At 37.7% G+C, this 288358-nt stretch overlaps 6 protein-coding genes and 1 long non-coding RNA gene across 10 annotated transcripts; 2 read left to right on the plus strand and 5 right to left on the minus strand.

Annotated features, from left to right (window-relative positions):
• Positions 1-3651: 3651 nt before the first annotated feature.
• LOC139126288 (beta-galactosidase-1-like protein 2) lies at positions 3652-36666 on the minus strand. Of its 2 annotated transcripts, none has more exons than XM_070692330.1 (17): positions 36305-36666; positions 32689-32757; positions 31330-31425; positions 30854-30962; positions 30059-30151; positions 28314-28398; positions 26016-26080; positions 23655-23742; positions 22328-22471; positions 21020-21112; positions 20599-20708; positions 16628-16855; positions 15876-15960; positions 13595-13682; positions 12685-12802; positions 10261-10377; positions 3652-7411 (listed from the first exon to the last, which is right to left on the minus strand). In XM_070692330.1, the coding sequence occupies exons 1-17, from the start codon at positions 36631-36633 to the stop codon at positions 7289-7291; spliced, it is 2040 nt and encodes a 679-aa protein (XP_070548431.1). In that variant the 5' UTR covers positions 36634-36666; the 3' UTR covers positions 3652-7288. The 2 variants fall into 2 exon arrangements, with proteins under 2 accessions (XP_070548431.1, XP_070548429.1); XM_070692328.1 differs by lacking the exon at positions 28314-28398 and adding an exon at positions 27546-27633 and having other exon boundaries at positions 36305-36657.
• A 14124-nt stretch (positions 36667-50790) lies between these two features.
• On the minus strand, positions 50791-73027 carry LOC139126320 (uncharacterized). Its single transcript, XM_070692394.1, has 5 exons — positions 72838-73027; positions 53116-53439; positions 52246-52278; positions 51675-51799; positions 50791-51077 (listed from the first exon to the last, which is right to left on the minus strand). The coding sequence occupies exons 1-5, from the start codon at positions 72878-72880 to the stop codon at positions 50952-50954; spliced, it is 651 nt and encodes a 216-aa protein (XP_070548495.1). The 5' UTR covers positions 72881-73027; the 3' UTR covers positions 50791-50951.
• Positions 73028-77336: 4309 nt separating this feature from the next.
• Positions 77337-84872, minus strand: LOC139126376 (uncharacterized). 2 transcript variants are annotated; one of them, XM_070692443.1, is made up of 6 exons: positions 84814-84872; positions 83665-83820; positions 81697-82032; positions 80802-80834; positions 80259-80377; positions 77337-79030 (listed from the first exon to the last, which is right to left on the minus strand). In XM_070692443.1, the coding sequence occupies exons 2-6, from the start codon at positions 83720-83722 to the stop codon at positions 78896-78898; spliced, it is 681 nt and encodes a 226-aa protein (XP_070548544.1). In that variant the 5' UTR covers positions 83723-83820; positions 84814-84872; the 3' UTR covers positions 77337-78895. The 2 variants fall into 2 exon arrangements, with proteins under 2 accessions (XP_070548544.1, XP_070548543.1); XM_070692442.1 differs by lacking the exon at positions 84814-84872 and having other exon boundaries at positions 83665-83893.
• LOC139126375 (uncharacterized) lies at positions 84242-107670 on the plus strand. Its single transcript, XM_070692441.1, has 13 exons — positions 84242-84276; positions 87270-87376; positions 87688-87834; positions 88230-88409; positions 88657-88992; positions 89459-89598; positions 90059-90124; positions 90892-90936; positions 94158-94226; positions 94656-94721; positions 101673-101732; positions 102310-102388; positions 104476-107670. The coding sequence occupies exons 2-13, from the start codon at positions 87295-87297 to the stop codon at positions 104700-104702; spliced, it is 1497 nt and encodes a 498-aa protein (XP_070548542.1). The 5' UTR covers positions 84242-84276; positions 87270-87294; the 3' UTR covers positions 104703-107670.
• Positions 107671-110566: 2896 nt separating this feature from the next.
• LOC139126466 (uncharacterized) lies at positions 110567-115406 on the minus strand. Its single transcript, XM_070692525.1, has 4 exons — positions 115218-115406; positions 114138-114473; positions 112621-112742; positions 110567-111929 (listed from the first exon to the last, which is right to left on the minus strand). Exons 1-4 carry the CDS (start codon positions 115261-115263, stop codon positions 111807-111809), a joined length of 627 nt encoding a protein of 208 aa, XP_070548626.1. The 5' UTR covers positions 115264-115406; the 3' UTR covers positions 110567-111806.
• Positions 115407-236519: 121113 nt separating this feature from the next.
• Positions 236520-242051, plus strand: LOC139126403 (golgin subfamily A member 6-like protein 24). Its single transcript, XM_070692466.1, has 2 exons — positions 236520-237797; positions 239566-242051. Exon 2 carries the CDS (start codon positions 239982-239984, stop codon positions 242049-242051), a length of 2070 nt encoding a protein of 689 aa, XP_070548567.1. The 5' UTR covers positions 236520-237797; positions 239566-239981.
• Positions 242052-265945: 23894 nt separating this feature from the next.
• LOC139126420 (uncharacterized) lies at positions 265946-274222 on the minus strand. 2 transcript variants are annotated; one of them, XR_011550565.1, is made up of 3 exons: positions 273963-274222; positions 270006-270120; positions 265946-267464 (listed from the first exon to the last, which is right to left on the minus strand). It is a non-coding gene; the product is annotated as an uncharacterized lncRNA (long non-coding RNA). The 2 variants fall into 2 exon arrangements; XR_011550564.1 differs by having other exon boundaries at positions 270006-270114; positions 273963-274217.
• Between the last annotated feature and the right edge of the window lie 14136 nt (positions 274223-288358).

Below are 288358 nucleotides of genomic sequence, written 5' to 3' on the forward strand. Positions count from 1 at the left end.
ATATTTTTTCTCAGTTTGTTGCTTGTCAGATTACTCAGCAACTAAGCCATACATTCCCTAATGATTGTTTTGCCATGATTTTAATGATTAATATATTTGTTATAAGTGACTTTTAATCGTTATGACCATATTGTGCAATTCAATGATTTGCGAAGATAACAAAAATTAATTTGACGTGAGAATTCAACACAAATACAACAAAATTTCTCTTGATCACTCCAATGTTGTAAACATATGAAAGTCACATGAGGAAAGTTCATTAATCCTGAGAGATTTCACATCCTACATAGAGTAGAGAAAGAGAAAATTAGAAATAGCATGTTTCTCTCGTCTTCTCTATAATATTACTGGTTTCATATCATTTTAATCCAAAATTGGCTTGCCTGTGATATCTGGAAAATATACACACATCTATCATATTGATTGAAAGTAATCCTTTTTTGAAAATGAAGTGAATAACAAAAATCGTGATCACTTGGAATGATATTCAAATTCTGTCTTGGAAATTTATGTAAAGGTTTTATGATTATAATATATATAGTGCATGTTTTATGTGTTATTTTGATTTATTATATCAGTGTATTGTATGCTATGTATAATCTATGAAAGAAGCTCCATTATTGTCAGTATTGCTGTGTATATTGTTGCACTTGTTGAATCTCAGAGCATTACTATAAATTTTTAGGGATACTTAATGGAAGAGCTCGCAACTTTCCTATTGATATTAAATCTTGCAAGTAACATACAATTTGTTGTCAATTGTTGAAGTCTAGATGGTGCTGATTCTGTACAGGTTATCTGCCCCAGAGACATGTGTCAGCTACATGTAAGTAACAAAAATGGTTATATGTGTAGTAGCTTGTCTGGAAATAACAGTGGTATATACATGAAATGTGGAAGTCTGTTAAGTCACGATTTTAATTTTTTACTAGGATAAGGCTCTTACACTTTAAAAATAGACGTTTTCTACAGGGCTCTTTTTCTCAATGTTTGTCCTTCATGTCTTAATGTCATCAGTATCTCGCTGGAGTGGCTTCCCTCATATTGTGAACAAAATTTAATTTACGGTAGAATGCGCCTTGAAATTTAAAGATTCAAACCTTTGCTAAAACATTTCAAAAAACTAAACTTTAAATCATTCTGTTTGAACTCAAGAATAAAGGCTGTTGACACCATTCAAAATTTGGTACCAAACAAATAACCCAATTTGATATTCAAAATGGCCGACATCCCACTGTAGGAAAAAAATAAAGTTTTAATTTTCACAAAACTATGCTGATGGAAACTTTAGTTGAACTGTCTGTAAGCTTCAAAACGAGCCAACAAAAGTGTTAGACAAAAAAAGTTTAAAAGATTACGAGTCTCCAAGTTACATTCTACCGTAATGCAATCTTGTTCTGGCTGTACTTATGAGTGATCAGCTATTTGATATGCGGTAATAAATATAACTCAAAACAACATCAAAATGTGGTTTGTGTTGCTAAGATACACTCTGACTCAGTCATTACATAAACTCTCTCAATTCTATCACAGACTTATCTCACCAAATTCATTTGATGTGCTGCTTCCAACCCATACCTTTCCATCGCTAGACCACAATGGAAACATATTTTCCAGTTTTCATGATTCGTAGGGCAGACAGGTTAGGCATTGTATATCAATGACAGAGTAAAATAAAATGTTTTTAGAACTAAACTGGCCATGCCAGTTTTGTGAGCTGGGCTTCTAGACTCTACTTTTAATAGTCCACAAAGGCAACAGAAGGATAAGGCAGATTTTTACACAGCGAATGAGAGGGACTGTCTACATACCCACAATGCAATTTCTTGCAGTATTCTCGACTCACTCCCTGTAAACATGTTGCTGTTAACCATTGCATTGCTATTTACTTTGCCAGCCACCAAGTAGAAAACATTGGCAAAGATTTCCAGCAAACAAACTGTGCTTCTCTGCTAAATGAGCGAACCAGCTAAGATGTACCACTGTGGAATTTACAAGCCATTACCTGTAATCACGCATATATAAATGTACTGGTTATGGCCAAGAAAATCTGCACTTGTGCTTGTATTAGATCTCTTTTACCCATAAAATCTTGTCCACTTCCACACTACTTGTATTGCTACTATACTCTGTATATCTTCTTTTCTTGCACAGCTGATGTGAGATTATACTGATTGCAATAAAATCACATTTTAATCTGAGAGTATTTCCTGTGTGTATTCATCTTTCTGGAACCAACTTTAAACAGGGCCAGTAGCTTTAACTTTGATGATTTTTTCACTATTTTTGCATTCAATGTCAACCACTGTATCTTGTTCTGTTCCAAAAGGCATGTTGAGATGGATAGTATTCAGATTGTCAACTCGGCCTGTACCATTGACAAGTCATTTCTTGTCTGGACTAGAAATCATATGTAAACAATAAGAGTGCATTTTACATTTATAGATGCTGTGTTGATAGAGCTAGATATTTAGTGTTGGGACATGTGTATGGGAGTGGAACAAGAACTTGAAATTGCTGTACAAAACAAAAACATTGGGTAAAAAACCTTAAAAGTTCCAGCAACTGGATCTCTAACAAAACGTTGTTAAAATCAAGTGACAGCAGTGGATTTGTGAAAAGTAAAGTGTTCCAATGAAGCTGCTTGACATCTTTGTGACATACATATACTGCTTGCAAAGCAATCAGCATATACTGTCAGAGTGGATCATTTTGTCTGATATTTGAAAGACGGCTATAAATTAATCCAAGGGTCTTACAAGCTATTGCAGTGCATTATGGGTTAATTTTCTGTTACTGTTTCTGTTAATATACTATTTTTATGTCCAGTAGCTGGAACTTTTGATGGTTTTTTCCCAATTTGTTTTTTTTATAGCAGTTGCAAGTTCTTGTTCCACTCCCATACACATGTCCAAACACCAAATATCTAATTAACACATGCACTTGTTTGGCAAACCTCATTACCTTTGACCTCATCCTGATCTCTCCAAAACAACACTTAGGAAGTGCAAGAAATCCAATGATGAAACTCTTTTGAACTGTTGCCAAACAAGATTAAATGCTAGATCCGTTTTTGAATGACAACCATTCCAAAACAAAATCCAAGCAGTAACAGAGTACATGATTTCCATAGCGTAACCATTGCGTACAGTATGAATTTGCAGACAATAATCAAAATAGTGGTTATACACCCCTCTTGTCTAAATCCGTCAAGTTTGGTTTGTGACTGGGTGCCGTACATTGTGAGTTTGAATCCGATGAAAGCACTGTGTTGTCAAATTCACATCTTTGTTGTCCACTGCACCGTACGGTGATGACTATCAGAGAAGTAACCTCATCAGTACGACCTTGAAATATCAGTACAAATTTTAAAGGAATTCTCTGTCATAATGAATCCTTACTTTTCAACCTCTCTGCTGAAAGAATGCCTTCAACCAGGCAATAAATGTTTTCAAGCTGATTAATATCCATGTTCAGGAGGACTACCATTTGTCATCTTGAATTCAAGTTGGCTTGAGATGGCATGGTTCATTTACCTCGGTGTGCTCAAACCCTCTGTTGTCACGTTGACTAGAGAAATTTCTCTCAGACTAAAGACATTACAAATCACACTGTGTGCAATTTCTTGCAAAAACAAGACATTGCCAAAACTTTGTCAGTGAATAAAACTGATATTTTATTCCAAAATTTTGATTTAATGGTACATTGGAACAATGTGTACATCGATGCGATAATTTAATGTTCAACATTACTTTCAAAGAGAAAGATATCAGATGAGACAAGGTAACAAAATGATAATGTTTCTTGAAAATGAAACTCAGCAGTGTAAGATCAAAAACTGACTTCAAGAAAAATGCTACAAACTCTTGAGATACTGCCTCATCTTTGCATTTTTTGGAAAGACAACTTAACCAGATTTGCTCAATGGCATTAAAATTTTTGCAAATTAATTAAATTACACAACATCAAGTGGGTTGACCACATCAGAGTCTTCTGTTACTCTAGCAGACCAAATACTAGCATTTTCCATTGTATCAAGATTTAAAGTATTAAAACATGCAGTCTACCATAGATCTTTTGTGTTATTGGTGAGATGAAGTAATAAAAAAACCTAGCCAATATGTGATATTGACACTTTTTGTTCCAATAACAATCACTGGAGGAAAGAAGCAAACAATAAACTACATGACAGGTAGAATTGAAAAATGCCCAATTCTACAAGCTTAGGGGGTCTTATTTGTCTGCATTCATGACATTGTGCTGCAACATTCAAATAATGACAAAGCAAAATGTGTTTTAATTCCAAAAGCTACATTTAAATTATTAATGTTTATTTTAAAAAAAATGAAAAATTGGAAATTATTTGTCACCTTAGAGTTGTTTACAGCATGTTTATGATAACATTTGTGAACAAAAAAAGCAATTAATAAAACTTCAAAAATTGTGATCACATCTGAGTTGTTGTGGCATAGTAAGGACTGCATTCACAGACATCTGTTGTAGTCAAGTCAGTCAGAAGACAGAAAATTTAGTGACCTCAGGTCAAGGTCAACAATATTTTTTGTTGCTGAAACCCAATGAGTCTGCCATTGCACTGGTAAATTGATACATGTGATCTTCTGTGATAAATACAATACTACAAACTGCACTGCAGAACATAGCTGGAATGGTAAACTGGCCCAACCCATGACTAGTATAAGTAATACAATGAACAATGGATGGTAAATCAGGTGAAATGAATCGAGGAAAGCCCCTAACACAGAAGTTCTTTAACACTGGATTGTCACTGCTCAACTGTCAGTACAGTGTGATGATGAAAACGTCACAGAAATGTAATAATTTCCCTGACATAAATAAAAACAGCGAGACGTAGAAAGTTTCACATTGCATTCCATTGCAGACATACTGGATTAAATTTTACCTCTTTGCGAATTAAATTTATTTCTGAAAAGTACGATAATGTAGTCTATCCAGCAAGCATTGTTGATATCTTTCTGAACCACTGCTTAATTTAAACAATATTCTATTGATTTTGGTACAAAATGTTCGGTTGAGATTTTTCTGTAAGAACATACTTTAATGCATGCTACACTATTACAGATTGTTTATTCTATGGTAAATTTAGGTTCATTGTATAAGCTGTCTAATTTCTTGGATAATGCACAAAGTAAAATATGTGTTACCACCTTAGCGTAACGGCATCTCTCAAATCTGAGAAAATCTAGACAATGATTGAAAATGTCAGCTAAAATTACATGCAGACTGTGTTTCCATTCTAATTAATAATATTCCTCAAGAATTTTGCTTTTCTATGCAGTTACCATGATCCATAGCTTTCATTAGTATTAAAACATGCTAGTTAAAGCATACCTCTACAAAACAGAAGTATTTAAAATAATTTAATAATCACACCAGGCAGATTCTCTCTGACACTCCATCATAATGAACCAAAAAAGCGCAGAATGTCTGCGACAGCCAGAAAGAAAATAATTGAATGATGAACACATCTTGCGATTACATTTCAAAAATGAACCATTCTTGAGTTTTACAATTTTCACCTTGTGTGATAAATAAATAATGAATTCTGATAATTTAGCAAAAGATGCATAGGTCATGGCAGCAGTATTCTACTTGATCGTCACCACTGTGACAATTTGATATGAGTCACTTCTTTCCAATTTTCATGGCTCTCCAAAACAAAAAACAAACTTGACGGTAACACCCATGCAGGGGTCTTGGAGAAAATTCTTTTGACCTCAAGACTTCCCTTTGTGAAGTGTGGAACACATTACAACTTCCGCCATTGGAAACGACTACTTCATACCAATATTTAGTAAAAGCATCCACTACAAAAGACACTACTTCTGGAAGAGAGTTGAGCAAAATGAAATTATTTAATCTACTGGAAAGGGATTAACTTAATCTTGTTATTCAGCTTATTACAGAGTTGATTTATTATTTTATCTCCTAAATAGAGAAAATCTTGATGAGATTTTATTTTACATACCTTTTTGTTTATAAAAACACAAATTCGACAACATAGTATGAAACAGACCTCTTCCACCCCCACATCTTTACAGTGGTTCCTCCCACACTGTCGAACATAATAGGCTTAAAACAAACACAAGGAAGTCAATGGGTTCATAAACTTCGTTGTCCCTGACTGAGCAAGCGCACACATTAACCCTCTCACAATAATGGTTTGGCCCTAACCTATTGTTATCAATGGCGAGTGTGGACTTGTTAACACAGAATTGGGGGTAAATAGATGCATTTACTGTACACAACAGTGCTTCTTTTAAAACTGTTTTGTTATTTTGAATTCAAAAGCCCCTTTGAGAGTGGTATTAAAGTTTTAAACACTGGCAACTGAACTAAAAAACAGCGCCCTCACATGGCATTTTGAATACCAAAAATGCTTCTTCGACCATATATGGGCATATTTAGATAACAGGTGACTGTATACCTTTAAACACTGGCAACTGAACTAGTATAAACTTCACTTGATAAGTAGATAGTACTGTGCGGAGTGTCAGTTTAACAAAATGCCATTACACTGTGATACTCAAGCAAAATTGCATCATAAAACACCGAAGTTTTTCTATGTATGTCCACAAATAAATCTATGCAATAACCAAATTATAAAATCTATTTCAAATCCATCAATAAAATTTTGTGAGGGAGGAAGCAACGTAAAGCACAAGTAACTGATGATCAAATTCTTTGTAACCCTTTAGTCTGCGGAATTTGGTGAAGTCCTTTTGCTTTCAACAGAATGGAAGGATCCATATGTAGGGAAGCGGGGTGAACAGATTAGGGTACTACACACCTTGAAACTCAAAGACGGTAGTTTTTGCTACAGCATTCCTCCAGGAAACTTCAAACCATTCTCTTTCAAAACTGAGAATAAACATCATGGGAGACCAAGCAAAGTTCGGTACTGGAGAGCAAAGTTACCAAACATTCACTGACACTTTGAATTCAAAATGGACGCCATCCCTGTTTTAAACCTAATCTGGATTTTCATGAAATGGTGAAAACTCTATTAATTCAATGAGCTCCAAAATGAGCCAAACACGACTGGTACACCTTGAAATAATGTAAAAGATTTGTGAGCCCAAATATCTGTCCCCAAGGTGCAGTCTACCTTTAAGCTTTGTGACTTGACTTGGCTCTGAAGGAACTTTTCCAACAGTCGATTCATACTTTTATATTTGTTGAAATATCTGAGCAATTAACAACAGCAGCATGATTATTTACAAATTTGTTCCTTTAATTTTTTCTGATTTTACTCTTTCTTATCGTCATCTTCCTCTTCTTCATCATTCCTGACATGGACTGGTATTCCTAGATTAGCTTTGTCAGTCAGTGTCACTGTCGATGAACCTCTGTGTTGTTCAAAAATGACAATCTGTAGAGAAAGAGACACACAGACAATACAGAGAGACCATAAATATGCAACATTAGGCCGCGTTCAAAAAAAGTGGTGAGGGGGGGGGGCTGGAGGAATTCAGGGGGGGATTCGAAATTTTTGGGGTAGTCGAGGGGGGGGGGACTTGAAAGTTTTGCTCTGCCTATAGGCGGGGGGACCTGAAAATATTTTGACTCCCAACATTTTGATGTCGTCCAATGGTTCTAATGTTAGTAATAATTAAACAAAATCTAGAACCGTTTTGTCATATTTTATGTCTTTAATCTCGAAAAAGTCTAAAAATGTATGAATGCCATTAAATTTTCGCGCAGAACAAGTTGGCCTTGTAATGGGGTAGGAGCTACAACTGTTTATAATTTTTCAATATTTCTATGCAATGTATCAAACACAGTTTCTTGGTGTCTCTCTACGGCATGCTGCTGAAAAAACAATATTCAGTTTGTCAACAAAGCCCGTTTGTCTAAATATTGGTGATAATTGAATGATGCAAATGCACGGTACACGTAGGCCGTGTTGGCTAGCTGAATACTGGATAGCTCAACATTATGTAGGGAGTAGAAGAACACAATTGTATAAACTGAACAAAAATATTGTCAAAATAAAAAGTTAATACAACTACTGCCCTGCTACTACATACTGGCAGTGACAGTGATACATGTAGCTCTGACTCTGATGTAGTTTAAGAAGAGTTTCGGTCATAGGACACTCAATTGACAGTGAAACATACATCTACTTGTACACAAGATCCAGCCAGACAGCAACACATAGAAGACTAGGGGACTAACAGTTACCATGGATTTTTGAATTCTGGCATATGAGAAGAATCAAATATTAGAGAAAAAAGATGGGGGTCACCATACTTGATCTATACAAATAGTACGATGAAAAGTCAGTTTTTCTAAAATCACTTAAAATCAATATATAAAACCATTCATTTCAGATTCAAGTTCATGCAGTGAATGAAATTTTCACATCTCATTGTACCAATAACACAAAAGTAAAACTTTGAACAGTAAAGACTCTAATTTAAATGGAAAAATGTGTGACTAAATGGAATCTTTTATTTTTTATCAAATTTGCCATTATTACACCCAAAATTTCTGAGATTAAAACATTAATTTCATGGAATATTTTAACCTTCCAGTATTGTCAATTTTGTAAAACATTTTATAAGTGGCATCTAAGTTGTACATATGTCTTGTACTTTTGAAAAAAAAATTCTCGGTAGGTCACTGTGCTCATTTTTTCACAATTTGGTTAAACGTAGCTAGGAATACACAATTTTCATACTCTCTCATGATTGTCATTTTGTGTGCTTTTCAGCTGGTGCCATTGAACTGGCCACAGTTGGATAAACTCAAGTCGGCTTAGACTGAGAAATCCAAAAAGTTCACTGATGCATTTAAAAATGAATCAATTTAAGAACTTGCCCTAGGTATATGGCTCTACAACCTGCTGATAAGAGGTAGTGTTGAACATTTGTGTGCAGAACGACACATTACATGTTTTTTTTACTCTGCGTGCATTCCTAATTAATATGCGGCTATATGGTAATTTGGGGGGGACTTGAAAATTTTTGAGGGTATCGAGGGGGGGGGACTTGAAAATTTTTGAGGGTATTGAGGGGGGGGATCTGAAAAAAAATAAGATTTCAATCGCGATTCCTCCAGCCCCCCCCCCCCCCCTCACCATTTTTTTTGAACGCGGCCAATATCTTGGCATGAAGGTTCATTTGTGTACGTGTAATTTGAAACTGTCTCCATACTGAAGTACAGCATGTGCTTGACCTCTGTATTTTGTCACTCATTGTTACAATAACCTTTGTCCATATAAAGATTTGAGATTAAGGTCATGACCTTTGAGATAGATGGCATAGTTGACAGACTTTGGAAACTTGCAACAGCATCTGACGACACCAGTAATACTAGAATTGAGTCAAAAGGTCATTGCATTTTGGACAATTTACAGATTCTGGATGGATCCTTGATAACTTTGACAGCGACATTGAGAAATCAATGTTTATCTGTATAAAAAACTGGGCATTTTCTAATGATACTTTAAGCTGCTCTGAATTACACAAGGTTTTTATCGTAAAGTTTATGCGCAGTGTCTGACAGACATGAACTGTGCCTCAGAATGCGAACAAATGTAAATTCAGTTTGTGATGCTAGTGTTGCATTTTATTTCAGCTTAAACCATGTATCAAATCATCCTAAAATACAACGTTATCAATTATCATTATTTTGTACTTGAAAATGAAGAACATACTATTCTCTCACCATTATGAATTACTGTTACAGAGAGCTTTGTATTTCATTCAGCTGTTCTTTGCACAAGGCACTTTAAATATTCAACAGCCTTTTGCTGAAGTATCATTGTTCACACATTGTGTGATGTTACTAAATGTTAAATGCTACTCAATGTTACTAAATGAGATGTTCTTGAAAAATCAGAAGGCAAAAAGAGTCGTTTCTGTCGAAGTAAGTTGTCACCATGGCAACAGCATTACACATGACCAGCAATGGAACTAACATGACTGTTGTTACTACAGCAACACACACTGCATCACTATTGCCAAAGCAATCAACAAACTATCATCTTTGCCGAGAAACAGTAACATTACCGTTACCATAGCAACCAAGAAAACATCACATACCATAAGAAACCACCATCACATCAATTTTATTTTAAAAACCACAAAACAAACACAACATCATTATCCCGCTATCAAATCAGTGTGTCTATACAACACCATTCCCAAAGCACCCGTTTCCATGGTTGATACACCTTTCCATGGATTTCTGATTCATTGCACACCAGACACTCACCTCAACCTCTTGGTCTTTAAATAATGGTCCTGGTGCATACAATGTCTTTTGTGGACCTATATCCCAGTATCTTCCAAGATTAAAACTATTAACAAAAACAATGCCTTTTGTCCAGCCCTGGAGAAAAGATGTCAACAAAAAGACGGCATTATGCACATTGTTGGCGGCAGATACAATATTTGTGAGGCTTTTCCAGATACAGCTATATGATATAAGGCTATGCATTGGTTCACAGCAGATCCTGTTGCAATTGAATAATATTTTCTGCCTTTCTTAACACTCACCCTCAATTGTATGAAAACATGAGGGATGAGTGATGACATGTTTTTTTCAGCAACCACAGGTATGTATTTGTTACACTTTCAGAATTATCACACAAGTTTGAAATGTTGGAAGGTCCACTGCTTGAGGGCGCTCTTCTCGTTGTCCTCTCTTTACATCATAAGATGAAGGCATTGAATTGAGTGACAGATCTTCCAGTCTAGTGAGCCTTAATATGTTTTAACTTTCCAGAATTTTACAAGTTTGGCGGTGTGAGGCCACATACAATGTGAGAAAAATGACAGATTGTGGCAATGGATAATTTGTGAAGTACATGACTTTTTCTATGCAAGCCTCATTCTCCAGGGATACTTTTCATATTTCTTTTCAATGAGATATTCATTGTACAGTGTTCTCCCTAGGATCAAGCCAAAGCATAGCGGCTAATTTGCATAGTAATTTGCATATTCATTAATTTGCATTTGCATATGTATATAAGCATGCACATGCACCCACACATACTTGTACACTCAGAACAAAATGCAATGGTAAAACACAAGTATGCAGTTTGAACATCATGGAATCTCTTTATTACACTTGAATAAATCACCACAGTATTGTAATTACAATTACAATTAATAAAACAGAAGATTCAAACAGTAACAGCAAGTTCAGATTGGAAGCAAGAAATGGTTCGTCTGTTTCGAGTTTCATTAATACATATATTGGAAATAAAATTGTCAAAAATTGCCAACAAAGAGGAAAATTCACAAGTTTAAGCTTTACACCATTCAAATGTAATTAATTTTATATCGGTTTTGAACGACAAACACCACGAATAATTTTTCATCACGGGGATCGATTTCAACCAGCGCCCCCCCCCCCCCCCCCCCCTCTCTCTCTCTCTCTCTCTCTGCGTAACTACCACTGCCACTGAACATCGTCGTTCGATTATTGATTTTATAAATCTCACCAAGATGATTACAAGAAATGAACTAAGTATGACTAGAATCACTCGAAAATCAGGTATAAATCTTTCAGAGAACGTGTCAGAGTGGAACCGCACGTGACGCCACGATCAATGTCAACAGGTTATAAACATTGCGGCCAACATGGCCGCCGCCATATTGGAATGCAATGTGAATGCGATCGTGATTGTACTCGGTCCAAAGAACGATCATCGTTGTAAAATCACAATCAACCTCACCAGTCAACTGCTTCTCTTGTTTCTTTTGCGGCCCATTTCGTTGATCAAAGCATTGGAGTGTGATCAAAGGCCCTACTAGTGCTAACTCTGTGAATACTTGTCGCCGATGTATGTACCGACCCACCGACTGTAAAGGTCTTTGTTGGTCGTAATAGGCTACCAGTAGTTGTAGAATGAAAACTTGTGAACAACCCAGCCGATTCTTCTATTGTTTTAACGTTCCTCTCAACACTTCCGGACAACTTATCTGATGCATACCATACTTCACACCTTCCACTCTTTCACCACGTTGAAAGTTGCAGTGAGCGCTAATGTGTAGACAATGCATGCAACAGCTGGTAGCTACGCAGAGCGTGTGTACCACCGTCCGGACGGCCGACGGTGTGTGAACTAAAGGATGGCGGGAATATTTTAAAGCGTAGCGGGGAGAATCAAAGCGTAGCGGGGAGAGGCTAAAGCGTAGCGGGACCGCTACGCTAAAATGGCCTGGGGAGAACACTGTTGTACATAGCAAAATCTACTATATTTTCAATAAGTACCGTAAAGTATCGTTGTTGGTATTCAATTCAATGCAGCAGTATCTATGGTTTTCTTATGGATATTTTTTTTACACACAGCCTGATAGAAAGTTATCTTAGTGTCATTACCAAACTAAGCGTTGATATGTGTTGTACTAAACAATTTGACAAAGTAATGTAACATCATGGCCATGGATTACATGTCAAGCTTTTGGCTGACTTTATATGTGTATATCAATTTTTATATATGTCTAATTTGTTAGGATATTTACCACATTCATTTTCAATAAAATTCATTTTACCTTGCAAAATCAACACAACTTTCAGTTGTTATTATGCCAAGTAAAATGTCATTGTTGTATTCAGTGACATCAAAATCACATTAATGGTTTTTACTACAGTTGGTAGTCTATTAGAAAGCTTTCTTAGTGCCGTTACCTGCATATCAATGAATGCATCATCAGTGGAGGATGGTGTGTAGGTTCCTTTGTAGAGTACAGGGCCTTCGTAGTTGTTAATATTTGCAATATTCTGCCAATTCACTGATGCCCTCAGTCTGGGAATGTAATCAATACAGTACACACAGTGTGAGTATTGGAACAGTTATTTAGTGTGACAAAATCCATCAACTCTGGTCAGGTCCCATATAACATATACTGATATTATATATTATTGCCTGAATACATGAGTTTAGGTGCCCAAGAGCAGGTGACAATTTGCCCAACACCAGGAGGGCAAATTGTCTCCTGCTTCAAGGGCACATAAACCCATGTATTCAGGCAATAATATTTTTATTACATGCCTCTTCACAGTTAATGCTATATGACATTAGTTACACGCAGGGTATTTTCAAACAATTTTACTATTATCGACCAGCACCAAACATATTTTAAAGAAAGTCAAAATAGCAATGGGCATATGGATATTTTCATCTAGCGTAAAGCGTCTACTTTGACGTCGAAAATGTCAAAGGGCTTCACTGGACTGGGTAACCATGGAAACCGGTCAGTACATCGTTCACCGGCCCGCTAACTCCCCGGATGTTCCTATTCAAATCAATGCACGGATTTGCACTCACATCGAGGCATGTAATAAATGCATATGAAATACAGTACTCAATGCAAAATCAAAATACATTCATTGGTTTTACTAAACTATATCAACCTCTACAACTACTGGTACTTAAAGAAAGAATGAAAAACATTTGGTGTGAGAAGTGGTGAAATATTTTAATCTACTGTATATACATGTATACTAAATTCTAATTTAGCTGACTAATACAAAAAATCCCAAAATTGGATGCACTCTTTATTCTGTTTCATTTCAAGACTGCAATTTTATCACTTACTTTGCCATGTAGTCAGACTTGAACTCCAATGGAAATATCTGCCAGCTTTTTATTTTCTCACTATCAAGCAAAACTTGGCCATATAACCCTGTGAGTTGAAAAGAAGAAATAACAATACATTCTGATATTATGAACTTATGGTTGAAAATCAGCAAGTTAAAAGGTGGTATCACTAAAATGCAATCCTTTTCATTCAATTATAGCATAATCTGGTATTTTTGTTTTGAAAAAATCAAAGAATTCATAATTTACTAATATTTGATGTGTTGATGCACTTCTAGTTTGTAAATATTTCATACTGGCAAATCCTATTTTTCATTGTAAATTTCTAAATGGATGTATACTGTGAAAAAATGAATAAATTTCTACTTTGCAATTCTATACAACAGAATTCGAGGGATCTGTCATTTTCTTGAAAGGCACCTTGGATAGAGACAATTCCCTGAAACTGTTTGTTTGAAAGAGCATACAGAGCGCCTTCTGTGTTTAAGTTAGTTAAAGGGCTGGTGAAGAGTAAAAATAAATCGCTGAAAAGGTTGTTTTCACTCGTTAAATAATGCTTGGAAAGGCAAAAGCAAAAATTACCAGGAGGAAAATGGTTAAGAGCGTATTTACTGGAAAAAAGTGCATTTTCCGAAGCTAAGTCACATTTTGCCGCGAAAAATCAAACCCGGATGTGTGACGTCAATAGGGGGGGACAGCCTATCTGCATGATCTGTGGTTGCGTGTAATACAATGGCGACTAGAGTAGTCGATTACCACGACCAAAACAGTGTCTATTCGTCCTCTGAGGATGAACAAATGTTAGCTAGATTTTGGACTGTACGCGGTAGCTGTAAGTCTCTAGCAAATTGTGTCAGTCGTACTGACAATACGCTCGCTCGTAGTCGTACTGTCCGTATTACGCTCTATGGTACTGTTTATGGTAGTCCTTCACTGGCTTCAGAGAGAACGCTCGCTCGCACTGCCCGTATTATCGTACTGTCGTCTCATGTCAGTCCTGACAAGACGATATAGACTATAGGCTACGCTGATAAAGGTTGAAACGGCTAGACTGTCAGGGCCAAAGAAATCGGGGTTGAAAAAAATTCCGGCCGAAACCTAATACGTACCGAAACATCGAGAAACCCGTGGAAAATGTGTATGATCTGTTGCTAGTGTTCTAGTGTAGTGTTTTCCGAATCCAATCATGTATACAGCCGAAAACTTTAAATCATTGACATAGCTTTGGCATGAGATTCAAAACCCTCAAATTTATGCCCGTATTAAACATGGAAAATTGTTCTCCATAATCCTGTCTCAGTATTTCACTGTACATTTATATTCCCAGCAATCTGTAAATGTAGATTGACCGACTGTACTGTGTCCAAGGTCACGCCCTGCCACGCACAGTCAAACATTCTACCGCTCACGTTTTTAAATATGAATTTCTGATATTTTTCACAGATGAATTTCTTCGATAATTTGAGCTTAGGTGTGTAGTTGTAACTTGTACACTGAATTCGTCGTCGAGTGTGAATGGCATGATCCCGGGCGTATGAGATCGTTTGCTGTGCAGTAAATATATGATGTTGCGCAACACATGGTTTGGCCACATAGAAATGCTTGGAAAGCAAGCACAGTAGTCGTTGTCTTTGTTTACCAAGAACTCGTGAGGTAGAACTACACCACCAAAATAACCTACGCCAATCACTAGTTTTCTTAATAATCTTATAAATTAGGGCTTGCCTTCTGGAAAATCCGTGATCGTATTCCGTGCGATTGGCTAAACCATGTAAACAATCGGCAAGTGTTTGTAATAAAGTACGCTCGAGGCTACAGGGGTAAAATTAATCCGCTTTGCTTCCACAAACTTGGTCCATTTTCTGGCCAGATTTTCATCCTCGGCCATTGACACAATTTTGATTCTGAACGAGAACGATGCATAGAGACACAACGCTTAGCAGTTCTCTGTCCCTAGCCCTGCCTTACAACTTTTCACAATGGATTTGGAGAATGCGTGCAAAAGCACTGGCGTGAATAGCTAGCGTCGGCGATCGATGTCCTCGGATGACGTCATATCCGACATTTGCCGAAGATTACCGAAGATTTGTATCTTCGTATCCAAGGGCGTCGCTAGGGCCTTTATTCGGAATTGGGAGGGCAGTTTTGAAAAATTCCAATGCTGATGTTTTTTTGACCATTTAAGTCGTCAAAATGAACAAGCAATAAAATTTTCAGTTTTACTCTTCACCAGCCCTTTAAAGCCCTACACAAACTGAAACCAAGTTTCCCACCGTACCTTTCCTTTCCTGAGATATTTCTGTCCCATAATTCACTCTGCCTTGGTTTTCTACCAATATGTCTAATATATTTTCTTTAGAAGTCTGGAAGATAAGTGATTAAATATTAAACATTTGTCTTTTCAGTTAATTCGTATGTTGCACTTCAACTAAACATTATCAGTTAAATATTCTCTTCACAGAAACATATAAAGAAACTGTTGGTAATACATCGTTTAAATAATATCTATAATTGATAACATATTTGTCTGGTCAATAATGAATATGTTCAGTATAAAAAGGTACTGTTAACAGTTTCAGATTCATCATGAATACCAGGTTTTCATTTAAACACATTCAGTAATGACAATTACCACTGTTGGCATGTTGTGAGATTTTAACTTCACAGGGAAAAATATTCCATAATTATAAAGATACATTAGATATTGTTGAAGTGTTTTGATTCCATGATTTTATCTGATACATGTTCTCTCCAAGAGCAATGCTCTGTTCTGGCATTTATTTCATGACTGACATTTTGGTTTCTAGAAACCCAGCATGTAGCCTGTCACATGTATTGAGTTAGTATCCTCCTTACTTGTACCGAATGGCAAAGTGAAAGAATTATGATAATAATTAAATAGTAATAACACAGTGATGTGTAAATAAGAACTGTAATGTCATTAAGAATCTTGAAGATTTTCAAAAATAAGTTCATTTTCAGAGATTACATCAAAACACTATTCATTATTCACATGCTGGTAATACTCACCTCTTTTAAATTTTTCAATGGTATAGCAGCGTACTGCCATGCTGAGACCACGCTGATTTCAACACCATTGACAAAGATCTGAGCTCTGTCTCTGATGGCCCTGGTGAAACTGATCTGTTTGGATTTGCCGTCAATGACAGTGCGATACAGAATGTACCCGTAACCTTGACCTCCATTGTTGTTGATTGGCATCAGCTCCATTGGTTTGACATTGTCTGACTCTATTGGCTGTTGAAGAGACAACACACACAGGTAGTAATGAGAGTGGGTTATGGTACCAGCATTCATTCATTTATCAATAAGAGGTCATAGGTCATCTCATGCATTACACTCGTGTGAAAGTTTCACTTAAAGGGAAACCTAAGTCAAGCGACATTGACAGTTTATCCCTTCCAAAATCACCCTTGAATAAAATGCAGCTCAAATTTGCAACATAATTGCACGCGCCGACAACTATGGAGCAACGAAAAGAGACATTGAAGTAGACGACATTTATGGAAATGAGCTCGGAATCCCATGGGAGCGAAAGGGCTCATGGGAGGAGCGTGCGTGACGTCATCGGCGATACATGAACGTGTGTGACAGCCCACCAAAGCATTGGAGTCTATGACTGCAGCAGTGCAGTTCTGCACGTTACGACTCTTTAATGCTCAGCAGCATAACAAATAGTTAAGTGTTGTTCAGTTGAGTGCAAAAATCACTCAGGGAAGAACAAACGGAGTCAGCTTTTACCGTCTTCCCACAGAACAGCTTTTTCGAAGACAGTGGCTAAAGAAAGTCGGGCGAGTTTAAAAATCTGTAAAAGATACAACGTTGGGAGTTTGGGCTGGTCTTGTATGAAACACATTCCTTACAACAAGCTTTAAGACGATACTATATTTGTAAATAGCGGGCAAATATTCATTATATCGGCGATTTCATCACTTTGTAGACCTGAGTAAGTCCGACTTCCTAAGTTCGACACCAGCTTCGAAAAAACAGACGACACTATAATAGATTTGTCAAATCGCTAATAAATATTTTCTGATACATATCGGAGATTTCGCAACCTTAAAGATCTGGCTAAGCTCGACTTACACATACAATCAGTCAATCATTCCGTATCATTCACGAACCAAAAATTAATTTTAAGCGACTGATACAGAAAACTCTGTTTTAGAAACGTAGCGGTGAAGGATCGCAGGGTCACTCAGTCTCTCCAATCCAGTTCGGGGTCTGTACAAGCACAGTGACTCCCTCCGCTGAATCATACGAAAACGCAAGCAACCAAGATATGAACGATGTTTTGAGATGCTTTCTAATTATTACATATCTTGGACAGGTTCAAATTAGTATGGTTTGATTTCAGTCAGGGAAAAGTAATAATCGATGTCAGAAATAACGCTGTCCGAACTCTCCATAGTCGTCTTACGAATTCGCTGAACTGTTCACAGTACTCCTCCAGCTGCAAGCTACAATCGTCTGTATCGCCGATGACGTCACGCACGCTTCTCCCATGAGCCCTTTCGCGCCCATGGAATTCCGGACTCATTTCCATAAATGTCGTCTACTTGAACTTCTCTTTTTGTCGCGCTGTAGTCGTCAACGCTTGCAATTATGTTGCAAATTTGAGCTGCATTTTACTCAAGGGTGATTTTGGAAGGCATAAACTGTCAAAGTCGCTGGACTTAGGTTTCCCTTTAAAACTCAGCGAAGTACAGTGTACACTTCCATTAATATCCTGCAAAGGTATTGCAGGGTTTTTGTTTCGTATCAAAGATGTGGAAAATAGCTTGCAGGGGGCAAAACAACCAGTTGTCAGCTAAAATTTGCCAGCCGTGAAAACCTCACTTTAATGAAAAATGGGGACATTTGTACAAATATAATGTGCCTACACACTACTTGTAACTACCTAGACTCTAATTTTTGCAACCTGTAACATCAAATTTTCTACATCTCTACTGTATAAAGTTGAAAGATGAAATTATGGGGGTTTATTTGAAATTCATTTGTTTGTGTCAGTGAATGGGAAAAAAATTGATTGGATTGAGCTTATCCGGTTTAAGGATGTACGATCGGAAAAATATAAGCGTACTGCGCCAATTTCCGCGCAGAAATGTATCCATAGTAACCACGCGCGCATAGTGACGTTCCGAACGTTTTTGCGTTGTACAAAATGTCGTCTGCAGGTAAAGGAAAATCGCGCCGAGAAAATGTTCAGCGTGCCCTCAAAACATGCTGGAAGGTACGAGAATTCAGCAAAGAGATAAAAAAATGCAACATGACCGTAGCCTGTACAGCGTAAGTCAGGAATGTGACGTCTGATTCGCTATTAAGAGCAGGTCGTGGTTATAATTCCAATGATAGTGTCGCTAGTAGACCCACCGGAGAATGAAAAAATGGCCGTTGCATTGTCGATTTGAGTGAACTAGCCGAAAATCTTGACACTTGTGTCAGTTGCGGGCTTGCCTTTACGATTGTCATCGTGTATTGGAGAAACGCCAAGTTCACGGCCTCGGCTCCTGGCTCCGCGTAGTGTGTGACAACTTAGCCTACTTAGCCTGCAGGGAAGTCAACATAAGCGTCACGGCAATAAATATTACGCGATTTTTTGTATGCTGTTTTAATATATAGACTCTAAAAGTAGAAGAACCTAAAAGTCTTTGCTTTGTTCTGTCATTTCCCTCTCATTAAAGTTTACAGGTAGGCTTGAATCATGACCATGCCTGGACAAGGCCACTGAAGGTAGCCACTGCAGCAGGTCAGCTGCATTTGAAGAGCGCCCTCGCGCGACGAACCCGGGAGAGCATGGTTTATCGCCAGAACCTGTAAATCCTGGTTAGATTTTGCAAAATTGTGAAAAATCGAGCTCGGTGACCTACTAAACAAAATGGTTTTGAAAAATTCACAAAAAGAGCTATTATTTGGCAAAGTTTGAGAAAATGACATTAGTAGAAATTATCAATAATTAATAAATTACCCTCTCCCATTCCTAAAATTTGGGGCATATTTGTTGCAATTTTGGTTAAAAAATAAATATGATGACTTTTTAACTCAGTTTTAATGTAAGTAAAATCTTCAAAGTAGCTTAGATTTATAATTTCTTTATTCTTTTACAGTGTAAACGTGAAAAATGCAATCATGATATTAATGTGAAAATGATGACCTGTTTTATTGATTTTTAGTGATTTTGTGAAAAACCGTGAATTTTTATGTCATTTTGTAAAAAACAAGCGCGGTGACCCCATGTTTCTTTCCCAGTTTTGGACTATTCACATATGTAGGTATTCAAAAATCCCCATTTCAAAAAATTGACATTACTTTTACTTTTTCCGATCGTACATCCTTAAGAATAAGAGTTTTTGCCATTTTATAAGCAAACCATTGAGTCTATAAGACATTTAAATTGAGTCTCATGGTCACAATGTTGAACAGTTATGATCACCCAGTGTGTTCTGGATTGTCTTTCACACTATCAGATTTCTATGGAGTATGTACATGTAGATATCTATACAGACATATCACTAACTCTCTCCCACTGAGCATGGACAGTCAAAAAAATATTTGAATCTCTCCATCTCTTTATGCAGTCTATTTGACTGTCCGTCAGTTTAAATATCTATCCCTCTATGTAACCATCTTATGACCTAAAAACATTTATATTACTGACATGAAATTCAAAGCTTACATTTAAAGAGTTTTATGCAGGTTATAAACACACAAAGAAAATAGAGTGATACTGAAAGTCCTTGTATCAAGAACAGAACCAGCACTATTTGGTAAAAGTGCTTCATGTCTGCCCATCATACATGCATTGTGCTAGATTACTTGTTTACATTTAGGGGGTAGGTTGTTTATCAGCTTTATTTGTAAACAAATTGATAAACTGGACGCAACTTTCATAGGATTACACTGACATCACATAAATAGTCAGAGATGAACCTCTAGAGTGGGAAATTGGGATGAAAGGGTTAATACATGTAAGTGCATACCTCAACGAAACTGAAAGTGTCTTTCAGTGGCATAAAGTGAGTCATTTGAACTTCGACCTTTCCACTGATTTTGCCGATGATCTTTGGTGGTCCTGGTAATACATCTGGCACTGAAATAGGGCACAACAAATTGTGAGACAATCTCTATTTGTAATCAACAAATTACAAATGTGTAGTATACACAATGTAGCTGGACTGTTAAGTTCTACCGGTACTACAATGGCATCTGCCATGAAGTGAGGACACTTAATAACTGTATGGCATCAAGCATAGAGAAACAGTCCTAAACGATTCTGAATGATCCAGACGATTGGTTGCCATGGCTTTTAAGAAAGCCACAGTACAAACACTCCTCAACACAATCGAGGCATTTTTTTGCAAAGTCCTCACAACTCTCAATGAAGTAACGCTGATTACTTACCCATTCCTGGCTGTGCATGTCTTTTCAATATTTCTCTGATTTTGAAATACTTCTCTGTCAGGTCACCAGACTCTGATAATGGCGCATCATAGTCTGTCATGTAAAGGACAAATGATAAGATTAGCTATACTTTCAAGTAGTATTTTCACATGTGTACTCACCCATCTGACAATTCCCTTTTATCCTGCCGAATCTTTCAAACACTATAAGTTTAAAAGCGGTATAGAGCCAAAAGCTGGAGTCTTTTGACCTACAATGTAGGTACTCGGCATGGCATATCAACCCTTTCCCTGCCAGACAGTATCACTTCCCCATAGCCAACTCAGTGAAATGCAGTATTGAGCAATATGTATTTTCACCCATTTGCCATGGTCTGTTCCAACAGCTTTAGTCAATCAAAATCATGTTTACCATATCTGTCATTTCAGGGGCCTTCAAATGTTCAATGTTTTGTTAGAATGCACCAAATGGGACGGACATTTTGTGCTTGACTAGTTATAATGAACTTGACCTAATGGTGAAATATGAACATGGCAGGAGAAGGGTTAAAGCTGGCTTAGTCAGCAAAAGCCATGTCTACAGTATCACGACCTTCAAATGTTCACGTCTTTGTTAAAATGCAACACATGGAACCTGTCATGCTCCACTGGTTTTTGAACAACTAGACTAGATAATGGTATACCAACTAAGCAAGATATGGCATGAAATATAGAAATAACGGGCGACGTGTTGACCATTAAAATCCATTTGTAGGCAAGGGCAAGAGGAAAACCAAAAATTAATGGGCGAGGCTTGCCGAGCCCGTTAATTTGGCTTTCCTCGAGCCCGTGCCCATAAATAAACGTTAATGGTCAGAGCGGAGTCTATTATTTCCATTATATTATGAGTGAACCCTAGAAAACCGTAAAAATTTCCGAAAATTTCAGGAGCTAATGACAACTGGGCCCTAGAAACTGAGCAATACGCGACGCACTGTCACGCGTGCTGTAAAAAATTGGCAAATCCGGAGATGTTTTCAGAAAAAAGTATCTCAACTTGACCTGCAAGTGCTCCATTTTATTTTGTGATTGAATATGATTTACGTTTGAGCTGTAAAGTTGCGATATTTTGAGTTGTTAATCTTATTATTATTTTAATTCACGGCATGAAAACAAAGCATTACTGCGTATTTGTGGTCAGTCACGTGGTTCTGCTTGACCAATCAAAATGCAACAGGCAGGGCATGGTTATATAATGGAATATAATGCTCCACTTTTCAATACAACATGAAGCGGTTTGAATACCATAATTCAACAAACTGATACTTACCATAGCTTGTGATTGTTGGTTGGTATTTACCATCATAGTCCGAATTAGCACCATTCCAAAATCCAAAGTTAGTGCCGCCATGAAACATGTAGAAATTGACAGACGCACCCATGTCTAAGATACGCACTAAAACTTTCTCCATTTCTGAGGAAAACAGAGACACATTCCATTACGACATAATTGTATCAGAGCATCACATGTAGGGATATCTACAGACTGTGACGCTAAGCATGTCATATTAATGAAAGGTAGAATGTGCCTTGGGGACAGATATTTGGATGCTGAAATTTTTGAAATACTTTTCCGGTCGACTGCTTGTGTTGGCATATTTTGAAGCTTGTGCAGTATATAATGTCTTTACAATCTTTTTGTGAGAAATTTTGAATAAAATGAAATTCTTCCGGAACAACTTAGCATTGGATTGGTGGCCTTTTGAATTTGAAGTCTCATTTCTCTGGTACCAGAATTTGCACAGTGACCCCCTGATTTTTTTTTACTTTTGATTTGGAAAAAGAATGTTTTAAAATTTACTTTTTGGAAAATTGCACAATATCTTTTAACATCGTAGCACTATTTTAATATAAATTTGTTAAAATGCATGGCTTTTTAAATGTTTGGTGAGAATGTCAACCTGTTGCTGCTTGGGAAATATTATGCAATTATTTTTGTGAGAAAATCACACAGTTCAAAATACAATAACACAACTGGCTGGCAGTGTCAGATTAATCTATGAGACATGCTTGACTTTCAGTTGCTGGTACTGTGAAGTGTACACATACATGATCAATATGCCATTTTGTGACATGAATGGGTGCATGACATGGATGAGTACATTATGATGTAATGGATCAGTGGATAGCATGTCACTGGAAGTACTACAGATACTCTTAATGTTGAAGGGACTGGAAGCATTGAATTCTATGGTAACTCTAACTTAAATAGGAGCTACTTTATTGTTTGTGAGCTGAATTCCAATACTGTAACCAGCGCGAGTACCTAAAGTACGTTGTGCAGTGTTGATCACTTGGCATTGTGTTTAGGCTAACAAAACTGCTAGGTCCTTTGTAGAAAGGTGCAGGGAAAAGTGAAAGCAGTGAGAAATGTTAGCCATGGCACTGACAGTTTGCTGATCAGACTTATACTGAATCTTATATACATGCATGACTGATAGAAAGATGCACATAGCCTCATGAATATCATCCAGTAATTCACAGTTGATGATTGTGTCAGACAGAATGTATATTCTATAATGGCTGAGATGATAGATTGCAGGACTGGACAGAGTTTGAAGAGGGCTGTTTTACAGAGGAGGAATAAAATTACTGACCTTCAACACTGAGTACATGATGATCTTCACCCCAATGATCAAACCAACCTGACCAGTATTCCATCACCATCAGTGGTTTATCATCACCCTGGTAAAGTTACATCAAATATAGAGCTTATACATGTAAATGTGACATAACTCAGATATTAAGTTGTATCTTACATCACTTATATTATGTTACAATGAAAGCTGTGATTTCAATAATAAGTATCGGTTCCACATCAGAGCTTGACAAGTTGTAACATTAGCTCAATCATACATCATGATTTGAGCACAAAACCTGAAAACATACAGTTATGACAGAGGATCATTAAAGCCATTACTTGGGTATAAAAGGCAGCTTAACTTCAGTGGGTTCATTGTTTCGAATGACTGACACATGGCAGCAATGCAAGCAACTGCTCCAGAAAACTGGCAAAAATCTTATCCATGCAGATAAATATAGCGCTGTGCCACCATAGTACCTTTTGTGAATACTTTAGACATAAGGTTGTGAGCGAAATACTGTCTGTTTTACAGTTTCAAGCGGCTTATTGATGAAAAATCTCTTTCTGTACACGGTCAGTGGCGTCGACAACATAGCCGTTGACCATTTCAAACTGCTGTCAATCACGAAGTGACGCGCAGAACGTGCTAACGATCAAACATTTGGTGTGTACACCGGATCACTTACGAAATACACAATGAAAAAAATTCCCCAAATAAATAGCATTCAATCAATAAAACCCCGAAATCGGCCGAAGACATACTGCCGCAGTTTAGCTATAAGGTTTTCATTCAATATCATAAGACTTTGCTTGTGACAATGCGCATATTTTAGGTATGTGTGTACGGCAAAAGCCAGTGTAGTATTTACGGTAGTTCTCTTTTTGGAAGATGTGGTGGCCCTCAAAAGGGCCGTTTGGTTTGTGTCAAAGACACGACTTACTGCCAACGGTGACCCATGTACGAGCGATTCGGAGGATTTGGGTACGGGGACCGTATGAGCTGCAAAACACAATCGGGCATAATTTCCCTCTTTGTGACAACAGCCCCTTCGGCCCGCATCACGGCATCACAGGGTCTATATATCTAGCTGACTTTCAACGGTTATGATTATTGCAGCGTTTTTGCCGGTACTGGTCGTTCCACTGTTTGCTTCACGCCGACGTCCCTTGTAACTTGCAGGTTTTTACAACTCTCGTTTCATTGTAAATTTCCGTGTAAATTTTGCCCCCCGCGTATATTTCGGTCGAACTGACATTTATTTATTCCGTATATTAATCCTTTTTACCTAAGTATCGTGGCTTTTTTGATGAATATTGAATGACACATCCCGCTGAACGATTTCCACCTCCCTTTGTGATCGCATTCAATAGCATATTCACGCACCGCGGTGAGATCGATCTTGACAGGACGAGTGACCGGAACCAAATGTGCTGTATTCCCTTCCACACAGTAGTTATGGCCGGCTACTGGGCCCATGGCCGTGATCGCCGGCAAACTAAGCGTTTGGGACATCACGAGAGAATTTTTTTTCCAGTCTGTGAGCGGTTGAGTGAGTCAGGTAGGCATAGATCAGAATTGAGTTGATTTCGACCGAAAGTAGTGTTTCATGCGCGGTCCAAATTGGGACCGCGGTGGCCGGCTTTGTCTGCAGGTCTGTGTGGCATGCAGTCAGTAGGACTGTGGTGATAGGCCGTATAACGCCGGGAACACTCAGCATCGTACGCAGAGCTATGTACTCGGGTTTTCTTGGTTCACTCGGTATCGTACATGAATACTGAGCGTAAGGAATATGACAGCAAAAACTAACTACCGTTTTTGTAACATCGTCTGTTATGTTCGCTTATAGTATTTGTATTCAAACAAAACTGTCTGAATTAGGAATTCCGTAGAAGTGGGTTCTTATCTAAGCCGATAATGGATTAAACACGAAGTCAACATGGGTTTGCCTTCATTATTCATTGCCACTCCCGGACCCAGGGATCGCAAGCGATGGCTTTAAAACAAGCCCATGACAAATACAACTCATCATGTTTAACCTAACCACACCTAGAAATACCCTAGAAATTTGCAAGTACAAAAATTCAACGAGAAAATTCGATATGAAAAAATAATGATTTGAATTTTTTCTATGAAGAGTTTGTGGGGAAGTTAAAGCTGCTGAAGTGTTCGAATTTACATTTCAAAAGCAAACTCATAGTTTTTATGGTGTAATCATGGCTTACAGTGTGTTTAGCGCAAACGTGCACTTGATGAAATAGCACTGAACTCAAAGCCTACTCCACATGCATTTTGTTTGTCATGGTGACACAGATGAGGCATACAAAAGTTCACGCAGTATAAAGGTTTAAATAATTTTACATGACCTTTACATACCTGTATAGACTGAACAAGACCAAAATGTTTCTCTGGTTTGACTTGGAAATTTGCCGTCATCAGCACTGTAATGAGACAACATTTCAAAATTTTTAATCTTTCAAAATATCTGAACATAAAAAGCAATGCAGTCACTTTCCATATGCATAATTTCAACTATAGTTTTGGAACTTTAATTATGATGGGTTCTCAAGGTTTCATACCAAACCTGCCTTTTTTAAACCATGGTCTACATACTGTTATTGCTGGGCTTTTTCCTCATTGCAATTTTCATTTTAAAGCACGCTAATTACAGTTGATAGTGTGGAGCATATTGGTGATTTGTAAATGGCAGATGACATGAAAGTTGAAAGAACTTTTGTGAAATTTATTTCACTCTGTGTTGTGATGTACATACAGGTGGTGATTTTGACTTATAACAATGGATTATGTTTTTGCCAGATAATTTTTCCTGATTACATGCAAAAAATTATCACAGACTAGCACAGAGAAATATCAATATTTGCCTTCATAACCCATCATACATCACTGTATATGGTAAAACATGTAATGTTGATAGTAAAAGATAGCATATTACACGGAAATATTTCATAAAAAATGTAGATGTTCCGAACAGTTTCGTTTGCAGTTTCCAAAGAATCTATACTTGCTGTTTGATGGCCATGTGGTCACTGATCTGTTGACAGGTGACTGATTGGCTGTCACTCATTTTCTCAGTTTAATTTTGTGTACTTTTATTCAAAACAATGTACACATTGACATCTGAAGTGATAAAGATTTGCTTTTCTCTTCTTTCTAAACGATGGTCCAATCAGCCATGATTTGGTACGCGTTACTGCATATCACAATGGAGAGCCAAGCAGTGACCTTTGACCTCTAACAGCAACATTGTGAACTCTCTTACAAGTGTACAGTTGACATACTTTATATGTAGGCCATCATGAGACATGAATCATCACAAGTGATACAGGAGTTGTAGATATAAAATGTAACATTTTTAGAGAAGACAGTGTTCGATGTATCGATATCTGAACTTAAGGTAGAATGTGCCCAAGGGACAGATATTCAGACTCTCAAACTTTGAAATGCTTTTTTGTCTACTATATGTACTTGTGGGGTTAATTCATGGAGAAAATTTAACTTTTCACCAGCTTATTTTAGTGAAAATTGAAAATTTAACTTTCTCTCACAGAGTCAACACAGGGATGGCGACCATTTTGAATTTCAAATGTGCATTAATGTTAAAGGATTTATTTCTCTTTTACCAAACTTTTGCATGGCAACTGCTGATATTTATTCTTGATTTAGAAATAAAATCCTTTTGGTAAAGTCTTTCAATTTTTCAAGTTTGGTGGAGTCTTTGAGACACAAACTACCTTAAAACAATGTTAGCAATAATGGTACCACAATACCAATGTTTTACAATCAGTGACTGTGTTATGACATCATGGACATGATCACTAATGTCGATTGGCTGACAATTTCACTCAATCACACCGCTTGACCAATCACAACTCTTTCTTGTCTCACCGTCAGGAATTCTTCCATTCATATATCTTTCTTCCATTGTTCCATCAGATGTCAAAACTAATTCCTTAATCCCACGTTTTTCCAAGGCCTGGTAATTTTACGGATGGAATGTAACACGATTTTTGAAAGGAATAACTGAAGTGTTATGACTGATAGATTTAAATTATGTGTACATGTACATGTAAGTAATGAGGTGGAATATCTGGAAGATGATAGAGTTTTACACAAGATCCAATACAACACCACACTACAGATATTACAGTCAAATATGTGGCCAGCAAAATTTGGAGAATCTTCAAATTTTCATGGATTAATTTTGTAATGACGTCAATGAGTCATCATTGAGACAAGACTGTCGATGAAATGTTTTGGTGACATCAACTTCATGGTATGTCAGTAGGCTGCTAGAATTCAGTAAAATCAACGACGTGAAAGACATCGTTTAATTTTTTTACAACAACATGTCTCGGAGTAAAACTCTATCATCAAAAAAATTCCAGATTTCCACATCATAGCAGCCTTTCCCAGTTTTGATGGCTACCCATGGTGATATTATACCATACAGACCAAACAGTATATGTAATGGAAAATTCCACTAAAGATTAAGGACACCGGTCAAAACAAGGAAAAGCAATTTCATCAAGGATGAAGGGTTAAGTTAGTGTTCACAGAGAGTATGATAAAATGAAAGATAAGGGAAGGGATCCTACAATGTGTTTTGCTGTTCATATATATGGATGTGTTTGTAGACTACCAGTGACACCTTACCATTGGGTATCTGTCCATTGGTGTAAGCTATGTGACTATTGTCACTGGTTAAGAACAGTTCTTTTATTCCCCGTTTTTCTAGAGCCTGCGTGGCAAGTGGAGAGATTGCAAAACAGATGGAGTAGACGGCGTTAGAATGGTGGAAAGAGCAATTCTCCACATCATATGCACTATCAGCTCAATGCGGCAGCCAGTCTAAATTTGTAAGTGATCCTTAAAGCATGCAGGGGATGTACAACCTGGGAAAGGGATTATAACTGCCCAAGATGAGGTTCACAAGGATGGTCACTTACAAATCATGTGATCTTTTTGTGTTTTGCGTGCTAAAAAAATATCATCCAATCTTCTAGGAGATTATACTTGAATTCTCATTATTGTAAGCCATATTGCCTATGAAAATGTCACTACATATCGCACCGTATTTCAATCCCTGGTGATTGATATGGTCAATAAAATTCAGGTGCTTATACTGGCATATACATATGGTGCGGCCATATGTGATTTGCAACTCAAAAATTAGTTGTTCAAAAATAAGTAGTGCAATTCATTGCTAATATTTGAAGGCATTACCATGGTCACACTTCGATAACCTACTTTAGATAAAATGCATTTGAATTAAAACAATCTTGTTGAGAAAAATGCAAATATAATAAATGAGGCTTTAATTAACATTTTACTGATTAAAAGTTTTGGTCGTGTTACGTTTGAAATTGACAGCAATTCAAGCAGTGTAAGCTTAATTCCTATCCTTAAAACAGTAAAAACCTTATTCTAGAATGCCATTCATTTTACTCTGAGATGCATTTTCTTGGTTATCAGGGGCTACAAATAGCTCATTGTTGTAACATTGTGCAAGTGTCTAACTTTTAGCAGATTTTACAAAATGGCAGTCTAAGTTTCCTGAATATCAACTACATGTATTGAGACAAGGGGCCTGTGACCATCCTCTGCCTTTAATCCATATATCCCCAGTCCCTCCATATAGTGAGGGGAGGGGGGATGTGATACATCTAAAACATGCAAATTAGTGTCTGCAAACATGCATGTGTTTTGCATTAATGAACATGTTCAGAAGGTGAAGAAATTGGAAAGGAAATGCACTCTGTAAAAAGTGTTAGAAGGTGCTGGTTGCACAGAGTGTAGCAGAGTGGCAGCAGACATGTTGTGACATGCACATCAAAACTTCCACCCCTGTAAGTTGTGTGCATAGGTCCACCTGAACATTGAATAAACAATTGGGTGGAACCAAACTGAGGTGGTGGAAGGGTACAACCTAGCAAAAAAAGAAAATATTGCACTTCAAGAAATGCAATTTAGGGTTTGTTAGTCTGGTTTTCATGCATTCATTCATTCGATAAAATTTTCTGATGACCAGCAAATCCTAGATGAAAATTTGAATTGGTGCTGCATGCGTCTCTCTGTGGTAAATTCAACAATAACTGAAAATTGTACATGTATATAAACGCACCATCAATTTTTTTTTACAAAATCTGACCGTAAAAATATAATAGCCGAGTGAAAACAGATATAATAAATGATCAGCAGTGGCAATCAATAACGCATGATGGATGTCCATGCACAGGTATTTCAAATTTGCGTTATAAATTATAAATAGTATTGCATACTTACACCATTATGCTTAGAAATTTTATGTCAACATCAAATAGACAAAGACGTTAATGACTGCCTTTGTGGCTTATTCTTATGTTACAAAGACTTGCAGTAACCATGGCGACCAGACTCACCTCTTTGATGTAGACCATGTAATTGAGGTCACTACCATATGACCCGTATTCATTTTCAACCTGCACTGCGATGATAGGCCCACCCTCTGAGTACTGAAACCAGAAACATACAATCCGTCTAATGAATGCTTACACAGCGGGGTGATTACAATCTCTGATGTGTGCACTGATGAAAAACACTGCAATATTGCGAGTGGTGTAATTATACAGTGACCCTGATACCTCCAATATGTTATCAAATGAACTCCAGGAGTAAATTTCACTCCGCTTTCACATTAAGAAGTGTGACATTGACTGAGATAACTGTATACATGCCCCCAGCAAGGTGCAGTGTAGTGTTGGACTTGTGCATGTGTAAATGGATTTGAAATGATTTAAGGCAGAATTTGCTCAACAACAGATATCTGCACTCTCACATTTTTCCAATACTGCTCTGATCTACTACTTGTGGGGGTTCATTTATACGCTCTTGAAGAAGAAAACATCACCATCTCAATTTTTGAAAATTTAAACTTTTGTTTTTCCTTACAGGGTCAACCAAGAGGTGGTGGCCATTTTGAATTTCAAATACCGGTAAATGTTAGGTAACTTGTTTGTCCGGTGTCAAACTTTTGACGGTGAACTCTGATTTGTATTCTTGATTTGGTACAGAGAATGGTTGAACGTGTCATTGAGCAAAAGTTGAGCGATAGTTTAAGACTTTCACTTTCGAGGTACATACGACCTAAAACATGCATGATCCCACAAATCCTCTTATACATTTTATGTATATTACTGAAGATAGAATTCTCCTACCTGTAATGGTTCTACCATTGGAATCAAGACATCAAAGTATGCATCCACTGCTTTCAGAAACCTTGGATCTGTGGTTCTCAGACCAATGTCAGGGTCATTGAGTAACCAACTGATTGAATACAAAAAAATGGGGAAACAACGTTAGAAGCTGGGATTTGTGAGCATTTGCAGTGGAATACTGTTATTACGGGTATATAAGCAACTGCAATGTGTCTACTTGTACAACTACTGAATACAGTGACGGCAAAGACAATATCATTAGTCTAGAGGTCATACAATACTGTAGTCTTGATATTACTCATTTTCACATGGATATAATCGGCTATTTTGATGTCTGAGACATCTTTACTTGGATATAAATACAGTGATTTCAAGTTGATTCTGTTCAACTTTTTCATTTCCGGCAATTCAGCAAATTTCTCTTTCGGTGTGAAACTAGTGAATGAAATCAAGATTGTCACAGATAACAATCTTACCTTGGCAAACCACCAAGGTCCCATTCTGAACAGATATAGGGACCCGGTCGGAATATCACATACAAACCAAGTTCTTGGGCAAGTTTTATGTAGGATCTGTAATGAAAGGAATGGAATGATCTTTTAACCCTTTCATGACAATGGTTTGGCCCAAAGCCATTGTTATCAATTGTGGTTGTTGACCGGTCTACAGGGAATTGAGGGTGAACAGGGTAAGTCTCTATGAAAGTATAATGTGAAGCAGAATGTACAACAAGTGAAGCAGTAATGCCATGAGTAACGGTACAGTGGAATAAACTGTACATTTATCATATTCAGAGCACTGTATATGAACACAATACAGAACTTGCCCTTAAATGAACTTTTCCTCCCAGACAAAACATCTGCTCACAGGAGTTCGATATTTTAAGAAAAAATTTTACTCGTTAAAATAACGCCTACAGCAATTGCAGATAAGAACAGATTGATTGTCTATTTTTAATAATTTTTAATGTTTGGAGCCTAACATTTATTTTGTTATTTTGACAATAAATTTCATCCACAGAAATAACTACCTGCACAAAATAACAGTAATTTTTCACAGATTATTTCTAACATGTGGATTTTTGTACAGAGGTGAATGTACAGCCTGTCAGTGTTAGCTCTAAGTACAGTACGGACAGACACATGCATGTAGACATACATGAACATGTATAAATGTAAATTCTGGCAGTCATCGTAGAAATAACAGGTATGAATAGAAAGAATGCATATCGGAAGAGGGTTGTTTATTTCTTGGATTACTATGGTAACAGTTACTAGTTAATTACTTGCCATGAATGATGTCATTAAAGCTACACTGCATCTTGCTGACAGTACAGTGTATATAATAATATGTGCCCCGATGAAGCAAAGATGGTAAAGACACAATTACTATCTCATGCATGGAATATCCCATATGTCTGTTGTTGTACACAGAATTTGATGACTGTTTACTGGACTCACATAAACCCGTGCTTTATTGCAACAAAATTTGACACACAGTACTATTTTGTACCAAACCTTGCGCTCCCAGCCACATTCCCACATACAGATATAACTAATGTACAAAAAATGAAATACACAGGCAGCATATGGGTTGCAAAAGACAAATAGCATTTCATGGTTTTATTGAATTTGATCACAATAGGTACAACCATAACACTGACAAATGCGTTTCTTTTGGTTTCAGAATGTCACTGATGATTTGAATAACAAAAGTTACTGACATCAGGACAATTTTAACCCTTTGTGACTGATCACTACAAGGTAATTCATATAATACATTCTACTCCAGACATGAATTAATTTTTGTGAGGACACCATGAACAGACTACTTACACAAGATCCAACATGCCTTCAAAGTTGAATTCACCTTTGACCTCTTCATGAGCATTCCACGGTACATACCTAGCAAAATATGAAAAAACAACACATACCGTTAGTATCAAGATAAAAGTATAAATAGCCTTCATATTTGTTATGAGAAAATTTCATAAGCCGACTTCAAAAGCCCAAAATTTGTCGATTGACTCAATGCTGTTTGAACTTTGATAATTCATGGGTGTTTGGCAAGCTGCAGTTATATGGTGTGGGTTTTTTTATAAGAGGTGTGATAAAACATTTGACAGTTCTATACATGCACACAGGTACATGTATACACATATATTTATGTGTACTTTGGAGAGATGCATATGTCAGTAATGTATACATTCACAGCTAGTACCAATATTGTCGAAGTACACAGCAAAACAATTCACTGATGTGACTGCACATATTGTGATGATGGATTTGTAACAACCAGAGTTCTGTCTGCACTGCTGTGAGAACATACTGCTCTACACCCCTCTGTGTACATCAAGGGTGTCACAGGATCTGAAATTTTCACATCTATTACACTTCCTTTATCTACAGGAGTGAATACACTGATCTGTTCAGTGCTTGTTACACCACCTGACCGTACCTTTATCTAAAGGATAGTGTACAGTGCCCTGTACACAGGCGTGTTTAATAGGACCTGAAGTTTCTATGTGTAATAACACCAGGATCTAAAAGATTGTATACAGTGCTCTGTACACAGTGGTGTTACAGTACCTGAAATTTTTAGAGGTTATAAACGGCAAGCGAGGGTACTTGGTTGCGGATATAAGACCTCTGGGCTGAAAATTAGCATATTTGGCGGGAAATAATCACCTCGCTTCACTCGGTGATTATTTCACCCAAATATGCTAATTTTCAGCCCAGAGGTCTTATATCTGCAACCAAATACCCGAGTGCACCGTTTATAACCTCATTATAAAATGCTTAAATTAAAAACAAGTGGACAATTGTCGTTCTTTTAGGCCGAAGTTGGAACGAGAGTTCACGAGCGCCCAGCCTCACACAAACTCTAAAAAGAACGTTTCAGAACGCGCGTGTGCACAGTTGATTCAATAAAATACGGTAAGGTAAGGCATCGATATTGCGACAACGAATTTGAAGAAATTTACTTGAACAAAATGCTCAAAAAACTTTAAAAAATTATGTTGTTGTCACATAGCCGTCGCTGCTTACAGAAATTCTTCATTTGTGTCTCATCGAGCTGCACCAGACTAAAATTCATCAAAATCAATCTCAAGCCGTAGACTTGTTCGATATTATGGCGCGTTGACGCGTTGAACTCTCAAGCTGAAATTTGCGCGAGCTCAAAAATGTTACGCGACGCGCAGGTCTTCTTGTTGAGGATATAAACCCCGGCTCCAGCCAATCAGATTGCCGGATTCCAGCTAAGCATATTATAATCACATATAACAACCAGCTGTGCATGTACATATATACATGAACAGTGCTGTGTTTTCAAGTCCTGAGATATATGCATGCTAAATACACAGCATGCACATGTATCTACTAGACACTACAGACAGTCGCACTGACCTATGACAGGGTTTGAGAATTCATTTTATTGTACACAAAATTATTCTATTCACTCACCATAAAATGAAAGAGAGCAAAGGACAAGTGCCACCTAAATAGCTTTGGTGGTAAGATACATGTAATGTGGACTGGGTTCAAATTGTCATAAGGTCTGCCATACATGCATGTACATGATCATACAAGACACATGTATTGTATGGCGATTAAAGTGAACCTTCAGTAAGCATAACATATTGTGCACAAGCTTTAATTGTTCAGAACGACCTCGTAACCCCCAACCCTTGACCTAGTCAAACATTTTCCCCTTCTGGGGTGCTTTATTTCTGAAAACAAAAGTCACTCAGCAGGCTTTGATACAACAATCACCTGGTGTGAATTTCAGACCAGCATATTTTGGTGAAGTACAATTCAAAATACATTATAACCAAGTATGTTGAGCAGTTTTAAAGCAAGTGCTTTGCAATCAAATTATTTAATGCAAATCAACTCCAATTTCATTGTTAGTGGAAGGTTGGCCTGACTGTGGTTGTTAAGCAGAATTGAACAAATATTCAAAGTACACTAATTGGCATAAATTACAAAGATACTGAATGACAAAAGCCCTGATACTACGAATACTTCACAGCATGATGGGTATATTGAAATATGATTCCCTGATTAAACACTCAATTACTTGTAACGGTTTAACTGCTCTAAAAATCTGATGTGTTTCAGATTTCAATCAAAGTATTTTAGCTGATATCCCCTACGGGTGACCTTTGACCTTTACAAGGTCACTGGGACATTCACTCATCACACACAGTCTACTCTCTGTGCTCACACACACTAATACAGGTTAATTATTGACCCTATTTGTGATTGTGCTGTTGAAAATAGTGTACAGAGACACACACACGTAATATCCATGCAATAACATACGATAACACCCTCACATAAAAGAAACGTAAAAATTCTACGATTTTGAATTACTGAAAGAATTTCTACAAATCACTATTCACTCTATGTGAATATATTAATTTTATTATGGTCAATGAAATGGAATATATTAAAATTAGGTATGACTTATTTGACAAATATTACACCAATGGAAAGTTAGTAATATTTCTGTGCAGTGTTGCAATAGGTTTATACCATTTCATAGATGTTTACATGTTGCGCGACTGTTTTAAAGATATAATCTCAGTCACAAATCTATTTGAAATAAACAAATCAAAAGTCAGTGTCTCTGTGTCTTATATGATTGTGATTGATTGATTGAATCATTCATTTATTAATTTAAATAGTATATTTGGAAGCATTTTTATAAAATTTAGTTTATGGAATATATGAAGTATTAGCTGTGTGTTTTCCATCAAGAGGGGAGATTTACTGAAAGTGAACTTGTCCATACCCATTATAACAAGACTGCATGAAGACATTGCACCATGCTGGTTTTAATGACGAGCCAAATATGAAATGGTTTGTTGACCTTCGCTTTCATCATAGCATGTTATTTATTTCGACACGTGTGAAACGCTGGTAATTTGATACACAGAACAGGGAAATTAATAATGCAACATTCCTTGTGCTTTGAATACATTCAGTTTTGCACATTAATTGTTTGCAGGCTACAATGTTGATAAAATTCGTTCGGCTTCAAATCAACACCTTAAATTTCCAAGGCCGTGGACGAGATTCTCTGCTGGAGTCGAGGAGCTGTTTGAACAGGTTGACCCCTTTCTGACCTTTCACCTCAAAATGGTTGCATGACGATAGAGTCAGACGCTAGACGTGGCAATCTGTGTTGTGTGAAGACATACAGCGTTACCTGTACCCTGCCACGCGATCTATCGAATGGGTTATCGCTACAGATATACAGAAAGACAACCTTGTTCACTATGAAAGTCAAATACATGAACAATTTTTATGCACTGCACCTTGTACCTGCACACATAAGCGCTGTATAATAACCACTCGTTCAACGTTCATGTCGCTTACAGTCGTTCGCGCCCTTGTTTATAACAGTATCAAAGATCAAATCTGGCTATAAATGAGTAACACTTACGTCTCAACCGTGTTCAGCCCGCAAGCCTTTAGCTTCAAAAGCCTGTCTTTCCAGTAGTCCTGGTGAACGCGAAAGTAGTGAATAGCTCCACTCAGGATTTGAAACTTCTTACCGTCGAGCGTGAAATATTTGTGATCTGCCTGCAATGAAATGCGTTCAGCAGCGTTACTCAGACTTGCCTGGGTTTTGCTAGGTTGCCGGGTTCTGTAGGCAAACATATACCAATAAACGATAGCACAACACGACAGAAGTATTATAAAGACTCGGACGCCGTGCACCCGGCGAAATGTTATGTTGGACATTTTCTGTAGAGGCTCCTTTGTACACATGCTCAGTGCGACCCCGAGTTACAGTGATTCTGCGTGGTAAACACCCTCTACTTACCTGCATAATTACAGTGTAATTACTGTCAGTGAACTGCGCAGTTTCCAAACCGTACACGATTACTTGTGATCGCTATGTCCAGAGGAGGGTTCGAGCTAGACAGTGTCTAATTCAAGAGGAGGGTGGGTCTCGGAGAAATAGCACTAGTAAATAATTAACACGGGAATCAGATCTGGAGGATAGCACTCAAGGGGCTATTTAATTGGACCTGAACACCGGGGGCGAAGGTCAAAGCACGGTCCGATAACCAGACTGTGGTCACAGTCATGCGGTACATGAGGCCATGGATGTGAAAAAAAAAAACGGTATTATTAACCGTTTCATCCGTAAAGCTGTGCATTATTTGAAGTTTAACGTATATATTGCTGGGATTAGGCTAAAGGCCGTCACTCAACGGAAATGATCGAGAGTAGGCCCTATGCGCCTCGAAAGTGAAAGATGCTTGCTCAAATTTTCCTCAAAGAATATTTCAATCATTCTCTTTCCAAATAAAAAATAAAATCGGGGGTCACCATGCAAACTTTTGAACTAGAGAAACAAATTACTCAAAATTTACTGAGATTTGAAATTCAAGATGGCCGCCATCCCTGTGTTAACTCTATGGAGAGAAAATAAAATTTTCGATTTTCGAAAAACTAAACCGGTATAGAGTTTTCTTACACCGAGAGCTTTAAAATTACCCCCATATGTGGTAGATTAGAAAAGAATTGAACAAGTTTGAGAGTTTGAATATCTGTCCCAGAGGTACGTTCTACTTAATAAGGGGTTGACACCTTTTATAGGGCCACTTCATATTTAACCATAGACTCTAGTTTTTCTCGAGAGTCTATGATTTAACCCACTACGTATCCACTTTACCTGCATCAATGCAACATGAAACGAACAATGAAGAAACCAAGCCAAGAGATACATGTAACTTCGAAGCGTAGGCCAGAGTGATTGGAGGCCGGGAGGCCCTCTAAATCTAGACTTGTTTGATAAAGATTACGATACTAGATTACCTACAAACGATGGCCATCATATTTTACGGTGTGTTGGAGGGGCTGTGGAGTGAGTCAAACATGCGTTCATGGTCCCTTAAGAAAAAACAAAGTTAGACCTATTAATTCCCACATTGCTATGTTGTCTGATGTTTTGTAATATATTGTTTAAATCATAAATTAGTATACGTAAATACAGTCTACAGATGACCAATAGCCTAAATCAAACTTGTCACAGTCGATGTTTCCATTTGGAATCACCTTTCCCACTTTTTTCGATTTTATAGTTTTTAAATTTTTATATGCCATATATCCAAGTATATTAAATGGTTCTCTAGCCCACTAAAATTTCCTCACGCATTTCATTATAATAAAACGCTCCTCCTTACTAAGTAGTATTGATAGGCCGAAGGCTGCGTTCACACACACAAAAACAGAGTTAGGGGTCGGGGTGTTGGAGGAATTCAGGATGGGGGCATTCGAAAAGTTTTGGGGTAGTAGAGGGGGGACTTGAAAATTCGCTGGTTCCTATTTTTACGATTCCAAGGTTTCATGTGGAATTAATGAAATTTAATAACATTTTAATATCATCCAATTGTTTTAATGTTGGTAATAATTAAACAAGATCTAGCACCAATTTGTTACACTTCGTTACTTTTTCTCGGAAAAATAAAAATGTACGGATTTTCGTAAAAAAAAACAAACAAGTAGGCCTAGTATTTGGGCAGACGCTGCAACTGTGGACAATTTTTTCAATATTTCTGTGCAGTATGTCAAATACATTTTCTTGGTGTCTCCCCGCAGCATGCTGAAACACACAATATTCTGATCAGTTTGTCGACAAAAGTTTGCATATAGGAATATTGGGTAATTATTGAATAGGAGTCAAGACTGAAAATCATTTGACAGAGATACCACGGTTAACCGTGGTGATACAAATGCGGGATACATATACACATGCTGTGGATACGTATTCACAGACAAGCTGAATACTCAGCTGGACAGTCCAACACGCTGTAGGATGTAGAACAAGAATGTACAAAACGAAGACCCTTGATATCTCCGGTATTTAAGGGCCATACTTCGTCGGTATTGGTTTAATTTGTGAAAAATTGTGGGAGGAAGTCAATTCCGTGCCAAAAACAAAATTAGGACGTAAATTTTTGGAGCAGTTTAAAAATAACCTACTAATTTTGGACGTTTTTCAAGTCCAAATGTACAAAACGAAGACCCTGTCATATCTCTCGTATAATAATAGTCCATATGTCGTCGGGATGGATTTGATTAGCATAGGAGGGAGTTATTCATCCACAACTTTATCAAAAATGGCCATATGAAACATTAAAACCTAAAATAATGGAGTTTATTTGAGAATCGGAATCCGAAACTAATGCCAGCGGCTTACCTTATCTGTCAAAGTCAAAAGTACAAAACGAAGACCCTTGATACCTCCGGTATTTAAGGGCCATATTTCGCCGTATTGGTTTAATTTGTGAAGAATAGTGAGAGAAAGTCAATTCCGTGCCAAAAACAAAATTTGGACGAATATGTTTGGAGTAGATTAAAAATAACCTACTAATCTGGGCGTTTTTCAAGTCCAAATGTACAAAACGAAGACCCTGTCATATCTCTCGAAATAATCGCCCATATTTCGTTGGGATTGATTCAACTAGTCAAGGAAGGAGTTATTCATCCACAACTTTATCAAAAATGGCCTTAGGCCTATGAAACATTAAAAATGGCCTTAGGCCTATGAAACATTAAAACTTAAAATAGTTGCGCCTATTTTGAGAATTGCAATCCGAAACCAATACCAGCGGCTTGCCGTATCTGTCAAAGTCAAAAGTACAAATCAAAGACCTGTGATATCTCCGGTATTTAAGGGCCATATTTCGCCGTATTGGCTTAATTTCACTTGAACTTCGTGTATTGTGTTTGAAATATTAGCGGCCATTGTTATATCATCAAGTCGCGCAGCCGAGTGTGCTGTTTGACTCCGATGTGATTACTAATTTGGCGTGTATTATGTCTGAAACAGCGTAATTACTGCGTACTAAATACTATAACGTCCGATCCGTCCTTGCCGGTTAGAGAGCATTGTGCCTTTAATCTAAATTATGGGGTCTTCGGTCTTCGATCTTCGATCTTCGGTCTTCGATCTCCGGTCTTCGTTTTGTATACCCCGAACTTTATCAAAGTTCTGTGACCACTGTTTTGTTTTGCCCTTTTGACCTTAGGGACTGGTCAGTTTCTTCGGCCTTGGGGGCCGATGGATTCATGGGGGGGAGTCACCCTGTTTTTGACTTTGGTGATAGGGGGGTCACCATGTTTTTGAAATGCCCAATAGGGGGTCAGTGTGTTTTTGAATTTCGACACAGGCTCATCATTGCCTAAAATGCATCGTGTCAGCCACAAATTTCATCATTCAGTTGCATTTTTCGGTGCGCCCTTCGGGTGCGTAACTTTAATAATCAGACATATTTTCGGCACGCCCAACTTTAACATCATAGGCCCAGTACTTGGGAATATATGTATCGTCATATCTATTTGTCATTCTTCTCACTTGGCTCTCCATATCAGCTTTCGCTGAATCTAATCGCTCTCGCAAGTCGTGGCGGTCTACGGCATCCAAAATGCCCTCTTCTTTACCGCTAACACCAAAAGTCTTAGACAGAAAATAGCGCTGGTCTTTTCTCTGTTTTATGCCAAGTTGTTTTAACTGTCTTTTACAGTTACTTTCAAAGTGGTTAAAGCAACGCAAGCTCTGCACATGGGGTATTTCATTTTGATATACACGATGAAGTGCCGTTTCGCCATCAGTTATAAACCCCTTGGCCTTCGACAAACCCTTGCATTTTGATGTACACGTCGCGGCCAATGCTTTGTGTGTATTCTCGGTCTTGCTGTGGTGGATCATAGTAGGACCCAAAAATATTGACGTGCGGTGGCTTCTTTTTGACTCCAAAAGCAAGTTCTTGTAAACGACTGGAGTAACCTCAAATTTACCCATATTAAACGTCCGATCGACGGAAAATGGGTGGCTTGGTAGCTCGGATGTGGTGAAAAGAACTAAATCTGAACACATGGACTTAGTTCCAAGTACCCATACATGAAACATCTTCCGGATAATCCGCATGGTGAAGTATTAAGTCATCTCTGTCTCTTCCATACTTCAATAGATCATGCACATCGTCCGCGTTGTATTTAAGGCCGATTCTTGATTTGACGCTGTAAATTTGGTGTCGGTCACGTGGCAAGTCTGAAGGAGCACTAGCACCAACAACCCCACCTACCTCTCTCTTTAGACTGGTGTAAACGTTACTGGATTGTTTTTGGCAAACTTGCTGCCTGATTGTAAACATGGTGCTTTTCTTCCCAGGATAGAATGGCTTACGAACAGTTGATTTGCAATTGCCATGTCGAGATACTTGAAATTCAATTTTTTCTTCAGTGTTATCTACAGTATACTGAAGGAGACACGCATTGTTTACGACATTACCATTCATATCCTTCAATATGCAAATTGATCTCACAAGTGAAGGTGCGCATTTATTACGACGTGAATTTGGCACTAAATGGTAGGTATTGGGACTGCTCAAGTGTTATATACATATGAACCAGAATTGTATCATATCATACACAAATTATAGTTCACTTGCCAAGTAGCTGCAATGATTTCGGGAGCTGGTCGCCTGTTGAATGCAACAAAGTCTCACTCAACTGTTAAAAAACCCTATAGACAATGATTCATTCAACTTTCGATACGAATTTGTTCTGTTTTAAAAGATGGAACTGTAGACCGTCATTTGATTAACGAGATGTTGCAGTACCCATGATGGCTGCCAAATTTTAAATTTCATTAAAGTTGACAGAATTTTCGGTAAAATCCAAGCGTTGGGTGTTTATTTCCAAAGTCCGGCTGGCAAAAGGCGTATAAACTGAGCAAAATTATTGTCAAAATATCATAGTTAACAAAGCTGCTGCCGTGCTACAGCCTACGGACAGTGTCACTGTTACTGCATACCAGCAGTGACAGTAGTTCAGACTAAAGTACTGAGCTCAGAGTTCGGGTCATGTGAACCTCATGACAGTGAAACATACTTGTACACAAGCTCAGGCCGGAGAGCAACACGTGCAAGACCAGGGGACTTGAAAGTTATCAGGGATTTTTGAATTCTGGCATATGAGAATAATCAAATATTAAAGAAAAAGATGGGTGTGACTATGCTTGATCTTCTAAATTTTCACATTCTTATTTTACAATAACACAAAAGTAAAACTTTGTACAGTAAAGACTCTAATTTAAATGAAAACATTTGTAACTAAATGGAATTATTTCAATTTTACCAAATTCACCGTTATTGCACCAAAAATTTCAGAGATTAAAACGTTTATTCGATGGAATATTTTAACTTCCATTATTGTCAATTTTGTAAGACTTATAAGTAGTAACTAATGTATGTAGCCACCAATTCACAATTTGCATCCTATCTCTTGATCGTTATTTTGTGTGCTCTTCAGCAGGTGCCATATTGTCGTGGCCAGATCGAGTCGGATTAACTCAAGTCGGCTTTGACGTATAGATCCAAAAAGTCTACAAACTGCTAATAACAAGTAGTGTTGAACATCTGAACATTCTGCTGGCATAACTGCCCAATACATGTTTACTTTTTCTTTGAGTGCATCCCTAATAAATAGGCAGCTATATGATAATTTGGTGGGGGATTTTAATCATATACTGCGGGAACTTGAACATTTTTGATCATATACACGGGGGATCTGAAAAAATAACATTTCCATCACAATTCTTCCAGGCCACTCCCCCGGGCCCCTAACCGTTATTTGTGAACGCAGCCTAAGCCTGGCTGCTGCTGTTTTGACATTATACTGTAACTTCTACCATAGGAATTCACCGTATAGATCATATTAGTCCATCATCATGTAAGGATGGAATTTTTGCCACCATCAGGGTAAGGACCTGGTCCTTTTAATATCTGCATTATTGTTGACTTACAAAGGAAATTAGTTCTAAAGAGAAGTCGAGTAATCGTGTTATTTACTGTTGTTAATGTTGCTTATATGTTGCCTATGTTGCTAATAAGATTGAAGGACACGAGTATTTTCTTTTGTTCCTTCATTTTTACCTTAAACCTTGAAATCACCGTAACAAGAAAATAGCCATAGAGTTTCCAAGGCGTTGAGGTGCTGAGAAGATAGAGTGCAGCGCCGGTGTCCATTCTTCAATGTCAACGTAGACAACAACAAAACGCAACGACATTTATCAACCAGATTTCTCTCTTTTCTGTGGCATTATATAATAACAAACACTAGGAGTGAGCACCTCAGTACCATGCTGGACAGGAAAAAATCACCTCGCGATCGTTTATCAAGTCAACAGAACAAGGGCGGGCCTGCATAAAGCGCGAAATTTCCTCTCAGACCAAGGTAGACTTTGGTTCAAGTTTGTGAACAAAAACATATTCAAAGCCTAAGCACAAAATATTCCGCCAGGTGTGAACTCATAAATATTCATGAATACAACAAAGTATAAAGTAGTGCCCAGGTGACAAGGTGTCATTCCTCACAGACACCCCAAGCCGCTACACAGCATAGTGAGCTACAGACTCAACAACCAGCTCCTGCGGTTGCTTCGTTCGTCGCCGCTCATCAGCCCATCAGAATGGAGAGCGTTGCCGGACCTTCTGCTCCACCTGCTCCACCACGTGCTTCTAAATCAGCACCTTGGTACGACTTCGGCCAGCACTAGCGAGGATGCTCAACCCTCGAGTAAAGACAACAAGCAGGTATGTGTATTTTCAGTCGGAGCCGCTTCTTTTCCATATTGAGATTATTGTATTTTCACAGTTATCCCTGTGAGGGATGAATTGTAAGGTGGCTGCATGCGACGCCCACCCTGTCTGCCCTGCGAGGGTATTGAAAATATGGTGACTGTGGTCACGTCCATGAGGAACAAATTTCTCCCTGTGAGGGATGAATTGTAAGGTGGCTGCATGCGATGCCCACCCTGTCTGCCCTGCGAGGGTATTGAAAATATGGTGACTGTGGTCACGTCCATGAGGGACAAATTTCTCCCTGTGAGGGATGAAATGTAAGGTGGTGCATGCGATGCCTACCCCGGCGAGGATATTGAAAGTGCAGCGACTGTGGTCATGAACACATGGGGCGAAGTTCTCCCCGAGAGGGATAAAATGTATAGCGAGGTGATGCATGTGATGCCTAACCAGTCCTCCCTGCAAGTGAATTGAAAATGCCGTGTCTATGGTCATGAACACCTCGGACGTATGTCGCCTTTTGGGGGATGAAATGTATAGTAAAGTCGGTACATGCGATGCCCACCGTTACAGTTTCCCGAGAGGAAACTCGTAGACTTTTAATGCGTACTATTCTGAGATTGTTTTTTTTTCTGTATGTGCTTACAGATGCAGTTACAACTCTGTGAGTTGCAGAGAAAATTTGATGAGCTGGAGAAGTCTGCAAGTACGTCATCAGTTGAAGATGCGCTTCAAAAAGTTGTGGAGCTGGCCCACACACCATCTTGGAATGCCCGTCCGCAATTATTGAATGCATTACGTGTCTTGGTCGATAGAGCCACTAAAATAGCTCATCCAAAGCTCAATCGTTCCAGAGCTGTGCTTGCCCAATTTGAAACAAATGATTTTGGCAATGATGCAGGTCATCTCATCCTCTTGCTCCTAGGTAATAAGGAAGAAGAGGAAATTGCTTCGAAAGTGTCTAAATTTTTGCAACGTTCTCAGAAATATACCAGGTTTACTCCTTACCGCAACCGTTTTCGACAGGACAAAAATACACAAAAACTTGATGAGGTGAAATGCTTTGTCTGTGGTGTTGTTGGGCACATTGGAAGAAATTGTAAGAACAAAAAGTAGAATGTTGACATAAGGTTGCAACTGTTGTGTACTTTTCGAGGAATTTAATTCTCGTTAACTCTCTTGAAGATTAGTAAAGCATAAACGCACGATAAATACAATATGTTGTGTTATGTCTTGACATTGGTTCCCTTAGACAGGGGGGGGGCGAATACTAAAAGCCCTTGCCTTACGGCTGCCTGCCAGTTGCAGGGATCCTGTCTGGGGGTGCCCTCTGTACGTTTCACTAGGGTTCTTTTCCTTTCTTTTTTCCAGTTTGATATTCCTAACTGGAAGATGCTATATCCGGTTGATCGCAGTATACAGCGACGGACAACTTTTACCTGGGTAACTCTAGAGGGCGCCCCCAGACATGGATCAGACATCTCTATCCCCAGTATAGAGGCAGCTCTGGCAGGAAGTAAAGTCTCCCCTCAAGATTTGATTTTTAGAAACCCCGATGATTTTATTGCTGGAGAAGTTCATGCCATGCCAACATGCCAACTTGGCAGTTACTGACACAAAATCTTTCATGTAAATCCCAAATTTTACGTTGGCTCTCTGAAGGGGCAAAAGTGTCTGAGTACATAACTCCGTTCAAGGGCATGTTTCGAGGGGAATGTTATGATCACCCGTCCCCGCCTCCTGTGACACTTCAGAATAACATGTCATGTAAAAATTTCGGCAAGTTTATTGCATCCACTATTTCTGACAGATTGATATCGGGAGCAATATCGGTTTGGGGTAAAGTGGATCGAGATGCTCCCCCTGCTTTAGTTATGCCTATCACTGTCGAGCCCAAGAAGCCTCGTATGTGCATCGACATGCGTTATTTAAACCTGTGGATAAAAGATGTGCGTTTCAGTTTAGATCAATTAGTGGAAGTTACGAGATATCTTGAGACAGGAGATTATCATTATAAATGTGATGATAAAAGTGGCTATGATCACGTAAAAATTTTCGATGACGACAGAAGGCTTTTGGGCTTCCAGTGGGCCGGAACATGGTATGTCTGTAATACGCTCCCATTTGGATGGAAGTTGTCAGCTTTTGTTTACCATACTTTAGGTTATTGCATCACTAGTTATGCTAGGTCTCTAGAAGTACCGTGTTTGCAGTATATCGACGATAGACATGGTGGCCCATTAGTTCAAACCCGCGATTGTCAGAACCGTCGTAACCGAAGGGAATTGGCCGATACAGCTGCATTCACACTCGCTAAATTGTGTATTGACGCGGGATATTTTTTGGCCTTGCACAAAAGTGTCCTAATACCTGTCCAATCACTTGTAATGTTGGGTTTTACCGTTGACACGGTAGCAACGGCATTTAGAATACCAGAAGAAAAACAAAAAACGTTCCTAGAGTTGCTTGTTATCGTCCTGAACAGCCGAACTGTACCTTTGGTTCTGTTGCAACGTATCATAGGCAAATGCATTTCATTCACACTAGCAATTCAATGCGCTGGAATCTTCATTCGCCATATGGCAAAGGCTACATCCTTCATTCAAGTACGGAATGATCTTCGTATTGAACTCAAAGAATGGAAAGACATCATCAGTCTATCGGGTAGTTTTAGGTGGCTTCCAGAACATCACTTGGCCATAAACATGTTCACTGACTCTAGATCATATAAATGGGGGGCTATTCTAAAGAATGCTGGCCTAAATTGTCCAGACGAAGAAGTAAGTGATATGTGGGACGAAAAGTGGCGTAACCTCCCCATCATAATCAAGGAAGCAGAAGCCCTTCACCGAGCTTTGAAGGCGTGGCAAGGGAAAATCGGAAATGCGCGGGTAGATGCCTATGTCGATGCTATGCCAGTGGTACAAGCGTGGAATAAAGGGGTACCGGGAGCAAAGTCTACTCAGCTCAATGATATTATTAGAAAGATATTTTGGCTCTGCCTTGACAATAATACTAAACTATCTATACAATATGTAGAGTCGTGTAAAAACCCCGCTGACGCACCGTCAAGAAGTGTTAGTTTGGTGCATGCATCTCTAACCGAGGAAAAGTGGAAGTACATCGACGCCATGTTTGGCCCACATAATATCGATGCGATGGCAAGCGAATCAAACGCAAAATTCCCCAGGTTTATCAGCCAATTCCAACAGCCAACCAGCGAGGGAGTGAATTTTTTCAGCCATAAATTTCAACCGACGGACAGACTGTATGTGTACCCTCCATTTAAAATGGTACACTCTGTAGTAAGATATGTAATTGAGAATAAATTTGACGCGACAGTAATCGTACCCAAGAGAGATTTTCTTGACCCAGTATGGCTTTCCATTCAGAGTTATGCCATGAGGAGGTAGTGATCGGAAGAGTAGGCGAAAAAGGAGTTATTCTTGCCCCTACAAGATATGGATACACAGACATCCCACTCTCCTGCGAGCTGTATGCGGTAAAATTCGCACCTGTTTCAATAGGAATGTAATCTCAGCATATAGATGTATGCAGGAAAATAGTTCAGTGCAATTAACAAGCATAAAATTCGTCGGTTTGTTCATGTTTAATCTCTTTTGTTTTTCCGTTTTCCGTCTTTATTTGTAGAAATTCTGCTGGATTTGTGGTAGTGAGACAACGGGTGGAAATATCACATGTCTTTTATGCGATACTACACTCGTCTCATCTGCCGACCCACCCACTGTCATGACAGGAACTGGCCAGGAGCCAAATTTTCACGCCATCGATCAACGCATGCAGGAAATATTGGGAGAAAGATCGGCATACGAAAAACAGAAAGACAGTTTGATTAAGCAACTAGAAAGTTTCCTCGCTCTTCTCCCAATTTCTAAATCAGTAGTTGAAGCAGACCCTGACGATATCGTTAGATTTTTTATCTATAAAGATAAAGATGCGAAAACGCATGTCCGCATGTAAAGACACGTGTGAGTTTTTGGGTTTTCGGGGATGTCGCAATGCGCATGCCCGAAACGTCTAAAAGCGAACACTTTAAAAAATATGGTCTCAAAATTAAAGGCGTACTACCGTATAATTGATAAGGAATATTCGATACAACGGCAAAACCCAGCAGATTCTGTAATGGTTGACAGGTATGTGAAAAAGGTATCGGAAGAGCAGGCAAAAGCTCATGTAACCACAAGACAAGCGCCACCTTTGTTCATTCAGAAGATGCAGCTAGTGTTTGACCTCATATTAAATAAAATTATGACTGCTTCTACTCCAGCCACTGTGTATATTCTAGCAAGAGACCTAGCATTCTTCAAACTGTTAATTTTTTCTGGGGATCGTGCAGGGGATTTGGGACATGTTAAGATCCAAGAGATTCTCCGTTTCCCTGATAATTCGGGGCTGGTGTTCAACCACACCTTTGGCAAAACCCTTCGAGGTGCTTCATCTAATATGTTTGCTTTAAGGAGGTGTGTAAACAAGTTCTTATGTCCCATTAATTCCTTAGAACAGTACATTATACTGTCAAAAGAATTAGGCATTGATCTCAGTAGAGGTCATCTCTTTCGCCCGACAACCCCAAGTGGGCAAGTGGAACAACGCCACCTTTCCTCACAGGTCATATATCACCGGCTAAAACTTTATTTACATGAGTTAAACATGCGCAGTGTCTTTGTCACTGGCAGGTACTAACATTAAAGATCTCATGCGTCACATAGGATGGCGCTCGGAAGAAACGGCCCATTACTACTCTAAATTATCGAATTTATTAGCAATCGGGAATGCTGCACAAAGATTGACTGACATGGTAGAGAACAGTCACAATTTAACTCAGGAATATGAAATTATTGAAAAACTGAAAGGTTTTACAACCGCCTTTCCAGCACAGTAAAATGTTGTAGATGAGGTATCGGTGTGCTGATACAATAAAATTCTTTGGAAAGCCTTTATAATGTGATGTTTGTTGCGTCCTGTGTTTTAATCCGTGTAAGGATGGGGAGAATTGGAAGTGAGTGAGGATTGGGAGAATGAGGATTGGGAAGATTGAGACTGTATGTTAGACCAGGTGTCGGTAGGCCTAAAGGAATACTTCTGAGACAGTGTGAAGCTACGATGCTCGCATCCTATCCAATCCTTCATACAATAGGCAATATCATTGAGCGAAGTGATTAGGCTTTAAATATTACTTTATTCAAAGCTCTCGGTAAAAGAAAACTTTTCACCGGCTTAGTTTTTCGAAATTCGAAAATTATTATTTTTCTCCGTAGACTTAACACAGTGATGCGGCCATTCTGAATTTCTAATATCGGTAAATCTTGGGTAATTTGTTTCTCTAGTACCAAAATTTGCACGGTGACCCCCTATTTTTATTCTTGATTTTGAAAGAGAATGATTAAAAGATTCCTTGAGGAAAGTTAGAGCAAAAGTTTAAGTCTTTCACTTTCGAGGTGCATACTACCTTAAGCAATCAAAGACTTGAACCAAGTATAAGATCGAGTCACTATCATACACACACTTAAGAAGTTTGAATGGTAAAATTTGCTCTCAAACTGAAGGTCGCGTTAGAAAGTCGGAATGGCTTGTGAGACGTACACTTTCCCAGAGCTCTATGGACACCCACAGGAGGAAGTCTTTGCTTAAATCATCCAAACGTCCATCGTTCTACCTATCAATTGTCAGTTTGTGGACTGACCATTGTTTTATTTGTTGTAGATATACTACAGATCCGTCCCATCTACATAGAGGGACGGTGGATATACAAAGTCAACGAGAACTACCCGGCTGGCAATAGTCTAATACCAAGTTGGCGAAGAAATGGGGCGCGGAAGAGAACCAGCAAACTGGGAAATTGTATTACTTTGCGGGACTATGTCGAGGTCAGAGGGGGGGTTGTAGTCAGAACATACGGCAGCGTAGATGTGGAGTAGAAAAGATTCGGATAGTTGTCGTAGGGGAAGGCAAAGTATGGCATCGTATAAGAAGAATGTTTTTTTTAATGACGCATTTTTTATTGACGGAATGTTCCGTCAATAAAAAATACGTCATTGAGAAAATCAGTCTTCTCATACGCTGCTGCTACAACATGTTCCCTTATTAGGCCTAATCGGCTATGTAGTTTTGTGAAATAAGAATGCAACCAGAGGCACTGAAAAATGTAAACCCATTAACTTTTAAGACTTACACAGCATCTACAAACGTATAACTCAAAGACAATGTGATGATATGTGGGAGGGGGCAGCCAATCCTGAATGGGCAACCAGTGTACATGTACAGAGTTCAAACGGCAAAGCATAAACTCCGGGCAGCGATTTTCCGTAATTATTTGGGTGTCAAAGTTTACATTTTTTGCCAACACTAAAAGCCACATATTCTACCGGATGATCATACGTGGCGGAAAATGAATCAGCGTTAAATTTCAATATAAGCACACTACATAATCGGTCACACGACCTGGCGACTGGTCGTGGAGAGAAATGTCGGAGCGGTCTCGAAGAAAATTGTCGGGGATCAAGCATCTTAAATAGACAACCTCGCAACCGAAAATACAAAAAAGGTTAAACCAGAAGTCACGATCTTGCGAGCTGTCGTGAGAAAATGCTAGAAAGACTTCAACTTACACTTAAAGGTCACGACCTCGCGACAGGTCTTTGAGGCAAAACACAGAAATCCTGAAAGCTACGATCTAGTGACCTTGCAACTGGAAGCGAAGATATAGCAAAACGAAAAACATTATGGCCACCAAAATAATAGATGTGTGGCGAGAAAGCAGAAAATTATAGAATATATCTAGATAGACGGAAAGAATGAAGAGAGAAAAATTTGAAAATTTTTCATCACATGTATTGAGTTTCTGAATATTTTTTTTCACACACTGATGCTAATACAGTGCTCTTCAAAAGAATGAAGGGTCCAGAAAGATAAGAGTTGGTCAGATGTAAGCAAATGTGAGAACATAAGTTATTATAAAAAATTTAAGACAAAAGTAACATTACAGCCTATATGTATCAGCTAACCTTGGCAACATTTTGATGTGGAAACAATCGATATTAGAAGTAGAAACTGTACGTTAAAGAGGAGCGGATAAACATTAAGTATTTGTCAACTATGCTGTAAAGAAATAGAGGATGAATATCACTTTTTATTTTTATATATGGGAATATTTGAGGGAAAGCTACTAAGTAATTTTTTACAGATTTTCCAAATTAAAACTCTGTATTTATTACACTTTCAAAGTTGTTGTCCCCTCTTGATTCATTTTTACATGGCTGTTAACATTCGTCTGCTGACAGTGTATTTCTGGAAGTATCGCTGTAATCGAGTTGTTCGCAGTTGACTTTATTGTTCTCTCATTAATATGCAAAAATAAACAGTTGTCCGTATTTTTACATTACACTTTTGAAAATTACGTATGCAAGAATGACGAGGAAAATGCAAAATATTTCGTTCAAAACTCCACGAAATTAATCTCTCATTGCTTCACTAAACTGTGTAACCTTTCCGACCACCTTTATTCCTAGCTTTCCGTCCACCTTTCGGTTCGTTCGTTGTGACAGACTTGTATATCTGATCACTGACAGTTTTTCCTCTGCTATTTTTCTTTAGGCGCTGGGAATGAAAACGAAATATAGAATCGATAAACGAATATACAGACATTTAAAATTATCAAAAACTAGAAACTAGGATGCGAGGCAGAAAGACATAAACACAGACGAACAATCGCGATATCGGCTATATCTTCTGTGACTCTGACAGAAAAAGCAGCGAATAGTGACAAGAACATCGCTTCCATTTATACGATTCTTATTGAACGAATGGGTTATCATTTGATCAAGTGATCTCGCAAATTAAGGTTTAACTATCGTCACTATCTAATTATACACCATATCCACCCACCCACCCGCTAACCCATCCATCAGTCCGCCCGCCCATCCATCCATCAAGCCCATCCATCCATCCATCCATCCATCCATCCACCCATCCATCCATCCATCCCCCCCCTCTCTCTCTCTCTCTCTCTCTCTCTCTCTCTCTCTCTCTCTCTCTCTCTCTCTATCTATCTATCTATCTATCTATCTATCTATCTATCTATCTTAAGCGTTATATACTGCCTAAAGGTTAAAACCAAATCATACATATTACCATACAACTTTGAACTATCCACGCTAACCAACTTCTCTGTTGACATTGTAGGTACTAACTTACCTTTCTCCTGCGGATCAAAACTACCAGTAGCACGACAATGATAATAATCAAGACACCACCAACGATTGCGGCGACGATATAGATGGTATGTCTTGACAATGAATCTCCCGTCTGCTTCTCCATTCCTTGAATCAACGAGGAAATGGAACAGGTAGTATTGTTAAAACTCCATTCCGTACAAGATAGCCGATCAAATTCTACATTTTCAAGTCGTAAACGGAACGAGGCTGAGCAATGTAGCATTTTTTGTTAGAGTGGAACACAAGCTGATCCTTATACATTAGCCGTAGAGGTAGAGTGAGGAAACAATTTCCAGGTCAGAGAAAGACACCTTTAATTTTACTTGTTGAAAACTTTTATTTAATACTCAATATTTTTTAATCATATGACTTTGTATTTTAATATTTGTGCTGTTGTAAACATATATCCTCTGTGTTCTGGTAACGCTTGTTTACAATTTCATAAAGCAAATTTAGACTGTAACAATGATTTCTCATTCATGTCGTATTATGGAAGGTATTACCGAGAAAGTTGGCTTAATCCACGGTTATAAATCGAAATCTCTACCTACCATTTGTCGTATTTCCGACTGCAGATGGTTGACCTATGTATAAAAAGATAAAAATAATTATAATCACGGATTTATTTAGGCCCTCGCTTACGACTTTGGCCGTTGAGTCTCTTATAATTTTGACAAATAAAGTATTCACCATGATAATATTTTCAGTGGCGAATTTCCTATCAGCTTTATTTTTCATAAGCGTCAACGATTAAATTGCACATGAACAGTGTCTCATATTAGTACTGTTGATCTGATTTACATCAACACTACCGACCTTTGTGTTGCAATAACTTGGCAGAGCGCTGTTACATTTTATTGCACCGTAAATGCTTCACAAAACACTAGTTCATCAAAACACCAATAAAAAACGATACGCTCTGTAGGCGTAGGTATCCCAAAATCAACATGTTCTCAAAATACAGCTATTTCATGTATTTGCTTTGATCTAAAGACATATCACTTGAGTCGAAACCGTCGGAAATACTATCTGTGCTCCACCGCTAATTAACGTGTTGTTATGCTTCAGGAAGGGAAGTGAATAACATGAGGTGATTTTGTGTCTTGGAACAGTTCAGTTTGAGAACTAAGTTTATTTCCCGTTCTACAGTAATAACAGAGGATTGTTCCGTTGTCAAATGAACTAAGCTTTATTGGAGCAGTTGCTATTGTGGGCGCTCTTAAGTGCATTTGCACAAGAAACGGAACCTTTTTTATGTGCACTATTTTCTGTGTTCGTTTCACATAAACTAGTGACACGATCCCCAAGGGTCTGTAGATAAACCTGTACTATGTTTTATATTGATACGTTACGGACTCTTTCTGATTACATGTGACAGGAAAACACGCTTTTCAAAATGATTAAAATTCAACAATACTCACTTGTGTTGACTAGTAGTTCAACTGTATATTGCAAAATTTGTTGCTTCTCGCCATCGATTTCAGCCGTGCATGTGTAATTACCCTCATCCGATGATTTGATGTTATCAATCTTCATGGTCTTCATCTCTTCATCGATGGAGTATCTGTCTCCCATGACGTAATGACCAACGCCAGATTCAAACTTTTTGGCGATAAAGATGGCATCATTCTTTTCCCACTTTACTGTCAACAATTTACCATCGATCGGCTTATTCAAGTTATTGAGACAGGGTAACTGTACTGAGCGTCCTTCGTTGACAAGAAAGCTTTCATATCCCTGGACAACTGAAGAGAGTGCATGGCTTAATTTTAGAAATCTTTTCAACATTTACAAAACAGCGATAAGACATAATAAAATAAGTGCATACAGGGAATAAAATCACGATTACTCGTAGTTCCTAGTTTCGAACTGTAATTCAGTTATCAGTCAATTTTATCCATTAGAATGTGTAATGCCACAATATTATAATATGCATTTAAATCAATACAAATTGAAACATTTGTATAGTCACACTGTCTGCGACACGAATATTTGTTACAAGAGGTGGCTTTTAGCTTACACGTGTAGGTAATCTTTACACCCTTGCAGGCAGAAGGGCGGAATGGTTACGCTGTAAACACCACAGAGAACGCTGAAAAGAACTTCACGTCTGTAGTATTTTAAATATGTAATTGGATGTATTCTGCTTTGAGTTCTTGCACGAGCCTGCGAGCATGCGCAGTACAGTTCAATAAAAAAAACCCAGTTCCTAGCCCGGGAACATTCAGTTTATCAGAGCATCGTGTCTGTCTAGTAGTTCTTGGATGAACCAATCTTTAGTAATATATCCCAATATATTACATTGGCGACGAGGATTGGCCCTTTCGGATCTCTTCAAGTATGCTGCGACGGAAGTACCCGGCGGACTATACTATTATTTTTTAGGGGTGGCCGACTGTTTTGAGGGGCTGAATACATTGGCGTGCTTATTGGGTTTCTTTGTAGGACGGACAAAACGACGATAACGCTTTCGGTCGCCGATAAACGCCACAATTCCCCACATGAATCTACATGGCAACAAGTATAAGCGTTGCATAAACGTACAACGTACGGTCTGCCTCAAGTTGCATAAACATACAAACGTTCAACCCAAATCAGCTACGTAAAGTCCTAACTTCCCAAGTTCAATCCTGGTTTTTAGTTCTATTTCCAGTTTTCAGTTCTTGTTCTACTTTTCAGTTCTTGAGCGAACATGGCGCTATAAATCGGCGAAAAAACTATACAAGCTCAGGTAATTAAGGTAGAACGCACCTCGGGGACAGAAATTCGGGCCTTCAAATTTTATCAATTTTCTTCTGACCTACCACTTGTGGGGGCTCATTTTGAAGCTCTTGGCAAAAGAAAAGTTTTCACCGTCTTAGTTTTTTGAAAATCGAAAATTTTATTTTTCCCCATAAAAGTGGGGTGTCAAAACTTGTCCCAGAATCTGTAACATGCCGACAGTTTTTGTATATATTCCCGACAAAGACATAATGTTAGTGGGTAATGTATTCAGCCCCTCACAACAGTTGGCCACCCCTAAAAAATAATGGTACAGTCCATCAGGTACTTCTGTGGCAGCATACTTGAAGAGATCCGGACTTTCTACGTGTAGTGAGTATACACGAGGAAATTCCAGGACGTTACACTAGATTTTTCGTTGGAGAAAGACTTGGTAAATTTTCCCAACGACGGCACGAGTGGGCAGCAACTGGTTACATTGCGTAGAAATGGCGGGAGCGACTGGTCTCATTGGTAAACTCGGCGAATTTTTGCCAGAGAGAGAGACGTTTAGTCCGTATGTCGAACGGATGGAAATGTTTTTTGTTGCCAATGGTATCGTGGAAAAGCCAGGTGAGGGTCACGATGACAATAATGAGACTGTTAGAGATAGAAAACGAGCAATCTTCCTAACAGAAATCGGACCGGAAGTGTATTCCACGTTAAAGAATTTACTGTCGCCGTCAAAGCCAAAAGACAAATCACTTGATGAAATTGTGCGAGCTCTTGAGACCCATTATAACCCAGCACCACTGGAGATAGCTGAGAGTTTTCATTTTGGTACACGCAACCAGAGAGAGGGTGAGTCGATAAGCGACTATATTGTTGCCTTGAAAAAACTTTCGCTGCATTGCAACTATGGCGATTTTCTGAACCGAGCACTGAGAGACAGATTCGTCTGTGGGTTAATCGATGAGAGGATTCAAAACAAGCTGTTGAACACAGTTGACCTTACGTTTACCCGTGCTTGCCAAATTGCAACGGCGATGGCATCTTCGCTTGCCAAGGTCTCCGCTCCGGGCAGCTGGATGCTTCCTGAAATCAGACCTTGGCTGATAGACCCCCTAAATCGTGTTTGTTAAAGCGCCACCACACGACTGTATGTGACCAGTAAATAGCCAATCAGATAACCGGTTACTACGAATGTAGTAGTATAGGTCTTTTCCCACTTTTTTCTCAGTGTTACATTTACAAGTATTCGTGGTCGCTGTTTACATTTCATGCTACTGAAATCTACTGCTGAAATCACCGATGTGTTCAAAACGTCAAAACAAAGGCCCAGCCGCCAGCGCGTCGTACCGCAAGATATTTCCAGCTGTCGCTCAACTTGTAAGGTGAAAACATCAACCCGCCAAACTCAAAAGATCGCGGCGCAAAATAGAAAAGTTCTACCCGCCGAAGTAAATCTGTTAAACCACTCCTCCAATTTTGACCTCAAAATTTCATGATAAAGCCATTACTTTGACGTTGTTCAGACATTGTGGTCCTGTCAACTGGCGCGGCCGGCAGCTATTCTGTTGTTCATATCTTTGGAAAATCGTAAACACTGTGAGACGATGAACAGGATTAACCAGAACAGAACATCGACACGCCGCGGGAGAAACAACTAGAAGCATGGCTCGAAAACATGGACTAGGACTTTGTGAAATATGCTAGAACTGGAAATCAAAGAACCGGATTTTGTTTGGGTGTTGTTCAAAAAAAATTGACCTATTCATCACAGCAAGCAATATACTCATCGGTGAATTTTTCATTGACTACAAGCGTCAGCAAGCAATATAAGCTTACTCATCGGTGAATTTTTCATAGACTACAAGCGTCATTTTTTTCAAAGTCATCTTCTGCACTATCGTTATATTTATTCGTCGATTTTTTTTCTTTGGGAGATATCTAACGCTTCACACGATACAAAGCGTTGCCATACATTTCGTAACCCACGATCACTGAAACGGAACTTTTCGCCACTTCTCTGCATGACGAGATAATCGCCCGTAACTTTATCCCCACTCAAATCCTGTATTAAACTCGGGCAAGATTGCCTTCCCACTCCTAAATCTCCGTTTGAGCCATTTGGGTGTCACAGGACGAAGGTAAACCAGAGAATTGGTTCAAGTCGGTGAATTTTCAAAAAATAAAATGATTTGTAAAAGTTCCTCGTGTAAAATTTGGTAGCGATCGAACGCGTTTTTATTTAGTCTGTGCAGCTATAGCAGTATAGTGAGTTAGTTTGTGCCGGGTAAAACTCCCCTGTATCGCCTTCACCCCACTCAACGCGTTCACATAATCCTACTCACACATTTCACATGAAAACAGAACACAAATCATTGCATTCCAGACGTTCACACAACTCACATGCTCACAATCACGCACTTGAACCAAGTCTAGTAAACCAGTAAGTAAATCGAGAGAAAAGCTGTGCACAAACAGTGCGGTGGTCGGCGTTTGGAAGGTAGGCGTGGTTTTCTCTTTGAGTGTAACGCGTGCTCTGATTGGTCCGCCTGATTTTCTAATTCCATCAAACTCCTTAACGCAAAATAGTGGGGGTATCCCGCACGGCGTGGTTAGTGGAAGACTCCTGTCTGGCTAACAAGCCGTGCGAGCGGACGATGCGGCGATGGAGATGGCAGAAAGGAAAACTAGGGTATTTCGTCCTGCCAGCAGTAATGTACGTGGCAACCCAGACAAAGACAGCGGTACCGTCAGCAAGCTGGAAACTTCAAGGGTCAATAACTCTAAGACTAATGAACAAATAGTGTGTTATAGATGCGGAGGCAATCATGCTCCACATACATGTAAATTTAAAACGTCCAAGTGTTATAGTCCATGAGCCAGATAGGTTATTGGTACCATTTGGGTGGGCAAATTCCCCCATACATTTTCTGAAAGCCCAAAATCTGAACTTTCTGAAAATCTTTGGTGGACAGGTCGCAGAAGTAGCTTTCTGTCTCAAAAGTCGTTGTCATGGCAACAATACTTACAATCTTAAAAGCTAAGAATTTTAGATAAAACTGATTTTCTAGGGAACGGTAAAAGATATTTACGTGATTTCAAGACAGACACTGGTACCTCACATCATGGCCTTTCAATTGACCTTGAACATTCTGGGTCAAGGTCAATAGGTCATGCTCATAAAATCTCAGAATTTCGATAAAATAGAGCATTTTTCATAAATACTTTTCTGCTACATTAACATAAAATATGATAGAAATGTAAAAACTTGTTCAGACATAGCCACAGATATGTGCTCTTTGAAAATTAGTATGTTATGTATCAGGGATGTTGTTGGTAGTGAGTAATTACCAAGGCAACCATCAGTGTGTTTTCAGTTATACATGTACTCTATGAGCCAGGCCCCAATTGTGGTCAATTGGTACTATTGGGGGCAAGCAGAGGGCAATCTAACACTTTATATATTTTTGAAAGTTGAAACTCTGAATTTTCTGAAAAGTTTTGGCAGCTTAATAATGGGTGAAAACCGTTGCCATAGAAACAAACATCTGAATTATTTAGAAAGTACAATTGTATACAAAAGTGAATATCCTGCTTTATGAAAATGTTCATACCAAAATTGATAACATAAATAGGATATGTTACACATTCTAACTTTCACTAAAGATGTGACCTTAAAGTCAAGGTCAGGCGTACACGACCAAATGAGGTCAAAGTTCAAAACATGGAAAGTTTACATTTCAGGTGCCTATGCACAGAAATAGCGTCTCTTTTGTTGTGCACTTTTTGACATTTTCAAGCAAGGTGCACTCTTGTCAGCAAAGATGCACTCTTGTCTTTGATAAACGATACATGTGGCTTCTACCGGTATTAAATTTGACCACATTGTCTGATGCTCTTTTCAAACCAAGGTCAAGGTCAATGAAAGAACAAGGTTAAACATAGAATAAAATGGTGATTTCTATGGTGTTACGTATATGTTTTTACACGGAAAGAGTATTTTATGGTACCAGTTTGTATTAAACATCATAATTATCAATGATAAGCAATATCAACAAGCTTATATTTAGCTAACAGCCTACAGCTATTAGCTATAGCTATACGTATTGGCCAATAATGTATATCTTCAGAATTTTCATACTACTGTAAACAAACATGTGTCATTTTAATGTTTTTTCGAACGTTTACGTAAATGCAAAATCAATAGTGACATGACATCTGAACTTTAACATGACAATTTGAACAACGTACTGAGCCCCAGTACTTATACCTTTATATGTGTGGCCTGCACCTGATCTAACAAAGAAATAGACCAGTCAGAAATAAGTTTTTAATGCTGCTGGACATCAGCCGTAAATATATCAACGATAGATAACAAAATGAAATGTGTCTGATAGAGCAAATAATAAAACTACTATTTTGAACTGCTTGATCAAAAGTAAATAGCACTAAATAAAACAAACATATTAATGTTCTTCGTTAACTTACAAATTACAAATGACCAACGACCAATGTTATGTTGACTTTCTATGATCCTCTACGCTTTCCCTGGCATGGGTTTTATCAAAATACAGTACCAGTAATTCTTACGTACATTATTCAACCACCATTATAATATGCTTGGCTGGAATCCGGCAATCTGATTGGCTAGAGCCGGGGTTTATATTCTCAACAAGAAGACCTGCGCGTCGCGTAACATTTTTGAGCTCGCGCAAATTTCGAACGCCAACTTGAGAGTTCAACGCGCCGTAATGTCAGATTGTTTTTGATCGTTAAATTAAGGCTAGTGCAGCTTGACGAACCAAAATATGAAGAGTTTCTGAAAGCAGCGGAGTCTGTGTAACAACACCACAATTTTTTAAAAGTTTTAAATTTATGACCGTTTTTTTTAAAAGAAAACATTCTTCAAGTTCGATGTCTAATCGCGATATCGATGCGTTGCGTAACCGTAGTTTATGAATGCAACTGTGCACGCGCGCGCGTTCTGAAACATTCTTTTTTAGAGTTTGTATAAGGCTAGGCGCTCCTCAACTGTCGTTCCAACTTCGGCCCTAAATAACGAAATTATCAACTTGTTTTTAACTTCAACATCTTATAATGAGGTTATAAACGGTGCGCTCGGGTATTTGGTTGCGGATATAAGACCTCTGGGGTGAAAATTAGCATATTTGGGTAAAATAATCACCTCGCTTCGCTCGGTGATTATTTCCCGCCAAATATGCTAATTTTCACCCCAGAGGTCTTATATCCGCAACCAAATACCCTCGCTTGCCGTTTATAACCTCTAACTAACACACTATAAAGCATTTCATAAGAAAGTAGTAATATCTAGGTAACAATCTTTTACATTGATCCTCATTATTATTTTCTTCTCCATCATCATCATCATCATCATCATCATCATCATCATCATCATCATCATAACAGCTGTTAACCTAGCTGTTCTTCAAACTCAACAATATTTCCATATGTGAGGAGATTATATATACCGGAGTATACCTTATTCCGTTTACCAGACATTGACATGGCGTAAATTTGCACTATTTTGAACATTTACATGCCTCAAACTCCAACAACTCTGGTATGCCCCTTATCGATTTTATTGACAAACAACGGTCTTCAATAACCCAAACATGCCCTTCATAAAAATTTAGTATATATAGATGAAAAGCAAGGCTTCCTTTCCAGACAGCAGTCTGATAGTTTGCACGCAAAGCATGCATGTAAAGGCAACCCTCACAAGGTGGTAGTATATGACGTACTGATTTATGTAAAAAAGGTGAAAATTGCCCAAAATCACATTTTTTCATGCCACATCACCTTAAAGAGGTCATCAGACGTCTAAACGGTATTCTGGTGCTGTTAGGTAACAGCAGCAGAATACCGTATAGGCGTCGGCGTACCCTACATCTGATTTTAATCAGATTCATCAGACAACCCGTTGCTGCCCCAGTTGCGCCAGTGGTTTTCGGATTTCCTATAATTACATGTATAGGGCTCCTCGGGTACTTAACGCGGATTACTAAAAATGGACGCTTCTCATAAAAATCGACGCCGAACAAGTAAGATAATGGAATGCTTCTGAAAATGTATCAAGAGAAAATTATCAAATTTAAGCGATCTAGATCTGCGTGTGTATGCTACTCAGCTGTAGAAAGTCTTAATTTTGAAATTGGCGAAGGTTTAGACATTTAATATCTAATTTTACGGAACCAGCAGACAATGTAACTAGGGCTGTAACCTCCACAAATGTAATAATCTCCACAAATGTAATATCAACCACAATTGTAATAAAATCAACCACAAATGTAATAAAATAGTCAACCATTAATGTAACAACCCGCAACCACAAATGTAATAAACAAATTAACCATAAATGTAATAAAACTCACCCATAAATGTAATAAACTTGAACTTGCATATGTGATCGTTTGTTTATCAATGCCCTGAGTAAATAATAACATTAATAAGACTAGTGTAATGTTATTGCATACTTTCCTGAAACTAGGTTTCCTTTCCGAAACACAGAATAGAATACTTTGAGAACGCTATCAGAAAACGGCGAGGTACTGATCAAACCATTAGATAATGGAAGTGGAACAGCAGTTCTAGACACTGATAATTACATAATAAGGAAGCGTCAAAATAACTCGTCAACCAGTGATACCACACAAAGTTTATGACAGATGACTCAGAACAAATAACAGAGAAATATAAAACCTTATAACAGAAACTTAGGCCAAAGTAATTAAATTCTTTGTTTTGCGTCCCAACCCGCTTAGGTTTTTAAGGTTTTCATAAAAAACACACACAGTGTATTTGAATAGGAAATTTTAGGACATGGCCGCTTAGCTTTTCTGAACTAAAATTTTGTTACAATTTTTCATTTGCTGCAATCAAATTACATTGTGTTAATTTTCTTGTGTGTGTTTTTCAGCCGCTTAGACGCGTACCTTTTCCCATTTAGAGTGGACGCAAAACAAAGAATTTACTTACTTTGGCCTTACGAGACAAAACATGTTGACGAGAACATATATTTCAATCTAGTAAAAAACAATACGAACACTACCTTGAACACAGTAGAACAAAATTAAACATCCTGGCATCCCTAGTTAAGGAACAAACTTCAAGTGGGACAACATAGGAATACAGACAATCTATCGATTATTCCACATAATTTATTCACTGAAGACGAATTTGAGGCAATTGATTAAGAAAGTACGGCAATTTTCGAAAAAACGGCGTTAAAGGATCGTAGTGTTATACAGTCTTCCCCACTCTGGAGTAGAGACTGCACTGACGTTCAGATTACAGCTGTGTCTAGCCATGGCCAATCAGTTCTGTACACAAAACAGGGAAATGTAAAATACTCTTTCAAATATGCAAAACACACTAAACGCAAACAATTAAGAAATGAATAATGTGTGGAGTTGCTTTCCTTATTACATAGATCAATATTTAAGGGCTAATTCCTCAATTGCAACGACAAAATAGATTTATTACATTTATGGTTGATACGTATTACATTTATGGGTGTTTTTTTTATTACATTTATGGTTACCATTTATTACATTTGTGGTTGGTGTTTTTATTACATTTATGGTTGATTTTTGTTACATTTATGGGCGATATTACATTTATGGGTGCATTTTATTACAATTGTGGTTGATATTACATTTGTGGAGATTATTACATTTGTGGAGGTTACAAGGGCAGCCTGTTGCTGACTGCATATCAACGCATTATATCATCGATATCAAGACATCAACTGTCAACCAAACGCTTGAACAAACTAACTGCGCATCGACGTAATGTTTATCAGATATTTATCAAATTTCCGGTAACGTTGTATTAGATTTGTCGCTTTGGGTCAATTTGATGGGGCAGCTAGCTGGCAGAGTACGCATACCCATTCCGGACAAGTGGTACCAAAAGTATTTCGTGGTTCAAGATTACCCCATTGCTTTTGTCATTTTTAGCTACTATAGACTATAGTCTATAGAAGCTATTGGGATGGGTATCCGTCCGGCGTCCGTCGTCAGTCTGTATGTATGTATGTATGTATGTATGTATGTATGTCCGTTTGTGAGGCGTCCGTCCACTCAAATATCTTGAGAACCGCAGTACTTACTGATTTGATATTTGTTGTGTAGATGAAAAATATGATTTTGAGAAACTATTTTTTTTAATTTTTTGATATTGTTGAAAATAGGCAAATTAATGCCAAAAAAGGTGTTTTTGGTAAAAAATCTTCTTCTTCATAACCGCTGGTCAGACAGCTTTGTTATTTGGTATACAGGTCCCTAGGGATAACCCAACTTAGATTTGTTCAAATTGTGATGAAATATGCAAATGTGTATTTTTAAGGAATTTTTTTGTCATTTTTGGTCAAAATTGACTTACATTGTATGTAATTCTTGTACTGTATAAACCCTATCAATTCACCCAGAAAAAAATAATTAATAAGATTTTAAATAATTGAATTAATTAGGAAATCATCAAAGCCAAAATAATTTTAGTGTGGAATTATCAGAAAGTTCAACTTTTTTTGACAGTTCATAGTGAAATGCTTACCATCTTGGAGGATTAAAACATGTAAAGGCAACTTTCCTGAATCCCAACTTTGATATTCTGAACCACCATTTATGTTATCTAAAAGAAATTGCTCATAATAGTTTGTCATGATAGGGTGGTCAAATAAATAGAGATAGAGAAAGTTCTAATTTCCATTTATGGTTGACTTGGTAAGGATAAAATAAGATTACTTTTTGAGGAAAAAATAGAGTGGTCAATTAAAAGAGTGGTCAAAGTGATAGGGTTTTTATGGTAAAGCTTGGCTGTAAGATTCCTCATGTGCTATTTATAGCAATTATGCAATCTGTGTAAACAGTGCAATGAAAGTGTAACATGATTCCTTATAATGCTTTTGATGACCTTGAACTTCTTAAGTTTCAAACATTTGTCTCTTCAGTGTGCTTTCTCTGAGTACGAACAGTCTCAACTTATTCAACAGAACTTACTTACAATGTTAATTTGAAAGTTAAAATGTGCTTGGTTAATAGGATGAAAATACTGATGAAGGTAACCAGCTCAAGATTCTTTATAAGCTGACAGACATGCTGTTTTTTATGACTTAATCTTGATTGAAGCAAGTCTTGTTTACTTTAATTAGAATGTAATTAACTCTGGTTTATTTGCTATTATAGACTAATATAGTCTGATGAAATATGCAAATCTGTATTTTTACGGAATTTTTTTCCATTTTTGGTCAGGCCATCCTGAAATGAGCTATCAAAGATATCCACCTTCTTCATCAATACATGTGTCACAAAAGGTTAAGACAGCAGAGCTCTGTCAACTGTTGAGTTGCTTGTTTTTTCAAAACCGCTGGTCAGACAGCTTTAATATTTGGTTTACATGTCCCTAGGATGACCTTAGTGAGATAATTTCATACAGTCAGGAAATACTTAATTTTGTATCCATGTCTATAGTAGCTTCAGGGACTTTGGCCCTATGTTTTGATGTATCCCTTGGACCTGGTAAATTTTTTAGTTACCTTGAATGATAATGATTATTGGACCTGTTTCAATGTCTGTTGTTTAATAAATTAAATAAACTTTCAGAACCACTTGCATGGCTTCATCTCCTAACGGAAGCCTGAGTGGTAAATGGACAGGCTACACAATTTTTTCTGTTACCTAAAATGTGGCCAGATGTCACGCCCTGCTGTCAAAAGTCAGTGGAAAACTCTGAACAATAATAGTTCTGTTATTCAGATTCTGGAAAAAAATCCTAGCGTTAGTAATGTGCCCAAAAATAAAGACAGCTAGGGTGTTTTTTTTACTATTGTCCTGGGACATATACTATTTTGAGATGAGAAATAATGCCTGTCCATACATTTTAAAGAACGAAAAAAGAAAACTTCCGTGTACTTTTTAAAAGAAAACTTGGCCAGATGTCACGCCCTGCTGTCAAAAGTCAGTGGAAAACTCTGAACAATAATAGTTCTGTTATTCAGATTCTGGAAAAAAATCCTAGCGTTAGTAATGTGCCCAAAAATAAAGACAGCTAGGGTGTTTTTTTTACTATTGTCCTGGGACATATACTATTTTGAGATGAGAAATTATGCCTGTCCATACATTTTAAAGAACGAAAAAAGAAAACTTCCGTGTACTTTTTAAAAGAAAACTTGGCCAGATGTCACGCCCTGCTGTCAAAAGTCAGTGGAAAACTCTGAACAATAATAGTTCTGTTATTCAGATTCTGGAAAAAAATCCTAGCGTTAGTAATGTGCCCAAAAATAAAGACAGCTAGGGTGTTTTTTTTACTATTGTCCTGGGACATATACTATTTTGAGATGAGAAATTATGCCTGTCCATACATTTTAAAGAACGAAAAAAGAAAACTTCCGTGTACTTTTTAAAAGAAAACTTGGCCAGATGTCACGCCCTGCTGTCAAAAGTCAGTGGAAAACTCTGAACAATAATAGTTCTGTTATTCAGATTCTGGAAAAAAATCCTAGCGTTAGTAATGTGCCCAAAAATAAAGACAGCTAGGGTGTTTTTTTTACTATTGTCCTGGGACATATACTATTTTGAGATGAGAAATTATGCCTGTCCATACATTTTAAAGAACGAAAAAAGAAAACTTCCGTGTACTTTTTAAAAGAAAACTTGGCAGAAACGTAAAACGACATATATAGCGAAGGAAGGAAATATTTTCTTCTTGGGCGAATCTTCGTCGGAACATGTTCGACAGGTTTGGAAATGTCGTGAATGGCTCCAGCGGAATCAGATTCACTGACAGCTGAACGATAACGACCTAACGTCGTGTGGACGGCAATGAACGACTCTGGACATTTACGACCATACAATCGAATTCCATTTTCCAAATATTATGTTGCACGGTATCGGCTCTTTCCTTGACCAATTTTCTTTCCTTGATCAATTTTCATTTATGTGGGGAAAAATTACTGAACTCTACAAGTATCTCCATCACAGCGCTGTATCTGAACTGAACTCCATCTTGTCACTTGTTTACGCCCCTGGTTGTCCTTCAGTCTTACAAGATGTGTTCATATTAACCATTATATCGAATATTTGTCGAATATTATAACAACGAAGCATAAGCTATGACCAATTTTCCAGCTGCCGTCGCCAATCACGACAAGGCAATGTTTGTAAAGGTATGCCAGCTATCAAACACAAGCTCAGACTGTGCATTCTGTAAAATCAAGGGTTTTTGTAGCAGACCCCGGCAAGCCTATGTGAGCCTGAGCTGGCCTGGGGCAAGCCTGTGGCCTGCCCGAGGCTTGCCTTTTGTTGCGTTAGTTATGTCGAGTACTGTATAGCAGATGCGGTGGCAGTGTGCTTCTGCTGCTACAATACCCCTAGACGTTATAGCCATCATCTTTTCTACAGCATTTTCCCAAAGACTTATGTTTGGCCTCAAGTCTACTGCTTGATGTAGGGGTTCTCGTGTTTATCCCCTTTATTACATATTTTGTTCTTTCACAAATTATATATCTTTTTCTGATAGACTCCAGTATTTACATTTGTAGCATCCCTTTGTGACACCCTAGACTCAGATTGCAGTTAATAATAGATTGAACTGAATTTTCGGCACATTCAAGTCTACTAAGTGTTTTCTTGTGGGAACACTTTTTCTCCGCGGTCTAGATTATACAATATGTAAAACAGTTTCAAATTTGCGAATTTTGTTTGCTTTGAACAAACTTTTCCAAATGTTGAGTTCCCCGAGCTTATTAAGAAGTGAGCCATAGCACCTTAAATGATACGTGGACGTAATATTTGCACATTTTTCGCCCGCTTGTTTTGATTAACATCCTCTGAATCCATTACGTTAGATTTAACAAACTTTTTCACAAACTCAATCGAGACAATGATATTGCGTGAAAAAAGAAATGCCACTTAATCTTTTTTACTTTATTGAAATATATATTAAATTAAAAATTATTTAGGAGGTGACTAATTGTATTTTAATCACAAAAGGTTAAGTGAATTTCCATGTCTGAAAAAATAAGTGAGTATATGACCACAAAACCAATAGGACGTACAACAAATGAATCACTCCCTTTGAGTACTAGTGAAGTTTAATTTCAAGATGTTTGATTTTATTACTTACACAACTCACTTTTTCAGTTTTATAAGAAATATCGCATGAAGCTGAATTATTTTATATGTTGATCATTTCTTTGTTACTTAATTACTCGGATATTATATGCGCATGATATGTGTATTGTGCATGCCTAGACAAAATTCAAAACTTTCAACAAAAGGCGAATAGATAGATTCAAAAAAGGCGAACTGAAGTTGCAATTCTACTTGCTGTAGCAACATGTGTAACATTGAAACAGACAGTCATTAAATCAGCGCAACTAACTGGACCAGATATTCACGACACAGCGATCATTTTTCAGGAATTAAGGTGGTTACGCAGTTTTTACCTCCGCTGTCAGTGACGTGGAGCATATCAGATAGATGGATTGTCCGTCGTCATCCGTCATCTATCAACAATTGTTTTATTCTCTGAAACTGCTGGTCTTATTGCTTTCAATACTGGTATGCAACTCATTTGGCTGAGTTCAGTTAGATTTGTTCAAATCATGGTGAAATTTACATATTTGTATTTTGGGGCATTTCTTCCTTTTTATCAACTTTGAAATGTGTTATGTGGGTTCCTAGGGACAACCTGAGTGAGGTTTATTCAAGTTGAGAAGAAAAGTTCCATACTTGAAATTTTTGGGCCTTTTTTCGTTTTTGTTTAAAAAACACAATTTTCTCACAATTATCTTTAAAGGTTCCCAGGTATTACTTCAGTTTCTTCAAATTTTGCTAATACTTGTATATTTATGGTAGAGATGAAAAACAAGAGCCCATTATTATATAATTATATAATTATTATAATAGTAATATATGCATTTGCAAGGATGTCCTTGTTCAGAGTTCCTAAAATCAACATAAGCAGATGTATCAGTATTACAAAGTTTATTTACAAACAAAACCTGACCTTTTTTATTTTTAAGCAATACATAACAGCAGAAGTCTTTCGGCTGCTAGGCCTCTTGTTAAAGCTTTTCCCATGTGACCTAAGCTCCGCCCCAATGGAAAATAACAACCAAAAGCATTTATCTGGAGATACAGGGTAGCTCAACATGAAATCCGGAAAAAGTTATAGTATATCGGTATCTCTTGAGATCAGACTACTTGTCTACTCGTTGACAAGCTTATAATCATCTCTCACTGACTACGTTGGTCCGACACAGATACTCATTTTTGATAAGTGAACATGCTACTTCAAACATGAAAACAAAAACATAAAACCTTGCCAAATTTTGTTTTTAAACAATCAAACACACTTACTTGCCTTTTAACCTCTTTTACTGTCGATATGACTTTAGTTGACATTGCTGTGTACTTAGCACACAAAAGTTATGATTTTATAACCATTAATATACATGCAAAGGTATGTCCAATGTCGCTCTATTACTGTATCTGAAAATGCATTGATGGTTTCTATGGTGATTGCCGCCCTGTCAACAAGGTATATGATAAAAAAAACACTAGTATTTTAAAGAGATCGCGTTAGCTCTTATAGCTGACTAAGTTCTCATGTTTGTACTTTTTGGTTTGGTAAAAATGTTGCAAAACTATTTGCAAAAAAATCCCACCTTAAACAATTTCTAAGTTGCTGAAGGCAATGCCTATTGACCTTGACCTACAAATCTAAAGGTCATGGGGTCAATTAAGAAGCAATGCGAACTATTGATATGCATCCTTAAATCAATCAAATATCTTTTGTCGTGTATTTGATAATCTATTTTACATAGTATGCTTATTTTAATGCTTTTGAATGCTAATTCCATGACAACAATATTTACACTGAAAGCGTATTCAGCAAACTGTCCGATGAAGATTTTCTCAAAATTCAGATTTTCAGGTTTAAAAGGCTGCTTTGTTCCAAACTCGAGTCAAATGGAAGCAAATTGACAAAATTTGGGGTCTGGCTCATAGGCTACATGTATAACTAAAAACACACATATGGTTGCCTTGGTAATTACTCACTAACGACATCATCCCTGATACAAAAAATACTAATTTCAAATAGCACACATCTGAGGCTATTGTTGAGCAAGCTTTTGAGTTCCTATTATATGTTATGTAAACGTAGCAGAAAAATATTCGTGAAAAATGCTTGATTTTACAGAAATTCTGAGATGTTATGGGCATGACCTATTGACCTTGACCCAGAATGTTCAAGGTCATGGGGTCAACTGAAAGGCCATAACGTGAGGTACCTGTATGTGTCATGAAATCATGTAAATATCTTTTGCTGTTCACTAAATAGTCAGTTTTGTGTAGTATTCTTAACTTTGAAGATTTTTAGTATCGTTGCTATGACAACAACTTTTGAGACATAAAGCTACTTCTGAGACATGTCCACCAAAGATTTTCAGAAAGTTCAGATTTCGGGCTTTCAGAAAATGTATGGGGGAATTTGCCCACCCAAATGGTACCAATCGACCAATTTTGGGGGTCTGGCTCATGGACTATTACAAATGTGAGAAAATTGGTCACACTGCATCTGTGTGTCGTAGCCGTGCAAATACAAATGGGAAATATGTAAAATCCCACATACATGAGAAAAGCAAACCAAAAGGGAAAGTACAAAATTGTATGGGTAACAGTGATGATGAGAACAATGCTGGTTTATATTCATTGTACTCTATGAACACAGGTAAACCTACAAGAGAGAAAGGTTATACTGTGGAAGTGTGTGTAAATAAGATACCATGTCTAATGCAGATAGATACAGCTGCTGATTTCTCGATCATGAGCAAAAATGTGTACAATGAGAAATTTAGACATGTGCCTCTTTCAGCCTCAAGGGTGGAACTGAAAACTTATACGGGCGAAATGCTCGACATTGTTGGTGAGATGAGCTGTAATATGGCGTACCAGGGTCAAAAGATGACATTGCCCATGATAGTAGCAAATCATGACAATAAACCTACACTTTTGGGTAGAAATTGGTTACAAAAAGTCAAGTTAAATTGGGGTAAAATTTTCAGTGTTACTGCAAGAAATACTATGACTTACACCAACCAAAATGCAAAAGAACAACTTGACGAGCTTTTGGCCAAACATAAATCATTGTTTGATGATAGTTATGAAGGCATGAAGGGGTTTGAAGCGCACATTACCATTCGTGATGATGCCAAACCAGTTTTCATCAAGCCACGTCGAGTTCCATATGCACTCAAAGATCAAGTTGAAAAAGAGTTAGACAAACTTGAGAGACATGGTGTAATTGTCAAAACAGAGAGATCTGAGTGGGCCAGTCCGATTGTGGTTGTCCCAAAAGCAGACAAGTCTGTGACAATATGTGGAGACTACAAAGTAACTATTAACCAAGCTGTCGAGGATGAGCAATATCCACTTCCAACTGCACAAGACTTGTATACTGAATTTACTGGTTCTAAAGTTTTTACAAAACTTGATATGTCTCATGCGTATGCACAGTTAAGTGTTGATAAAGAAAGTCAAGAGTATTTGACTATAAATACTCATAAAGGATTGTATAAATATACAAAATTGCCTTATGGTGTTAAGTCTGTGCCAAAATTGTTTCAGGCCAAAATGGATCAAATTTTGCAGGGTATTCCCAAGTGTGTTTGTAAACAGGATGATATACTGATTGGTGGAAGTAACTGGAAAGAAAATCTAAATATCCTTGATCAGGTTCTAGAGAGGTTACATCATCATAACATTCATCTCAAGCTTGATAAATACAAATTTCTGCAATCAGAGGTTGTATACCTTTGACTTAGGATAAATGCTGAGGGGCTCCATCCTGTCGATGAAAAGGTTGATGCCATCAAAAAGGCACCAGTTCCAAGCAATGTTCAGGAACTAAGGTCTTTCCTTGGTATGGTTCAGTATTATCATTCGTTTCTGCCAGGATTGGCTACTATATTAGCACCACTTCATGAGTTGTTAAAAAAAGGTGTTCAGTGGAAATGGACACCAGAATGCCAAAGAGCATACAATGCTTGTAAGACTGCTCTTACCAGTGATGCATTGTTAGTACATTATGATACAAAGCATGAGCTTAGACTAGCATGCGATGCTAGTAGCTATGGCATAGGAGCTGTCATTAGCCATGTCATGGATAACGGTCAAGAGAGACCGATTGCGTATGCGTCCCGTACGTTAAACAAAAGTGAGAAAAATTATGCACAAATTGAACGTGAGGCATTGTCGATTGTGTTTGGAGTGAGAAAGTTTCACCAATTCTTATATGGTCGAAAATTTACATTAATTACTGATCACAAGCTATTGTTGGCACTACTATTTCCAAAATCTACCATTCCAACATTGGCAGCAGCTCGTATGCAAAGATGGGCATTAATATTGTCTGCATATGATTATGAGATACAATATAGAAAGTCGGAAGATCATTCTAATTGTGATGCACTCTCAAGGTTACCACATGAGAATTCTGATCTAGCAAGTGAGAGCAAGATATACCATATAAATGTTGTAGATGAAAATTTCCCAATAACAGCTACTGATATAGTGAAAGCTACCAGTACAGACCCAGTTCTGAGTAGAGTGTATCAGTTTGTACAGACCGGATGGTCAGCCAGCGGTATTGAGGAAAGTCTCAAGCCATATCATACACGTAGATTTGAGTTGTCTATTAAGCAAGGCTGCATTTTATGGGGAAGCAGAGTTATAATTCCTTCGGTTTTCAGACAGAAAATGTTGAAGGAATTGCACTGGGAGCATCCAGGTGTGTGTGGTACCAAAGCTGTAGCACGTACTTGTGTATGGTGGCCCAACATGGATAAGCAAATAGAGGAAATGGTAAATGAATGCACTGTTTGTCAGAGTGTGAGAAATTCCCCATCTAGTGCTCCTTTAATACCATAGAAGTGGCCAACACGACCATTTCAGCGTGTACATATTGATTTTTGTCAGAAGGGTACAGATTTCTTTCTAATACTAGTTGATAGTCATTCAAAGTGGATTGAGGTAAAGCATATGACCTCCACTATGAGTCAACGTACAATTGATGAATTACGCCTGATTTTTGCTGACCATGGTTTGCCTGAGGAAGTCGTTTCTGACAACGGCCCACAATTTACTTCCGCTAAGTTTCAGAGGTTCATGGAGTTAAATGGTATTAAACATACTTTGGTTCCTCCTTACCATCCTCAGTCAAATGGTGCAGCTGAAAGATCAGTGAAAACGGTCAAAAATGCATTGCTCAAACAGGTTTTTCAAGGTATCAAGTGTATGTCTATAAAACACAGATGTTGAGATATCGTACAACACCACATAGTGTTACGGGTGTATCACCAGCTGAGTTAATGATGAAAAGACAATTGCAAACAAGGTTGAGTTTGGTAAAGCCAGATCTTGCCAAATTTGTCGAACATAAACAAGAGAAACAGAAATTCTATCATGATAAGTCCACAAAAGATAGGGTTTTTGAGTTGTATGATAGAGTAAGAGTACGTAACAAAAGACCAAATTCCTATTTGGAAAAGTGGATTCCTGGTACTATTGTAAAAGTATGTGGTCCAAGGAGTTACATTGTGCAAATTTGCCATTCAAAGAGATATGTTCATATTGATCATTTGATCAAAGCACATGATGATGTGTCAGATGTTGTTGAACCTGAAATTGTAATACCTGAGTTCATTGACCAAGACGTAACACAAACAAAGACAAGTGTTACTTGTTCAGGTGCTGATAAATCAAAGCAGACAGAAAGCATTATTCAGAGTTACAAACCAGATCAAGTCAGTCCAAGTGTTGTAAAGTCACCATTTTAATGTGTACCTGTTAGGAGATCTCAAAGGGTGAGAAAGCCCGTCATCAGACTTGATCTGTGAGGTTTTGTATTACAATACTGAAAAGCCAAATGTTTGAGGGGAAAGCAGTGTAGTATTTTGAATATGTAATTGGATGTATTCTGCTTTGAGTTCTTGCACGAGCCTGCGAGCATGCGCAGTACAGTTCAATAAAAAAAAACAGTTCCTAGCCCGGGAACATTCAGTTCACCAGAGCATCGTGTCTGTCTAGTAGTTCTTGGATGAACCAATCTTTAGTAATATATCCCAATATAATACAACGTCAAATCTTAAGATACTATGTTAGCTGCTGTACTTCTGAAGTGTACCACCGACTTCGAACAGAAAAAAATGGCGGCCCTTGTCACTGTTGTTGTTTCGTGTTGCAGACACCTACTAGAGATTTTTATGCAATGACTTATTATTCATGACAGCTCTGTTGAATGTCTACTTAGTCTATACCGAGGTAAGTAAACTCGATTTAAACAGGAAACTGGCACAGGTTGTTGTTGGGGATGTCAAAAACTTGAAACATGGATTTTATTGTACTTACCGATTAGTTCGACGGAAATTAGGTAAAGCGTTAACTTCAACATTATAGCAAGGTTCAAGTGTCAACTGAAGGTCTTCGACGTTACGTGTGTACTTATCAATGTTGTCGTACTAGGATACGATCATACATTGGGTTATTTTGAGTTTTACGTGCCACCAATGACCATAAAAAGCCTGGTATTTGTTTATTACCAAAAAGGTTATAGGTGAAGCTTGAGTTTAGACTATCGAAACAGCTGTATGCAAGCGAAACCTAGTGATCCCTAGAACTCACGTGACGATGGACATAGTGGATCCAAAATACACCAACTTAGTTATTTCCTTGTCATTTTAATCTAACACAGCAACATTTTATCATTATTTTAATACTTTTATTTATTTAAATGACAACATCACATCACATTTCATTTTATTTTTATTTTCCTTCCTATGACATGTCGAGTACTGTAAACGTACATATACTGATCAAACGGTCATGTTGAGAACCTAGCATACATAATTTGGTTTCCAAGGTATGCATGTATAGTAGCATACATCATATACCATTTATAATTTGTTATTGTGCAATTGGCAAGTGTTAATAAATAACAGAGCAGTGACACTCTGTATTCGTCGAAGTTTGCTTGTCAAAAACATTTTATTTGTTTTGGGGATACATAGCATGACTGGAAGGATGTTTGTTCCTGCTTTTTGAAGGCGATATCAGGTGATTTATCCAGTCAGCCGTCCAAGTTCTATGTCGACAGGCCGGTACATTTTGTAAGTAACAATTCGTAAGCATAACATCATGAAACAAACCGTTGACAGGACCCAATACGGTCAGCAGGTTGGCACCCAAAACCTAATAATTTACTACCGGGGGTGACTACGTCATGATCAGCATTTCCCATGTGGCATTTGAAGTACTGGTTCTATTTGTAGTCCGGTTGGAAATAAGAATTTTCAAATTACATGATCACCCTAACAAACACTTATATCAATATCTCTAATTGTTTTCAGTATGAGGCGAAGTTAAGAACTTGTACTCACAGCTAACTTACAACTATTTTCAGTATTAGATAGAGAAGCTGCCACAGTGAACTGCAATAAAACTGCTTACACTAATTAGTTTCAGCTGTAGCCGTGGCCACTTTTGGTGTTGAACAAGGCTACTTGATACAGACAAAAAGTCTGTTGGTAAAAAGGCAAAACGATAGAAAACTTATAATATGTGAATTGACGGAATTCCCGAGACAAGATGAAGACTTTGTCGACATCTGAAGAAGCTTCTATCCGAAAAATTCATCATGGGGACTCTTTGATTGACAACGCCCATTAAGCTTCTAGTAAGAAAAATTGGACTGGCGGAAACCCGCGACATATGATCGCCAGATTTTCTCTTTTGGGCTCAAAGGAAACTGGAAGATGCTCTCAAAGATACATAACTATTTTTGACTGCAGATCTTTGCCACAGACGGACTAAAACCTCAAAAATACCTTCGGATAGTGATGGGAAGTACGTACAAAGAAAATAAGAGCATTAATTTCATAAATGGTCAAGTCTTCATGAAAATAAGATGCCCCAAACAAAGTGCCGGACTGTAATCAGAAAGAGGCTCTTCCTGAACATTTTTGTGACTTGTTTGAATGAATCAAAATGTGTGTTCGCATTATTTTTTCGCCAGTCGAGTCCACATTTTTACTTGTATCGTATGGGTTATTATACTAAACTTTGAAAGTAAAAAAATAGTGAAATATACCTACTTTTCCACTGCCTGTAACAGCCTTTTCGACTGACATTGATCTTTTATTTTTAAAGTTTGCCTGAAACATATGTTTGACCTTGGACTCTCTTTGTTCTTATTCAAAATTTTCCTACAAAGGCTGTTGATTTTGTGAAATTGATTACATTTACCAGTTGGCGGCCCCTGCTATGTCCCAGGCTTGCCTTTTGTTTTTGTTTTTTTTTTATTGTTTTTTGTTTTGCTCTCGCTGTAAAGACCAATCTTCTTCCTTGTTTTATTGTTCTGTTTTATTTTGAAAAAGTTGATTCCGAAGTTTTAGATTATTGGAACAAGGCATACGGCTATTTTGATTAGACGTTTCTCGCAAAAATACGGCTGGAAACTGTGATATCTCCATAAATGTTTATGCTATTGCTGATAATAGAAGAAAAGGAAAAAAAGAGTAACTCCGTGATTACAAAGAATAATACTGATGTCAAATTTTTGTAAGAAACTCATTGTTTCTTCTCTCATAAAGCTTCAAATTGGGCATCCGTTTTTGTGATTTACTTTTCTTAAAACTATGAGATTACTTATAATGACTCGGAAACTATTAGTAGTCGATGATCTTTGTCTCGGCTGTTCAGTGCAGCCTATGGAATTCTAGAGGGCTCACTTTAATGGAAACGTCCAAATTTTCAAGACACTGTTTATTCCTAAGTTCTTTTTCATCTTCAATCACATAAATATTAAGGTATCTGATATCAAAACGAGTAATATCATAATCACTGTTTAATATTGAATGGCCCTGATTGGGACGGCAGAAACCCAATGATTGGTAATATCAAAGCAGGGGATTGGGTATGCATGATCGGCATTTTCGCCTTAGTGGAATATCTCGAAATATCAGGTATAAAGCACTGTGTTAATGGTTTGCTTGAATTTTCTTTTCTTTTAAATCTTTACCAAATCGTGTAATAAATTTGGTGTTTAATAATGATATGTTATGTTTTTTGAGAGAGACAAACATATGTAAGTCATTTAGCGTCATCGACAAACTATCTCTAAGACGAATATACTTTTCTAATAAGCAAAGTTTCAATCTTTTACAGTTTTCTTTTCAAAAGGCATTGTTTATGTTTAGGACATTCTAATAAACTAAAACACAGGATGAGTTTTTTGAATGTGGGCTGCAATTTAAACTACTGGCAGAGTGTTTTACAGCCAATTCCACAATTTCGAAAAGCGACCTGAAATTCCATCATCAGAGGCAAGATCACACTGCTTAAATATTGTTCAGTAAAGATCAAAAGAAAATGCTTCACACAGAGTTATTTTATAAAGTACAGAGTAAAGTGGACTTTTCAGTCTTTCTAAGTTTGTGAACATGAATAGTCCATCATTTTTAGCTCACGTGTGTAAACACGTGGGCTATTGTCATAGCGATGTCTGTCTGTCTGTCCGTGTGTGTGTGTGTGTGTGTTAGTGTGTGTGTGTGTGTGTGTGTGTCTGTCTGTCTGTTTACACGATAACTCAAAAACGCCTGAACGGATTCAAGTCAGATTTGGTACACAGGTACCATATGCTACTTGCAAGAACTGATTAAATTTTGGTTAGTGTGGCTTGCATATTAATGAAGTTATGCAATATCATTTTTTTCCGTACAATGGTTTCCCTATGGAGACGGCAATGACAGTGTAGACATATATCAAGAAATACTGCACAAAATTTCATGAAACTTTTCACAGATGACAATCTCAGAATATTATGATGATACTGTGAGTGTCATGTCAATTGCCTTCTCATTTGCATATTTAATGAACTTTTGTTATTAGTGAGATAACTCTGAAATTCCTGCACCAAACTTGATGATACTTGCAACAAATATTGATCTGATATATATCTAATTATACTTAGAAGCATTGGACAGTGTCAAGTTAATAAATAGGTCATTTGCATATTTTATGAAGTTTTGTAATTAGTCATATAACTTCGATATAACTTCACCAAATGTGATGAAATCTGCTGCAGATACTGATCCGACTGATATCTAACTGTAGTGTAAAGTATTCAGTAGTGTGAAATTAATTAAGGGTTCATTTGCATATTGAATGGACTTTGCAATTAGGTATATAACTCTGAAATTACGGCACCCAAGTCTTCGAAATTGGGTGCAAATATTGTTTTGATAAATATCTAATTGTACTGAGAAGCATTTGGCAGTGTCAAGTTAACAAATAGGTCATTTGCATATTTTATGAAGTTTTGTAATTAGTGATATAACTCCAAAATAACTGCACCAAATGTGATGAAATCTGCTGCAGATACTAATTCGACAGATATCTAATTGTGGTGTAGAGCATTTACTTGTGTGAAGTTAATTAAGGGTTTATTTGCATAATTAATGAACTTTGTAATTAGTGATACTACTCCAAAATTACGGCGTCAAATTTGATGAAACTTGCTACAGATGTTGATCCGATAAATATCCAATTGTACTGAAAAGCATTGAACAGTGTCAAGTTAATAATTAGCTCATTTGCATATTCATGAAGTTTTATAAGTAGTCATATAACTCCGAAATAACTGCATCAAATGAGATGAAAACTGCTGCGTATACTGATCTGACAGATATCTAACTGTGTTGTAAAGCATTTAGTAGTGTAAAGTTAATTAGGGGTTCATTTGCATATTTAATAAACTTTGTAATTAGGTATATACCGGTAACTCTGAAATTACGGCACCAAATTTTGTGAAACGTGCTACAGATATTGATTTGATAAATAATTAATTGTGCTATGAATCATTGAACAGTGTCAAGTTAATATAGGGATTATTTGCATATTTAATGAACTTTGTAATTAGTGACATTACTCTAAAAATACTGCATTAAATAAAACGTACTACAAATGTTGGTCTGATGGATTTCTAATTGTCCCATGAAGCATTGAGCAGTGTCAAGTTAATTAACAGCTCATTTGCATATTAAATAAAGTTTTGTAATTAGTGATTAAAATCTGAGAGTACTGTGCGATATTGAAAAAAACCTTCTTCATTAGTGATAACATATATCTTATTGTTCTGTGAAGCGTACTACTATTAATGAACCTGTTGTAAAACACGTGAGCATATTCAGTTCATATCTGGTTTCTCTATCTATTAAAGTGACAATGGAAAAGAATACAAACCCTACTTGTAGGCATTTCAGAGGAGGACTGATCACAATATTCTATACACAAATCTAATCTTATCCTCCATATGCACTTCCTGTCAGGAGGAGGATGAAACTACTCTTCATCTCTTTATTAATGTGAGTGTGTTAAATGTACATGCAACAGCTTTCCGAGATTATGAGGAGGCTCTCTTGATATACCTGCCATCCTTTCAGATGTACATATTTTATTTGGAGACACCTTTCCAATGTTGTTGAGCCATTTTATGTTTAATCATCAAAAAATCAAAGTTTGTAAAATTAAGAATACCATTGCGTAGAAAGTTGAAATGTACAAAAATAAAAAAATAACTGTAGAGATATGGCTTTCAAAAATAGCCAAACATACTGATATCAATTTTGTCAGTAATTTTGCTTTTCATATAAAATCCAATCTCTTTTTATCACACTGAATCATGTTAGCTTTCAGCTTATTTATACAATATACAGCGCTCTTTCAAACTGTGTCTCAGATTTTCTAATTCTTGCTTAGTTTTTTTGGAGCACAATTATAAAGAAATCAACAAGGGTTAAATTCACCGCTCTGGAAGTTTTCTTGGCACAAAAATTGGTTAAGAAGGTTTAGAAAATTCTGAGACATAGTTGGAAGATCCTTAGAACAGCTTGGACTCATACAAATTTGAGCCACATATATCAAAACATTGAAACAAAACATTGGGAAAACCGGTTTTTGAAAGGTTATGCAAATTGCCTGTCACATGATAGATATGTAAACAATGGTGACCTATAGTTATCAAAATGTTTCCCATTATCTAGACTTTCCAAAAATATATAATTTACGGGGGTTCTGAGCTTATTAACCTCTAGAGAATTGTAAGCGTTAAAAGGTCTATTTCTTGTCTTGGAACCTTAACAGTGTTATATTTTAATTGTCAGAGACCATTAATATTTGACAATATGATTTTTAAGAATTCCAGTTTTCCAAGAATTTACAATCTGCCACCATTTTCTAACATTGTTCATTAGACATGCATATTTTAGAAAGTATAATAAAAAAATTCCATTCCTCTTTTCATGACGTTATATTATTTCAGTTACGATTAAGCTTTCTGAAATGCCATTATAATGGAATCAATGTAGACATACATTGGAAAAATGTCTTGATGAGCGCGTTATTTTCGGCATTAAACTGTGTAGCCTTTCCGATCACTTTTATTTCTAGCTTTACGTCCACGTTTCGGTGGGGGTTGATTCGACGTGACGGGCTTGTATATCTGATCAGTTTTACGAGAACTTTGTCTTCTTACACTCTGTGCACGCTGGGAATAAAATTGAAAGTGGCGTTCCATAAATGAAAAGACAGCAAAAGTGAAATTAGATGACAGACAGGCAGGCAGACAGACAGTCAGCCACGGAAACGGGCTGTGCTTAGAACGCACTAATTGCATGCAAAACCACGATGTACAGAGAAGAGACAGCTTTGCTCTGTGTCATAATCGTAAACAAATTCGCACAAATTAGGTGTAACGGGAACGCATGGGAAACAGTTAGTCGTATAATACTCCAACATTGTCCAAATTTTGTTTTTGAAATGTTTGTTTAAAAACTTTTCGGGAGATAGACTTTAGTGAAACAACATAGTATGTCAGCAGATTACGGCAAAGGAGGAAGTTTGAGATTAGAAGCAGGGAGTTTAGTTTGCCCTGAGCAAATTTGATTATCCACGGTGGCTGAGAATAAAAAGACTTAAGGAAATGTGGCAAAATATATTTACCTTAATTTCATGCAGAGCTTATTCATCAATTGAGGACACATTTGTTAGGCGTATACGAGATGTTGTACAAGAAGATTATAATCGTCAAAACATTTTATTATTTTTCTAACTGCATAGTTCAAAAAACTGGAATGCATAATTTGCAGAAAATTCCTATTTACTCTTTTTGATTGGACGTACGCCGTAATTTTGCAGTAGCGGATGTGTATGTGTTTATTTTATATATAGAACACTGCATTATCCAACCGTGTCTTTAGCAAATGAACACGCTTAAGACATGCGCTTGATCATGAAATAAAAAAGCAATACGCCAATCCAAAATCTCTTGTGACTCATTGTGGACGGAACATTTGTCAAAGACGTTGTGGAAAAAGGATATCACTGTAATTGTAGCTCGTTATAAAAACAAAATATTTCAGTTGATACATTCTTATTCCTGAATTTTATCCTGTAGACATTCAATGACCCTGGTATGTAGATATAAAGAAAGTAATTCACACTCAAGGCTTCAACTATATATGATTTGACCAATATAACAATACTATTACTCGTCTTGATCCATGAGATCGACATATTTGCAATATCAATGTAGTCAAGTATTATGCCATTGCTGCATAGAATGATGAAAAGCGGATATAAAAGACACCCGTGAGAGTTAAGACAAAACTTGGGGCTTCTTGTTAATGCTCAGTTAAGAGTATTTCTATCTGTTCACTTTGGAAGGTACCACAATATCGGCAGTGGTTTTGTTGACGTCATGTATACACACTTACCCTTCGCCTACGGATTAGAACCACTATTAGAACGATGGAGATGATAACAAGAACTACGACGATAACCACAACAACAACGATATACCATTGGAATGAACCTCCAGTCTGCTCCTCCATTCCTAGAATAAAGAAGTATCAAATAACAAGAACTGTCTGTTAATGATACCTTAAATTTGACCCATAAAATTTCATGATTGAAGATCATCCTCAAGCAACGAAACAAAACGAAGTGGCAGAATGCTAAATGCATTATTTTTTGCAGATAATTTATACGCTTGAGTAGCAGGTGAATACAATAAGATGGACAGATTAGCGACAAACATCTGGCTGTTACCTTGTCAGGATAAATTTTGACATCATGTAGACATTGCATTAAGATATTTATAGCACGATAGTTGAATCTATATCCGTGTTGTTCCAGCAACGGCCGTTTCAAAACATTACAATAATTTCAATAGTAGCATTCACATCTTCTGGCATATCATGGTGTGTTTGCCAGGAGCAATTCGATCTACAAGGCTATTCTTCGAAATGTCTACATACCGTTTGTTGCGTTTCCCATTTCACCTTGATGACCTATATTTAAACAGAAAAAGTAAACTAACATGAAACAGTATTGGACTGATTTCGACAACGTTGAGGAGCCCATGCACTTTAAGTTTTAATTTGACTTCTAAATCCCTCATCGTTTTGAAAATTTGGTTGATCGAACAATCACGGTATACCTCACCCCTCACGACAAGCAATTTTAAGTGGCGTCGCTATTAGAATCAACAATGAAAAATTCGTAATTTTGAAAAGTTTAATAAGATCTACATTAATTAATCATTACCAACACCTTTGATGCAATATCTTGACAAAGTGTTGTCCCTTAATTCTGCCTTACAATATACGTATCGATACAAAACTTTGAGAAAACAAAGAAGGTACAACTCCTATGATATGTAGGTATCTATAACGTAAAAACAAGATGATGTTGTCCCATCACCGTTAGTCGGTCAATGTCTTTAATTAATTGCATTTCTCAAGATTGCCCTTGCCGAAATCGTTTTAAACTAATTTTTGGTAAGCATCTTCCCTTTGTACATTTTAACGATGAATTTCATGGCATACCTACTGAAACATCCCAAAAGACGAGGTAGATGATTTCATATATTACCATGTTTTTTACTCTGCGTTGATGCTCAGGTCGAGTGGGGTGGTATCAATAGAGTGTTGTTAGGCCTAATCCATAGTTATTTGAGTCGTCAATGCGTCATTTTCCGCAAAATATTTTTGTCACTTGTTCCGCAATGGCGAGGACCAGGGGTCGTTTTGGATTCAATAGCGGAACAACTACTTTTAAAAACAAGTGTTCATGAAAGATGTTCAGTAGGAGTTTCCAACTTTTTAATAAAAATAATCTGCATTGCTAGTGACCATATAGAACAATACGTACTTGTGTTCACGTTCAATGTAATTGCATGTTGCAAAATGTTGTCGTTTTTATCATTCTTCTCTCCATCTATCTCAGCAGTACACTTATACTCTCCCCGGTCCGATGGTTGGATATTATTAATCTTCAGGTACTTCATCTCGTCATCGATGGAGTATTTGCCTTCAATGACGTAATGTTCTACCTTTGATACAAATTTCTGAGCGATAAAGATACCGTCATCCTTCCCCCACCTCACTGTCACCAATTTACCATTGATCGGCTTGTTGATACAGGATAGCAATGCTGAGTTGCCTTCGTTGACAAGGATGCTTTCACAAAGACACTCCGTGATACCTCCTTATGAAAAGATATGGTACATTGTCACGTGATTTTTCTCATTAATTCCGACAGACAAACAACATATTCACTTTGGAATTGAATCGTCGAATTAAGGAATTCAAATTATGACCACTGGAAGTATTTCATTCTGTTAATATGAATCACTTTATTAGTCGATATAATCCCTTTCTATGTTTCAATGGAAGAATATTGTAAAGCCATGAACATCTTTACACAGGTATAGACAAGCTTAAGCACTGAGTGGACACGCCGTTCCCAAAAACTATACTTTATCATAAATGATGACTGATACATTTCAGTGATTCTTATATTGTTGCAAACAGAGCAGTGGTGTTCGGCTAATACTTGCAAATTCGATGGCAAGGTTGAACGTCATGTCAGCTCTTGAGACAATGATACAAACCTGACGTGCCAAAATGATCATTGGACAGAATATACTGCTTTATATTAGGGGGCGCTGCACCAAACACAGCATATTTTGCTAAAAAATCACTTTTTTACAAATATTTATTCAATTTCAATTAATTTGTTGACCCAAGATTAAAATATTGAATGGGTTCATCTTGTAGCTTGTCAAGCAGTCGAAAGTTGCGTGATAAAATAGTGTTAATTTATGCAGATGAATGTAAATCACTCGATTTCCTGGCTTCTTTTTCCTCCTAATTTCGAAATTTCCAAAGAATTTAACTCCACTCTGGCTGGGTCAAATTTTCTGAAATGTTCACATTATGTTTTTTAAATGCTAAAGAAACAAAACAGTATTTTGTTTAGCAATAAAGTTCTTACACTTTAAATAAGAGGCATTTCAATTTTGCTTATGATTTTAATCAATTATTTTGAGTGTCGGTCTTTAAAGGCGCCCTTCTCAATCCCTGGTTCTCGCATTAGCAAATGTGTCAACAGCCCATTAACAGTTTGTCATTCTTTGTTTTCCATTGAATATTTTATCAATCTGATAATTGAGTGGGGGCTTTAAACCCTTGCCATTTTAGAATGAAGACAGATAATGCAAAATAAAATAGTCGTTTTTTCCTACATATACTCTTCTTTCAAGTGAAATATTACATTTCAGAAAACAGCGTCAAGTTTTTGACTTAAATTAATTAAATTAACTACCAAAATTGAGGTTTTTTACCCCAAATATAAACCCACTTCATACTTTGAATAAACTACTGCTACCATACTACACTTTAGAGTCTCTGCTTTTTGAAAATATATAGTGTGAAGGAGTTTCCTTGTAATCTTTGATGAGAAATATTGCTTTAAAAAAATTGTCTTGGCAACATGCAGCTCCACCTTAACTATATGATAATTATGAAATATATCCATGCTTACTTTATGACAAAAGGTGTTGTGAACCACTTTTCATAATTCTATATTCAAGTGTAACAACATATGAACAGAAACAAAATGGCGGCCATTGCCATCCTAGGTTCACAGGGTTCACACCGCACACATCGGCCACTGCATAAAGTAACACCTCCCCATATTGTAAAATAGAATATTGAAGAAGTCCATTTGTAACCACAAAGGTTAGCAAAGTCACTTCAGATAGATAAGTAATAAATTGTTTTTCCTAAAACATGGCCCCTACATGAAACGTGGATAGTAGATATTTATAGTACTTACCGATTATTCCAAGAGATATCAGGCAAAGTGTTAAGTTCGACATTATTCTGAGACTCATCTGGAAATGGACAGTCTTGGACGTATAATGTATAATCTATCCAGGCATTCACCAACGGAAATATGTAATTGGTAATTCAGGTAAGGTGCTGTCATTCCCTGTACATGAACATAAAGAGTCTGTAGTTTTTTCACTGCCTTAAAATGATTCCTGAATAGGAAACTGTCACATAGGTCAAAGTATCACGCTAGCCACAATCGAAACCTCGTGATTTCTGAAACCCCTTGACAGCTGACATAATTTACCCGATATTCACAAAATTACTTTTTCACATTGTCCTTTTTCAAGTACCCCATTAGAAATTAAACATTGATCAGACAGTTTAAATCTAATTTAAGATAACAACATAATTTGTAATATCATCCTGGCATAGTTACTTTTTTCCTAAGGCACGCAAGCTAAAGCACTGACCTACACGCCATATTAGATACCGCCCAGAAAACATTCTTACGTTGCTTGGTACCTGTGTGTTGTCAGATGCTATTTATAGGTTTTAATTGTGTCAGACTCAGTGTATTGACAAATAGCAGCGAGCAGTGGTACTTGCATGTTGGGTGAGTTTCATACCGTCATTACATTTGTTTTGGAACTAGCATTTGATGACTGGAAGGATATTTCTTGCTTCGCTCGTGAACGCGACATTAACTTCCTTATCTCGTAAACTGTTCAAGTTCTCTGTCGACAAACCGTCACATCGTGTATCTCATATGCTTGCCTACCATAGCCATGGGTAATATAGGTTAGTATTGTTCACACTGGTCATTGCTACGTGAGGTTAGGAACAGGAACGCATGCCTGACTAGTTTATATGAGGTATTTTTGAGAGCTATTTTTATATTTTTCCTAATAAAAACTGCACTCTAAATTCGAACCGAAACTCAGTGCAACGTTCGCTCTAAATACTCATTTGGTAGACCTCAGACTGCAAGAGGTAGCAACGGCCAGAAAGTCTGTAACTAGAAACGTTTGTTTAAAATTATGACCTGAAAACGTACAAATATAACATGTACGGTATTGCATTGAATTCAGCTATCGTGCAAATGAAATAGCAATACCACAATATTCAGCAAATGGAAAATGTTATAACTAACCTGAAAAAAATGGCGGCCAAGAAACGTCCACTTTTTCAGAGAACTGGTGAATAACATTACAATGATTTCTTGTTTGTGGGAATTTCCCAATGCGTTGGCAGTATGAGTCATTGCTGTTTCAATTCATGAGAAGGGCGATCTAAATCGCGTTAGTGCTTGTAGAGGAAATACTCTAATTCCAATCATGGTCATATAGATGTGTTGGACAATGAATGAGTACAGACGTATAATGAATAGGGTACAGAAAATTACTAGGGTACAGGAAATTACTCACCTTTTATTTGATTTATGCAAGGTAATATGAATCCAAATATTAAACACACTATAAATATAATACTTCAGCTCATTGACAAGTATGTGGTACCCATCTATGTAATGTAGAGTCGGTGTGTTTGGACATTATACTATATTAAGTAGACAAATAACTTTGTGAGATTTGCATAAAGTGGATAATGGTGAATATTGTGCTCGTCTATTCAATATACAAATGTCAGACTAGTTTCCATCGGGTCGTTCATCGAATCTGACATGTACAAGTTTATCACCAGGCTTCCAATAAAAGTATAGCTATTCCGAAGAAACTTTGCATTTTAACACAAATCAAATCAGAACATGACGTTCTTGCGAAAATAGATTTATAATGACGTCTTTACATCTATGTCATTGTTCTTACAATCTTTGTTTCTACATTTTGGCAAAGGGGCAATGGTACTGAAACAAATTGTATTTTTACTATGAATCCACTCTCATAGAGTTTTGTTATATTACAATGGTAACATCATCAGCGATACAAACATCCATGTTTTTATAGTAAAGCTGAGAGAGAGAGAGAGAGAGAGAGAGAGAGAGAGAGAGAGAGAGAGAGAGAGAGAGAGAGAGAGGGGAGAGAGAGAATATCTGGTATTTGTATGGTAATGCACAGAGAGGCATAGACTGTCAACAGTCCTTGGTGCTTGTTCCGTCTATTTTTTATGTATTGATCATTCACAAGCGTATGCCGAAGACGCGAGCTTGGAATGCCGCAGGCATTACCGGGAGTGCGACAGTTCCTCGTGCCTCGTCTGTCTCTTACTGATGTATGGGGCATCCGCAAGCGTAGCGCCAACGGCGCGAACTGGGAATGTCGCATGCACGAGGACTGTCCTCATTTGCAGGACTTGGCTTGCTATTAATTATTAATGAGATATGATGTCGAGAACAGGGCGGAGCCAGAGGCAGCATAACCGTCAATAACTTCTCTCTGAATTTAAAAGTCTTTGCACCACAGGCATCAGTCGGCAGGGTGGTCTGCCAGATCGATCGATTTTCTGTTCGACCTATCGATCCCGTATTCGTTCTGCCCGCCACGTAACCTGAATATCTTAAAGGTGTGAAACAGAATCAATCAATATACACTGGCCGTGCGCTCACACAAAACATTCAGTACTACACTCTCATATACCTTGTTGGATCGAAACTTTAACCGTCCTCTCGAAAATCACGCCAATGAACGTGTTACATCGTCTTGAAAAATTAGAATGAAGAAATGAGGCTAAACGTAGTGAAACACGGCCTGCAGAACTATTCTGCCATGGACAAAGGTAATTTATTCATTAAGTCAGTTACATAGCGTATGATTGATTCTATTATGCAGTATCAGTGATGTATTGCAATGACCCTGGTTTTGATCAACAGAGGAGTTACCCATATTGGTTAATTAACCTTAGCAGTAGAATAAATTATGTCACGATGGTAGCATCAATCTGCAGGCCGTGTTTCACTTCGTTTGGTCTCAAAACACGGCCGATTTCTTCAAGACGATGCGAGAAACACATTCATTGGCGTGATTTTCGAGAATATGGTTAAATTTGTGATCGAATAAGGTATGTGGGTGTGTGGTTTTGAATGTTTTATGTGAGTGCACGGCCAGTTTAAAACCCGAGTCGTGTGTAGATTGATTGATTCTTTTTCATACCTTAGGGAAATTTAGGTTACATTAGCGGGCAGATGGAGTACAGGGTCGATAGGTCGAACAGAAAATCGATCGATATAGCAGACTTCCAAACCCACTGGGGTCTGTGCTTTGCATCGCGAATATCCGAGTTCCTCCAGGGCTTAAATTTGCCGTAGTCAAGCTAGCTCCATTGCCGTCGCAATGTGCGTTGGTGCACTATTTACAGCTTGCCATGCTGCTACCAGCTGACGTACGACCCGCTCCGCCCGTTGATAATTTCTTCTGCGTTAGGTACAACTTTTTTTGCCTGTTGTTGATGTTGAGGGCGCAGCGGGTGAGGAGAGTGCCTTGTGCTTTTCGAGCTCTCGTCATCAGCGCTTGCGCAAGAATCCCACATATGTGCGAGAGACTAAATCAATAATATACAGAAAAAGGCACAAGGGACCGTTGACAGTCTAAGAGAGGCATGTCATTCATTTTTGTCTTTCAAGAAAAAATTCAAACTGACTTTTTATTTTCATAGGTATTTTCTGAAACACGTTTACACAATGATACTGATAATTTTTTTGACACTCACGACATTGTTCATCCGGTCAGCTGCCCAATACTATTACTGCCCTGCAGTGAGCGGTAAGTTAATCTCTCTACAAGAATTTACTTTCGTAATATGGTTTTCAAAGCCGTCAAAACAAAATCTTATAAGTTCTTTAAATTTTTCTGTGATAAACCAATTTCTTCAGTCTTCTTAATCTATAACTTGGATGAGCACTTTCATAGCGACTTTTTAATATTCGATTCATCTTAATGGGCTACTAAGGAATGATTGTGTTTGCTTTTGTTGTACAAGAAACTTTGGATGGTGTTTCCTATGTGATATAATATTTCTGTGGCGTTTCCCATAAAATCAACGTAATATTTGCATCGTGTGGTTAACGTTACAGTGTACAACCATGAAGGGCAGTGTGTCGCAATTGGGCAACCAAATCATTACATTTATGTTTCTGAAGACAATGCTGTTCTACTAAACAGCAGTGTACCGTTCCAAGAAAGAAATCATCAATCACTTTGTATAGACAAAACTAACATAGGTAAGGTACATTTATACAGATTATTGTCTGAAAACAATGCGTGACCTGCAGACAATACCTGAAGGTTGTGGTCAATTCACCATATGCAAGGCGAAGAAAAATGTAAACTACATATTAAGTTATACAAGGTTTGATCTCTACGACTAAATTTATTCAAGCAATGTTTATTTCCCTAAAAGCAATTATTTTTCTTAGGAATTTGTTTCTTTTCGATGTGTCATTGTTACTTCCTCGGGTTTCCCTGTACATTTCGCAGAATTGTTCAGTCTTTACAATAATACACCACTCTAGTGTATCGATTGTAAACTTTAAACCTCCCTTTCTCCAAAATCTCTCTCTCTCTCTCTCTCTCTCTCTCTCTCTCTCTCTCTCTCTCTCTCTCAAACCGATCGCAGAGACCAAAGAGGTTGTAACACTGGGATGTACAGGTGACAGTAGAAGTGGCCATGAGGTGATTGCTATTCTCGGATACTACATGATGCTTGTAACAGATCACGCCTTTATGGGCGAAAAATATACGTGGTGGTTTAACGATACGGGAAAAATAGTTGCGGCGTCTCTTATTGAAAAATTACGTGAGTATGTCATTTGCTTTGTTTCATTAAGTATTCTGGAAGGTTAGATGCTGCAAAATGACTTCATTACTCGTTTGTTTGACACTTTGTTTGAAACATAGGCCTAGCTAAGCATCTTGCTTTATATGACTAATATGTTTACGTGAAGTGTCAAAAGAGACAAAATTAAGAGATTCTCTTCTGATAATGTATGTTTATACATATATTGTAAATTTTGATGGCAACTCCTCACCATTTTCTTTCTAAGCCCAAGACTCGAAATGGAAGATTTCGATCTGGCGACAAAGGCCATCAGTAGTGATACATCAGTTTGAACCACATGCCAAGGATGTGGCTATCAATTTTGAAGATTCACAAACAGATCTAGACATTGCAATCGCTTGGTTGGAGAACGGAACGGCGTTCAAATGTCACGTATCAGATCCTGCTTTCCGAAATGTGTTGTTTCTCACAGCGAATGCCAGTTATGTGTCAGTAACATTCAGCAGTGAATTCTCATTGTATGGCAATTATCGTATGCAAGTGACATATACGAATAACTTTGTCAGTAATTACTCTTTGGCTGTGGTGCAAGATGTCGAAGGTAAGTAGAAACTGACTAGTTAGGTTTGCTATAACATCGACGTAAGTGCCACTTTTACACAGCATGATATTCATCTACACTTCTCTGAACAAGTCGCACGTCTGTTCTTTTGAAAAGGCCATTGAAGATAAATTCGACCAGCTAAGAAGAGTTGTGGACTACAGTATCAAAGATTATGTAATCGTTTAGTTTACTAAAATGCCTCCAAAAGGCATGTTTGAAAGAATGCGATCACTAAAGATTTCACCCTAATGTGGCACTCAGGGCCTTTGTGTATAAGAAATTAGTGACCTCGAATTTTCGTTAGAAATTATTGTAGAATATGTTTAATTTGACTCCTTTTCAAGCTATTTGAGGTCATCTTAATGATCGCCTTTTTCCCTGCTCATAGGTATATCATTTTGGCGTTTCAATAGATCAATAATGTTTGTAATTTACTTCTTAAATCTAAATAAACCACTATCAGCTTCTTCAGATCATACAACAAATACACTGATCATCGTATTCATCGTCGTCTCAGGACTAGTACTGATACTACTACTCAGCCTTATTGCAGTGAAAATACAACGACACAAAAGATTACCAAAGCCTAACAGCAGCTCAAGTGTAAGTAAATGTTTTAATCCTTTAGTAGCTAGTGTAAAAAAATTGTCACCATATGTTTCACTGCAACTTGCTCAATATAAAATGTTATACCGCGGCGTAGTTTCTACTATCTCAAAGCGAGTGTTAGATGTGTATATTATGACTGAAGCTGCCACGCTCACCTGCAGATAAAGAATATTGATGCAATCCCTAAATAAGATGATTTTATTCATCGCCCTTGTCACGGATTATGTAACAAAGGTAATGATCAAATATAAATAATAGTAAAAACGCTGCAGTACACACAAGTATATACATTTTTAGTGAATAAACAAAATAATGGTGATATGAATAGGTGCTGGGTATGTAAACCTGTATTTGTATTGTCGTAGTACAGTTTTGTTTCAGTATAAAATGAACGACATGCGATTTCTTAACAAAGTAGAAATGAATGTAGCCAGCAGTGACTATTCTTGTGTAGGTTAACGGCGCAAAGCAAAAAGACGACCATCAACTCAATGGGCAAGAACAGATAGCAGTAGACATAGTAAGTATCCGTCTTTTCAGGCGTTACATTAATTAGGTTACATTAAAGCCCCCACTTAATTATCAGATTTATCTCATATAAATATTATTTACTTGATAAAACATTCAATGGAAAACAAGAGAAAGACAAACAGTTAATGGGCTGTTGACACATTCGCTAATGCGAGAACCTGGGATTGAGAAGGGCGCCTTTAAGAACATTTTATTCTTTCAAAATGTACGGTAATGGTAAATAGCACATTTTATAGTTAAAATTGCACACATTTTTAAGGAAAACATTGAATTCGCACGTTTGGTTGTATCAGGAGGCCTATTTTATTTTAGTTGACACACTGTTTTCTGTATTGTATTTTTGCTTGTTGTATTTTACGTTAAAATATAACTAAACATTGCTGGGACCAAAGAATATCAGAATCATGATAGTTTCGAATAAGCATATTAAAGAATATTTAGTGCACATTAAGTTTTTAGAGAACTGCAAAGATTAAGAATTCTTGTCAGATTTGGAGAGTGAAAAATGAGAATAACATTCTTTTGCGGATCTACGAAATGAATCTGCAACACTCTTGTTTGTTGCCCATTTAGTGGTACGTTTTCGGTATGAGAAACCAAATTCTGTACCTTTTTACAGTGTTTTGTCTCTTTAATGCTTGTAGATCTGTTTCCCAACATTGACTGTATATTTGTGTTGTGTAGATAGTGTTGGCGAAGGTTGGTTGGTGAAGTTTGGACAATTAATGCAAAAAGACGTTACATTATATTCCGCAGGTTGATCCTTACAGAGCAAAAGAAACGTTGGCAGCAAAAGAAAACGTAAGTACGAGTGCACTTATATGATGGAATACGTGCTTGGTGCCAAAGGCATAGTGTTATACACAAAATACAAATTACTTCAACTATAAAGTAGTGTTGCCTCTTGCAATCCACGTCTTTTCACCATTGATATGATTGGGACGTATCATTATGCTACGGTCTTATGTGGTGTTGAAATTCCGTAAATGATATTTGTTTGGTATCGACATTTCGAAACAACTCAAAGCATTTGTTTAACAAAATAGATATATTAGCATTGATTATGTGTAGATTTCCTGATAGACAAAGATTACATCGTTTGATTATGTTGTTTATGCCCTCCCCACCACTAATACCGCTTAATTTCCCCTGAGGTTTGATTAACCACAGCATCCCCTTCCCTTGATATTTTTTCACACTTCTCCATTTATCAACATGCTGTTAATATAGATGTTGTTTTAAATCAGGTATTAACTCAAAGAAAACCTAAAATATTATTGTTCTGGTCAAATGTAAGATTCATGCAAAGAAAAGTACACATTTAAATCGTTAAGCTTTTGATTTTGTCCTATATATGTATTCCCTTTGGGCCGGTGTCGAAACCATCACATTGTTATAACCATAGCATTTTGATACGTTTTGGTTTGTAACTTTAAGAAGCGACCCCCGCGTCGGATAGGTCTCGTAAAGGTTGGGTTTCATGTGTGTTCCTAGTATTTTCATTGTTTGTCTGTTTTTTTGCCAGTCAACTTGATCTTCTTAGATACACGGAAAGCTTTCCCGCCAAAAACCTTGTAACAAAGGAACCATCGACTGCAAAAAGGCTAATAGGCATTTGTTTCCAATTGTAGTTAAATATACTCGGCACTTGAAAGTTACCACCTTGTTGATTCAGTAAACTCAGGGATATTCGAAGAAATGGCATTACAGTGAGGAGACGTTTTTGCCACGGTGAAATTGATATCTTGGAATTTATCTTTGACTTTTAAAAATAAATTCAACTGCAGATTAAAATTCTTTCATTTAATATGTTTCTTTAACAATACATGGATCCTACAAATATATTTGTAATCGAGCGAATACAAAACTCCAAATCAGCGATCGTTCTCTGAAGCTAGAACATTTTTGTCTTCATATAATTTTACGTCAATGCTAACATTACTTACGTCTGGCAAACAGTCAAACTCCTCACTGTGTAAGGGCATGTCAATTGAGGCTAGCAAAGAGTCAACGTACACGCAAAATACTGAGTCTGAAACCCTTTTTCCTGAATAAGAGATTCGTAGGACAACAACTTATTATATGGAAAACAAATATTCTTTTTTAAATGAATGGAAAACCGCAGTGGAAGTGGAATGCCTTGTTGGATACATCAAAATATTCCTATAAAAAAAACTGGATGAGTCCAGTCCGAGGGTCCAGTGCATGAGTCCAGTCAACGAGTCCAGTCCAGGTTTTAGACATTGCCCGAAAGGATTTTATGTGACTAGCAAAGCGTGTCTCGAAGGCGTTATCACTGAGACCTTTGTAACAGGTGCAGCCAATGGTGTTATCTATCGAAAAAGCGATTCTGGAAGCAATCTTTTAGGGCAGGGAAAAAGTTTAAATTTGCTAGGGAAGGGGACATATTTTTAGCTGATAGACAACAGAGTTTAGTTTTGCCGGGATTGGGAAAAATAATATGGGAAGTTGAGCCTATTTATAAAATTCAATACGAGCATGCTGTTTTCGCCTGTTATAATTTTTTTATACATGGCAGGGGAAAAATCGACAGTTTTTTTATCACATGGCAGGGGAGCTTCATGTCTGCAAGGGATGGTAAAATTTTAAGGGGACATTTTTCCAGGGCAGAGCAGATCAAGAAGTTTTTTCGACAAGGCTTCAACAATTCACAATGGGGAGGGGAAACAGGCAAAAATATGTGGTCAGTGGGTAAAAATGAAGTTTGAGTGCCAGAGGGTAAGTCGAAATATTTTCAGTTGGAGGGCAAATTATGAACAGCTAATAAATTTGCTCCTGCACTTAAAATCACTTCACATTACTTGTCTTGCACAATGTATCTTATCATATTACGGACCCCTTTAAAAGTGCTTTGTTCGTTGGATGCACCTTATGTAAACCTATTGCTTGTTGACTCCTGTTGAGATTCTGGCCATGCAAATGACACCGCTAGCTTGATAGTCACCTTTTAACGGAGAATGAAGACTTGTACCGACAATTACAAACGAGCCACTTTCTCCATGCAGCTGACGCCCACTTCAATTAGTGTGTTTACGTTGAAACGCAGTTAAAGTAACACAGCCTTGGCCTGAAAATTACAATTTAGACTAACAAGGAAATAGTGTAAAGGTAATTGTAATTCAGTCGTTCGGGAATGAGAGTGACAAAATATTAAGCCAAATTTGTTTATAAAATGAAGGCCAAAAGACTTCCAAATAAAATTGCATCCTTCGCATTTTAGAAAAATGTGTCAACAAATTTGCAGTATTGTCTTTTCTCATCGCAGTTCTTTACTACCATCATCATTTGAGTAATGGAGCCTCTATCACAATATAATACATTTCTGCCATGTTTATATTTACATGGCAGAAATGTATATTTTTGTCCTCACAACATTCCAAGCAACATTCGGTTATTTGGTTTAGGATTAATACAGATGCCATCCATCTCGCGCAAGTTAAGAATTCGCCCCATGATTTATGGGCTGATTTAGACTATACCTGTAATTAGCGTCACGTGACAGCATGGCCGCGTAGTTGTGGTAACAAATCCCCCTCAACCAAGGGCAAGCATGACATCGTTGACATGTTTACCCTCTCGGTTCATCGGTCGTCAACCGAATAACGGTTTTCTTATTATATTTTTATGTCTCTCTTTCTTTTTCCTTTACTCAATGGGACACTTCAGTCTTGTCTACGGCTCTCACTCCTGTCCTTCGACCACAGCTCCGCCCCATCCAGAATATATTAGTAATAAGTTAATGGTAGACGTGTACATCTTTGTATTTTTTGCAGTTCTTCTAATCTAGCTTTATTTTATACTAAATTATTCTAAGAAACCTCTTTGTGTCGTAATTGTGCCTGTCAGAGATAAATTTAAAGAGATAAAGGAGGGTGTAAGTCAGACTCGATGCTCTTGCAATTTTCTCTTTTCTAGAATCCTGTCTCAGCTACTCGAAGCTGACGTATTTGCGGAATTAGTTTCTGTAACTCACATAGAAAATATTACTATCACATATCTAGGTTGCCGTTGAGGAACCACAAGAAGATGACAAATTAATCGACAAAAAACTATCGGCAGATGGCAGAGTGGTAAGTGACAGTGTATTTAGCTGTTGACATTGTGCAATTATTCTATCCAATGTTGGGAAGACATTTGTTTACATCGCCATCTACTTTAAAATCAGCTAAAGTTCGTTTGCTCTTTTAACTTCCCCTTGTAGGGTAACAGTGTTTAGACAGATCATATATCTTGATGGTATAGTATACCAGCTTTTTAACATAAATGACTGTGATCGATCGTTGAAAGTCAGCTGAAGGAATTTCCTGTACATAGGGAAATTGGAAACACATCATAACGATTTGCCCAGTTTTAACACAACATTCCCCAGTATTTCATCAACAATACATCCTCCTATTTGTAGCAAGAGTATCACGCAAGTCAAAAATATGTTTATAAATCCTTTAGAAAACACTTATGTGTGGACTGCTCATTATGAAATATGAACGTCTTTTTTGCAGAAAGACGTTAGGTCACGTCAACCAGTAAGTCCAAGAGAGCTGAGTCAAGCAAGGAGATCGGAATTTGTAAGTTAAAATTCAGTACACTGCAGTATCAATAAGTTAAGTATTGTTGAACAAAGTGCGTATTCAAGTTACAGAAAGAAAACAAACTTACTGCCAATTTTATTTATAAGATTTACTCATTCCTACGATATCTGGCCAAGCTAGAATTGCTCTTCTTTATCATATTCTTCCCATATATCATTTCCTTGCCTTTCGTGATCAATAAAAAAAAGGGAATGCAAGTATTTTGATTGTTTAACTCGGATATAAAGACGGGCAGAGCTTAGCCGTTATACCACGAGTAAGGAAGAAACTGCCACTTGCGAATTTCGTTTTGTTATATCAACGCAAAATTAGTTAGCTCTAATGTATAAAGTGTGAAAGAGGCTCCCCACCTAACTATCCAAAATGTTTTTGTGTCGAGTTTGTGTTTGGTTCGTTTCAAAAATGTGTTCCTACATTCTTATCCGATTGTTTGTGTTAATAAAAAATGTTTGTTTCGCCTCGGATATTTGTAGGGAAGTTTGGATTAGTGTGTACGGTAAAGTTTTGTTTGTGGGGGAAAAGCTTATTCATCATTTATAAGAGACTACTTGCCAAATTTAAACACCTACGGTAGCGTGAATATGCCACCCAGCAGTTGAGGGTCTCAATTTAAACACTAAATAAGTTTAGAGGTAGATTTCGATGTCTAAATGTAACAAGGACAAAGTGCCGTCGATTTACATATCAATGCATATCAGTACACGTCACTGGCATCGACTGTCGATCAAACGCTTCTTCAAACTCAGCCTCGTATCAACGCAATGTTTGTAAAATCTCTGGAAGCGTTTGTTCAGTAAATCAAGAATAAACACTTGTAACCACTTTGCCTTGCTTGATCTTCTAACGGTAGCCCGAAACATAAATGTTCCGAAGATCAACGCGGTTATGTAAAACCGTTGAGGTAAAAAAGTCCACCAGACGAACTTTTTCTGGGACCTGCAAAGTACCTACCTTCGATGCATTCTGAAAACAAAACGTAGTAACATTAGTATCTAGGTCGGTATAGTTCGGTATACTCTTTTTGGAGGATGTGGTGGCCCTGAAAAGGGCCGTTTTGGTTTGGATTGAACGTAGAGAGGAGTGCTCATGACCACCTATGGCCAACGTACGGTACCCCGGGCAAATTAGGATACAGTGACCGTACAAGGGAAGTTACACAGAGGGGCATAACTTCCCTCCTTGTGACGACGACATCATCTGCCTGCATAAGTTGTTGCTTTTGCAACAAATACCGCTCGTCCCGCCAAGCATTTCTCCGATCCAACATGTTCCAGAATTTTCGATAATGTCGATGTCGAATCGACACGTTGCCGTTGCAGGGCTCCTGACCATTGCCAAGCCATTCCTGTCTGTTTGTTGTCACACAGGGTTGGCCAAAACAATGGGGGCATTCGTTGGCGGCGGGATCTCGCGGAATTAGAAAACGACGTCCGCTGTTTTCACCTTCGACTCCTACCTTTTCCACTCCGCTGCTTTCTTGACGCGTGCTTGCGGTTACAGGAATCGCTCTTTTCTGTCTTTTCTGACAACGCGATTTTTTTTACTTCGGAACATACACAACTTGCCAGCCACGGTCATTGAAAATTTCTTTGATGACACGTATTAGCTGCTCTTTACGGCGATTCCGACGTCGTCACCCATGCTGAAGCCAAACTGGGAATGAAATACGAGGGCTTTTGTAGAGCAATTTGAATCCCCCCCCCCAAAAAACCCCCCAAACATTCACACGTATTCTCATTACCATGCTTGTAAAAGGCAAAGGTCGTATGGTCGAAGTTTGATACCACAACAACAACAGCAAATGTGTATTTTCATATCATTACCAACTAAAGGTGTTGTTGCTAAGGCAGAAAACAATTGACAGGAACTTGTGCCATGTCCTGTGACAAGGTGTAAATTTTACACAACAAAGCTGGGCGATAGATGAACAGGTAGCTTGTCACACTGGCAACAGGACGAAAGGAGCCGAACTTTGAAGTTGGATGTCAGACCAATCCAAGATTAAAGCATGTACATGAATGTGTTTAATAGTTGAACCTATACTTTTTAGTACTTTGATTTGTAAAATTACGCTCCAGCACTAGTTCCCACAGGTAGCCTTGAGCAGTGCCGAAACGTCTTGGGTCGCGGTGCCAAAACTACTTGGGCCTGAAATTGGGAGGCCGAAACGTCTTGGGCCGAAACGTCTAGCCGTCTATACTAAATATTGTTCAGAAAATAATATCATAATTCAAAGAGGGTATTCCCTGAGATTTGTTTTATTTAGGTGTTCTGACGTATTATACGAAGTACACGGTCACTTGTCAACTGCAATTTCTCTCTTCGCCTACGCGGCCCATAGACGTGGATATACACAAGCACAAATCCCGAGTGTAAAACAGTGTATACACACGTCCATGAGCCCGTATGCGAAGAGCTGAATATCGCAGTCAACAAGTGACTGACGAAGTAGCGGTGTCTAAAGTTCACAGCCGAACCCAATGAATAAAAAAATACAAGCTACAATCAGACAGACATTTGAATGAAACATAATGTGATAAGGTCAGAATCACTCACGCTTCGTCAATAATAAAAAATACAAGACAGCACGTGTCAACAAGACTTCTGTTCTCCTAAAGTTTGTGTTCACATTTCGTTGTTTTGAGTGAAGCGTCAACTAGACCAGGCTATTATACAATTTACACATGGTGTGACTAAATTCATGCGACGTGTCATGTGACATGCCAAATATGTAGCTTTGGGCCACAATCCCAATACTGGTGCTTTCAACGAAGGTCCTGTCTTTTCGGTTGATAAATTTGTTGTTCCGATTTGTTCGATGATGTAAATCGCGACAACAAAACCTAGCTAAACCGACATGCAGAGAATAGCTACCGATATCCACGCGAATACCCTATCCGCTTTCTACCAAGAAGTACTCCATAACATTGCTGTAGTTTATGCAAAATGTGTTTCCTTCATGAAACAATTAGGAATGGCCCCGTTGAAGTGGTCGCAATACGCACGAAACACGCTCACGCCACTGACACACTAAAAAAGACCCGTGCTGTGAGAAATCGGGCGCGTCAGTGGCATGCAATGCCGTAATTTATAGCCAACAAGTTTAGATTCTAATAACACCAACCGAGCGAGGTAGTTGCAGTTTCTATGAACTTCCATTTTCAACAAGTTGTCTCATTGAGATGGTTTGGCTGTTATAATTGTCTTTGTTCAAGTGATCAGCGCCCCCTCAAACTGATCGATCAGCATGGCCTGTCGGCGTCTATTCACCTACGACCTCGCCGCACCGCAAGCGAACCTCAAACGAGATAGAAAATAACAAATGTAACTTAGCTTGCTCAAAAATCAATGGTTACAAAGCGAGTTTTTGAAGTTCGTGGGGACAACTGGGGATTTTACATATTGATCGATCAGTTTGTGAGGTCATAACGCAGGCGCAGCGCGATAAGCTTAGCCTATGCTACACAGCATGGTCCAAATCAAACGTCTTTTCGTGCGCGCACGTCCGTTTCATTCCCGGGGTTTCACTTGAGGAAAATACATATTCAACTTCGACTGTATCAAATGTGGTAACCGTTATATCTATAATGTACATGGATAATTCAGGTGATAATCGGGTCAAGTAAATCTGTGTAGAGAGTGATATCGATACTGATATAGGCTATGTTTGACTGGGAGGAGTACCCACTAATGCGAGAACCAGGGATTGAGAACGGCGGCTTTAAGCGTGACGTCTGAATGTTTAAAAAGCTTTTTAGTCCCCGCGGACGAAGTCCGGGGGGACGTACAGATTGGGTCATGTCCGTCCGTGCGTGCGTGCGTCCGTCCGTCCGTTCACGCAGATATCTCAGACATGTCCTGGTCAATTTCTTTCAAATTTTGTACAAGGATAGTACCCTACCCCATACAGATGCACGTCGATTTGTTTCACAATGCGACCAAATTTGGCCGTGTTAGAGGACTTTTTAGTTTACATCTCCATAGACTCCCATGTATAAGGCAGTCCATAGACTCCCATGTATAAGTCAGTTCTGCACAGAATTCTATGTGTGAGGCCAAGTAAAATAAAAATTTAGTTTCTCATCGTATTCATATTGCAAAAAGGATGCAGTGACACAGTTTTTAGCCTCACGGATGAAGTCCAGGGGGCTTATAGATTTGGTCATGTCCCTGCGTTCATGCAGATATCTCAGACATTTTGACAAAATGTCACGTGACCACGGTGACCTTTGACCTTAAATATACATATTTGTCCATAACTCAGTAACCACAAGTGCTACACCCTTGATGTATAGTATGGTGGGACACCTCATAATGCCACATATTGTACCTCATTAATTATGCGCATATCTAATTTTGAGCGAGCCAATAGAGTTAGAGGTCTGATTTTTGGTGTATAGGGATAACTTAGCAATACAATTCTTTTGACAAGATGTCACGTGACCTCAAGGACCTTTGACCTGAAATATAGTATATTTGTCCATAACTCAGTAACCACAAGTGGTGCACCCTTCATATTTGGTATAATGGAAGACCTTATGACGCCACATACTGTACCTCATTAATTATGCACATATCTAATTCTGAGCAAGCCAATAGAGCTGGATTTCTGATTTTTAGTATATAGGGATAACTATAGGATATACATTTTTTGATCAAATGTCATTTGACCTCTATGACCTTTTACCTGAAATATACTTTTTTGTCAATAAACAAGTAACCACAAGTGCTATGTCCTGTATATTTAGTAGGATGGGCGACCTTATAACAACACATGCTTTACCTCATTAATTATGCACATATCTAATTCTGGGCAAGCGAACAGAGGTAAAAGTCTGATTTTTGGCATATAGGGATTAATTAGCAATAAATTTTTTTTTTCAAAATGTCACGTGACCTCGACGACCTTTGACCTTTATTATACATATATATGCATAACTCAGTAACCACAAGTTCTATACCCCCCAATTTTGATAGGATATTAGACCTTAAGATGTCACATCTTGTACCTCATTTATTATGCACATATGTATTTCTTGGCTGGCCAATACAGCTAGAGGTCTGATCTTTTTTCCCAATTTAGATCCATAACTTAGACATGCCTCATGTTTTTCAAATTGGGAACAACGACATAGACCTATGTGCCCATAGATCTCAACATATACACTCCAGTGATACTTCTTAATGAACACATTTCCCTGCCCCATCAAGACTAATACTCCCCTATTACAAGTGGGGACTATGTCATTGTCAATGACTTGTTTGATGATATTTCGATATTTGTAGAAAGTTGTTGATGATCCCGATTGGTTCTAGCGTTAGCGAGGAAGAGCATAGCGTTCCTAAAGTCAATTATGGCAATGAAGATAAAGTGAATGAAGGTGTATACAACTGACCTTGCAACCTGTTATCCGTACAGTTGACACTTTCATGTCAGGGTTTAAGCATTAACACATATCGACCCAAGGCTTACTGATGTTATCACTTTGAATAGAGTCAAAAATAAAAATGAGTCGGTTGAAGTTAGCGTATAGTGGAGGAAAATCACACTTATGAGAATAAAAAAGTCTCACTTATGCCAATAACAGTAGTAAGTATTATAATTTCGGGAACAATCGTACAAGTGAGCCGATTCGTACAGTAACCAATGATAATGTAAGTGGCGTTTGTTATATTATATAGAAATGTTCGAATCATTTGGAAGCAAAGCACTGTGTTAGCATTACTTCATATTTATAAAATCACGAAAATATTTCTGGGATAAAGTGACTTCATCAAATAAAAACAAAACAAAACAAATGAAACACCCGACAGTGAAGATCATATTTTATTCATTGTGACGATAAAGAAGTCAAGATTTACTTACAGGTAGTAGGATTTACACCGCACAGGCGATGGTTATCTTCACCATGTATACAAATTCAGAACTATGTAAATTTCGCCGAGAATTATTTAGTGCACTGGACGAAAGACCTTTTTTGTGCAATGTGCAAAATTGTAAAACGTTGACCTGTGTAAGCAAATTCATAGTGTTTTCATAACTTCAATATGGAGGTATCCTCTCTGCTTTCCAATGGGTTATATCTGGGTTGTGATTGTAGGCATTTTCCGATTTCAGATTCCACGGAGAAGATACGTAATTTCGCTGATATCTCTGTTGTTCGATCATATATTGACCGAGTGGCTTTTGAACTGAGGCTAAATTTGAGTCAAGTTGGTTTTGACCATCTTGAATATTATGGGTTTTACTGAAAAAAAAAGATAAATTATTTCTTGCCAAACAAACGAAACTAGAATTAGGATGACAATATATATGTCCTTCTTTGCTCATTTTTCCTTTTGTTACCCTATCTTTTAATGACTAAATTCTAAATTAGTGATTCGAATAACTTGATATGCGTTTTGATTTTATAAAGAAATGTAGATATTAAGCAAAGAATCCAAGACTATTTATCTCATCTTGCAGGACACGAGAGTGCGTAATATAAACCACCGCGACAACATATGCTTAGTATACATAAAAGCCTGACACTACTGACCGCAGAGTGACAATTGAAATATATGTACAGATTTTCTAAGAAGAGTGATCGAATCGATAGCATCATACAGAAAACGATATGTATTTCACTTAGGACTTACAGCTGTTGTTGAAGTACACCCATTTCAATATCGACAAAAATATTACAAACCAACGAAGCAATTGTGATCAACAGCATATGTAGCATGTGAAGCTATTGCTATGTGCTAGATAGACGTAATAAGTTTTCCCTTGTTCACATTTGTTTCGAAGAAACGTCCATTCGTTTATCGTCTATTTCTCATTCAAGCATGAATATTGTGTCTATTTCTTGACTTCGAAAATACGTTGAACACCTTTTCCAATCGAATAATTGAAATAATAGCAACGAATAATCTGTTTCGTTCTAGTTTGGAGTGACCCTGCCTGATAACAGCAAACCTACGCCAGATTTCAGGGCTGCAGATCAGGTAACGTTAACTTCTCAAAGAAAAACCAAATATTTATTTTTTAACTGTCAAACCCTTACTGGCAAGAAGAGTAAACTTTAGCTTTGAGAACAATTTTCTTGACTGAAACGTATTATTCCATATTTTTCTCCTTTATCTAGCTCATCATTCCACACTATACACGAAATTTTCCATGTCATTGACATGGTGTAAGAGGCGAAGCCGAATACAATTCGGGGTGCAAAGTTTGTTTGAGTCCATTCTGGACTGGGAGGGTTAACGTATTGCTATTATTTTATAGTTTTGGCAATGCCTCTGAATTTATAGAAGTAGAAAACATCCGGGGAAACAATGCTTGATACAGTATCGGTATTTCTAAGAGAGTGACTTCACTGGCAATTTCACTGGTATGACATGGATATAACATATTTTCAAATATAAATCAAAAGGAAGAATTAATGAAAGATCTGCTTCACACTACATCATAATCTTTGCCGAATGATGACTTTAAAATGTCCCAAAATGTATTTATATATTTGTTTATTGGTTTACTCATTTATCTGTTTATTTATCTCTTACTTCTACATGCTAAATGAAGACCGATTGTGTCAGTTCAATGGCGAAGATAAATAAATTCAATGATCTCTTGGTAGAAATATCTGATGAGATCGATGATGGTGAGTTGTAACAAAAACTAATTTCTATAAAATACGATTATTCTGTTTTACCCAAATTCACATGATTTTGAAAGTTTTTGAAAATGGCCGATAAATCAGCAACAAAACGCGGCGGGAAACCTAATTATCGCATTGAGATTTCAATAAAGGATTCTAAAATATGTTTTTATTTGTTTGGTATGGAAACATCCACTGAATAATAAAATATACCCGTATTCTTTTTCCTAATTTTAATATGAACCTATGATTTCAAAATAAGCATAATGGTTATTCTGGATAATCCGTAGCGATATTCGGCTAACCATGTTTTTACCGAATCAAAGAATGAGAATCGAAATATGGGCAAATTTCATTATTTAAACCTTTCACATGACCACTGCCATTAAAATTGGACCCAATTTCAATATCTGAATCAAGAATAACACGTTCCTAGTGGTATCCTTATCGGCCAACCATATTTTAACAGAAAAAAATGTACAAATTACAGAATGCTATTAAGGTAATGGGACATGGTTTTATTTCGACAGCATAAGAGTCCAATTACAATACAAATAGGATTCTATGAACAACAGTTCTGGTACATATGCATTTGTAGTTATTGTTCACTATTCCCCATAGATTGAGTGACATCCGTGAACTTAACACTCAAAGTAACTCGCCAGAATCAAATGACAAGCTGTACGCGAAGTGTCATAACCAGAACTATATCAAACTAATATATTGATGGCGCAAATGCTGCGATCTGATTGGTCGAGACGCAAATAGAACCGTGGTATATTCGCGATATACCACGGCCGGCATATGCTCGAGCTGTCGGCTTGAGCAAAAATCCATTTATTGACGTTCCACGCCAGAATTTCAATATGATATAAATAAATCACACCTAGCGACGGTATACCACTGGGTGTGCTTTATTGCTTAAATACATATACAGTTTTGCTGATCGTTTTCGTTTCAAACCTGTAGTTCCATTCCAACTTCAGAATCTACAGTTGTATTGATATAGACAACAGCGGCTGCAGTTATCACCAAATGGAAATCTATGGCAGCTGTATAAATACAGAGTTTAAACTGCACAGGTTGTACTAATAACCTTTCTTTTTAAACTACATTGATTCATAGTCGTGTAGAAATTTCGTTCAATTTCGTTGGTATTGTCATAGCTCTACACACAGCATATGTGAGTTATGACTCTCCCAAACTCTCTTTTTCAGTGTCTGATCACCCCGAATCGTGTTGTAAAACTAAACCGCTTTATTTTCACCGATGCGCCCATTGAAAATGAAAGGTCCCTAACTTGGAATTTAACGTGGCCTAAATGTGTAATTTCATTTTGCTGTTAACATTGTATAAGTACAGGTTTCATCATCAACATCATTCATACTCAGGAAACTAACATCAGTACAGCATTTTACCAAATTCCTCATTCCAATTTTCAATTCATTATTACACACGAGGTTGTCCGAAGAAGATACCACGATGAGCGTGTTATTCTAAATCCAGAAATACAACAGTGTAAAGGAAACTCATTCAATATGGACCCGAAATTTGGTCAATTTTAACGTAAACAGTTGTTTCAACGTATGAAATTATGAAATTTGCTTATATTTCTAATGGCGATAACGCTTATATTTCCAAATTTTGTCAGATATCTAATATTAAATACAATTCGCACATTTTTCCTAAGGCTGCACCCTTTATGTTCAGTTGCTTCCACTCAATAATTGGTCAGCGTTTTCATGGATAACTGTTCATAAACTTGAAAGTATCAAACACTCGTTTGATCAGTGGAGAGCTTTTTAGCAATGCCCAGGCCTCGAATACCAGAAGCGGTAGTTCCCCTAGTGACGAAAAGTCAGATAATATGATGTTGAAGTATATTTATGTTGAAATTGTATCATTTTACAGGGGAAATATCTAGAACTGTTACACTATATGACCCTGCAGTAGTCTTGTCAAACTTTAAGTTTATCAAGCACACATATACACGTCTAAGTCTATCACGTTTCAATATGCATAAAATATTCTTCTATCATTGATTTTTGTACCATATTATGCGGTACATTATTTTTTCTCCCCATGCACAGATGAATTCGTTCGTATGAAGCACTTTCTCAGTGTAAATATACCAAGAAGGGTTCTTGAAAAACTCAATGATCCTTTTGAAGTGTTTGATGAAATGAAAAAGCGAGACTTTTTATCAGTGAACGACACAGGCATGCTAGAAAACTTATTATACAAATGCGGCAGAGCTGACATGCAGACAAAACTCAGTACCTTTAATGTCACAACGTCGATGGCAGAGCAACAGTGATTACATCATCATCAGTGTGCCAATGAAACAAGTCGATGGTTACATCGTGAAAGGTAATAAAGTCAACAAAAGAGTACAGTCCATCTATTTACATACCAAAGAAGTGAGGGGAGAAAAACCGAGTAGTATTTCTTGTTCCAAGAATCTTTTTGCAGTGACCATTTGGGAGAAAGGCATCTGATCCTTCACGTAGACTGCCACAGGGACTGTGAACATTTTACCAAAATTGTGAAAAGTAACTTTATGATATGCTACATCATCTTCGGTTGAAATATTTCATTTTTGAGCACAACTTGTCCGAATTCTCTATTGTGATTCCGTTAAATTACCACCACGTGTTACATTACATTTTGACACTGATTCATGATAATAGCAAGTTTTAAGAGTTCGGAAAAACTGGAGGAGTTTCAAAGTTCCATTTTCGGACAGGCACATTCTGTAACAGGCAAACTAGATAGCAGCTCGTCTGCAACAAAGATCAGTGATGATAACTGAAGAATTCTTCGAGGGTCAACTTGTGAAACAGACTGTTTAGGGGCGACTCTCAGGCCATTAGGCAATACACACACATGTGCTTTTACCCTCATATTTGGTCAATATGTGTATATAATATGATATAATTCGAAAGAAAAATGTGAAGACATTTCTCCTGTCGATGACATCACGTGTAGTATCGTTTAATTTGCATCTACTGACTTTTTTGGCGAATGTGTTGTGGCAACGTTTGTCAGTAGATTGCGAAACCACTTGAATACTAGATCATTTTGAGATGAGGCTAGGGAGCAAGTGATGAAGTTTACGTTTTCGTTTAATATATTGCACATTATCCTATTAGCCAGTCACTTACTGCCATGGATTTCTTCTGTATCAATTGATTTGTTTGCTTTACATTTCGAATAGTGATGAAAGGCATTGCATTTCTTTGGTCAAACAATGGTCACATAATTTTTTTTTAAACACACTGATGGATAACCTGATAATCAAAGGAGGCGTATGTTAGTTTTATTCAGTTAGCTTTGCAGTTGTGTCGATGAGATCAAGATGCTATCAAAACTATGGAGTATCGAACATGTCAATTGGAAATGTCAAGTGCAAGCACTGCAAGCCATGAAGGTGAAAAGATTCATTGAAAGCAAAGATACTACATGGATAACGTTACCATGGTGATTTTTAGTCACTTATAGATTGGGTCATGCTGCCCGTGCGTCCGTTCACGCAGATATCTCAGACATGCCATGGTCGATTTCTTTCAAACTTTGCAAGCATAGTACCCTACCCCATACAGATACACGTCGATTTGTTTCACAATGCGATCAAATTCGGCCGTGTTAGAGGACTTTTTAGTTTACACCTCCATAGACTTCCATGTATAAGTCAGTTCTGCATAGAATCCCATGTATAAGACCAAGTAAAATAAAAATTTAGTTTCTCATCGTATTCATATTGCAAAAAGGATGCAGTGACACAGATTTTAGCCACACGGATGAAGTCCAGGGGCTTATAGATTGGGTATGTCCCTCCATTCACGCAGATATCTCAGATATTTTGACAAAATGTCACGTGACCTCGGTGACCTTTGACCTCAAATATACATATTTGTCCATAACTCAGTAACCACAAGTGCTACACCCTTCATATATGGTATGATGGCCCACCTTATGATGTAACATATTGTATCTCATTAAGTGCATATCTAATTTTGAGCGAGGTAATAGAGCTAGAGGTCTGATTTTTGGTATATAGGGATAACTTAGAAATACAATTGTTTGACAAGATGTCACGTGACCTCGGTGACCTTTGACCTCAAATATACATATTTATCCATTACTCAGTAACCACAAGTGCTACACCCTTCATATATGGTATGATGGCCAACCTTATGACGCAACATATTGTACCTCATTAAATATGCGCATATCTAATTCTGAGCAAGCCAATAGAGCTGGTTGTCTGATTTTCGGTATATAGGGATAATTATAGGATATGATTTTTTTGACCAAATGTCATGTGACCTCGATGACCTTTTACCTTAAATATACGTTTATGCAAATAAATAAGTAACCACAAGTGCTATGTCCTTAATATTTAGTAGGATGGGCGACCTTATGACAACACATACTTTACCTCATTAATTATGCACATATCTAATTCTGGGCAAGCGAATAGAGCTCGAGGTCTGATTTTTGGCACAAAGGGATTAATTAGCAATACATTTTTTTTAAATGTCACGTGACCTCGATGACCTTTGACCTTGATTATACATATATGTGCATAACTCAGTAACCACAAGTTCTATACCCTCCAATTTTGATAGGATATTAGACCTTAAGATGTCACATCTTGTACCTCATTTATTATGCGCATATGTATTTCTTGGCTGGCTAATACAGATAGAGGTCTGATCTTTTTTCCCGATTTAGAACCATAACTTAGACATGCCTCATGTGTTTCAAATTGGGAACAACGACATAGACCTATGTGCCCATAGATCTCAACATATACACTCCAGTGATACTTCTTAATGACCACATTTCCCTGCCCCATCAAGACTAATACTCCTATTACAAGTGGGGACTATGTCATTGTCAATGACTTGTTTATTTAGATAGTGATGCAAATTGGGCACAGCAGCATACTCTCTAGAAAAACATTATCATATGTAAGGAGAGTGACTGAAATATCGCAATCGAATATAATTTTTACTGAGTGAAAAGACGGTAAGGTCACAGACATATGAAGCAAATCTGTTAGGTTTTCAATTTTAATTGGGAAACAGAGCATTCACAAATGATAATGTGTCAATTGAAACAGTTTCTAAAATGAATGTAATATAAGACATAATCTTACAAAGGAGATGAACATAAAATTATAGATTGTACAAGCTTTTAAGAGAATTAATGAATTAATGTAACAGTGGATATATTGATGTGATGTGTTTATATCCAATGTAATAAAAGGATATTTCGGGAAAAAGGCCTGTGGAAATCGTATTTTAGTTGTATACGTTAGTCGAAGACGTCGAACTTAAGGTAGAATATCTGCAATAAGTTTTTGATGATTTAAATACGTACTTTCAAGAAAGTTTTTTTTTCCGAAAATATATCTTAAAGGACAGCCTCCAGAATGAGGGGAAAAACATAATAACTTTCCGACGTGACGCAACAATCATACTCTTTGTTTGAGAAGTGTTAACAGCCATGGCATTGTTTGAAACCCAAGAAAAAACCGGTAAAATATCGTTACGGATTTTAACTTGAACTTCTTTAATATGATGCCTGAATTATATAAGGCTAAATCATCAGCAAATACATCTCAGTTGCCAGCCTTGAGACAAAGGGGAAGGTCGCTGATAAAAATAAGAAACAAAAGTCGCCGAAAAAGGAACGACAGACAGTTGGTAAGACCTTCGCGTTTTCACCAAAATGACCTGTGAGATAAGAGCTAAACCATTGTAAAGATGGACTATTCACACCATAGATTGAGAGCTTTGTAACAAGAAAATCGTTGTCCCAAAGATCAAATGCTTTACAAAGATCTAAAAATAAACCACTGTACAATCCATCATCAATATTTTTCAGAAGTTGGTCTGTAAGTTTAAGAAGAGCAGTATGACATGAGTGTAATTGTCTGAAAACAGATTAAGAGCGAACAATTTGGTTGTTTGTTTGGAGGTAATTAACATGCTTCTCAATTATCTAAGATAAAACTGGTAGGAAGTAGATATGCCTGTAGTGGCAAATAACATTACAACATGACTCTAGCGCACATAAAACAGCTGGGAAAAGAACCATTAGCGATTAACAAGTTAAAAATCAGAGATGCTAGCTGCACCTATTTTGAGAAATGTTGTCGTTACCCTTTGTCTGACCGACTTTTAGTAAAGAAAGTTGTTCCATAACCAGAGCAACAGAAATCGGGGAATTCAGAAAGGCCCTGGCATTGCACCCATTTGTGATGATACTCAATCTTTAATCATAGCAAAATCAAGTTCAAAGTGAAGGCAATGACCAGTGTTCGCGGTGACTTTTTTCTCCTCGCGTACGGCATACGCATTAGTCTGCTAAAATTGCGTAATGGGTGGATTTGAGTGCGTAATTTCACTTCCGCACTCGATTGATGAAAAAACTGACAGCAAAATACAATGTGCCGTTTAATAAACCTACACTACATATTCGGATTGTACGATGTAACATTATTTTAATGAAAACAGTTTAACGAACAACTTGAACAATGTTGAAACGTAACAGCGAAGGATATACATGCAACCGTCACAACACATCGGGCAACCCAAAAGTTAGAGTTATGGCAGCTTATCCAGACGGTTTCTGGACGTTTCGGCACCAAGTCGTTTCGGCCCAAGACGTTTCGGCCTTCCAATTTCAGGCCCCAAGTCCGAGTCGTTTCGGCATCGCAACCCATGACGTTTCGACACTGCTGAAGGCTACCTGTGGGAACTAGTGCTGGAGCGTAATGTTACAAATCAAAGTACTAAAAAGTATAGTGTCAACTAACATTCACATACATGCTTAATCTTTGTGAGAACATGGGAAGACACTGTAAGAAAAAACTTCATATCATTTTCAAATCTGTGACACAAGTTTATCGATATCAATAGCCGCCGACACGGAAAAAGTTTGAAAGCGGTGAGGAAACAGCACGGCAAAATTCACACAAAATGCACATAAAGTACTGGTCAGAACGCAAAGGTCACGCTTACGAATATGACGGATCAGTCAAGTACTAAATAGTTTGAAAAAAAATCGAAACACAGATGCCGAAACGTCTTGGGTTGCGGTGCCGAAGTGACTTGGGACCGGAAATTGAGAGGCCGAAACGACTTGGGTCGAAACGACTTGGTGCCTGAACGACCAGTTGCAGTTACCATCCAGACACTTCTGCAGTGTTCAAAATTTATTGGGATTCCGATGAGCTCTACCAATGAATCATTTTTTTCACGGACTCGTAGAGCAAAGTTGACAGAAATTAAAACAGATTTGTCTGCTTCGACGCCATGCTGCATGTGTGCTTGATCAAAATTTGGGAACAGAGAGACGCGATGATCGTACACGGTTGGCATTTATATAATTTGTCGCAACATTTCTGTCAATCACTCACTTTCAGAAACTATCGCTCTCCTGAAAATTAGCAACGTAATTCATAGGCACAGCTGACATGATAACGTGCTTAACGTGATAACGTGTGGACTACGATGCCGAATTTTCAGACAACGCCCAGAGAATTCGAAACTTTCAACACAAAATGAGTGATTGACAGAAATGTGTTGCAACAAATTTCGTCTGGCTGTCGCCTAAGCTCAGTCGTGGGGAGTGCTTTCGGTGTTATCCTTTGCGTATAGAAAACGCATAACGATGAAAAAAATGCGTAGAGAGTCAATTTCAATGCGTAAATACGCACGATTTTTGCGTAAACGCGAACTCTGAATGACGGTATTTATCAATAACACAATGATGATCATCCAACTTTTGTAAATTTTGTGTGTATAGTATCGACACAAGAATGCATAATTAAATTCCAGCCATATGTTTTCATTATATATGCATGTGTGAAAGTTTAAAGTATTTACACTGGTCCGTATGTTGAAGACAGGGTGACAAACTTAAACCGATTTGTATTTCTTTTATCAATGACGTAGAGAAGTGGCTCAAAGAGCATAATTATGTTATTCAAATCCTTGAGATTATATGCCAATGACATTTCTGCATTTCCAAATAACATAAAAAAAATTAATTGATTAATTAAGAAAATAGGTAACGAATGAATGGAGGAAGGAATAATGAAGTACTGTAACAGTTACACCTCGAAAATCCAGCACAACCTTTCACGGTTTTTCACAGAGTCGGTCCTACAAGAAGCGGTAGATTTATTTCGCTAAAAAGGGACAACATAAAATATTGACAGATTCTGGAATAGACTTGCAAAACATAGATAATACAAGATAATGCATTCGAATTTTCGGATTGAATAATTCTTTGTGTTGTACTTATAACAGTAGTTGGTGTTATATTACACAAATGTAAAAGTATTAAATAATTGTGATAGTGTTACTGTCGTCGTACCTCGGGGAATATGAGTTTTTGCGCCGATCTGGGTTGTAATAACTAACGCTGATACACAAGTTGTCAGTTGCAAGCACCACTCTAGAACTTTATTACAGAATGGCAGTGTACAGTTGTGATGTTCCAAGCTCAAATCTATACTCTAGTCCCGGGTCTTTCCGAATTTATACAATTTTCTAAACTTACATAACCACAGACGTATCCTAATTACACAATAGAAACGTTTGTTCATCTCATTGAACTTGCCGTCAGTCTTTGTTTTTTCCTCAAATTCACGTACGGTCACACCATGGAAGGTTCTGTTTTCGACTGTACTCATTTGAGTTTTACTAAACGTAAATTAAACGTGTTGTACTATCTCTTTCTCGTAAGATTTTTCATTTATCTGTACACGCCTTGGCCACTTAACGAATGCTTCGAGATTTATAGTTTTCTCTCTTTTGGTACATGAATTCCTATGTCATTACATGGCATCACTATGTTATCATTGCATCGACAAACACTCAAATCATAGAGATGCTGGAGATGGCATTACACTGTCGACCTTTTGAATAACAAGCGCCCTAGCAGGTCAAAGCGAGCGATGTAGAATGAAGATAACGGAAACGTGCAATCTACTTTAAAGAAAATTGACATATAACAAGTGAAAGGCAGTGTCTTCAAAGATGCATAAAATGCAAATTTTACAAGGTAGCAGGCAGTGTCATTATCATCTTATATAAAGCAACTTAAGAGGATTTTTGAAATTGATATAATTTTACTATAAAGGTTACAGTGTCAATAATATACTAACTTCAAACAACTGAAATGCTGAAAAACTGCTACTAACTAAACGTTAATGTCATTTAACTGATGAAGCTCGGCAAACCTCGATAAGCTGTCTACATCCAACTTCTCTTAACCTTTAGGCAATAATTCAATGGCACTCTAATTTTTGGGAAGAATTACAGTCCAGGAGCACGTCATTTTCTCATCACAATATTTTGCTTGGAACTCCAATAAACTATAAAATGTCATCATTTCTGATTTAAACAGTGCGACCTTTCCATTCACCTTTATTCCGCAGTTTCCGGCCATCTTTTTGGTTGCCCGACGAGACAGGTTTGTATATCTGGTCGGACTGAGGAGACCTTTGATTGCTTCGTGACTTCTGTGTGCGTAAGGTGTGAAAGTGAACGGTGAATATTAATAGGTCACGAGACAGTGAAGGTGAAATATGGATAAAAAGGTAAAACATAGATAAATCTGTATACGTTTACGTCATCGACGAATCATGCAGAAAAATGAAAGGTGGAAAAAGCCTTTAGAATAACATATGAAAAGTATGGATTATATTTCAGCGAATAGAATACAGTGATAATATGAAATAGTATATAATTTAACTATTGAAACATTTAAATCTGAATCTAGAGGATCCAGTTTAAACCTAATTCGATAAAAACACTGCTCCCTTTCGGTGAAGAGGTATCTCATTTTTTAATTCTAAATGCCGGTTTATGAGTCTTTAACTTTTGTGATGAATTACCATTTTTACTCTTACTAATGTGTAGCAGTACACCATCTTCTACTGAAACTAAATTCCGGGGAATGACACAATGAAATAATTTTGCTGTTGCCGTAAAACGCACGAATTGTTATCCACTTAAAGCAAAGAGGTAAGAAGATGAGTCCCACCTATCTATCAATTACATATACCTTACGTGAGAATCTTTCGTTTTGCAAGATGTCAAACCTTGGTAGTAAGACCAATGACCCGGCAATAAATCAAAGTCATATCTATTTTATAGATATTGTATTCGCACCCTGTTATCCCCTACATGCTTTGTCGACGTCGTACTCACCTTTCTCCTGCGGATAGCAATTTCTGCCAGAACAACGACGACGTTGATAACCAAAACAACAACGATAACTAAGATAAAAACAGCATATCCCGGAAGTGAACCTCCCGTCTGCTTCTGCATTCCTTAACATCAACGATAAGATGACATAAAAAGCAAGGTAAACCGCAGTTCCCATACAAAAGAAGAAATGAAACTGACGTTTCAGTTCATTTGACCAAATTAGGCGTAGCATTGTCACTTACATTGCATTTGTGAAAAAAAACTGTTAAACAACATAACGAACTCTTTTGTTTTAGCTAAGTGGAAGATTTGTAGGTCAGTGGCCGAGACCTTGCACTGAATATTTTCATTTATAACCCGCCACATGCTCATTCCGTGGTGCAATTCGCCAGATAAGGTCACGTGATGGAGAAATAGATACGTCTAGTCCCTACAGAATAGACAAAAATGACCTCAGAGGGTATATCTCTCAAGGGAAATACTTTTTGTTCCAAATTTGGGAAAGTGCCTGGTCACGTGACCGTAGTGTTGTCTGCAGCTTTGAAATATTGGCGGGTGATGAGCTCCCGGAAGGAGCGACGAATCTCTCTCTAAAACAGCTGCAAGATTTTTCATTCCAACAGTGTACGAGCTTGAACAGCTCATCGACAAAAAAGTGCAACCTATGATGTTGCTACGTATACTAAGAATTTTTTTGGGGGGGAATAAAGTTGCACTACTTTTACCACTGTGGAGAAATCGCCAAGTAAACGTGTCACAATGGATTGACAGATTAAAAACCAAAACATAATACATACGAGCGTGTGGCGTGTTATAAAACACCTATAACCTGGTCTATATTCGGGCTATAGCACCCGCTTATTACCGTCCTGGGCCGAGTGTTTCTAGAAACACATCGCTATACCCCTTGGCCTACGGCCTCGGGGAATAACGATGTGTTTCTGGTAGCGCACGGCCCTTCAGGGTAATTAACGGGCGCTATAGCCCTCAGGATGAGGTAATAATGTAGACGTTGTATTTTAATATTTTGTACTGTGGTGAGCATATGCGTACTAAAAGTTTCCAGCCAGTCTTGCTTTCAGAAAAAAACGACGTTTAATGTTCTACGGGGATATTCATTAAGGCTGATTTTATGCATATGTGCTAGCTTTTGGATTGCTTATTCCAAGAAAAAGGTTTTTGTCCTTTTAATGTATTTTTCACAGTCAGGAAACTTACATTTCATGAAGGATTCTAAATAAGGTGCAAAGTTATTGATACTTTTCAATTTTTGCCTAAGTTCATTTTCTGGACATTTTCTCCACTCACAGTGAAATATTTTTGTTATGAGCATCCATATAGGCAGTTGATAATTTTTGCGTTTTCAATCCATACATATTTGCACAAGAAATGTAACAATTGTCATATGACAATGCAAGATATCTTTAATTATCAATGAATTATGGACTTATACTTTAACTTGATGGGCTGCTGGAGAGTATACATCTTTTAAATGATTGGACTTTCACAATACCTACTTGTGCTGACTAGTAATTCAATTGTATGGTGCAAAATGGTATCATCTTTTTCTGGCTTCTCCGAATCGATTTCAGCCTTACAAATGTATTTTCCCTCGTCCGATGTCTCGATATTATGAATATTCAGGTACATCATGTCATCATCGATGGAGTATTTGTCTTCCGTGACGTAATGTTCAACACCAGATTCAAATTTCTGGGCTATGAAGATACCACCATCCTTTCCCCACCTTGCAGTCACCACTTTACCCTGGAATTGCTGATTGATGCAGGTTAACCTTGCCGAGCTTCCCTCGTTCGCCAGAATGGTTTCACAAAGACATGTCGGGATACCTCCTGAGGAAAGTTATGGTATATTTGCATGGGATTTCTCATTGTGAATGACAAACAGGACAAAACATTTCAATAAAACGATTGCACTCAGGAAATCAAATAACGATCATCTAATCTTTATATCAAGTTTGTAATAAAAGAAACAGTCAATTTATGACTTCATGTGTGAATGCAAGACCAATTTAACACCAATACTCATCTATAAAATCGAAGAAACTTGCATATAGACGCACCTGTACAGATTAATATATATATATTCACAATAGATGTATGTTCAAGGAATCTCCACATACGTGACGTGCTGGAAGAACAGTAAATGTAGCTTCATTTCAAATTACTTCAAACTGACAGTGTTTAACTGTAGGACCAATTGTTCAAATAACCTTAAACCTGACTTTTCAGTCATGTAGAAAAATGTAAATTAGGTTATTACCAGAATCATTCCACTGCTATAAAATATGTGTCCATGATTGTTTTATGCCAAAAGCTGATTTATGAGTTAACACAGTTCTCTTCCGGATTTTGCCAATATTTGGAGAGAAAAAATGGCGGCTTTGCTCGTGTTGTTCACGTTGTACTCACTATCGCAGCTTATGTCACACATTATTGTTCACTACACCTCTGAGTAATTTTCATCTTGTCGTCGTCGAAGTTAAAAATCTCGGCCAGAATAAACAAGTGATAACATCGCTTTTCCTCAGGAATGTCTGTAGCTTGAAATAAGGATTGTATAATTATTGTACTTACCGACTATTCCAAGAGAGATCAGGCAAAGTGTAAAATTCGACATCATTACAAGATTAATGAGCAGTGGCAGGTTTACAACGTGATATTTGTATTAATTGATCCTCTCATTAAGCAAGGTATAATACTGTTATAGTTGAGTTAACTGAGCATGAAGAAGTGTTGTTTTGTCACAGTGTTTTGTCGGTTCCTGAAAAAATTATTCATGTGACGTCAAAGATAACTATCGAGAGACTAATACGAAACCTTTTGACCTCTGAGCTCACGTCATCATTGACACGCTTGACCCCATTAATTATGTACTCTTTCAATCTAAAAAAATAATGCGAACCATACCAAATTTTCAAATACCTTACTTTGTGAATACAAAATATTTTGAATAATCGAACTGCATACTTATTTTTTCCATGACATATTGGCTGTTGTACGCACTGACCCGAACGCCATGTTAACTAGCATCAATCATAAATATTTTGATTACTATGGTGTGTATGACATGCAATGGTTGGTTTTATGTGATTGGTTAATAAACAACTGGGAGTCAATAATTCTGAATTTCCACTTCTAAGTTTCCTGTCACTACACTCGTTGTCGGATCCTTTTCGTGAAGACAACGTCAGCCGAACGACAATTGATCAACTTCTCTCTCATCTGGCCTTTGCATTCTGCGGCACATCTAGAAAGTACACTGTAAAAATAGCGGACGCCAGACGCGTCTTTACGCGTTCAATCGGTGTTCAAATTTGAACGGCTAGTGTTCATATTGTTAACACCAGTGTTCATATTATTAACACTGATGTTCTAAACCTGAACACGGAATGTTAACACTCATCTCCTTCAAGTGTTCAAAAACTCAGCATTACAGAAATTTTACAATACTGTAAAACAATTAACAATCTTTAGTGATTTTCACTTTACTATGGCTATATTAAATTTACTACTGCCTCGCTGTCCGGCAAACGTACACGGATTTTGATGTAACGAATTTCCCAGTAAGAGAAAAATCTTTCTGGTCTAAAATTGCTGAAAGCACGTTTTTTTTTTCTAAAAAAGGAAGTATACAAAATAATTTTACACGTTTATTACGGGTTGAAATTTTGCAATTTTGAAAAGAAAATCAGATATCCACCATGAACGTTTTAATTTTAACATCGACGTGCAAGAGGCGTTCTACTCCTTAACACTTGGTGTATGTTCAAGTTTAGTGTCTTTTCTTGTCCCGTCATGCATCAAAACGGAAGTTGCAACATTTTTCTTGTAAACGCACGCTGAAGTCGTGATCGTGCTTAAGCAAGCCCAGAAAGGGTAAGTTTTCTCTCCAAAATAGTAAAAGGTGTTATATTTTGAAGCATCTTGTATTATTACAATTTGAAATTATTTGTAGAGTATTTTGGAATAGCTTAAATACGTGAAGAAATCATTTTTCTTTCAGTGGCTGGTATACCATACACTAGCTGTGAATACGCAGCGGTGTTTTGGGCCATGGCGTATCGATCGCACTCGGGTCAAGGGTCATCACCGCAGACTGTTGCGATGAACCTTGACCCGAGCGCGATCGATATGCCACATTACCGCATTACTGGTAAGCTTACTTAATTTACTTCAAAGACGCTCGCTTCGTGTGATTTTCGGTCTAAAACATAAGCGTGCGGTCAGCTCACAGTGAACGTTGGGCATGAATATATTTTTGAGAGGTGTCTTCCGAACTCGGCCCGAAAATCACACCAAAATTCATACCTTATACTTCATCTGCTTACAAAATGCTCATTTCGTGTGATTTTCGGCCGAGTTCGAGAGACACCACGCCAAAACATAAGCGTGAGCAACATTCCAGTCACCCCTCATTGGTTAGCGGTGCCAACGTCAGTAAAGTGGAGGTACCCAAGAGGTGACCGGAATGTTGCTCACGCCTATGTTTTGGCGATGTGTTCGTCGAATTCGGTCGAAAATCACATGAAACGAGGGTTTTTTTTAAGCGAATTAAGTACCAGGTATGAATTTTCAGAATGATAGGGAGCGATCAACGGTTACACGATTGACGAACTTGCTACTTTTCACAGTAAAATCGAACGTCGAAGATGACATGGTGGCATTATCCCTATAGGATATGGCCATTTGGTTTCCTGACTTTCTTTTTCTCAGGCGTATGTACACACGTCTATGGGCGCATAGTCCGAGAGCGGAATAGATTACAAGTGACTTTGGTACAGCCTTACAGGATTAGTAGCCGGCCATACGCATAAAACAACGCCGCAGTGTAAAAATCCGTAGGTCAGAACCATTGATCACAATTTTCGAGAACAAGTGATGTTTAAAGGTTTGTATTGATCACTTCATTTAGGTGTATGTGTACGACTAGCTGCAATAATTGTAGCCCTTGGTTGGTGGGGCTTGGGCTTCTGTCGTGCGGCTCGCGCCTTGCCCCATCCAGGGCTGCAAGGCAATACACAAATTTTCACGTAAAACGCCACTGATGATCTTCAGCGCACGCTCAATGGCCGCATTATCAGAGAACCTCGCCTTACCGTGTGCAAAGTTCACCATAATCCTGCTCCCGGATGATGTTAGAATCCGTGGAAGCACGTATCGATGGTCAACTGTGGTCATTGCAGCTGAAAAATGACAGTTTAATAACTCAGCCAAACTAGACAGCCATCGTTGAACTCTGTACCCAGCCGACTGGTACCATTATATTGCAGGGGTGGCCGACATGTGTGAGCGGCTGAATGAGCGCTAATGAAAACGGTGGCACTTGCAGCAACGGGCTTGTGGCAGTAGTTGTTGTTGTTATTTTAACGTTATCTTTTCGGAGGATTGGAAAATGGTCATAGGACCGTTTGTTCCTTTTCAATTACTGCAAGAATACCACTCGCTGAAAGCCAAGAGGCCAGTGACCATTGAAAAACTTGCCATATTTATTTCTGTAGATGTGAAAGAGATATTCACTACATGCTAAGTCTGCCGTCTCGTAATGTCTTTGCAATATTACAGATACTCGGACAACAAGAGGACACCGCGATATTTAAGCAGTAAAGCACACCCAGCGATGGTATACCACGAGATTTTGACCAGTTAACAATATATATGCACGAGCGATAGCTGGTGCATAGATGAAGTGAACTAGTCAAAATCGAGTGGTATACAGTCGCTCGGTGTGATTTATTGTTATTATATCATAACAGTATTTTGAAATTATGGCTCGCAGCGTATATCGTCAATATACCATGGTTCTTTTGCGCGTCTCAACCAATCAAATCACTGTATTTGCACCATCAATATACTGGTATCATATAATATAAGATATCCTTTCGATACTTACTGCTACTAGACTCTATGATATAGACGTTACTTTGTATGGTTTGGCCACAGTGGGTGTAGGGACTGCGGTTTAGCCGGATCTGTAAGGCGGTATAATCTTCGATATAGCTTATATCGGATATTTACCCGCGATTTAACAAACTCTTGTATCGTAGAGTATCGAAGTTAGAGCCACTCTAAATGTTGGCCAGAGCTATAAAGTGGTAAAATGTCTGACATTTTTCGGTAACTCTTTTTAATTTTGAAGTTTACAGTGGTACATTTCCCGACTGTTTCAACTGTACTAGTTGTTCCGATTTGTAAGAGAGGCTCTAAGAGTGATGTCGACAACTTCTCTCAGAAATGGATTGTTTAGATACTCGTTGTTCTAGTAATGGTAACTTTTACTAGCCAATTTTAAAGATAGGCATAGGTCAAAGATCATTTGTGTATCGAGCTACTAAAATTTGGAATTCAATTCCCCCATCTATCCGTCACTGTGAAGGGTTGTTGATGTTTAAATCAGAACTACATGTTTATCTTTCATGAAATATTGTAACGATGGCTATGACTTACCCTAAACTGTTTTTCGTTTGTCTTCGACATCTGCTGTTCGCCCATTCCATATGTTTTTTGCCAGACGATCTGTTTGTGTATTTTTGCCTCTTTACTACTCAGGAGGGCTGTGATAGAAATTACAGTTACTGCAGTGTGATCAGACTACCCTGTTTAAATAAAGTATATTACTACTACTACTGCAGACCAGGTGACAAAGCAATTTATTCTAGTAATCTCGAAATCGTCAATATGTCAAACTTCGTTACTAGATGGTAAATATCCGCTATTAAAAAATTATGCAAAGTCGCACCGTCATGGACAAGGTTGCCGTTTGGGCACCCCACTTCACACATCGTACAATAACCTTTTTAGTCGAACAGATTTTACTGGGAATACAATGTGTTTTTACATCACTCTTTCGGCATTTAACTATAGCGGCATCTTGACAATGTAGTTGAACCATGTAGGTAGATGGTTGAACTAAGTTGTGAAAGTTGAAGTAGTTATGTAGTTTAACTTCAGCACACGGCTCAGTACAATGTGCATGAACACAAAGTTCTAACAGCTGTAAATAACCCGTTCCCGTGTAGGATTTATTGAACCCGCACGTTGTTGAACTTATTTGAGAAAGTTGAGAAGTCAGAGCACCTCTCTTTATTCACCAAATGTTATATAGTGTCACGTAAATTACCCTCCCCTTTGTCCTACCCTCCAATCAATCCCTTAAGCTAGCCCTACGTGTATGACGAGAGTGTCCGGCTTTGGCTCCGGAGGCGGCTTGCAAGGCAGACACTCTCGCCATACTCGTAGGGCTACCCGTAAAGCATGCTCATTCAGCCACTCACGCCTGTCGGCCACCCCTAAAATGTAATGGTACTAGTCGGCAGGGTACAGAGTTCAACGATGTCGGTCTAGTTTGAATTGACTTCGTGCCCGAGTTATTAAACTGTCATTTTTCAGTTGCAAGGACCACAGTTGACCATCGATACGTGGTTTCAAGGATTCTAACATTATCAGGGAGCAGGATTATGGTGAACTTTGTACACGGTAAGACGAGATTCTCTGATAATGCGGCCATTGAGCGTGCACTGAAGATCATCAGTGGCGTTTTACGTGAAAATATTAGTATTGCATTGTAGCCCTGGATGGGGCAAGGCGCGAGCCGCACGACAGAAGCCCAAGCTCCACCAGGGTTTGAAATTAGCGGTAGTCCTACGTCCATAGACTCCAACTTTTCTCTGGGGCTACCAAACCCATGAAATGGTAGCCCAAACGGACTACCAAAGCCTTGGACTTAAAATTCAGTCAGTACTTGCATGCCATGTCCGGTATGTCACTTTAGGATAAGCTAAATGCAGACAAACCAAGCTGGACACAGAAAGGCCAGACTATGACTTTGTTATGCAAGTTACGAAGACGACGTGTGGCGGATCTTTTCTACAAAGTTTATATATCTGACTTGCCGTCCTTGAATGACAGGCACAGAAAATGATAGCCAATGAAAATGCATTTCTTTTCATTTTGATCATAGTATATCAATCACAATTAAACAGAAATTATATGCTTCCTCCCTACAGAAACCCCATGGTCTATGTTGGCCCTGCCCCTGCTACAGTATGTCTCAGTGCTGTGAAAGTCGTATCGTTGTCATGACGACTATCAAAATTTGCATACAACTCTGACAGTGAAACCAGTTGTCAATAGGTAACCGAACTTTTAAGTATCACTAACGGTCCTTATACCTGTTTCCTTGGGTATGAAAGGTGTGCAAGCATTCGCATCTGTGACTAGAAAATTCAGTTTATGGGAAGAATCTTCAAAAATAGCTTTTCTTGTCTTGTTAACGAAAAAAGATATCCCTGAACTAAAATATGCATGGCCTACCAACCATTTTCACTATGCTACAAACTTTAGATAATGGTAGCCCAAGTGGACTACCAGGGAAAAAATCAAGTTCGAGCTCTGCCCACCAATCAAGGGCTACAATTATTGCAGCTATGTGTACGACTTTCTCATCGAGCTACATGTATTATTGTCCCGGGCATTGTCCATGCAAATTTTGGGCCTGCCTTATATGGACGGTAGTTAGCAAAATGACCTTCTTTGGTCTCAAAGCCTACAAAGGGAGCAAATCTGATTATCAATATGACGCTGCCATTAAAGTCAAAGTTTACACTTTACGACACTTGCCGGCAAACTGCGTCTCTGCTATGAAGTAACAACATGATGGTTGCATTAAGGTAAAACGCACCCCGGGGACAGCAATTCAGGCCTCTAAATTTTATCAATTTCTTCTGACCTACCAGTTGTGGGGGCTTATTTTGAAGCTCTTCGCGAAAGAAAAGTTGTCACCCTCTTAGTTTTTCGAAATTCGAAAATTGTATTTTTTTGTCATTGAGTTAACACAGGGATGGCGGCCATTTAGGATTTCAGATATCGAGAAATCACAAGTTATTTGTCTCTCTAGTACCAACGTTTGCACTGTGACCCCTGATTTTTATTCTTGCTTTTGTAAGAGAATGGTTGAAAGTTTAAATGAGGAAAGTTTGAGCAAAAGTTTAAGTCTTTCACTTTCGAGGTGCATATTACCTTAATGAGGAAGAATTTTAGGTTGCCTGTTGGTAACGCGTCTTAGGATGTCATTTTCATGCACACAAAATGCCCAAACGGCAAAGAAATTCAAAAAGCCGATAATATATGGGTTATACTGCAGCACGAATGGGACAGCAAATGCCTAAAATTTAATTTAGAAAGGGTTGAACAGATTTTTTGTACTGAAAGTGTGTTTGACTTCTGCCGTCGGGAGGTCGATCAGTACGGTTATTGTTACAGTGGAGTAATATTTGTAGTTTTGAAGTACGGTTTTACTATTTTGTATGTAGACGCCGATAATTTGACACAAGATAGTAATGCACGGAAGTTGTTTGTTACATTAGGCTATATGACTGTGTGGTAGTTCCTCATTCCATGTCCCATGCTCTGTTGCCCTGCGTACAGGACTGCGTGTTCCCGGCGTTATACGGCCATCACCACAGCCCTGCAATGGTCTATGTGTATCTTGCACCGTTTTCGATGTAACAAGGTGACCCTGTTTGGGATGGCGAGATTGCTCCAAATTGCATAGTGAAGGCAGACTTTTTTATGTAATTGGCAAAGTAGCGAGGTAAAGTTGTGGACGGCGTTCAATTGCATATACGCTAAACGCGTAGATAGGCAGCCTTGTGTTGTCAATGAAAAGAATAGCTAGAGCGGTTAAGGTGCCCTGGCGTTCGACTTCACTCTGGCTATAAACGCAATCACGTCTATCAAGATTGCAGGAAAACCAAGTGAAGTCACAATAAGAATGCAACAAAAGAACTATGAAATGATGTTTCACTGAAAAATTTTAACATTTATATTTAATAAATATAATATGTGACATGTAATCTTTTATCACCTGCATCATACGCCGCATTCCCGATTATACAATGCACCATCGTGAAGATGAGAACTTTTTTTGACTTTTGTTAGTCCCCACCGACACCGTCCGGGGTGACTTATAGGTTTGGTCGCCATCTCAGAGATGCCTGAAGCGATTTCATTCAAACTTGGTACAAAGATTACTCCGTATGTCATACATATGCACGTCAATTTTTTGTGATACGATCTAAGATGGCCGCCATGCAGCCATTTTGGTGCGCTGCATCAAAATATTTGTATATGAATAGTAGGAAGTTCCCCTTAGCCAATTGCAGCTGATGAAAAGTTCATTCACATCATGTCAATGCGCACTATATAGACTCTATATGCAATCAGACCGTGTTGCGATTGGCTGTTATTTTCGAAGTGGGATGACATATGTAATACTAATAATTACAGAACCGCATGGCCTACAAGGGCACTCTGCGTCGTTCCCGATGTATTTCCCGAGAGATACGGCGTATTCTTCCGCCGGTACTTTTTCCAGCAAAGCGAGGAAAAGAACTGGCGGCAGAATACACCGTATCCCTTTTGAACGCCACGGAGTGCCCTCCAAGGCCATGCGGTTCTTTCAAATTAAAGGGAGTTCCGAGCAATTAAAGCAAGCAAAGGTTTGAATGGTTTGCCGGTTGCAGTTCAAAGAAATGTAGTTCTCTGGCTCAAGTACCGATTTGAATTGGTTGTAAGAGTGTAACATGGACTTTTCCATTACTGAAGTTCTCCATTGCTGTTGTAGTGTGTCTGGAATTCTATTATTAAAATAAGTAATAAACAGAGATTTATTACCTTTTTCTTGAGCTACCCATACATAGCCAAAGCCATAAGAAAACACAGCATTCTATAGATGTCGCCCATGTGTGCCTAACCATGCTGTAAAGGTTACATAACATTAGATATAAAAGCCTGGTTTGGGAGACGATCTGAAGGCATTTATAAAAGCTTATTCAAATAGATATAGAGATGTAGATTTTAGAGTATAGTGGAAAATGGGGAGGCGACCACATTTTCCAATTACAACTTCATTGCAAGCATGGTTCGGTAAACCGAAACATTTTCGACACCATTACCTATAAATTTTCTCTAAAATATCAAAAATATTGGGACCCCCAAATTTTAGAGCCGTAACAAAGAATTGGTAAAATCATACTGTAAAAAAGTTTAAAATGACATTCGAATGGAAAGAACTCGAGCATCGATCTGGCGATTGACAGCATATTTAGTTCTTTGTTCGCTTGTGATGCAATTGTATGTACAGCTTTAGAACACGTGTTGCTTGAAGACAGAAGCAAACCAAGATACTTATAGTAGGAAACTACGCTAACAGGTGTACGGCCAAAGCGCCAGACCTCGCTAGGAGCTCTATGTCCACCTTTCAGGAAAATCATTACTTTGGTCTTCTCTAAATAAACCTGCACGAGCCACGTTGAAAAGAATAGCTGTATGTTACAGAGAGGTGACACCGAGGTCAACTTTTGCTGAAGCTGAACTATTTGGAATACTGATATGACAATCGATAGGAAAATGATCTGAATCAATTCTTGAAACAGCATTACATTGATTTACATGCAAAAACAAATCTGAAGACACAATACAATAATCTACTTCACTATAACCTTTTGACATTACACAAGTAATATTTCCCCCGATACCTTTGGAGGGCCAACATTAATAATATGTAAATCAAAATGTTTACAAATATTCAACAAAGTTCTGCCAGTATCATTTACATGTTTATCCTTTGAATGACGTGGCAAACGGAAATTACATAGCTCATAGTTGGCACCGTCAAGTGGAAGGTAATCAGTCGAATCGTCCGAAATACCAGATATGAACTGAAAATGCTCACGTGTTCCATTATATACTGCAGTTATGTGTGAAATTGAACCTTTGCCACATGTTTGCAACTTCACTGAAAGTATTATGATTAACATAATGAACAATATTCACCGCATTAATTCTAAAAGGCCATGAAGTATACAAATATGTCATTAGCTGAAAATAAAAATATTAAATTTCTTTGACTGCTGTCATTGTATCACCACTTTGTAAAGCAAGTGCAATTACCTTGTAATTACCATTGGCCATTTCCTTAAAGCCATATATACCAAACTGTGAAAGCTCATTAGATATGCAAATTATAAACTAGCAGATATGAAAATGTGAAATGACTTTCAATATTGTTTTAACCTGGTATAATCATCAATGTATATAGCATGTTTTGCCAACTTTGATCGAGTAAATCTAAGTATATATCTGTAATTAGAAAAGATCATTAAAATGCAAATAAGGAAATGGCTGAAGAACAAATGCTTAATGACCTTCAATAATGTTGAATCATAGTATTGTTAATGTCTTTAGCAAGTTGCGTCAGCTTTGGTCCAGTCAATTCAGATAAATATCCCTAATTAGGAAACTTCATTGAATATGCAAATTAGTAATTGGCTAAAGAGAAAATACTAACTCTTAATAATAGTGTATTTTAATGTCTTCAGTGTACATTGCAAGTTTCATCAATTTTGATCAAGTCAATTCAGATATATATCCCTAATTGAAAAATTCATTTAATATGCAAATTAGGAATTGGCTGAAGTAAAAATGTCTTTTGATCTTCAATAATGTTACATCATAGTATCTTTGATGTATATGGCAAGTTTAAACAACTGCAATCAAGTTAATTCAGATATATCCCTAATTAGGAAAGTTCATTAAATATACAAATTAGGAATTGGCTGAAGCAAAAAGGCTCAATGAATTTATATATTTTGTCATAGTAGCTTCAATGTATTTTACAAGTCTCATCAACTTTGGTCCAGTAAATTCAGATATATCCCTAATTTGCAAAGTTCATTAGATATGCAAATTAGGAATTGGCTGAAGTAAAAATGCTTAATGACTTCCAATAATGTAGTATTTTCAATATACACACCAAGTTTGGTCAATTTTGATCAAGTCAAAGCAGATATATATCCCTAATGAGAAGAGTTCATTAAATATGCAAATTAGCAACTATTTTTCATCTCACCCCTTAATGGTTCCCACTGCCAATATATATCTTGGTGTTATCAACTTTTGTAGCAAGTCTCATTAAATTGTATGCATTCGATCTTTCTCAATGTATGGCCGTTTTTTCTAAAATCATTAATTATGCAAATGAGCAAAAAATAAAGAAGCCACACCCACAAAACTTATTAGTTGTTGCCAATTGCAAACTAAATCTATATACCAAATTTGATTCTGATGTGATGAGCCGTTTTTGAGATATCGAGCGCACAGAGAGACAGAGACAGACAGACAGACCTCGCTGCGACATATGCTTACGTGTGTGAACACGTGAGCAAAAAATCATCTTCTATATCAGTTCGTGCATTAAAATCTAAGATAAAATATGAGTTTCTAAATTGCCATACATGCTATGCCTGTATTGCCATTCTTTTATTGTTCACACGGTACTGATATGAACCCATATTTTAACTAGTGATAATACGAATGATATTTTCACTGTAACCGAACTACTTACAGCTTGACCTTCGCTGGTATGCATGACCTTCGTTGGTATATGTACATGTAAACAGCTGAGCGAATAGACAAATGACAATCCGAAACGTCATGATGATTATGGTCAAAATTCTGTTGTTTGCAGTCACTTCATGGGCATTGCACTTAGGCAAAAGTACAGTTGTACCAAAAACATACAAACAAACGTATTGAAAATTTGTATCATTTGCCGACACCTGTCATCGTTCACGGCCGGTCCCGTGGCGGTACGCTGCTGAAGATTACATGCAAGATATCGGTTGTAAGATGGCGGTTCTATCATCATGATAGAACCGCTTTACGAGTTACGACAAGTTTCCTGTTGATGGGCTTAAGTATCTGGGCGATGCATTACAGCCGTAAATGAGCCACAAAAATCCAACTGCACTGAAAATACTCGCGACAGACAAGATTGAAGGTGCGCATATTTCCGATTTGTACCTGTCAGTGAGATTCACAGGTCATCATCGTGTCTGGTGGCACCGGTGCGGTGCAGGATTCAGATAATATTAAGGATCTGGGGAAAGTCAAACTTTCGCTTAGGTTGTTAAAGGAAGTTTACTTCTATTTAGGCAAGCCAGGAACGAAAATACACGAGCAGACAACGGAAATACCTTTGGAATGTTGTATTCCTACAGCAACAAAATCACGAACGAGTTACGACGCTACAGCTTACAGTGTACTCACTTCATGTTTTCCCTAATCCGCTTACTAAGGTGGTAAATTCGCCATATTTGACGTCTGGGGACATGTATGTCTGGCATGGGTATTATATCCACAGTGCATTCATAGATGTTGCAGAGCTGTTTGCTCCATGCTCTCATACTCGATCAAGTTTGAAATCGAACGCTGGCGTGGCGCGAGTATTTTGACCCGATTTTAGGCGGCCTCATAACTTTCACGCAGGGATGAGATTATGTATCAAAACACGAAAACACCCCAATTTTACACACTCCAGCCTATCTTCTACATTCACCGTCAATTTAAACTCAAGATGAATATCCTTCAAATTGTGTTAACCTTTGTCAACATCGTAATATTTAAATTTTTCGCTTAAATAGTGCTCCCTAACCCTCCTTTGAGGGGGAATGGCCAAATAGCGGAATAATATCAAGAAGTGATACCGTTGTCATCATTCCTTAGCAACCAGGTTTTTATAGATACAGCCTGGATGAATCATGGTCGATTTCCAGTTGATTTCGTCGCTAATTTCAGAGCGTCCCTAGGAATACAGTCATAACCAAATCATGCATGTATGATAAAGGGGTTATTACACGAAGTTAGGGCGATACCGCGTCATATTCTCGTGATGTGTCCGTATTTTGACTCGTTGCTGCGCAACTTGTCAAAATACGGACACATCACTCGAATACGACGCGGTATCGCCCAGACTTCGTGTAATAATCCCTAAGTATCAAATGCTACCGCTGTATCCTCTGATTTGACGTAACAACATCCTAAAATTACATCTCTATCAAAATGAAACACAAATTTGGCGATATGAACAAATACACACTTTTCTGGATTACAAGAAACCTTATGGACTTTGCAGACCATCAAATCCCTGCCGCAGCAACCTGTTTACGTATAAATGAGTAATATTAAACAAATAAAATGTTATGGCATTCGAGACGTACAAATAACAATAATAATAACAAGATAGCTTGAAAGCTTTATGTTGTTCTTTAGAAGTGTAGGTGAAAACAATAAATTCGATGTATTCGTTGTTCGGGCGGATCTCTCCGAAAGACAGAAACAATGAGACTGGATGTTCGGGCCATGCATATAACATTTCATATGTCTACTTTAACACTTTATAATCATACGGGTTACAAGTGATAAATCTGTAAATTAGGTCTGAATTTTGGTGGAAAACTCTTATTATCGAATATTTGGTTAGCGTTTCAATTTCCAATGATATATGGTCAATCAATTATGACCTTTGAATATTTAAATCATTTCCATTTCATGCTTTAATGTAACTGGTTTTCTAGATAATTCACTGTCAACTTCATCGCGAAAAATGATGTTAGTATGATGGGCTTTCGATTTCACCGCCTCATATGATGCTGAATAAAACCTAACGAGACCCGCCGATCAATTACATTACCGTCAGTCACGGGTGTTTACATGTACACTTAACCCTAAAGTTGAGGATGACATATTATAATTCGCTCATTTGCATATTGAAATAAGCCTATGTTATAAGGCAATATATTAGCCTCTAACAGGACATACCTAGATGTATTTTAGTCATTTTTAAGCTTGTCCCATGTGCAATACGAGTTGATGTCTCAGTCTACAAGCTATCAATAAGTGAACTCGCAAGTTGTCATCTGTAAGCACAACTTTAGAACTCTATTACTAGATGCCAGTGACTTGATGTTTGAGGACTTGATCCTTATTCTGCCGTTTTGCCAAGACATACAGATGCACTTCAGTTAGCTTTGCAATATGATTAATATGGCTATCTTTTGGTCATTTTAATGTAACCCGAACAATTGCTGAAATATCCTATTGCCAATTTCAATAACAAGTAGTACAAGTGCGTTGTTACAGGAAGTACAGATGCATGTAAGTAATTTTATTTGACAAGATCTAATACGGTTGCTTGGCATTCATTTTGTTATCAGATTGCAGCCATTAGTAGGACTTGCTAAGACATATTTCATATAAACTTGGAACATAGACAAGGTGCTCCGACGTATGACAAACACTATACATGCCTATGATTAGTAGTTACACACTCGACGTGCTAATGTCATAATCTTCCAAATTGGCGCACAGAATAGTAATATTTCACGCTCAAAATACATTAGCGTTCTGAGACGCGAGTGATCAAGCTGACGTTTCTTTGTTTGGACTCTAACAATGCTGGCGCCACGAAATACCAGCACAGTATCGACAACATGATCGATCTCGCTCATTTAGACATTTGAAAGAATTATCCAGTAACTTATTTTTCTCATGGAGGTATTCTGCGTACTACCCCCATGTTCTACAGCAAAAGAAAGCCAGCCGTGCAGAATGCCCAGTCGTGACGCCTGTAATTGTTGCAAATTCTTATGTCTGCTAGTGGACGATCCAATAAACAAATCAACATGAAAGGCGCCGCATGATTTCACTTTTTTTTAGCAGTGACTGAGTAATACACGTGAAAGTGGTCAGGGCGATTTTTAATCAGGGGTGGTCGAGTCACTTAACTTTTAAAGGTCCTCTTTGTTGAGATGAACAGCTTTTCAGAAATGAATACATTTACTGTATGTCAGTCAGTAAATACTAATTTTATGCTAAGTTGTGCAAAGTCATCAATAAACTTCATCTAAAATTTACGAGCCTCCATGGTGACTGACAGCCCCTTCTTGCTTCATAGTATTCTACGCTTTTATACATTTTACCAAATAAAAACCCACTTGCGTAGAATCATACACAACTTTTGAAATCGTATTACGGAAACGCTGTTAATACCGTCTCTCTTCATAAACAAGCATGCAAACAAACGCTCGCCAAAGAAGGTACAAAAACCGTAAAGCTTTGAGTGAAGACATTTGCAAAGTCATCGTGGACGATTTGCAACGGCTTGGTGCAAATTCAGCCAACGGTGTTGTACCGAGGGGTTCACTGAAGCAAATAGGAGAGAAACATCGACTGTCTGACTCCGGTGTACGAAAGATATGGTGGAGGTACTGCACAACAGGTGACTACACTGCCAAACAGCGACGCGTGAATCAAAGGGCACTATTGCATCAAGACATAGCTTTCCTCGAAGTTATGGAACGTCAAAGGCCATCAGCAACCTACAGTGAAATGCGTGATGAGCTCAGTTTAGTTTCTCCAACTCAAGTAACTGTACGGACAATAAGTAATTACGTACGGAAACATTTCTCTGGCGGACATTGGACACGTAAAAGGATCACTAGAGTTGCTACAGAACGACTAGCCGAAGATAATTTAGGCCTAATGTACACTCAGGCATAAAGTTATCTGTGATCCTTCATCGTTTGTGTACAGAACTTGGAAGACTTCGTCACACAACGATGGGACGTCGGATCGCAAACATGAATAAAACTCTACATATTCGACTTGTTTACTCAGGTAGAACTGCCGAATTTTGTTACGGTATCGGACTTGAATTTGGTATGCCATCTTCGATGAGAACAGTACGGAAAGCTGGTGATTTCCCGCCGTACAATTCGTGCAGCGCGGTGGCGATGAGAAAGTTTGGATTGGCTATGCCGAAAAAATGTGGAGGGGTTGTCAGCAACTATAATAAAGTTTACACTTAATGACTGATGACTGAAGTTTACTGATAACTTTGCAAAACTTGGCTTGATAGCACTACTATTCACTGACTGAATGAAATACAGTGGTTTTATTCATTACTGAAGTTGTTCGTTTTCACGAAAAGTATCTGTAAATTTTATGTGGCCTGACCACCCCTAAGTAAAATTACTCTGGCCACTTCTCCATGTAATTACTCAGTCACTGCCAAAAACAGTGAAATCGTGCGGCGCCTTTCATGTTGATTTGTTTACTGGATCATCCACTAGCAGACATAATAACTTGCAACAATTACAGGCGTCACGACTGGGCATTCTGCACGGCTGGCTTTCTTTTGCTGTATTTTGTTTCAACCAATCGTAATATTGAGCCGTTGTCATCATTTTAATTTATTCATGGCGTGGGTTTGAAACAAAAGAATTGTAGCAAGCCACGCACGGGCATGTGATAATTTCTACTTTTGTAATCTTTTCTAATGTCGGTAAATCAAAGTATTGTCTTATTATATTCTCTATGGCGTCGGCATCCGACATAGCCAAGATACTGTATAAATAGACACACTAACTCAGAGGAAGAGCTAGAACTCAAGGACCGATAACCACGGTCACTTCCTTTGTGGAGTGACCGAAACTAGGAACTAGGATCAACCATAGACCCTCGAGAAGAACGAGGGTCTATGGATCAACACAGACTCATGTATCAGTGGCTGGGCCGGTAGGCCCAGGTATGGTTCCGTATTCAATAAATAAGTTCCAGTTATACATCTGCACTCGTCGTCAGATCCAGCTTCTTTCCTTTATGTTATGACACTAACGTGCTTTGACCTCGTTACATTTAATCAAACCAACTTAATTACAGGCTGGGTCTGTGTCTTTTACCATGACTTGCTATATGGCGGATTCCGAAGAATAATGGCTTCAAATAAATTTTGACTACTCATTCAGTTTTTCCTCAACAACGAAATTTGTTCAAAGAAAATTGACATCACTGATAACAGTCCACTACATTGTTTGCACCTGAACAGCCTTTGAATACACTCGAAACCGACAATAATGTTATTTCAGCATGTCAAATGAAAAGATTACAGTATGTAGGGTTTTGGTATTCAGTGTTGCGGAGGGCATGTCATTGAAGATGTTAAAGCGGCACTTTTCAATCCCAGTTTTTCGCATTAGTGGAGTTCTCCTCCCAGTCAAACACATGGCCAGTACGATGTTTGATTTCTATTACATTAATTACACAAACTGATTTCAATCTTTTGTCACCTTTTGCTAATCCTGCAAATAGAGCTTATATAACCGTTTGATTGACGGTCGGTTCAAATTGCCAACGGTCATTTATTTCTCAGCACCATACTCTAATTTCCTTAAAAAACGTCTTCCAGTCACGTTAGAATTTGAATATAACCACTGGGTCCGATCGGCAGCAGCTTCGTGCTGACCGCTTTGGAGTCTGTCAGCGTTTTTGCGGTCGGAAAAAACTAAAAAGTGGCATTTTCTGGAGCTTGTGCCCGCATGTTGCCTGTTTGGTGTCCACTTACACAATGAACGCCGCCATAGGTTGGCACCCTTTTAAAGGGAGGCTCCGCCTTTAAACAATTAAAAATGATAGGACAATTCACCGATGACAAATATCGGAGTTTAGGATGGCTATTTTTAGCGTAAAACTTCTGGTAAACTTGTAGTAGTCACAAATGACTCATTGGAGAACTAATGTAAAATGTTAATTCATGTAAATGCAGGTTGAACGCAATGACCAAGGTGAAGAAAATGGATTAATTGGTATAAGACCTGTATTGGAAGAAAAAGTATGTGTCAGTGTGTTTACATCAAAAGAAAGTATGAGAATGAATTCAAATCTTATCAATATCGAGATTTTGCATTTAATTTTATTTCACGTATATGTATCAATTATTGTATTTATTTGAATGTCTTTCCCTCTCTTTAGCTCTTTCAATCTTAGATTAAATATAAATATGCAAATATATGTATGCCTGTGTGTGTCAGTGTGTCCATGATCCTCGTATTTCAGTTAAGAACAGATAGTAATGATGTTCGGATTTCATTTAAGGACTGATAGTAGTGAAAATAGTTACAAGCTAAATGTATTTTTGGTGGTACCGTTTTTGAACAGAAGTAGGGAGTGGAAAAAAGGTAACTACAGAATTATGGTATGTCAGCGACAATAAATTTATTTATTTAATAAGTAGATTTTCAAAAATGTCCCCTGGCTCGTCTAAAATAACTATCGATAATTTAAACTTATCCAGATTGGAAAGGAAGATAATAGACATGTGCACGAGTTGGTTCTCTAATTAGCCTACATTTGCCATTGATCATCAAGGATGATATAGGTAAATCAACAGGAGACATCGAATCAGATGAAGGAGCAGACGTGATTGTGGTAAGTGCACTTAAATGTCAGGGACTTTATCTCATGGGGCGTGAAAAGCAGATACCCGCTTGTATCTCACTCTCCTGGCATTGCTGGTAAGGTGCAAACGAAGCCACCGGGCATCTAGTTCAACCCCTTGGATTTTGTAAATAAATGAGAGGAACAACAGTGACCTACAGAATCCGTGGAGTACGATGTAGCCAATATTTTTTCTCTAAAATGAATATAAATGTTTAGGAAGTACGCGCATGCGGGACAAGAAAGCTAGCTCATGGTAGACGTTACTGCTTTGTCGACGAAGTCCACTGATAAAGTTGACTGTTGCCGTAGGGTTCAAGTGATGTTCATACTGTCCGATCGCCCAAAAAACAAGATTGCAAACTACACCACGGCGTAGTTGCGAAAACTGATCGGAACTCAACGGCACGGTCATTATGGAGATACAAAACTCGTCCCTTAGGGTTATATTGCCACCTTTTCGCGTTTTTATTATTCTGACGACTTGTAGAATTTTAGTACATGTTCATAAATCTTTGAGTGCAGCAGGACAACGTTAACGTGTTCACAGTTACCGTGATCAATGCAATTATTGACAAGTCTGTCCAGCCAGGACAATCCGAATACACGCATAAGGGTGGGCTCTATTCACACTGTTTCATAAGAGTTCAAAAGATCATCCACCTTGGCCTTCATCATTCTACCGAAAATGGCCATGGAGGTAAAGGTGCAGAAACTGATTCGGAAGACCGATCGGCCAAGCGTCTCTCTTTGATCAAAGTCAAGCCGTCAAAGTACCAGAGAAGAAGAGTCTTTTGTCACGTGACTCTATTAATTAAGTTTCTTTCAAGACATATGACTATTGTACTTCATTTATGTTAAATCATACAAGGAGACACAAGTCCGATGCACAATGAAATTTTCGGGGACACGGAGCCAGTTCGGATAACCGAATAACTCGGATAATCAATGGTTGGATAATCAAGGTTTTTGCGGCATTTAGAGAATCAATTGCCAATTGACATCTCATACATTTTTACATCTCCAATAAGACTTTCAAGCTTCTGTAAGGTGTATTAAATCCAAACTAGCTGTATATTGTAGCATGATTTTTATGATTTTACTTTAACCTATAATACGTTTGTAAGAATTTACTAAGTTAGGTCATAGACCCTCGAGAAAAACGGGACAGGCAACTGCTGAGGTTTCTTTGTTCGATCTATCTTGGAATATATTAAAGTTTATTTGCCAAGCGGTCCCCGACAACAATACTTCGTACTTAACACTAAATCTCATTAACGATCAAACTGACGTTCTGAATATGTACACTTCGCTCTTGCATGGCACGTTTCGAGTAATGACACAGTGAATTTTGAGGGTTTTTGGACACTAGTCATGGTCAATGTTCTGGTAACGATGAAGATCACATTTTGGATTCTAGCCGAAGCCAACGGGAAAAAAACAGACGATAAAAACAGTGTACATTTAGCCATAGACGCTACAGAAAACTCTTGCTAGGTATCGACAATATAAGTTTACATTCCCAACCATAAAAATCTCCGATCACAACAAACATTTACAAGTTAGAAAGGTCTACACTTCCCCAGTCCTGCGAAACGAAAATCTGACCTTTATTTCATCTGTCACGCAACATATGACGAAAATCAGGGTACACAAAAAATGACTACTCCATCGGGGCTCAAATACACGACCTCTAACATTTTGGTACTGTTTTAGCCTAAAGAAACACCAAAGTTTGGATAAGCTACACATATCTACTTCCGCAAGGTACTAGAAAATACATTTGTAACACTGACTTTCGCTGTCAGGAGAAACTTTGCAATAAATCGGGACTCTCCAACGGTTGGTGGAGTCAGAAGCGGTAAGGTAGACATGCATTTACACAAAGCTGAACGCTGTCCTCGTAAATTTGGCCGTTCACAGTTTTCAAACAACAACATTTCAGTAGTTTGCATACATACTTTACTGACTCATGGAGCAATCCTCGCACAGAAAATATTCCGACGGTTAAAAAACTGCAAAAACGAGGGAAAATTCGGAGATACACGGACGATTGCGGAATGTAAACAACTATGTGATGTCAACTGCTGTCAAGTCTGGAACTGCAGCGATATGTGTTTCGGATTTCTATTCGAAACTTTGTCACTTTAGACCTACAGCAACATACTGATTCCATGCATACTTCTAGTTACATCGAATCTCGCTACCAATATATAAAAAGTACTTTAAAACCATTTTGACGAATTCTTCTCAAAATAGTTGTAACACTTTTCTTTATAAAAATGGACTTGCAGGTAATCCGAAATAACTTGTAATCCGAAAACATTATTTTGGTATACCTGCATGCACGTGTCTATGAACCGGACATTGTGCAGTCGATCGGGTCCAGCTTCATGCCGTCCCCGACCCATTAACACCTCTTAATTATTCCAAGTAGGATCACACGCTGCTAATCCCATAGACCCTTTGTTATCTATCGCAGTCGCCTGTCCCGTTTTTCTCGAGGGTCTATGGTTAAGTGTATGTATACACTAATTATTAATACACTCTTGGACTCTATATGCAATTTTGAACAAGATAAAGATTACACTGCGATTAAATGTTTAAAACATGAAATCGCAGCCCCATGTATAGAAAAAAAAATCCGTGAATACTGTGCATATCCGTACAGAAATGTTCACATAAACTGCACAGAGTAGTCCAATGTAATGCATATGGGTGAATGTTTTCAACTGTGACATTGTATGGTCTGTTTCCTTGTAATATTGCCAATTTCTTGAAAAAGGCGGGTAAACAAAATGACTGTTAAAATTTGAATTTACTTATCAAATGTTTCACAAAGGAATGGTTTCCTAACGCAGTAAAAGCCCATACCCCTTCACAGGGTAGAATTCAGAGAAAGCCAGGAGAGAATAGGAAGATATTAGAGGTCAACAAATTTCAAGAGTTACAGTTAAGGGGGCTATAACTATACAGGTACTGTTAATCTCCATCAAAATCTTTGTTTTTCCATAGGGAGACCGTGAGCTAGCACAAACAACAAGTCAAAGGGAGCATTATAAGAAAAGGACGGAATGGGTGAGTTACAAAAAATAAGGGAGCATTCGTTTTTTACGGGGGGGGGAGTCGATGGAACTTAAGCTACAAATGTAATGCAAAAAAAAACAAAAAAAAAAACCCAAAAACAAACAAACAATCAAACAAAAAAGCAAAACAGATTTAGCTAGGTTTGTTTCAGCTGGTTTTGTATCGGAAAGAATTATTCATAGTTTCCTCATACAGTAGTGAAGAGTACATTAATATCAATAATCAAGCGCCGATACATACACAGATTTAGCTAGTTTTGTATCGGAAAATATATACCGAGATTACAATGTATAGTAAATGAATATTTCGGTGAAATTCTGAAATCATATTTTTCGCACACATATGCACCTGTAACTACTCTAGTAGTCTGATGAAGTACATTGATATCAATAATCAGGCCTCTATAAATACATTTATTAACATGGCATAACGCTTATTTCGCTTGATCAATTTGAAAATTTTATTTTTGTGAAGAAAAGTGCTCTTTTCTGCTTGTTATCGCCGTTTCAGACAGAAAAAAGCCATATTCGTATTCAGTTTTATATATTTTTGGTCAATTATCTTGTTTTTTTACATAACTCCATATAAACATTTTTAAAAATGGCCCCCCTTTAGAACGCATTTCGTAATAGTCAACTCCCTGATTTCCACGGGCATCCTTTCCCCCTAAAAATCCGAATGTGCTCCCTAATCACACTTCAGTGGTTTGCTTGATAAAATGTCATGGGTTAAATGTTATGATAGTGGCGGGGGGGGGGGGGCATGTATTTTGAAATTTGTTATTCAGTTGCCAAGACTGTAGTTGACCTGGAATGAATTAAGAGCCCAAGAGAGCTTTAACATTTAAATGACGGCACTCTTAGTTTCCATCACTCCTGGTTCAAGAGTCTGACCTAATATCTATCAAAAGTAACGTCTTTTCAAAACTGTAAGAAACATTTTCTAAAATACGTTGCATGCTGCTTTTGAACGTCGCAAGCGGAATATACGCCATTCCCCATAGATTGAGTGACAATCCGTGAACTTGACACTCAAAGTAACTCGCCAGAATCAAATGACAAGCTGTAGGCGAAGTGTAATAACCAAAATTATATCATACTAATATATTGATGGCGCAAATACAGCGATCTGATTGGTCGAGACACAAAAAGAACCGTGGTATATATTTGCGATATACAATGGCTGGCATATGCGCGAGCTGTCGGCTGGAGCAAAAATCCGTTTATTGATGTTCCACGCCAGAATTTCAATATAATAGAAATAAATCACACCCATCGACGGTATACCACTGGGTGTGCTTTATTGCTTAAATACATGTACTAATAACTAATGTACTAATAACCTTTCTTTTCAAACTACATTGATTCATAGTTGTGTATAAATTTCGTTCAATTTTGTTGGTATTGTCATAGTTCTACACACAGCATATGTGGGTTATGACTCTCCCAAATTGTCTTTTTTAGTGTCTGATCACCCCCAATCGTGTTGTAAAACTAAACCCCTTTATTTCCACCGATACGCCCATTGAAAATGAAAGGTCCCTAACCTGGAAATTAACGCGGCTCAAATGTCCAATTTAAATTTGCTGTTAACATTGTATGACTGCAGGTTTCATCATCAACATCATTCATACTCAGGAAACTAACACCAATACAGCATTTTACCAAATTCCTCATTCCAATTTGCAATTCATTATTGCACATGAGGTTATTACACGTGAAGATACCGCGATGAACGTTTTATTCGCAAACCAGAAATACAACAGTGCCAAGGAAACTCATTCAAGATTGAAATTTTAACGTTAACAGTCATGCCAACCTATGAAATAATGAAATTTGCATATATTTCGACTGCCGGTTACGCTTGTATTTCCAAATTTTGTCAGATATCTAATATTACATACAATTTGCACATTTTCCCTAAAAGGCTGCTCGAGGGCAAACCCTTTATGTTCAGTTGCTGCCACTTCTTAATTGGTCAGTGTTTTCATGGATAAGTGTTAATAAACGTGAAAGTATCAAACACTCGTTTGATCAGCGGATAGCTTTTAAGCAATGCCCAGGCTACAAATACCAGAAGCGGTAGTTCTACAGACGAAAAGTCAGATAATATGATGTTGAAGTATTTTTATGTTGAAATTGTGTCATTTTACAGGGGAAATATCTAGAACACTATATGACCCTGAAGTAGCCCTGTCAAACTTTAAGTTTATCAAGCACACATATACACGTCTAAGTATATCACGTTTCAAATGCATAAAATGTACTTCTATCATTGACTTTTGTACCATATTATGCGGTACATTATTTTTTCTCCCAATGCACAGATGGATTCGTTCGTATGAAGCACTTACTCAGTGTAAATATACCAAGAGGGGTTCTTGAAAAACTCAACGATCCTTTTGAAGTGTTTGATGAAATGAGAAAGAGAAACTTGTCAGAAAACTTATTATTCAAATGCGGCAGATCTGACTTGCAGACGACTGTGAACATTCTACCAAAACTGCGAAAAGTAAAGACATGCTACATCATCTTCGGTTGAAATATTATGTTTTTGAACACAACTTGTCCGAGTTCTCTATTGTGATCCCGTTAAATTATTACCACGTGTTACATTCCATTTTGACTCTGATTCATGATAATAGCAAGTTAAGAGTTCGGAAAAACTGGAGAAGTTTCAAAGTTCAGTTTTCGCACAGGAACATTCTGTAACAGCAAACTAGATACCAACTCGTGTCGCCTGCAACAAAGATCAGTGATGATAACTGAAGAACTCTTCGAGGGTCAACTTGTGAAACAGACTGTTTAGGGGCGACTTTCAGGCCCTTAGGCAATACATATGTGCTGTTACCCTCATATTCGGCTAATATGTGTATGTAATATGATACAATTCGAAAGAAAAATGCAAAGACATTTCTCCTGTCGATGACATCACGTGTAGTATCGTTTAATTTGCATCTACTGACATTTTGGGTAAATGTGATGTGGCAACGTTTTCAGTAGATTGCAAAACCACTTGAATACCAGTTCATTTTGAGATTAGGCTAGGGAGCAAGTGATGACATTGAAGTTTTCCTTTAATATATCGCACATTATCCTATTAGCGAGTCACTTACTGCCAAGGATTTTTTCGGTATCAATTGATTTGTTTGCTTTACATTTCGAATAGTGATGAAAGGTCATTTCTTTGGTCAAATAATATTTTTAAGTTGACCGGCGGGGGTCCATACAATAGTTTTTTTTTTACCGGTTCCATGATGCAGTGCGCGCCAGGGTATATCAAGCGTACGTTACGCATAGAACTTTTTAGCCGTAGGGTACACGCAGGGTGCGTTACTCATAGAACTCTATGGCAGATTACACCCTGACCTATATTTTCGTCGCTGATTGGGTAGATTATACACGGGGCATTATTTGGTATTGCACATTTGTGTCATTCTTCCATAACAATCCGTTGTACAAAACAAATCAACATGTTTTCGCTGTTTTGAGCTTATATACGCTGTTTGATAACATCACTGCAATGCATTGTGGGATAACCGGGAAAAGGTCTATTTCTTTTGAAACACACTGATGGATAACCTGATAAACAAAGGAGGCATATGTTAGTTTTATTCAGTTAGCTTTGCAGTTGTGTCGATGAGATCAAGATGCTATCAAAACTATGGAGTATCGAACATGTAAATTTTAAATGTCAAGTGCAAGCACTGCAAGCCATGAAGGTGAAAAGATTTATTGAAAGCAAAGATACTACATGGATAACGTTACCATGGTGATTTTTTATTTAGATAGTGATGCAAATTGGGCAAAGCAGCATACTCTTAAGAAAAACATTATCATATGTAAGGAGAGTAACTGAAATATCGCAATCGAATATTATTTTTACAGAGTGTAAAACGGTAAGATCACAGACATACGAAGCAAATCTGTTAAGTTTTAAATTTTAATTGGGAAACGGAACATTCACAAATGATAAAGTGTCAATTGAAACAGTTTTTAAAATGAGTTCAATATAAGACATAATCTTACAAAGGAGATGAACATGAAAGTATAGATTGTACAAGCTTTTCAGAGAATTAATAAATTAATGTAACAGTGGATATATTGATGTAATGTGTTTATATCAAATGTTATAAAAGGATATTTCGGAAAAAGTTGTATACGTTAGTCTAAGACGTTGAACTCAAAGTAGAATATCTGCAATAAGCTTTTGATGATTTAAATGTGTTCTTTCAAAAAAGTGTTTTTTCGAAAATACATCTTAAAAGACAGTCTCCATAAAGGGAAACAGTAAACTACGTCCCTGCATTATATAAGAATATATATTCCTATGACAAGTTTAAAATGAAGATCATACCATTAAACGTGAATTCTCCAAATTGTGCTCACACGCTGATCCGCCACACTAACAAAACCATCAACTCAATTATGAGTTTACTTTTGCCTTTCTACTATGAAAAGTAATAATAGAGAAGCATCTACTATCGGGAAGAATTTTATGACGTTTGCAAAACGGTATCATCGGTGTGTTAATCCAACTTACCAAATGTTTTCTGACATCAAAAAAATATCAAGCGTGTGGCTCAAACATGTCATTTTACCTATACCCAAGTGTCAGAAAAAATGATATGTGCCTTTCTCTTGATTATTTTATAAGAGGTTTTATATCGTACAAATTTACTGAAATTAATCGCCTTCCTTGATATGAATAACAAAGTATTACTTAAATAAAGTGGCTTCCGTCTGGAATAATCTTACCAAGACTATGTTTATGATTGGACATCAATAACCAGAGAAGACATTAAATTAGTATTATTGTTTGTTGTTATTATTATACTTTATTTCAAGAGGGTAGTCACAATAATTATGCAAAACAAAGATAATCATCAGTAACAGATATTACTTGTAGACTACACCCATCACAGTCGACTCACGAATGCGCCCGAGGTGATTCGCAGTACGCAAGAGTGCGGGACAACGGGTTCCGTTTTTGGGACATTGTCGCAAGGGCGCGTCCTGGCGGCAACACTTCATTTCTGATTTATACAGTGCGACCTTTCCAATCACCTTTATTCCGCAGTTTCCGGCCATCTTTTTGGTTGCCCGACGAGACAGGTTTGTATATCTGGTCGGACTGAGGAGACCTTTGATTGCTTCGGGACTTCTGTGTGCGTAGAGTGTGAAAATGACCGGTGAATATTAATAGGTAACGAGACAGTGAAAGTGAAACATGGGTAGAAGAAAGGAAAAACATAGATAAACATGTATACGTTTACGTCATCGACGAATCATGCAGAAAAATGAAAGGTGGAAAAAGCATTTAGAATAAAGAAAACGCGATAGCTTTTCATATGAAGAGTATGGATTATGTTTCAGAATAGGATACATTGATGAAATCAAATAGTATATAATTTAGCTATCGAAACAATTAAATTTGAATCTAGAGGATCCAGTTTAAACCTAATTGAAAACACTGCTCCCTTTCGTTAAAGGAGTATCTCACTTTTAATTCTAAATGCAAGTTTATAAGAATCGTTAAATATTTGTGATGAATTACCACTTTACTCTTACTAATGTGTAGCGGTACACCATCTTCTACTGAAATTAAATTCCAGGGAATGACACAATGAAAGAGATTTGCTGTTGCCGTAAAACGCACGAAATGTTATCCACTTTAAGCAAAGAGGTAAGAAGATTAGTCCCACCTATCTATCAATTACATATACCTTATTACGTGAGAATCTTTCATTTTGAAAGACGCCAAACCTTGGCAGTAAGACCAATAACCCGGCAATAAATCAAAGTCATATCTATTTTCATAGATATTGTATTCGCACCCTGTTATCTCCTACATGCTTTGTCGACGTCGTACTCACCTTTCTCCTGCGGATAACAATTACTGCCAGAGCAACGACGTCGATGATAACCAATACAACAACGATAACTATAATAGAAACAGCATATCCCGGAAGTGAACCTCCCGTCTGCTTCTGCATTCCTTAACATCAACGATAAGATGACATAAAAAGTAAGGTAAACCCCAGTTTCCGTACAAAAGAAGAAATGAAACTCTGAAGTTTCATTAATTTGACCAAATTAGGCCTAGCATTGTCCCTTACATTGCATTTGTGAAAAACTGTCAAACAACATTAACGAATTTTTTTGTATTAGCTAAGTGGAAGATTTGTAGGTCAGTGGCCGAGACCTTGCACTTATCTTGTTGAAATCCTTTATGTATTGAATATTTTCATTTATAACACGCCACATGCTCATTCCGTGTTGCGATTCGCCAGAATAGGTCACGTGATGAAGAATAGATACGTTTGGTCCCTACAGAATAGACAAAAATGACGTCAGATGGTATTTTGGAAAGACTTTCCCAAGGGAAATACTTATTGCACCCAATTTGGAAAAGTGCCTGGTGACGTGACCGTAGGGTCGTCTGCAGCTTTGAAACAATGGCAGGTGATGAGCGCCCGAAAGGAGCGACAGCTGCAAGATTTTGTGTAAATACCGTCTGGAAACCCCATTGTTATGGTAATTATAATTATTATTAATTACGATTATGATTTATAAAATCATATTTTACACATTGTAATCTGCTTATGTGAACAACCCTCTGGAAACCCTTATAAAGTTTCACAATCTATGTCAAAATATACAAGTGACACCATTGCCCAGGTACAGTTTCGGCGAGAGTTACTACACAGTGTACAAGTGACACCATTGCCCAAGTTCAGTCTACCGCAAGAGTTACTACACAGTGTATATAAAGAGAAGTAGCCAGCTCCACTCGACAGTAAACTGACATACCCATGAATTACCTCCGTTTTCTTCACTTCTGCATATTGATTCTCAAAATTTCTCCTGATGTTGGCAAGTCCATAAATCAGCCATCAAATCTATCCAGTTTTTACCACTTAGACGGAAAATTTTTGAAGTTTGGGGCTGCGAGAAGGTATATATCGCCAAAAAATGATACAGTTCTCGCGAAATAGACAACATCCGTGATCTTTTAGGGCCGTTTGCGAAATTTGAATTTAGCCACCAAGCAGGGCCGAGGGCGGAGCCATGATTTAACGTTATTATAGATATGATGACATAATTGATCGTACGGCCAATGAACGATCGTGACCTTTTTCACACATGAAAATTACGCTTACACTATACGATTACTTCATGGTCTGTCCAAGGATGGAGGTGCCTCAACTTTTTTGTGTAGTAACTCTCGCCGTAGACTGAACCTGGGCAATGGTGTCACTTGTATATTTTGGCATCGATTGTGAAACCATATAAGGGTTTCCAGAGGGTTGTTCACATAAGCAGATTACAATCTGCAAAATATGATTTTATTTATCATAATCGTAATTTATTAATAATCATAATTACCACATCAATGGAGTTTCCAGACGGTATTTACACAAAGTAGACGACATTGTTTGTAAAAAAAAACTTTTAGTATTCTGTAACATTTATATTAATAATTTATTAATATTCATAATCATTTTTTATGATAATAATAGGAACAATCATAACAAATAATGCCTAATCGACCCTTGTGCCTACTGCCTCGGGGAATAACGATGTGTTTCTGGTAGCGCACGGCCCCTCGGGGTAATAAACGGGCGCTATAGCCCTTATGATATGGTAATAATGTAGACATTGTATTTTAACATTTTGTACGGTAGTGAGCATATGCGTACTAAACGTTTCCAGCCAGTCTTGCTTTCAGAAAAAAAAGACGTTTAATGTTCTAAGAGGAAGTTCATAAAGGATGAATTGCATAATGTGCTAGCTTTTGGATTGCTTATTTCGATTAAACAACAGTTTCCGTCCTTTTAATGTTTTGTTTACAGTCAGGAAACTTATATTTCATAGATGATTTTAAACAAGGTGCAAAGTTATTGATATTGTTAAGTTTTTGCGAAAGTTCATTTTCTTGATATTTTCTCCACCCACAGTAAAATATTTTTTTATGAGCATCTATATAGGCAGTTGATAATTTTTGCGTTTTCAATCCATACATATTTGCACAAAAATGTGACATTTGTCATATAAAAATGCAAAATATCTTTAATCATCAATGAATTATGGACTTTTACTTTAATTTGCTGGGGCTGCTGGAGAGTACACATCTTTTAAATGATTAGACTTTCACAATACTTACTTGTGCTGACTAGTAATTCAATTGTATGGTGCAATATGATATCGTCTTTACCAGCCGTCTCCGAATCGATTTCAGCCTTACATATTGTCTGTGTCGGCACGTGAACGTCGTGCAAGCGTGTTCTATTCGCTCCATGGTTTTTTCTCCCTACCTGCCAGTAATAACTTCTGCAGTCTACCCTTTTTTGCTGAAGGCACCGTGAAGTGTCAGAGGTACAGACCATCTCCTCTTTACGGAGATTTCATGTCAGCTCGAAGAGGTTTTTTGAACATTTTCGACAAAGTTCCAGACCCAAGCTTCATGAACGGTAACTGCATTCATTTGCATCACAATGACTGACAAGGCTGGGCATATTGCGGTGAGTGGAGATTCTGATACTTTGTCAGACGAAGATCGAGACGACGAACATCTTATGGCATCGAATCAAGACACGCATGAGACACCGTATACGAAAATCTCACTTGCAAATTTGATAAATTGCCAAGAGATAACTGGATTGCTGAAATACGTTCAGAAACAAATGATGACATTAATGAAATCCATCGATTACGTAATGAACTTTTCAAGCTAGCAAAGCAAATACCTGTCTGTCCAGATGGCGTTTTGGCGCGCAGAATCAATCGTAGAAACGCGAAAGCATCAGTTGGTGAAAAGCTGTTGGAAGACTGCTATGAACTTTGCAGGTTTCTTGACGAAGAAAATCCTTCAATTATTACACCGCTTTTGAAGCAAGGATACTTCTCTAACAGTCAGACTATGAATCTCCTATATTCTGCACGCGACGAAAATGAAGAGGATGTCGACTTCAAAATACCATCGTGAACCACACGGACATGTCTGTGAAAGACAACGTGGCATCCATAATGGCTGATATTCTTGCCATGAAACAGGAACATGAATCTGACGTGAGTAGTCTGCGCAAAGAAATAGAAATTCTTAAAAAGTCATCCTCTAAAACTATTGCAGATTTGGAGAACACGAAATCGACAGTCTCAACGTTGATGAAAACTGTAGATGCAGTTCGAAGTGAAACTGGTGGCTTTTGAAGCCAATTCGAAATCTCAGTTAAAACTCTTGAATCAGCAAGTAAAGGGGATACTGTCTGATTTGGAGAACCAATCCGACAGGAATGGTCAACTGTTGTCAAAGCTGAATATCCTCGAAAAGAAAATGAATAAACGCCCTTCTGGTCAACATGTATTCACCGCGCAAAATACCAATCATACAGCGCCATTTCCCAAGCCATCCTATCGTGACGTCGCTTTGACCTGCGAGCATGGTAAGGATTATGAGTTGCCAGATAAAAACTACGATAATGAAGATGACAGTGTGCTTGTCCAGGATGAACCAGTTTCTACTAATACGGTGCCTCGAATTAATACAAGAGAACGGGAAACGCATCAAACCTCGATATTTTCAGAAGACCCAAAGTCTATTTCAGGTATTTGTGAACAAAATACCACGTTGCCACAAAAGACTGGAGAACAGTCAAGCATGTCAAGTGTTGTAACACGACAGGTTACAACTCCATCCGAGATACCGACTTCAGCCGCTAACGTGACATCTGATTTATCTGAAAATTTGCAGCCCGCACCTGATACAGCGCAGTTGACGCGGGAGCCGATCCCAGAGAAATTGCAATCTGGTAATTATCCATCTCACTCAGCAATTGCTAACTCTCATAGTGACACTGACTTTGGTTTTGAAGGTGTTTCTCAAAGACCTCGAACACAGAGAATGTACGTTGGCGGCATCAAAGCCGGCACCTCCCGTGAGCAAATTGAGAATCATTTAAAGAAACACAATATCGAATTTACGATGGTAAGAATTATTGCTAGCAAACGTGTAGGAGCCGTGGCGGCTAAAATTAATGTACGTTTAAAGTATGTAGATGCTCTCCTTACCACAGACTTTTGGCCCCGCAATGTATTTTGCAGAAGGTGGTTGGGAGAACAAAAATTTTCAGAACATTCGAGTTTGAGACGAAATCAAAATACACAAGCAGGACAACAACCTAACATTCAAAGCACAGATGACTAGATATCTTACCTTTGCGTTTGCTATACTCTGTTTTTCATTTTTAATGCATTCTAATTCTGAATGTAATACGTTGCGGGTTGGTTGTTGGAATGTTTGTGGGGTGATGTCTACTGTTCCATACTTGACTACAATGCTTCACAACATTGATATTTTAGCTATAAGTGAGCATTGGTTGTTTCCGCATTCAATTAATTTTCTAAATTCTATTGACCTCAACTTCACTTCATTTGGTGTTGTTGATAGAGCGTTGGAAGACAACGTAAATATTGTTTCTCTTCGGGGACAAGGGGGAGTTGCCTTCCTCGTAAGAAAAACCTTACTTTCATGTGTTGATTTTTTAGATCTGGGTGATGACCGAGTTATTGGCCTCAAAATTGATTACGCGCCTACTAAATGTGCTTTTATTTTCGCGGTTTACTTACCACCTGTTAATTATGCAGTTGATGATTATGCAGATTACATTACCTTTCTAGATGACCTCTATTCAACGTACTCGCCGATGGTGACGTCATTTTCTTGGCGATTTTAATGCAAATTTATTCGGGCCTCGTCGCCCTGGGCTTCCAACTTCAACACGAGATAAAGCTCTTCAACAGTTTGTTACTTCATGCGATCTTCTGCCAACAAATTTACTGAATGTTTGCACAGGTCCGATAGAAACATTTTGGTCGTTCAGTGGACAGAATACGTCCACAATAGACTCTATACTTGTACCGTCAAATCTTGCAGAAGGGATAAAGTCATGCCGAGTTCTCGATGACTCTGCCTTAAACCTTTCAGACCACTTTCCTATTCTATGCAACTTAACTCTGCAAATTTCGCACAGTCAGCCCATTATTTCGCATAAAACACGTCTGGCATGGTCGAAACTCGACCCTGACCGTATTAAAGATTCATATACCAAGTCGCTTTCTGAAAATTTAGATCGGCTTGCCCTTGACGTCGCTAACGGAGAGATGCTTTCTTGTCCCCCCGACATTGATCGCTTCACAGATAAACTGGTCAATGTTATGCGCGATACTGCACAGCAATGTATTCCAGCTTCTCGTTTTAAACCTTATTTAAGCCCTATTGGAAGGATATCAAACAATTTCACAAACGGGCTTGGGAGCTTAGAAATAAGTGGATTCAAGCAGGGAGACCTCGTGGCCTACAACATGAATCCTTTCGCAAGTACAAGGATTCTAAACGCCAATTTAGGAGAGAATTAAGAAAACGAAAACGCCAAGCTGAAAGGGAAAAGTATGACTTTATTGAAAACTGTTTAGAACTTGATCAGTCTCTCTTTTGGCGTAGCATCAATCTTCGCAGAAAAAACAAATCTGACGCTTTCCCAGTTCTGAAAGTTAATGGCGTGAAAATCTCTGATCCCGACTGTGTTGTAAATGCTTTCGCACACCACTTCAAGCAACTTTACGAACCGTCTGAAGATGAAGTATTCTCAGCTCGTTTTAAATACCAGATCGATAACGAAATTCGTAAATTGGTGAACGACAGCCAACGTAATACTGACACCATTTTTTGTAAACCCTTGTCAGCTGATGAAATCACGCGTGCTATAGGGAAACTAAAACGTGGTAAGGCAGGTGGCCCGGATAATTTAACGTATGAGCATATTATCTTCGGAGGGCCTTCACTCGTAAATTCTTTGTTACACCTGTTAATTCAATCATCACCGTTGAATATGTTCCCTTTTCGTTCAAAACTGCTTTCCTTGTTCCAATTTTCAAGGGTGGTGACAAAAATCGTTTCGATGCTTCAAATTATAGAGGCATTTCTTTGCTTTCTTCACTGCAGAAACTTTTTGAACTTTGCATTTCACAGCGTTTACAGCCCTGGCTTGCAGAAAAACAAATTCCGCATCCTTTACAAGCCGGATATCAACCAGGTCAAAGCAATATCACGACAGCTTTCTGCATACTAGAAACAATTTACTACCATGTGGAAAGACGCAGCAAAGTTTTTCTGTGTAGTTTAGATGTTCATAAAGCATTCGATTCAGTATGGTGGAACGGACTTTTTCATAAATTGTATTCTGGTGGTCTTAACTCAAAAGTTTGGAGGATTCTGCGAACCATGTTCTATGGCCAAGAATGTCAAATTGCCTTGGAATGTATGTTTCACACAAATACCCTATTTTCCAAGGTGTGCGTCAGGGAAGTGTCTCTCCACTTCTTTATTCCTACTTTATGTAAATGATCTTTCAAAGAACTGGGAAACAGTAATGTGGGTTGTTTCATTGGCTCCTCGTTTGTAGGCTCGCCCTCCTTAGCGGATGATATTTCAATTTTAGCGCCAACTCGCGCTACGTGCCAGAAATTACTTGATATAGTTTGTGCTTATTGTTCAAATTGGAGACTGCAACTTTCCGCATCAAAGAGTAAACTTTTAGTTTTCGGAGAAACAAAGCGAGAACGCCACCACCAACGCAATCTTTTGTTACATAATTCTCCTGTCACAGAAGTTGACTCTATCACCATTGTTGGCATGCAAATTACCAATACACTGTCTTCGATAGATCGCACATTATCTGCCTGCAAAAAAGCCAGGAGATTGATAAATTCGCTTCGCAGTGTGGGTATTGGACCGCATGGTCTAAATCCAATTCTTAGCTGTGAAGTCTGGAAACGTGTGTGCCTTCCAGCTGCTTTTCATGGATGTGAGCTTTGGTCTCTCACAAAAAATGAACTAGTTATGCTTGAGAAAAGTCAGCGTTATGCTGCTAAAATCATACAGGGTTTCCCCATCAGAACTGCCACTGACTTCGCTTTAAGTGCTTTAGGTCTTATTTCAATTGAAGCCTATATTGACAAATGTAAACTGTTATTTTTTGGAAATCTTTGCAACTGTAATATTTTTTCAACAAGAAAATGTATTTTTTTACATCGTCTTTTTGAATTCAAACTGTCTTCTACAGAGAAATCTTTAGGATTTATTGCTGATACTGTTAAGATCATTTCAAAATACAATCTGACATGCTTTCTTGATGAATTTTGCGCTACTGGCTATTTCCCGCCAAAACCTATCTGGAAGACAATTGTGAATGATGCCATCCATGAGAATGAAATAATTGCTGGAGACAAAGATTGGAAAGTAGAGATGATATGCTGGTTTACTCTCGATTGCACACTAAGTTAGCTCCATTTCACTTGTACACATATTTACGCAATTTTCCTGAACGCCGAGAAATTGTTTACAGTATTATGAAACTTCTCACTTTTCCTAGAAATGAAGTCTGTTTTAAGTGTCAAAATACAGTTGATGATGTTTTGACTCATCTGTTAACTTCCTGTTGTCATACAACAATAGCAAGAGACTCTTTTTGGAACTGTCTTTTCGACAAAATGAGCATTACTGTTTCTGCAACACTTTTCAACTTAAATGACCTGGACTTCATTGGAAATATTTTAGGAGATAGTATTTACATGATTCACTACCAGGAGTCTGGTGAACAAGCAACTCTTCAAGAAATTGTGCTGGACTTTGTGCAAATGTGCCTTGAGAACTGAACTTAGTATCGTGTATTGCCTTCTGTAAGAAGCTTACTTATATAATTTAGTGGGTTTTTTTGAGTAACTTCTTTCCCTTACTACCTCTGTAATTTTAATGTGTTGATGTAACTCTTCTCATGTGTTGAGGAGGAATAAAGAAACAACAACAACAACAACAACAACAACTTGTGCTGACTAGTAATTCAATTGTATGGTGCAATATGATATCGTCTTTACCAGCCGTCTCCGAATCGATTTCAGCCTTACATATGTACTTTCCCTCGTCTGATGACTTGATATTATGAATATTCAGGTACATCATGTCATCATCGATGGAGTATTTGTCTTCCGTGACGTAATGTTCAACACCAGATTCAAATTTCTGGGCTATGAAGATACCACCATCCTTTCCCCACCTTGCAGTCACCACTTTACCCTGGAATTGCTGATTTATGCACGCTAACCTTGTTGAGCTTCCCTCGTTCGCCAGAATGGTTTCACAAAGACAATGGATACCTACTGAAAATACACAAGACGAAACATTTTAATAAACGATTGCATTCAGGGAATCAAATAACGATCACCTAATGAATGCAAGGCCATTTTGACACCAATAGTATTAAATCGAACACTCGTAGAGATTAATATACATTGGCACAAGAGATGTATGTTCAAGGAATCTCCACATACGTGAAGGCGGAACAGTGTATGTAGCTGTATTTTAAATTACTTCAAACTTCCTATGTTTAACTGTAGGGCCAATTGTTCAAATAATCTTAAACGTAACTGTTCAGTCGTGTAGAAACATGTAAATTAGGTTATTACCAGAATCATTCCACTGCAGCTATAAAACATGTGTCCATGATTACTTTATAACAAAAGCAGATTTTATTAGTTAACACAGTTGTCTTCCGGATTTTGCCAATAGTTGGAGAGACAAAAATGGCGCGCGCTGCTTTGCCAGCGTTGTTCCACGTTGCACTTACCTATCACTGCTTAATGTCAAACGTATTTTTTTTCATTACAACTTTGTCATAATCAACATTAATCAAATCGGTCAGAAAAGCAAGTGATACTATCGCGTTTCCTCAGGAATGCCTGTAGCTTGAAATATGAATGGTATATTTATTTTACTTACCGACTATTCCAAGAGAGATCAAGCAAAGTGTGAACTTCGACATCTTTACAAGATTAATTAATAGAGGCTAGTTTTCAACGTAATATTTGTATTGATTAATTCTCTTATTAAGCGAGGATAAACACTGTTAAAGTTGAGTTAACTGAGCACAAAACTGATTTGTCTCTCCTTTTCATCGGTTCCTGAAAAAATACTCATGTAAGGTCAAAGGTTACCATCAAAAGGACTCATTCGAAACCTTTTGACCTTTGAAGCTCACGTTATAATTGACAGACTTGACCCCACATTAATTATACAATCTGTCACTCGAAGGGAATAATGCCAACCATACCAATTTTCCAAACAGCTTTTACTTTAAGAATACACGATATTTTGAACTATCGAACTGTATACTTGTTTTTCTCGTGACATGTTGCCTGTCGTAAATATTGACCCGAACGTCATGTTAGCCAGCACCAACCATGGATATTTTGATTGCTATGGTGATATTCAATGGTTGTTTTTACATGATCGGATAATAAACAACGCGGGGTCAATAATTCAGAATTTTCACTTCTTGGTTTTGTGAGTTTTCCTGTCACGCTGAACGAGAACTGATTAACTTCTCTCTCGTCTGACCTTAGCATTCTGCGACACATCTAGAAAATACGTGTTGTGCAAAACAACGGTAACCTATAAAATAGCCGTATACACTGTAAAAATAGCGGACGCTAGACGCGTCTTTACGCGTTCAAAATGTAGATGTCGATGTTCAAATTTGAACGGCTAGTGTTCATAATGTTCACATTAGTGTTCGTATTAGCAACACTGATGTTGTAAACCTGAACAAGATGTGTTAACAACCATCTCCTTCAAGTGTTCAAATACTTAGCAATACAGAAATTTTACAATACTGTGAAACAATTAACAATCTTAAGTGTTTTTTACTTTACAATGGCTATATTTAATTTACTCTTACCTCGCTGTCCGGCAAACGTACACATATTTTGATGTAACGAATTCCCCACTAAGTGAAAAATATTTCCAGTCTACAATTGCTGAAAGCATGTTTTTTCTAAAAAAGGAAGTATACAAAATAATTTTAAACATTTATCGTGGGTTGAAATTTTGAAAATTTCAAATTTAAGAAAATCAGAAAACCACCAGAACGTTTTAATTTTAACATCGGTGTGCAGAAGGCATTCTATTTCTAAACACTTGGTGTTCAATTTTGGTGCCTTTTCTTATCCCATAATGCATCAAAACGGAAGTTGCCACATTTTTCTTGTAAACGCACGCTGAAGTCGTGATCGTGTGAAAGCAAGACCAGAACGGGTAAGCTTTCTCTCCAATGTGTTAAATTTTGAAGCATCTGTATTATTATTCTTTGAAATTATTTGTGCTGTACCTTGGAATAGCTAATATACGTGATAGACTTATTTCTTTCAGTTGCTGGTATACCATACACTAGCTATAATAATAACAAAAATAATAATAATAATAATAATAATAATAATAATAATAAAAAAAATAATAAATAATAATAATAATAATAATAATAATAATAATAATAATAATAATAATAATAATTTTATTGACCTCTACGACCCCTTTCGAGGTATGAGAGTACATTTACATCAAAATCTCTAACAGGAGATAAATACATCGAAAAAAGTTCTGAAAAAGACTTTTAAATGTATTTAAAAATAGCACTAAAAGTAGAACAATTACATGCACATACGGAAAATACATAAAGCAGAAAGAAAAACTACTTAAACTTGTTCATAATGAGGTTGGCGAATTTCGCTAATTTTGAGAGGTCATGCAAATTCTTACTTTTGAAGAGATTCTCGAACATGACAGTGTTAGGACGTGTATAGTAATAACTTTTTACATAATTTTTGACTACGCAGCGGTACTTTGGGCCATGGCCTATCGATCTCACTCGGGTCAAAGGTCATCGCCATATAACTGTGGCGATAACCCTCGACCAGAGTGCAATCGATACGCCATACACAGTACCACTGCGTAATCACAGATAACAAATGTCTTATAGTGGGCACAATCGCATGTAAAACATCAGTTAAACATCCCGGAGTATACTCTGTATTGTTCCAGGATATGAGAGTTGGCTTTTTCGCTTTTCATCAGTTGATGACAAGAAGAAGCCAATCTTTTGTAACAGTATTGAAAAGAGGCACTGTATATTGAAGTCTCCCTTTTTCCTCAACCTAATCAGCCCCATATCATTCATTTAAAATCTCATCTCACCATATTACCTATTGTTGCATTATTTTCCGGATGAGAAAAGTTGGATTTAACTGGAAATCGAATAGTTGGTACAGAAGCTGGTTCTACAGAGACTGAAGAAGATGAGCGTACAGGTATCTATCTGGAATCAAGCTTGAGAACCTCAGCTCATCTCTAATGCAGCCTTAAACTTTCAAGGATCAGTAACTGAATTTCGATAAGTTTCTGTATTTTTGTTCTTAATCAATCTAAGCTTTGGTAGAACGCTATGATCAACTAAATGTTGCTGGAGAATAGGCTTTCACAGACGTATAGTCTCACTTATCACATGCAACGATATTAAAATTAAAGGTGAAAGTAACAGTAAATTTGTATCTCAAAAGTTACCGGCCTGATACCTTCGATATTTGCTAAACACGTTCTTAGGGATGATCTTCATTTGATATATTCAAATTATGATGAATCTTCGATTGTGTATTTTTTGTAGCTAGTTTCCCATTTTTGGTCAGACCATCATTAAGTGAGCTGTCAAAGATTCTCTACATAACACAGTGGGCTCTTTCAACCGCTAGGTTGCTTGTTGTATTCCATATTGGTGAGGAAATGGCTAGTATTTATTTTGTTGCCATTTGTTTCAGGGGCAGTTTCCTTTCACAAGTGAATTTCAGTAAGGACTGAAATTTTCAGGTTTCACAGCAAATGCTTGATGATACAAAGAAAAAAACTAATGAAACAAAGTCAAAATTAGGTGATATAATTTTAATTTCTGAGAAGTAGATTTTTGAAATGTAACTGATTTATTTCAGGGTTTATTTAAAGATATTACAAACAAACAAACTATTTTGTTTTTGAAGTACTTTGGCAATAGGTTTTACACTGTCAAGGACCCACTTTCCCCTCTCTGTTAATGTTGTGCCTTACTGTGACACTTCGACAACTTGACATGTTGTGTCGACAACTATGTACCATGTGCATCAGAGAAGCCTTGACTAACTTTTTTTAAATTTTACAATTATCTATATAGGAGGAAATGCTTTTAAGAAACCGTCTTATAACAGTGGAGTATTAATTTCAAATATACACGTGTTTCAACACAATAAGGAAGCCAAATTTTGGGCTTTTTCAAACTAGTTTTTGTATGTTTTTAACAAGTATGAACATAAAATGTAATCTATAGTATTTAAATTAAACCTGTTTTGTCATTACTTTGTTCTTATTTTTAACGTGTGTGCAACGTGTGTAGAGTCATGGAACACCATGGTGTTCAATATAGTGTATTATATTACCATGCCCTGTCCATCGCGTTTTGATTGGTCGAGCGGAATCACGTGACTGCCCACAAATACACAGTAATGGTTGTTTTTCGTGCCCGTGAATATGAATAATATCGTAAACATAGAAACTTTACAGTTAAAACGAAAATTGCAATTTGTGCAAAATTCATAATCAACCACAAAATAAAATGGAGCATCTGTCGACCGAGTTTAGACCCTTTTTTTCCGAAAGAAATATCCGGATTTGCAGAATTTTGGCAGCGCGCACTACTCACTGTTCTGGGCCCCGTTGTCGTTCGCACGGGAAATTTTCGTAAATTTTGACAGTTTTCGGTGTTCATTGATAATATAATGGAAATAAAAGACTCCGCGTTGACCATTAACGTTTATTTATGGGCGCAGGCGAGAGGAAAGCCAAATTAACGGGCTCGGCAAGCCTCGCCCATTAATTTTTGGCTTTCTCTCGCTCTTGCCCATAAATAAAGGTTAATGGTCAGCCCGTCGTCCGTTATTTCTATATGATGAACACATAGTGTTCAAAATCTGCACACGTGTGTTCAAAAATGAACATTGATTGAACACGTATTTCTGAGTGTCTCATGTCAACTATCTGCCCATTTGCATATTTAATGAACTTTTGTTATTAGTGGTATAAATCTGAAATTCCTGCACCAAACTTGATGATACGTGCAACAAATATTGATCTGATATATATGTATTAATACCAAGAAGCATTGGGTAGTGTTAAAATAATAAATAGCTCATTTGCATATTTTATGAAGTTCTACATTTAGTCATATAACTCCGATATAACTGCATCAAATTTGATGAATTCTGCTGCAGATACTGATCTGACTGATATCTAACTGTGATGTAAAGCACTTAGTAGTGTCAAGTTAATTAAGGGTTCACTTGCATATTTAATGAACTTTGTAATTAGGAATATAACTCTGAAATTACAGCGCCCAAGTCAGTGAAATCTGGTACAGATATTGATCTAATAAATATCTAATTGTACTGACAAGCATTTGACAGTGTCAAGTTAACAAATAGCTCATTTGCATATTTTATGAAGTTTTGTAATTAGTCATATAACTCCAAAATAACTGCACCAAATGTGATGAAATCTGTTGCAGATACTGATCTGACAGATATCTTATTGTGGTGTATAGCATTTAGTTGTGTGGAGTTAATTAAGGGTTCATTTGCATATTATATGACTTTGTAATTAGTGATATAACTCCACAATCACAGCATTACATTTGATGGCACATGCTACAGATATTGATCTGATAAATATTTAATTGTACTGAGAAGCATTGGGCGTGTCAAGTTTATAATTAGCTCATCTACATATTAAATAAAGTTTTGTAGTTAGTGATTTAACTTTGAGAGTACTGCACTAAAGTTCATGAAACCTGCTACATATAATGATGTAACAGATATCTGATTGTTCTTATTACACACCTCACACGGATGTCGATTATATTGGTATGAATTAGGTTTATTGACAGGAATATTGAAAAACATAATACAATTAATCCTCGTCAGAGATAGATACTCTGGGCGGTAGACTGTACACACTTGTAGTCTTAACTATCAGTAGTATGTCTGTCACTCCGCGTCAGAGCTAAATTGTACTGCTGTACGAATATACGATGACCGTCTATGTTTTTGTGCTTTGTTTAGTGATTATCTTAATGAGGTCTGCAAATGTTTCGTAACATCTCCTTGCTCGTTGTTCTGTCGCTTTAAAATGAGACAGGTCAAAGGTATAGTTGTTTTACACAACCTCATAACAGTCAAAAAGTATGCAGTAATTCATGTCATACTGTATTATTTCATGCGTCCAGTAGTGTCTACATGTCGAGTCAAACTCAAAATCTGTACACGTCATTCCTTCCATTCAGAGGTCACATTAGCACGTCAAGTTGAGTAAATGCTAAAATTTTCTAGCCTATGTACTGGATATCCAACATTCTGTGAAGCGTACTACTATAATTAATGAACCTGTCGTAAAACACGTGAGCATATTCAGTTCATATCTGGTTATAAGATGGTTTCTTAAAGACATTTCTTTTTGTATAGACAATTGTAAATTGTTGAAAACAATTAGGCAAGGCTTCTCTGATACACATGATACATAGTTGTCAGCACTAAAGTAAACACAACATGTCGAGTTGTCAAAACGTCACAGTAAGGGACAACATGCATAAAGCGGGGGAAGTGTGTCCTTGGCAGTGTAAAACCTATTTCCTTGTCCAACAAAGTCCTTCATAAACAAAATGATTTGTTTGTTTGTAATATCTTTAAATAGACCCTGAAATAAATCGGTGACGTTTCAAAATATATTCTTAAAAATTAGAAACATATCAAATAATTTTGACTTCGTTTCATAAGTTTGGTCTGTGTATCAACAAGCATTTACTTTTCAAACTGGAACTTTCTGTCCTTACTGAATTTCACTTGTAAAAGAAAACTGCAGTCTGAAACCTATGGGAATAAACTAAATACTAGCCATTTACTCACCAATATAGGAATACAAGGAGACACCTTGTGGTCGAAAGAGTTCGCTGTTTTATATAGAGAACCTTTGACAGCTCACTTAAGGATGGCCTGACCAAAAATAGGAAAATAGCTACAAAATTGACAATTGAAGATTTCTTCATAATTTGAACATATCAAATTAAGATCATCCCTGGGAAAATGTGTAGCAAATATCAAAGCTATCAGACTGATAATTTTTGAGATAAAAATTGTTTTATTAAACATGGTAAAATTGCCCCCAAAATAATAAAAACTGCAGATATCATCTTAACTTGAATATATCACTTTTTGACAATCTCCAATGTCTTTAAAATGTCTGGAATGTCTTTAATTTGCACATTACTGCACAATTTGAATAATCTGAAAAAGACTATTGGTAGAGACGTATGTCCTAAATACCAAAGCTGTTCAATTAGCAGTTTTGAAAAAGACTTCTACATATTTTTTGACCAATAATTGCCTTAAAAATTAAAAAAATGGAATATTTCATCACAACTAACACAAATTTGACTACGGTCATTTCTTAGGGACATGTTTACCAAATATTGAAGACGTTAAAGTACCAGTAACGGGGAAGAAGAAGATTTTTACCGATAAATAAAAAAAATTAGCCTCAAAAATATAAATTTGCATATTTTATCATAATTTGAACATATCTAAATAGGGTAATTTCTGGGGATATGCAATCCAAATATTAAAGGAATCGTACTGGCCGTTTTGAAGAAATAGCTTCGGATGTACAAATCCGAGGACGATGCTACAGATCCACCTATTTAGATAAGCTCCGCGTCGCTGACAGCAAAGCTTAAAAAACAGTTTATGAGAACAAAAGACGTGTTGATCTACAATACAAGATTTTGTAGCCGGCTATGATCAACTAAATGTTACTGGAGCATTAGCTTTCAAAGACATGAAGTCCCCTTCATCAGATGCAAGGGTGGAATGAAGAATTGAAGCAGAAAGTGACATAAAATTCCGAGTGAATTTCAGAAAAATAATAAATAATAAATAATAAATTCAGAGCGGCCTATTTCACTCTGAATTTTCTGTCGCTTTCAGCTCTAATTTTTTATTCACCATTGCTTCTGTGAAAGATATTCTCCAGCAACATTTAGTTGATCATAGCATGCTACCAAAGCTTGGATGAATTCAGAACAAAAATACATAAACTTATCAAAATTCAGTCACTGACCCTTGAAAGTTTAAATCTACATAAGAGAAGTACTGAGGTTCTCAACCTTATTTCCAGACATGCACCTGTACAATCATCTTCTTCAATTTCTGTACCACCAACTTCTGTAACAACTCTTAAATCCAACTTTTCACGTCATGAAAATAAAGCAACAATAGGTAATACGGCGAGATGAGACTTTAAATGAAAGACAAGAGGCTGATTAGCTTAAGGAAGAGGAAAGATTATACAGTGCCTCATTTCAATACTTTAACAAAATATTGGCTACTCCTCGTCATCAACTGATGAAAAGTAAAAAGCCAACTCTCATATGCTGAAACAATAAAGTGTATACTTTGCGATTTTTAACTGATCTTTTACATACGATTGTACCTAAAGACATAATAGCTGTGATTACGCAGCGGTACTGTGCAAGGAGTATGGATCACGCTCGGGTCAAGGGTTATCGCCACCGTTCTCTGGCGATGACCTTTGACCCGAGTGCTATCGATACGCCATGGCCCGAATCACCGCTGCGTATCCAAGCTAGTCTTTGGTATGCCAGCCACTGAAAGAAAAAATGTTTCTTCACATACTATATGCAGTAATAAACGTGTAAAATTATTTTGTATACTTCCCATTAGGAAAAACATACCTTCAGCAATTGTAGACCGAAGATATTTTTAACTTAGTGGGAAATTCGTTACATCAAAATCCGTGTACGTTTGCCGGACAGCGAGGCAGTAGAAAATTTAATATAGCCATTGTAAAATAAATTAAAGTTTGCTAATTGTTTCACAGTATAGTAAAATTTCTGTAATGCTGATTTTTGAACACTTCATGGAGACGGTTATTAACACATCTTGTTCAGGTTTAGAAAATCATTGTTAATAATAGGAACACTAAACTGTACAGTGAAGTGTTCGAGGATAGAACATCAATTAAACGCCTTTTTGTAACACTTTTTGAACGCGTCTAGACATTCAGAAATGTAACACTACACGTTCAACCTACGTTCAACACGTAAACTTGTGTGCACACGTGTACACGTACGTACACACGTGTGCAGATTTTGAACACTATGTGTTCATCAGACATTATATTGAACACCATGGTGTTCCATATCTGAACACACGTTGCAAATGAAATGTGTTCAAAAATTGAACGCATTTACGCGTTCAAATGGGTGTAAGACTTTTTGAACGCATGGACGCCGTTCAACGATAAGAGTGTTAAAGGATTGAACACATGATATGTACTTGTTGAACACCTTCAATTTTTGGCGTTCAGGGGTTGTTCAAACCTGGAAATAACATAGGGGACCACTGATATTCAGTAAAATTATTTTATTCTAAAATACACAAACATTTCTTGAGTAAAATACAAATATTTAGTGTAAAATGGGAAAATAAACATGACCACTTAGTAAGTTTAGAAGAGGAAAACATCAACTGTGTAAACACCTTACTATCAAAACATAAACAAAAGAAAATCCTTATAAAAACTGTCGATCGTGTTCAAACAATATGAACATGGAAATGACAAAACAGGTTTAACTTAAATATTGTTGATTACGTTATATGTTCATACTTGTAAAAATGTACAAAATATCTGTTTTGAAAAAGCTCAAAATTTGGCTTACGTTTTGTGTTGAAAACACGTATTCGTATGAAATGTTTACTTTGGTTTTGTAAGATTGTTTAAGACATTTCCTCTTGTATAGACAATTATAAACTGAAAAAAGATAGTCAAGGCTTTTCTGATGCACGTGGTACATAGTTGTCCACACTACAGTAAACACAACATGTCAAGTTGTCACAAAGTGTCACAGTAAGGCACAACATGCAGAAAGTGGGTAAATTGGTCCTTGGAGGTGTAAAACCCATTTCCTTGTCCAACAAAGTCCTTCATGAACGAAAGGTTTTTGTTTGTAATATCTTTAAATAAACCCTGCAATAAATCAGTGACGTTTCAAAACTTCACTTGTCAGAAATTAAAAACTCATAAACTATTTTTGACTTCATTTCATAAGTTTGTTTTGTGTGTCAATAAGCATTTGCTGTTGAACCTGGAAATTTCAGTCCTTCCTAAAATTCACTTGTAAACGGAAACTGCAGTCTCAAACCATTGACAACAACCTAAATGCTAGCCATTTCAACAGCAATATAGCAATACAACAAGCGGCTCAGACGTCGAAAGAGCTCGCAGTGTTATGTATAGATCTCTGAAAGCTCACTTCAGGATGGCCCCACCAAAAATGGGCAGATAGCTGCAAACATACACAATTGAAATTTCACCATGATTTGGACATACCAAATTAAAATCATCCAAAAGAACATGTGTAGCAAATTACAATTGTTTTGACCAAAAACAGTAAAATTGCTCCCATAAAATAGCGAGGCAGTATAAATTTAATATAGCCATAGTAAGTGAAAACACTAAAGATTGTTAATTGTTTTACAGTGTTGTAAAATGTCTGCAATGCTGAGTTTTTGAAAACTTGAAGGAGATGGTTGTCCGGGTTCAGGTTTAGAACATCAGTGCATCAGTGTTAGTAATATGAACACTAGCCGTTCAAATTTGAACACCGATTGAACGTGTAAAGACACGTCTTGCGTCCGCTGTTTTTACAGTGTAGTGTTAAGAATATGAACACCAACATCTACATTTTGAACGCGTAAAGACGCGTCTAGCATCCCCCATTTTTAAAGTGTGGTGTTTGTAAATATTGCAACAGAAATGTGCAATTAGGAGTCTCAGAATATCAGGGACAGTCTTATGCGAGTCAAATATGCCTTATCCTTGTGAAAATTGACGGTCTTGATCAATAAGATAACACGGAATATACAGTGTTTTTATCGGGTTGGAACTCACAACATACGGCAGCAGGTCCGCTAACGGAAAAGCAACAGACAGAACCACTCGCCCGAACCCCACTCTAAAAAACGTGGTTCAATAGCCGAGCTAAGTTAGCACCGTTTTTTTTTACTGCCACTACTTCACACTACTGTAGAGTACATGACGCACTCGCACTCACATATCGCACACAAAGTTTATCAAAGCAATGAATATATCGCTTACTGGGCGAAATACACCAACGAGTTCAATTCTGTCCATTAGCAGAGCTATCATCCCAGGGTAGAAAATACGGTATTTTAAGTTGGGTTCGAACTCACAATATACGGCATCCAGTCACCAACAAGCAGAGAAACAACAGACAGAACCACTCGGCCAAATCACCACTCTCAAAAAGAGTGCTAAGTAACAATTTTTCGGACTGCGATCACGTCACACTGCTGTACAGTTCATGGAGCACTCACACTTACAGACAATGTACTCAAATATCGAATAATTATTATGCAAGATGTTTTCTAATACAACAGAGTCATTGAAGATGTTGAAGCTTACGTTCCTGGTGAAGTGGCAACCATGTATGAAGTACATATAAGATTACGAAAGACATGCTCTCTATATTAGGTCCTCCCTCCCATAACAAATGTCTTGGCTAAATATTCATGGTCTTTTAACTTATACAGACTTTCGCGATTTTGTTGAAGACGTTGACAACTATAAACAGCATGATGGACTAAAATCATTAAATTCAGCATGGCACAAATGCAGTGACTTGGTAGTTATTTTAAATTCTCTGAAGTGGGAGAGATTCATATTTTATTTCATTCAATCAATCACCATTATTTTGGACTATAAATTAAGTGACAACATTTCTTATAAAATTGTCACGCAGAATTTGAAGGAAGTATTTAATATCAAAAGTTATGTAACGTTTTGGGATAATTGTACTATTGTGATATAGCCCAACGATTGCTTTGAATTTGTCGTTTAAGGTTAGTTGTAACGACTGACAATGACTCTGACGGCCAGTAACCATACACGTGATGAATCGAGAGAATGACCTCTCCTTCTTTATTTTCTGCACTTTTGAAGTAATCATTCATCGTCCTTAACTGAATGTACCGTTTCAACAATCGCTTAAGTCATTAACGATGACGACAGACCGTTTCATTCTGTTTGACTCTGTATTTGAATGGGAGCGACCTTCCTTTGTTTTGCCGACTATCTCTAGTTAATTTTAGACGCATACGAAAGTCATGACAACATACAGACTATTCCTCGATATTATAGAGACAAAGTCGGCCATTGTTCATCATTTTTTCTAGATGTCCCTGAGTTTTTTTTTTATACGAGATACTACTTATACGAGATACTATATTGTTTGACATGTCGAAAGATAGTGAATGAATGGATGACCATGCATATATTCTACTCTGGTTTAAGACACGGCCGATGACACCATCGCGAAAATGAATTAATGGTCATAACCATTTATTCACTTTGTCCCTTTAAGCTGTTCATTTTAGTGAATTAGACGGAGAACGCCGCGAAAACACTTCGAGACCGCTTGGAGACCGTACCACTGACGACCATGACCCGACGACAAAGGTTAGACTGCCCTATAAATATAGAGGCTACACCGTGTAACTTGTCTGTTACTCAGTTAATAAAGTAGGACGACTTAGAGTACCTTTTGATATCTCTTCTACTCCAACGTTCTACCCCAGAGTGTACATGTACATATTAAGACACCCTACATAGTCCCCGCACGACCGCGCTGCATGACACTAATATCTACACTGTAAAAATAGCGGACGCTAGACGCGTCTTTACGCGTTCAAAATGTACGTGTCGGTGTTCAAATTTGAACGGCTAGTGTTCATATTGTTAACACTAGTGTTCATAATATTAACAATGATGTTCTAAACCTGAACACTATGTGTTAACAACGATCTCCTTCAAGTGTTCAAAAACTCAGCATCACAGAAATTTTACAATACTGTGAAACAATTAACAGTGTTTTTTACTTTACAATGGCTATATTAAACTTACTATTGCTTCACTGTCCGGCAAACGTACACGTATTTTGGTGTAACGAATTTCACACTAAGTGAAAAATATTTCCGGCCTGCATTGCTGAAAGCATGTTTTTTCTAAAAAGGAAGTATACAAAATAATTTTACACGTTTATTACGGGTTGAAAATTTAAAAATTAGAAAAGAAAATCAGAAAACCACCATGAAAAACGTTTTAATTTTAACATCGACGTGCAAGAGGCGTTCTACTTCTAAACACTTGGTGTTCAAGTTTGGTGTCTTTTCCTATCCCATGATGCATCAAAACGGAAGTTGCGACATTTTTCTTGCAAGCGCACCCTGCAGTCGTGATCGTGCAGAAGCAAGACCAGAAAGGGTAAGTTTCCCCTCCAAAATAGTAAAAGGTATTAGATTTTTGAAGCATCTATATTATCGTCCTTTGAAATTAATTGTATTGTACCTTGAAATAGCTTAACTACGTGAAGAAGCCTTTTTTTCTTTCAGTGGGTGCTATACCAACAACTAGCTGTGACTATGCAGTGGTACTTTTGGCCATGGCCTATCGATCGATCTCACTCGGGTCAAGGGTCATCGCAACACAACTGCAGCGATAACCCTTGACCTGAGCGCGATCGATACGCCTTGCCTAGTACCGCTGCGTAATCACAGCTAACACATGTCTTTTAATAAACACAATCGCACGTAAAACATCAGTTAAACATCGTAGAGTATACAATGTATTGTTTCAGCATATGAGAGTTTGGCTTTTTTATTTTAATCAGTTTATGACAAGAAGCAGCAAATATTTTGTAACAGTGTTGAAGAGAGGCACTGCATATGAAAGTCTCCCCTTTACCTTAACCTAATCAGCCCCTTGTTTTCATTTAAGGTTTCATCTCGCCATATTTCCTATTGTTGCATTTTTTCAGGATGTAAAAAGTTGGATTTAACTGAAAAATCGAAGAGTTGTTACAGAAGCTGGTGGTACAGATAATGAAAAAGATGAGTGTACAAGTAGCTGTCTGGAAACAAGCTTGAGAACCTCAGTTCATCTCTAATGTAGATTTAAACTTCCAAGGGTCATTAACTGAATTTTGATAAATTTCTGTATGTTTGTTCTGAATTAATCTAAGCTTTTATAGCATGCTATGATCAACTAAATGTTGCGGGAGAATAAGCTTTCACAGACATGTAGTCTCCCTTATTTAAATTAAAGCTGAAAGCAACAGACCATTCAGAGTAAAAATGTCCACTCTGAATTACTGATTTTTCTGAAATTTTCACTCTGAATTTTCTGTCACTTTCTGCTTCAATTTTTCATCCCCCCTTGCATCTGATGAAGGAGACTTCACGTCTTTGAAAGCTTATGCCCTTGTAACATTTAGTTGATCATAGCCTGCTACCAAACCGTAGATTATTTTGTATTGTAGCTCAACACGTCTCTTGTACTTAGCAACTGGTTTTTAGCTTTGCTGTCAGCTAAATAGGTGGATGTGTAGCATTGTCCTCAAATTTGTACATCCAAAGGTTTTTCTTCAAAACAGCCTGTACGAATCCTTTAATGTTTGGATTACAGGTCCCAAGGGATTACCCTAATCAGATATGTTCAAATTATGATGAAATATGCAAATTTATATTTTTGAGGCTAATTTTGCTATTTATTGGCAAAAATCTTCTTCTCTTTTACTGACGTCTTCAATATTTGGTAAACATGTCCCTAAAAATGACCTTAGTCAAATTTGTGCTAGTTGTGATGAAATATTCAAAGTTTTATATTTCATGGCAATTTTTATCATTTTTGGTCAAAAAATCTTTAAAAAATCTTTTTCAAGATTGCTAATCGAACAGCTTTGATATTTAGGACATAGATCTCTACTGATAGTCTTTTTCAGATTGTTCAAATTATGCAGAAATTTGCAACTTTGTATTTTTAGGATATTAAAGACATTTCAGACATTTTTAAGACATTAGGGATTACCAGAATGTGATATATTCAAGTTATGATGAAATGTACATTTTTTCATTTAAAGGGTGATTTTTACCATTTTTGGTAAAAAAAATTTGTATAAAAATTAATAGCAGGGTACAGAATTTGAAAGGTCTTTACGAATATGTTTTAAATTTCTGAGAAGTATATTTTCGAAATGTCACCCATTTATTTCAGGGTTTATTTAAAGATATTACAAACAAACAAAGCGTTTTGTTTATGAAGGACTTTGTTGGACAAGGAAATAGATTTTACCCTGCCAAGGACCAACTTCCCACTTTCTGCATGTTGTGCCATACTGTGACACTTTGACAACTTGACATGTTGTGTTTACTTGAGTGTGGACAACTATATACCATGTGCACCAGAGAAGCCTTGACTAACTTTTTTTTTCTTCAAAATTTACGATTGTTTATACAAGAGGAAATGTCTTTAAGAAACCATCTTACAAAAATGGAGTATGCATTTCATACATATACGTCTTTTCAAGACATGCCAAATGCCAAATTTTGAGCTTTTTCAGATGATTTTGTACATTTTAAACAAGTATGAACATTAAATGTAATCCACAATATGGTGATTTTTATTGCTTATATTTTTGATAGGAAGGTGTTAACACTGTTGAATTTTTTCCTCTGACAAACTTTACATACAAAGATGTAATGTTTATTTGCCCATTTTACAGTAAATTATTGTATTTTACTCTAGAAATGTTTCGTGTAATTTTAGAATAAAATAATTTTACTGGATATCAATGGTCTGTAATGTTATTTCAAGGCTTGAACACCCTGTGAACGCCCAAAATTAAAGGTGTTCAACAAGCGCGCATCATGTGTTCTAGCCTTTAACACACTTATCGTTGAACGGCGTCCATGCGTTCAAAAAATGTTACCGCCCTTTGAATGCGTAAAAGCGTTCAATTTTTGAACACATTTCCTGTGCAACGTGTGTTCAGATATGGAACACCATGGTGTTCAATATAATGTCTGATGAACACGTAGCGTTCAAAATCTGCACACGTGTGTTCAAAAATTGAACGTTGGTTGAACACGTAATGTTAAATTTCTGAACGTCTAGAGGCGTTCAAAAAGTGTTACAAAAAGGCGTGCCTGTAGCACCCACCCTGAAGTCTGCGGCTTACGGTTGCTGGACAAGCATACTCCGTGATACCTGACTCGGTCACATGCCACAGTAGCTACGTCGGCATTTTAGGCAAAGAAGGCATAGGTACACTGCGGCGTTGTGTGTTAAGTGATCCGAAAGCGTACAAAACTGTCAAACTATGTCAATATAGACATCGATAAGACCATACACGTGTGGTTTCTACAGAAACGGTTAACAGGCACATTAGTTGCTTGTCGATTTATGCATGGGAAGGTTGGCAGCAAAGACATACAGTGAGCAAGGAGTACATTAAAAGTGAATCCCGATCTGCCGATTTCTAGACCATATGAACTTTTCCTGTGATTTTTAAATGTAACATCCATGCTGGAGGCTGTTCAGGTAAACACGTTAGCGACGTCGACGAGGCTGGTTGGTTTTGGAATTGCTGTCCTCGAAGTACGGAGCTACATCGAACGATCTCCAAACAGGGAGAAATAAACAGAACAAACAACGCACCATCGTGGTGTTGACGGCGAGCAAATTTTGGAACCGCAAAGTGAAACCACTCATCATTTGCAAAAGTCTGAAACCTCTTTCTTTGCTTTACATGGCTTCGGGAATTCCTGGCTGACGAAGGTCCTTTTCAAAGAGATTTTATGCTGGCCAGGATCGTAACCAGTGTGACGTAGAACAGGACGGATTAAAATCCGTAACAGCCCTGTTCTATCAGAACTGTATCGTAGGGCTAACAAAGATATCGGCTGTCAGTTGTAGCCTGTCGATTTTCTATCCAACCTCGACTACAAAAGGAGTTCGGCAGAATATATGTCACTGCAAACATCAAAGTCCTCTATTGAGCAATGGTTTCTCATATGTGACATAATTCTAGTAGGTTTTCAGATATGTTACTATCTGGCTTGTACTGAATAATTTGCAATGGCTTCTGCTTGACACTGAAGGGCCTTTAAAAATATTTTCCTTATTGCATTTTAAGTTTTCGAAAACCGACTTTGTCAACAAGCATTTACATACAAGAAATAGTCAACAGATGAAGGACTACTGTACTCTGACATCTGATGTAATGGTTTAAGTGTTTCCAGTGTATGATCAGGTGTGTCGCGATCGGAAAAGTTGTTGAATTGAAGAATAATAAGTTTAAAATCAACAATATTTCAATGACCAGATAAAGGAAATTAGTCCGTATATATGCCAAGTTAAGTTACATTTGCACTTCTCTACAACAATACTTGCCTGTCCGCCTTAGCAAATGTGTAGACCAGCACCGCCATAATATACATGCATGGCGTCAGTATGAATCAGTGTTTCGGGGAAGTTTAGTCAGATATAGCATTGCTTGCCAGCGTTACTCTAATTATAGTTACTGGTAATTTGTATATGCTATTCTGTACCACAACTTCGTCCTATCTCTGTAAGCAAGTGAGTCTAATTGTAGTCTGTAGCAGGGGTGTTTTATTGGCATCAGTGAAAAATATCGTTAAGTGATAGCTGCAAATACCCTGAGTCGTACATATAACTATTATTTTTCTCTTCTTGGAAACTGGTGAACGTATTTTAACAAAGCCGGGAACATTTTCAAACAAAATGGCTGGTAAATGTATACATCTTTGATGTAGAAATATCTTATACAAATTCATATATAGTCAAATGTCTGGTGGCAGCATCTGCCACAAAAGGCGGTCGAAAGTATAAAAAATTGCTACCCGCTTGTTTTCTGCTAGAACGCTAAACAAGATTTCGCTAACCATAACAGCTAGCATGTCACTATTAAAGGGCTCTCTTTTTAGGCGTTGTGACATTGCTACTGCAAGTAAATTAATTATTAAAGTTGAGCTCATAGTCATGATATCAACGCTTTAGTGTGGGGTTAATTTCGTAGCACATGGAATTCAAAATATTGTTATCTCACCTGCTACAGATTGAGGCAATGAGAAAGTTATATTGCTAGTATACATTCTTCGTTGACCACATGTCAGACAAAATTTGGTCACAGCCCGCATCACTTCAGAGTGTGCGCGTCAACACTTTTTTACCTGTTTATAATTATTTAATGATAGACGATGTCATGTTTCGTGTGTTTCAAATATATCGTTGCGATACCAGATTGAAACGCAAAAATTTTCCTTAGGAAAATAAAAAAAAAATCGATTTCTCCTGTTAAATATCTCTGTTTGTCAAATTTAATACCTGAAAATGTTTAATTGACGATTGACTGAAATAGCATTTTGTTACAATAAAGTAAATTACTTTATTTATACAAGACAGTTTCAAATTTAGATCAAGTGTTAAATGTCGTTATCCTTGTTCTGAATGAATTTGCCGGTTGAATACCAGTGTGCACATTTCCCTGCCCACTGGGGTATCAAGTTGTATGATGCAATTGAGAACTTATGAGGAACCTTAAGATAGAAAAATAACATGTTGATTCTACCGTACCAAGAAATACCAAATCTACACTGTAAAAATAGCGGACGCTAGACGCGTCTTTACGCGTTCAAAATGTACTTGTCGGTGTTCAAATTTGAACGGCTAGTGTTCATTTTGTTAACACTTGTGTTCATAGTATTAAAAATGATATTCTAAACCTGAACACGTAGTGTTAACAACCATCTCCTTCAAGTGTTCAAAAACTGAGCATCACAGAAATTTTACAATACTGTAAAACAATTAACAATCTTTAGTGTATTTTACTTTACAATGGCTATATTAAATTTACTACTGCCTCGCTGTCCGGCAAACGTACGCGGACTTTGGTGTAACGAATTTCCCACTAAATGAAAAATATTTCCGGGCTACAATTGCTGAAAGCATGTTTTTTTCTGAAAAAGAAAGTATACAAAATAATTATACACGTTTATTACGTGTAGAAATTTTGAAAATTTTAAAAGAAAATCAGAAAATCACCATGAACGTTTTAATTTTAACATCGGCGTGCAAGAGGCGTTCTATTTCTAAACACTTGGAGTTCAAGTTTGGTGCTTTTTCCTATCCCATGATGCATCAAAACAGAAGTTGCGACATTTTTCTTGTAAGCGCACCCTGAAGTCGTGATCGTGCGGAAGCATGACCAGAAAGGGTAAGTTTCCTCTCCAAAATAGTAAAAGGTATTAGATTTTGAAGTATCTGTATTGATATTCTTCGAAATTAATCGTATTGTACTTTGAAATAGCTTAACTACGTGAAGAAACCTTTTTTCTTTCAGTGGCTAGTATACCAACAACAAGCTGTGAATACGCGGTGGTACTTTTGGCCATGGCATATCGATCGATCTCACTCGGGTCAAGGGTCATCGCAACTCAACTATAGCGATAACCCTGACCTGAGCGCGATCGATACGCCTTGCATAGTACCGCTGCGTAATCACAGCTGATATATGTCTTTCAGTAGAGACAATCGTATGTAAAAAATCAATTGAACATTGTAGAATATACAATGTATTGTTTCAGCATATGAGAGTTTGGCTTTTTTATTTTAATCAGTTGATGACAAAAAGAAGCAAATATTTTGTAACAGTATTGAAAGAGGCACTGTATAAAAGTGTCCCCTTTTCCTTAACCAAATCAGCCACTTGTCTTTCATTTAAAGTCTCATCTCGCCATTACCTATTGTTGCATTATTTTCAGGATGTAAAAATTGGGATTTAACTGAAAATCGAAGAGTTGTTACAAAAGCTGGTGGTACAGATAATGAAGAAGATGAGTGTACAGGTAGCTGTCTTGAAACAAGCTTGATAATCTCAGTTCATCTCTAAGGTAGATTTAAACTTCCAAGGGTCAGTAACTGAATTTTGATAAGTTTCTTTTTTTCTGAATAAATCTAAGCTTTGGTAGCATGCTATGAACAACTAAATGTTGCCGGAGAATAAGCTTACACAGACGTGTAGTCTCCTTTATCAGATGCAAGGGTGGAATGAAAAATTAAAGCTGAAAGCGACGGAAAATTCAGAGTAAAAATGTCCACTCTGAATTACTGAATTTTCTGAAATTTTCACTCTGAATTTTCTGTCACTTTCTGCTTCAATTTTTCATTCCCCCTTGCATCTGATAAAGGAGACTTCACGTCTTTAGAAGCTTATGCCTCTATAAAATTTAGTTGATTATAGCATGCTACCAAACCTTAGAGAATTTTGTATTGTAACTCAACAGTCTTTTGTTCTTAGCAACTGGTTTATAGCTTTGCTGTTAGCTAAATAGGTGGATGTGTAGCATTGTCCTCAAATTTGTACATCCCAAGGTTTTTCTTCAAAACAGCCTGTACGAATCCTTTAATATTTGGATTACAGGTCCCAAGGGATTACCCTAATCACATATGTTCAAATTATGATGAACAATGCAAATTTATATTTTTGAGGCTAGTTTTGCTATTTTTGGCAAAAATCTTCTTCTCTTTTACTGACGTCTTCAATATTTGGTAAACATGTCCCTAAGAATGACCCTAGTCACATTTGTGCTAGTTGTGATGAAATATTCAAAGTTTTATATTTCATGGCAATTTCCGCCATTTTGGTCAAAAACCTTAAAAAATCTTCTTCAAAACGGCTAATTGAACAGCTTTGACATTTAGGACACAGATCTTTACTGATAGCCGTTTTCAGATTGTTCAAATTATGCAGAAATTTGGAACTTTGTATTTTTAAGACATTAAAGACATTTCAGACATTTTTTAAGATATGAGGGATTACCAGAATGTGATATATTCACATTATGATGAAATCTACATTTTTTTATTTTAAGGGTGATTTTTACCACTTTTGGTGAAAACATTGGTATAAAAATTAATAGCAAGGTACACCAGAATTTGAAAGGTCTTTACGAATATGTTTTTAATTTCTGAGAAGTAGATTTTTGAAATGTCACCGATTTATTTCATTGTTTATTTAAAGATATTACAAACAAACAAAGCTTTTTGTTCATGAAGGAATTTGTGGGACAAGGAAATAGGTTTTACCCTGCCAAGGACCAACTTTCCCCACTTTCTGCATGTTGTGCCTTACTGTGACACTTTGACAACTTGACATGTTGTGTTTACATCAATGTGGACAACTATATACCATGTGCACTAGAGAAGCCTTGACTAACTTTTTTTCTTCAAAATTTACAGTCGTCTATACAAGAAGAAATGTCTTTCAAACCACCTTACAACAATGAAGTATGCATTCCATACATATACGTGTTTTCAACACAATAAGTAAGCCAAATTTTGAGCTTTTTCAGATGATTTTTGTACATTTTAAACAAGTATGAACCTTAAAACGTAATCCACAATATTTAAGTAAAACCTGTTTTGTCATTACTTTGTTCATATTTTTTATGTTTTTGATAGAAGGGTGTTAACACCGTTGGTATTTTCCTCTGACAAACTTTACAAACAAATTGGCAATGTTTATTTGCCCATTTTACAGTAAATGATTGTATTTTACTTTAGAAATGCTTTGTGTATTTTTAGAATAAAATAATTTTACTGAATATCAGTGGTCTGTAATGCTAATTCAAGGCTTGAACACCCCTGAACGCCCAAAATTAACGGTGTTCAATAAGCGCGCATCATGTGTTCTAGCCTTTAACACACTTATCGTTGAACGGTGTCCATGCGTTCAAAAAGTGTTACAGCCCTTTGAACGCCTAAATCCGTTCAAGTTTTTGAACACATTTCATGTGCAACGTGTGTTCAGATATGGAACACCATGGTGTTCAATATAATGTCTAATGAACACGTAGCGTTCAAAATCTGCACACGTGTGTTCAAAAATTGAACGTTGGTTGAACACGTACTGTTAAATTTCTGAACGTCTAGACGCGTTCAAAACGTGTTACAAAAAGGCGTTTAATTGGTGATCTATCCTTTAACACTTAACTTAACAGTGTAGTATGCCGTGCCCTTGTAAACTTTCAATATTTACATAGTGTTAGTCCATTGATCGCCTTTAAAGTCCTGACAAGTAACTCAAAATAGAAACATGTAAAATCGATAAGAAACCCGTCCCTCGAAATAACAAATTCCAACTACACACTGGACAGTGGTTAGAAAAATAACCTTCTTTGGTCTCAAAGTCTACAACGGCAGCAAATGTGGTTATCAATATGACGATGCCATGACAGTCAAAGTTAAGACCTTTAGGCACCTGATTATAAACTTGTCCATTGTTTGAAAACGAAGCAGTTGCTTTTACGTCATGCCGCATTGCACTGGTAGAGCAACCTGAAGGCTGTTGAAGGCCAGCTCATTTGTCATCAACTTATGATATTACATGTAGCAGACAGTAAGTGCAGATACACGCAAATTCTCCGATGGTGTCTTCCAAAATCAAACTAACTTTTGGCAATCCGACTGGAAAATGACAAGGCTTTCAGGCTAACTCTTAGGTTCGTGTAATTAAAAACATATCGTCTCGTACGCTAATTGAGTGGTCAGTTACTCGTAAACACGTACATTATCAGTTAGTTTAATCACGATACTTCTACATGATTACAGTATCTAGATAGGTCAGCTGTCTACAAAAACGTGGTCCACCAAAGTCAAACAGACTGGGCTTGTCAATGAAGTCAGTACGTCAAAGTCTCAGACAGTCTACATCTCTGTTTCCAAGTCAAAAGAAAACAAGTGCAAAGTGTCTAAAAAGTGTTGCCACGACTTTGGTATGCATCTATAATAAATCAAAGATGAGTGACAAAAGCAAAGGGGAGGAAAGTCGCTCGCATATAAGTACAATGTCAAACAGGATGAAACGATCTGTCAACACAGACTGTGGAGGTCCAGATCTAGACTTGATGTCCGGTCATTGCTAATGACTTAAACAGTTGTTTAAACAATACATTACTAAACGGAAGACAAACAGTTACTTCAACGTCCAGACAATACACAAGGAGAGATCACTCTCACGATGCGACTTCGTGTACAACGGTTATCGTCGGTCAGAGTCATTGTCAGTCGTCAAAAGTTAATTCAAACACTCAAATACTCAACAATCAGTAGGCGATATTACACCTTCAAAAGAAGATCGAATTCAGGCGTTCTCGCTCAATCTCCAAATCAAAATTAACAAAAACAAGGAACCAAATAAATGAAAGTAAAATAATCATGAGAATCCAACAGGGAGTTATCAACTAAACCTGTTTAAACAGTTACAAAGCACCGTGTACTGGAGTTCAGTACAGTTGCAATCAATTCTTAGAATTCGTGCCAGTTCGATATTCATTCGTTTACAAGTTCAATGTTGTTAATAATCTCAAAGGATAACAGATATTCAATATCACAGAATCAATTCGTAAAGATCAATGACAGAGTCATTATTGATAGCTTCGGTATCATTATCTCTAATATCTGGGTAAATTGTATTCTTTTCTATATCACGTCACTAGCATAGATGCTTACATTTGCGTTGTTGAGTTTGGGAATTCTATTATACCTGTTGAATATTTGACAATGGCGCAAAAGGAAAGACACATGAAAATCTCCCGTACACGAGAATGGCTGAGCAAACAGCCTCGAATGAAATTTTGCTCAGCTACTGAGCTACTTTCTCTCGTATGTGGCAGGCTTATACAGCGTAATTAATCTGTTATAATGTCCCGGGAAGATACATTTGTCGCCTATTTTTCCTCCATTGGTTTGTAAACGTCTCTCATGCCAACGCTCTGTTCGCTGACACAATCACAATCTGCATCGGGTTGGATCAAAAGCCATGGCTGTGTATGGCGATATATCGGCCTGCTGGCGAACTGCTTCCCTGGGATATCGTAACATCATTGCGGCTGCATCAGTGAGGAAGAATTATAGGTTGCCGGTTCCTACCGCATCCTAAGATGCCATTTCATGTACACAAAATACAAAAATGGCAAAGATATTCAACAAGTCGATAACATATGGATTAAACCACAGCACAAATAGGACATAAAATTCCTAAATTTTTACGTAAGTTGCCCTATAAAGGCCGGTGCTGGCACCAGATTGTCTCATCAGAAAATCTACCCATGAGATTACAGTTTCAAAAGGAAAACAAAATAAAGGTTATCACACCCCCATAACATGCCAAGATTCCCCGGCACAAACGCTGTAGGTTCGAAATCATTTCCATATGAAAAGATACCTTACTTGAGGTGTGAACTGACTGTCGATCGGTGATTGCTCTACAAATATCACGGGTGATGTCATATTCATAAACATTGTGATCTTTTGTTCTACTTGATCGGTAGTTTATTTACCCTCTGGGGAGTCATAAGCCGTTAATTTGGCAATGCGGAATTTTTCCGCTCTCAGGGGATTAGTCTACCTACATGGTTTGTGCCGGCCAATCCCCTCATGAATCCTCTTACAGACCAGAACAAAGGCGATCCTTGGGATCGCAAACATGTGCATAAACGGGGTTCACTAGAGCTAAAATATGGAATTATTAGATTTTATTTGGCGCCTTATCAGAAATGAACGGAGGTAATACAGACGTCATATATATTTCATTTTGCAAAATCTGTAGGTTCTTTATAAATAGAATTGGTCTTTGGTATAAAGATCTCGATTTATTATGGTAAATCTGGAGTCTCGAGTAGTCAGGCAGTGAGGGGTATTTAGTTATTTACCCCGTAGAGTCCCCTTTTCCTCGTCTTTAAGGGAGCCTTCAGTAATTAAACGGGGTGGGCCGGGGGAATGGGGGGAGGGTAACTTTTTAGAAAACAGTTCAAGGGGGAGGGTCACAATTTATAAACCTATCTTGGGGGGAGGGTCACTTTTGACAAAGCTGATTTTATGGCCAAAGTTTTGATTGTTCGTCTGATAATACCTGAATAGAAAATCACCAACAAAATACATACACATTATCCACAAGTTTCACAAGCAAAGAAGATGCAGTGGTATCCTACATTAAACACCTTGAACAGTTAAAACTGATAACAGACAAGAGACAAAAACATATGCAACAGGTGGAAAAGTGTATATCAATTATCAAGTGCATATAAATGCAAAGATATTGTCAGTTTTATATTGGAAAAACTTGTGAATAGTTCTCTCATAGACTACTATGTACAGTAAATCAACTTTTGAGTAAAATTCCAAAATCAAATTTCTTGCACAACCATAGACTTATAACCACTCTAGTTTAATCAAAAACATTAATATGAATAATCAAGCGCACATACATGCACAGATTTACCTAGTTTTGTATTGGAAACAAATTATTCATAGTGTTTCATCATAGACTGCCGTGCATAATGAATCAACATTTCGATGAAATTCCAAAATCACTTTTTTGCACAACCATGGCCTTATAACCTCTCTAGTTTAATCAAAAACATTAAAATAGATAATCATGCGCACATAAATGAACAGATTTACCTAGTTTTGTATCGGAAAAAATATATTCACAGTTTTATTATAAACCGCAATGCATAGTGAATCGACTTTTGAGTGAAATTCCAAAATCAAATTTCTTGTACAACCATGGACTTATAACCACTCTAATTTAATCAAAAACATAAGTATAAATAATCAAGTGCACATACATGCACAGATTTACCTAAGTTTTAGAATGTCGGACAAGGAGGAGTGTCTCATTTTAGACAGGACGATAGGGGGAGGGTCACATTTTATGGTACAGGTGTTCGCGAAATTCCCCCTGCCCACCCCCCTGTAATTACTGAAGGCTCCCTAATGAAATTACCAGCTGTGGGGCAGCGAATATACATCTCTGTCAGTTGTATTATTAATATATTGATCGTACAGTATCAATATCCTGAGGATTAATCTTGTCGCCCATGTCTTGCCCTCTTATACTCTGATTTTGTGCATAGCGAGTCCATTGTTCTCCTGTCAAAGTTATGCCGAACTAATCAATATATTTAGTAATACAGTGCGCTGTAAAGTCGCCGCTTGAGATAACACAAACTCCAGCCACACATGAACAAACAGTGAACAATTTCCTTCTATGTCTCAAAGTAGCTAAGCTTTGTTGTTGCAAACTCAACGCTGCAATTAAAGCTTACGTCAAAACTCTGTCATGCCGCATTCTATACTTGTCTGAAAACTCTGACAGTTATCGACTACTAGTTTGAAAATTGCAAAATGTAACCTACAAAACCGGTATATTGTTTACCATTTGATAATGCTCTAGTTTTCTGCATAATTATGTAGTTTGGAAATTACTGCTCGTTATAACGACTGTAAGATAAAACTTACGATTTAAAAGTTCCATTTCGTCTGTAATATATTCCTTTTCAAACGTAACGGATTAAATATTGTCATTCAGATTTCAACAATACATGCAGAGGTACGACAGAATAAGTGACAGTAAAAATCATTTTATTTAAATTTTATTAGATTACGGGTTAAATGAAAACCTTGTATTAGCATTCTTAAGCTCAGATCTTTGTTTGACTTAAGTTTGCACAGCATGTACTTGTTAGTCTGACATCATTATTTTTTTCTTAAAAATGTTGATGCTATTCAAAGAGTATAATGTGATAATATGACACAAAAACAAACACTGGTTCCGATTTCTAGCACTCTTATGGGTTTCCTCTTAAACATCCTTCTCTGTATCAAATCAGTTGCTGGAAAGTCTTCTAATTAAAACATCAATGCAAATGTATGTTATTTTACACCTGCGTCTGTGATATAAGACGTTTCGTTCTACAGTATGGTTCTGAAGCAAAGGACGCGGGGTCCAATAACTTTTACGCGGAGTAAAGTCACCTCGGTTGTTATTTGGTGCTATTTGACCTTTGACTTCATAACACCTTTACGTAAACACAGGGAAAAACAAGGGAAGATTTTATATTTTTTACAAAAAAATATACATCTTCACATTCAGTACTTCATGCAGTGAATAATGGTCAGTCCAAAACCTGTGATTTGAGTGAAATTTAAAGTCCCACTAGCTGTATCTTTTAGCATTATTTTCATGATAATCATTTTAATTTCAAGCTAAACTAAGTTTGTGAGAATGTACTACTTTGGAGTGTGTATACACTTACCATTAATTACCCTCGGGGACTATATATGCTATTTTGAACAAGATAAAGATTACACTGTGATTAAATGTTTGCCCAAACATTAAATCGCAGCCCAATGCGGAACAGCAAAACCGTGGTAGTGTGCATATCTGCACAGAAATCTTCAAATAAACTGCACAGAGTAGTCCAATGTAATGCACAGTGGTGCATGTTTTCAACTGTGACATTGTCTATCTTGATTCATTTGTAATATCACAATTTTTGAAAATTGCAGGAAATCAAAATGACTGTCAAAATTTGAATTTACTTGTCAGAGGATTCACAAAGGAATGACTTGCTAATGCAGTAAATGCCCATATTTCTTCAGAGAGTGGAATTCAGAGAAAACCAGAAGAGTATGGGAAGATATGTTAAGGTCAAATTATTTTAAGAGTTACAGTTAGTGGGGCTTGAATGCTGCTTTACTACAATTTCTTGAATGAGCTCTGCGCTGCGCGGGTTGGTGTTTCGTTCTGTGCGCTTAGCGGACGCGCTGAGCGCTTGTAGAAAAGGTCCCCAGTCTGCTCATGAACGCCCGACGCAGTAAGCGGCGGGCATCCTCAGAACGCTATAATTTTTACATTACCTAATACAGCAAAAAATGCCTCAAAATACAATTATGTAAATTTCATCACGATTTAGTGAGGTTACCCAATTGAACCCACGAGCATGACTATAAATCAATGAGGGACTGGACAGAAATTACAGGGGGAGGATTTGGTGGACCGGTGGGGTTTATTTTTTTGTTTTTGTTTTTTTTTTTGGGGGGGGGTCGCTATTTTTCGAGCAAACATTTTTCAAAGGGTCATGAAATTTCACGCACGCATTTTGGTGGAAGTCATCATTTTTATGCATATACCGCAACTATAAGAAGGCAAGATGTGGCCTTTTCAGTGTCTTTTCCAAAATCATAATACATTGGATTCTATTGAGCAAACTAATAATTCCCCCACTAACAAAACACGTTATATCTGTACATGTTTGATAATTTATGTATATGTACTTTGCTTGAAGTGGCAGTTAAAAGTGCAGGTGTGTAAAAAAGTTGATTTTTGGATTGAATCGATATTGTTGATTCACTATTTATACAGAGTATGAGAAACTATGAATATTTTTCCAATTCAAATCTAGCAATATCTTTACATTAAGACTTTTGATAATCGATATAAATGTACATGGTAAGAATAGGGTAGTTACAAGTACATGTGAGTACAAGAAATTTGAATTTTGAATTTCATAACATGTGTTGATACACTATACGAGTAAGCATATCAGAAAATTATAAACAATTGTTTTCCATACAAAACAAGCTTAATCTGTGCATTTATAGACGTTTAATTATTGATATTAATATACTTAATTAGACTTGGGTGGTTTCAAGTGCATGTGTATGCAAGAAATTTAATTTTTGAATATCACCAAAATGTTGATTCACTATACATTGTAGTCTACGAGGCTACTATGAATAATTGTTTTACACTACAAAACTAGATGAATTTGTACTTTTATAAATGTGTGGCAATGGAAATAAATGTACGTGATGATATCTAGAATGGGATGTTTGAAAGAGCAGACGTGAACAATAAACATGATATTGGAATTTAACCCAAGTGATTTTTTATGAAGGTTAAAAAGTACTCTTTGGAAATTCAAAGGTAATTATATGTCAATTGAGACATTAGCTATAGGGACTGTGATACACAGGGGAGGATCACTGTTATTGTATATGAAACTGGGAAATGTCCCTCCTTTTCTTGCAAACGCTTTTTGAAGGGTCACTATTTTTGCGCAGCGCCGGCCCTTCCACTGAAATTTCTATCCAATCCCTAATGACATCGTAGGTATACGTCTGTGGCATGCCTCGATACTGCTTTAGTATGTATTCATCGAGCCTATGTCGATATAAGTTTACTATTATTTCATCAGAAATAACAACTCCTACATTGGATAATGACTACTTTCAAACTAACGTCAGACCGTATTTAGAAATTTATCATAACTAGCCCGTGAGATGATAAACTGCTAAAGTAAACATATGTTATATACACGGCCCGAACATCCTGTCTGTTTGTTCCCGTCTTTCGGACATGATACAACGAATTCATTGTTTTCATTACGCTTCTTCAGAACAACATAAAAATTTACAAAATATCATGACACTTTGTACGTCTAGGATACAATAGCATTTTGATTATCGATTTTAGTTTTTGTGAGACACTTGCGTCGGGTTAGTTTGCACCGGAGCTTACCTTAGTTGCTATGGTGTCTTGACCTGAAGTGACATACAACAGTTACTATTTCTACAGTAGCTTGTTGTTATTATGATTGCCTAACAACTGATTGGAACAGTTTTACTCAACTGCAACTTGCTTGTACGGGAAGTTTTCCTTGTGCCTCTTTGTTTCATCACCCGAAGGATTCAACGTGCATTTTTCAGGCAATATTAACCAAATTGTGTCGGCACCTGCTCGAGTAATCTGTCAGCTGGCCGTGACGTCTCAGCCGTAAGCTTATATCTTGTAAGTACCCGTTTTGTATAGCAATAGTTGCGGTAATAGAGCCTAGCCCGGTCAGCAGATCGACCAATCAACCGTCATAAGTCATGGAAGACGGTCAATTGATGAGTATGTCATCATTACAGATTAACCTGATATTTATTTTTTATTTTTTTATTTAGACTTTATTTAATCTCGATAAACTGTTGAGCCAATGGCTCTTCTCACACAGTGTCGAGAAATCATTAAAATTTACAATATATACATTAAAAATTGCACACATCCATGAAGACATGAAAGGCAAAACATACAATAGGTACAAAAAACAAATGGACAAATGGACAATAAACAATATTACACTACTGAACATCTGTGTCACATAAAAAATGAAATTTACATTTGTCTTTAAAAGCCTGCAATGAGGAGCATGACTTTAAGTCAACCGGTAAACTGTTCCATATTTTTACACCACTGTATGTAAAACTTTTCTTAAAGAACTGTGTTCTATGTTTTGGAATGTATAAATCTTCTCTGGCAGCAGATCTAGTATTCCGACTGTGAATATTGTGTATCCTTTTAAAAACATTCAAATAATCTGGAGCTAAATTGTTTTGTACTTTATACATTAAATTGATTCATAATATAAAATCCGTTTTCTGAATTGCATCCAATTCAGTGTACGGAATAAAACTTCACTAGAAGTATTAAAATCACAATCTAAAAGAACTCTCGCAACAGCTTTCTGGAGTCGCTCAATGCGTCCTAAAAGTTTGATAGAACAGTGACCCCATATGTTGGAACAGTAATCAAAATGGGGTAAAATAAAACAATTATAAAAACTCATCATGGCCCTTTTAGTTAGAAAGGGGCGAATACGCTTGAGTTGAAGTAACTTAAATGCGATACTTTTACAAACAGAGTTAACTTGTTTTTCCCAGCTTAAAGTATCATCAATAATTATACCCAATAATTTATCATGTGTAACACACTCCAGTTGATCTCCATTACATAACACATGAATTGATTCATCTATTCTAGCTTTTCTTTGAGAAGTTCCAAGGACCATAACTTTTGTTTTCTGTGAGTTAAAACACATCTTATTAAGATCACACCAGTGTGTGATGTGATACATGTCTTGATTAAGCTTATTTTCAATTTCTTTTAACTTAGTAGTGGTGACCTGTGCAGCAGTGTCATCTGCATACATGTAAAGATCAGATGTATTTGTAAATAAAGGAAGATCATTGATGAAAAGTAGAAAGAATAAGGGGCCTAAGATAGATCCCTGTGGTACACCCACAGAGACTTGACAAGAATCACTAAGTGCTCCATTGAATGAAACTATCTGGGTTCTTTTCACCAAATATGATGTGAAAAAACAGCAAACTATTTTCTGAGCATCCATAAATCCTAAGTTTTTGTAGTAAGATATTATGATCAACAAGATCAAACGCCTTTCTGAAATCAACAAGTAGGATACCTATCAGATTTCCATTATCAATTTCTTGGTACCATGAGTTTGTGATGTTTGTTAATGCAGTTTGACATGAATGAAACTTGCGAAAACCTGATTGTTTGTTTGACAATAAGTTGAAAGTGCACAGAAAGTTATAGAAGTGAGTATGAACATGTCTTTCTAAAATTTTGGACAAAATAGGCAAGACAGAAATAGGTCTGTAATTTGATACAATATCCCTTGCACCTTTTTTATACAATGGTGTTACTTTTGCAGATTTCCATTGATCAGGGAATGTCCCAGAGGAAATTGCGTAATTGAAAATTGCAGTGAGACTAGATGTTATTTTGGTTGCTCCAATCTTCAAAAAGCGAGAACTAATGCCATCTAAACCAGTCGTCGACTTTTTGCAATCAATACTATTGAGAAATTTTGTGACTTCAGCTTCCTGGAGCAAAGGGATAACAAATTTTTTGTCCTTGGGGAGATTAGATGAAACAAAGAGTTGCAATTTATCTAAAATATCGTCATTGGTCTTATCATTGTGTTTGATGTATTCAGAAGCTACATTTGTGAAAAAATTGTTGAACACATTTGCCATTTCCTGTATTTCTGAAATTTCATTACCTTGACTTGTTATAAAAGTAGGGTTTTTACAATTGAAAGTTGGAACCAGTTGCTTAAAAACTTTCCAAAAATCATTGGTACCTTTGTTTAAAACATTATTATAAAATTCACGCTTTGCTGTTCTGATTAAATTTGTGACTTTGTTTCTCCATGTTTTGTACAATTCAAATGACTTGTTTGCCTTATGTTTATCTCTAATTTTGATTGCTAATTCAATATCATCATTCCACCATTCTGGAATTTTTTTATATTTCACACGTTTCGTTTTAAACGGTGCATGCTTGTTAAGAACTCTGAGAAATAATTGATTCCATGAATCTATCATATCTGCGATGTTATCAGAACCTGAAACATTTGACCACTGGACTTCACCAAGATCTTTACAAAATGAATCCGGGTCAAAATGTTTTGTACATCTATACTTGATAGTATGGTGTTGCTTTGACAGAACTTTGTTTGAGATTTGTCTGATGATAAAAACTGGATAGTGATCACTGAGACTGATGTTAGAAAACCCAGTGTAAATTACCTTATCAGGATCAGTTGTCCAAATATGGTCAATACAGGTGGCAGTATTATCTGTTATCCTTGTAGGTGAATCAATCATATTTGCAAGTCCCATCGATTCACAAAGTGAAACCCACTCTTTGCAGTTTCTGTCATCAGTTAGAGTGTTTATATTAAAATCACCCATAATAAGTATTTCCATATTTTCACTCAATATACGGTCCAACGTTGATTCAAAGGAGCTAAACCATGCGGTTGTAGCATCAGGAGGCCGGTACACAGTACCTATAAGAATTGGCTTTGAGTTTGGAAAACTGACTTCAACCCACAGATCTTCAATTCCATTTGTCTGAAGGTCATTTCTCTCTCTGTATTTCATTGGAGACGACAAGTACATAGCTACTCCACCTCCAGGTCTATTGTTACGGTCTCTCCTAATCATAGTATAGCCTGGGATATCATAGACTGCATCACTGTGACTGTCATTCAGCCAAGTTTCAGTGATACCATAAATATGCAAATTCGATTCGGCCAGAATACATTTCAATTCATCAAAATGTTTGCTGAGACTTCTTACATTCCATGTACAGATGGACAATCCTTTAGGCGAATCGGGAGGAATGATGACAGAGCAAGGTGACTCAGTAGAACCATGCACAGGAGGTTCTGTACTGTAAAGGCATGTGTCACAGAACCACTTCAGAAGTGTTGCATTGTTCTCTTCCACCAGCTGCTCACAAATACAATCTCTGTGCCATGATCTGAGGCAACAGACACAGTAGACTTGTATATCAGCAAAATAAATCGGAGAATTACAAGATGAACAAAGTTCAAGATGAAGTTGCTCCTCTTGGTTGTCAAAGCTATGTTCTACAGCTGTGTTTGAATAATTTCTAACTGGGCCAGGGTTGGTGTCAATATCATTGGAGAGTAGCAGGCAAAGCAATGCCAAGTAGGTAGAAGTTTTGGCTTTGCAACTTGACCTTCTGCTATATCGGTATGTCATCCCCACTGTTCCAAGGCCAAAACATCTGACAATGATTTCTTTGCCAAACCAGTTCGTATCAGACTTCATAGTTTGCCATACATTCCATTGGGGTTTACGGATCTTTCCTCCACATTTTGTCCCATTTGACAGCCAAAGAACAGATTAAGACTACAAAAGTACAGGAGCACCACAAGCAGACCACCTGTTATGGCGGCCATATTGTACTTATTGATATGGCTTTTTTATCATAGTTGTCAATCATTGTGAGGCGAATTTAAGAATGGATAGGTTAGCTTTACATCCGAAGGTACCCATAAAGCTAATGCTAAAGACTCCCAGACACAATCTTCCAAAAATACCGTAGTTGTTTTATGTATTTGATTGGATCTAAAAACATCCACGGTGACGAATGCCGTGTAAAGTTTGTCAGAGCTCATTGCTTGCAATGTTTGTTCACTATTTGTACTGTTTGGAAACATAATTCACTCAGGACTCATAATCAGATATCGATTTTCTAAACTTTTACACAACTTTATTTTCTGATCCGTTTGCTACTCTAAAATTGTAAATACGGAATAGTTTGTTATCAGATAAATTTTTGTAGTTGAAACACTGTGCGTTGTTTATCCACAATTATTTGCGCAAGAAACGAGACACTTGTGTTCGTTCATAATACTCATACAAGAAATGTGACCGTGAAAATCTGAGATCTAGGTTACTTTATTTAATGTAATGATGTCAAGTACTTTATGTGTGACTGCAAAGCATAGATATAATATAGTCGTATCTATAAGTCGGAGCACCTTGTCTATGTTCCAAGTTTTTATGAAAAAGGTATTGGAAGTTTTCTAAATGGCTGTAATCTAACAAAACAATATCATGGATGCTAGGCAACGATATTAGATCTTGTCAAATAAAACTATTGATATGTATCTGTACTTCCTGGGACAACGTCCTTGTTCAACTTTTTATTGAAATTGGTAATAGGACTTATCAGCAATGGGTTGGCACATATAAAAGTTACAATTACCACAACTTGGTTAAATTAGATCATACGGAAAACCAAACTGAATTGCATCTGTACGTATTTGCAAAAGTGTAGACCAAAAGGCTGCTCGTGAAAATATAGGTATTTTTTCACCGCTGTGTAGTTTGAAAACAATTGAATCAAGTCATTTTAATAATCCTCTTTTTTGATTTGTGTATTTTATTTCAATTTAATGTAACGTGTTACTTTTATGGTTGTCTTGTACATTTGTCTTGTGATGGTGTGACTTTTTTGTTTCGCCGATCTGTTAGTGGGCTGCCCGTTGATCTGTGTATCAAATAAAAAAACATAAAAAAGTAAGAGTCAAGTTCTTAAACATGCAGACACTGGCATCTAGTATACAATGCAGGATTCGAGGAACAATATTTTTCCCAAGGACTCCGCTTCGTAGCGAGCAGTAGTGGGGGTAGCGGTAATATAGATAACATAGATGCCCATCCGTAATGTATTAGTGCGCTTGTACAAGCGTTAGTGCTTGCTTTGTGGTACAGAAAATCCAGACCTTCAGAAACATACATTACAGAATATTTTGGAAAACTGGGACTTTTTAATGAAACATACTTAGTTTTAAATTGTCTAAAATACCAGTGAAATTAAATATGCAACATTTGTAGTCTATATAAAAAGTGGAAACAAACACAACGCATAAAATAAACATGTGCTTTGGTTAAACTGTGTTTATCAAACGAGTGTGAGGTGGTTTAAACATCATTTTGTCAGTAATTTGTTCTTTTTTGAATTTTTTATTAACCAACGTAACATTCTGCAAAGCAATGCAGTTTAAAGTTTGTAATATGGATCAACATTGTCGATTTTTTTTTCGTAAAACTAAATCAAATAGACCGTACAACGTTGAAGTACTCTTCTTAGCTAAGCCTCTTACCAATGTTGGCACACAAATACGTTCATTTTGATACGTTACCGCCGCCTAGAAAAGCTGTTTTGTAAACAAACAAAAACATTGGCGTTTTCTGCTGTGCACGTGACAAGTAAGGTACCATCAAGATTGATGACGTCTCCATAGAGTGCACGTTTGAAGGGTGATGTCGACACTATTACAGAACTTGACATATATAATGAATAATTCATTGTAAATTTTGCGTTTGCATAACTCATAGACCATCCAAAAAGGAGGAGGGTCTATACCTAACTTTGGTAGCGTCACAATGTTCCGGAAATATACGTATATCGAAATGATAAAGCACAGGGTCGTGTGATTGATTTTTCTCACCCATATACATCAGTGCCGTGCCGTATGCACGTACTGTGTACGTTTGATCGACCGTCCAGACCAAGTACACCGATCTGGTTGTGTTCACCGCGTGCCTGACAGCATTTCTGAAATCCTCTCCCCGTTGCATGTTGTTACATTTTTCATGTTAAAAGGCGAGGTATCTGCTCGCTATATTTATTTGAAAGCTTTGCCCATTTCAGTATCATCCGCCACTGCAGAAGTTCGGCAACTGTCTTGCCCCTCAGTCTGGTCTTGCATGGCCATGTCAGTGCGTCGACGCGTCGTAAATGAGACCATGACCATTGATGATGGAGATTGCAGTTTTTCTTCGTTTCCAAAAATGCCTATTTGACCTGAATGAGTCCAGATTACCAATAAATGCTAACGGATCTAAGTTATTTTTGCGGAGGGACTACGGCCCGGTTTACATTACAAATTGTAGGGTCCGCAGGGTGTTGGTAGGTTGGCGTTGCATATTATGGGACTAGGGTCCTTGCCCGAGGAAACACCACTGGCTAGCGAAGTTGATCATCACACGGAACATGCCGTTATCTACGCCACTTTGAATTACGTCTGCACTCGCCACATATATCAAGTTTTGAGTTCGTCTCCTAACTCCGATCAGAAATGGACATCAAACTTTTGACTGAGTAGAATCATCAAAATCGCATTTAACGCCCGAAATGCTTGCTCGGGATTTCAATGAGACTACAATGAGACGAGGTGAAATGGCTGGGCTAGCAAGCAAGCCATGCTAACATTAGTGACACTGCACTGGCAGATTCAACAGACCTTTGTTTTTTCGAGGGTTTATTCAACTTCTTGCCCGAACCAATCGATTAAAAACCTCGCTGGCCCTACATCGACACATACTGCCGGCAGCCGCTTCAGCTGTTGTCAGTGCATCTAAAAAATTTACCCCGTGCTTTCGCACTCGCCCTCGAGCATTTGGCCAGTGGAGACTCGGTGGAGGAAGCACAAAAATACACAGTGGCGACGTTGGTGTTTTCGCGAGAAAGTGTAGACACAGTCTGCCTCCTCGTCGTGGTACAGTAGTCGCTTGTCACTCTTTTTTTCTGGTTCCATCTTTCGATCTGACCAAACAATGTTTATTTTGCCGACACTTTTGCCGATTTCTTCCATTTTTACTAGGTTGAATCAGTCAGCAGAGACCCGGGGCGCGGGCAGAGACCTTCCTGACTGCATGCTAGGCGTGTCGACACGATATATGAGGCCAATTTCGCAATCCGTTACCATGCACCAAATACGCATGCGTACATATTCAAATAGTAGAAATGGCGTTTCAAATTCTGTGCTTTGATCTAGCAAACAGTACGTACCAAAACAGCAATTTATTCGGCAATTAAATCAATTTAATCAAATAAGAGTCATCACCGTGTTCCTCTTAATGGTCGAATCTGCAAATGAAATTGCCACGGATTTTTCTTTAAAGTTCAATCTTCGAAAGATAAGGGTCAATTCTGATCCATATTGCAACTTTAATGTTCCCATCAGATATTTAAAAAGCAGTAGCCCATAGAACATAAGATAGCGGACGAGAAGCGGACAAGTGACTGACCTTATTTTCACCAAAAGCTTGTTAAGAAGAGTAAAAAAGCAGTAGCCCATACGACACAAGGTAGCTGAGGGTAGCCGACGGGTTGACGACATTTTTACATTCACAAGTGAACCAAGCGTGGCAACCCATAGGATACAAGGTAGTAGAGGGTAGCATCAGGTAGCCGACATTAATTTCACTAAAAAGTGTGTATGAGTGAAAAAGCATGCAGTAGCCAATATGACACAGGGTAGCGGACGGCTGCTGACAGGTAGCCGACATTAATTTCAATAAAAGTGTTTAGAAGAATCAAAAAGCAATAGCCCACAGAACACAAGGTGGCGGACGATAGCCGATATTTTCCCACCCAGAATTTGTCTCAAAACAGTAGCCCGCAGGACACAAGGTAGGGGAGGGTAGCGGACAGGTAGCCGATATTATTTTCACTAAAATTGTTTAGAAGAGTCAAAAGCAGTAGCCCATAGGACAAAGGGGTAGCGGAGAGTAGCGGACAGGTGGCCAATATTCCTCCCATCCTGAATTTGTCTGAAAGTGGTAGCACATAGGACACAAGGTAGCAGAGGGTAGCAGACGAGCATCCGACATTTAGCCGACATTTTTCCATCATGAATTTGACGAAAAAGCGTTAGCCAATGGAACACAAGGTGGCGGATGGGGAGCCGACATCATTTTCTATATAACACAAGACTTATAAAAAATGCCAGCCTAAGGCCATAATACACCCAGTAATTTACATTCAGTTTATTACGACGGCACGCTGACACATATACAAATCATTACGCACATACGTATTACATTTAAGAACTCTCCTGAGTTTTAAACTTTCCTTCCTGCGGGAACGTTAACTAACTGAATTTGTCATCATAGTGACCACTTTGCGGCAAAACAATGAAAGATAAGTTAAATGTGAGTTGTTGGTCGAAACAATAGATTGGGTGTAATAAAATTAAAGATACATGCCCTCAGGCTGATGCCCCTGTGTTACAACCGGCCGAAAATAGTCAGAGAGGTAGTTTTTTCGTGTGCGGTCCCAATTGGGACCGCATGTCGCCGATTTGGCTAAGGAGCTTAGCAGGGCAGTGGTTGGAGGCCATATAACACCGGGAACACGCAGCATCTTACGCTGGGCTATACTCATACGCTCAATTTGGAGAACTTCGAATGTCCGTTACTTAATCAAATCGAGTCCAATTTTCGTGCGAATTGCATCGATCGAATCGAACTTACATCAGCTTTCAATACGTGAAGCATCCGCAACGCATCGGCGTTGAGAAACCTGTGTGACCATCCCCAATCGTCGGATCTCTGCAATCAGTGACTATCGAGTCACTGATGTATCGCATACAACTGATGTCAGTGATGAATATGACCGTCCGCCTTACAGTTCCTGAGTTCGCAGGGAAAGAAAACACAAAACATCCGGATACAAACGATTGATAACCCTTCACTTTCTTAATACACGACTTATTGCTCGTGGAATTATGTGGAATTTAGCTGTTTCGGGTTGGGTTACCTTGTTGTCAACTTCCTTCGGTCATTATAAAGTACACCATCGACTCCTTTTCCCTCTCTAGTTTGAGAGCTAAAGGATCAGCCCCCCTTGTTTGCAGCTCTCGAAATGCTCACGGAAAAAACGGGATACCAAGGCCCTAAACCTTTTTTTGGCCACCCACTCCACAAATTTTGAGTCGTAGGACTCTATCTTGATTTTCTTACCAAGCAAGTACTCCAATTTTAACGAGCTCGGCTCGTGTTTTTTCTCACTATCCTATCTCTTCATTTTTTCTGACATTCATAAAGGTACTGAAAATTTTTGTATCATGATACACTCGTATTTTTCCCAAGGTGAATGGTGATAACCTCCGTTTTTTCTCTCCCAAATGTCTTTTTTTCTTGATATTTCCAGCAATTTTATTTGCCCAAACCCTTTTCCTGAACCACCACAAATGTCTAAAATAATTTTGAAATTCTATTCTCCCATCCTTCAGTTTTTTCTGGATCCTCACAAATATCCAACCAACCCATTTTTTATTTACACCAGCGCTAACCCCCCCCCCCCTCGTTTTTTAATGGCACAAATGATTTTCTTTAATTTGGATCTACCACTACAATAGTACATCCCTATTTTTTACCCAAGCTATTTTTCTCTAGATGTTAACCCCCCCACTTCATTTTTCCAATACCCCAGATTTTTCTCCGGATGTATCCCCCCTTTTTATTAACCCCGGCGATGTTTTTCTCTATCTACCACAGTACCCTATCAGTTTTTATTTACTCCTAGCGAGTTTTTTTTATCTAGGATGACCCCCTCCCTTCGGTTTTTTAACCCTGGCGATTTTTTCCACACAAATATTTTAAATGATTTTCAAACAATCGGCAGCGGTAGCATGTCCGTGCCTGTCGGTTGGTTGACTTACATGCTGTTGGAGATCTTTGGTCACTTGAAAAGCATAGTGAGATTCCGGGTTATTCATATTGACATTTACGTTGCCAGTAATCAATAAATAATGGCATTTCCAAACAGATTCGAGAAATCTGACATAAAATCGTTCGTTGAACTTCCATTTTTCTTTGATCTTGTGGGTCGATAAACGATAATAACACGCAAAGATTCATTACGGACTCGTAAAAACATATCAAATGATTCAAATGATTCAAAATCGTGAGATTTTTTTTATAAATGGTTGTCAAATTTGAACGCAGTAAAAGTGCAACTCAACGACTCCTGCAATTATAGTGGTTGGATGTTGATGTATTGTAAATCCAGAAATGGCGGAAAATATACCTGCAACAAGATCACCTTGGCTTTTAACCATGTTTCATGTTAACTGTTTATATATATATATATATATATATATATATATATATATATTATATATATATATAATATATATATATATATATATATATATATATATATATATCCAGTTTCTATTTCATCAATGTTGTAGCAAATTTCCCCAGCCTTACCAGTCAATGAGAAATATTTTCAAGTACATCGACAGGTCTGCGAACTGACCCAAAGACTTCAGTTCTATTGTCGAATATGAGAGGTTTAACAATTTACATTCTAAGGTGACAAATTCATGATTTCCTACCAATGACGACAACAAATTGCAAACCTGATTTCGCAGGCTTCTTCAGATGATCGTGTTATATTCAATCTCATTGACATGCATCAACAGTGTTCCGTGACATCCTACGAGACGAGTCCAGTCCATGTGAAACTGCCCTACTTTACATAAGGAAACAGTCCAAAGTTCTCATCACGTCGCCACGAACCAAAATCGACATTAAGACTTCTGCTGTATAGAAAACAAGAAATAAGGCTTTGTACCGAAATGTAGTTACCGTGCACATAGTAGACGAAGTCGAACATAAATTCGAACAGCAACTCATGCACGAGGCATCCGGGTCCAAAGCCACTTTCATCAATTTTCCACCATTTATTTGTAAACGCATAATCGGACTGTGTGGATATGTTAGTTTAAGCCTGTGTTGGTAAATTCAAATACAGTAGGGTCAATGATACCCGCTAAAGATCGCTCCGTACGACGATTATGAGTTGGCAGTTGGTGAATTCAATGAAACAGTTTGCAATAAAATAGCGAGTGGCCTACCAAAGACATGTTTTTGAACAGAAAAAGACATGACCGTGGATTTTTCAATAAAAGATTTTTTTAAAATTGACAGCACTATAAGATTGTAATATTTCATGTACCCCTCCCGGCCCATAATGGACGAACGTAAACTTTTCAAGACATAATGTATGAGTTGAAGCCAAATACATATTTGAGTAAAAAGTTTGCTCGAGTCCATGATGAGTCGGGAGGGGTTAGTGCTCATGGCGTGTATGAGAGAGAGAGAGAGAGAGAGAGAGAGAGAGAGAGAGAGAGAGAGAGAGAGAGAGAGAGAGAGAGAGAGAGGGAGAAGAGGGAGGGAGACAGAGACAGAGACAAAGACAGACGCATACAGACAGACAGACAGACAGACAGACAGACAGATTTATGACATTGTCACGGAGAAACATTTTCATTTTTAATCTACTTGGCAGATGTGCTTTTTGCAGTCATTAAGAACTATTTATTGTTTATCCGCAGGACTGGTGATTTTTGAAATAACTTTGAACAATGATACTGGCACTCTGTGTGACACTGGCAACATTCAGTCAGTTAGCTGCCTCATACTATTACTGTCCAACACTCAGAGGTAATGTAATATTTATATAGGCACTTACTTTTGCCACGGTTTTTATTTTTATGTTATCCTTAGTCAGTCCAATTTGTAAGACATACCTCATCTGTAAGGCATACCTCATCTGTAAGGCATACCTCACACTGTAGTTAGTGATTTATCTGATATTGCTTTTGTTGGAATTGCGGTGAAGCATGTATTGTGGTATTTAGCGTAACAATAAACTTCATTTTTTACAGTTCACAAATACAAAGGCCAGTATGTAGTCATCGGACAACCAAAACACCACATTTACCTTTCGGAAGACTATTCTCTTTTACTGAATAGCAGTGTACTGGTTCAAGAAATTAATCCACCATTATGCGTAAAGCGAACTGACATCGGTAAGCCTTTAACTGACATCGGTAAGCCTTTCGAAATTACTGTCATTACAATCTTTGAAAACACTTCGTCTTCCACGTATTGTCTGGCCCAAATCGCCAACTGTGTGACGTAGAACACGACGGATAAGAAATCCGAATTACCCCTGTTCTATGGAAATCCGGTCACGACATGCGACATGCGACCTGCGACTTCAAAACTGCGACCTGCGTCCTGCGAGTATGAAACATGCGACCTGCGACTTCGGTATTTAGACCTAGGTATTAGGTATAGGTAGATATTGGCGAGGGCGTAAACAACATGCCTGACTGCAAAAGTATTTTTTTCTCAAAAAAAAAAAAAGATCACCAATTTGTGCAGTGTAATATGCCCCATCCAGTGAGGTTCAGATTCAACTTCATCTCTGGAGTGTTTCAGCCCCCAGTCAAGTTATTCTCGCAAATTTGAAAACAAGATTTGAGAATCTGAGATATTTCTTTATGAATATTGTAAAATGAGGGCTGAAACTCTTCAGACATGAAATTGAATCTGAACCTCATTGGATGGGGCATATTACACTGCACAACTTGGTGATTTTTTTGAGAAAATGGGTGAAATACTTTTGCAGTCAGGCATGTTGTTTACGCCCTCAACTTCAAAACCAAAGCTATCGTTTTGGTGTCAAAGCCATCAGAGCAGCTATCGTTTCCCTACCAATCTATCCTGCACGGTGTCAAAAGACTTTTTTCTTTCATCCCTGGTATACCAGTGTTCTCAGACCTGTCAAACCTTTGTATACAGGCATTTTCGTATGATAAAATAAAGTTAATATCCTTTATTTGACTTAAAATTTAAATGGTTTTGTTGCTTCTGTCCGTGTGTCTGTCTGTCTGTCTGTCTGTCTGTCTGTCTGTCTGTGGGAACGATTTCTCAAAAACGGTTGACTGTATGTATGATCACAGTCACAGTCACATCTCGCAGGCAGGCCCACAGTCGTACAAACTGCGAGATAAATAATGTCTAGGGTTGGGTTAGGTGCATGGTCACCGAATCGAAGTACAACCACAGAATACTTCTTTAGGCCTAAACTAGGTCATTTCGTTCTGTGAAATAGCCACCACTTTAGGAAACAACATATATAACAACATGCTTGATAAAGTAGGCCTATAAAAACAAATTTTATTCATGAAAATCGGTGATCAGTTGAGCACTGTCCCTTTGAAACCGGACTTTGAAAGCAACTGAACAACACTTAGGCCAACATAGCTGTGTCATCGAAGCTCATCTCTTTCCTAAATGACACCACCTATCACTGATATTACTTGTGACTGCTTTTCATACTCTCAATAAACACCAAATACCTAAAATCATGGATCAGGTCGTGATCTCGTAGGTCGCAGTTTCAAACTCGCAGGTAGCAGCTAGGCCAGAGCACCCTGAAGTTGCAGGTTGCAGTTTGACAAACACGCAGGACGCAGGTCGCAGTTTGACAAACACGCAGGACGCAGGGCGCAGTTTTGAAGTCGCAGGTCGCATGTCGCAGTTTTGAAGTCGCAGGTCGCATGTCGCATGTCGTGACCGGATTTCCATACTGTTCAACGTCATCAACCGGAACTTTTTAATTTCCTGCATGTTACCGTTCATACATGCACGTCGCGACATAGCTGTGATACTTGTGGTACTTGTGGCGTAGCGGTACTTGTGGCGTATGTCGAACGCGCTCGGGTCATTGGGGTCATCGCCACAGTCCCGCTGCGAGCCAAACCATGGGCTTCGTTGGCAGTTTACGACGAGAACGACTGATGTCGTAGATTTAGCTTGCAAAATAATGAACTATATTAGCCTTTGAATAAATAAACTTGTATCATCTTTATCATTGACTATCTGAGAGTCATTCTGTACGCCTGCTATCATCCTTGAAGATAAGAACACGTATTTTCGACCATTTTCCCGTGAACCGTCGACGGTTTCTACGATGTTTGCTCGATCGCGCGTACAACGCACTGAATACGTTGGAGGTAAAAGTTCAAATTCAAGCAGGAATCATCGACGACTCACCGAAAAACAGTCGAAAATACATGTTGTCACAGTCGGGTTCGTTAGCAGGAGTAGACGATGAGTCGTAGACAGTCAGTGATACAGTAGGTATAATTTTATTTATTGCAAGCTTTATCTATTTTATTATTTTGCGAGCTAAATCTACGACACCGGTCGGTCTCGTCGTACACTGCCAACGTAGCCCATGGTTTGGCTCGCAGCGGGACTGTAGCGATGATCCAAATGACCTGAGATGCGAGTAGGGATGGGGGCGTCGATCGCTCAGTAACGTCGCCGCTCCAGTCGAGTAGTAATCTTATAGGCTATAAGGGACCGTTCGGTTTTTACGGCCTGGGGGGGGGGCGGCAAAATCTTGTCGCCAGTGTTCAAAAAATATAGACCCCCCGTGCATTTTTCGCGAAAAAATGATGACCCCCCTTTTGTCAGACGAAAAAATTTGATGACCCCTCCCCCCCCCGCTGAAAAATAACCAAAACCCATATGTCAAATTTACCCGCACGGTTTGGATTTGAACTCCCGTACGCGGCGCACTTTATTCGTGTAGCAGAGATGCCAGTGCACAAACTTCTCAGCCACATCCATGCAAACGTCTGTTAATTAGGACGACTGTAAGGCAATTTTGAACTTCATTTCCATAGACAACTTATGTCCATGGACATTGTATAAAGTAAACTTTATTGGAGTGGTTCGCCAAAGGCAGCCCTTCGGTTAAGAGGGTCATGGGCCATTACGTAAAGTGAACTTTATTCTAGTGGGCAACCAAAGGTGGCCCGCTGGGAAAAAGAGGGTCGATCATGGCCATTGCACGAAGTAAACTTTACTGACCATGGCTGCTGAAGGCGTCCGGCCATTAAGATGGTCATGGGGTATTACAATAAAGTCAATTTATTGTAGTGGGCCGCCAAAGGCGGCCCGCCGGTGAAGAGGGTCGATCATGGCCATTGCATGAAGTAAACCTAATCGGAGTGGGCCGCCAAAGGCGTCTGTCCGTTAGGAGGGTCATGGGTTAAATAATAACACACGCCAGCAAGGGCAAGATCACGATTTGTTGCCCGCCCAAGGGATGGTGCTCATGACGGTAATATTGATGATGCCCGAGCCGAAGGCGAGGGTATCATCAATATTACCGTCATGAGCACCAGACCGAGGGCAGGCAACAAATCGTGATCTTGCCCCTGCTAGCGTGTGTTATTAATTTTATTACACCGAACAAACACTTTTGTTTTCGAAACTTTGCTCAGAATACAGTCAAGTGTCGATCGAGACTCGCCACAGTGAAACGTTCTATTTGTTGCTCGATCGCAATACTACATGAAGTTGAATTAGCGTCTAAAAAAGAAGACAGTGTTGTTCAAGCTTTTCTTGATTAATTTACTAAACGTTGTCGTGTACTTTAGGTCAAGCTAGTTTCTTGTACCTTTTCAAAAGCCATTGCTTTACAGAAAATAACAAGCAAATATACGCGATGATGTGGTACGCGCAGAAAGGACGCGCGGTATTCCAGAAGGTGGTAGCGGGCTATATCACTGCATGCGACAGGGCTGTATCAGCGCACGCGACAGGGCTATATCACCTAAGCCATGTTCTATCACTTTTTGTTCTATATCACGTTAGTGAGGCTCAGCCAATCACAATTTAAATAATAACACACGCCAGCAAGGGCAAGATCACGATTTGTTGCCCGCCCAAGGGATGGTGCTCATGACGGTAATATTGATGATGCCCGAGCCGAAGGCGAGGGTATCATCAATATTACCGTCATGAGCACCAGCCCGAGGGCAGGCAACAAATCGTGATCTTGCCCGTGCTAGCGTGTGTTATTAATTTTATTACACCGAACAAACACTTGTTTTCGAAAATTTGCTCAGAATGCAGTAAAGTGTCGATCGAGACTCGCCACAGTGAAACGTTCTATTTGTTGCTCGATCGCAATGCTACATGAAGTTGACGTCTAAAAACGAACACAGTGTTGTTCAAGCATTTCTCGTTTAAAGTACTAAAAAATTTGTCGTGTACTCCAGGTCGAGCTAATTTCTTGTGCCTTTCCAAAAGCCATTGCTTTACAGAAAATTCCAAGCAAATGTACGCGATGATGTGGTACGCGCAGAATGTACGCGCTGTATTCCAGAACGTGGTAGCGGGCTATATCACAGCACGCGACAGGGCTATATCAGCGCACGCGACAGGGCTATATCACCTTAGCCATGTTCTATCACTTTTTGTTCTATATCACGTGAGTGAGGCTCAGCCAATCACAGTACCTGAATAATACGTGAGGTGTAATAAACCTGAATAATACGTGAGGTGTAATAATAATACATAAAGTATATATATATTGTAGTGGGCCGCCGAAGGCGGCCCGCCGGTAAAGAGGGTCGATCCTGGCCATGGCATAAAGTGAACTTTATTGTAGGTATTATGATTTTGAAAATGTGGTGACCCCCCTTTCCTACCAGTGAAAAAGTGATGACCCCCCCCCCCCTTCGCGGATTCCAAAATTATGATGACCCCCCCTGGATTTTGCCGGCCCCCCCCGGCCGTAAAAACTGAACGGTCCCTAAGGCTCAATGTGGAAGTCATACCTGGCGATCCCCGTCGGCGATAAACCCGAAATCAACACCTCAACGTAAGTTCAACTGAATAAATCTTCGGGAAAGCGAAATAGAAGGCACAAGCATAAAGTCATTCGACTAAAAACGATAAATTTCTTTCAAACCTGCAGCGCGGCGTAAGTCTGTAGGGCCGCGCCTAGTGAAGACATGAGCTGTCGAGCTGTGCAGCGCTGTCGAATCCGACGTACTTCGAAAATTGACTCAGACAACACTCAAAGCAAAGTTTCCATCAAGTAACAAAATTAGGATGTATCTATGGGTGAGATATTTGTCACTGCAAACAACAAAGTCCGTACTGACGAAAACATTGACGATCGAGATCAGGATTGACTAGTACGCGAGTTGACACCGGCAGAGAGGGCATGCTGCAGCGTTGTGGGCACAGACATGCAGGTACACTCTGTGTGTCATCAATGGGATCTTTCGCGCTCGCCAAGGTCGATAACTTGTGTGATATTTTCAAAAGCCACGGCATCTCTGAGAATGAAAATTACTGTTTCGATCGTGTCGTTCCATTTACTTCATAAAAATATTTGTAAATATTCTAAATAACTCTGAATACTATGGCTCGCCGTCGCTAGCACGGTAAAAGCTATGACCGCAACCACAGCTATGGGCAACTCCGTAGACTAGCGTCCATGTTACGCCCGATGGCACACCCTTGTCGCAACTTTTTTCGGCGATAATTCGACTACGACCTCGACCAACAATTTTACGCTAGCAAAATGGCGGTCTCCGGTAGTCATGTCGGGTAAAGCTAGAAAAAAGGTGATATGTTCAGTGAATTTTGAGCGGATTTCTGGTCGTGGTGACTCCCTAATAACCAAGCTGTCGATGAGTTTTGGCAATTTGTTATTTGGATGGAAATTTTTTCGAAATATCGCCGAACAAAGTTGCGACAAGGGTGTGCCATCGGGCGTAACATGGACGCTAGTCTACGGAGTTGCCCATAGCTGTGGTGGCGGGGTTAATAAGGGATGGACCATTTGATATTCTAGGGGGGTCTGGAAGATTTTTGGGGGCATTATTTTTTTCCACATGTTCCACTGGATGTATTTTTCCCCCTTATGAATCCTGGCATTTCTTTTGCAGTATTCCTTCAAAGAATTATTTTAATGCAGCGATGTTTCGAACTTCCAAAAACAGGGTGACCCCACTCTGCGCGCGACAAAGGTAACGCAAAGAGTGGAATACAAATTGAATAATTCATATATATATATATATATATATATATATATATATATATATATATATATATATATATATATATATATATATATATATATATATATACATATATTATATATTTTAAACATTCAGTCATTGTCTGTTTCAATGAAATTGTTGTCGTGTCAGTTGTAAGATAGGAACTTAAAAGTGTCAATTCTAAAGTTTGAACACTGTATTTTGAATGAGTTGTGAATGTACACTCTTTTTAATTTATGCATAACCAAATGTCCAGAACTGTTGTAAGAAAAATGTTATTGTGAAATATTAGTGCATGTTGCTTTCAAATGCTGAATTCTCATGAGGAAACAGAAAAGAGTCAGGAACTTGTCATGCTTTTCATATGCACTGCAGATTTTATGACGATTAGTACACTTTGCAAAACAGACTTTCAATTTACAGACGTCAAGATATCTGTGATATCTATGTATGATATATTAATATACTGCGCCCAAAGGGCTCGCCGGATAATATTAAACATCAAGATATATATATATATATATATATATATATATATATATATATATATATATATATATATATATATATATATATATATATATATATATATATATGTTGCCATAAAGCCATTATGGTGATAACCGGGAGGGCACATTGTATACATTTTGTATATATATATATATATATATATATATATATATATAATATATATATATATATATATATATATATTATATATATATATATATATATATGTATGTATGTATGTATGTATATAGTTGCCATAAAGCCATTATGGTGATAACCGGGAGGGCACATTGTATACATTTTGTATATATATATATATATATATATATATATATATATATATATATATATATATATATATATATATATATATATATATATATATCTGATATATGAAAGTCATGCAGCTGAAGGGCATGCTAGAAAATAAAGTTTGAACGGAAATTTTAAAAAATGCACCCGATGGGCGCACCGAAAAAATTTAAACATACAGATATCTCAGGTATATGTATGTCTGATTTTGCACTAGGACGGGGCCCTGTAAAACATGTCTTATTATCATTAAAGTTACGCGCCCTTTGGGCGCGCCGAAAAATGCAACTGAACAATGAAATTTGTGGCTGGCACAATGCATTTTATGTAAATATAAGCCTTGTCGAAATTAAAAAAACACACTGACCCCCCCCCCCCATATAAGGCATTTCAAAACAGGGGAAAGTCAAAAACAGGGTATGAAACTGAATGATGAAATTCATGGCTAGCATGATGCATTTGATGCATTTTAGGCAAATATGAGCCCGCGTCGAAATTTAAAAACACACTGACCCCCAATTGGGCATTTCAAAATAGGTGATCCCATCACCTAAGTAAAAAAATACCGCAATTATACAGTGTCGCTCAAATTTGATCAGAATTGGTATATACTAGTATGGGTACCAAAGATCAACAATAAATATTGTTTCTATCTGTTTAGTGCAGGAAAATTCTACGTTGATGTTTTGACAATGATTTCTGCAGAGTACAACCAGAAAAAAACAACAAGAAATATTTAAACCAGAAAAAAAGAATGACAAAAGTAAATAAGGTCTAAAACTTTAAGTACTGGAGGTCAACTTTAGCAACATGCATAGCAGAAACAGTTAGTCCCTCTTAGTTTGACCATAGACACTGACAGTCTCCCCCTTCTACTGTCTATGGTTTGAGCTGGTCTGTTAATATGTAACAGTTCGTAAACAATGACAGGAAATGACTCAAGTCTGTTTCAATCACTGGCATGCCATCACTCCCTGCACATTTGCAGGATTTGCCTTTTACTTACCTCATTTGCACATTTTTGACACTGACATGTTCATTTGAACAAATTTACATCTCAACCCCTGCATCTACCTGTACACCAAATACTGAGATGGTAGCTTTGGCGGTATGGGGAGCCTTTGTGTGTGACGGACATACATCCGCACATACATACCCACAAACATACAGGCATACAGACGCCACCGACTCATCATATTAGCTCTTTTTGGTATTTATATACAAAACCAAATATGAGCTAAAAATAGGGTGACTCCATGAATCCACTGGCCTCCTAGGCCGAAGAAACTGACCAGTCCCTCATTTCCGCTAATTTTTAAAAGCATCTTGTTTGAATTATCATAACCAAGCCGTCCCCCAGTATTTTTGGTCACACTGAGATAAATGTTACACCTTAATTCCAATTCGATACAGTTATTTCAGCCATAGTAATGAAAAGATACTTGGCCACGCCCAAAATGAAATGGCAAAATTGGACATTTGGTATAATACTGGAAATTGAAAACCCGGAAATGTGCACTATGGGAAATATAGTTTGTCAGAGGGAAATTGGAATGGTCGCAAAGTGCCATCCTCAGTATACACACCTATACATATACACTATACATACCTGTTTCCTACATTTCAATCTCAGCCCAAAGATTTTAAATGTAGAGATAGGCATAAAGTCAATAATCAAGATGATAAAACCATTTGAAAATTGAAAATCAGTTCCATTTTGATTTTCTTTTTTGAAAATGCAAATCGGTTTATTAGTTGGCCAGAATGTGCCATGGATTATAATACTTGACGATAACAGTTTTGTTTTAAAATCTTCTGAAATGCTGTCATTTGACTTGTCAGTGCAATCTGTCCATGTCACAACCATACCAGAGAACAATAATATTTATTGGTTAACACACAAGAGATGATATGCATGTATCTACAGAGTGTATTCACTTATCTAGAATCAGTGAACAATTTAAAAGCCAAATGTAACTGAAAATTAATTTCAAGAGGCTTTTTGAAAGACAAGAAAGGTGAGCGGAAATGAAAAAGTTACATCCCAAATGGTTCTTGCTGATACAGTGATAGATTTTTTCTTCCACATTAGCTTGCCAGTTTTTTTTCATAAGTCATCTAAGGCAGAATTTTTTTTTATCTGCTGGGAATATTTTTTTTCGAAAATCTTCCAGACCCCCCCCCCCAGGATATCAAATGGTCCATCCCTAACCTAAAAGTCAAAACTACCTATGGGTCCATAGCTTCCATAGCTGTGGTGTTTTCGGACTGGATTTCTGACTTATACGCGCTGGTTTAGATGTGACTCACCATTAACCTTAACACCTCTCTCTCTCTCTCTCTCTCTCTCTCTCTCTCTCTCTCTCTCTCTCTCTCAGGAACTGAACAAATTACAACACTCGGATGCATCGATATTTCAACAGACAGTCACGTTGGCCATGCATTTATTGACATTCTTGGATACCACATGTTGTACGTAACAGATCAAGACTATGTTAGTGTAAAATACACATGGTGGCGCAAGGATACAGGAAGAATTGTTACCGACTTTATCGTTGAATTATTACGTGAGTATTTATTTCAACAAGTGTCGCGTACAGCTATATACACGAATGTTATTTAACAAATACTCACTTGTTCATGAGTTTAACAACTGACATGTAAAACATCGATATAATCGAGTTCTATAATTTCGGGAGACATAACTGCAGAAAAAGCTTTAGTGGTAGACTCTTATCTTGAGCGTGTTCACCATTTCTTGCTTGTCAAAATAATGATGATCATATTAGTGTCCTCCGGAGGACAACCGAATGGAAACACATTGACTGCTGCACTCAGTCACACTGGATAATTGTAGTAGGTGTCTCTACAGGAATATAGCCTTCAATAATATCGGTAACATAATTGTAATTGATCCTCACATCCTCTCTCATGTAGCCTATAACTCACAATGGAAGATTTTTACCCGAAGGCAAAGATCTACCACGTTGATACATCACTTCGGATCAAATGCCAAAGATGTGGCTATTCACTTTGAAAATTCACCAGACGACATTGCAACAGCTTGGTTAGAACGTGGAACCGCATTTAAATGCTACGTATCCCATTCTTCTTTCGTAGACGTCTTATTTCTTACAGCCAACTCTAGTTATCTGTCATTGACATTAAGCAGTGAATTCACGTTCTATGAAAATTATACCATACAAGTGACGTACACCCATGACCACGTCTCACATTACTCTACGGAGATGGTTCAAAATGAAGGAAGTAAGTAAAACTTGACTGACTAGGCCTGCCGGGACAAAAACGCAAAGTCTTGGATTAACATATTATGAAACATTAAAAAGCAATATATCCGATTTTTTGGAAACTGGAGTACCAGTTCATGTCATTTGTAACAAACTTAAAGGGAGGTCGCTCCAAGTATTTATATATTACACTCGTTTAATGAATTAATCAAATATATTAAAATAACGAGTTTAACAGTATACAAGAAAGCTAAACATGTTCTGACATAAGATACCGCAGTCCCGGTAAGGACTGAATAAGGAACCAGTAAAGTAACTCCGTAAGTCTCCTGTTTGACATCTTCATGACCTTCTTCGTCTTTCCGGCACATAACAACATCGTGTTTGTGCAATTATTGATCAAAAAATCATTTTTTCCTTCTGAAATGCAAAAAGATCCGCCATCAGCTTCTTCCGATAATCAAGTCATCATTATACTGGTTGTCGTTGCCGTCGTTGTTGTAGTAGCACTACTAGTAATACTAGTGGTTTGTGTTATTGTACGACAAAAACAAGTATCAATGTCAAGAGTTATTGCAGTGCTGACATGTCAGAAAGGACAGCAATTATGTTTAAGAAGTCCAAATGTAAGTAGAAGAATCATCGTTTTCATTTTAACAGCTGATATATCATGTTATAGTAAAGGCCATGAGTTCGTCATCGAAACGATACTGATAAATACGAAGTTTGCGCCAATGCCTAGCTTCTGCTGTTTCAGAGCGAGCGTTTAACCTTTGCGACTCAACAATTCGTGCTCACTATTAGACATAGAAATAAATAATCCATTGGTGAAGCCTATAGGTGTCTTATCGCCATTGTCGCGAATATATCACACATGTTGAACAAAATTTATTGAAACCTTCCCTTGCCAAGTCCAATGGAATCGGCAGGCTTCATATGGTAAATACTCGAGATTAAATTAATGAAATTTCGTTATAACTTTATTTTTGATTTATTGGTACTGTTTTTTAGTAATTTTACAGACTTCATTAAACATACAAAGAATGACAAGATTGTATTGTCTCCGAATTAAGTCCTCATTGTCATAAATAGATCAAAAATTATATAATAGAGCGCAATAATACTTGAAGAAAACAACTAAGATTATTATAGCTTTCAATATCGAAATAGTGATACGAAAGATTGGCGTTTTGTCATTTGGATAGAAACTGCTTCTGCTTGCTTGCTTGTCAAATTAAAAGAAGGAAGTAGGCATGGAAGGCCCAGCAACTGTAACATACGATTTATGAGGTTTTTGTAATATAAATGTCAATTTCCAATAGCATGTTCAATATCCAGTGTTAAGCTTGTCAACATTCCCTGATTCTCTCTTTCCGTATTGATTGTGTCAGCGACGGTGTTGGTATAAATTAGCAAAATATAAATAATTTAAGGTTAAAACATCAATTCCTATCTCCCAGGCCGATCAACTGAGGGCAAACGAAACACCAATAGGACAAGGAAACGTAAGTACTAGTGTATTTTTCCCCCTGATTCATAAAGACAAGCAATTGTCTGAATTAAATGCATGTACTTTAAAACCTACTTTCGTTGTTGACAAGTGCATAATTATTATGAATGTATGTGTATATTATGTTATCTAGGCAGTACATACTTTGTGGCATAATTTTTTACATTATATTTATGCCTGTTAGTAGAAATGAATAGTCTTCATAACGAGAGAGAGAGAGAGAGAGAGAGAGAGAGAGAGAGAGAGAGAGAGAGAGAGAGAGAGAGAGAGAAAACAAAGACACACAGACAGTGAGAGAGAAAGATGGGATTCAGATTTTACCCCTCATCGACATTGAACATCCGGAGGGCAAGTGATCATGTTCGATTTTGGTGTTATACGTTATGACCACATTTGGTTGTCTTAAACTCTGTATATGCATGTGTGTAGAGCCTTTCGCTATTTATTAACGTTTCCGTAGGCAGGTCTGCATTATAAATGATTAGAAATACGTACATTCAATAACTTTACATAGACACTTCTGGGAGACACTTGCGGATAACATTACAATTACATGCCACCAGTGCATAGAGGGGTAAGCGTTAATGTCTTCAGTTATTGACATTGTGTATTTGTTCCAATATTCAATGGAAAATAATGTAGTAACACGATTTACTTTAAACTCTGTTGAAGTTAGGGTTTCCCTCTTGTTTTGCATAATGTTAATGAATAAAATTATATTTAAGTTGGAGCTGCATGTTGCCAACAAGTTTTTCTCAAAGCAAAATTTCTCTTCTAAGACGACAAGGAAACCCCTTATACTATATATTTTCAAAAAGACTGTAAAGTTTAGTATGGTGGCAGTAGTTCACTCGAAGGATGAAAGGTGTATATTTGGGGCTAAGTGTGATTGAGTCACTTGCCACGTCCTCATAACTGCTAACAATGGAGTGCTCAACCTTACGACGCGCGCGTCCACTGTACGGAACCGTGCTCATTGTAAAATTACACCGTGGTTTTGATGGGAGCCTATCTTCATACAACTTATTGTCAGAGCTTCTAGAATAAAAGCGGACGTTGTTAGTGATAATTGAATGATCATTATATTATCTTAGAGTTGTAAGTTTTAAATGTTTGAATGTTGATACATTTACAAAGTATTTACAATCCCAAAAAATAATTTAAAAAGGATATATTTCTCATAGAACTGTGATTTTTCCCATTTCTTATATGGGGAGGAGGTAATGTTTAGCGATGCAGCATTGGAAATAGGCTGGTGACCCCATATTTTATTTAATGCATATAATGTGCAATATCGGAACAATAATTTATTTAAAAATAAACACAATTGTTGGATTGAAAATCTAAATAGTTCTACAAAGTATGGATAAGGCGTGGTCATTACATTTAAATTTGTAACAACTTTAACTGTTGTTTTGAAAGGCCTGTGATGTGATAATTTCATTCTTATGCACATTTTCAGCCGAAAAAATAGCTAAAACGTTCATTTATTATGCGATGTGGTTAACATTTAAATAATACAAGTGTAGCATTTCAGGAAAGTATCTGAAAGTAAAATATATCGGGTTAGACAACGCTTACGGGAGATTCATAATTTTTGTCATTCGAATGGGATAAAGTGGGTGTATTTCAAATCCGTCTAGCTGCCAAATTAATCTGGTCACATATTGATTTTTTTGTCGTAATCTCATCCTCACATATAAGTCTTACTGTTAGAGAAAAATAACAAAATTGCTTGTAAATAAAAAAATTGAGGCTCGATCACCCATAAAAAACCTCAATTTTGGTATTAATGATAAAAATTAATTGTAGTTAAAAATTTGACGCTATTTTCATAAATGTTATACTTCATTTGAAAGAAGAGTATATGTAGAAAAAAACGACTATTTTAATTTGCATTATCTGTCCTCATTCTAAAATGCCGAGGGTTGAAAGACTGACTGAAAATGATTAAAGTTAAAAACAAAATTAAAATGCCCATTATTCAGAATGTAAGAACTTTATTGCCAAACAAAATAGTTGTTTTGGTTTGTTGCATTAAAAAAAACTGTGAAAATTCCAGAAAATTTGACCCAGGCAAGTAGTAAAAAAATAGTGTACAATTGGGATAAATCTTGTTTTTTACTACAATCTTGTTTTTAACACATGCGCGTAAGAGGCCACTGAGTCAGGTCACTCAGCGCTAGCTATGACTGCGCCTAACATCAATATATACTATACTAAATTTTTTTTTACCTCATGTTGTCATTCCGGCCGGTCGACGGAGTCAAGCTAGTAAGAATTAGTTGTTTTTGTGCCACTTCCCTTCCCCAGAACTCTACACGTTGCTCCAATATGCGGTAACCGTGGAGCAACCCCCCTGCCGGAACGGGCTTTGTCATTGATACGGCTAACAGATGGTTATCTAAAAATAATCGAGTGTGGTATGTATAGACATGAAAAGCTGCTGGTAGGTCACCTACATGAAGTGAGGGTGACCTCTGCAACAGCTAGCGCTGACGTCACCACATATTACTTAGCCTACAGGAAACTGACGTCAGTGTTTTTCCTGGTATTTCAACATCTGTACAGAAAGAAATAGCCACATTTCAATAATGGACGGACACTCTTCAACACAGACTTCAATTGACTGGCACTTTCAAGCTCTACAGACGGAGTCCAGCAGCTCTGAATGAGCGAATTAGGCGTGTGTGATATAGTTATTGGAACCAACACTGAAAGAACCGGTAGAATTTGAATGGTTGTTATATTTGATGACCAGTGGACCCATCCTCTACAGTGCGCAGCTACTTACCCTGCTGGAACCGTAGGGATGTTGCACAATACCTTTTCCAGTATGACTTTCGCAATACCGTTCCGGTTGCTTAGCAATTTGTGATGTCATGATTGAGATGGAACATTCTACAGTTTTCAGAAAAATCGTTCCGATAGGTTTCTGAACGATCTAGTTAACTAACTTTCATATCCATTTAATCCATAATGTCGTAGGTATCGTTCCAGCGGCGGACTAAATCCTTCTTGTTTTTGAATTTCTAGTGCCTGCTTGAAAATGTCCTGAATAAGTTCTGAGGTGTTTTCTGTTGTTGCGCCTTTTTCTTGTATTTGTGTAAGCAGCTGTTTATATTGAACGTAATAATGTTTATATTTCTCTCGTCTCTTTGCTACTCCTGTTTTTCCTTGTATTACATCAATAATAACACCTGGTATAGGTGTTAAAGCTAAAAGAACTGGAACTGTAGGAATTGCCGCTATTACAGCTGAACTTACAAGAATTCCCTTAGTCACATTAAGAGCCATATCAATTCGACCCATCAATTTATAACTGCGACGATATGCAGCGCTGGTTCTTTCGATATAGTCGGCCAATTGTTCAACGCTTTCAACAACTGAGACGTGCATTTTTTTACTGTATATATAAGGGATGATAAAAAATAATTGTAGTAATATAGAAATACAATATGGCAGAAGGAGGAGAAGATATACCACTCCAGGATTTCGATGATGCAAATTTAAATGACGATGATGCTACTGCTGAAACATACTTTATAGACGATGATAATGCTCTTGCAGAAGCCGATCCTTTCCTGGCTGGCTCAAACGATGGACCCCCAGGTGATTCGTTGATTAGACAGAGAGGAGAAATTACAAAGGATATGGTTGAACGACTCTTAGACAAATATAAGATTACTAATCCGGATGCACTAAACGGATTGATTTTAAATGCTAATATTATTGGTGGTGAACTGTATTATAAAGACATCAGAGTTACAACAGATAAAGGAAGTAGATTTTTAGAGAAATCCACATTAAGAAAGAGGAAAGGAGGACCTGAATTTATAAATAAAGTATACACATGGAGTGGAGTCGAATATCACTCTAGCGCAGAGCCCGAATTTGTAAGTTCTACATTGTATTCTGAAGATGTTAAAAACAATAAAATACCGGCTGAGAAGATGACGCCAGAAGACATGGGTGTATATAAAGATGAACTGACATTCTTACGGCAAGATGCTTCTGGTAATGCAGATAAAATACAAGCTTTTGAAAATAAAATCGATGAATGGAACAATCTAAACCCCGAATATAGAGCTATTAATGATGAATTAAAGATTGCGAATATGCGTATTAACGAGCTTAACGATGAAAAAGGTAAAATAAGGCTAGAGAAAAGAGACGTTGAAAAACAGTTAGAGGAAATTCCTGTAGAACACACCCAAGCAAAAGAAAAAGCTGAAAAACTACTAGCTGAACTTATAACAAGAGAAGCTAAAATTGACAATCGAATTGAATACGAAAATGGTAAGATTAGCGGGGCACGTGAAAGTCTCGCTACGACTAGGTCTCTTCGTGATGTAATTTCCGATCCAGATTTGTCACTTAGGTTGAAACTGACAGAGTTATTTAAGCGGAATGGTATTACAATAGCAGCATTACTTACTGCCCTTGGAATGACAATATCAACGATTGCCTTGGCTGTGACTAAAGGAGGAGGAGCGGGAGCAGGAACTGGCGGGTCTGGAGCAGGTCCACCCAAAGGCTCAAGCGATAGCTACACAAAAGCGAAAGAAATTGTAAAGCAATTTGGTGAATGGTTAAAAACATTGGCCGCAAAAAGTGCTGCTGCAATACCAGGTTTAATTGGTTCACTTGTCAGTTTTCTATTAAAAACAGCGGGATCGGTTGTCGGGTTTGTTGGAGAACAGCTATGGATATTTTTAACTGGATTAACATTAGTCATAATAAATAAAATTATGTATTGATATATGGCCCTGCATGTTTGGTGAAAAGAATATTGCAAAGTTTCTTTCTAAAAATAAAGACCTATTTGGTTTCTCTGTCGAATTGGAATGGTGCAAACTTCGGCGGGTAAATCGACATATCCTTCGGGCAAATCCAGGTGTCCGACTCAAAGATGATAATCTATATCATAACATATTAGCTTTCATTAAGGAATGTCAAAAAGACTAACTTCTTTAAGCGACTAGAATTCATAAACGTCTTTCAGGAGATTGACAATGATGAAATGGAAGTCCAACATTTACAAGAATATTGGGTTCTTCGATTGATTCGCGACACAGGTAATCGATTTATCATTCAGGCAGACGGAAATATTTATGTGAAGATGTGATTTATTTTTTTCTTTTCTACTATATACATTACACGAAAATGGGGTACGATAGTTCATTAATGCCGAATTTCACCAACCAAATACCGAAGGGAACGAAGTCAGAAAGAACTCATCATGTGATTGCTCATAATCCAAGTGAGGCAGATCCAGACCAGACACTTATCATACGATGTCCAAAGTTAGAAAGCGGAGTAGTACTAGTTCCAGATACTTTCGACCTGGTTTTTGATCTCGAAGTAATGGGAGGTGGAGATAACCGTATAGTACAAAATGTTGCAAAAAATTTGATGGAGCGTATGGTTCTAAAATTCGAGGGGCAGGAACTTCTCAATTTGAATAAATATAACCTTATTGAATGTTATCGCGATCTCTTCAAACATAAAAAGGAGAGAGCAAATATGACACTGTATGGAATTCAGAACGAAAATCTAAGAAAATTGAGAAGTGGCGCGAAAGATGCAAATCACGACATCCATGACGATAATTTACTTTTCGACACGTATAAAACAAAATATGCTATTCGTTTGACTCATCCTCTAATAACAGGCCATGGGGTTGCATATCCAAAAGAGTTAGGGAGTCATATTGAATGGGAAATTACGTTGTCACCAGTCTCCCAATTAATTGTCAATAGCTCTACTACTAATACACCCAATTATAAATTAAGAAACATTCAAATGGAATACGAAACAATTTCTGATCCCGACCTCGCGAGACAAACTGCTGGTTATTACAACAGTGGGAAAAGTTTTCTCTACGAGCATATACATTATTTTAGAACAATCCCATTCAAACAATCAACCACGGTTATCAATGAAAATATAAATGTACCACGACGTAGCATGAAAGGTATCGCGATACTATTCACTAATCAACAGTTTCATAGGTGGGTGAGCAGTGAATTATTCCATAATCCACACATTGAATCTGTGTCTGTATCAATCGAAGGCATTGCAAATAAAATATATGCTCAGAAGATGTTACCAAGACATTTTTGGAAAGAAACACGACGGTATTTTGCTGAAGATAAAGATTGGTGTGAAATTGATATAGATGAAACTGATTATTTGAGGGGTAAATTCTGTCTGTTTATCGATCTGCGTAGTTTTAAAGATATTGAGTTTCATGGAAATGGTCTTAGAGTAATAAACACAAAAGATGGAATACAGCTTGAAATCTTGAAGAAAGACACTTCAGTTAAGGCTGGCGACGACGTTCGAGATGATAATATGTTTGCTCATGTTTATGTTATCAGTGATGCTCATGTCTCCATTAAGAATAGTAGATTAAATTCTATAGAATTTTAGTTAACTCCAAAGGGGAGGTCTGTCCTATCGGCCATGTTTCTGCCAGCCATTCGCCCGTGTCCAGATTATATAACTGCACACGTTTGATATCATTTGGCGCCATCATGATTTTACTACGCTTTTCACTACGGATTTCTCCAGCCTTTTTTCGTACAAACTGTACAAACTGTGCCGGCTCGGGCTCCTTCCTAGTTTCAAACAGATCCTTATAGTCTTCAAAGTTCAAATGTTTTCTAACACAAACATCTTTTATCCCTTTATTTTTTTTCGTCTCGGAAGTTGGAGTTCGAAAAGCATACACTTTCGAGCGTATGCCGACAAAATCAAGAATAATAGGTACACCATTCAACTCATCTTTAAATTTACCTATCACCTTTTTATTAATCTTCGGAACTCCCATCTCATCTTTCATCCCACTAGTATCATATATCAACTCCTTACCATTCTTTTCCACATCTTCCTTAACTATATCATTGAAAGTTACGTCCGGGGAAGAAAGAGGTACACTGTAAACAAAACTGTCAGTATCCATGTAGGCTAATCGTATTCCAGGGAACTGCTTTCGAAAGTAATCGTAATGCGTCTCATACATAAGCAGCTTAGAAAGTTCAAGCACTGCCGCGCCAATGAAAACTGGCTTTTTATATTCATATTTTTCCCTTTTCAGTTCCAGGAGAACACTGTCTCAGGAATCACCATCCTCTTCGGAAGTTATGAAAGTTATATGTTTCATCTTTGGATTATACTTCTGAATCTTTTTACGACCACTATCGGAACCGCGGTCCAAAACAATTCTAAAGTCTCTGTACTTTCGAACGTCTTCTATTGTCTTACCGAACATCGCGTTATTCATCAACTTATAGAAATTCTTTTCAAAATCTGTCTTTCCCTGTGCCCTCATTTTAGTATTAAAGTCAATGTAGTCGGCGAGACATGGCGCCTCTTCGAAGGCAAGCGCCCTATACACCTTTTTCAGTCGCATTCCCATCCGAAGATAGAATTCAAGTAACTTGTAGTGTAAGACGTATCTCTCTCTGTCCATAAGACTTGTAATCAGTCGACTGCCCTGCCTCGGAAATTCATAGTGATGTGGCGCGAGTGGTAGATCGGAATGTTCTTCATGTAATTCGACTGGATATTCTAAGTCTACTTCTAGAAAACTTGGAGGAAATCTAGCGCCGGGTCCCCAATCAAATCCTGCTCCGCCATTCTGAGTAGACCATTCTAACAATTCTTCCATCGTCATCCAATGAAGTCCGCCCGTGGGCATTGGTTGACTCATTGCCCATCCGTAAAGATTATTAGCATCGAGATATTTTATTTCGGACAATGGTTTCTCCGGATCATAATTCCCACCAGCTCCGCCAGGCTCGTCTATAGCATAAGCTGGATGATTTGTCTGTAAAAATGAAATTACACTGGCTGATATTACACTGGCTGATACCGCCTCTAATTCCCCTCTGAATGAAAGTCATCTGCTCAGCATCTTGAATGAGTTTAAATTTATTACCTGTGTAAAGTAACATAGCATCCCATGTCAAGCCGGGCGCTGACATATAGTGGGCTGGATCTAACCTATATGCTTCTAAACATGTGTCACGGAAATTTTCGAATATATTTGCAAGAAGGAGAACATCCGTCTCACAATAGAATTCCATATAATCATGAATCGTCTTACTTCCAACTTCGTCCTATACTCGCAATGCATGTTCGTAATCAGACTCCGAAATTCCCTCTTCCGTTAATTCGCTATAAAATTTGTGTCTGTCCGGGAGCTCCTCCTCTTCCAGTCTGTCAACCGAGTCTAAATATTCGTAGGGGAAGAAACCTTTCGCCCGCTGAATGTCCGGGTACGAAAGTGGTACTGCCGTCCATCCATCCTCTGGCACAGTCTTTGCCAACTTCGCGAGCGACCCAGACATCAACTGAGCACTGTCCATGAACTTTATAGAAAAGAAACGTTTCTTTGTCTCCCTCCCCCCATCAACAACAATTGAGGCACTAAAAATAAATGTTTTCATAAGACACATAATTCCACCATTGCCCGTCTTAGCTATGATATTTGGCTCTGGTCCGGTACCCTCATCTATTTCATGTAACTTTTGCAAAATAAAAGAACCATCGTATCCCTTGAGGTTGTGAAAGTAGATAGGAATGGTTCTCGACTGACGGCATCCCTCACAATAAAAAGTCGTTCCGTCCTTCACTATTCGGTATCCGGCTGGTGTCGCACATGCAATACAGTCTGGATCGTTGTAATTAGAAGGATCTTTCATCGGTTTTATTTTCCAATAATACGATTTCGAATAATGCTCAGCCCTTTTCTTCATATCTTTTAGAAAGTCTGTAACACAGGAGAGACCCGTGAATGTTCTGTAACCATAAACTTTTGGCTTACTGTCCAGTCCCCATCGTTCCACCATAACATACGAAATACAAATTGGAATGTGTCGGCCTGTCCCCTTCTCAATAATTGCCTCAGTATCTGCATACACGACGTAGGGACAGGGCACCTTCTTCTTATGTCCTTCAAATTGACATACTTCCTTAGGAAAAACTGGCTGGGCAGTGTCTGTTCCACAGTATACCTGATGTTTTTCTAATTCTTCTGTTGATGCAAAACCTTGCTTACAAACCATACAAATACGCTTCTGTCTGCGCTCATTCTTTCGATTATTATGAGAATTAAGAAGGCGATTTAACGAAGTAATTGGTACGAAGTGGCTGCCATCTTCACCACTATCAGTATATATTTGCTATTTGATCCGTTCCACCTTCGGAACCACTATATAACACAGTTATGTCGGACGGGCGGGATCATTTTCGTAGATCTGAAACACTTGGAGTTTCGTGCCTGGATTTTGCTGCTCGAAGCGCTTGAATGTTACTACTTATCGGCGGGCGTAGGAAATGGTATTCCGTCCCAACAGTAGTCAGCCATAAATTTGTCATACGTATTCCATTTTCTCCTTACCTGACCACATTTCTTTTTGCAAAACTCGGGATCGCTCAATTTATACTTGCTACGACGGCATACTGAAAACAATTCTCGCTGCCAGAAGGTAGCACCAGATCGCTCACACAATGCTTATTTTTTAACCATCCGGGAAGTTGAATCCGTTCCGTTCCGGCTCCGAGTAAAACTTCTACTAGAATTACTTCAAAATTAAGTATCTCCTCGAGAACGAGACCAGAACCCTCAACATCTTCAATTGTATCAAGCATATGGTCGTAGTGATCTATTAATTGTTGTTTCACATCCGCCCCTCCTACATCTTTTGTGTATGTATCTTTTAATTTAACAGGCAATGTACGATTTTGTGTATTACCGTTTTTCGGATCCGAAAATTTGACTTCCATTTCTGCATAAACAGAGTACATCTTTCTTTTTTTGGCCATACCTTCAATATCCACCAGCGCCCCAATATCCACGACTCGCTTGACTTCAGGAAATTCTTTTCGTAAAACTGCTCCCTTGAATGCTGTACGTAATCGACGGGCCATAATAATCTTTATGATATATACTATCCTAAAAATTTTTTAAAAGAAAAAATAATTATTCTATGATAGGTCATCCACTATAATAATTTTGGCAGCATTTATTTGTTTATATATCTCACCTAATCTTTCTAAGTCGACTAGTTCTTCCACATCTTGAATTTCTGGTTTATTAGGCGCAGCACAAAATAACCTCTCAACAGTGAAAGAAAGAGCACGTTTATTTAAGCGCGGTTTAAATGCTAAGAATTCTATCTTACTACCTTTCCGGATATTACGAGGTACAATAGCAGGATTTTCTCGGACTGGCAATTGGCTCACTGCTTTAAAACCACAGTCAATTTCTTGAACCATATCAATACATGTAGCGAAATCGTGAGCCCCTCCCCCTCTTTTAAACCAAAATTTAAAATACTTTATCTGTGCCTCACTCCCTCGCTTCTGGTACACTTTAGATGGATTGTAAAATGCGGTAGGATTCTTGGAGTGAGCGGCCAGGCTTGTAGCATAACTTTTAGCAGTGCTTGCATCGAAACTTTCACCTAAGGTACGGAATACTATTAAATCGGTAAACTTTTGAAGACTTTGTTGCCAACGGACACACATTTCATCGCATGTAGCAGGATTGTTGGATCCATATTTAGGTCCGATGTTGAAAAGTACTTCTAGCTCACTGTCTACGTATATGAAAGGATCTACCAAAGATTCACCAAATATGAGTTTGTCGTCACTGATTTGAATTTCTCCAGTTTCAAGTTTTTTTATTGCATCTGAAATAGAAAGAATTGCCATTGTCTTGTCATATATATCTTTACAAAAAAATAATTTTAAAATTTTTTTTTCTATGATATAGTATCCCAAAATGTTATACATATTTATAAATGGACCAACTGGAAGTGGTAAGAGTTACGATGCAGTAAATTTGGCTGCGTCTCACGTACCAGAATTTGACACTAGTTTTTCCAGCAACATTGCCGACTTTTATAATGGGAAAGTTTTGATTGCCGATTTTCAGAACCAGTTTATAGAACATACTCTTAGTTTACAATGTCAGGCTGGGAAAGCCCCTTCGGAACGCTACATTATTTGTGACTCTTCCATAATTCAACATCTAACTTTTTCTAGAATCCGGGGCGTTTCCGTGGCAGCGGAAGAAAAAAAGATTGTTTCTAGAGCATTTGACCATTTACATAGTTTCATTATCATATTCAAAGATATGCCTTGGGATTATTGCAGGCAGAATGCGTTGACTCGAGCAAGACAATATGAAATAGCTGCCTTAGAAGAACTAGAAGAGATTCACAATAAGTTCAAACAGACTTTCTTAGAAATTTGTAATGACTACAGGCTTCCATGTTTGGTAATTCATCAATCTCTTACGCCTGCCCTTCTCAAGAATATACTTAATCCAACAATTGATACCGAGACAGTCGGACCAGTAGAAGAATCTCCACGAGCTTTTGACTTTGGAATTGCATGGAGCGGCGGCCCTTCGGCACGCGATAGCGGTGGCCAGGGATTTTTAATAGACGGTTTCGGCAAGGAGGAACTTGAAAAAGCGTACTATCCACCTGGACAAGAACAACTAGAACAACCTCGAGTCTCACTCAAGAACCTACACAAACTTCTTAATGCTTGTGAAACAGTGTGTGCTTATAATGCTCCGTTTGACTTACGGGCACTTGATATGATGAAAAAGCAAGACTTTGAAGTTACTTGTCTATGGCTCATGTCAGTTGTGTACATTATACTTCAGCCAGAACTTATAGATAAAGCTGAACAAGGGGGACTCGAAAGAACGGATAAGGGCAACATGTACAGTCGCTTTGAAGATCTTGCAAACTTAATATGTTCAGGAACCGAGGTACCACCTCATCCACATACGGCCAAACAAGATGCAATAAGTGAACATTACGTACGACAGGACATGATAAATACTTGGCCCGGTGGTTGGAAGCGGGGTGGTAAACTGACACTTTCGGTTTTCAAGAAATTAAGACTTATTCAATGGTACTTATTGAATAACTTTCGTAAATACTTACGTTAGTACTTGCGTTAGTACTTACGTTAGTACTTGACAAGTACCAGCACAGGAACTTACGAAGTTCTAATAACATTTTCCTCCGGCTCCCAACTATTGAAACTTTCTGGATAACCTTTCCATTTTATCAGATAATATTTCTTTCCTCTAATTTTTTTCATCTTCAAAATTCGTTCCACTCTGTACAGCTCGTCGGCACGTTCCGAAAGGGCACTCTGCAGTTCATCGGAATAGAAAGTGCCGAGTATTTCCTCTCCATTCAGATCTTTTATTTTGTAAACTGGTGGAGTACCCAGTCCAGCTGCGTACACCACTTTTGAAACTATGAAAATCTCCTCTGTCCAATTTGGTAAATATCCTTTCTTAAAAGTGGTCTTGTATTTTGTAATTCGGACCTGTTCTCCCGGCTTGAATTCAGGGTTAGCTCCCGTGGCTGCCAACTCAGGGTAAAGTGTATAAAATGCCTGCCAATCGTTCTCCTCTGTTACATCGACGGGTTTCATTTTGATACTTCCGTGTACGGTGTTATTGTAATTCTCGAGAAGTTCTGGTAGAATGGGGAGCCAGGAACGTGTCTGTCTGTATGTAAAGTATTTCCACATCATCGTCTTGAAGGTCCGATTAAAACGTTCAACAACGCTAGCTTTTTTGTCACTGTAGGTGTGGAACCAGTGAATACCTGACTCCTCCAACCACCCCTGCATTTTTCGGTTCGTAAATTCCCACCCCTCATCTGTCTGAAGTTTGTCGGGTTGCCTCCCGCATTTCTTAATCACGTCTTGTAGCGCCTGTAACGTATCATCCGCCGTCTTTGACTGTATCGGCCTGGCCCATGCGTATTTACTGAGTACATCGATTACTGTTAGCATGTATCGAATGTTTTTACCTTCGGAACGATTCTCTTTTGTGAATGCTGCAGGGAATTCCATTGGAGCCGCTTGCCACTGTGAGTCTATCGATGTTACGAAAACGCGCCGGCCCCTTCGGAACGCGCCACGAGTACGAGGAACCGGTTTATGAAGATTATAAGTTAGCTGAGTTTTAAACCAGTCCTGTACCTCTTTCTTAGTAATTGAATGGAGCCCGCTGGAGCGTGCTGCATCATATAATTTTTGTACACCTCCAAAACCAGTTTTCGGGTTGTAATATAATTCTCTAAGAGTTCCTTCGGTGTTGTCGCCTTCGGGGGTGTCGCCTTCCATAATTGCTATATTATACGAAAAATTGTATGTTGTATGGATGCCGTAAATGAAATACTAGTTTACTGAATGGCCTACTTTTCAATTGTCTGACCAGGTCCGTGGCCTCCCGTTCTGACACCTCCATTCCATATTCTTTTATAATAGTCTTGTTGTCTGTTTTGCTCGGTGTGTAAAAAGTACTAACATCTGTATGTTTTCCCTAAATGGTTTACTAATACTAGTATATTGCTGAGTCAGAACCCAGACAGATAATCCGTCGTGTCTTGCGCTGAAACCAAGTTTGACTAAAACGTCACTGCGCTTCTTCATATCTTTGGACGAGGCGCAGTCATCGAGGATTATTAAAGTGTTCGTGCCGGCCCATTCTTTATGCACAAAGGCTAGTGTATCATCCACAGCATCGAGTCCGACCGGAAACACAAACACATTATCATCCGTGAAAATGAATCTTTTATTGTACGTTTTATTGTTCATGAATATCGGACAAATGAAAACTATATACTCAAATTTTCCTAGGTACGAACCGGTGAGGAGACCCATTACATATTCTGTTTTGCCAGAATTTGTCGGTCCAGTTACAATCATGTTGAATGGTACAGTTGCATACATCGGATCTATATACTGTACATAAATGTAATGAATATTGCTAAAGATAACAAACCAATTTTACCATATTCGTGAATAGTGTTTGCGCCGGTCACGGCTGCTGCCTTCCGTTCCGAAGACGATAAGGGAATCCGAGTTGTGTCATTGTGAGGTGACCCTCCGGGCTCGTCCTGCCACTTCGATCACAGGATCCTCTTCCCCTTCCATCTCATGTATAGCACTTTCTCGAACTTCCGTGTTTATATCACCGTTCACCCCGAAGGTCATAGATTCAGTTGCATATTGCAATTCATTATTATAACCTGTGATTGCCGGGCCCGAAAGAATAACCATCTCAGACGGTAAGAGAAGTAAATTGGGCGAAACTGCCATATCAAGTTTGACACCAGTATTCATTGTGTCTTGATATCGCCGATAACTAATTACTTTGTCTGTATTACGAATTTCATCTTCGAGGAGAACGCCAAATTCTTTTCGGACTTGCTGTGCACTGCCAGTATCGCCCACTATGGTACTACGAATATTCGCTTGTGCGCCAAGTATGCAATATACGTAGGCTTCAAGGCTTTCATTGAGGCGGGCGAGACCGGCCTTTGTTAGTCCCGAGTCTCCCGTCAGAGGAATGAAACTATTATATTGCCCCTCCGATCCATCATTTCGGAAGAAATAATAGTGTGGTCGGTCTTTGTCGGACAGTACATGTTTTTTCTTTCCAAAAATTGTATGTGTATAGAAAACGCCTCCGTTGTCAGAGAGGAAAAAGTCGTGTCCATTGTATACAGCGGCAGGCTGTCGAATGGGACCACGATTAGTGTAATATTCATAACCATAACCAAGACCTGAGTTTTGACCTTTTCGATAATGAAAGTCGGACTTCGTTGGACTTATATTTCCAAATTCTGTACATAGAAGTTCATATTGGACGAGATTGTACGGATTGTCGCCCGCTTTGAAGGTGGGGGTATCGTCTGGAAGTGCAACGCCCATTTCGTGAAGTATACGACGTATTGTAAAATATACATGGAAACGGCAGAATGATCGTATTTGTGGTGGAAATTTCTTATCGACAAGATGGGTGAATGATATACCACAACCAGTAGTGCTGCACCATACGGCGAAATTTAATTGCTGGTCCCAATATTTCATGTGCGGGCTGCCCAGCCATACATTACTTTCTTTAGCTGTTCGATGAGTGATTACGTTATCTTTAAATATATCCCGTGGGTGGAAAGTAAATTTATCTGTCGGCGTTACATATATTTCTAAGTCCATGAGAATAGGTTTTATTCCCCCATTTGGTTTGGGAGGAATATCAGCATGCTGTACTGTCGGTACGCTCGTCTTATTCAATTGAAAAGCAACTGGGAATGCGTCTGTACTCATTATTCGTGTTTCTATATACAGATAGATTTAAATGGAGGAGAATTTTCCATACTTCGGAATCCCTGTCGGAATCATTCTAACATTCCAGACTATGTTAATACTTTATTTCGGATTCAGGTTTAAACGAATTTTTTATTTTCTACTAAGAATAGATAACATACTGCAAACAATGGAGAATTTAATAAAGACATCGGCAGCGGCAAATACGCGTTCCGAAGGGGCACTACCTTCGACGCCTTTGGACGCTCAATCCATAATAGAGACGAAACGTGAAAAAATACTCTGTGTCATCGCAAGTGGTCGAAGTAAGTTATTTTTTGGTAAGGAAATTTCAATTGCTGACGTAGAAAAATGGGGAGATGAAACGGTAATTAAAGCCTTCAAAATGTACGAAGCGAAATACAGTTCTCTTATAAGTGATACCATCACTCAAAGTTTCATAGATCTAGGAGCCCGTGCAATCAGTCAGGTAGTTCCAATCGATGACCGAGATAACTATGCCACTGATCTTAAAAAGGATTTTATTCTAAACAGTGAAATAAAACGATTATCAGGACGGATAGCCTACACGTGGGGACCCATACTTGCTCTAGTTTCCACCGGTTTAATTACAGGTAAACATTTAAATTTAAAAAAAATTGGGCTTAATATAATACCCGAAATAAATGGATTCAACTTGGCAAGCACCGACTCAGCAAACGGCTCCGCCAGGGACTCCGTCACCGACTCTGTCACCTCCGACGACACAGCGCAACATAGAGAAAATTACGTTACCGACGAAGCATCCAGGGAGAGTTGCTGCGGGCAGGCGATTAGCGGAATGGAACAGGCAAAACAAGGAGAAGAAACGCCAAGCAATGATTAACGATAGCGATGCGGTAGCGGGCCCCTTTCGGGACTGTTCCGATAGGGTACCGCCACAACAGTGTGATAGCTGGTATAATAAATGTTATCTTGTTTTAGGAATTGTGGGAGTTTCATTGACTGCATTAGGACTATATTGGGGGCGTGCTCGGCATAATTGTCCCGTTCGGAAAGATCCTCCCCAGAAAGCGAAAAAAACAGAGCCCGTAGCGGCTCCCTCCGGAACCGTTCTGAGGGGAGCGGAACCCAGCTCCTCTACATTGTATGAGATGGATTAACTCTAATTATTTTTTATTTTTCTATTTTATATACTAGTCAGCAATAATGGATCCTAAAACAGTTGTAAACACAATGTACGATGGTATTGTAATCGCAGGACTTGCGATGGGATATCTAATGATCTCCAGCGAATTTCTGAAAATAGATATGGGCGATCCAAGTCGACCAAATTTAACTCGATTGGCAAAATTAGGCGGTGCGACTGCTGCCGCGGTTGCGACCAAAGATCTCCTTGAACAGAAAAATATTATTCCTGCAGAACCTTATACTTTGTAATAATATTCATCGAACACTTATACTTAGTAATATATACATAGAACGTACAACGATGATCATTTGGATTGTAAGCAAAACAGGTGAACCGGTTACTGTTAATTTTAACCCTAGCATTGACATGACACAGTTTACTAAAATAAGACTGCTAGAGTGTGGACTATATAATTCATGGCATAACATAACGGGAACGAATAATGTACTAAAATACCAAGAAGGTGACCAACCGAAGAAGACTAAATCAATACGTCCAGGTAACTACAATATCGATACGTTAAACAAAGCAATCGGGTTGAAGCAAAAAATTAATTTTGAAAAACATCTGCCGACAAACCACGTTCTTTAACTTTGGCTAAAGATATTAAAGTCTATTTCAATGCCACAGGTAGCTTCGCCAACGTAGTCGGCTTTTCAGATAAACCTGAGGACAACCCAGTTATAAAAGTACTATTAGTCCAGGTCGAGCAGATTTCTTAACAGTTACTAAATACATAGTTCATTCAGATGTCGTTGATGTTACTGGAAATTATGTTTCATTTGGCTCTGGTGAATACATACAGGGAAAATTATCGGACTGTTTACAAATACTTCCCGTCAAGGATACAAAAGAAATAAGTGAAAAGGTCACCTATGATTTTAAAAATGGAGCACTTTCCATGCCATTGAGAAAAGGTTCAGACCATATGAGTTCAATGCGTATTTGGATAACAGATCAGGATGGAAACATGATCAATTTCAATAACTGGCCAACTAGCTTTTGTATTGAATTATTGTAGTCGTTCCGAAGGACCCTATCGGAAGATAAACCATCCCACGACCAATCCTCCAGCAATATAAATCATTTCATATTTCTTTTGCTCAGGACTGGGCTGGTAATAATCTGAGAATTGAACTGCCCCTTCGGAACGACCTGACGTAGAGTTGCTTTGCACCGCTTCTGCTTCTTCAGGATTTCTGCATCTGTATCTCTTAATTCAACCGCAGCATGCGCGTCCTTTGCCCGATTTTCTCTTTCCCAGTCAGCCTGTAGTAATCTTTTTCTGACCAGACGTTGCGATCATGTTCAAATTTTTCTAATGCTTTATCATGTCGGACCTTTTCTTCAATAAGAGCATCACCATTCCCAGAAAGCTTTTGTCCGATAATATTTCCTCCTGTGAATGCCGTTGCATTTAATACAGCACCGAGAACTGTCATTCCTATAGCTGAAGCCATGATTGTTAGTTGTATATTACAAGGTATTATTTAATTTTCACTGTATATAGGTCCCTACGGAGTATGTCTGGTCCAAGTAACTACGGTCTAGGTGCAATTCACGTACAAAATCTCGAGCTCGAAGATCTGAGTGATGTTAAAGTTAACAATAATACTAAGATAGCAGGTAATCATAATAAGGATTACGTCCTTCGTTATAAGGACCGCGAGAAACTTTTTGTCTTAGCTTTAGCCGACGTGCAAAGTCACGAGCATGCTGTAGAATTTTCTGAACTGAAAGACATTGATGAGTCCATAATAGATGCTACAAAGGCTTCAAATGATCCTACTCCTTTTGCTCTGACATGGGATGGGGATAGTAAGAAATTCATGCCTTATAATGTACCACGTAACATCTTAGATATATTGGATAGTGAAATTGCAGGTGGAGTTACTGAACTGCCAGGAACTCCAAATGTTATTTATTTCGATAGCAATGTTAACAAGTACAAGTTGTTAGATTTTCGTAGTTGGCTTACTCCTACGAATCCATACATTGCACTTCTTGGTATATCGATTCACCTTAAAATTAGTCCTCTTAATACAATAATGTCTTCAGATAATACACTAAGAAGGTGGATAAACGAGGGGGAGAATTATTGCTCATACAATGCTAGCGGGGTTCCAGTAAGATTATTTTGGGACACAACTTTAAAGAAACTGGGCCTGAAAAGTGTCGGTGATGAGGCAGCTGAATTAACTTTACAGGCAGTAAATCAACAGATGACTGATAATATGAAAATACTTCAACATGGTACAGTTCTCATTAGATGTGTAAAGTTAGCTACAGGAGACGAGTTTGATGATTTGGTTGGATATTACGCTATGAAAACAGATAACAGAACAACTTGTGATATTATTATAAGTATCGATAAAGATCGCAATGAAATGAGTATTGAATGTTTTGTTGGTGGGAATAGAGTAGAGAACGACTTAGGAACTACATTTGTATGTAGAGATAAAAGAGTGAACACTTTAGATATCAGTGTTATTCATCTGAAACGTCTCATTTTATTTGAAGTAATGGTCTTCCGTCACATTTTAAGTTCAGAGGAAATTACTAAAATTTTATCTATCGGGTGAACAAGTTCGCACCGATAGGTAGCCGTATCAATGACAAAGCCCGTTCCGGCATGGGGGTTGCTCCACGGTTACCGCATATTGGAGCAATGTGTAGAGTTCTGGGGAAGGGAAGTGGCACAAAAACAACTAATTCTTACTAGCTTGACTCCGTCGACCGGCCGGAATGACAACATGAGGTAAAAAAATTTTTAGTATAGTATATATTGATGTTAGGCGCAGTCATAGCTAGCGCTGAGTGACCTGACTCAGTGGCCTCTTACGCGCATGTGCGTAAGAGGGGATTCCCTGTGTTAAAAACAAGATTGTAGTAAAAAACAAGATTTATCCCAATTGTACACTATTTTTTTACTACTCAGGCAAATTGGAGTTAAATTCTTTGGGAGTTGTGAAATTAGGAGGAAAAAGAAGCCAGGGAATCAGGTGATTCGCATACATTTGAATAAATTAACACTTGTGCTTTTCAAGCTACAAGGTGAACCCACCCAATATTTTAATCTTGGGTTAACAAATTATATAAAATTGAATGAGTGTTTGCGAAAAAGTTATTTTTGTGCAAAATACGCTGTGTTGGGTGCAGCGCCCCCTTAAGCTGTATTCTGTAAAATGATTTTAAAGGAATTCTCAAACACATTTAAACAAAATATTGTTCCATGGACATCAGGTTAATAAGATTTTTGCCATTATTACATCTCCCTATTTTCCAGCAAGAACACCGTCCCTACACTGAAACATTTTTTTGTAAATCTAGTGTTATATTCATTCCATGCTGTAACATGTAATGTGGTCAAGGATATATGAAACTAAAGTCTACGCAAATTCTTAAGTATGTAGCCTTTATTTTCAAACTTGTATCCAAGTAAAAAGAAAATTGCTAATATAATATTTTTATAGGAAAGCCACGCTCCATATCAACCATTTAGTCCCAGTAAGGACAATTATATGAAGACCTCAAAAGTTGTGAATAAATACAGTTTACTTGCCATTTTCAAGTTTCTATTTTCTAATTTCGTACGAACAATAATGGATTAAAATACGTTTAATTGTTCAAAAGGGCTATTCCAGGGCACAAGAAGAGTTGCATTTTCTATCAATTTCAATATGACGGAGTTACTCTTTCATTTATATGCGGCCAAACAATGACAATCTTAATCATACAATTCCAGATATTTCCAACTCTGTTTTTATCAAAAAACAGGGAATTGCTGGTGACGTGATTATCGCTCTACAAAGATTAAACCACATGTTCTGTCAGGGCCGTTTTGTGACGGTTCCGATTGAAACCACCGTATATATTCGTTTATAGGGTATTACAAGCGTACCGATCTGCTGGTTCAAATAGTTTGATTATGCACAACGTCAAACAGAACGATTCCATGGGATTATATATTTATCACATGAACACTCTTCTTATTTTACGTTTGCTTTTGACGGATCAAAATTATTGTCATAAATTGCATGATTTTTGTCGCGATTTGTGTTTTATTTACCCGGATTACTTTCACACAAGTATAGCAGCCAGTCATCCAGGAGATATGTGAGTTGTTGACAAGTATACTTTCATTCGCTTATCCGATAAATATAAAATTCTGATTCATCAAATGGTATCTCCATCAATCAGACTTACGGATTCGGTCATGTTAAGGTGTCAGTTAATCACTGCCTCGCGCTATCCCGACGCCATGGCAAGTCTGCCATCGGCGGACATAGCTTTCAGCGCTAGTGACGGGTAGCCCTGATAGTATTTTGAGTTATTTAAAACATTTACAAATATATCTATGAAATAAATGCAACGACACGATCGAGACAGAAGTTCTCATTTTTAGAGATGCTATGGCTTTTAAAAGTATCACAAGTACGTTTGGCATGATGATTAAATAAAGGGAACAGGTACTAAGTAAAAAAAAAACTATAATAAACTCTGGTAAACTGCTAAACGATCTTCTAAAGATTCAGCTACATAGCAGTCTTAAGCGGAATCTGATCTCCATCTTTCATGACGCTTACAACAACGATATATCTCCGATACTGGCTTTTGAAGCTGCGGTCGCACTGCCTGAACGAAGCGAGTGTGGGTTAAACGACTTATCAACAGCGCCGACCTCCTTTAAACGAGCAACTATACAAACTCTTCCTCTACTAGAGCTTAGCGTTTTATTACCATTTGACCTATAAATTGGGTGGAATGAAAGGGTGACTTGAGAAATTAACTTTAGCAGCTTAAGCGTATCTCAACAATATTGTGCATGTGCACGCGATAGATGAAAGCTTCGAAATCACCAACTTGTCTCCCTAACGATATTGGTCTGTTTTATTTGCTATGGCAAATATGCAGAACGATGTGGTCAGCATTCACTTTTACATCACAACATTTGAAATTGCTAACTTCGTCAAATATTAAGAAGCCTACAAAACACCACAAAATGAGAGCAAGGTCACGCAAAACTAATAAATCATTGCAAGACTGATATGTATTACACAATGCACGTAACTTATGGCTGGCAACTGCATCTTTTCTTACTCTAACTACTGGAGCTTGTCTCTTTGCAGCTTCAAGCAAATTTACGACAAAACGATAAGTGGTGGGGTCTACATGGTCTCCAATCACATGCGCCTACTTGATGCTGTAAAAGATACTAAAAGTAACGTTCAGTGAACAGTTCTGCTCGAGTAAAAGAGTAACAAACTGCAATGTGAACAGGATTACCCGAAAGAGGCTATCCTGCTCTTGTTTCAATGAACTGATCCAAACGCTTAAAATAGCAAAGTACTTCTTGCAGTACTGTCGCTTCGCGAAGCGAGCAAACGATGTAGGAGTTTCTCCGCGAGATCAGAATTAGCTAAGGTGCGCTAACTGCCTCCTTGACAGCTTCCTTCAGACAATTGCTCAATAGAAAACTCTTGAAAAATCAACTTGCAAAGCAATCATAGATTAATCTAACGAATTTCCGGAAAAAATTCCTTTTCTTCCTATTCCTCCAACTATGACTCCGTTGCGTGGAAGAACACAATCAGAACGAAAAAAATCGCATTATCAACACCATTTGGAATTACAAGAGGTCAAAATGGAGCTGTACGCCACATTGGAATTACTAACGTCCTTTAGCTCTATCCAAACGTAATTTCTTTAGAATCCCGAAAAGCACTGATGACAGAGGAACAATCCAGTTGCTTTCACCTCCCCAAAATTGAGAAAAAGCGTCCACAGCTACAGAACCTGGACACCAAAATTTCGAATTGAACACAGGACACTTTGTGTTATAGTTGGATGCATTCCTATCAACTGTGTGACGTGATGTCCCTAATTTTTATCAAGAAAGATGATGAACATGTCGTCACAAATGCTCCAATAATCATTAACAACGTATCTGCTCAACCAATAAGCTGTAACGTTCCCTTGGAACCTAACGACGACTCAGAATGATGCCAAAGGTACTCGAAAATTCAAGAGTACTTAACGCCAAGTGTTGCAATTCAGCTACTCTGCTCCCCGCTTGCAAAATTCCTATGACGTTCAGAATGTCAGAATTCATAATGACGTGCAGATAGTCAGAAGTCACACGGACCCTCCGATCTGCAATTTCTTTCCTTCTGCTCTGTACAACCCGAAAAAAAGGCCACCAATTCTCTCCACTTCGAACTTTTTAGACGTCCATCCTCTGACCACATACCTGCAGTCTCATTTCAAGCATAATGATTTAAGTAACAACCGTAGCCGGTGGCCGATTCGTCCGAATACACTATTCCAATTACCAATACCGAACACCTGGTCAAACGTGCAGCCATTGGCTAAAAATGACTTCATTCGAAGACAATAATTTCCCGCTTCTACAAACCGCAGGACATTTAATTTCGTATCTGTGCTGGTCTACGTCACACAAGTGGCGATATGGGCAAGTTCATATATATATATATATATATATATATATATATATATATATATATATATATATATATATATATATATATATATATATATATATATATATATATATATATATATCGTGAGAAATTACAGTGCTCGATGTGAAAGCAGAGCGTTATAAATAATAACACAAAATTACTTCAAGTACAAAGTAATGATATCCGTTACTTAAGTTTCATGCATCCTGCAATCATCAGACAGGAGAAGTAGTGAAAGGATTCTCAGCTCGATAGTCTTATTAAATGTATGATCGAGGCCTACCATTCTATTTGCAGGCGGTGTAAAAACTTGACAAAAAGTATTTTGTTTTGGTGGCGACATTTTGAAACCAGCTTCGAGCGATTGTTTAAGAGCGTAGATTTGTCAGCACTGATAAAGTGTAGTTTTTCTCTTATACAAAGATTACATCGCTTGCTTATGTTAGAGTAACTTGATGCTTTTTCAATAATTAGCCACAAAATGTCAAAAACCCGGTTCTTTTATTGAGGAGACCAGATGTACTAGGAAAGCTCGGTGCAGTGCTGATACTTTTCATTATATATATATATATATATATATATATATATATATAATATATATATATATATATATATATATATATATATATATATATATATATATATATATATATATATAATAGACCAACCGATGAACTTCTACATCGCTGATGCGGAAATCCTAACCTCATATCGCCCTGCTTATTCTTCAATTCTTCATAATTTTGAGGCATTGTCGATTGAAAATAATGCTATAAAAGATATAATAGTGTGTTTTTGTTGCGCTGTTGATCGGCTGCCTTTTTAGTCTTTTCTTAGTTTTTTACCGACTTGTCCGGCGTTTTTTACCGTGCGTTTTTATCCTGCAACTTTTTAAAGACTCAGTGCATCTACTGTCGATTGTACTAGTTTTTTACGTATCCTGGGAGCTGTAGTTTATCATTGACTTTTTGTGTGGTCTTGGCTCAACGATGGCAACATGGCAGTACAATCCTCGTTTTTCTGTGTTCGTCATACCTTGAGTTTTATCCTAGCAGTCCATGACCAATACCTGGCAACTGTTAAGGCCTCGTGGGCGAAACGCTGAATGGAAACACCCAAAACCAATGTTACGAATTCCATCTATTGTTGCCGACCATTGGAATCGAAAGAGGCCTTGTGAACATATTTGGACACGGGTACTACGTCTGATTCCCCTCTCTCAACAGGATAGTGCAAATAAACAATGCCAAGTATTTAAACCGTTATAATGCCTAGGACAATTCGCCGACCAAATATGAAAGGGACTCCTTCCTAGTGAAAATCCCGAGGATCGCTGCTTGTTTCAAGAAATTACAGCTGAATGCAGCACCATGGAACGCATGCTTGATGAACGGGAACATCGCTGCCATGGCGACAACCTTGGTCGAGGAACATCTTGACATTCTAATAATCACTGAAACTTGGATTACAAGTCAGTCGATCTGATCTTAGGGAGCTTTCAGTAATTACAGGTGGGGTGTGCAGGGGGAATGGGGGGGGGGTCATTTTTAGAAAACAGCTCAAGGGGGAGGATCACTTTTTATAAACGTATTTTTGGTAAGGTCACTTTTGACAGAAGCTGATTTTATGGCCAAAACTTTGATTGTCCGTGTGATATTTCCTGAATAGGAAATCACCAACAAAATATGTACACATTATCCACAAGTTTCACAAGAAAAGAAGATGCAGTGGTATCCTACAATAAACACCTTGAACAGTTAAAACTGATAAAAGACAAGCGACAAAAACATATGCAACAGGTGGAAAAGTGTATATCAATTATCAAATGTACACAAATGCAAAGATATTGTCAATTTTTATATTGAAAAAATTGTGCATAGTTCTCTCATAGACTAAATCAACTTTTCAGTGAAATTCCAAAATATAATTTCTTGAAAACCATGGACTTGTAACCACTCTAGTCTAATCGAGAACAATAATGTAGATGATCCAGCATACATAAATGCACAGATTTATCTAATTTTGTACTGAAAAAAAAATTATTCACAGTTTCATCATAGACCTCATGCATAGTGAATCGACATTCCGGCGAAATTTCAAAATCAAATTTCTTGCACAACCACCACTCTAGTGTAATCAAGAACAATAATGTAGATAATCAAGCATACATAATGCACCGATTTATCTTATTTTGTACTGAAAAAAAATTATTCACAGTTTCATCATAGACCCCATGCATAGTGAATCGACATTTCAGAGAAATTCCAAAATCAAATTTTTTGCACAGCCATGGACTTGTAACCACTCTAGTCTAATCAAGAACAATAATATTAATAATCAAAAGTACACAAATGCAAAGATTTACCTGTTTTTGTGTTGGAAAAAACTATTCATAGTTTCATCATAGACCCCATGCATAGTGAATCGACATTCCGGTGAAATTTCAAAATCAAATTTCTTGCACAACCACCACTCTAGTGTAATCAAGAACAATAGTGTAGATAATCAAGCATACATAAATGCACAGATTTATCTAATTTTGTACTGAAAACAAAATTATTCACAGTTTCATCATAGACCCCATGCAGAGTGAATGGACATTTCAGAGAAATTCCAAAATCAATTTTTTTGCACAGCCATGGACTTGTAACCACTCTAGTCTAATCAAGAACAATAATATTAATAATCCAGCATACATACATGCACAGATTTATCTAATTTTGCACTGAAAAAATATAGTTTCATCATAGACCCCCATGCATAGTGAATCGACATTTTGGTGAAATTCTAAAATCAAATTTCTTACACAACCATAGACTTGTAACAACTCTTGTCTAATCAAGATCATTAATATCAACAATCAAAAGTACACAAATGCAAAGATTTACCTGTTTGTGTTGGAAAAAACTATTCATAGTTTCATCATAGACACCATGGATAGTGAACCAACTTTTTAGATGAAATAATCGCAATCATACCAATCCATAATCCAATGACAGTAGGTCAGAATTCGCAAGACAATAGTTGTAAACATAGACACAAGACAGCACAGAACAGACAGTAAATAGACGGTACACAAACAAAGTCATATTCATGAAAGAAAGATATATGGACCTCTGGCCAGAAGACCAAGAAGTGATGTCAGGTGTTTCGAAAATAGTAAGCGCATCCTGCCCCACATGTGGCACCCGCCATATATCAATCTATAAGTCAGATAGGTAGTGGTCACTAACTAAGGCCCAATGTCACCGATGCCATCAGTGATCATTTTTCGAAGAGAGATATTGTATTTATCTACCAGCTTGCGATACCTGCCAAAAAAGCGTTTGAATGTAGAGACAAGTCTTGCTCTGGTGTAACCTTGATTTAATAGTTTGTAAGAGAGATGGCCATGTCTCTCTACAAAATCACCATATGAACTGCATGCTCTAGCATATCGAATAAGCTGGGAAATGTATACCCCATAAGCTGGTGAGAGTGGAATATTACTTATGAGGTGTGGAAAATTGATAATACTAAAGTTGAAATCATCTCTCTTGTCATATAGCCTAGTAGAAAGGTGACCATTAGAGTCAAATTCAAGTAAAATGTCCAGATATGAAGCAGAAAAGGCCGTTTCTGTAGTTTCTTTAATCTCCAATTCTGGAGGATAAATAATAGCGAGATATTTACTGAATTCAGAGTTATTCATAGAAATAACATCGTCTATGTATCTATATGTTAGTTGAAAGTTCGAGCTGCAGAGACCTTTTTCTGTTTAATTAAGTTCTGGATAAATTCTGCCTCATATGAGAACAGAAATAAGTCTGCAAGCAAGGGAGCACAGTTAGTGCCCATAGGAATTCCTATACACTGTTGGAAAAGGTGCCCTCCGAATTCTACAAATATGTTGTCGACGAGGAAATCAAGCATACTGATGATGTCTTTCTCGGTATAAAACACTTTAGCGTTAGTAGTATTTTTAACAAAATATGTAGAATTATACCCCAATACCACATATCTGTAACGGCATGAACCGTTTTTGTAGAAAAATGCTTGGTTGATGATGTTTTTCAAGCGTTCTTTTAATTTATTATGTGGTATTGTGGTATACAATGTGGAAAAATCAAAAGTTTTAATAGATGTTATTTTTGAAACAGATCTTGATTTCAAATTTTCAAAGAGTTCCTTCGAATTTTTTAATATCCACATTTGATTTATACCACTCCGAGAAAAGACAACATCACAGTATGCTTGAAGTCCCCGTTTAACAGTACAAAGAACAGAAGTCAGTATCTTCGATAACTCTGCAGTTGAACATTTTGAAGATCCTGCGATAAACCTAGCTTTGTAAGGTGTTTTGTGGAGCTTTGGTATCCAGTATAAGCTAGGCAACTTATTATGGTCATCCTTTATTGTAACATTAAAATTATCCATGAATGACTTATGGTTTGCCAAAATTTCAGATTTGCTGAACATTGATTGTCTGTAAGTGGAGTTGGTGGAGGTCTTAGTTACACCAACTTCGTCCATAAGACATTCAAAATAATATTTCGTACAGACAAATACAATGTTATTGGCAGCTTTATCAGCAGGAACGACAACATATTTGTCATGGATATCATTCAAACACTTACACAGCATCAGGATCTTTAAATACAGAATAGGGTCTTCTGCAAACATGTGATCTTAGTCGACCAATACGGCCATGAACTATTTTCCTTACAGATTTGACCCTTTCTGACAGTGTGTCCAACTCTACATTATTCCTTTTAGCCCATTTCCTGGCATATTCTTCAACAGAGTCCATAACGATCATAAAATTATGGTTCCAGTTGATCCTGCGAGGTTCTCTGAACTTGGGTCCACAAGACAATATCTTACGAAGGTGATGATGTTCAACCAAGTTCAGATCACCAGTGATGACATGGCCAAATGGAGTGTATTTGAAGGGAGATGTAGAGCAGTCACAGGATGCTGGTGTTTGAAGGAATTTATCAATTTTTAAGTGCCGCAATGCCTTATTGTAATTGAATATTTTATTGGAGATTGTCTTGGTGTATTGATATGACAGAATAGGTACAGACTGGTTCTTAAAGTATACAGGTATAGTTGATGTAACCTTTTTGTTGTGAAGTATATTGCTGATATTAATGGCATCAATTCCTCTGTTATTAAATGGAAGATGTATGAAATGACGATGGTCATCAGTCATAGGTTCAGCACGAACAGGATTGTATAGTCTGTATAGTGCAATATCAGCAATAATACTGACCAGTCTGTACGGTTGTTTGTTCGGATCTGTCAAAGACAATCTTAATGCATAGGCATGCAACCTTCTCAAGTCCTTGATGGAAAGAGCAAATAATGAAGTACGAATGTGATGGAGACCTAAAGGTTTCTGCAATAAAAGAAGCAGTTCATGAAATGTGTCATGGCAGTTGGAGGTAGATGTATCCAATTTAGGCCGATGGTAACGCCTATGTCCATGACTACGTCTTCTACGGACAGAAGACTCAAATAGGCCCATCACATTCACTTCTGAACAACCAGGACTTGAGAGATTGCCTATATCTTTGATGTCGTCATTACAACCATAAGGCATTGCGGTACCTAACTGTCTAATCCAGTGGTATTCTCTCTGTCTACGGAATGGTGAACTAAGTGTGGGGCTATTGGTTGGATGGTATATTTTTCAAGAATACGGACACGCATAGACAAAGTGGAGTGATCGTCCTGGGTAAAATGCTTATAAAGTTGCACATCCAAAGATCGATTCACTCCACTGCGATGTCCGTTCATTCTAGATCGTAAGCTGTTTCCTGTTTCACCAACATAAATGAGCCCACACAATGAACACTCAATTCCATAGAATACGTTTTTGGTAGTGCAATTCAGAGGTTCCAGACATTTGGTACAATAGGTCTTCCCGGTCAAACTACTACTGAACTGTTCTGTAGTGATGAGCATACTACAAGTTTTGCAGTTTTTAATACCACACTTTTTAATAGAACCTGTATAATGACAAGCAGGAGATGACTTTAAACAGTCCGTCAGTAGCAATTTGCATGGTTTAATTGTCTGGTAGCTTTCTCCATTTCTGTGATAAAAATTGCCCTCTGATTGCACGTATGAGGTCTTAGTAACATCCCGAAGGATAATCCGAGGGACACACAGTTTTTGAGCTACTGTGTCCCGTGTAGCTGGTCTGGACCTTGTTAACCCGGGCGACGTTCCAGCCTGTATGAATATATCTCTTATACAGGCATTCATTATCATGTACAAGTACCAGGTGGAAATTCAGAAATCAATTTCTTCTACACGAATGCACATTTTACTTCCCAATTCAAGCAAAGTACATTAAAATACATTATAAAACATATATAATATACATATATAGCAGGTTTTGTGGGGAAAATTGTCAATAATTTGCCTGATACACTCCATGTATTATGATTTGATATTTTGGATGAAGCACTAAATCAGCCTCATCTTGCCTTCTTATAGTTGCACAAAATATGGTGACCCTCCCTCAAATGTATGAAATACCATATCTCTTCAAAAATTCTTGCGTGATAAATTGCGACTGTCCCTCCAAAAACACCAGCACTCCCCCCTGTAATTTGTCCTTAACATAACAATTGAACCAATTGTTATGTAAATTAGCTGATACTGTTTCTGTTATTCCTGGGGAGAGTAACGCAGTGGTTGGGGGGATGGTCAAGATTTAGAAGGTCGGACAAGGGGGAGGTCACATTTTAGACAGGAGGATAGGGGAGGGTCACATTTTATTCTACAGGTGTGCGCAAAATTCCCTCGGCCCACCCCTATAATTACTGAAAGCTCCCTTAGCTGAGTATCACTCTTCGATCAGCGGTTACGACGTCCACCAGCAACTTCAGAAGGGTGGTGGTGTGGCTATTATAACAAGATCTGATCTTCGCGTTGTTGAAAAGCAATGCTGGGCATTCCAATCATTTGAATCATTAATCATAACTCCTCCTTCATCCAGTCAACTCCTGAACATTATTACTATCTATCGTCCACCAAAGTCATCAAAGAATACCACAACTATAAATCTATTCATCCGTGAATTTTCAACTCTTTGTGAAAGCGCCATAACTTAACCATGTCATCTTGTTATCGCCGGCGATTTTAACTTTCACTTTGACGACCCTTTTTATTTAAAAGTATCTGAAAAAGATCATATAGTTACTGCCTTTTCCTAATTATTTGAGTGATGAAATCTTTATCATTACAAGAGATTACAACAGATCACATTACAGTACACGTTCCAATGTCCGTTTTATTCACGTCCCCTTCGGATTGTCTCACTGCACAAAAACGCTATAATACTTACTGTATTAGCATGAATTATTGCCTGTATTTTAGCTGAATAGTGCATATACAGGTGAATACAGTCAAGAATCCATTGTTTGTATTCAGCAAGCCTGTATTCATGTGGATTCATGTGAATTCGCGTGTATTATTCTTTAATACAGTCAACTCATTAATGTGAATTTATCTGTATTATTGCGTTTTCATGCAGTGTCTGTTGTCTTTGGGTATTTTGATTCACATACCCTTACATGCATCTGAGCCCGCGCAAACCATAAATCTAAATGCTTACACAAAGGCTCATGTAGGCTATACAAGTAATTGGTATCACTTGTCGCCATTGCAGGGTACGTACGGGAACACCTCCACAGAAGCAAATGCACGAGCGGGCACCTTTGGCATTTTGTTTCCTCTTGGTTAATCCTGAACCAATTAACTGTTAAATTGCTCCTGTTTATATTCTTCTTCATCATCCCTAGTACACTTAAAGGGAATTTCTTCTCACTTACAAAGGGAATTTCTTCTCACTTACGGCATGTACTCCAATCATTTGTCCTTAGATGCGCACCTGCAAAATGCATCTCCATTCAAAAGTTGCTGTTTACAGCGAAGAATTTCGGCCTTTTTTCTAATCAACCCTTATTGCATGCTTATCATTTCTAAAAGGGATGTCTGTGTCGTATGTGCGTTGTAATGTTAAATTTAGGCAGCGATATAAGGGAATCATGTATTAAGTCTGACAATTTGATGCATTTCCTATTTTGTGTTCCCTAAAACTCCTTCTCGCTCGGAATTCATTTTTGTGGCATAGAAAGGCGGAGCCTCTCTTTAAAAAAGCGAAGCTATGACGGCGTTCTCTGTGTAAGTGGACACCAATCAGGCAACACACGGGCAAACGCTACAGAAAATGCCACTATTTAGGTTTTTTCCGCCCTAAAAACCCCTGACAGACTGCCATGCAGTCAGCGCGAAGCTGCTTCCGATCGAACTTTGTGGTTATATTCAAATTCTAACGCGACTGGAAGACAATTTTTAGGAAAGTCGAGCATTGGTGGTCGGGAATCAATGACCTTTGGCGATTAGAACCGACCGTCAATCAAACGCTTGCACTGAAGGGTAAATACCACTTTTTGTGAGTTTACTTCATGATAAACATTATAAAATAGACCAGTGTGTACCATTTAGCTTATCACATTTCGATGAAGTAAGGTTATTTGATTCAAAAAAAAAATGCAAATGTTGTAATTCGACGGCTTATCAGCCTGACAAGTACACACCCAGATGAGTGAACACATTCCTATTCAAGACACTGACTAGTAATGAAATACGATGTCATATAGATAGACTCATTCCTCGATCGTTATGGAGATGCGGCATGTACTTATGTCTCGCTTGATTTTTGTTACATTCACAGAGGAAAAGTCAAACTCAACAGAAATTTCACACAAAAGCACTTAAATAACATTGGGCGTTCTTCTTATCTATTGGCATTTTGAAGAGACCACCCAAGGGCAGTAGATTATAACAGCAATGAAGATCGCACAAATAAGACTTTATAAATAAGTGAAATTTTGAGTAGATTGTTTTTCGATCCACGGAAATATAATACTTTGCCATTAGTTTGAATGTCATCATTAACTGAAAAGGAAAGAATCCAAATGTTATCAAGTCCAAATAAAACTATGAATATGCAATGCTAATTTTTACTCCCCTTTGGTGCGACGGAAAGACAATATACCGATAACTGGACAATGCATAAGCTTATATTGATGCACTAGACCCGGACAGAGACGGAGACTATGTTTCAAATTTTACAAATTTTTATGATGCTACTGAAAGGGAGATTCGATGATGAAAGTCACAGTATTGTGAAGTGTTGTGTTTAGTTGGTTGTCGGGTTAAAATACCCTGAAGTTCGAAAGTTACTATAATCAGTATCCATTATCAGTTTATGTGTCTAAGTTGTAGGATGAAATAAAGTCGGTAGCATTCCATCCAAACTTGTCATGCGGTAGATTTCAAATATCGCGAGATGCTGCATTTTAACAGCGACTAAAAAGGTAACAGGACCGTAAAATGCGCTTGTAAATATATGTTCACTTTAGGTGTCAAGCTTTAATGACAGAGTCACTAGTAACGTATGTTCCCTGACGACTATTTAATTTTCGAAATAAAAGCAAAAAAAAATTAATTGTTGACATAGTACAGGCCAAATCATTTCACTTGTGACGCTGCATCAAACGCTATGAAATATGATTAATACGGTGGCAGTTGCGAATTTCAGATGCTACAAATTGATCTATTTCGCTTCTGCTGTTGGGATGCAGCTTCAGGATTATTCATGTGTCATTTTGTTAAGGTTACATTTATGGGAGCAGAGTGTCATAAAAAATTGAAATGTTATTTTCCACCTTGTTTAGTGGTCTACTTACTTAGGTTGATGGCGATCACCCAAATAAATTGAAGCATCAATGAATTGAATATGACGAAAGTAGGACGTAGTGAAACATTTATACATTTTATTGTCTTTGATTTTGTCATCTGTATTTTCGTACAACTATTTTCTCGGTAGTTAATGCTTCCTACGGCATGTATGCATTATAAAAGTACAAACAACAATGCCTATACTACAGTTATCTGGAATTTCTACACTTTTTTCAACAAAACAACATTCGATGTGACAATTATCGGCTGCATAATCCAGCGTATTTTAAAACATACTAATTAGGCATAACAAGATAATTTGCATAGTAAAGGCGAGTGATATTTTTGTGCACAAGTAAAAGTTAGCTTGCTTTTGAATACCTTGCATGTTATGTCATAGCAAGAAAAAATAGTGTCAGAATACAAAGCGAACTTTTTTCCTGGTGAAAAGGGGAAGCTCACCTTCGTGAATATTTTTAAAATCATAGACAGAGCTCCTTGTTGTTAAATGTACTTTATTACAAAATAAGGGTATGACCTGTTGGTTGACAGTATCAGAGAAAAAGCAGATTAGGCTAGAAGATGAGGATTATGACATGACTATTGATTTCCTAAGTGAATATGACACTCATCAGTATTGTAGGCCACTCAACATGTTTGAACGGTTTTTGTCATCAATGTCGTAACCAACATATAATTTTCACAAGATCACGTATTTTTGACATCATTACTAATGACGAAGAAAGAAAATTTATGCGTCAATAGACGAACTTGTTGGACAAAATTTATCACAGGCTAATTTGAAAGACCTAAAAGGTAGCTTTGCCGCTTACCAAACCAGCGACAGAGGAAAATGTTTTAATTAAATCACATATACCATCGGGGACGCCTAAGTCTAAAACCCCGTCCATTGCAACCAAGTCGCATGTAGGACGCCTTCGACACGTTTAACCCTTTTGGTTCATTGGTCATCAACCAAATGGCGATTGACTCCTGCTCTTTTGTCACTCTGTTTCCCATTTATTACTGCATTGGGCGGCGCAGATTTGTCTACAAAACTCACTTCTATTGTTTCGAAATCCGAAATGCATTGTTTTAATAATAGTGGTCATTTAGAAACATATTTTCTGAGCAGTTTTTTGGACACCGTGGTGCTAAGCACCAAAGGTGTCCTTTGTCGCCACAATGTCTGTGTGTGTGTCTGTCTGTCCGTCCGTCCGTCCGTCCGTCCGTCCGTCTGTCCGTCTGTCCGTCCGTCCGTAGACAGATTTTGTTCCACTCATAACTTAAGAACCCTTAGGTCCAATGTCATGCAATTTGGTATTTGGTATTATCATGATGAGACTTAGATCTGATTAGATTTTGGTGGGTGTGGCTTATTAATTAATTGCTCATTTGCATATTTTATGACTTTTTTGCCATAGGGCTATATCTCAAGAAATATTGAACCAAATTTGATGTGACTGTACACATACTTAATTACCCTGTAGCATAACTATGGTAAAAGCTTAGTAAGTTTGGTTAATTAATTCTAATTTGCATATTTAATGATTTTTTCTAATTAGACTACCAGTATACTCAAGAACTTCTTTAGCAAATGTGATGGCCATACATTTATCAGCTTGTAGAAACATAGGCCTTTCACGATGCTGAAGTTAGACACGGTTTCGGTTTCAGTTTCGGATTCGGTTTCGGATTCAAGAGACTGAAAGAAATTTTATATTTTCAGCCAATTGTTACACTGTGGAATACTGGATTTTCCTTACTTTCCCTGGACCTTTTTTCAGCTAAAATAATATCTTATCACACTAGACAAAGTGAAAATAAGATCACAATAAAACAATGCATATATTTCATGGCATAAATTGTGTGCACATTAATAAAGATAGCATTGAATGCATTTCTTGGAATTGTGCGAAGTACTGTTAGCTTGAATAGTCTGAACTGCATAATGCCCATAATTTAGATGGACAGCTCATAAGTTGTAACTTTTGACTGATTTTTCAGCAGTTTTGTCTTGTGTAGTCATGCGATACAGTTCCTTGCTCTACTACCTAAAGTGTTTTGATTTTTTAAACTTTATAAATTATGTTTATATATGAAACATTTATGTCATGAAATACATGCTACATTTATGTGATAAAATACATGCTATTTGTGCAGTAATTTCATCTAGTTTAAATATCTCCTTGTGTATCAGTAATTATATTCGTCGAAAAAATAATAACATAACCTGGAAATATAAAACTATTGTCAGTTATTCGAATCCGAAACCGAATCCGAAACTGAGTCCAACTTCAACATCGTTGGCCTGATCAACCTCGTGTATCGAGCAGCCATACTTTCTGTGTGTCGCTACGAGATTCAGTTCCTGCTACGTCTTTCTACAGTCACACCAGTGGAGCCAGTACGACATTCGGTAAGAGGTTTATTTTTGTATCCGTATTTAGAGCATGTGTTAATTTTGCGTGTACCGATAATATCTGTGACTGAATGAGAGGTGAGATTGTGAGAAGCTGTGTGCGGAAAGAAACGGCCTCGAAGGTTATCCAAAGCACGTCACTGATAAGTCGTGTTAAAACTGATAAGTCGTGTTAAAACGTGTGGCAACATCTCACCACACATCGAGTATACAGTATGGGCCCTAATTATGGTCTAGTTTAAAAAGAGTATCTAAATTTACGGGGGATCGACTGTAATAGTGTTTTCAATATTCACGGAGTTCATTCGAAAAATGTTAGTCGCGTGATGACGACGCCATTGTTTTACAATTAGGGCTTGGGCGTGCATTAAAAACAACCGTTCCCCTGATTTCTACCACACTTCGATTGAAATGATTCTTATAGTGGAAACTGAAAGTTCAACCCCGATTTGCGAGATTTCTTGGTTGTTTTTGGGCATCGTAACTTTTATGGAGTACGAGTCGGGGGCCCCTGTAAGGTTGTGCCGTCACGGACATAGCGGAGTAAGCGAAATGTAGTGTTTACATGGTTCAAACTAGGATTTATTTTCATTTTAACATACCGAGTCTGAAAACAAATGACCCTCCTGGTTTCACTTTAGTAAATTACTATATCTTGTGTTTTCACTGATATCGTGAAACTTGCCAAAATGTCTCGATAGAACTTCTAGACCACGCCGTCTTCCCGTTAAACACAATGGCTTTTGTTATGCCCAATCAGATTGAGCGTTCTTCCGCACGCTTTCCAATACATTAGACATTACATAGTACAAGATATCGTAAGACGTAATCGTTGCTATGATTGGCGGAAGCGTTTTCATGCCCTTCGGCATGTCGATAGGGGCCATGAGGTAAATTTTCTCAGTAGACGCGATATCAAGAGAAGTACGAGCGTGCGGAAGTGGGGCAAAGAATATGTAAAGACATTTAACACTTCTAAATAAACAACAATTATCAAACGTTTATAACCCATGTGTTGCAAAATGTAACTGGCGCATTTTTCTTTCCGACCATTGTACGGCGGTGCACGGACAGTGGGCTATCGCCACCGGAAATATTCACAATATAGCAAGGCATTTCTGTGTTCAAGATATGACGGTCGATGAATTTCATTCGGTTGTAAAACGAATTTTAAAATTACCCCTCTGTGTCATAGTGTGGCGTTCAAATTATGGCTGAACATTTCTGTTTAAAATGTTAAAAAATGAAGTGTAGTCCACAGTTTGTTTCAACATATGCATATTTATTACTGGTATGTTATTTCATTTCAATAATTTAGCCCATCTTTAGTGTGTATTTTTTTATTTCTTTAGTCCATATTTGTTCAGCAGTGTTCTAAAATTTTTGAACAATTTGCAGATTATTCTGATGATATTTCAGATGCATATATTTGTGGTGATGATAACATAGTTGGTACTTTGTACAAAGATTTTGAATTTTGTGCAGTCCAGCTGCAATTGAAACATCAACTGATAATGGTGTATTAGTTTCCTGTTGGATTTATATGTCAGAATTGCACAAATCTGTGCTGAATTAGAATAATGACACTGATCAAGAATCGCATCTGATTTCAGTTTTACAGTGGCTATTGGGAGAATGTTGTTTGCAGAGGAAATGCATAATGTGCTTTGAATGTAAAATCAAAATATTTAATATGAAATTTAAATCATTTTAGTGAATCATAGCTAGACAACCTATCTCTGACATATTTTTCTTTCTTTTGCAGTACTGGTATTCACTGTGTCTTCACTGCAGCTTCTAATTAAAAAAAGAGCCAAAATAAATCAGAATACACACACTTAGTACACAGACATTTGACAACAACATCCAACAGTGACATTGACAATACATACTAACAAGCAGAGCTTGTTAGTTCTAGAATATACAGAATATTATCTCACATAGTGAGTGTCTGAATATTATTCTGAATTGTATTCCAAAGCACATTCTGAAAGTACTCTTCTGAAATATCCAATATAAGTACCTTCTGAATACTTTCTAGAAATACTGAGCTTTTCATAGTTCACCTATGCACGTATTTTGAACTATCATTGATAGTGAAGGCATTGACAATAAACATTTAATATTTACGTGCGTTATATATTTAATTGAACTTGACATTTTAGAAATACACTGACAAATATGAAAACAAAAAAGAAAAGTCAAAAAGCATCAAACCTTGCAAAGAAATTATACATGGAGAGGCGAAGGTCTTCCCCAAAAAGCCAATATGAGATTGTCTCAATCAGAGGTGATGGCAATTGTCTATATCGTGCTATAAGTTATGGGATCTACAATACTGAAGATTACCACATACAAATCAGACTTGGTGTTATTGATTATTTAACTACACATTGGGATGATTATAAAGATGTAATCAAAGTTGAATATGCAAGGTGGCATATCCAAACGAAAGAGGAATATGCACACTATATGAGCAGACATGAACCAGGTTTAGCTACATATGCAGGTCATATTGAGTTGACTGCAGCTGCTATTGTGTATAATGTATGTATCCAAGTACATCTTGACCCTGCAAATAACCCCATAGACACTGTTGGCAATATCAATGGACCATTAATTATCCATCTTGTTTATAGAAATGCCATGCCAGACAGTGGACATTATGATTTTCTCAAACCCATTTCAAGTTTCATCACAGTTCCTACATGTAGACAGCAGTGCAAGAGAGAATGGATTCAAAAAAAGAGGGCTGATCCAAACTTCAAACAAAATGAGAAAGAAACGGATTTAATTAGAAAGAAAAGAAAACGATGTGATGAAGAAAACAAAGCACAAGAGCAACAGGCAGATTTATTTCGAAAAAGAGCCAAGCGGATAGATGAAACTTACAAAGCTAATGAACAACAGAAAGACTTAATTCGAAAGAAAACAATTCGCAGAGATAAACAATATAAAGCAAAAGAACAACAAAATCAAGCCATTTACAAGAAAACAATGCGTTTGGATAAACAATATAATGCAAAAGAACAACAGAAAGATGTTATTCGTAAGAAAACTGTGCGCTTAGATAAAAAATATAAAACAACAGAACAACAGAATCAGGCCATGTACAAGATAACAATGCGTTTGGATAAACAATACAAAGCAAAAGAACAACAGAAAGATGTAATTCGAAAGAAAGCAGTACGTACAGATAAACAATACAAAGCAACAGAACAACAGAGAGATGTAATTCGAAAGAAAGCAGTGCGTTTGGATGAACAATATAAAGCAACAGAACAACAGAAAGATGTTATTCGAAAGAAAGCAGTGCGTACAGATAAACAATACAAAGCAACAGAACAACAGAGAGATGTAATTCGAAAGAAAGCAGTGCGTTTGGATGAACAATATAAAACAACAGAACAACAGAAAGATGTAATTCGAAAGAAAGCAGTGCGTACAGATAAACAATACAAAGTAACAGAACAACAGAAAGATGTAATTCGAAAGAAAGCAGTGCGTTTAGATAAACAATACAAAGCAACAGAACAACAGAAAGATGTAATTCGAAAGAAAGCAGTGCGTACAGATAAACAATACAAAGAAACAGAACAACAGAAAGATGTAATTCGAAAGAAAGCAGTGCGTTTGGATGAACAATATAAAGCAACAGAACAACAGAAAGATGTAATTCGAAAGAAAGCAGTGCGTACAGATAAACAATACAAAGCAACAGAACAACAGAAAGATGTAATTCGAAAGAGAGCAGTGCGTTTAGATAAAGGATATAAAACAAAAGAACAACAGAAAGACGTTATTCGAAAGAAAAACAGACGTTTAGATGAGGCATACATTTGTACAGAGAAAATCAGAAACGCTTTATTCAAGAAAAATAGACGAATTGATGCCCACTACAAACAAAAAGAAAGACTGAAAAATAAAATTTCAAAGTCAAAGAAGCGATTAAATGTATTTCATAGACTAAAAGAGAAAGCAGCAAATGCTACCACAATGAGAAAATCCAGACTGAACATTGCATATCGTGAAAAAGAAAAGGTAAGAAACACCATTGCTATGATGCAAAGACGGACCAATGAAAATTACAGAGCAAAAGAACGTTTACATGACAACAGGCAAAAACAGAACCAAAGACACTGTACACAACTGAATGTGCAAGAACTTATAGAATATTTCCACAATAGTATTTCTGATGGACCTCACTATAAGTGTGCATGTTGTAGTCAGCTCTGGTACAGAAAACTTTGATTAATTACAACAATATCAAAGACACTCTGCCACTTATAACTAGACTCAGGATAACACATGATGATAATGATGTGCAATGGCTTTGCTCAACATGTTATTCATATTTGAAAAAGGGCAACATTCCTCCATGTGCAGTGCATAACAACATGTCATTTCCAACTTTACCAAAGAGCTTGCACTTCATCCATTAGAAGAAAGACTAGTTGCATTACGTATTCCATTTATGCAGTTGAGAGAGCTACCTCGAGGACAACAGACTTCATTACGAAGGAATGTTGTAAACGTACCATGTGATATATCTACAACTGTTAACACATTGCCACGCCCATTAGATGCATCACAAACAATACCACTAAAGCTAAAAGAAAACAAAGTTACAAACATGCATATCAAGTGCAAAATATTAGACCACAGAAAGTTGTTGATGCTGCACAGTGGCTAGTACAAAATTCTTGTCTGTACAAGTCTGAAAATGTCACTATCTCACCCCACACAAATCATTTTGGTGTAGTTAAAGATAAACAGCAAGAATGGAAAGAATTTTTACCTCAAGACAACTCTGATAAACAAATTGCAACTGATGATACACAATGCACAGATGAATCTAACAGATCAGATAGTCATACAGGTATAAATCAAAATGACTCGGATCATTCAGTAACACATACTGCCACAACTGATAAGATTATTACATATACGACAGATAATGCTGACAGTGAACTGAACATAAACAAAGCACAAATTACAAGTAATAGGGATCAGAACCACCAGAATCTATTACATGTAACAACAAATACCGAAAATGACACAAATAAAACAAGTAACACAAAAGACTGTCCTAATTTGCCAGAGCAAACAAATGTAACATCTGACACAGAATCTGATGATGAGTGGACAGAAGTGACAAACATAGATGACCGTGCTACAGGAAATCTTGATACATTACTTACACCTGAAACAACTGATATTGACAATGATGGTGCATACTGCTATGCTCCAGGAGAACGCAATAAACCGATGGTTTGTTTCAAGATAAATATTCTGAAGAGTTGTCATTTCCTACAATATTTGCTGGCCAACCTAGACCAAAGACAAAAGTACCTGTACATTACAGTACACTATGTAAATGGGAACTAAGACATTCAGACAGGAGAGTTGCTAAATCAGTGCCGAACATTTTCTTCAAACTTAAGAAATTACAAGTAAAGCAAATACAAGACAAAGCTACATTATCTCTACGTAAATGTAAATTTGAAGGCAAACAATTGAAAGCTGCTTCTTTCCAATCTCATGAGCAAGTACAAAATGTGTTGCATCTTGATGAAGGTTACAAAATTTTGAGAACTGTCCGAGGATCACCACCATATTGGGAAAAGCAAAAAGAGATTTATTTGCAATGATTCGTCAGCTAGGACTACCCACATTTTTCCTCTCATTTTCTGCTGCAGAAACTCGATGGCATCATTTACTACGAATACTTGGACAAACTGTGCATCACAAATTATACACTGATGAAGAGATTAGTCAAATGACTTGGAAAGACAAATGTGAATTGATTCAGTCTGATCCTGTGACTTGTGCAAGACATTTTGACTATTCTGTACAACGATTTCTTCATGATTTCTTAGAGAGTTCTCTTCATCCTATTGGTGAAATAGCAGATAGCTTTTATCGAGTTGAGTTTCAACAGAGAGGATCACCACATATTCATATGCTGGTATGGATCAAAGATGCTCCACAGTATGATAAAGATGATAATGATACAATCACTGACTTCATTGACAGATACATCTCTTGTCAAAATTTAATGAATTCTGATGATGAGACACTGCAAAATCTGATCAACCTGCAACTACATAGACATGCCAAACCTGCAAAAAGAAGGACAATGTGTCTGTAGATTTGGCTTCCCATTGCCACCAATGCCAAAACAATGATATGACTCCTCTTGAATCTGATTGTCCAGAGGAAACACAAAATCAACTGAAAGAGCACTATGTCAAAATAAAGCGGAATTGGATAATATGTGTATGGGTGGTGATATCACATTTGAGGAATTTCTGTCCAAACTCAAACTTGATGAGCAAACATACATTGATGCTATTCGCTCATCACTTGCAACTGACAAGGTTTTTCTCAAGAGAACACCAAATGATATCAGAATTAATAGTTACAATTTAACATTACTACAAGCTTGGAGAGCAAATATGGATATTCAGTTTATTCTAGACCCATATGCATGTGCGATGTACATTGTGTCATACATAAGTAAGGCTCAGCGAGGTATGAGTAACCTACTAGAGCGTGCCACCAAGGAAGCAAGAGAAGGTAATAAAGATATCAAAGACAGAGTTAGACATATTGGAAATAAGTTTCTTAACCATGTAGAAGTGAGTGCTCAAGAAGCTGTATATTTGGTACTTCAAATGTCACTGCGCCGTGCTACACGTGATTTTGTGTTTATTAATACATCACCACCAGACAGTCGCACAATTTTGTTGAAACCACTCTGTGAAATTCAAGGAATGCCTCCAGAATCAACTGACATAGAAACTGACAGTCTCATTAAAAAGTACCAACGTCGCCCAAACCTCTCTTGGCATGGTGCCTGGCAGATTTTGCAGCTTGGTTTGACTTCCACAAAGATGACACAAAACATAATCAAACAAACCACTATGATGACAATGTTGATGATGAACTTGTACAACCATCATCTGAGTCACATGTTTCATACAAAGTTGGAGGACTGATCTACAAAAAACGTCAAAAATGTAAAGTAATTAGATATGTTAACTTCCACAAAGCAAAAGAACCTGAGAATCATTACAGAGAACTATTAATGCTGTTTCATCCTTGGAAATCTGAAAGTGAACTCATTGAGAATTGTGATTCATATCAAGAGAAATATATGCAGTTGAAGGCAGACATAGATGCAAAGAGATGTCAATACCAACATAATGCTGAAGTTCTCCAGCAAGCAATAGAGAATCTGCAGAATGAAAACGCTGAACAAAATAATGCTGTGAGTACAGTAGCACCTAATGCAATACACAATGATGAACAAGATGCTAACCAGGGCTCAATTGAAAACAATGACTATGCATCTTTCAATCCAGACAAACCTGAACATTCAAATTATGATATTGGTCAAGACCTAGGTATTGCTGTCAATAACCCATGCATTGAGGATTTACAGCAACCCAGAATGAACAAGCAGGATTTCCATAATCTTGTAAGGAAACTAATGAGAAACAGAAAGAAATATTTTATCATATTCTCAACTGGGTAAAAACTAAAGATGCTCAGTTATGTCTGTTTCTGACAGGTGGAGCAGGAGTTGGCAAATCTATGGTAGTCAAAGCAATATACCAAGCACTCTTACGATACCTTGGAAGTCTACCAGGTGAAAACCCTGACCTTATCACAATGATTCTAATGGCACCAACTGGAAAAGCTGCATACAATCTTGGTGGTACTACTATTCACAGTGCACTTCAAATACCTGCTAGTCAAGTTTTCACTACAGAGCACTCTCAACAGATAAGCTCAATACATTGCAAGCAAAGTATCGAAACCTGAAAGTAATATTTATTGATGAAATCTCAATGGTTGGTAATGGCATGTTCAATTATGTGAATCTACGGCTGCAGCAAATAATGGGTAACAAGAAGTTGTTTGGTGGTGTCAGTATCATTAGTAGTGGTGATTTGTTTCAACTCAACCTGTGTTTGATGGTTGGATTTTTCAAGATCTAAATGTGAACTATGGGCCTTTAGCAACAAATCTTTGGCAAGAATGTTTTACAATGTTTGAATTAACAGAAATAATGAGACAAAAAGATGATGCAAACTTTGCTCAGTTACTAAACCGACTTCGAGAAGGAAACCATACAGACAATGACATTAAATACCTTGAGACTCGTATTGTGCAATTGAACTATGAAGATGAAACTACAGAACATGTTACTGACATAGTCCACATTTTCTACAGCAATGCCAGTGTTGATTCACATAACATCCTAGCCTTTAACAAATTGACAGGATTTAAGACAACCCTGAAGCAGTAGACACAGTTATTGGTGATGTTGATCAAGCTGTTAAAACTAAAATCCTTAAGAGTGTTCCAAAAGCAGCTCAAAAGACAATGGGTTTACAACATACATTGCATATTGCCATTGGACAGAGAATTGACCTCTGCATAAATTTATCAGTTGAAGATGGCCTCATAAATGGTGCATCAGGAATAATCCGATTCATTGATATACTAGATAACAACAATGTCACCAATTTGTGGATTGAGTTTGATGATCAGTCTGTAGGCCGCAAAACACGTCATGACAAGAAACATCTACTGCACAGTGGTATCAAAGCTCAGTGGACTCCAATACAAAAATATCAAGACAGTTCAAAGTAGGTCGTTATAAAATGCTGAAGTCTTACGAAAACAATTTGCTATTCGTCCAGCTAGTGCGAAAACAATACACCGTTCACAAGGTGACACACTCCAACAGGTTGTTGTAGATCTGCCAAACAAAAAACAGTATCATCTACATTATGTTGCACTGAGTCGTGTAACTCATCTAGAAGGTCTTCATATTCTGAATCTGCATCCAAAAAATATAACAGTCAGCAGTGATGTTCAAACAGAAATGAATCGTTTACGCACTGAAGCAATGTTACAACCAAATTTACAATTTCCCTACAAATACAATGAGACCTATTTTGTAGTTGCGCATCAAAATGTGAGATCATTACATGCCCATTATGAAGATGTTGCATGTGATTACAGTTTAACAGCTGCAGATGTGATAATTTGTACAGAGTCAAAACTGTCTCCAAATGATAGTTCCAGTTATGACTTACCAGGCTATGTAACTTACAGACATGATGGGTCATCATCAGGAAATCAGAGATCAGCACATGGCACTGTTATTTACTCCAGACATGGCTATTTTGAAACACCACAAAGCATTGATTATGGTGGCATTGAATTCACACTATCAAAGTATCAAACACCTATTGGTATCTTGCAAATTATTGGTACATATTGTAATCCAAATACTGTAATTTCAACTTTTGAAAAGGCGATTTTTAATCTGCATCTTAAACTTCATCCCAATGACCCCACTGTCATAATCGGTGATTTTAATGTAGATATGCAAAACAATTCTGTCAGAAAACAGAAACTATTACAGTTAATGACAGAAACATATGATTACAAACAGCTGATACACTCTCCAACAACTGATTATAATTCATGCCTTGATCACATCTACACCAATATTGATCCTATTGAAGGTCATGTACTTGAATCTTATTTCAGTGATCATAAGCCAATATTTGCAGCCTTCAATTCACACACATAAATGTGACATTTGAACACAAAAAAATAATTTTCAATACAAATAACACTCATTTCCAATAAGCAGAAATGCATGTTCATTTATCATTAGTAGACTATCAGTCATAAATTTAGTCATCCCCTTTCTCACCACTGTTAAGTGATGTTTTGCGCCAAAGACTGAGAAAAATAAATGTTTACACAAATTGTCATGTGTGATACAGTTCTCCACTTCTCAGTACACTTTGTTCTCAGTTTTGAAAATGGTCAGTAAGCCTGTAGATTTCTTATTCACATTAAATACCTACTCTATAATTTGTGTATGACAGTATTGACATTTCTTTGTCACTACTTACAGTCTGTACAGAGAGACTACTACTCTCTATGCTATTTATCAATGAAAATCCTCTTTTTAAATTGCATTCTATGTCACATTATTCCCACAAACTTGAGCACAATGAGGCTCGCCGTCTACGATGATGATTTCAAGTGAATCAATAATGCATCCAAACAAATTCAAAATTTTTTGTATATCCAGTTTATCTATAGAAATCTAAGCCTTACATTCTAAATTAGTGTGCACATTTAATGATCACCTGTCTAATGAACATATGCTGTTCCATAATTAAATAATTACCAAACTAACAGCTAGACGCACTTAAGTACGCTTAACTCACAAAAATAATTTGTAAGCACACACCGCTACACAGGATATGGTGTTCAAGGAATTTAATAAGCAACAGTGGACAAATACAAAGCAGTGATAACCTAACTACGGAAAATACAATGTCAAGCAAAACGACGAAAGTAAAATCTAGGCAAAAACCATTTCAAAACTAAGCACAAAATAACTCAAAGATTGGGTGAGGGGTCTCCGCCAGTCTGCTTCCTGGGCAAAGGTTTGGATTGCAAAGTTGTGATTGCAGACCTTTCGAAAGCCGAAAGTAAAAGTGGTTCCACCGGACCGGTGGAGACCACCTTCTTGAGTGGGGGTACATGCAATGGACGGCCCACAGTGGGAAGCAGACTAGTGGAACCAAGGAGGAGATGGGGTTGGTGGTGGGATAGCTTGGCAGACAGCCTGATGGCCTAGAATGAATGAACTTGGACCAGAAGCTTGCAGCAAGGATTAGGTCAAGTGCCGTGCGCAAGAAAGATTGGTAGCAAGATAGCGGATGCTAAGGTGACTACGTCAGCAGATGAGTAGTTAGATAGCCAGTAATAAGATGTCTACGTCAGCAATGCAAAGTGACTTCTTGACATGTTGTTCTGCAGGCGGCCTAGCTCCGTGGACTTACAAACTGGATTTGTGTTAACACACAATTCCTTATTTAATGTGCAATGGTCAAACACTATCCATCAAATATCTACACATCTCCCTAATACACTGATGACCCACGGTGTCCACTCAAGTCTCACTTTGATTTAGTCTAGATGCCGCTGATGTATCCCAGGAGAACGACGAATTAATGAAGTCGGACCCGTCAACAGATATAAGAGTGGTAAGTGTCCGTAGGTTGAGACATTTTGAATTCGATCCTCTGTTCATACGGAATTTGTGTGTTTTATTACCCAGTATACGTTGGGGTTGGGTTACCAATCTGTGATTTTAAAATCATCTAACAGAGTGTAGCCAAACACTAGAGACTTATATTAAACATAAGCTTTATACAATGGACAAAAGCAGTAGCTTCTCTTTACCCCTGGACATAAAAACCTCACTTATATCAACATTTCAAAAAGACGCTTGAAAACGTACATCTTCCAGAGAGCATTTTCATTGTAACGCCAAGCACCACTGAGCAATTGTTTAACTTGGATATTTGGCGCTATACAAATTTGCTAGATAGAATAGAGTAGATAGAAACAGTTACTATGATTGACAGTTTTAATCAATTTTCGATACTTTCATCTGCACCGTGTACTCTGGTAACTGTATCTTGCCCATTAGACAGCAGCGTTCAGTTGATATGCTAGTTTATTGGTTGAAAAAAGACGTATTCGTAAATTACTCAACTGCATTGATTGTGTAAATACAATCCCTTGCTTGCACCTAACAATGGCCGTTGAAGTGTATAATTTGTTGCTTGTTATTTTCTCACGATCTTAAATAATTTCAAACATGTTTTAAATCCGTCATCTGACACTAAATATTTCAAATTAATATTGAGTTAATAAATTGACAAAAAACCCCTTAGCACAAAATTTTTTACGAGACATTCATTCCAATGACAATACAGAAGTGTAAACAATGTTGCTATCCAATAAACACCCTGTGTTTTTTGTAAATAAACAAGCGTGTTTACAAACTTGCACGGGGGGAGTGGTAACAGCCAGAGTAACAATAATCAGGTGTGAAGTGGTTGGTCTTGCTACTAATGGTACACATACCCCTTGACTTCAAGAGGTTTATTTCTTAAATCAAGAAATCACTTAAATTTGCTAGAATCATTCTCTACAGGGGCTATTTCTGACTGATATGATATGATATGATATGATATGTTATCATATACCCATGCTAAAACTAGTGACGTTCACTAGTCATCCTAGTGACGTTCACCGTAAAATATCAGACGTGACATTTCACGGTGAACGTCGAGATACGCACGATAAACGTCATCGGTTTCGGAGTTGACCCAAACTACATTAGCAGTTTGTTGGTAAATAACGTAAACAAACAAAATGGCTGCCGCTCCCGGCCTGCGAAGCGATGTCGCCGACGTAAAAAGTTGAAGGGCTTCGAGGAACATGCAATGGGTATTTCTGGCTGCCAAATACGGAAATAACATGCTGAGTCTTGCTTTGTTGCCCATGATTTTCCTGTAAAAGTTCTCGCATTTTTTTGGCCAAGCTCTAGCAAACATTCTGCCGTTCGCACGACGCAGGCACTGTGTACGGTCTATCCCCGAACAGGTTATGCGCGCGCGACAACTGTTGACATGGCAACTCTCAGGGTGAACAAACAAAATGGCGGCCCCTCTCCGCGCGAGCTCAGTGCCATACGACGATCAAGCGCGATCGAAATCAGGATAGATATAAAGCTGAGGACAGTTTTTGATTAGTTACAAATGTAATAGTATATTGCACTTTAAAATGTTCCTTCTGTTCCTTCTGACGATTTTTGAATCCCGGTGTGTTTCTTCTTGGGGTTCATTGAGATATGGACGACTTGCAGCGATGTTGTGCGTGATGCTGACTTCGTTGTATACTTAATGAATGATGCCTGTTCACATAAATATTCAGCTACTTATGCGCAAGGAGTAATAAAGTAAAGCCTAAAAATTTGTGGGCATTGGTATATATTAAATCGGTTATTACCCAATATCGCTTGTTCCTTGTGTTGTATCCGCAGTTGTGTCAATTGTGCTGCGTCAGGCACTCGACTTCGTCTCGTGTCTGACGCAGTACAAACGACACTCATGCTGATACGACAAAGGAACAGGCGATATTGGGTAATAACCTCTAAATATATAATATATATATATATATATATATATATATATATATATATATATATATATATATATAATAATATATTTACATATATATGATTTCTTAATGTACAGCATTTATTTATAAGCACGTTTCTTTGTATTTTCCTTTATACAGTGCACCTGAGAAGCTCCAGTTTTGGAGCGAAACGTTGTGTCACAAGTTCATTAAACTACGTTCGGACCAAACAACTGGTTGTGGTAGTGTGCATCAATCAAGTTTATATATATATATATATATATATATATATATATATATATATATATATATATATATATACAAAACGTATTTTAATAACGTATTTTAATGAACTTGTGACACAACATTTTGCTCCAAAACTGGAGCTTCTTCAGGTGTACTGTAGAACGGAAAATACAAAGATCGTGCTTATAAATACTGCTCACGTCCTATTGATAATATATATATATATATATATATATATATATATATATATATATATATATATATATATATATATATATATATATATATATATATATATATATATATATAGGTATAGGATAAAGCGCGAGTACGAGGGCTCTTCTGGTATATAAAGTCCAACCCAACAGAAAAATGTCGGGCCGCAGGCCGAGACATTTTATCGTAGGGTTTGACTTTATGTACCAGAAGAGCCCAAGTATGAGGGTTTTATCCGACTTAAAAACTATCGCCCCTAACTGATATATTTTCGTTTTCAATGTGTTTACGTCAACCGTCCCCTTTGTCAATGTAACACGTTTAGGATATGAATTAAAACTTTTATTTGTGAAATAGCCTTCCAATGTAATGGAACATCCTATAAATGCCCTAGGGCACATTATATAAATGCCCTAGGGCACAGCAGATTTAATGTTGCAGCTGGTTTCTGCTGTGTTACCAAATTTGAATATTAAAACGAACCAGATGTCTACAGAATATGACATGTTTACTTTTGATTGGACTGTACTCTACTACGGCGCTGTCATTCGTTTCTGGAATTTGGTGACCAAGGCTTTATGAGTAAATAAAACACCCTGAATTGAGCATTCTGATTGGTCAATCAACTGTAGATAGTTTTTAAATATATATATATGCTGAAACTTAAACTTTGGAAAAGGTACAACTCTCTTGTTTATATCTAGTTTACGGGCAAGGTTACACAATTTCTCAAAAGCAGCTGGATTCACAGATGGCTGTTTCATTTGTGTGATATTAGGCATTGATGACGTTGCGTTAGAACAGCGGTGAACAACCTAACCAGTAAGGGTCCTTTTCAAGGCCACAATCTATTCCAAAGAGAGAGTTACCGAAAACCTTCATCAACATGTTATACTGAAAAACACGTTGATTTAGCGGCATATTTTTTTTAGCGAATTTGGATTTCTAGTAAAATCGGCAGCCTAATTAGCTATGAAGGCATGGTATGTATGAAGAAAAGTTTGAATTGGCTGCGTCTTAAATTAGCGAATTTAGACATCTAGCTAAATAAATTAAAATGATGTTCTAATAAAAAGACTTTTTTACAGTAAACTGCACGTTCCACCGAGAAATAGAAAGACGCATGAGGGTTTATTTCTAAAATCGCTACTTTTGATCTGTTACAAACACTGCATGAAAACGCAATAATACAGATAAATTCACATTAATGAGTCGACCGTATTATTGAATAATACACGTGAATTCACATGAATCCACGTGAATACAGGCTTGCTGAATACAAGCAATGGATTATTGACTGTATTCACCTGTATATGCACTCTTCAGCTAAAATACAGGCAATAATCCATGCAAATACAGTAAGTATTATTGGCTTTTTATGCAGTGAAAGTGATAATAAATATGTGAATTAGACAACAGTGTAAAAACTGCCTAATGATAATTATAACGTAAATTTACCAAGTAATAAAATAATGACGGGCTCGCATAATTATAAAGTACATGGAGCTTATTGGCTTGTTTTCGAAACACGATGGCCGGCCGTACAGAAGTAAACACCGTGTGTACTACATTACGGCCGCCGGCCGCCCGGCGTGTATCACGGTGTTCACTGCAGCACGGCTGGCCAGCTATCAGGGTGTACATGACAAAATTTCTCTCCAGAAGGTTCGTTGTGTTGATCAACGGATATCCCATCTTTGGCTGTAATTCGGCAAACAGCGCCATTTGGGGATTAGGCGAGATATGAACCTAAAACGTTTGTGCCGGCTAGGTTTGGCATGTTATCGTACTTTTTGGAAAAAATGTTCGACGCATGATTGTTTACATAATTCGTTGATTTTCTCAGTTCCGTTTATGACAACTTGTACTGTGCTCAAAACTCTATAAGTCGGCGGCACCTTGATAGATATTCCGGATTTTTCACCTTTTGACACCGAATGAATAATTCTGAAAGAAATTGTCTCACATTGCCAATTAAGTGCGTTGAAGTGAAGATATCTTGATAAACGTGAAAAGGGTCGATAATGTATGTAAAAATAGTATAGTGTTTAAGGTTCATTGTACGACATCAAAGCAAATTTAAAAATTTCCAAGACATGGTTTTTAGCCCCTTATATCCTGCAAAATTAAGCATGGCTTGGAAGGTCAAAATAATGATTAGAAGGGTTTTGTCAATCCACAAAGGTTATATAACATTCCAGCGGTGGTCTACAATTCTTGCTTTTATATTTCAAGAGCCATATCGATATGTTATTTATGATTATTTGGTATCGTCGACCAAGAGATACTTGGTGTTCTGCTTTTTGACACCTCAGTTCTTGTCTGAACTTTTTCAATCAGCACTCGGAGACAGACCGGCCAGGACCGGCTCTGCATAAATAGGAGTGACTGCCGAGCTGATTGACATCTTATGTCAAGTCCCATAATAATCCACTCCCTCATCTTGAAACTATGTCAATATTCTGATATGACTATTTTAACGTATACGAGCCAGCTTTTCAACGTTTCGTGCAAGTGTAGTGTGTATGTCTATATAACAAGTCAAACACGAATCTTAATCTTGATTCGAATGTTTTTGTCAATACCAGCCAGCTTGCTCATGTTTTTCTTGTGAAGTTCTTAAGAAGTATTCTACAAAAGTCCCATGTAAGTTTTATGAAGTTTTACGACATTTTGCTAAGGTTCCTGTGATTTGAAATAGCCATGATATCCTTTCCAATTAATAAAATAATGTTTCTTACATTTCACCTTCTATGATTTCGTACTGTTTTGACCCTCTACATTTCATCAGCAGGAGGCTGACATATTGATAGCACATCTACAGTTATTTTACTGGTTTGCCACAGTTACAGTGTTACAGAGTATAAAAATTAGGAAATTTAATGTACGACGTATATTGGACGATGATATCACGCAGAAGAAAAAAACAAAATATCTAACAAGATTGCTGGCTAACTTTTAATATTCGAAACCTTATTAAAAAAATTACTTTTCCTCTCCAGACAGCGAAAAGAAGAGCCTATCCGGAATCCAGGGGTAAGTGACATATTCAATAATGATTTCCAGTTACTTTAATGCCGTTTGCATATGCAATCGGCGATACTATGTTTGCATAATGACATAGAGATGTTCATGAGCAGAAAAACAGGAGGATAAATCCCAGTATTGTTTGTCAAGTGAGGAGAAACATGAGTCGTGCATGTCGTAATTGATGATTTAAAATACATTAAATTTAATGTTTGATACCTTCCCGGTTTTATTGCAGGTTTAGATCCACTTTTGAAAACGTTAAATAGGCTCTCGGGGAAGCTCGACCACGAAGAAATGCATAGAATGAAACATTTACTCAGAGGTAAACAGATAGAAATCCGGGACGCTGAGAAGATAGAGTCGACTTTCGATATATTCGTTTATCTCGTGGACCACGGCCACATAACAAAAGATAACCTCAATTTGCTTGAGGAGATATTAATAGAATTAGATAGAAAACCATTGATTGGCATGTTGTATGATTTAGCAAACCCTAATCGATAGACGACGGTATTTTTTATCAAAGCTACTGCATGAATGGTGTTTTTGGAGTCACGCAAAGAATATTAATGAAATGGTAAATTTGTGAAAGTTTTTAATGAGACAATGACAAACACCACACATGGTTGTAACTCTGGACATAGTCTGAACGTTGCATGGTTGTCTTTCATTCAAAATTACTTTTGTTTTTCAAACTTTATTGACTCAAAATATAAACAAGATAAACATGGGCCGCAAGAACGTGAATGGTGGTCGCAGCCACCTCGAATAAATTGAAGATTGAGGTCATTAACCCTATACGGCTGTTTTGATTAGAACAATTAATAGCATCGTAGAACAATGTTTAAGGTCATAATTATCTTGTGGGAATATATTCCTATCATGTCTTCCATGGGTATACGAGACGATGATACTTTAGAAGATTATTTAGATTGAGGAAATATCTTTTGCCCTTTGTAAGAATATCACTTTAATTCTGAACAACTCTTTGGGCTGAACATAACCAGTTAAACTTTGGCTGAACATAACCAGTTAACGGATTGTAAAAATAAGAGTACTATTGATAACATTTCGTTTTACATGCCATAATACAAACATATTTGAGGGGAGGGAAATTTTATTCCCCTGTTGAGGATTGTTTGAAAGAATTTGAAACTATAACATTTATACAAACTGTCTCCATAGTGTTTTCCTGTAAAATGTTTGATTTCACGTTTTATGTTTACCAATGTAAAATAATGGATATAATCAAGGCCCAAAATCTCAAATGATTGACAGGGTTGCATGCTCAGTCCTGAACTATTTACTTTGTTTATTTAAGAGGTAAATGATATGTCAATTAACTTCGGCAATATTGAAACTCAGCTGACACGGGATATCTATTTTGTGCCGTCCTGTATGCTATCAATGTCGTAATTTTGTCTGACTTGGCTATAACTTAAGGAAAATTGATCAACCTCGTAGGAGATTTTTGTAAAAAAATGGGAATTAGGTGTACATGTTGATATGGCAATAGTAATGGTATTGAGAAATGTAGATCATAGAGTAAGATAAGAATATGGAGTTTAAATGGTAGAAACATAGAAATAGTTACTTTTTATGACAAATATCTGCGCCTTATATTGCCATTAAGCCATTAAGAAATAGTTTGGATAAGGCGGTATCAGCCTTAGTTTAGCAAAGTAATAAAGCTTTAGTTGTTTTATCCGCGGCAAGTGAAATATTGGGGGTTTACGTTTGACACACATTTTTAGCTCAACTATTGACACACGTGAGCTATCGTCGCAGCGATGTCTGTCTGTCTGCCTGTCTGTCTGTCTGTCTGATTGTCTTTCTGTGGGACCCGATATCTAAAAAACCCTCGTCAGATCAGAATCAAATCTCATAAATAGATTCTATTTGAGAATGGTAAGAACTGATAATATTTTATTGTGTTGCTTGCATATTTCATGCTTATTTTCATAAGTAATGATTGTAGTAAAATAGACAGACTATGAGAACGGCTGCAAAGAATTTGATGAGATTTGCTACAAATGTTAACCACAAAAGGATTTCTTTAACATGACAGACATTAAAGTGTGACAAGAAAGTTAATAGCGTATTTGCATATTTGATGAACTTCTCTAATAAGGGCTATATACCTTAATTGACCCAATCAATATTGACGACACTTGCTATGTGTATTGAAGATACTATGATTTAACATTACTGGAAGTCATAAAGCATCTTTACGTCAGCCAATGCTTAATTTGTATACTTAATGAACTTTCCTAATAAGGGATATGTGTCTTGGTTGCCTTGACCAAAATTGACGAAACTTGCTATGTACAAGGAAGATACTATCAAACAACATTATCGAAAGTCATTAAGCATTTTAACGTAAGCTGGTTCCTAATTTGCATATTGAATGGACTTTCCGTATTAAAGTTATACATCTTGATTGACTTCACCGTCAGTGGCTAATGACGGCCAAATAAAATTTTAATATTTCCTGAAATCGGCGAATTCAATTTTAGGCGTAATTTCAATTGTTGGGGTAAGTTTACATTTAGATATTGCGTGTTTGTACTTAGTATTAAGAATTAAGAACGATTTTCAAAAAATAGTAAATTTGGTTCTGCAGTGTCAGTCTCGAATTACAAAACTCGTTTTTGAAAATTCAGAAACCCAAATCGGGAAAACAGAAACGAACAATCGTAACTTTCTTTTGGATGCTAGAGAGTATCTACAGTGTACCGAAGATTAAAGCAAAACGTTACAAATGTTACATGGTCTGTCTGCAGAGTTGTCATGGCAACAGGTTTCCCGATCGGAACTTCCATTGCCCTTGTGACCTTCTCTTGTAACGTTCGGACTCGTAGCAAAGGAAAAGTTTGCTGACGACTACATCGTTGCTGATTATGGAGTTTTCTGAAGGTAGTCGACGCTACAAGGCACTTCTCCCGCCAACACCAGCTGTCTATTTATTCCAAATCTCGTAGATTGACAGAACTAATTGGCAGCTCTACATCCAACTAAACGGGGATTTCAGCGATAGTGCGCTATTCCCGAACTCCATTCTCTCTAAAACTTTGAAATACTGAAAAAACGCCAAAAATTTGAGAAACTGTCCATAATATTTGAGTGACTTATTTCCTATATACTGTATTGACAAGAAAAGTGCACTATATTACAGACAGCTTGAGCGAGCTTCTGGTCTTTTACAAATATATATGATAAAACGTGGCATGCGTGGGTAGGGGGTTTTGATTATCCGGCATCTCTCGTTCTGTAATAGGTGAAAGGGGTACACATAGTGTGTGGGTAGGGGTGGATATGGGAGGGGGCTGTCCCGGTCATTTCTGTCTAATTTATTTAATCATTAAACAAAATGGTGCTTTTTGTTTCGCTGATACAAATTACGTTCCCCCTTATTTTTCGATACTGTCCCGGCATAACCTCAAACTTTTTTCAAATGTCCTCCGGTCAATTGTCCCGCCCTTTAGATGTGTTTGTCAAAACACTGTCATCAGCCTTCAAATGAACTAGTTTTAGGCGAGAAATTTTTCATGATCGTGGGCATTGTAGAGTAGTACCGTCACTGACTGATGGCATTACGATGATTATTGTATTGAATTATATAAAATCGTACGCCAAGTGCACTGCGTAAGGGACTGGTAATTTTCTTAGGCCTGGGGGGGCCGATGGATCCATGGAGGTGTCACCCTGTTTTTGACTTTGATGATGGGGAGATCATCATGTCTTTAAAATGCCCAAAATGGGGGGGGGGGGGTTCAGTCTTTTTTTTTATTTCGACACGGACCCATACTTACCTAAAATGCATCGTACCAATCACAAATGTTATCATTCAGTTGCATTTTTCGGCGCACCCTTCGGGTGCGTAACTTAGATACTCAGACATACTTTTCAGCACGCTCTTTGTGCGCGTGACTTTCATATCACACACACACACACACACACACACACACACACACACATATATATATATATATATATATATATATATATATATATATATATATCGGATTATATATTTATCAAACGTGAACAGTATTCTTGGATCAAAACTATATAGTCAAAGATGGCAAATATATTGTCACGATCTCGATTTTATTTCCCGGGATTACTTACAAAAGATGAGTAAATAGGCCCATCGCCTTGGAGATATGCAAATATTTACTCGGTAGTTTCATTCATATATCAGATCAAGTCGAAATTTTGATACAACGAATGCCATCTTAACAAATCAATCAACATACGAATTTGTTCCAGGCTCCAAAGGAAGTTTGCCGTGGGCAGGCAAAGGGGCTTCATCGTGCTAGCGACCGGCAGCCATGCCAACATAACCAAAGTTATTTAAAATAATGTTTTCAAATATATTTATGAAGGGAAGGCAACGACAACAAACGGTAGTTCTTATTCTTGGAGGTGTCGTGGCTTTCAAAATATCACGATCTTGGCGAGCCCGGAAAATTCAGCTCGATGGTGAACTGTCCCTAACTAGAATTAAGGACTTGATCGGTCGGATTGAACACACTGCACAGATGTAACTTGAACAAATGGCCGCCATTCAGGCTCAGCTCCTTTATTATATCATGCATATATAATGAGATGACCTTGGGTCAACGACCAATACACTACATCGCTCCTTTCCTTGAGATGTTGAGTTCTGTACAACAAGTTTTCTCAAACTTTGAGTTCGATCGGACTCAGAGTCAATAGTATACTTATCAAAGTTCAGTCCGGTATTCACACACATCTTATGGCCAGTATTTTAACGTGTTTTTTGTTTTAACAAATGAACAAGGTAAATTCAAATTTTCAACACTGCAACAAACATTATGCAAGCATATGGGTATAATCTACACTCAAATAACACAGTGAACAGAATCACACGAGACTGTTTAGTATCTCTCATAATCCTCCTGATACTTCGGTACGCAAACAGTACGATGTGGTCTCTCCGACCATTCCTCATGGGTTATCACTCTGTCATCCTCAGTTGGTGTGGCTCAATGTTCCTTCTCAACACAGGGGCTGGGAGCATCTTCCGCATCGGTCGTCTCCAAGTACTTCTTCACATGAGACGTATTCCGTCTGTATTTGACAAAACGGGCGACTGTATAGTTACCTGACTACCACATTTTTCAACAACATCATAAGGGGTTTTCTCAAAGCATGTAGATAATTTATTCTTTGGATTCTGCTGCAGAAGAACTTTATCTCCAAACTAAATAGTGCTCTTCCTGGCACCTCTGTACTCATCTGCGTAGTCTTTGGATTTGGGTTTCATCTCAAAGTCTCTATCATATACAGCTGTATACTTATCTCTGCTGCTTGTTTCAATGACATCCTGCAGCTTTGTTCTGACTTTCCTTTTGAACATTAACTCAGCTGGCACTACTCCGGTGGTTGAGTGTGGCGTCATTCTATACGCCAACAGGAACTTGTTCAACTCCTTCTGAAGCTCTCGCTTCTGAACTTGCGCAATCTTGAGTGTTTTCAGAAGAGCTTTGTTCTGTCTCTCTACCTCTCCATTTGCTTGCGGCCACAATGGAGTTGTGTGCCTATGTTTTATGTTACAGTCTTTCACGTAGCTCTTAAATTCTGACGACGTAAATTATGGACCGTTGTCCGTCTTCATGGTAACAGGGTAACCATGTGTTGTAAACCTGTTATCCAAACGAGCTATGACTTTGTCTGACGTTACAGACCTCATGATATCCACTTCAAAATATCTACTGAAGTAGTCCACTGTTACTAAGATATATTCTCCTGAGGGCAGTGGTCCAAACAAATCAACTGCAATGTCATGCCATGGGCCGGTAGGCAGTTTGGTTGGTTCGACCAGTTCTTTAATTTAAGGCTAACCAACAAGCTGGCACTCATGGCGCCTTCTACACTTGTTTTCTACTTCCTGATCAATTTCAGGCACCATACTTTTGTACGTAAGCGCTGCCTAGTCTTTACTATTCCCTGGTGTCCCTCATGTGCCAGACTGACCACATATTTTCTCCGACTGCTTGGAATAATCAGACGAACGTCTCTCAACACAAGTTGACCTAATACAGTTAACTCATTCCACACCGCTTTGTATTCCGTGGGACAATGACTCCAGTCTCCAAGGATAACACATTTTCTGAGTATCTTCATTTCCTCATCCTGGGCAGCTTCGAGCCCAATCTCTTAAATGGGCAGTGCGTGAGGAGCTGCATTTACTGCCACAAATCTAATGTATTCTTCTGCTTCGTTTCTCACAGGTCTCGATGTTTTCTAGGTTGTATTCATGAGACGTGACAATGCATCAGCAATGTTCTGCCGACTGGCTATATACACCACTTTAAAATCATACGGCTGTAGATGAAGTACCTAGCGCTCAATCCTCGCTGACGGTTTTGACTTCTCTGAGTATATCACTTGTAGTGGCTTTTGGTCTTTTAACAGTTTAAACTTCACTCCATATAGGTACACGTGAAATCTCTCCGGACCCACACCAAGGCCAATGCCTCCTTCTCTGTCTGGAATATCTTCTTTCAACATCTGTCAAACTACGGCTTGCATAACATATTACTCTGTTTTTGCCTTGTTGCTTTTGTATCAATGCAGCACCCAATCCAACTGGGCTTGCATCTGCTATCACTTTGGTTTCAGCATTTCTGTCATAATAGGCAAGCGTCTCTGCATTTGCCAATACATCTTTCAGACGATTGAAAGCTGCTTCCTGTTCAGGTTCCCATTCGAACTTTTTCACTTGTCGAGTCAGTCTCCTAAGAAGTTCTGCGGTCATCGCAAAGTACGGTATGTACCTGACAGAAAAGTTCACTAGACCAAGGAAGCTTCTACTTCTGTCGCATTTTCTGGTTTCTTCGCATCCATCAATAGTTGTATGTTTGCTGTTGTCGGACCGATACCTTGTTTTGACAACAAATGTCCCATGAACTCAAGCTGAGACATCCGGAGTACACATTTCTCCTTGTTTAATGTGAGACCATTCCGCTCAAAGCACTCGGCAACCTCGATCAGACTCGTCATGGTTATCATCGTCCACATTTATGATGAAATCATCGGATATACTGTAAGCACCTTCACATTTGGCCAACACCTGCTGTATGATGTTCTGATACAGTTCTGGCGCTGAAGTAATACCAAACATCAAACGCTTGTATCGGAAAAGTCCCTTGTGTGTTACAAAGGTAGCGATGTGTCTGGATTCTTCATCCAACCCAACCCGGTGAAATCCCCACTTGAGATCTAGTTTTGTGAATACTGTACTTTTGTTCACATTTTCTAGAATTTCGTCAATCGTAGGTATGGGTTGTCTCTCTCTAATCACCGCTTTATTAGCACAGCGCATGTCCACACATAAACGTATGTCTCCCGATGGCTTTGGAATGATAACGACCGGGTTGACCCATAGGGTAGGTCCATCGACCCTCTCTATGATGTCGAGCTGTAATAGTTCATCTAATTTCGACTCCAACCTATCTCTCAAAATAAAAGGTACTCGCCTCGGTTTCCGGGCTACTGGAGGAACAGTTGAGTCAATATGGAGCTTCGCTTGGTAGCCTTTCAGTTTTCCTAGTCCTTGAAAACAGCCAGGAAATCTACTGTAAATTTCCTCTGTGTCTATTGCATTTGTGTGCAGACAAAGCTTCCAAACTCGCAGCTTCTCAGTAGTGAATCGCCCTAAAAGGGGTTTTCCATCGCCTTTCATAACAACAAATTCGGCTGTTGTTGCCTTGCCAGCAATCTCAACATCTCCCAAAAAATTACCCAAAATTTCCAGTGTCACTGATGATCCGTATGCATAGAGTTTCTGTCCGGTTTTCTCAGACGTGCATCGAATGTGTTTACGTTTCAAATCAGACCGTGTGACTTCACTCAACACATTGCAAGTTGCCCCAGAGTCAATCAACATGTCATGGATAACAATGCCACCAACGCAGACATCTACCATACCACTATTACTCGAGTTGTTCCCTGGCCAAACTGTAAAAACGTATTCACAGAGTTTTTCTACATAGTGTTACCTGTCTTTGATAGTCTTACCCTTAAAACCATCTTTGTTTGCTTTGGTAACAAGGTCTTGCTTTGTCTTGCAGACGGCGGCAAAATGTCCCATTAACTGACATTTATTGCACGTAGCTGTTCTAGCAGGGCACTCTTTGTCTTTCTGGAAATATCCCTGACGTCCACAGCGAAAACATCTTTTACTAGTCTTTTTACTCTGTTTACCAGGCACAGGTTTTCCTTTTGGTTTAGCCTGCCGAACTTGGTTGACTTCTTGTTTCATGACGCCCTCCATTTTCTTCACTTGCACATTGACAGCTTCCATCGCTCTGACGATTTCTTGCACTCTGTTCAAAGCGAGAGTGCCGCCTTTTTCCAACAACTTTCAACGCAGGGCTGACGATTTACATTTATCTGTGATTTGATCACGCATCTGTTCATCTGTATCTCTAAACTGACAGTTCTTAGCCTGACCTCTTAGTCTCGCAATAAACTGATCGATACTTTCAGATTCCTCTTATTTACACTGACGGAAAAGGTGTCGCTTGTACGGAATGTTAACTTGAGGGCTAAAGTAAGCCTCCAATGGCATGGCTTTTTGATATTCACCTGCTGTGTCCTCGGCACCCTCCGCCAAAATAACAGGTCCAGGATCTTCTGTATCGTCAAAAAGGTCCTGAACGTCCTACCCAGCAGAGTGTAACAGGAGTTATTTCTCCTGATGATCATCCTTTACTCCCTTCCAATCGACGTAGAACTCGAACGCTCTCCGCTATTTTTTCCAACATATAGCCACAGTAGCAGGGTCGCTCTGACAGTCAAATGGTTGTATACTACCGATTTCAATATTTGCTGCCATAGTACGTTGTCTGGCCAACTCAAACTAGCTACCCGCTATCTGAAGTTTCTCGAGTTTATCCTCGTCGCCAATTGAACTGTCCCTAACAAGAATTAAGGACGGGATCGATCGGATTGAACACTGCAAAGATTTAACTTGAACACATGGCCGCCATTCAGACTCAGCTCCTTCATTACATCATGCATATATAATGATATGACCTCGGATCAACGCCCAATACACTACAGATGGCAAGCACTGATTACTGTGACCCAAATCTAAGTGGCCACAAAGGACCATCACCACCGGTACCGTCTCCACCGGTGTCAACTTGTCAGTCCCAATCCAAGTCGTCAATGTTTACGTCTTAAGAACTTTGATTTTTGCAGTAACTACATATCTCGCCGGTAGATACCCCGAATTTTGTCAGTTGACGAAAACACTGTTCTATTGTCCGTGTCAACTTTCGATATTATCCACAGCCCTGCACGGTGTGCATTGAAGAGCTTAGGCTACAGCTATAACTGACAGCTGATGTCTGAATTTACTGAATTTTTATGCGATGAAGGAAATTTATTGTTGTTCTTCGAATGATTTGATGTTTTTTTTTACTTCGATGTCGCTTTCCGAAGATCATACACAACCTATTTATTCAGTTGAGCCTACGTTGAGAAGCAGCTGTTAGGTTTATTGTCACACCAGGTTCAATGTGTCACAGTGACGTTGAGCCATCCGTCCGAGTTGAAGCACTATAGCCACGACGGCACCTCAATTCTATTCTTTAGAATAGCTACAAAAGCTTTAGAGACTCGAAATTTCATTGGACATGCCTTCCTTGTTTCCATGTTAGAATTCATTGCATTAGCTCACGTAGATCACGGCATCGATCGCGACAGATCAGGCTGTGCACAAAAGCGTCACGCAGAAGTTCCGGTTGTTGACGTAGGACAGGGGTAATTCGGATTTCTTATCCGTACTGTTCTATGTCACACAGGTGGCGGATTTGGGCCAGTTCATGTGATAATGAAGATTATTGCCAATAACACAAGACAGATAGGCCTACTGTAATACAGCAGTTAGGATCGCTTTTCTCTGATCTACACCGTTGCTATCCCAAAGTGATATAATGTCGCGAGACTCCCTAGCAGCCTTGTAAAATATAACGTTGTTTGTTTCTGTTTTTCCGATTTTATTTTCTGAATATCAAAAACGAATTTGAGATTCGAGATTATAACGACAAAACTAAATTCAGGGGTAGGAATGAAAGAGGGGTGGGGAATAGAAACCACCCTGTTGCCACTGAAAACCAACAGTGGACCGGAAAAATCCCGCGGTTGACAACTAGATCCCATAGCAGACCATGTAGTACCACACGGCAGACCACTAAAATAGTGCTCATTGGCCATACGAGGGCGTTTTTTCAAGATGGTGACGTCTGAAGATGACAGAAACTCTGCGCCCGGTATGTGATTTTTCACCGATAAACTACTTATCAGATGAAAGTCTATACTTCAAATAACCCCCTCCAATGACGAAATGTATCGAGAATACTCAGACCAAGTTTCATTGGCCGATTCCGTTCTAATCAGAAGAATATCGAATTCTTGTGTAGATATAGACCCTGTCTTCGATCTTGAAGTGGAAGTCCGACTATATATAGAATGCATGGGCGAGCTGTATCATAGCAATGTGAACATTTTATGTCACTCCTTCTATCCCCAACTTGCTTTGACAGCCAAGCAGACCTCAGAAAACTACTACGATAGAAAACTGCCATGGTATTAATCGTCTGAGAGCAAGCTAATGTGTTCGTCAAAGATTCTTGTAGGAAAGCTGCTGTATTCTGGCTTGGTGGTATGTCGTGTACGGTACAGGAATACATTTATACAGAATGTAGAACTGACACTATGTGAAAAAGCCAGAATCCATCAAGAATTGTTGTGGATTCCTCCGTGGATTCAATCAGAATCCAAGGGAATCCAGAGATATCCATTGTGGGTACTCAGGGAATCCTAAGGTATCCAATTATGGATTCTTCTATATACGGAACACTTTTAGAATCCACAGCAGAATCCATTACAGCATTTTAATGGATTCCATAAGACAGTCTCCTGAATAATCCTGTGCAGGATTTCAATGGATTCTGCGTGAAATTAGTGATCATGGGAATCCACCCTCTTGCCTTAAATTTTCCCATGGTACATTGCGTGAAATCGAATAAAATATCACTGCTCTGCTGTCATTCCTTTTAATTTTTTGAATTTCTCATGAATCGATATTTACTTGAAACAGTAACCTGTACCTTTTGCACATTTTGTACTGTTTCATCATTTTATTTCATAATTGTATACCAAAATAACCTTGTATTCTGCTTCTAAACATGGCCTCTGTATCCTTTATGTTATTTTTGACAGATCCATTTCAAAAGGCCTTACTTCAGTGCAATTATCAACAATTACACTGGTAATAATGCATAGACATGCTTAGAAAATAGATATGGGGCAGTTAGTTCTATTATGGGGAAACAAACAGGACCAAGTTGATATATATGTACAGCGCGGATATTTAATATCTTTTCTGCATTCTTCCATTTTGTGTTTACAGAATTATGTGCAGGCATATTGCCATAGGATGGTATGCACAATATCTACCATTATTGATTAAAATGTATTACCGGTATTCTCATGATATACTAGTATTCTTTCATTTTACTCATACTCACATGTTACACTACACACATCAACAATTTAAGTTCAGACAACTGTTATGCAATTAAAAAAATAATGTCCTTTTTATTCACTAAATAATACTAATCCAATGAAATATTTACAATAATTGACACATGTGTTAAACAAAAGCTGCGGTTTCTGAAAAAAAATCACAAACAATAATATAACCAGACTTTTTGAAACCAATATTTCAAGTCATTCATTGAACGTCTGTACAATTGTAGCAGCGATTTAAAAAAAAAAAGACTTGGCAAAAGACAATGGTAAAAATTTTGCCAAAAATACAATTATGCAAACTTCACCACAATTTGAAACAGTCTTACTGAGCTGTACCCTAAAAACCTCCACACCAACTTTCAAATCAATTGGAGTTGTGGTCTCAGAGAAGATTTCTTGACCAAGAATAGAAAAAATTCCCAAAAAATACAATTATACAAATAATCACTGTTATGACTCGTCGGTGTAATAACATGAGTACAGCCTGTATCTAGTCAATAAAATTCAAAAGTTGAGTGGTCTTTGTTCAAAACTAAAAATGCATCATTGAGCTTTTAGCAGAATCAAGAAAATGCAAAAACATATGCTTATACATTAAACATTGTCCTGTAATGAGTTGTCAGCGCTGTTGATATTGTCATTTGTCTGTATAACGGCTCATGGCCCACAGTACAATCAATTACCCACAATGCTGTTCGATTTGTACCAACGACGTTAGTTTTCTTGTAACTTTTTCAGTTCTGCATAAAAGCAATAATGTGAAGTCTCACGATAATTGAATTATATTTATTAAAAGTACGTTGAAATATTGCAGTATAAATTTCAAAGAAACCATTAAATAACCATAAAAGTCACATTCTTCAGGTACTACAAATGTCACAGTTTTGGGAAGCAAGTTATTACCAACTGAAGGGGTCATTCTCTGAAAATAGTTAGCATGTAAATTTCTTTTGTCTTTTCTATTTGGAAAAAATCAATATCCTTTTGTTTCATAAAACAGGTGCAACAATTCTCCCTACTTTCCATCACTTTATTCTGTATGGCTGAGGACACAATCAGTGGAAAATTTACAAAAATCCTTTCTCTTCTCTCAATCAAGCACAATTTTCTTAATCCTTTACAATGGGAATTGAGAAGAAAGGTGTTTTTAAAAGTACGTTCTCAGAATTTCTACACGTGGTCCAGGAATTTGTCTACACATGGGAGACATGGTAGACTTCACAGGGGAATCTACATTGGTACAAATCATGATGTACATGTATTGTGGGAAATCTCTAGTACTGTGTGGCCCACCATCCTCATCCTCAGGCTCTGGTCTGATTGGGGCCACGCCCTCAATGCAAGGTAGCCTCAATATGCATTTCCTTTGATGCAAGTGTTTTTCCATAATGTACGCAGTTTCACTTCTCTCTCTATCCCATGGCAAGTGTCTCCGAATAAAGGCACCACCCTTGCAACTTCTGTCCTGCTCGCTGTCCTCAGAAGAAACACACACAACTACCAAATGTCTTCAGCTTCATGCTAGTCCTTGGATAGCCCGTTTGCGTCCTTCAATTTCTGTAAATAACGATACACAGAATAAATCATCAGAATTGTACATTATCCATTTAGTTTGTTTTTGTTTAAATCTTTGTATTTATAGACCTTTGATAATTCATTTGAAAGTACTTCATTAGACTAGAATGGTTAAAAGTTGATATGTATGCAAGAAATTTGATTTCTGAATCTCACTGAAATGTTGATTCACTATACACTGGAGTCTATGAGAAAACTATGAATAATTTTTTTACAATGCTTAACAAACACATTCTGTGCTTTCTGAGGGGTTTGACAATTGATACAAATGTACTTGATTCAAATAGGGTGTTTGAAGGTTCAGATGTGGACAACAGTAATGATATTGGAATTTCAACTAAACACTTCTATTTTCATGGTACTAGTGGTCAACAGGTCACTGTTAAATATTTTCCCTGACAAAACTTGCTATATCTTTAATATGTAAGTAATAGAAATTGTTCATTGCTCTCAGTGAGCTCGATTTACAATAAGACAAGCTTCAGAGTTGCCAAGGCAAGATGTTTTATGTGGCAGATAATTATACTTTTGTTCAGATTTACACTTAAATGACTACCGAGAGTGAAATAATGCAGCGAATCATTTTATCTCCCAAAAAATGTTTTGAACACTTAAACTACTTTTTTAACAATTTAGAGTGAACCCCAACCCATTCAAATTGTGCTGGCTGTAATAACTGAATGTTCCCTTGATGAATAAACTGGTCATCTATGTACTGTTGCACATCAAACTGACAAGTTTATGCCATAATATACAAATATGAAGATAAAAATGTTTTTTCACTGATTCATTGCCTATTTTATTATTTACTAAATATTCCTGTTTTTGTTAGGAGAGACTAACATCAATGTATCTCCAAGACACATGGTGTATGGTCGTGCTTCCACTATTAATTTTACAAAACATATCATCAATTAATGCTTCAGCAAATGGACCAAGTCTTTGTACGTTGGTCGAGAACTAATACAGTAAGACATATACGTTAGAATATTAAATCTGTCAAATTAGGATGGAATATTGAGGTAGAAATATTTTTGTACCATGCAGCTTTGACCTACAGTGCCTTGTAACATTTACATATATTGAACTAAAAAGAGGGCAGTCATGCTGGGGAATCACCCAAATCAAAGACTGAACTGACTGCGTATGGGTGCCAGTATGGATTAAAGGCAGGGGGACTCGGAGCCTATAAATACCCCCTATCTCCCTGGGCATTCATAATCCAACATGAGTGGCACATGGTAACAGCATCAACGAATGCTCCCGAAAATCTGCAGTTTTCAACAACCAAAGAGTAAATTAAAGCACTGTTCCAACATATTACTTTTGTGAATACTTGTGGCATCACCTTGTTGGTGAAATTCTCTCATTATATCCATTTTAAGTTGATTTTTGATGCGAAAACTGCTGCGATGCTGTGGACGTGTTCGAAGCATTCAAAGAACAATAGGGGAAAGCTTTCAAACAGCTGCCAATCACGAGGGGATGCACGATCAAACATTTGTTGTGTCAATCAGATCGATACGATGTCAACAATGAATAAACATTTGTACCACTGAGCCTTTTATACCATCCAGAAATTTCAAAGCTACAATTTTTTTACCCTGACATATAATACAGCGACCTTGCACAATAATGATCATTCCACTGCTTCTGTTGGGTTTTGTTGGTTTTTTAAATTCGCTCCGTGGCCCCAGTAGATTTTTTTCAATATGATACACAATTTGAATTTTTTTCAAGGTACATTTAGTATATTCTCTTGTCCAGTTTGATAGAGTAGACGTCGAGCCCGGCACTGTTGACTGAGATCAGGCTTGGGGTCATTTAATCCTGCAACCTGAAGAGTTCTGTATGATCATCGTTCAGCATTTGGGTGATTTTTGTTTGGTCAAAGTAATCAGTAACAATGTACGCAAGATTCCTTATGTTGTTTTTGTCACCATCATACACGTATACGAACGGTTTTCGATTAAACATAGGCCAAAGTCCCTGAAGCTACTATAGACATGGATACAAAATTAAGTATTTCCTGACTGTATGAAATTATCTCACTTAGGTCATCCTAGGGATCTGTATACCAAATATTAAAGCTGTCTGACCAGCGGTTTTGAAAGAACAAGCAACTCAACAGTTGACAAAGCTCTGCTGTGTTATGTAGAGAATAACCTTTTGTGACACATGTATTGATGAAGAAGGTGGATATCTTTGATTAACACTGTGAGTTCTGTTGAATAAGTTGAGACTGTACATACTCAGAGAAAGCACACTGAAGAGACAAATGTTTGAAACTTAAGAAGTTCAAGGTCATCAAAAGCATTATAAGGAATCATGTAACTTTCATTGCACTGTTTACACAGATTGCATAATTGCTATAACCCTTTTCCTGCCAAGTCGGTGAAAATCCGCTTGAAATTCGGTGTAGCCAGAATCTAAGCACTGGTGACCAGCATGTCCTTCAAAGTTCACAACTTTAAACAAAAAACTTATCAGCGCAGACTTTGTACATGTGTATGAAGTACATACCTCTCATATTCTTCTCAGTTGTTGGCATGCCTTTTCGTGTGACTCTGTCATTCCTGGGGCACTACACTTTTCCTATTTGTTCAACGCCTAATAAATATCTCCACGGGACCTGCAACTTGCAAGGAAATAAATAAAAAGTTAAAATCCTACTGTGAAAAATTAAATTATCTTAAAACACAGATGATGAATCATCAGATTTCACGTGACAATAATGACGATGAATCACCATATTAATTGACAGTCCATCAACACATATTTGAATCAGAAATATATTGACAAGCGTTTTCATTGCCTGAAAAGGCTAAACTTCATTGGATTCACACTGCACTATGCATTCCTGCAGTATCTCAGAGCTGGTAGACTGTCAGACCATTGATGAAAAATTGACTCTTTTTACATCCATGGTCATATCAATATCTAAAATGTGCATGTTGAAAGTAACACCACATTTCATTTTCAGCAGAAACAGAAATAAAATGACATATCATGTTTAGGTAAGATTAAAATTAATCTCATGTTAACTAAGCCCCCACTAGCTGTATCTTCTAGCATTGTTTTTATGATTTTAACGTCAAGCCAAAATAAGTTTGTGAGAATGTTCTAATTTTGGTGATGTATACACTTATTATTAACTAACACTGGGACTGTACATGCAATTTTGGACAAGATAAAGATTGCAATGTGATTAAATATTTGCCAAAACATTAAATCCCATCACAGTGCATACAAGCAAAAACCCTGTATACTGTGCATATCTGCACTGAAATCTTCACACAAACTGCACAAAGCAGTCCAATGTAATGCACAGAGCATTGTGCAATTCATGCGATAAAATGTTGAATGGCCCTTACTTCATCATTTGATGGGCCACTCAGGGCGCTACATTCTCTGAATTGTTTGGTCACACAGAGTTCATGCTAATGCATGTAGTTCATACATTCCCGCAGTGAAGTTGGGCTCACCTCAGTCATACCGGTAGTGTGAAATGTTAAACAATTTCAATACCCAACACTGTAGCTAACAGAGGTGGAGGTCTGAAGTTTAGTGAAAGAGATGATTATGTTAACTAAGATTTCTGCTAAATATCAAGCGACCAGGATGACATTTGACCCAGCCAATATGGCTATAGGTTTGATTTTTGCTGGACGGCCATCATGGGAGGAAAGTGTACAGCAAAAATATCAAGTAACCAGGATGACCTCTGACCTGAATTTAACTTATTTGCTAGTATTAGTGCAATAGCCTTCATATTTGGTGGGATGAGGCGTCACATCATGAATTACTTAAGATCTGTCAAATAAAATATTATGATGTTGACTATAGCACGTACAGGGACAGCATAACGATTGGGGAGAGTCACTTTTATCAGCATCGTTTTGAAAAATTCGCCCTCCCTCCCTATAAATTTTTTCCAGTCCCTTACCGGCCAGCACAGGTTGAATTCGTGAACACACATATCACAGGTCACCACTTTATGCACATACAAGGCCTCATTAAATGTGATTTAACAGTGAAGATTAAACGATAAAGTGAATTAGAGTGAAAATTCACCTATTTCTACTAGCTTAAAATGCTAATCATGCAAACTGAACTTTGGCTCGCGGCGAGTGAATTAGCCTTTTTCGTGGTCGTACAGGTAACTCTCTTGTGCTGCAGTGTATGAGTAATTGTCTATGTTTGCAAAGCAGGGGCACTCTCGGAGAAATCCTACCGGTGCGCACAGTAAAAATCACAGTCCTTAGCAATTTGTAGAGTTGTGCAAGTCCAACATATCAATAATTTGTCACATAAGTTACATAAACAATACTATAGGGAAGAATTCAGAGAAAACCAGGACAAAATGGGGAGATACATGTATTTTGAGGTAAACAAATTTCAAGACTTACAGCTAGTGGTTCTTTAACCCTTTGAACCCGGCTCAGACATAAATGTCTGATGACGTCATAGAGTACCAGGGGGTCAGGGTGCAAAGGGTTAAACATGCTAGTCGTCATGTACATGAACTTTGCATTATTTATAACCTTCTAAATTAATACTATTATTGTGACAAAGGAAATAAATTGACAACATAAATCATTAAATGTAATGTCTCCTATGACTATAGAAAAAAAAGGTCAAAAAATACCAATGGGCCCTATTCTGTCCTTGAGCCATTGTACATACATAAATTTGAGCTTGAATAAGTGGACTTGTGGGATTGAATTAAAAAATCGGCCAACATTCAACTGATTATAGTTTCAAAAGAAAATAAAGGATAGCAAATCTTCATTATCTTATTATTAACCTTCATGCACAGCCATTTTGAGTAGAGGTTCAACAAACAATAGAGCGTATAAATCATGTGTTCCTTGGATTACTTTTCATGGAGACTGAACAGAAATTACAGGGGTAAGGCCTTTTTTGGGGTCCATTTTTTAAAAAAGCATTTTGAATTGTCATGCATGCCTTTGGGGCAGGGTTACCATTTTTGCGCAACTATTGAAACTATTTGAAAACAAGATGTGGCCAATACAGTGCTTTACCAAAAAAATATCAAATTTAATACATTGGAATCTGTTAGGCAAAATATTGACAGTTTTCCCCTATGCAACATGCATTATATGTACATTTATCCATGTTTGATAATTTATGTAATTCTAGTAGTTGGAATGTGGATGCAAAATACATCTGTGTACAAAAAATTTGATTTTTGGATTATTCAATATACATTGTAGTCCATGAGGAAACCATGATTTTTTGCAATAAATCAATAGCTATATCTGTGTGTTTATAGTGCTTAATTATTGATATTAATGCCAGTGTTCGAAATTTGTGGAAAAAATCAACCAGTCACCAGGACTGGTAACTTCAAAAAGTTGCCTGTCCTGCCAAAAACTTACCAGTCCTGATACTGCGATTGCTTTTTGTGCCTAAGTATTTTTGTTATGCGCTGTTGAGTAGGATGAATTTACGGGAAAGAAAACTGTCTTGCCATAAAATTTGAATGGGAGCCCAGAGAAAAAAATAGCAGACATAGTTTTAAAGAAGACTCCCCACGCTAAAGTCAACCTGTCTGCCAGACTGGTAACTTTTTTATTTTACAAGTCCTGCAGAAAAACAACCAGTCTCGGACTGCCGGACAGGTGTTATTTTGAACACTGTTAATACACTTGATTAGATTGAGCTGGTTACTAGTGAATGTGTGTGCAAGAAATTTGATTTTGGAATTTCACCGGAATGTTGATTCACTAAACATGTACATTCTGGTCTCTGAAGAAAATATGAAAAGGTATTTTGAAATACAACACAAGCTAAATCTGTTTGGCAATTGAAAATGTGCACAATGAGAATATTGGTTGAAAGAACAGATGTGAACAACAAATGTGATATTGGACTTTCACCCTAGTGATTTTTTGTAAAGGTTATAAGTATTCTTTAACAGTTCAAAGTTAAATGAGAACTTATATGTCAATTATTAAGATATCATTTATACAGACTGTGACTCACAGGGCACATGAAAATTTTGGAGGGACAATCTTTTCCTTGCTAACACTTTTTGAAGGGTCATTATTTTCCATTTTATAAGGCACTTTTGCTGATCCCTGGAATTGCCTTTGTTTAAATATGTAGGAGGACTACCTTTGTTTTCCATTGAAACTGTAATCTGGTTGGTAAATTTTCTGGTGAGACAATCTGGTGCCAACACAGGCCTCTAAAAACACCAATCAATCCCCCCGCCCGTAATTTTTGTCCAGTCCCTGACAGGTATCAACACTCATTAGCATAAAGTGACCCGGAAATTCGATGTTCATTATTCGTTTGAAATTATCAGGAATATCGATGATTTAAAACAAACAAACGTTCGATACTTTGCCAGATACAGATTTGCTGGACACGTTTACTACCAGAAGGAGTAGACGTATCCCAGACACATTGGCTGGTCAAGAATAAGTGAATAGCTATACTGTACATACATACCTGGTAAATTGTAAGCTTACACGAGAACCGTTCAGCTGATGCAGGACTCTTTGGCGATCACCACACTGGCACTAGATTCAAACGTACCGCATAGTCGTCGAGACGGTCCAGGATTTCAAGGTTAGAGTCTTTAGTGGACATTCCTAGACACCGGCGGGACGTGTCAGTACTAAAATATAGACGACGCAACGCAACGCTGAGTAGGCGACGCGACGCTATCCATAACAATGGCGTCTTCTGAGTATGGCTCCCCAAGTGCTCAAATATTCACGAAACGAACTTTGCAAAGAATTTGATAACTATCACTTTTCACTCAATCTTGAAGAAAATGTTATTTTTTTGCTCTCGTTAAATAAAAATATTGCTAACTGAACCATATATTCGTTTTCGCCAGCTAAAGCATGGAGGTAGAAAGAAAGAGAGCAGCAGGCTACGAGCTAGCTAGGGGGTCAATTTTCATCAACAGGCTGCTAGCTGTGCAGTTTACCTCTCAGCATGTACACAATGGGATTTCGATTTACGCATTTTTTACCTTCATGAATATTCCGGTGGCGAGATCTTTATCAAGATGGTCAAAATATAGCAGCTATTAAAGGCGGAGCCTCCCTTTAAAAGGACGCCAAGGTATGGTGGTGTTCATTGTGAAAGTGGACACCAAACAGGCAACACACGGGACACGCTCCAGAAAATGTCACTTTTTAGTTTTCCCCGGCCGCAAAAACACAGACAGACTGCCAAGCAGTCAGCGTGAAGTAGCTGCCGATCGAAGTCTTTGGTTATATTCAAAGTTTAACGTGACTGGAAGACAATTTTTTAGGAAATTCGAGCGTTTGTGGTGGGGATTCAATGACCGTTGGCGATTTGAACCGACGGTCAATCAGACGCTTGTATAAACTCTGTTTGCAGGATTAGCAAAATGTGACAAAAGGTTGAGATCAGTTTGTGTAATTAATGTTATAGAAATCAAACATCATACTGGCCATGTGTTTGACTGGGAGGAGAACTCCACTAATGCGAGAACCTGGGATTGAAAAGTGCGGCTTTAAGCCTAATTAAAACTTTGGGAAATATGAACACGGTTTGAAATCAGTCTGATATAATAACTACCAACCTGTACATGTAGGCCTACTGACGGGAAAAGCGAAATTCTAGCACTTTTTTATGAAATCCATCATCGTATATCACGGTCGCAATTTACATGCGGGACTGAGCTCAGAGTTCACTATGACTTGACGTTGGATTTAATGGACCACGAAGGTAAATGCAGAAAGTGGAAAAGACATTTTCTTGAGCAATAGTCGCTACAGTCGCGGTATCTTTTCCCATACACCCGCTTTTCCGGAAAAGTGTTTTTAATATAAAAATGTGTACAATGTAAAACTTCGAAGTTCATCGTCTAAAAGTTGATTTGATATGCAGCAGTACGGTCTTTTTATATCAATGGGTACACTGATATTATAAGTTCTCGAAACTAGTACAAATAATTCCCCTAACTCTGAAATTAATGCGCGTTAGTTCAGAATTCATCACGATAGATCGATGCATCAAAATTTACGGATTCATGTGACTGAACTATCTTGTGATTTGTTTGCTAATTGACGTTTCGGCGGCGAAAGTCCAAGGCCCAAAGAAGAAGTATGCAGTCCAATCACATATTTTCGAAGAAATAACCACAGCTTTCCATATAATGTGCGAAATCCGGCCCTGACCAATGCTGCCGTCCTGTTTCCGAGAATAACTTTCGAGCGGTGAAGCTAACATTGCCACTGAACAGCCTTGACTCGCCTCCGAGTCGATTTTTGATGTGGTTGAAGCACGGTCCTTTGGTTGAATTAAACCACTGGCGAAGAGTATATTGGCAATATTCAAAAATATACCGGTGTGAAATGTAATGCAGATCTCCTGGTAATGTGTCAAATAAGCAATTTTTGTCGAAAGTCATATCTTGTTTTTCAGAAAGTCGAACTCACAAGAGGGCAGATCGTCTGTGCAGCCGACAAGAACACAAACTGTCATGATACCGGCTACCAAATACTATCACAAGATAGGCTGTCGTCTACTGACTCCACACATTTGTCATTTGAATGAACAATGTGTGACGAAAAGGGAAATATCCCATGTGTAACTGCTGTGGCGATATCGATGACAACCCTAACAAATCGTTATGAGACTGCATGAAGAACGAGCGCATTTTGCGAAAGATTATGATCTTAGTCGTTGTTATAAAACGTGCCTGCCTTTGAGAGTCATAATTGCTAAAGTCAACTAAAGGGACTGGTCAGTTTATTCGGCGGGGGGGGGAGTGGATTCATAGGGGTCACCCCGTTTTTGACTATGATGATAGGGGGGTCACCATGTTTTTGAAATGTCCAATTGGGGAGGGGGTTCAGTCTGTTTTAAAATTTTGACACGGGCTCATACTTGCCTACAATGCATCGTGCAAGCGACAAATTTCATCATTCAGTTGCATTCATGGCGCGCCCTTTAGGCGCTTAACTTTAATAATAATAATAAAAACTTTTTTTCAGAGCCCCCTTCAAGCACGAAACTTTAATATATCAGACATATATGTCAGAGATATCTGTATGTTTAAAATGTTGTCGGTGCGCCCTTCGAGCGCATTACTTTAAAATATCGAACTTATTTTTCAGCATTCCCTTCAGCCGCATGACTTTCATATATCAGACATATATATCAGTGATATCCAGATGTTAATATTTTTCAGCGCGCGCTCCGGGCGCTGTACTTTAATATATCAGAAATATATAAAAATATTTTGATGTCTGTAAATTGAACGTCTGTTTTGCAAAGTGTACTAATCATAATGAAACCTGCAGCGCATATGAAAAGCATAATAAGTTCCTGATACTTTCTGTTTTCTCAATGAGAATTCAGCATTAGAAAGCAACATGCACTAATATTTTACAATCAAGCGTCAAACTTCATGATATCTGATAGGCACATTAGATGCTGTTTTATACTATTAGGAAATTAAATTTTAGCCCAGGATTTATTAACGGAACACAGTCCCAGGTGTAGACTGGCCCCCAGTCGCGCTTTCTCTTCAGTTGAGTTACTTGCTGACCAGGCGGCGTTCACTCCACGATCTGCGCAATAGCCTACCATTAACACAACGGTTTGCCGATGTTTAGTCCTTCAATTTATTATTTTTTGATACTTATATGCCCACAGACTTGGAGAAGTCTATCCCTGATACTCTTACACTTACATACCCGATAGGCAAACCTGGCGGTCACACCGTTATATGAGATACAACGTTTGCAACTCTAAAATCTGACCAGAAAATACTTGGTACACTAGGAAGCACAAGGAAAAAATTAAAAAAGACACATCTTACCTACAAGAGCAAAATAATTTGACCTTAAAGCATTGATGTATCTTTTCACATTCATGCTTACAGATGGCCGGCTGTACCGATTTACTCATACGGAAACTATGACTATAGTCGGTTCCCTTTGAGCGTATTTCAAATTACTGGTGCCATCAGCTACAGCAAAGTATTTTCAGTATTGTCGATTCTGTGTTCAGCATTTAATTTTACTCATTATTTTAAAACATTCGTTGTTCGATTTTGAAAGGTAGTCGATTCGCCGGATAATTGCTATGCACTCGCAAGGGCACAGGCGATTTGATAGTAACTATGCGAAACCCGCACGATGCAAATGACAAGTTGTATCATAGGGTTTTCGTCAAGCCACAGACCCTCTGCACACAAACGACGATTGAAGCATTTGTGCACCAGAGTGTTCATAACATTATGCCATACACGTGGTGTGGGAGGACATCAGGCAACCTCTCCACATTCCGACATTAACCACGGTACGGTTTTGTGGAGGGACCATGACCACGGTAATTAGGGAAGTCCCTGCCCTGACAATGCTTGTTGCACACTCAAACAAATAATTCCCTTTGTCTGTGTTGCACACTTCACCCTGACTGTACTGCATATGCATTGTGACCACAGAGTGCGTACCGGGGGCCTTGGTTCGACCACTTAATATCGAAAAGGACACTAAATCATCTCGATAAAACGACCGATACATTCACAATTTCAAATTTGATAATGGCCTTCCCGTCTCAGCAGTCTCCGACTTTGCCATGGTAGTCAGCTGAGGTCGAGTAAGACAGCAAACAAAGGCTGTTTTAATCACGGCTATATCACGGTCATCTTTATTTCACGCAAAACTACTCAAGTTACTTTTTTTACTGTAGACGTTCTTAAAAGTTGTAGAACGCACTAGAAGTGGAGTCTGTGCAGTCGTGAATGTAAGGGTACAGGAGGGCCTGATAATCCCTTTCACACCTATTATTTTATCTTTGTCGACGCTGGCCTTTTCAGCTGTGGCATGATCAGGACGGCCAAGACACTCCATGGACGTATCTGTGGTACGTCCAGGGACACACACACACACACACACACACACAAACTTCACTCATAATTTTCTATGCATCACAAAAATCTTTCAAATTTATAACATTCCTTTTTTCATCCATAGTGCAGTAGGGCTGACAGCGATCCTGCCAATGTGATTCGGGTACAACTCAATGACAATGCGTTCAATCAACTTTTAACAAGTTAAGGAAAAGAAAACAAGTTTACAAGAATTTGATGCAAATTTCAGACTTGAACAAAGTCTATTTTCAGTTAAACTTTCTAGCAACAGTGACTGAAGCAAGAAAACCGCTTTTGTTTATACATTCAAGGGGTTCCTCCTGATTGTTGTTAATGACATATGGCTATTTACACCTTGAGACAATGGAGCAATGAATCAGAGCCCTGCATGACTTGCCATTGCCTGACCTATCACTATTTTCTTCATGACATACCGGTGCAAAATGTAATGCAGGTCTCCTGGTTATGTGTCAAATAAGCAATTTTGGTCGCAGGTCATATCTTTTTTTCACAAAGTCGAACTCACAAGAGGGCAGATCGTCTGTGTAGCCGACACGGACACAAACTGTCATGATACCGGCTACCAAATACTATCACAAGATAGGCTGTCGTCTACTGACTCCACACATTTGTCATTTGAGTGAATGATGTGTGACGAAAAGGGAAGTATCCTATGTGTAACTGCTGTGGCGATATCAATGGCAACCTTCCTGATATGTTAATGACATATGGCTATTTACACCTTGAGACAATGGAGCAATGAATCAGAGCCCTGCATGACTTGCCATTGCCTGACCTATCACTATTTTCGTTATGACTGCAGCAACATATACTGTGGTATACAAAAGCAAGCTTTATTTCAGTCGAAAGATAAAAAGACAGTTGCAAAATGATAAGAATTCAAGGAGGGATATGTGTCTACTACAGTGCGGGGACTCCAAAGTGCAAACGCTAAGCCCTTCAAGATGGTTTCCAGATGGGTATATAGAGTGAACGTTAGAAATGTGAGCCCAGGGAAGTGATTATATGTTTCTCACTATACATCCAGCTATTCTTTAACACATATAGTCCTTTCCAATTTGTAGAGACTGTAAATTGTCATCCTCAGTGTTGTTTTACAATCTTTACCTCACACGTAAAATTATGCAACTTTATTGGATTGCATAAAGGTACATAATTTTAGTGAGCCATTAAACCCTTTTATACAAGTGCATACAGATGCATATAGGCACCACCACTGACACCATGTTTATCACCTTTATGCACTGCATAAAGGTGCGTAAAGGAGCTGACCAACTTTATGCAAATTTATGCAATTGCATAAAGAATGTTAAATTTGGATTTTCATCCAGTGAGCTAGTAAAGGTCACTTCTCACATTTCTGCGATTTTCTTAGTTTTTTCGGCAATGTGACGCAAGTTCTTGAGAGTATAGCTCGTCGTCACGATGACATATTTGCTTGGTTTTATTACACAGATGGTAATGAACGATTCCGTCCACTATATACCGTCTCAAATTGTAACGAGCTCGAACAAATCCTGCTATCGATAAACGTAAACTTGCAGCAGGAGAGGGGTCAATTTGATCGGGGGAGGGGGTTTCAAGCTGATAAGTATAAACGCAATCCATGTCTTGACTCAAATGATTGATCATGAAAGGCCATAGTCCTCTATCGTTAACGTTGTAGTTCTTGACGTACATTAAGTTTTGGAATTTTGTTTTATTTGTATGTGTATAGGATCTTTAGGAAAAAAGCGTTTTTGACACTGCCAATGTTGATTGCAAAAACGAATTTACAAGTGGTAATATTTTTAGGTGTTTCAACTTTTGCAACGCTTTCACTCAGCATAAAAAAGTGTCTGCAGTAGTCATACTTTCCGTTACACTGGCTAGGCTAGTATCCATCATAAATACTTTTATGGATTCTCAAAATCTAGCCAGGTCTGTGTTTTTTAGACCCACAATGCATTGTGACACTAGAATCCATTAGTATCCAAAATGGATTTTGGCATGTATTCCCCGCAGCCTTAGTTTTGCTGGATACTGGGGGAATCCATTATGTATTCCGGTGCTGGATTCTCAGTACTGGATAATGATGGATACTCTAATGGATTCTGCTGTATACTGTAAGAATCCATCAAAATGGATATTGCTATAGGTCTGTGGATACGGAACACTTCACATGGTGTGACATTTGAGAATTGCACCAGTCGATGGTCAAAAGAGTGCCGTGATATTTTGGCATGTCTTTGTGTGTTGCATCCTTTTAATAAATGTGTTTTGTTGTATATTGAACAGGGTGAAATGGAATGCTCCAAAGATGGTCGAAATATTAAAAGTAGAGCACCCGACATTCATTCACATATTGGTATTCTGCAGTAAACATACCACGGAAGAGGAAATTGTTCCTAACTGTTGGAAGAATGAAACGTAGAAAAATATCAACTACACATATTGAAGATGTAGATAGTGATAGTTCAGAGGATGAATTATTGGCAGGTATTGCATAAGGATCGTCTGTTGGTCAGGCCATCCTGAAATGAGCTATCAAAGATATCCACCTTCTTCATCAATACATGTGTCACAAAAATTTATTCTCTACATAACACAGCAGAGCTCTGCCAACTGTTGGGTCGCTTGTTTTTTTTTCAAAACCGCTGGTCAGACAGCTTTAATATTTGGTTTACATGTCCCTAGGATGACTTTTGTGAGATTCATACAGTCAGGAAATACTTAATTTTGTATCCATGTCTATAGTAGCTTCAGGGACTTTGGCCCTATGTTTTACTTTTGTTATGCATGTCAGTTGTATGTTCTTCTACCTCCCAACGTATGTTGAAGTAACCACCATTTATCTTGTCAACACAGTGGCTATTGTTTCAGATGCATTGTTGACATTTGAAATCTAGTCTAGACTAGAATTCACTTGTCAACAATAACAGTGCAGTTGCCCATAAAGGCTAAAGTGATGTTGAATCTAGTGTATCTTACCATGCTTTATGGCTTTACTGTAGTGCAAGAACCTACAAATAACACATACACAATAGTGAAAAATATTATAAAAAATAGATGTTACTGGGGACTGTATAGACACCATTCTTCAAACTTTATAGCTTAAATTCTAAGAGCCATTGATATGTCAAAGACACAGCGACATATATTAAAACAGACAGATTCATGTCAGTGCACTTGTATTTGAACACAGGAGGGATCACAATTCAGAACTACATGTGTATTTAAAAAATACCAGTTATATGTAATGTAGTTATAAACTTACTGTAAATTTAATCAAGATTTCAAGGAAAGTAGCTAAACTCATTGGCTTACTTAGAATTGAACAGTACGATAGAACAGTATGGAATTATAAATAACTGCAATTGACAAATAATTTGCATTTATAAAGAAAACTATATGTAACAAATGAGGTACGTGATGTAAAATGCAAGGATGCCTTTTACTGCAATAAAACAACCATTGTTCTGACTTGCCTCATTTACTCTGTGTATGTATGTGTGTGTGTGTGTGTGTGTGTGTGTGTGTGTGTGTGTGCGTGTGTGTGTGTGTGTTCGTGTGTGCATGTGTGTGTCAGTGATGGTTATGGCATGCTATATCTCTTTATGGACGATATAGTGCTTACCCCTTTTTTTTTACTTTATTATTGAAACAAAAATTAAAACACTTTATAACACAGATTTTGGTTGGTTTGATCAAGCTAGTGTTCTTCAACATCATTCCATAGCTGATTGATGCTTTCCAAACATTTTTGTGGTTTTCTATATCTATGGGCAGTCAATTGTGTTTCTGTTTGACGTTCTTGCCACAACGCTCACATAAAAAGTTTGCTGTGGTGTCATGGGTCTTTGCGTGGTTCTTCATGTCTTTTTTCTGGGTGTTTTATAATTGCATTGCTTACCCTGATATTGCTTTTCTTTTGAATGCATAATCATATGTGAATCATACCAAGATTTTATTCAAAACTTTTTATTGCAAACTTGGCAAATATATTTACTGCCATGACTACCTCTGATGTGTTGCTGAAGACCTCTTTTACACTTAAGAGATTTTGAACAAATGGGCACGTAAACTTTGCAGATCCATGCATCTCCTGGTGGGACTTCACTCCGTGAAAGGTGCGTGGTTTAGAACCACAAATTTTGCATACTTTTAAGGGAACATCTGTGTGGCTTACAGAATATTCTTTCAGCCTCCCACGTTCAGAAAATCCTTCGTCACAAATTTTGCATGTGAATGGGAATTTGCCAGTATGAAGTCCTAGCCGTATCAATGTTTTTAAATTGTCTCCTCTTAATAGATGTATGAGTAATTTTAATGAATTGTTTAGTAATAATCATAATATTGATATTTTTAATGACTCGTTTAAGTCTGACATTAGACAAGTTATTTTTTAATGGCTGTTCTTGTTGAGTTGTTTGCTTTGTTCTTTGTCTGTGTGTGTCCTACACTTGATTTTAGTTTTGTAAATACTTTCTGTTTGGTGCTGTCTTGTTCAGTGTTTTTTAACCGTTTTCTTTTGAGCTTTTGAGGAACCTGTAAATGGGACTTGATCCCGTAGGATTTCCGAATAAATAAATAAATAAATAAATAAATATATGTTTCCGGAGACCACTTTTACTTCTGAAGACCTTTGTGCACCCATCATAGTTGCAGCAAAACTCTTTAATAACTGTGGCAGCCTCTGAGATATTAGGAATGCTTGGAGATGATGCAGGGATTTCGCCGCTGACACTTCCTTCAGGTATTTGAGCATCAGTGTCTCCAGTCTTGGCAAGCTCAGCATCAGAGGAATCATAAGTTGGCTTGATATCATGTGTAGATTGGGGGTGTAATGGTATTACTGGACCAGCATTTTCTATGATTTCAAAGAGGGATACAGCAGTTTCTGGATCTGTTTTGCTTAAAAAAATACATCAGTGATATTAACTATCTATAGATAATGTAACTGTACCTGACAGGCACAAACATTGCATATATTTATTATAATAAAAATACAATTCATATTTTCAATAATTTTTCACCATATTTTCACAATAACAGCTATTTCAATTAAAGTGGGCCTACTGTCTAGTTCTGAACATTTTAAAAATGTTTATCAAGTTTAGACTACAATTCAATCCTCTTCAATGTATTCACAGGCCCTACACTGAGCATTTCAACAAATTTCAGGGAGTTGGAAACAACACTGAAGCAAATGTACAGAACAAAAAAAATAAAGCTAGACGTGCACACACACACACACACACAATATTTCGACCATCTTTGGAGCATTCCATTTCACCCTGTTCAATATACAACAAAATACATTTATTAAAAGGATGCAACACACAAAGACATGCCAAAATGTCACGGCACCCTTTTGACCATCGACTGGTGCGATGTTCAAATGTCAGTTCTACATTCTGTATAAATGTATTCCTGTACCGTACACGACATACCACCAAGCCAGAATACAGCAGCTTTCCTACAAGAATCTTTGACGAACACATTAGCTTGCTCTCAGACGATTAATACCATGGCAATTTTCTATTGTAGTAGTTTTCTGATGTTTGCTTGGCTGTCAAAGCGAGTTGGGGATAGGAGTGACATAAAATATACGGATAGTTTTCAATCGGATTCGAACCCACAACATACGGCATCAGTCGCCTAGCTGAGAGGCCTGAGACAGAACCAGTCGGCTAAATCTCCACTCCCAAAAAAGAGTGGTTCAATAGCCAGGCTAAATTGTTACATTTTTCTGACTGAGACCTCTCAACATGTTGTAGAGTTCGTGAAGCACTCACGCACGCATGCTCACTATCATACATCGCACATACACACTTTATCGAAGCGAAGAAACGAATTTCATCGCTTTAACTGGGCGAACGATAACCTCGGGGACAATTCTGTCCACCAGCAGTGTTACCGACCCAGGATAGAAAATACGGATAGTTTTCAATCGGATTCGAACCCACAACATACGGCATCAGTCGCCTAGCTGACACCTAGTACACATTGCTATGATACAGCTCGCCCATGCATTCTCTACATAGTCGGACTTCCACTTCAAGATCGAAGACAGGGTCTATATCTACACAAGAATTCGATATTCTTCTGATTAGAACGGAATCGGCCAATGAAACTTGGTCTGAGTATTCTCGATACATTTCGTCATTGGAGGGGGTTATTTGAAGTATAGACTTTCATCTGATAAGTAGTTTATCGGTGAAAAATCACTTACCGGGCACAGAGTTTCTGTCATCATCAGACGTCGCCATCTTAAAAACACGCCCTCGTGTTGCCAATGAGCGCTATTTTAGTGGTCTACTGTGTGGTTCTACATGGTCCGCTATGGGATCTAGTTGTCAACCGCGGGATTTTTCCAATCCACTGTTGGTTTTCAGTGGTCAACTGGGTGGTTTCTATTCCCCGCCCCTATTTCATTCCTACCCCTGAAATTTGAAGATCATGTCGAATTCTAACAAAAACATGCAATATCTGAACTAACCCCGAAAATAGAAATTACGCCTAAAATCGAAATCGTCGATTTCAGGAAATATTAGAATTTTACTTGGCCGCAATTAGCCACGGACCCTTCACTAGAGTTGACGAAACTTGCTATTTAAATTTAAGATACTATTATACAACATTTGTGAAAGTCATTACGCAATTTTACTTCATCTAATTCCTAATTTGCATATTTAATGAACTCTCTCAATTCGGGTTATATATCTTGCTTGACTTGACCAAAGTTGACGAACCTAGTTATGTACATTAAAGTTAATATGATAAAACGTTATTGAAAGTCATTAAGCATTTTTACTCAAGCTATTTCAAAATTTGCATTTTTAATGAACTTCCCTTATTAGGGATATTTACCTGCATTAAGTTGATAATAGTTGGTTGAACATGCCATGTGCATCGATGATACTGGGTTATTGAAAGTCGTTTAGCCTTTTCACTTCAAATAATCACTAATTTGCAAATTGAGCAAACTTTCCGCATTTGTTATATATAGCTGGAATGGCATAATCAAAGTTTACGAAACTTGCTATGTTTATTTGAGATACTCTGATATAACAATCATGAAAATGCTTTGGATTGACATGACCAAAGTTAACAAAACTTGTAATGAACATTACAGATACTCAATTAAAAGATATTCGATTTAGTATTTTTTATTTCAGCTAATTACTAAATTTGCATATTAATGAACTTTCCTAATAAGGGATATATATCTAGATTTACTTTATCAAATTATTTTAACTTGTTCTGTATATTTAAGAAACTATAATGAAAACAAGACAATTACACATGCTATATAAAATGGTGATATAATGACAGCACTCAAAGAAATGTGATATTTTTATTTCAGCTGATTACATATTTGTATACTTAACAGGTGCAGCTTACGGAGCCATTCATTGAGAAAGCTATTCCGGGAGCAATTTTTGAGGGCAGGGAAAATTTATATTTTGCTTGGGCAGGGGACAATTTTTTACGTGGCAGGGGAGCAGAATTTGGATTTTTTGGTCGGGCAGGGCAGATATTGGTTGATTGTCCCGGGGACAGGGCTTGGCGAAAAACGAGGAGAGGGGGAAAGCTACAGGGGAAGTTGAGCCATGGTGTTTCCGGTAAAAGGCCACTGCAGTATGTGTCTGCATGAGAATGTAAATTTTCAGGGGAAATTTTTTCACAGGGCAGGGGAAAATCGACAGTTTTTTCATCTCAGGGTAGGGTAGCTTCATGTCCGCAGGGTAAATGGAATGACAAATATTGAGGGGACTTTTTTCGATGGCAGGGAAAATCGGCAAGTTTTTCTTGCAGTAGTGCAGGGGAGCTTCAAAAATTGACATTGGGGAGAGGAAACAGGCAAAAATAAGAGGGGATGAGTAAAAATGAAGTTTGAGTGTGGGAGGGTAACTCGAAAAGTTTTCAATGGGAGGGCAAATTATGAACAGCAAATTAATTACCCTCATGACTTAAAATTAGTCAGTTCACATTACTTGTCATGCACGATATATCTTGTCATAGTAAAGAGCCCTTTAAAAGTGTATTGTACGTTGGCTGCTCTTGACTTAATGACGTTTGGAATTAATCTGTCGTGAATATCGTTCATTATGTTGATCATAAGGATTTCAAAGAAGCTGTAAACATATGGCAAAATTTTAAATTCATAGACAGCTGCAATATATACTGAAACACGCGAGCATTTTCAGTTCATATAAGGCAAATATTTGAAACAACAATCATACCAATAATGTTTTACGCTTCTGAAACCTGGGGCTTCCAGCAATTTGAAAAGGTATGGAAATAGATGTAAATAAAATGATGAAATATAAATTTTTACTATAACCCAAACGGGATTCGAACCCCACACACTCACGGCAACATCGCCTAGCTGCTAGGCCTCACACAAAACCAGTCGGCCACTGCTTCCAATCCAAAAGAGTTGGTCACAGTAACCGACTTAGATGTTGCTATTCTGTGCACGACCGAGCAACATGGTGTGCGTGGAGCAGACGACACACAGACACAGTACACACACATATAGTAATCGGAAAAGCACGAAGCTTTTTACTGAGCTATCAGCTATCAGACAGACTCGGGGACAAGTAAATATCCACCAGGCAGAACTGTCCACTCAGGTTAAAGAAATATAAATTTTTACTATAACCCAAACGGGATTCGAACCCCCACACACTCACGGCAACATCGCCTAGCTGCTAGGCCTCACACAAAACCAGTCGGCCACTGCTTCCAATCCAAAAGAGTTGGTCACAGTAACCGACTTAGATGTTGCAATTCTGTGCACGACCGAGCAACATGGTGTGCGTGGAGCAGACGACACACAGACACAGTACACACACATATAGTAATCGGAAAAGCACGAAGCTTTTTACTGAGCTATAAACATATTTTGGTTTAACCATCAAGTACATGAAACGAAACATTAATTGGTGAATGAGGCAGACTGGCAATCTTTGTCGCATGTTTGAAATGCAGTGTAAAGTTCTAGTTAAGATTGATTTAGTTACCATCTCATAGACTACAGCCTCAAGCATATACCATACTTTGTCAATTTTACTTTTAGTTACTATAGACATAGCTGGCACATGAGGTTACGTTCTAACTTTTCAAAAAACAGAAAGTGGCTTGATTGGATTATAACACATCAACGCTGTCTAGTGTTCTCGTTGTTTTCCAATAAATGTTCGATTAACCTCATGATTTTGACGCCTTCCCGAAACATGCACCGACTTTGTCAAAGTGTCCGTTTCAACAATTTGAATGACCCCTTGGCCTATGTACTGGTTAGACATCCTTTTGCCGATAAATAACTTGTAAAAACAAGTAAAACAAGTCACACTACTATAAGATTTCGTTTGAGACGCCATGTAAAACCGAATGCCTTTAACACCTATGAGCTGAGCAAAATTTACACAACGACATTCTGACTTTCTGTTGTTGACTCCGTTTGTCCTTGAAATGGAGGCACACAATGGTCTCCCAGACTGGTGTCTAGAAAATCCCTATAAGGCAAATATATTTCGAGCGGTTTCTTCATTTTCTAGTCGCATTTAAGAGTGGAGAAATCACAATGCTAGTGAAAGGGTGAATAAAAAGAGCGTAGTTTGGATTTATCACTGTACCATTGCTCTCAGTGAAACTAGTGCGAATCTTGATCGTCATAAATTTTGCTGACATGCTGTGTACCCTATGGACAGAAACGCAGGCGTACAATGCAGTTTAATATACTACTTAAAGAAAAGTTCGATTTGTTAATAATAAAAATTAATTCAAGTCTATATATAAAAAGTTGTCAGCTAAAGGGTACGTGGGGTACTAATCTCACATAGGAGCCAACCTTTGACTTTTCGGTGTCACTAGTGTAAAAGAAAAGAGGTAAAATAAACTTATGAATATTAATAGACGTTGCCAATTGTGAGTCTTGGTTCTAATAGTCACATCCGGACACGTATAAGTC

Source organism: Ptychodera flava (genome assembly GCF_041260155.1).
Source record: "Ptychodera flava strain L36383 chromosome 3 unlocalized genomic scaffold, AS_Pfla_20210202 Scaffold_27__1_contigs__length_13241970_pilon, whole genome shotgun sequence".
Lineage (NCBI taxonomy): Eukaryota > Metazoa > Hemichordata > Enteropneusta > Ptychoderidae > Ptychodera > Ptychodera flava.

Bases quoted from the DNA above. Each gene is read 5' to 3' on its own strand.
- LOC139126288 (XM_070692328.1), bottom strand. From the start codon at position 36,633: ATGTGTACAAAGGAGCCTCTACAGAAAATGTCCAACATAACATTTCGC. The intron at 31,426-32,688 runs GTAAGTAGTCTG...CTTTCATTACAG, and splicing joins GAAGGCATGTTGGATCTTGT to ATCCTACATAAAACTTGCCC. The intron at 16,856-20,598 runs GTATGCACTTAC...TCTCTTCAACAG, and splicing joins ACACTTTCAGTTTCGTTGAG to CCAATAGAGTCAGACAATGT.
- LOC139126320 (XM_070692394.1), bottom strand. From the start codon at position 72,880: ATGTTGAAGTTAACGCTTTACCTAATTTCCGTCGAACTAATCG. The intron at 53,440-72,837 runs GTAAGTACAATA...CACTCTCTTCAG, and splicing joins AATTTCCGTCGAACTAATCG to TTGTCCAGGGATATGAAAGC. The intron at 52,279-53,115 runs GTGAGTATTGTT...TTTTATACATAG, and splicing joins TGAACTACTAGTCAACACAA to GTCAACCATCTGCAGTCGGA.
- LOC139126376 (XM_070692443.1), bottom strand. From the start codon at position 83,722: ATGAGTCTCAGAATAATGTCGAACTTAACACTTTGCCTGATATCTCTT. The intron at 82,033-83,664 runs GTAAGTACTATA...TCTTTTCATAAG, and splicing joins GATATCTCTTGGAATAATCG to GAGGTATCACGGAGTGTCTT. The intron at 79,031-80,258 runs GTAAGTGTGTAT...TTTTATTCCCAG, and splicing joins TTCTAATCCGTAGGCGAAGG to CGTGCACAGAGTGTAAGAAG.
- LOC139126375 (XM_070692441.1), top strand. From the start codon at position 87,295: ATGATACTGATAATTTTTTTGACACTCACGACATTGTTCATCCGGTCA. The intron at 87,835-88,229 runs GTAAGGTACATT...AACCGATCGCAG, and splicing joins TATAGACAAAACTAACATAG to AGACCAAAGAGGTTGTAACA. The intron at 90,937-94,157 runs GTAAGTACGAGT...TCACATATCTAG, and splicing joins CGTTGGCAGCAAAAGAAAAC to GTTGCCGTTGAGGAACCACA.
- LOC139126466 (XM_070692525.1), bottom strand. From the start codon at position 115,263: ATGATGTCGAATTTTACACTTTGCCTGATCTCTCTTGGAATAGTCG. The intron at 114,474-115,217 runs GTAAGTACAATA...AACTTTCCTCAG, and splicing joins GATCTCTCTTGGAATAGTCG to GAGGTATCCCGACATGTCTT. The intron at 112,743-114,137 runs GTAGGTATTGTG...GTTGATGTTAAG, and splicing joins TGAATTACTAGTCAGCACAA to GAATGCAGAAGCAGACGGGA.
- LOC139126403 (XM_070692466.1), top strand. From the start codon at position 239,982: ATGAAAACAAAAAAGAAAAGTCAAAAAGCATCAAACCTTGCAAAGAAA.